At 56.3% G+C, this 276479-nt stretch overlaps 10 protein-coding genes, 1 long non-coding RNA gene and 1 pseudogene across 20 annotated transcripts in view; 7 read left to right on the forward strand and 5 right to left on the reverse strand.

The window, feature by feature from the left end:
- The first annotated feature begins 20079 nt into the window (after positions 1–20079).
- Positions 20080–20233, forward strand: LOC141572559 (U1 spliceosomal RNA; annotated as a pseudogene).
- Positions 20234–56836: 36603 nt separating this feature from the next.
- On the forward strand, positions 56837–65003 carry LG06H1orf174 (linkage group 06 C1orf174 homolog). Of its 2 annotated transcripts, XM_019713429.2 has the most exons (4): positions 56837–56961; positions 62429–62539; positions 63463–63951; positions 64410–65003. In XM_019713429.2, exons 1-4 carry the CDS (start codon positions 56947–56949, stop codon positions 64518–64520), a joined length of 726 nt encoding a protein of 241 aa, XP_019568988.2. In that variant the 5' UTR covers positions 56837–56946; the 3' UTR covers positions 64521–65003. The 2 variants fall into 2 exon arrangements, with proteins under 2 accessions (XP_019568988.2, XP_019568989.2); XM_019713430.2 differs by lacking the exon at positions 62429–62539 and having other exon boundaries at positions 56839–56961.
- Positions 65004–68194: 3191 nt separating this feature from the next.
- Positions 68195–79067, reverse strand: DFFB (DNA fragmentation factor subunit beta). The gene is made up of 7 exons (XM_019713428.2): positions 78791–79067; positions 77116–77242; positions 73694–73882; positions 72765–72844; positions 71423–71593; positions 70640–70740; positions 68195–69538 (listed from the first exon to the last, which is right to left on the reverse strand). The coding sequence occupies exons 1-7, from the start codon at positions 78911–78913 to the stop codon at positions 69304–69306; spliced, it is 1026 nt and encodes a 341-aa protein (XP_019568987.2). The 5' UTR covers positions 78914–79067; the 3' UTR covers positions 68195–69303.
- Positions 79068–79091: 24 nt separating this feature from the next.
- CEP104 (centrosomal protein 104) lies at positions 79092–117330 on the forward strand. Of its 4 annotated transcripts, XM_074334211.1 has the most exons (23): positions 79092–79499; positions 83626–83752; positions 85843–85972; positions 88676–88849; positions 89520–89658; positions 90038–90100; positions 90366–90442; positions 92993–93161; positions 93599–93754; positions 94583–94807; positions 96653–96850; positions 97397–97564; positions 98200–98373; positions 100073–100249; positions 102351–102557; positions 102953–103060; positions 107032–107068; positions 107315–107381; positions 107954–108062; positions 110484–110622; positions 110765–110832; positions 114081–114171; positions 115081–117330. In XM_074334211.1, the coding sequence occupies exons 4-23, from the start codon at positions 88710–88712 to the stop codon at positions 115194–115196; spliced, it is 2628 nt and encodes an 875-aa protein (XP_074190312.1). In that variant the 5' UTR covers positions 79092–79499; positions 83626–83752; positions 85843–85972; positions 88676–88709; the 3' UTR covers positions 115197–117330. The 4 variants fall into 4 exon arrangements, with proteins under 4 accessions (XP_074190312.1, XP_074190309.1, XP_074190310.1 ...); XM_074334208.1 differs by lacking the exon at positions 85843–85972; XM_074334209.1 differs by lacking the exon at positions 85843–85972 and having other exon boundaries at positions 94613–94807.
- Positions 117331–121806: 4476 nt separating this feature from the next.
- Positions 121807–133022, forward strand: LRRC47 (leucine rich repeat containing 47). Its single transcript, XM_074334212.1, has 7 exons — positions 121807–122464; positions 127577–128029; positions 129072–129188; positions 129875–129990; positions 130548–130650; positions 130921–131010; positions 131170–133022. The coding sequence occupies exons 1-7, from the start codon at positions 121850–121852 to the stop codon at positions 131404–131406; spliced, it is 1731 nt and encodes a 576-aa protein (XP_074190313.1). The 5' UTR covers positions 121807–121849; the 3' UTR covers positions 131407–133022.
- A 1611-nt stretch (positions 133023–134633) lies between these two features.
- On the reverse strand, positions 134634–139594 carry SMIM1 (small integral membrane protein 1 (Vel blood group)). Of its 4 annotated transcripts, XM_074334216.1 has the most exons (5): positions 138438–139594; positions 137980–138144; positions 136075–136498; positions 135617–135834; positions 134634–135428 (listed from the first exon to the last, which is right to left on the reverse strand). In XM_074334216.1, exons 4-5 carry the CDS (start codon positions 135724–135726, stop codon positions 135290–135292), a joined length of 249 nt encoding a protein of 82 aa, XP_074190317.1. In that variant the 5' UTR covers positions 135727–135834; positions 136075–136498; positions 137980–138144; positions 138438–139594; the 3' UTR covers positions 134634–135289. The 4 variants fall into 4 exon arrangements, with proteins under 4 accessions (XP_074190317.1, XP_074190316.1, XP_074190318.1 ...); XM_074334215.1 differs by lacking the exon at positions 136075–136498 and having other exon boundaries at positions 138114–138144; positions 138438–139592; XM_074334217.1 differs by lacking the exon at positions 136075–136498 and having other exon boundaries at positions 134634–135416; positions 138438–139591.
- Positions 139595–140031: 437 nt separating this feature from the next.
- CCDC27 (coiled-coil domain containing 27) lies at positions 140032–153623 on the reverse strand. The gene is made up of 14 exons (XM_074334022.1): positions 153583–153623; positions 153221–153407; positions 152630–152891; positions 151572–151682; positions 150857–151014; positions 149383–149386; positions 147887–148416; positions 147337–147418; positions 146559–147218; positions 146237–146367; positions 143940–144017; positions 143445–143657; positions 142716–142820; positions 140032–141251 (listed from the first exon to the last, which is right to left on the reverse strand). Exons 1-14 carry the CDS (start codon positions 153621–153623, stop codon positions 141129–141131), a joined length of 2685 nt encoding a protein of 894 aa, XP_074190123.1. The 3' UTR covers positions 140032–141128.
- A 4627-nt stretch (positions 153624–158250) lies between these two features.
- On the forward strand, positions 158251–164026 carry LOC109461128 (uncharacterized). Its single transcript, XR_002139631.2, has 3 exons — positions 158251–159714; positions 162023–162090; positions 162433–164026. It is a non-coding gene; the product is annotated as an uncharacterized LOC109461128 (long non-coding RNA).
- Positions 164027–170606: 6580 nt separating this feature from the next.
- Positions 170607–222310, reverse strand: TP73 (tumor protein p73). Of its 3 annotated transcripts, none has more exons than XM_074334219.1 (14): positions 222222–222310; positions 212575–212670; positions 212184–212307; positions 191270–191512; positions 180692–180878; positions 180279–180394; positions 178572–178681; positions 178139–178281; positions 177732–177820; positions 176804–176928; positions 176186–176334; positions 175847–175985; positions 175378–175471; positions 170607–173973 (listed from the first exon to the last, which is right to left on the reverse strand). In XM_074334219.1, the coding sequence occupies exons 2-14, from the start codon at positions 212637–212639 to the stop codon at positions 173626–173628; spliced, it is 1932 nt and encodes a 643-aa protein (XP_074190320.1). In that variant the 5' UTR covers positions 212640–212670; positions 222222–222310; the 3' UTR covers positions 170607–173625. The 3 variants fall into 3 exon arrangements, with proteins under 3 accessions (XP_074190320.1, XP_074190321.1, XP_074190322.1); XM_074334220.1 differs by lacking the exon at positions 222222–222310 and adding an exon at positions 218955–219044; XM_074334221.1 differs by lacking the exons at positions 212184–212307; positions 212575–212670; positions 222222–222310 and adding an exon at positions 205551–205812.
- Positions 222311–235267: 12957 nt separating this feature from the next.
- Positions 235268–247188, forward strand: WRAP73 (WD repeat containing, antisense to TP73). The gene is made up of 12 exons (XM_019757117.2): positions 235268–235459; positions 236962–237114; positions 237608–237724; positions 240680–240752; positions 242078–242181; positions 242888–242974; positions 243230–243364; positions 243447–243524; positions 244618–244702; positions 245825–245950; positions 246417–246608; positions 246846–247188. Exons 1-12 carry the CDS (start codon positions 235391–235393, stop codon positions 246986–246988), a joined length of 1362 nt encoding a protein of 453 aa, XP_019612676.1. The 5' UTR covers positions 235268–235390; the 3' UTR covers positions 246989–247188.
- A 520-nt stretch (positions 247189–247708) lies between these two features.
- TPRG1L (tumor protein p63 regulated 1 like) lies at positions 247709–251523 on the reverse strand. The gene is made up of 5 exons (XM_074334222.1): positions 251186–251523; positions 250988–251079; positions 250700–250876; positions 249666–249819; positions 247709–249050 (listed from the first exon to the last, which is right to left on the reverse strand). Exons 1-5 carry the CDS (start codon positions 251387–251389, stop codon positions 248856–248858), a joined length of 822 nt encoding a protein of 273 aa, XP_074190323.1. The 5' UTR covers positions 251390–251523; the 3' UTR covers positions 247709–248855.
- Positions 251524–263681: 12158 nt separating this feature from the next.
- MEGF6 (multiple EGF like domains 6) overlaps positions 263682–276479 on the forward strand; it is a 90946-nt gene continuing 78148 nt past the window's right edge. Inside the window, exons 1-3 of the mRNA XM_019757124.2 lie at positions 263682–264093; positions 269810–269944; positions 274671–274780. Coding sequence (XP_019612683.2) covers positions 263978–264093; positions 269810–269944; positions 274671–274780 — 361 coding nt within the window. The 5' untranslated portion in view covers positions 263682–263977. The remainder of the gene's footprint in view (positions 264094–269809; positions 269945–274670; positions 274781–276479) is intronic.

Consider the following 276479-nt stretch of genomic DNA (forward strand, 5'->3'; position numbering starts at 1 on the left):
GAGCCGTGACCACACACAACACCCTGGCAGGCCCTGTATGAATGGGCACCTGCCTTCCCCTCCTGGAAACTCCTGCCAGCGCTCAGTTCCCACAGCCAGGAGGCCCTTGGTGGCCCGGCATGGGTGTCCCATTACCCACAGGAAGATGAATGTCTGTATTCTCAGGGTTCTGTGTATTCACATGGCATTTTCAAATGCTGGGAATGCCATAGTATCACTCCCACCCCTCAAATTTCCCTGGAGACTCCCACAGAAAAACCCCCAACCCCCAGCCACTGCGTGCTGACAAACTCGCTTCAGGTCTGCAAAGCAAAGACTGGGCTGGGGTTGCAAACACCAAGGCTGTTTTTCGTTAACCGAAATGTCATCTATGTTTTCTTAGTACAGCCGGTGTTTGAGGCCAGGTTGAGAGCGTGAGATCTGGTCTGCCTTGTTTCATTTGTCGGGCGGGAGTTGGTTATGAAAGTCTCTGAGAAGCCCAGTGGCATGGCTGGTCGGCCGTGACCTGGCCACAGACCGACACGTCAGCCTCCGTCATTGTCTGTGACGGACGCCGGGGGCCAGAGACGTGCGTCGGGTGTGACCTTCCATCATCTATGCCGTACTTTATTACCATTATTAAACTATTGTTAACCACTATTAATCAAAAGCGTCCCCAAACCAGAACGGACAGGAGGAACCCTGGTCCCAGGGCAAAGAGGAAGAACCCCTTCCCTACCTCACCGCTCCCCCCGAAACCCCACGGAAGGGAAGGAACACATACGGTGCGGATGCCTTTGCCAGCCTTCCCTAACGTGAGGCTGATCCAGCCGGCAAGTCAAACACTCTGCTGAGATTACAAGAAACTTGTCTTTGGAACCAACTTAATGGCACAGAGACAGAGAACGTTCCACCCAGTGTCCGCTGAACTGTCCTGGGGAGGTTCGGAGGTAGAAGGAAACCTGGGCCTCTGTGACAGAAGCTGGACTTGCTGCGAGGAGCCTGCCTGGCACAGAGCTCGCTGACCGAGGAACTGCCGCCCCGAGCGAGGGCTCCAGACCGCGCCCTCCAGCCCAGTGCGGTCACGCTCAGGTCCAGGCCCGTGGTGGCTGCCACCCTGCGACATGGGTGGCACCTGGGTTTCCATAGTTACTGTTTCCTTTGGTGTTCTGTCCTTTCCTTTGCCTCCAGCAACAGAAAGAACCATCTCTGCTACACACTTGAGAACAGGATCGGGCTGCACTTTCCCCGTTTCTGTGCATCACCCCTCTGGGGCCCCACACTCTCCCAGGACAGACTCTTAGAAAGGTGGCCAGGACCTGCTCTCCCATCTCGTTACAACCCCGAGGGCCGTCCCAGCCCTGGGTCTGCAGTGTGGGCTTCAGACGGGCGGCCCGCGTGAGTGGCCACGCTCACGACAAGCCCCACACTGAGGATGGCTGAGCAAGGGACAAGCTGAGTGACGTGACTCAGGACTCTTCTTGATCTGGCCGCCAGGAAACTCGATCGCGTGCCTGACAGTCTGCAGCCAGCACGTGGGGCTCTCCATCCACCTGGTCTCAACCATCCGCGCTGTGGGCATCTCCCCTTGTTCTAACTCCCGATGGCTTGAATCGTGCTGATAGCACATGGGTTCCTCCAGCGCCTGGTGGAACGAAGCCGGACCAGAATAATCTGAGAAGAATGGAACTCATGGGCTCCATTCTCCCAGGGGAGCAGGGGTGGTCACCTCCACTCACTGACGATAACACCAGGTCGGACCCGGGACTTAGGGCATTCCTGCATCGTCTCACTGGGTTTTCATACCACTGTGAGGCCAGCAGGGCAAGGGTCCCCATCAGGAGAGTTACTCACCAGAAGTCACCAAGCCAGTGAGCCCCCGCCTGCCAGCCAGTGTCCCCTCAGATACAACAAAAGCTTCCCTGGGCTGCAACTCAGAATGGAGACGGGTCCCATGAGCTCAGGACCAAGAGCCCCTCGCCCTGTGATATCACGACTCTCCTGTCGTGTCACCAGCCGACGCCAGCCTCCCCCAGAGGAGAAAGGGAAGAAGATTACTAAAAATCCACCCTGCGTTTTCCCAGTTTCTATGCAGCATCCCTCGGGGGGCTGTGCTCCCCGTTTTGTGGATGAGGAAACTCCCAGGAGCTGCACCAGGACCCCACATGCTCACCGCCCCCCAGGCCCAAGCCCTCCTCCCAGCAGCGCTGACCACACAGACCAGGGTGAGCTTTGCACCGAAAGACTCCCGAGGCGGGACTTGGAGGCCACCAGCGTGGCGCTAACAGATGGATGGCTGGCGTCCCCCCACCAAGTTTAAATTCAAAAAGATGCTCTTCCCAGCTCGTTCATAAATGCTGCCAGTAGACTCGCCAGGAAACGGAGCCGTGACCCCCTCCTCACGCACATCCTTTCATGGTTGAGGACCCAGGGCCTGGGGCTGCTTTAATTCGGGCGACAAATAAAGCGGCTCCCTGACTGTTTGGCTGAGAGGGCCACCGTTTTAAACACAGAGTCATGAAAAGTAAGGGAAAGTTTCTGAGCCTGCCAGAGGGGCCTCAAGGCCAGAGGCCAGTGCCTGGACACCACACAGAGTATCATCTAGAAGAGGGAGCCCTGGGGTCACATCCAGGTTCTATGACAGAGGCAGAGGCCAGGAGCTGGGAGCCCTCTTGCCGCCCAAGGAGGCCAGCTTCTTCCCATCTGCCCCCTATGTGCTCATCCCCCTCTGAGCACCTTTGCTCAGCCAGGCACCTGTCCCCAGCTGGCCACCCGTGCCTCCAGCCTGGTTCCAGTCCAGCCTCACAGGAAGCCTTCCTCTGGAGTCCGTACCCCAGCCACAGCCTCATGGAGGGGTCTCCCCATCGAGAGCTGGGAGGCAGAGCTCATAACAGATGCGCTGTTTGTCACGTGCATCAATGGACATAGACGAGAAAGCCAGAGTCCAGTGGTCCGAGGGAAATCCTCACTTCCAATTGCACTAGAGAGGCCAATCTGGGGGACCCCACACTAGGCACTGTCTCAACGTGCAGGCGAACCCCTCCATTGCCAGCCCACCAGAGGCCCCCACACTTACATACTGCTGTCCTTTGATTACGGGGAGGCGTGTGTATACGGGGGGCTATCGCTCCGGGATAACATCATGTTACAAAAAGGATGTTGGAAATGTGACTAAGGCCCCTAATCAAAAGGGGATTCCTGCATGGACCTGACCTAATCAGGTGAGTTGTTGAAAGGGGATCTAGAAGTCTCAGGTGAAAGGAGTCGGAAAGACATGCCCCTGCTGTCCCAGAAGGAAGCAAATGCCCCCGTGAGGAGCTCCTATGGAGCCCAGTGGCCGGAACGGTGGCCTCTCGGAGCGGAGAGCATCCCCTAGCCAGCAGCCAGCAAGGAAAGGAGGGGAGCTCAGCCCTACGGCACGGGCCTGGATTCTGCTAACAGCAGATGAGTGAGGAGAAGACCCCGAGTTCCCGAAGGGAGACCCCGTGGCAGCCTGTGGGACCCTCAGCAGAGCCCCAGCCCAGACCCCTGACCCACAATGAGATAACAGATGGGTGTTGATTGAAGCCACTAAGTCGGGTGATTTGTTATGCAGCACAAATAACAAACCTGGGGTGTCTGAGCTCTCTGCGCCCCATTCTATGAGCCAAAGAGAGTGAATTTTTTCTGGATAAAGTGTGATCTGCAAAGGCATCTTTTTAAAACGTAATCAATGCTTTTAGTTCAGGATGTGTACCTCCTCCTGGTCTGAAAAGACCTGCTTTATACAATGTGTTTGTACGTCTTAACCTCACACAGGAAATAAATATTAGAGTCAGAAGGAAAAACACATCTGGGGTAGATGAACACACCATCTGTTTAAGCCCACGCTTTGCTCCTACTGATTGTGGCAGGAAAGCGAGCAAGACTCGGGGCCCCGGGGCCACCCCGCTTTTCCTCCTCAGCGTTTGCTCTGCCTTGAGCTGCTGGAAGGGCGGTGGATTCTAACCGATATTCAACGCAAAGACATCAGAAAAGCCGCGTCACCTCCCGCCCGACTCGGACATGGGTGGAATCTATGGGATTCCTTTTGGCACAAGTGGCTTTAACACTCCAAGCCGAAGTCATCTTAGGTCCTGAAGTTAAAATGACACGGTGACAGATGTCTCCTCATGAAGTATCTGCAACGCGCGCTGGCTTCAGAGGCCTCGACTCTTTTCTCAGGGCCTGTTTGTTTGTTTGGGTCTTTACAGCAAAGAAGGAGGATCTGGCCTCCGACGGGCCCTTCTGTCATGTGGGGCGTTTGCAAATGCCTGCAGGCATTCGACGAGGAAGGGAAGCATATAGAGCATGTAAAATGTATTATATATGTTGGGTTGAGGTTTGCAAAACAAGTTTCCTAGTAGGGACAGGACTATGGCCACACATGTGTGAGACTGGTAAGAGTGAAGTGAAAGTAAACATGTTTATGTTTATGTGTGAAACTGAGCATAACAAAATTCAGACGCAGGGCCGGCCCGGTGGCTCAGGCGGTTAGAGCTCCGTGCTCCTAACTCTGAAGGCTGCCGGTTCGATTCCCACATGGGCCAGTGGGCTCTCAACTACAAGGTTGCCAGTTCAACTCCTCGAGTCCCACAAAGGATGGTGGGCAGCGCCCCCTGCAACTAAGATTGAACACGGCACCTTGAGCTGAGCTGCCTCCCGAATGGCTCAGTTGGTTGGAGCACATCCTCTCAACCACAAGGCTGCCGGTTCGATTTCCGCAAGGGATGGTGGGCTGCGCCCCCTGCAACCAGCAACGGCAACTGGACCTGGAGCTGAGCTGCGCCCTCCACAACTAAGACTGAAAGGACAACAACTTGACTTGGAAAAAAGTCCTGGAAGTACACACTGTTCCCCAGTAAAGTCCTGTTAAAAAAAAAAAAAAGACGTAAACATGTTCACCAAAACAACTCCTGGTTACCACCTAAGAGGTAAACAAGTCCAAGGAAAAGAGGATAAAAGCAGAACTCCAGAGCAATGCTGTGAGCGGTCCGACCTAGCACCCCGGCTAAGACCCTCCATGGGGTGTAAGCCATGACACTCTGGGACTCTCCAAAGTTCTTCCCTGCAAGACCAGCTCGCCTCAGACCCATCGTGGGCCCAGTAGCCTCTCCCAGACCAGGGACGTTCTCCATCCCGATTGACTCTGGGACTTGGTTCCTTATTAAATTCTATTCTACTCTGTATAACCGTCTGCGCTGACCAGAGCATTGGCCTCTGGAGGGACACTGGCTCCCAAATAAAGCTGTGTTACTCACTCTGTCTGAACCTGTGTGTCAGGACTTTGTTCCCCACTCATGTCACGAGTACCATGCAGGGACGTAGGGCCCTGCCAAGGGGTTAATGTCCCCTTGACTTTCAGGAAGAGACTGAAGTGTGGCGACTGCTCTTACAGGCGCTCGCGACAGGAAGTCACTTTCAAAGTTTGGTTTTGTTGTTTGTGGGTTTTGTTCTTGATAAAAAGGTTCACAGAGCAGCTCCCTGCTGTCCTTAGGAGGCCTTTGGCCACTCAGCTGCTTCAGGCCAGGCGGACGGGGAGTGAGAAGCAGGTGGCCTGTGTGTGCACGAGGTGACACACCACTCAACAAGTGTCATACTGAGCACCCATTTCAGCAGAGTGGGAACAAATGACAAAGTCAACGCTCACCATTGAGGACCTTCGCTCTCTCCTTGCAGCAGTCCATGAAGGGTCTAGAGCCAGCCGTCCTGGGTTATACCAGGGTCCCCTGACCGCTGTGGCACGCCCGCTCAGCTGCAACCCCACCTCGCACTCAGGACTTCAGGGTTCATCCCGTCGGTCAGGTAACCCCCTCCCCCAAACACACACTGATTCAGTTCCCCATAGGCTCAGACTGGGCGGCCAACATACAGTCTGTCTCAAGTGTGCTTGACCCAGAGTCCAGGGGCTGCAGGAGACAAGCATCTCTTCCTGCTGACACCCCCTTCCCCCACCCCTGAAACCCACATCCAAGACAGAAGGCAGGACACACTTTCCAATCAAGGAAGCTTGGGACTTAGCCTTGGGTTTCATTGAAAAGTTAATCCCAGTGCTGAGCACACAGGCTCCCTCCTCTGGAACAATGCTCCTGGCCAGAAGATTGTACTAGAACCGGGTCCCACGGGAGAGGGTGAACCGTGTGCACCGACTCCCTTGAGCTCCCGAGACTCCAGAGAAGGTGGTCTTTCAGCTGCACTCTCAGAGCAGGAGGCCAGGCCTCCAGCTCCGTGGCCTGTCAGAGCTCCACGGGTCGCAGTGACAAAGAGCCCAGTGGCAGATGTCAAAGGCCTGTCCCTTCACCACTTTCTCTACCCGAGAGAAACTAGCTGTATTTTTCAATTTTATCCTTATTCCTAAAATAGCATGTATTTTAGGTCATTTTAAAAACAGAGAAGAGATCTAACAAACAAACCTGACACTCACCCACCCTTGCACTGTCTAGCCCAGACGACCCCAAAAATAACCATGCCGACGTGGTGGGGTCTAATCCTCACAGTCTGTTCTGCTTTGCTTTCTTTGGTCTTGTTTTTATAAAATAGGACTCCACACAGCATCTGCTCTTTTGTTCCTGGTCTTTTTGTCCAAGACCGAGCTGGTTCTGCCTGCAGAGCCCTCTGGGGAGCTCAGTGGTGTTTCTCCTCCCGTCTCCTTCCTCCCCCCTGGTTAGGGGGTGCGGGGATCCCTGCCTTCCCTGAGTGGTCTGTCCTACAGACCCCTGGCTGCCTTGCGGTGAGCGACGAGCTCTGAGCATCCCCTGATGTCCACGGACAGGATGCCGGGAGCCTGTGGTTCTGGAGACACAAGTCATAGGACACGCCACGCCCTTGTGGGGTCAGCTCCCCTTCTCCTGGACCCCAAGAAGTGGGACTGACGGCCACTCAGCGTGGAGGTGGAGATGGAATCTCACCCAGTAAGTTCGTTACCTTCCCCCAACGGTGCTCTGACCCCCAGAGATTGCTAAGAGAACAATCATAATATAGGAATAAAAAACAAAAATAAAAAAATGGAGAAGCCAACAAAGGGCGAGGAGGCTCGTGGAGACACTTTCTTTCCAAAGTCGGCTCTGACGGCTGTCCTGCCTTTAGTGCTGGGACCTCATCACCGATGCCTGCTGGCCGCACCCCAGCATTAGGCAATGGAGGAGGGTGTTGGAGCCGCATTCACGAAACACCACGGAGCGGCTTCGCAGACTAAGGAGCTGCACAGTACCCTCACCCAGTGCGCAAGGCCGGGGACCCCTAGGGAGTGTCCCTGTGCCCAAACCGGCTCCCAGGCTGCGGCAAACGTGCACATGGTTTGTCTGCACTTTACCTCTGAGGCCTCCTGCTGGGTGGGGTCCCATCAGGAAACAGGATGTCCCATTGCTTCTTAGTTTCTTGGGGGACCCCTCCGCTCTGGGATGGCCAGGGTCCCAGGCAACACTACCTGCAGGAAAGGCTGCCATGGTCCTCCCCGCCCTCCGAGGGTTCCCAGCCATCAGGAGCATGCAAGACTCATCTGGTTGCAAATGTGAGAAGCCCCCCACCCCCACCACAGTTGGTCTAGGGGGGAAATGAGTGATTTACAGGGCGAAGCTCAGAACACAAAGCCTCGTGAGGGCACGGAGCCAGCTTTGATGCACATGACTGGCGCATTTTTCTCTCCTCTGACAGTCTGCACGCCCTGTGCACAGAGCCGGAGGTGGCTGCCCCACCTGCAAGCAATGATTCTTCTTCAAAGGACCAGAGGAGACTGGCCTTGGTGGCCATGTCCCAACTCAAGAGGCTCAGAGAGAGAAGACAGTGGGTCCAGGCTCGGAGGGTTGTGCACCGCTGCCCCAGTCAGGAGCTGTGTCACGCAGGGACTCAGCTCCCGCTCCCCACACAAGGACGCAGGATACGGTGAGGCCAAAAAGGAACAACAATGGAGCCATAGATAGGGGAGTCACACCACTATATTCTCGCTGGTGGCTGGTCGAGACACAAAAGCAAACCTCCGCCAGTACCCAACGAGGGGTCTTCCTGCACCCCAGTTTCTGGCGGCCGGGCGAGACACAGGAAGCAGGATCCACACAATCTGCTTACTCACCACACTTGCTAGCGTAGCCATGCTGTTATATTAGTGGTTAATGGCTAACTGGTTACAGCTGATGACCAGCTAGTTACAGCTGATGGCCATCTACTACCGAGCCAGCACCTTTCCACGTGAGGTCGAGAGCCTGGAAACTGCACTCTGGGACTCCCTCCCTACAAGACGCCCTCAGGGGGAGGAGTGGGGAGGCTTTGGAGAAGGGGGCAGGGTGGGCAGGTCTGGGAATATTGGGTCCTGCTGAGGATTGCAGAGTCACTAAAGCGGTGAGTCTCACTGTCACACACCCTGAGCTTTCACCGGCACCTCCGGCAGTTGTAGGCAGGACAGGTGCTTCTGCTATGCTAACCTGTGGGCCTCTCAGCCCTCCAGGACCTCAGCCCCTGGCCCCTGTCACTCCCTCCACCCCACTCCTGCCCCCATCGTGGGGGTTCCTTTCCCCCAGACACACAGCTTTCCACTTCCTCTCCTCGGCCACCACTGCTTTGGTCAAGGTCTTCACTTAGCGTTGCTAAACTCAGAGGTCAGTTCCTGGGTCTGGTGCTCTGTGACTTGTAGGCAGCACCTGACCCTGTCGGTAGCCCCCACCTGACCGACATGCTCCCCCTGCCCACCTTCTGGGCCACCACACCTTTCTGCTCTTTCCTTCACTGCCTCCTTTACTCAGGAAGCTGCGTGTGGCTGCACAGGTTGCACACTGCACAACTGCAGGGGCACAGCCCATGCGACCATGACGAGAATGGGTCCCTGCCATTGGCCCTGCCCTGGCTGGCTCCCTCCTGCCCACCTCCCCACACTGCAGGCCCCAGGTTTTCAGTCTCGGGTCTCTGCTCCGCTCTGCCCACCCTCACTGCTGGGTGAGTCCTAATTTCGTTCCTACACTCCGACCCCCACGTACAAATATTCTCCACCCTGGATCTTGCCCCCAAATGTCGGATTCACTTTTCCTGCTAACCACCAGTAACTCCACTGGGAAGTCCAATAAGCACGTCGTACCTCACTTGTCCAAAACCAAAATCCCCAAAAGCTCCTTTGACTGTCTCCCAGTTCAGTGAGTGGCAACTCCATCTTCCCAGCCCTTCCAGCCCAAAGCACTGAAATCAGATCATGTCACCAGTCTGCTCCAAACCCTCGAGAGGCTTCCTGGCTCCTTCAGAGTAAGAGCCCATCTCACTGAAGTGCCCTCTGCATCTGTCGGGCTTTTCCTCACTCATGTGGCTCCAGCCTCTGGCCTGCCTGCCACTCCGTGAGCTGGGCCAGCACGTTGCTGCCTCAGGGCCTTTGCACTTGCTGTGCCCTCTGCCTACAATGTGCTTCCCCCGGATGTCAGGGAGGTTCCTCCCCCACCTCCTTCTCAGGGAGGCCTTGCAGAACTCCTCTCTGTCTGACTTCTGACCCTCGCTTCTCCATCGCACTGACCCTCAAACATGAACCTGTGCTTCACTTTTCCAAAAACCGTTGTTCCTCCCATTGGAATGTCAGCCCCACAAAGGCAGGGATTTGTCTGTTTTGCTGCTCCTGGATAGCAGTGCCCGGCACATATAATAAACCTCTTTTGGTTTATCAAGAAATCTTCTTAAATGAGCGATTAAATGAACACACAAATGAGCAGTCCTGCTTGAAGCGTGGCCGGCGTCCCTCCTCCTCTCGTTTCAGTCACCGCAGTACACTGGCTTCACCCCTCTGCAGAGTCTCCCCTCATAGTGCGGGGAACAGCCAGGCCAGCCGGGCTGTGGAGGGCACGGGGCGCTCAGCCCGTCTCGCCTTCCCAGAGTGTGGGTCCCCGAGCGTCTGTCAGCACCCGGTCAAGGGCACCACGTCTTAAAGGGGAGCCTAGAGTTACTGCTGCCCTGGGAGTGTGTGTGAGTGTGTATGTGTGTACATGTGTGTACATGATTGTACACACGTGTGCCTGTGTGTGCACGTGTGTGTGGTTGTGCACATGTATGCTCATGTGTGTGTGTGGTCATGCACGTGTGTGCGTGGGGTGTGCACAGGGGTGAGTGTGCCCACGTGCACCCATGTACGTGTGTAGCGAGTTGAGAGGCACCTTGCTCCTCCCTCGTCCCCAGCTCTCACAGTCCTCAGGGGACGAGGAGGATCTTGCATGTCCCCATCCTGAAACAGACCAGAAAGTATGCGTACCTTGCCCTCTGGAGCAATGAGAACAAGGGGCAGTGCCCCCTGCCTGCTCTGGCCACACTGGGTCCTGGGTGTGCTGCCCACGGCCCACTCAGCACACAGTTCTCACCCAGTGAGTAGTTCGCCTTACTTGAGACTTTCTCTTCCTGAAGACAGATGTCTGCTGACCTCACAACTGGCGTACCTCTCCCTACCCAAGTCCTCATTGGCTCACGGCGTGCCTGGGCCAGAGCCCCTCGCCCCCCTTGGACAGAAACAACAACTGGGCTGACAGCTTCTGGGCTGCTAAGCTTGTTCACTCTGCCTTTTTGCCCTTGTTTTAAGGTCAGAGAACAAAAGGCTTCCCCATTTTGTGAGCAACCTGTAGCTAACCCTGGGGCCAAATGAGCAGGTATATCCTGCCGTCTCTGAGTGATCAGGCCTCCACAGCTGCTGACTCCCCAGGACATCGGAAGCTGTGGATTGCTTTGTGTTCACGCCTCCAGTCTTGCCTAGATGCTGTGGGAAACAAGGTCCCAGAAATGGTCATAAACCCAGTTGCCCAAGCAACACTGTTGGGTGAGCCTATGAACTGGCGTGGAAGACACGTTCTTTGTAAAGGGGATTGTTCTGGACCTCCAGTAGGACTGAGAACTTACGCTGGTTACGTACTTGGTCATGTGGTTATGAGCATGGACTCTGGATCCCAAACCCCAGCTCTGTCACTTACCCCCTATACCATCTCAGGCAAGTCACTTTGCCTCTCTGTGCCTCAGCTTTCCAATCTGTAAAATGGGGCAATAGCGGTCACCTACCTTATAGGTTACTGTGAGGAGTAAGTGGGTCAGTGCATACAAGGCATTTAAAACTGCTTGGCACAGAGAAGCATTTCAGAAACTCAGGAAGAGATGAATCAGGAGTGGGATCAGGCACCAATGACCAAGTTTTCCAGCTGGTTTACATCAATTCAGTATTCTCAGTTCTCATGAGACAGTCACTAGGACTTTCAACCCAAATCTCTACAGGGTACTGACCAGCAGGGAAGGGGGGACACTGCCAAGAGCTGGCTCCTTTTTGATCTTTATTTAAAGGGGGATTGGGAAATCTTGCAAGACCGAAAAGCCTAGCATGAGGTTACTATAAGGACAGAATTGTTACAGGAGACAGATCAAAGCGGCAGCTCCTGGTGCTTCCAGCATCTGAAGCCCTCCTTTTAATCACTCTTCAGAGCCCAGAGGCCAGCGGATGATGGTTGGTTCTTCATTCCCAAAGTCATGCGCTCTCCAGGCAACAGAGCCTCAGAGCTCGACTTTCTGCCCACAATCAGGGAAAGAGAAAGGAATGAACTTCCGCTGAGCATACGGTTGTGTGCCCCATGCGGGGCCAGAACATTGCCTGTGTCACCTCCATAATCCCCATGACAACCTTTTGAGGTGAAGAGTATTATGCCCTTGATTCAAATGAAAAAGCTGGTGCTCAGAGAGACCTCATAAATGACTCAAGGTCACACCATTGACAAATGCGCAGCCGAGATTCAAGTGCACAGACCCTCTTCCTGCTACCCACTGGGGACATAGCCTTGGATCCTGAGCTCTCAGAAAAGTCAAAGACAACTTATTTACATCCTAAACCCTGTATCCCCTCAGTTTTCCTCACTGGTGTCCTGGGGGCTCTAAGGCAGAGAAGCCATGACCTGCTATCCTGCATTTGGTGTGGTGCTCAGGAGGTGGCAGCCCAGGGGCCACCTGCTCACTAGCTTTCCCCCTGCATGCATGGTCTTCACATTCTTCCACATTCAGGATGCTCAGCCCCCTCTGAAATGAGGATACTGTAGCTGGCAAGGTCAAAGCCACAAGACATTTTTTAGAGAGCCACATGCAGCCCCCAGCAAGGGCTCCTGAGCCCCTCATTCAGGAAAGGTGAACGTTACGTCTGTTTTATGGCTGGGAAGACCTATAACTCAAGGGTGCCACAGGCAGAAAAGAAAGCTAGGGCAGACTTCAGAAGTGGAAGAAAAAGTAATATCCTTCGTAGGTGAGCTGTTCAAGCTGTCCCACAGGGGAGCACTCTGTTTTTGATGAAACAGCTGACATTTGTCTCCAGGAGCCCAAACTGAGAAAAATGGGCCAGGCACTACTTATCCCAGCCAGAGATTACAGTGTCCTGACCTGACACCCCCTGAGGCTCTAACAGCTACTCGACCGAAATACAAAAACAGGAATCAACGTGATGTTTTCTCCACACACAGATGCAACAGCTGGTTGTCTATTTTTTTCCTGAACAAACAAGAGTTGACAAACAAGTTACAGAGAGGTACCCAGCTGGCATACTGCCGTCTGTTCTTCTAGTACAGATGCTGTGTGCCCCCACTGATGTAAATCCATAGGGATTTAGGTCTGAAGTGCCAGGACCATAGGCAAAGGAAACTGGATTTCCATGGTGTACAGCAGGCAAGGCTTCAGGATAATGAGGTGTTCAGGCATTCTGGAATCATTCTGGGTGGAAATCCATCTGTTGGGTGTGGTAGATGCTAGTGGTATTCCACACCTTAGCGCCTCAGCCCACTTGAATTCAGCACCATGGAGGTGGACAGTTCCCCATTCACGCCCAGGGCACCACTCTGCTTTTGCACCTGCGCTTTCTCTGAAATGATGGAGGCCATGTGCCCTCGCATAGTCACAGTCCAGAGGTGTGGGAAAGATACCAACCCCAGAAGCAACCCTGAAAAAATGGGGCATGGAATTTGGTGGATAAATGACCCCGCCTCTCTTCCTTCAGAGGTGCAACCATGAGAGGCACGCTTGCAGCATCCCCAGCAGGACCAAAGCGCAGTTAAACAAAGCAGGAATCATCTCCTTAGCAACTTCTGTCATTTCACGTTCCTGCTGCCTTGTTCCACTCCCACTGCCCCTGCTCCTAGTCTTTGGGGTCCCACCCCCATTAACTACCTGCACCCAAGTCCTTGCCTCAGGCTCTGCTACTGGGGAATCTAAACCAAACAGAAAGCTGATCCTCGGCATGGAATCCTGGAGCTGATTGCTCCCTTGCAAGACAGCAACAAAGACCCCATTACTGGGTGCTCAATGGAGTGGTGGTGACCCCTGGTGTGCAGCAACACCACCACATCAAAACTCTCCCCTGCGGTGCATCAGGGGAGGTGCAGGCAGAAGGAAATCATTGGCTTGTGGGGTAAGCAGCCCTGGAAGTGTATGGGAACTATGGCAGCTATAAGAATGGGAGAGTGGCTGGCTTTTCTTAGCTGCCTTACACTTGATGAAAGAGAAAGACAAGTTCAGGTCAAACAATTATCAGCTCGGGTCATGCTGTCAAAGCCAGAACGCCTCCATGGCAATATTTAAAGTGGTCCTCATCTCCTCCAGCCAGAGGGAAGATGGTGCTGCAGATCAGACCTGCAATTAAATGTAAGAGTGGAAAAACGATGAAAGAGACTGGCTGCCTTGCCTTGACAAGGCTCCAAGGCTGGTGTCAAGGCGATGAAGAGTGGGGTGAGCCAAGGGGTGGAGACATTTGGGGGGATGCACCTAAGAATGTTGACCCTTATCCTCTGAACCCTCCAGGCTGGGAAAAGGATCTCCCTCCCCTTGTCTGGAGGAGAGAAACCTACTCTCAATTGGTGACTATGAAAAGGTAAGTGTTCGTGTTATTACGCCCCAGGACATAATGCTTTCTCTTCTCGGCATCTGCTCCTCTCCTCATTACCTCCAGACCAATCACTAAAGTTAGTTGTCAGTACACCCCACACTGGCTGTGAGAAATCCAGAATGACTGATGGGGGAAAGAGGTGATGAATTTTCGGACCAGCTCACTGCAGATCTCTCCGGCTTGAGCCTTCTGTTGGAGAGTCCAAAGAGCCACCACCTTGAACACTCAGTGACAGAGTGGCCGTATGTGAAGCACGCGCAGATCTGAAGAGCCAGGAGGCAGACAGCAGCACACACCCCCTTGGGCCGCCTGGTTTCAGCACTGGTGTTGTGGACAGTTCCACGCATACTGATGGCATCTCCTCTGGAGCCTGTGACATCTTGACTCCCTGTTTTTCTGCCCCAGGACTTGCTCCAAAGTTATAGAATGTCACACACACACACAGGGACAACCCTCAAATGATGGAGATTAGGAGTTGGCAGATTAATATACCTGCCTTGCCTTCTTTACAGAAACATTCTAAAGTGCATTCTACAAACAAAATTCCTCCGAGTCTCCAGAAGAACTACCATCCAGAGGGGTAACCAGCTCAACAATGAATCCTTTATTAATTATTTCCTCATTTCCCCATTCCACTCCCATTGATCCACTCTCCTGATTCCAGAGAATCAGCTCTCAATTCATCTTCTGCACTGAAGCCCTTGACTCAGGCTCTATAAGTGGGAAACCCAAACAGAGGCATCAAGTGACATTTCTACCGTTTCCCCAAAAATAAGACTTTGCCAGACCATCAGCTCTAATGCATCTTTTGGAGCAAAAATTAATGTAAGACCTGGTCTTATTTTAATATAATATAAGATCGGGTCTATAATATAATATAATATAATATAATATAATATAATATAATATAATATAATATAATATAATACTGGGTCTTCTATTAATTTTTGCTCCAAAAGATGCATTAGAGCTGATGGTCCGGCTACATCTTATTTTCGAGAGACACGGTATCTTGTCCATTGGCCAGAGGCCAGGTTTTGCCCAGGGTAGAGGAGAGGTTGGAGCCCTGAAGTAGCTTACACTCTCCTTGCTCAGGTCATGTCCACCTCCTTGGTGGACATGTGAATGTGTCAGGATATGACCAGTTTTCAGTATCTGATTTTGTCAATGATTTAAAACATGGGACGATGTTCAATCATGGTAATTATTGATTCCCAGTAAAGTTCTTGGCGTACCTTGGCTGCCCTCAGCTTACAAGGTCCCCCCTGAAGTGGCTTCTCCTGACCTCCGTGGCCCAGCGTCTCCCTCCCGGTCCCATTCTGGCACTCCATGTGACTCCTGGGGAGCGGCTCAGTTCTTGTCACCCCTACATGCTCTCTCACCTTCTGGCCGAAGCCCCAGGTCTTAGCTACCTGGAAAACCCTACCTCTCCCCACCTCGTCACATCCTGAGCCTACTCTCACCTAATTATCCTCCAGGTGCCCCGACACCCCTCTGCCAGGATGTGCTGGGCACCACCAGTCATAGTGGGTAAGGGCCACCCTAACAACCTCATCTTAACTTGGTTTACATCTTCAAAGACCCTATTCCCAAATAAGGTCACAGCTACTTGGAGTTAGGACTTGGACCTGTCTTTTTGGAGGACACAATTCAACCCATAACAATGTTATTAAGCCAAAAGCTAGTCCGTTCGAAGACATTACTGAATAATGAGAAAGAAAGACAGGCAAGTAGATTGAGGTCTAAACGCTATCCTCACTGCCATTGTGGCCAGAAGTGAGAGAAAATTCCTAGCATGTTGTCAAGTGTTCAGTAAATATGTGGGCTCTCCCCCCGGGAGGAGAGGAAGGCCCAGATAAATGGGGTGGTGTGTCTTCTGTTCCAGCCTCTGGGGTATCGCCCACAGCAGCTAGAACTTGCATTTGGGGGGCCATGTCATCACGTCATCAGAACACATGTCGGGGAGTGACATGTATCCTTCGCAGGCAAATGCTGTTAAGAGAGGGTTTCTTTCCCACACTTCCTCCTGCCAAAAGGTGCAGACGGTGGTGAGGGCCTGGGGCAGGATGCTTAACCAAGGGGCCAGGACTTTGGGTGGGAAATAAATTACAAGTTTGTTTTCACGAGCCTCTAGCTGGTACCTCCCTCAGGTATGAGCACAGGCCATCAGCAGTACCCGTGGCTCCATCACAAACTGAAGTCACAGGTAGCGTCCTATCACCACCGAGCGATGACAGGCAACATGAACGACTTCAGGTGTCACCACTTCAAGGTCCTGGAGCAACTAGCCTCGCCGCTGTTCTTTGTGCCTTCATGCAGGGCGCAGATACTTCCATGCTGCAAATTAACTACATTTCAACACTATTTATTTCCTTTGATATGTTACCTATTTTACTTGATTCGTTTTAAAAACCTTATTCTGACAAGGGCTCCACAGACTTCACCAGGCTTCTCAATGTGTCCATGGCCCCAAAAAAGGGTGAAGGACCCCTAACCTAGGGAGTAGGAAGCCGGAGGCAAAAGGAGCTGGGGTCCTGAATCTCCACATGGAGGAGAGCTGCCACTGCCCAGCTCCACCCGCACTGGGGAAGTAAAAGGACACCTGTGCTGTGTAAGGTCACTGATGATGTCAGGACTTATGTGTTACAGCGGCCAGCTCCTAACCTACCTGATGATGCGTCCCCAGACACAATGCCACACACAGTTGCCATCCATGGGCTGAGAAGCCACCATGTGTCTCCTCATGGGGGAAGCCCTGCTGTTCTGTGCACCAGCTCCACTCTGCCCAGGGTCCCAGGACCCAGACCCAGGGGCTGCCCTGGAGGCCACACCAGTTCTAATCTCCCTAATTTTTCTGACCTGGTCCCAAGTAGCTTGGCCAGCTCATCCCCTGAGCCTGGGATGGGACCAGCAGCCTTCAGTGACCACAGTGGTTCACTGTCCCCCTGGGTCTTCTCCCCTCCCCCTGGCGAAGGGACTCTTATCCCTGAGAAGGGGACCAGGCTATGCCACCCCCAAATCTGTCACTTTGGTATAAGGATGATTTTGAGTTGAAAGCAAAGAAACAGCAGCAAACACAGCAGGAGCTCTCTGCCCTCCCCCTTTCTACCTAAAAGCAGGGCACAAACTCCCTCTTGTAAAGGAAATTTCTGTTTGTAAAGATGTCCTCCTCTCTCATACCAGGAAGAGAGACTCCCCCCAGATAAACTTTTATCACCTGAGAGAGCTTGAGTCTGCAAAACAAATCTTACTAAATAACCCTTATTTACCATACAGTCCTTGTCACCTTCCTAAACTTAACCCCCCTTGAAGCCCAAACCCCCTTTTCCTTTGTCCAGTCACTTCTCCGCTCTTTATCACCCTTCATTAAAACAGTATGTGAGTCTCCAGGTCTCGCCATCTCTTTGGGAAATTCCCAAGTGCATGCATAATAAGCCTTTTCTCTTGTTAATCTGTCTTTTATCAGTTTAATTTGCAGGCTCCAGCCACTGCACCTAAGAGGGTAGAGGAAAAGGTTTATTCTTCCCCTGTACCTGCTTTGCAGATGGGAAAGCGAGGCTTGGAAAAGGCAAGTGACATGCCCACAGCTAGACAGCGAGTGCGTGAGGAGGCTGATTTAGTCAGACCTGTCAACTGTGAACTATACTCATTCGTCAACTGCAAGCCTTGGTTGAACATGATAAATAACAAGAGTTTGGCAAAAGTCAGCAAAAGCACGCTGTGAGAATCAACTGACCATATGGAATTTACAGTAAAGAGTGTTGTATGTTTTATTATTACTTGTCAATTGCATGCAATGTATTCTTCATGCCCGTATGTATTCTTCATGACATGTGTATGTGCAGGCATACGTTTTGTCAGCCGGTTGGTAAACATCACCAGCCAGCACACCACTGACCTGGGCACTGCCAACCTTGACCTCTGAACCCCTCAGCCTTTCCCATGTCTTCACTCCAAGTGGCCACAGCTCACTGCTGGTCCTAGAAAATGCCACTGTCGCTGGCCTGGACCACACAGGACCCAGCACCTCCAGGCGTGAGGCTCTGGGAAGCTGGCTGAAGACCCCGGGGCCATACAGGAGAGAGGATTTGTTTAGAGGACCAGCTCCCGAGAAGAAACAGCATTTCTGTGTAGTGTCAGCCCCCAGCCTGCAAACCCACCGGTTTCAGCCAGGTGTAGGCTGAACTGGCCTGCAGCTAAGGACCCTCTTTTGAAGTTTCTGCGCTGACAAAGAATCTCCTTGACGACACTTTTGTCAACCCCTCCAAGCCCTCTAGGCCTAGACCTTGGTTGGCGTCCACCCTCGTAGGGCCCAGTTATAGCAAGAATCCTGCTCAGTCGGCACAGAGAGAACCCCTTGCCCTAGATACCCGAGCGTGCCCTCATCTCCCACCCTCCCCCAGGTGGTGTCTGACCTCCCTGGCCTGCCTTCAGCAAGAATCCTGCCAAGTCGTGTTAGCCAGACCCTAAGTACTCCAGACATTTCCTTAGTAATTTCCAGCCCCTGTCCCCACCCTGCTTCTTGTCTATAAATCGCCACCGTGCCATTTGTGCTCAGGGTGAAGAGCAGGTCTGCACTGGGGCCTCTTCCCCCCTATTTGAAATCATCCTGAATAAAGTCTAAAGTGGTGGCTTTAGCCATGGCCGGGCTCTGTTCTGTGTGTGACAACCTCTACTCCCACCCTCCACCCAGGCCCAGGGTAAGAACCAGGGAAGTGCGTCCAGCCGAGACCGAGTGGAAGGATGTCTGGCCAAGGGAAACTGGCTTTTTTTAGTATGTGATAAAATATACATAACATAAGATTTACCACCATAATTATTTTTAAGTGTATAGCTCAGGGGCACTAAGCTCGTTCACATCACTCTGCAGCCGTCACCACCATCTGTCTCTAGAGCTTTCCATCTTCCCAAACTGAAACTCTGTCCCATGAAACACTCACTCCCCAGCCCCTGGCACTCACCCTCCTACTGTCTGTCTCTGTGAATGTGACTCTCCTCTAGGGACTTCATATGAGTGAAGTCACACTGCTGGTCCTCCTGTGGCTGGCTGATGTCACTGCGCACGATGTCCTCAAGGTGTATTCATGTTGTCACACGTGTCCGAATCTCCTTCCTTTCTAAAGCTGAAGAATATTCCACTGTGAGCCTAGACCACATTTTGCTTATCCATCCATCCATCCTTGGACGCCTGGGCTGTTGTCACCTCTTGGCTATTGTGAAGAAATTTGCTGTGAACACGGGGGGTGCAGATATCTGTCCACGTCCCTGCTTCCAATTCTTTGGGGTTTACTCCAGAAGTGGGATTGCTGGACACGGGGTAGTTCCATTTTTAACTTTTTGAGGAACCTCCATGCTGTTTCCCACAGCAGCTGCCCGTTTTATACTCCCAGGAGCAGTGTATGAGCGTTCCCATTTCTCCACTTCCTCGCCACCACTGCTGTTTTCTGTCATTTGATAGTAGCCATCGCTGGGGGTGTCAGGCATGTCTCACTGTGGTTTGATTTGCTTGTCCCTGATGACCAGTGAAGGTCAGCCTCTTATCACGTGCTTTTGGCCGTATGTGTGTCGTCTCTGGAGAAATGTCTATTCAAGTCCTTTTTCCTTTTTCTAATGGGAGTGTTTGGTTTTGGTTGTTGAGTTGTGGGTGTTCTTTATATATTCTGGACAATTAGCCTTCATCAGAGAAGTGATCAACAAATATTGTTTTCCACTCTGTGGGTTGTTTTTACTCTATTGATACATAGTGCTCTTTAATGCACAAAAGTTTTGGGGTTTTCTTATTTGATGAAATCCACGGAATTTGGTTCTGAATTTCAAAGCAGTTATTTCAATAAGCACTCAGATCCACCCAAGGCCAGCCCCATGTTAGGTCCTGGAGACACAAAGACAGACCCAGACAGTTGCCTGCAGTCTGGAGTGGACAGACTCACAAACAGACACTAAAAAACAGTCACACCTCGGTGACAGCATCTTACACAGAGCTCCCTGGAAGACATACACCCGCGCAAACACACATACACATTCGCACACAGACACGCACACACGTGCACACAAACAGAGGAAGTGTGATGAGCGCTGCCTGCAAGGTTAGGGCGGCCGCACAGCAGAGGAAGCGCTTGGTCCTTTCAAAGCTCCTGTGCACAACCCGTCCTGGGTGGCTGGCTCTCCCAGCCCCCCTGGGAGATGGAAGCCACGACTGAAGGCCCAGCAGGCCTTAAGAGGCAGGAAGTACAGTGACCCGGCCGGGGAGACTCCGTGACCACCAAGATGGTTCTCCCAGGACCAGGCTTGTCCACTGCACTCGGACCACGCCAACGCCTGTGACTCCCCCACCTGCGGGAAACTCCACCGTGCAATTTCTGCTAGTGGGGGACAGCATTCTTGAAAGAAAAAAACAAGGCAGGAAATGAGATGAATGAGCTGGGACCCCTGTTTCTACCCCAGGGATGAGACCCCAGAACCTCACCCGTGAGGCCCCACAACCTGCTGTCGACCTGCTGACATTCAGACTCTCCCATCTGTGCAAGGGGATAATAATCCATTTGTATTCGTGAGACTATTGTTCAGAAGATTAATTAAAAGGCGAGGGTATTTTTAACCATCTGTATTAATTTAGGAGGAGAATTGAGAAATATAATTGTATCATCTGTAACTGAGGGATTCACGCAGACCCCTCTCGGAATCAGAATATTAATACGTCTCTCAACGAGACTCAGCAACACGAGTGAATTACTGCTGTCGTTCCTCCTAAATTAGCCTGATTAAATGAGAATTTAAAATGCTTGGCTTGGGGGGAGAAACGAACGACAGTCACACAGGAGCGAGGAGAAGACGGCTTTTCCCCTTCGCTTGGGAACCACATCGGCACGTCCAAGCGGGAAGTCTGGCCCCGTCCTGGGTGTCCTGGGCAATGGGGTCCTGCTGGTTGCTGGCACTCAAGCCCGAGGGTGTGGGATGGAAGTTCTGGGTGTAAATAACGCGGCAGGAAAGCAGGTCAGCCACTGGGTAGGAGGGAGGTGTTCAGAGATGCAGGCCCAGGCCAGCAGCCCCACACCTCCTCCTAAGCGGCATCTCAGAGCTCCAAGTCGGTGACCCAAAGCCCCTGTCCCCAGGGGGCCACAGGAATGCCAGCCTTTGGTTAGGCCGGACTAGTCTCTTCTTGAAGGACACAAAGTAAAAACAAGCAGGCAGGGTTGAAAGAGGGCAGTGGTGTCTGGGAAGAGGAGGGGTCTCCTGTGCAGACCCGAGTCTGTGCAACCTTGCCAGGACTTGGGGACCTGCCTGGCCCCCTCGGAGGTGATGAACTCTCTCACATCCGGACAGAGCCTCTGCAGGGTCCCCAGGCCACTGAAGGGCTGGGGAGAGAGATTTCACATATGCCAGGGCCTGGGCCAGTGAGGGAGAAAGAGGGGACACCTAGCAAGGCACAGCGTCTGCCCAGCTCCTCCAGCTCCCAGAGACTTCCAGAGCGTCTCTCCTGGCTGTCAGGATTCCGGCCCTGCCAGGCCAGCCGAGCAAGCACTGAGGGGCGGGAGGGAGTGTGATCTGAAAGCACACACGTGCTCACACACACGAACGCTCATGCAGACAGAAACTTCACACGTGTGCACACAGGCTTTGAAGACAGGGTTCAAAGAGGCTGACGTGTCCTGGCAATGTGACTTTGGGCAGGTTTTGAAACTTTTGCAGACTCTGATCCCTCAATGCGAACTGTGGGTAACCTTCTGCCCCACAAGGCTGGCTGATGAAATACCGATTCTTGTGGCTGATTCGTTTGGAGAAAACACGGCTGGCAGGCAGCACCCTGACCCAACAACGCCAACCTCTGTCCCTGTCCCCATTGCAGGAACAGGCACACCATGCCCTCCCACCCCACCACTCTCCTAACCCCCCTGAGATGGAGTGAGGATTGAGGCACTTCCGTAAGAAACCACAGAGGTAGGAGCTCAGATACAACGAAGCAAGTGGACCGCGTCAGTGGGTGAGGGCAATTCTCCCCACACAGAGTGCGCGGGCCAGCATCCCGGCCTCGGCATCTTCCTGACGCTGCAAAGATGAACTCTCCTCCAGGAGATTTCCCCAGGTAAGGGTTATGAACGGAGGAAATGAAAAGAGAGGCTGCATCGGAGGTGCTCTGTGAGACACGTGGCTGGAGGCAGGGGAGACTAACCGATGGCCGTCCTCTTGGTGTGCATCTGAGAACAAGGTCACCCCAGCAGCTGCACCATCCTGGGCCTCCCCCTGAGCTGTGAGTTCCCAGTTCCCACGGCTCCTCCCCCCGGAGCAGCTGGTCCTGAGTCACAAACCTCCTCCCCCCACCCCCGACCCCCGGAGCTTAGCCACATCTCACATTTGTGGCTTTTGGAGTGAACACACGTTTCTGATCACACAGGACCAGCATGCATTCCCTGAGCACCTACTGAATACAAGGCCTGTCCTTGGGGAAAGCCTGGTTCATGACGAGGTCGGGGACTGTTGAACAAAAGGGACATTGCAAGGCAGAGCCCGCATGCCTCCATCATTAGAGATAAAGCAACGACGCTCAGGCTTGGGGGCGAGGAGTCCAGACTCAAACAAGCTGGAAGACACCAGGACAGACCGCAATTTTGTTACACGTATTGGGAGCAAACGAAACGAGTCGTCGCATCAGGGCCCTTGCAGAACCGGGATAGTGTGTGACTGAGGCTGCCGTCCCCAGACACTGGGCCTCAGAACTCTTTCCCCAGAGCATGGCAGCAGTTAGAGTCCAGGGGACCCCACTGTGACACAGTACCACCAAGTCCCAGATGGGCAAACTGACGCCAAGAGAGGACAGAAGCTGGTGTCCCGGCCCCAGACCCCGCTCCCAGTCCCCTTGCAGTTGTGAAAGCTGCGCGTCCCTGCAGAAGGGAATTCCCCAGTTCACCACCCTGGGTCCATCTTCATTCCCAGGAAGCTCTTCCTCCGCCAGGACCCTGACACTCAGGAACAGCCCTCGGTGGTGGCAGAGCAACGCTGAGTGCATGTTGCCCCCCTCCACTCACACTGCATCTCCCCCTGCGCCTGCTCCGCCATCAGTACTCCACATGCACACACTGCTCCCCCAGTGACTCTCTCATCTTGTGGCTCTGCCTTGGCCTGGGCCGTGGTGTCCTCTACTGGGTCCTCTCATCCCATCACTAGATGGGGAGAGAGTGAAAGTGTGAAGGTGAGAGACCTGGGCGTGGCACTCTTTCCTCCTGCTCACGTTCCTTTGTCTCAGTCACTTGATCCTGCCTCCATATCACAGAGGCTGGGGGCTGCAACCCCTGCCTGAACCCTCCTGTTTGGAAGGAGAGTCTGGATCTCTGATGGATAGCCAGCTGCCTCTGCCGCGACGACCCAGAGTTCTCCGGTGGTTCGAGCAATGTATAATACAAATACCTAAAAAGAAGCGTCTGTTTACCCATGTGGCATGAACTGGCCTCAGCTCTGCCCTGTTCGCACTGAGGAGGAAAGGCAGACCCTGGGAAGTCATCCAGACGTGGGGCCATTGGCTGTGCGAGAACAGCCTGCTTCTTTGCAGCAGACTCCCCACCCCAAGTCTGTTGTTGTTCCCCTGATGGAGCACGAGACTAAATATTCTTGGCCAAACGCCCCAAGTCTCACATGAGGAGGGAGAAACCGGACCGGGGTCACCATAGGATGGCATTTTCAAGCCAGAAGGGGTTCTCCAGATGACATAATTTCTCTATGTGTATCCTGCCTCTGTCTTTTCCACAAGTGACTCAACCTAATTTACACATGTCTCCCAGCTATAATCTGGGACTCCACGTGGTCCAAGCTCTATGAGAAACGACTTTCAAAGGGGTACAAAGCAGCAGGAAAGGCAGCTCTGAGCCTAGCTGGGACCTCCTGAGGAGAACGATCACGGCGCTGGTTTAAATCCACAGCGGTCCTTCTCAGCGGCTGCCGTCCTCCCTTCCCTAATCCTCTCTGTCTTTCCCAGAGCCCATCACATGGAAAATTCAGAAATCCTGCCTGACACCCGGTCCACTCAGCGTCTGCTCTCTCTCCCTCTTCTCCTCTGTTGTCATATCTTTGCCACAGACATCGACTTGGCCTTTCAGATGCACTGTCCGTCTTCTTCTCTCTGTGCCAACCTTTCTTCTCATTCAGCCTCACACCAGCCCAGGAGCTGGCATGACACACAGTGAACCCCGACAGCCTGGCTGGGAGGCACCGATCTGAGCAGGCTCGCCTTCGGTGGACAGGACGAGGAGAAGGCCGGGACCCTGACACGCTAACAGATCTTGTGCTGTCACCTGAAATATGCACAACTCACCGAGAGGGCGTAAACGGTGAGGAGGACAGGCAGGCTGAGAACAAAGGGAACGGTGCCCGATGGAACTAGAAATGACTTAGCACGCCGAACATATGCAGTAAGTGCCTAGGCACTTGCTAGGGAGAGTCCTCAAAATCAGTTCCAAGTGTGTGGACAAGGGACGCCATAAAGAAAAGTGACTGCTCCGAAAAGGCACAAATCACTGCTTTTATTATGTGCATTCATTGGGCCCTTACTGAGGACCAGATGCTACTAAGGGCTGTGCTCATGGAATGATGTCCGATCTCCCATTTCTCTGTACTTCACAGGAAAAGAGTGTCTAAGTTCCCCCAGATGGCAAACAGGGAGGGGGATTCGAACCCAGATCCACGTGCCACCGAAGCTCACGGCTTCTCTCTCCAGGTGGCTTTGCCCTGACCTCACATGGGTCCCACGACCAAGTCTGGAGCCGTGGCCCCCTCTGTTCCCAGGCAGTGTGGACATCATTCCTCCTTTGTGAAAGAGATGTCATTTGCGGGGGAAGGGCAGCAGGCGTGCAGGAGAGATGGGGAGCGCCCGGGGCTGAGCTCACCAGCGTGATGATATACAATGGAGAGGGACGCGTGATTTTTGGAGCTAAATCATACCCTGTACATTGCCTATCGATTTTTGCTTTTCCTCGGCTGGGAGGACGCGGAAAGCCTGCCTTCACTGTGATATTTCTGGAGGCTCTCATCCCAAGTGAGAAAAGGAATAGCTTGTGTTTGCTGAAATTAAAGTGCTCACCGGGAAACGCAGGCGGGAGGAGGGTCGGGAGGGGAGAGGAGACAGAGGGGGCTGAGGCCTTGGGGACAAGGACAAAGAGCGAGGGCAGCAGAGCAGAGCGCAGGGGAGCCCCGGGGAGTGGTGGGACCCTCCGCACAGTGAGTTTACAAGGAGCAGAAGGCCCCTTTGCCTTGGAGCCCAGGTCACGGGCACAGGGACCCTAACACCTTTAAGAAATCCCACAGGGAAAGGGTCCCCTGGAAGCTGAGCTGGTGAAATACCAGCCTGGACCACAAAGTGGAGCAAAGCAGTCAGGGCTTCTCCAGCCAGTCTCTCGCCTCTGCCCAGGACACTGGGCTGTGCCCCTGGTTCTACATCATTGCTCTCAGGGTTCAGGTCCCCCCATCCCAGCTCCGTGGGAAGAGCCCACTGCTGCCCTCACAGCTGGCCCCACAGCGCGCCCAGGCTCCTCCCCGGAACTGGGATTAAACCCGACCCCCACTGCACGCATCATTCTTGCCCTCGACTTTGCTTCTGCCCGAGGCCCAACCCTGGGTTAGAGGTTTCCTGGCAGCCTCTGGAGACTGATCTCCATGTGGCCTGAAGGGACCCCCCCCTTACCAGTCGGCTGCAGCCCCACGTGCCAGATGGGGCCCCCAGCTCCTCTTGTTCTGAGTTCGAGTCCCTGAGGGTTAACTGGACGGGAATTGGTGGCTGTGAGAGGCCGAGCTCAGGCCTTGGTGCCCCCATGTGGCCTCACCGCCCCCTACTCCACACACACTGCACACCTCACCCTCCCTCAGGACTGGCGCCAAGCTGGCTCCTCCAATCTCTCTGTCTGTGTGTCTCTCTGCTGTCATTGCTCTTGACCCCGTGATGCTGCAACAGAAACGGTGGGTGACATCTGTAAATTAGGTGGAATCGCTTGTGGACAAGACAGAGAGAGGCAGGATGTAAACAGAGCAATGACATGAGAAACTTGGAGGGGGGGCCACTTGGGCGGAGACCGCAGTGAGGGCAGAAGTGAGCCTGGGCGAGATGTGGGGCAGAGTGGCTCCGATGGCATTGTGTGCCCCAGATTCCTGTGCTGAAGCCATCACCCCCAATGGGATGGTATTAGGAGGTGGGGCCTTTGGAAAGGAATTAGGGTGCGATGACGTCACGCAAGTGGGGCCTCACGATGAAGAGACTAGAGCTCCCTCTCTCTGTCACGTGAGGACACAGTGAGAAGACAGCCATCTACGGCCAGGAAGAGGGTCCTCACCAGAGCCCAACCCTGCTGGCTCCCTGACCTCCACCCCCCAGGACTGTGAGAAATAAATGCTGTGTTGCTTGTTATGGCGCCTGAGCTGACTGCACAGGGACTCTGTCTGGCTTTGGTGTCAGAAAGACGCTGAACATGTAGAATGCATCAGGAAGCGTGTTCTCCTTTTTTTTTTTTTTTTTTTTTTGAAGAGTTTGTGAAGATTTGCTATCGATTCCTCTTTAAAGGTCTGGCCGATTCCAGACACATAATGAAGAGGCTGGTGTCACTGGCAGGCAGAGACCAGGGGAGGCCAGAGGGCAGCCCGCCACGTGCAGGCCCCACCGGCCACAGTGGGGAGTGTGGGCCTTTTGCAGGGAGAGGTGACGAGATCTGCCTCGTGTGGTACAGGAGCCCTCGGGCCGCCCGTGTACAGTGAAAAGGCACTGGCAGGACAGGAATGGCGGCCAGGAGGCCAGGAGGGTATTGGTGGCTGGGCTGTCACCACACCACACACAGGAGCCTATCACCATGGGCTCTGGAACTTGGGTCCCCGGGACGGAATCCAGGGTCAGTGCCCAGAAGCAGCCCAAGGTCACCTGGGAATACGGCCCGTGTCAGGCACCTCCTTCCTCCCAGCCTCTGCCCACCTGGTCTCCATCGCCCTCCCAGTTGCCCCCACCTCCCCCCAGTGACCCAGCCCCACAAGGACTCTGGAAAGAGGGTGTTCAGGCCATGTGGAGAGCAAGCCACGCTCCCTGCAAACCAGGACAGCCCCTTGAAGTGTCAGAGTGGCCGCGTGAAGAGTGAGGAGGAAAAAAGGACAATTTACAATTGCAAATTGGAACTCCTCTCTCCAGGCCGCGTGGTGATCTAGCTCGTGAGACAGATGGCAAGAAAGCGTTCCAGGAACGTGTTATAACACATCATTGAGCCGCCGAGAGCAGACGGTTCCAGAAAGGACCAGCTGCCTGTCATTCCACCTAGAGGGGCTCCTGGAGGGACGCCGTGGACACAGGGCTGGGACAGATGGCAGGAGCTCTTTTCTTCTGATGGTCCCTCTGCCCTCGACTGTCACCACTGTGCAGGGCTCCGAGCCGTGACCTCAGGGCACAAAGACCCAGAATCACAGAAATGCAAGCCACACCCTGGCAGCTGTTTATGGGACCAGGGGGACCAGACACTTCTGCTCGGTTTCAAATTCAGGCCTAGAGGGCCGTCAGTCCCGGAGGCGTACAACACACTCCAGATTCTCTCAGCAAAGAGTGGGGGCTCGGGGTGGGTGCCCCGAGGGACGGGGACACAGAGAGAGAAACACACACAGCAGCCCAAGGCCTCTCCGCTTTATGCAAATCAGGACAGGTGTGCACAAACCTGGCGCGTCTGCCATCACAGACACCTCACTGATTTAGCCAATGCCGCAAGCAAGGCCTTCCTCGCTCTCAAATGTTGCTCTTTCCAAGGGTGAAAAAAAAAGGTGTCCCATTATGAATGGGTTTCTTAGTAACTGTGTTGTCATTCCTTCTTCCCAGAGCTCATTTATTTACATGGTGACTTGACAGCCTGTCACCCACAAAGAACAAGGACAATAGCAAAGCGATTCCAGTGCAAACCCCCAGAGGGGGGCACAGTTCAGCCACCCAGCCCTGAAGAGTCAGGTGGGGGACAGGATGGTCACACCTGACAATAGCTGGACCCAGTCTCTGGTTCTGAGTTGGGGGTCTGGGGGAGGCAGGATGAGTGAAGGATGATGAGACAGCCAGGTGGCACCCCAAAGCCCAGGTCAGACCCAAAGCCTGGCTGAAGCAGATCTCAGGGAAATGGGCCTGTGGAGGGAAAGGAGTTTTCTACCTTAGTAGAAGCACAGTGGGGACAGCAGCAGATCCGGGCAGCGGACAGCTCAAGATTTGATCAGACCCAAGAGACTCCGGAATATTCCACAGCTAAGTCTTCAATGCAAATTGGAAATTTTCAATGAGACACTGACAAAAAATTGTCTATGAGCAGTAAAACTTAAAATGCATGCACGCTTATAGATTCAGCCGTGGTGGGGGGCGGACGAGGTGGCTGGGAGTGAGAAAAGGAGAGAGGGACGCTAGGCCCTGGGCTGGGACTTGCTGGGACTTGCTTTGTTCCAAGCCGCTGCCGTGTGAGAGACGGTCCCAGGCTGACATTGGCGAGAACAGAAGCAGCAAAGATCCAGAAGGTTCTCAGGACCCGATGCTCCTCTGTAGGAGGTTGAATGTTTTCAGCATTAACCTAATAATCTCCACGGCGTTTTCTTAATGCACTGCCTGCTTCTGCCTGAGAGAAAAGGAGAGTTTGACAATGTTAACCATGGAAATGGAAAAATTCCTGGAAGGTCACTTGAGGTCACCAGATCACACTTGGACGTGAATGGGCAAGGGGGCTTCATCTGCCCCGTGGGGAAGGCCTGGGAGGGAAAGCCAGCGCCCGGCTGGCTGGTGACAGCTCCGAGGAATGTGTGCCCTCCATCTACTCCCACAGAAACTGCCCTCAGCCAGGGCTCTCCAGGAGGACAGACCTACCTCTTCCCGAAGGGTGACACCACCCATGGCCTCGCCCTTAGAGCCCCAGCCCATGGCCATGCCAGGGCTCCGGGACATGGCCCGTCACCGTCACCAAACGCGCAGGGCCAGTGTGAGGAACAGCACTATGGGACACCATCCTGAGCAAGTCAGCCTCATTTGTTCATTTGTCAATTGCAGAATTAATCCCACAAATATTTACAGAGAGCTTACGGAGCTTTCTGAAGGGAAAAAAGTGAAGGCGTCGCAGGGTTCCTGGTGAAGCCTCTGTCTTACTGACGCAGGCTTCACGGGAGGTCTCAGGGCCATTGTGCAAAGCCTGCTCCTAGTTCCTGGAACCTGAAGACACCAGCACCCTGGACACTGGAGCCGTTGGTTCAAATTCCTCTCCACTATTTTTGAACCTTGAAAAGTCACTTCTTTGCTGGGGTAGTTTCCTGGATCTACCATAACAAACGACCATGGACCAGGCAGCTTAAACAACAGAAATGTACTGTCTCAGAGTCTGAAGGCTGGAAGACCAAGACGGTGGTGTCGGCAGGTTGGTTCTTTCTGAGGGCTGAGGGCGAGTCTGCTCTATGCTGTTCCCTCAGCTTGTAGACAGCCGTCTTCATGTTCACAGGCATCCTCCCTGAATGAATGCCTCGTGTCCACGTTTCCCCACCATCTTGGATGGGGACCCACCCTAATGATCTCATTTGGTTATCTCTGTTAAGACGTATCTCCAAGTAAGGCCACCCTCCCAGGAACTGGGGTTGGCACCTCACAGCACCTCACAGCTGGATTCAGGTGGCACACAGCTCAACCCCTAGCAATGTCTGTACTTGATCCCCTTACACCTGCCCACCCCCTCCCAGAGCAGACCTGAGGGCACCCGAAGCTGGGGACTGAGAAGGCTCCCCAAGTGAGCGTTAAAGGGCTCTGCTAACGGGAATAAGCAGTTTTCCTCTCCAAGGACAGGAAGCGAGAGTGACAGGGACACACGTTTCTAGTGCCCTCAGAAAGCCCAGCTATCAGGCTGGCAGGAGAGGACATTAGCAAATGGCCTGCAAACAGAGAAAGCCCCTTAAGAAAAGCCAAGTTTCCTTCAAGAGCCACAAGCATAAGGTCAGAATCATGGCACCAGACTGACCCTTCTCTCCCAGTAATCAAGCCGCCTGCCTGGCCGGCCGTGTTCCATGCTGACCAAAACAAGCGTTTCAGAGGTAACCACAAAAAAATAAAAAGGCAGCCCCCTGGTGGGAGGGTTTTTGGCATTTCATCTGAATTCCATAATGAATAATTTATATAAAGGCTTTATTGGAGCCCAGCGCCCCACAATAAGTGTTCCATGAGAACATATGCAAATATTTCAACATCAATTTCTCTCTGGTGGATTCGGCTGACAGCCCAAACCAGATTTGAGTTGCTACATTGCTTATTTACAAAAAAAATCACAATCTCACTTTTATTTGCATTTTTCCAGACCTTTCTCGGGGTGATGAATTTGAGAGTCACGGGCAGCAAATGCAGCTGCTCCTATTGGATCCAGGAGGGAGGGGAGGCCCTGGATTTGGGAGCAGGAAGTGAGGAAAGGGGGCCTCGGCCTTCTGCACCTTCCACCTGCAAACAGCAATGAGAAGAGCGACTCGGAGAGAAAGAGTCCCCTGGTTCCTGAGGCACAGAAGCAGTATGCGGCCACGTGAACTGGGCCGTCCCTGAGTGCGGTGGGGTGCAGGCATGAGGGGCCTGAGAAGTCCCCAGTCACGCAGCTTAGGAAGAGGCGGCCAGAGTACAGGAACGGGGACAGGAAGACGGGTTCAAAGATGCTCCCCATCACTTGACATCAAGACAATGCAAATTAAAACAACAGGGAGACGTCACTATACATCTATTAGAACAGCCACAATCCAAACACTGACAACACCAAACACTGCTGAGCACGTAGAGCAGCAGGAATCTTGTCATCGCTGGTGGGGACACACATGGTGCGGCCATGTTGGAAGACAGCTGGGCAGTTCCTTAGAAAACTAAACATCCTCTCACCCTGTGACCCAGCAAGCATTCTCCTTGGTATTTACCTAAATGGGTTGAAAACTCATGTCCATAAAAAACGTGCCCTAGGGTGTTTATAGCAGCTCTATTCTTCCAAAACACGGAAGCCACCAAGATACCCTTCAGCGGGTGACGGATAAACTGTGGTCCATCCAGACAATCTAATATTATTCAGAGCTAAAAAGAAATGAGCTACCAAGCTACGGAAGACAGGGAGGAAACTTAAAAGTGATTACAAAGTGAGAGAAGCCCGTCTGAAAAGACTACATATTGTATGATTCCAATTACATGACATTCGGGAAAGGGCCACACTATGGGGACAATGGAAAGATCAGTGGTCGTCAGGGGCGGAGGAAGGAGGGGTGAACAGGCAGAGCACAGAGAAGTAAAACCACTCTGTATGAGATCGCAGTCATGGATATGTGTCACTAAACATCTGTCCAAGCCCATGGAATGAACACCAAGAGTGGACCTTAAGGGAAACTGTGGACTTTGGGTGGTAACAGTCTGTCAATGGAAGTTCTTCTTTGGTTAAAAAAGTGTCCCACTCCGGCGAGGGATGTTGATAATGGGGGAAGCTACGCATGTGTGGGGGTGGGGAGTATGTGGGCTCCTTCCTCTCAACTACCCTGTGAACCTAAACCTGCTCTAAAGAATAAAGCCTTTTTAAAAAGAAGAATAAAGAAAAAAAGTTATTTCAACTATAGCCCATCTATTCAAAAAGTGAGAGACATGGAAAATATTGAGAAGACCTAAATCAAACTACAGACATGCAAACCATAGTATCTGAGATGAGAAATACACTGAATGTAATTAGTAGCAGATTAGGCATTGCAGAAGAAAAGACCAATACACTTAAAGGACAGCAATAGAAAAATCCAAAACAAAACACAAGGAGGAAATAACTTTTTTTTTAATTAAGAGAATTAGTGTGCTGAGGACACCTTCAAGCAATCTAATAAATGTGAAACTGGAGTCACAAAGCAGAAGGGAGCAGGTTTCTTCAAACCTGTTTGAAGAAATCATGGATGAAAACATTCCAAATTTGATTTTTAAAAAAACTGCAAGCCCACAAATTCAAGAAGCTCAATAAACTTCAAGCACAAGAAACATGAATGCACGTTGTAATTGAATTGTTTAACCTCGATGCTAAAGAGAAATTTTCAAAATTATCCAGAGGGAAAGGACATGATACATAAAGAGAAAGAAAGATCAAAATGACAGCAGATTTCTTCCTGCAAACATCATAAGCAAGAAGACAATAGATCAACATCTTTAAATTACTGAAGGGAAAAAAAAAAGAGAATTCTATACATTGAAATAAAATATCTTTAAAAAAAAATAAGGGCAAGGATTCCGATTTCAGATAAAGTACAGTGAGGACGCCACACCCGGTCTCTCCCACTAACCACAAATACAACACCTGGACTTATGCAGAGACCAACTATTTGAGGACTTTGGAAAGCGAGGCAGGCAGACTGAGAAAGAAACCAGATGTTTTAAAAGCACTACCTAGTCGGCAGTGAATTCGCCCTTTTTTCCTCCGGTGTCACCTGGCCTGAACACACTGCAGCTCACACCCCAAAGTGGGCATTGGGGAAGCCTTCTAACCCGGACTCATGCTCAGAGAAGAGGTGGAAATCCCAGGGCTTTGTCTTCCCTCTCTTTTCTCACACCCAGGCCCCCGCAATCCCGCAGCAGTGTTGGCAAGACCACAACAGAAACTGACAAACACCAGAACCCTGGGGGAGGGGACACATCCTCTCCAATTAGTGGGTCTGTGCCCCCCAGAGGGTAGGGAAACCCCATGCTCTTCTTCCTCTGTCTTTTTCCATCATTAACCAGATAAAAGCATCATCACAGAAGCGCATGTCAGAGCACAGTCACCAGGGTCCCAGGTTTCTGGCCAAAGGACCAAAGAGGGCCAGGTCGTGAGGAAGGTTACACAGAGGGCACAGCTTTGCAAAGCAACCCCTAGGCTATGTGTGAACTGCTGCTCTCACCTCCCAGCTGCTCATGGCATGAATCTGATTCTAGAAGCACACCAAACACTTCGAGACCGGAACCACTGCTCAGCTCGAAGACTGGCCCGTCATCAGGCTTCATCCACTCCCCCAACCCTTCCTTCCTCATTTCCAGGCAACAGCGGGGAGGGCCACGGGTTGCTCAAGGGACATACAGTTCTGTCTGCCACCAATTCCATGGCATTTCCTCAAACCCAGTCACCGACCCTTGGGGCCCCCATCTCTCTCTTTCAGCCACCACGTTGCTGACAGAATCCCGTGCTCACCACCAATCCTGCTAAGTCAGCAGCTCTGATGGGCTGAGATGTTCCCTGCTTGCGACCTAATAAATCAGCCTGCCGTCACTTTACAGACTTGTTCTGACAGACGCCCAAGACCCCTGGCTGGAGAAACAGGATGCTACGCCTCACAGCCGAGATGGCTGCCAGAGCGGCATCTTAACACAAGTTCCCAGGCCCCCTCCCATAGGCAATGCAGCTAGAGCCAGCTGTTGTCTGCATTGCAGTGGGGTGCAACACCGAGGGGAACCCCAAAGTTGGGAGACTTGGAACTTACACAGGGCTGGCACATCTGCCCATGTCTCCCTCCCAGGAGGCCTTATCCTCACACTGGAACGGAAACAAACCCCCTGCCAGCGTGGGACGGGGGTTGCCGCCCGGACGTCACAGGAGAAGCGTGCTTGCTGTCCCATCAGCTCACCAGTGCCCGTCGCCCCACGGCCCGGCTTGTGCAGACTGTGATATGTTCGGAGAGAATGTCTCCCGATAAGAGCAAGACCGATTGGGCAGAATGCGTTTCTAGCTTGTGGATGCAGTGGAAGGGACAGAGGCAGGTCACTTGTTTCCCCAGAAGCTGAGCATGGGCAGCCATCCATGTGACAAACTGTGGACAGATGGAAACGGCCAGAGGGACCTCACACAGAATGGCATGCCTGGAAACGGGCAGGGCCCTCAGACCAGTTTCTGCTCATCTTTCCTGCAGGGAAGCAGTTAGGGCCTGTGTGGGTGGAGGCCCCAACGTGCCTCACCATCGGCTCAGGGATAAGTGGTTTTGATGCTACAGTGCCCACAGTGCCACCCTGCACTGGGCGCCTCTGCAGCTGAGTCAGGGGCCGTGGAGCCTGCAGACCCTCTGGACCACTTGACTAACAAGTCACCGCTGCCTCCTGAGGCAAGAAATGGTCTCGACATTCTCCACTCCTTCCTGCAAGAGCACAGCCCCCAGAGCTGGACAGCTAGAGGTCAAACCAGCTCTGTCACTTGCCAGCTGTGTGACCTTAGGCATGTTCTCAACCTCTGGCAGTGCCTGGTTGTCTGAGTGCCAGATGAGCTAATGACGCACTTTCTACAGTGTTGAGTATATATAGACAATGCTCAGTGGCCGTTAGAAACCACTGAGCCAGACTTGGCTTCTCGACCCCAAAGGTGCTGCTCAAATACCGGCCATCGCTCCCCATTCCCCAACCACTGCCACCAATAACAACGTCCCCTTCACCCTCCTTCCCTCCCAGAAGGAACAAGCCTTGGCTATTTTCGCCTCCTGGGGCAGCTGTAACAAAGCAGCCGAGACAGGGCAGTTTCAACAACAGACGCTCGTCCTCTCCCCGCTCTGGAGGCTGACATCTGAGGCCCAGGTGTGGGCAGGTGGTTCCTGCTGAGGGCTGACGGAGTCTGCTCCATGCTGTCCCCTCAGCTTGTGGACGGCCGTCTTCGTGTCCACAGGTGTCCTCCATGAATGAATGTCTCCATGGCCAAACTTCCCCAGAAGGACACCAGTCCTGTTGGATGAAGGCCACCCTAATGGTCCCACTTAACCTTCATCACCTCGTTAAAGACCCCACCAGGGTCACATTCTGAGGTCCTGGGGGGCGGGCCTTCCGCATATGAATTAGGAGGGAATAATCCACCTTGTCACCCGCCCTCTGTGTAACGCCTCTTCCTACCATGAGGTGGGGGGGTCTTCGTGTCACAAAGCGACACGAATAGAGGAGCATGAGGCCCACGGCGGGCGGCTGGCCAGGCCATAACTGGGCTACTGGTGTCACATGACCCATCGAGCTGCCTTGCGTGTCCGTTTCCTGCTTCATCATGGGGGGAAGATGTGTCCTTCGTGCAGTTTCTTAAGACAGAGACTGTTCTTTATGCTGCAGCTTTGGGGGTAGAAAGTCAAGCAGAGAAGGGGCGTGGAGAGCCAGCCAGCCCATGTCGGGGCGCCTACGCGACCAGCAGCAGATGCAGGCCCATTACAAACGGCGCTCAGGTGGGCTCCCCACCCAGCAGTGTCGGCACCGCACGGCTCGCCAGCCCACACACATCTGCCGGGGGGAGCAGCAGAAGCTGTGTTCCCAGATCGTCCGGGTCCTAATTTCCTCGCCAAGAGAAACAAAACCACCGGGAAACCACTCCCGGCTCTTCTCTCTGCTTACTGCTTCTCCCCAGGTCCAGTGACCACCCGCTGTGCTGGCAGCTGCAAAAGGGCGGCCCTCGGACCCCGGTGACGCAGCTGGGCCCAAGGGTGCCCCTGAGATCCCCGTGGGGCGTCTGCTGTTTGTATGTGGGTGCGGCCCCAAGTGGGGTTCCCCCTGAGGGTCCCAGCCGAGACCACCTGGAGGCTCTCCAAGTGCTGTGGCAGGAACTTACTTAACAAACTGCACCGTGCAATGTTTATCCTCCTGTCATGCGACCTTCAGGAATTTAAGCTTCCTAGAAGGTCAACATCATGTTTTCATTTTTATTTATTTATGGTTTTTATTTATTTGTGTGTTTTTATTGGGGAATATTGGGGAACAGTGTGTTTCTCCAGGACCCATCAGCTCCAAGTCGTTGTCCTTCAATCTAGTTGTGGAGGGCGCAGCTCGGCTCCAAGTCCAGTCGCCGTTTTCAATCTTTAGTTTCAGGGGGCGCAGCCCACCATCCCGTGCGGGAATTGAACCAGCGACCCTGTGTTCAGAGCTCGCGCTCTAACCAACTGAGCCATCCGGCCGCCCAACAACATGTTTTCGTTTTTAATGAGCCCTCTGTACAGTGGCCCCTTCTGTCACTGTCAGGTGTTGAGGGCAGGGGCTTCCACGGCCGGATGCAGTTTTAATCTGTCTCCACAGACAAAGCTGATAATGCCCCATATTCGCGAAGCCTCGGCCGAGGCTGGGGCAGCTTGGCCTTTTCGTACAAGCGGGTCCCACGTTGGCTGAGGCGGCTCAGAGCCCTCTGTAGGAAGCCCTCTGCTTCCTACTCTGAACACCACGGACACCGTCACTGCTTCAGCGGAGCCCACAGGGGCTGAGGTCCGCTGAACGATAGCCCCCAGACATGTCCCAGCCTTCGTCCCCGGTCCTGTGACTGCGTCAGCGTCCTTGGCAGGAGGGACTTTGTGGGTGTGATTAAGTGAAGGGCCGTGAGACGGGGCTTATCTTGCATTATCCTGGGTGGGCACGATGTCGTCACACGGTCCTTATAAGAGGGATGCCGAGAGGTCTCAGGCAGAGACGGTGCCACACTACCAGCTTTGAAGACGGAGGCAGGGGCCACAGGCCACGGAACATGGGTGGCCTCTGGGAGCTGGAAAGGCAAAGAAACAGGTTGTCCCCTAGCACTTCCAGAAGGGACCCATGTAAGAGTTCTGGCCTCACTGAAGAGAATAAATGTGTGCTGCGTTCAGCCAGGATGTTTGTGGTAATTTGTTACAACAGCAAAGGAAAACGAATAAAATGGCCTCCTCTTTTCCAACTTTCCCCCACAGTTAGTCAATACCTCCCCTCCCCCGGAGTTCTCCAAGCCACCTGGCTTCTCACCAGCCTCCCACTGCTTCCCGGTGCTGTGGCCTGGGGCAAGTGCCTGAGTCCTCCTCTGTAAAATCAGCACACTAGTGGGTCCTGGGACAGCCTGGGATTGGCCTTGAGCAGTTGCGGGTTCACAGCCCAGCCCCCTTCTGGAGGAGGCAGGGATGCAGGCAGAGCCTATCTCCTGAGGGCAGGAAGGGCTTCCTGGAGGGGGCAGAGCTGAGGTAAGCCCCTTCTAAGGACACAGCACCTGCTTACAAACAGGTCTAGATGGTCCCAGCTAGCAAAGGATGGTCACCTCGCTGGAGGCAGATGTGCCCACAGCTCCGTGATTCAGGAATCCATGCAAGCTGCAGAGGACGTCCAGGGCGGAGGCTGCAGGGAGAGGCACATCCAGGACTGTTTAGGAGGCAAATAGACACAACTGGGAGGCTGATCCCAGAGGGGCCAGGAGGGAAAGGGAGTCACAGGTGACTGCTGATTCTGGCCCGGTGCCTGGGTGACAGAGGCCCGAGGGCCGGCCGAGCAAGATGACTGCCCTTGGCCAAGCTCAGGCCTGGGCTCGGGAACACAGGCCGTGAGTTTGGTTGGGGCTGTGGGCTTGGAGGTCCAGCAGAAGCTCTGCAGAGGTGCAGGCAGCTGTCACACGGGGCTTGCTCGAGAGACTGCACAAAGAGTAAGACAGACGGAGACTGCCGGCTGGCCGGGAGCCCTCTCTGAAGCGGACCTTGTCTCTCCCACTAGTGGGAAATTTTATCCTCTCTGTTGCTGTCCCCCGTGCTTTCCCAGTTGCTGACAGCTGGGGGACGTTACCTGTCATTCTCCTCGCCCACATTTGCGAGCACTGCCGGGCACAGAGGCGCTGCTGAAGGAATCGGCCCGGAGAACTGATGGGGGCCGCTGCCCTGGTGGGGTGGGTGCAGGCGAGTTAAGGGCCTGGCCCCGTGGTGAGGAAGGAGGAGGGGGGCACCCGACCGGCATTCCTGGGCTGGGCTCCTGGCAGCTGCCCTGAGGTCAGCCTCCAGGCAGAGCCCTCCACGCAGACAGAACTTCACAAAGGCCTGTGTGGAAGCCCACTCGTGGCTCAGCGGCAGCTGTGAGTCTGCAGTGACTTCAGACTTCTCCTGAATCCTTCCAACTCTGCAAGGGTCTTACATAACCCATCGTCCATCACCTGGGAAATACGGTGCGATAAGCAGGGCTGTCCCCAAATGAACCAACTGGTCTGGACCACAGGCCAGCCCCTTCTCCCAGCCAAAATGCTGCTCCGAAACCCCACTTCCCACAGACCTGGCCCAGGCCGCGGGCTGTCACCCGCAGGCCCAGGGACCTAGCTGCTGGGCCACTGGCTTTTCCAGACACTGCCTGGTGCCAAACAATTGACAAGGCCAGTTGTCTCACGGGTCCTATAGAAAGGTAGGTGTACAGAAAAGCACTGTCCCTCTCCTGGGACACAGCCCAGGCCTGGCATACCCCTCATGTGATTGGTTCTAGGCCTGGGTCTGTCTCTCATTCCTCTAGTCAAGACTGCCCATTAACACACCCTGTGTGATGTTGAGGGATTTGGCCCAAACTCTGACATGTCACTGGGGAGAATGAGGACCCAGGTGGGCCCACCTGGCATGACTCTGAGGTTCTGGCCATCTCCAGGTGTGTGATTCTGAGAAGATGCAGGAGGAATCAGTAGTTGAGGGAGTGGGTGCCAGTGCCCGAGAGCCAGGCCTGAGTCCAGGCAGCTTGAGGGCTGTGGGGCCCTGGGCTAGTTGCTGCTCCCCAAGTGCCCCACTTTCCTTAACTATAAACTGGGAAAACAATAGCTCCCCAAGTACCAGACATCATTCTAGAGGCTTCATGAGGAAACTGAGGTGTGGAGAAGTGAGGGGCTTGTCGTGGTCCCCAGCTGGTCAGTGGCAGGAATGGGGCTGGAATCGATATGTCTGGCTGCCAGCTTCTGTTCTGCACTGGCTCTCAGAACGGTAGCAGCCCCACGGCTCTGGGGCCAGAAGTCAAATCCAGGTGTGGGCGGCCCAGTTCCTGCCAGAAGCCCTGCGTGTGACTCCGCTCCAGGCCTCTCCCAGCCCCCAGTGGCATCACCCCGATGGCTGCCTCCCTGTCCCGTGACCGCCACCCTGTGTGTCTTCACAAGGCATTCTCCTCGCTGCATGTCTGTGCCCAAATCTCCTTCTTCTCATAAGGACACCGGTCACCGGGTTCGGGCCCACCCTAATCAAGTACGGCTGCATCTGAATCTAATTCCATCTGAAAGATACGGAGCAGAAGCCATGGGGCGAGGGAGGCAGAGCTCAGCATGATGCAGCCACAAGCCAAGAAACGCAAGGACTGCCAGCGACCCCGGGAGCTGAGAGAGGCCTGAGCAGAGTCGCGAGCACAGCCTCTGGCAGGGTCTTTCAGATGGAATCAGGTTACGCTGAGGTCAAACCCAGGTACCAAGGTTCGAACTTGGACATATATTGTTGCGGGACACCGTGCAACTCAGCACAGCTGCTCACATGAGAAGAGTGAGATCAGACATTATGTGCCCCCCCCCCCGTGAAAGCACCCTGCACCTCCTTAGCCTTGCCACAGGGACCAGACTGGGCTCTGATGGGGTCTCTCGTCTAAGCTGCCACTGGCCAAAATCCCCAGGACGGAGGAACAGGAGAAACAGCACTGTGCGGATGCAGCCATCAGAAGCCAGGGTGCAGGAGCCTCCACAGCCCAGGGACCCAGGTCCTTGTGCAGATGAAGAGTGAGAAAGGCACAGAAAGGACAGATGGGGAAGGGGTCCATCAGAGGAGACCTGGAAGCTCTGTCAGGTTTGCACCAATGGGGAGGGGAGACCCAGCTCCATTCCTCGACGTGCGTGGTGGTATCAGCTGTTTCCCTCATAAGCATCCGTTAAGCTAAACATATTTTTGTGTGTGTTTGTCTCTGTATGTGCTTTGTTTTACAATGAAAATGTTTTCAAAGGCAACTGTTGTGATTATTATTAAAATTCTCCTCTTCGTCATCATTACTCTCCTTACCTCATTCCACAAATATTTCTGAAGAGTTCCCTCAGTTTGGCACTGCTGTGTATTCACGATGGAAACACCAGACCTGCTCCCTGCAGGGAAGCCTTAACACCTGGGACAGGTAGGTGGCAGACAGGTAAAACGGTGCACGCAACCATCACACGGTCACCGCGTTGCTGCAGCCTGAGGTGCAGAGGGGACCCTGAGTCTGCGGGTGGCGCGTGAAGCCTTCAGGAAAGACAGACCCTGCACCAACACTCTCCATTTCCACTGAAGACAGAACGGGTTGGACTCCGGTGGGAGGGACGTAGACTAATCACCAGGAATAATAAAAAGTAGCACTGATGTGACGGCCGGCCTTTACTGATCAATCACCACGTCCCTCCACCAACAGCCTCACATGGTATCTCATTTATTCTCGCAACGATCTCCACTTTACATGGGAAAAAGCAGGCACAGCTACTAGCTGGTGCTCTGAAACAGTTTAAATTGATGCGTGATTTATATACAAAAAACGCGTAGTTCTGACGTGCTCGTTTCAAAGAGTGTTGGCCATTGCACACACCCGTGGAATCGTCATCCCAAGGAAGGGAGAGGCAGGACAGCTCGTCACCCTAGAAAGTTCCCTCGGGGCCCATTCCAGCCCGTCGCCTCTCCTCCAGAGGCCTGGATGTTCCTGTTGTGAAAATCCTGGCCGAGGCAGAACGAAGTAGCCTTTCTGCCATAGTTTGGCTGCAGCTGACCCTAAACGAGAGGCCCGGGCTGGTCGTCATCCTTGGAGCGTCGGTGCCCATAGTCACCCCCAAACCTGCAGAAACGATGAACAGCTGGGGAGGGGGCAGGTGGGCATCGTATGAGGTACCTGTCACCCTCGGACTTGCAGAGGTTCACCCAGCCCGACTATGCTCACTGGGTGTCGGCCCCGAAACCAAGACAGCCCCAGCAGCTGGCTGGGAGATTGCCCAGAGCAATTCTTGGAAAGGGAAGGGACGAGGGAGCCACCCCAAAATGGTCAAAATGCCACTTGGACTGGACAATCGAGCCCTCACCTCTTCATCCTGGACAGCAGCCTATTTCAGTGCATGGAGGGCAGCTTGTGTGTGGATCTTTCTCCCCTGGAATGTAAGCAGACACGACAGTCCCCAACGTCACTTATCCCCTGCTTCCTGGTGTCCCAGCTGGCCACCTGGCCAACACTTGCCTTGATCACAAGGCAAAGTGGCCAAAGAGAACATGGGGGTCTCCAGATAAGCCCCGCCCCCAGCCTGGCCCCCCAACCATGCCCAGTGACACAGGATCATTTCCTTGAACAGGGAACAGCGTCACACCATCTGCCGCCACAATTCCAGGGGAAGAGAAGTGTCACAATACAGATGACCTTTCTGTCCTATTTGGAAAGGGAGAAGATTGTCCCTGAAAAAGCAGCTGCTATCCGTGGGCTGGGATTATGTGGGGGGAGGCGCTGGCCTCCACTACTGGCCCCTCTGGCACAGACAGGCTTCCTCCGAACCGAGCAGGAGACCCACGTGAGCAGCACAGCCACAGACAACCTGGAGAGGGCGAGATTTTGTGGCTAGTGAACCGCCTGAGGGGTCCCGGAGCCGGAGGGAGGCAACCAGGGCATCTTGCTGGGAGCATCGGGAGCCCGAGGCCCCCACCCCGGCTTCTGTGCCGGCCGCTCTGCCTCGTCTTCGGCAAATCCCAGGTTGGTGATCCTGGAAGTTAGGTCCCTGATCTTATTAATAGCCCTGGGGACGGGCTGTCACTGTGGCGGTCTGGTAGTGCTCTGACATCACTCCAGCATCTTGGGCTGTGGGCAACGGATGTTTTAACTCAAGAGTTTCCTAGGAAATCTGCTACATGCATATCACTGGAGGGCCCTCGGAGGCTGTCTTTCATCCCCCATAAGCAGAAAACATGTGCTCACCCTGCAAAAGGAGGTTAAGTACCAAGTCCCCAGTCCCAGGGATGCAAAGACCGCAATGTCATTGGAGGTTTTCCTCGGCACACTTCACGTGGACACTCTGCACAAGAAAGCCTTGTCTGGAGGAAAACCACCTGAGCCTGTCTCCACCAGAGGCCCCCCGACCCCTGCTAGAGGTCCCCTCCAGAATGCTGGCCCCCCCCATTCTTCTTTGGGGCTTTAAAATGCTACTTTTAAAGCAGGCTATTGTTCAGGTTTGAGGGAACCCAAATAATGTCACCCCTCTTCCTACTCAAGCTCTGGAAAACCAAACTCTGGCTGTTGGTGTGAGTGGTTGGGGCAGACCCACGGGAGCCCTCCTGGGGGAAGGCCTGAGTCCAGAGCACACACACTCACCTGGCTGGCTGCCTCTCCTGATCAGGCAGAGAGGGACAAAGAGGAGGAGGGAGCCAGTCCCGTCAGCTCAGGATGTTCCCGTTTCGTCTGCACCCAGAGGATACAGGTGGACCTCCGGGAGCGCCCGCCGCTGTGCAGGAAGGCGAGCTGGCACAGGACGAGCAGCTGGGGCTCACGGGAGCAGACGTCTCTCCTGAAAGGTGGGAAATCCCTCCGACGGGTCTCATGGTGGTGCAGACAGGAAGCCAGGAGCCACTGAGACTGGTGAGAGGCCAAGAGAAATAGGCGCTGAACAGCTCGGTGAGAGATGCTCAGCCCCCCCGGATGCCGCGCCCCCGCCGAGGGCTTTTGTGTGATCCAGTCTGGGTCTGGTCAAGAAAACAGACTCGCGACGCACGTTTTAGGAAAAGGGTGTTTCTTACAGGAATTTCGGCTTTTATGAACGTGGGGTGGCTGGGGAGTCGAGGCCTGGAAGGGAGATGCGGGAGAAAGGCCACTAATGCGTTCAGCCTGAAGCATGGGAGCAGGCGGGAAACTGAGTCCCAGGAGCTGGGGCCGCCTGTGTCTGGCCCCCCAAGGAGGTCCACGCTGGGCTCTGCGGAGGGCTGGCCCAGCCAGCACAGTCACATCCATCACGCTGGAAACCACTGAGCCTGGCACCACCGCATGTGGCCACCAGGACTTCCTGAGGGTCACGGCCTCGGCTGCACTGCGACCCCCAGATCGCATGGCTTCCTCTGGCTGGCTAACCCCATCGTGACCCGGGAGGCAGGTTCCAGCCTTGGCAGGAATGGTGGCGGCAAGCTGACAACAGATGACCCAGCCGTCTGGCTGGAGTGGGAGAGAAGAAGGTGTCTGAACTCTCGGGAACGAGGGGCAGTCCGTTGTGGGAGTTGGGAGGGGGTGGCTGCAAAATGGTGGTGGGCTGGGGATGAGGGGAGAAACGCAGTAGAGGACCCCGCGTGGATAGAAGGATGAGAGGACCCTTCAGAATTACGCCAGTAAGGTTCTCTCCTGTCTTTTCCCTCGCTGGAGATTTTTATGCGAAAAGGGGGGCCAGGGACCACCGTAGATTAAGTGCGCCATCGGTCCAGCCAAGGGAAGGGACTGGAAGGGGATGGCCAGAGGCTGAGGGCGACGGCCAGACCCCTGTGAGGGGGCCAGCCTCCCTCGGGGGTAGATGACCGAGGAGGAAGGGGTGTGGGCTGTGTGCTTTGTGCATTGAAGGAAAGGGTTTCCTGGGGAAGGTGAGGTTCCGTTGACGCCCACCAGCGACGTGCTCTAGCAACTGGGACACTTTACTCCACAAACGTCACACACTCAGAATGTACAGTCGTGTTCGCCGTGACCGGGCAGAGCTCACCCAGCCCATGCGGGATGCGCTCCGCCCTTGCTGCTGCGGCTTCCCAGACAGCCAGCACGTCTTCCTTCTCCTAGCTTACAAGTGTCCGTGTGTCCTGCCTTGGTGTGCGAGTCAGGGTTCTCCAGAGAAGAAGCACCAATGACGTGTATACACATGGAGAGTCAGTTCCAGGAATTGGCGCGTGAAACTTGGTGCCCCAGCCCCGCCCTCCCGCCGGGTCTGCCTGGACTGTTTGCGCTGACATCGTTATGCAGCAGGGCCTCCCCCAGTGTCTGACCCCTGACCTGCTTCATTTTGTCCCCACCCCCTCCACGTGGTCTTAGCTGCATTCTTACTGATTTTCCATCTCCCCCAAGAGACCCTAAGCGTCACCAGGGCAGGCACTCGGGTCTCCAGCCTTGTTACGTCCACGTGGAGCACATAACGGAGACTCAGTAAATACTTGTTGAATGGATGGATAACCAATATTTCAAGTTCCTTTTCTGACCTAAGCCTGTCCAGTGGAGGCTGCACACAATACCTCCCGGTCTCTGTCCACCAGCCTCATCACTGACACACTTCCCTCTGTGTCCTGCACGTGCTCTCAGAAGCCTTAGCAGCAGGGGCCGGACCCGGGTGGCCTGGGCATCCTTGGGGGGCAGTGTCCACGCGGGGTCACCAGGCGAGTCCGCAGATGTGCCACAGGATTCCGGTGAGAAGCGTGACTGTCGGCCTTCCATCCACTCCAGCTCCATGGTCTGCGCCCGGGAGCCAAACGGCTGTGTTTCTTGATGATGCAGCTCACGTGGGTCCCAGGGCTTGGAGGTGAGAGCTTGCTGTTGGGGGAGCACAGCTGGGAAAGAAAGGAGATTGTGCCAAACTTCAGAAAGTGGGGGTGACCGATTCATAGTCTCCTTGCTCCTCTGGCCGCTTCCCACAGAGAAGGGCCCATGTGGGGTCCAATGGCACAGGCATGAACCTGGTGCCAGGGGATCCAGTCACTGGAGAGATGCACTTCCTGTGGTGTGGGACAGGCTCTGGGAGGGGGCCTGCCCTTTGAATAGAAATTGGCCCTCAAGGAGCTGTGAAGAGCAGCGGTTAAGACGAAAGGAGAAGTTGGAGTGAAACCTCGTGTCTGCCTCCAAAGCCACGTTGCTCAGCCTCTCTGCCCAGGGCCCCTGGTCAGCCCAGTGGGGACCAGGCACAGAGAGCTGGCGGGAGAAAGACGGGTGGGGACCCAGGACGAGCCGACCCGAGCACTGGCTGAGTGAGTGAGGCTGGGCCGGCCAGCACCGCCTTCCCCCTTGGCGGCCGCTGCTCACACAGGAAGCTCAGTCCCAGGCTTCATTCACGGCATGTCCTGTCAGGACAGATGAGCGCTCCACCTCGGCCTGGTGAGCCAGGGCTGCAGACGGGCGGCCTGGCTGGGAGAACCTCGAAGGCCAGCCGGACCCCGGGCCAGGACAGGGCGCCTCTCGAAGCTGCGATCCACTCCCGCGCCTGCTCAGAGATGTGTCGCAGAGTTCGAGGCAGCAGCTGCTCTCTGGGCAGGGGACAACCATGCACACATCTGTGTTTGCTTTGGCAGCGGGGACGCCCCAGGCCTATGGCCGGCAGCTGGCCCTGCGAGAACAGGACCAGAGATGGCTCTCCAAGTCTTGGCTTGGTTCGGGTCTGCTCGCCACCAGACACACAGGCATCCTGCAGCCTTCAGGGCCACAGTCTCTCTCAGGTCCCCGTGCCATGGCAGCAGCTCCAAACCGCACCCCACCCAGCAGGCTCAGTTCTTGGAGGAACTACATGCCTGCAATGCACCTCTGCTCCTGCACACGGACGCCGGTGGCGCTCGGTCATGCCTGTGCCTGCTGGAGACCTGACGGTGGGTCTGCGTGTTCACTTCCAACGCGCTTTCTTTGTCCTGGGTAAATGAAGACTTGGGACAAAGGCACTGGGTGTGTATCCAGAGGATGCTGGACCACGGAGGGGGGGCCGTCCCTGCTAAGTCAACACTGACCTCTCCAGGGAGCTGACAGGCACAGCTCCGAACATTCCTGGAGCCCATTGGCCCATCCCCAGTTAATCCCCAAACCTCCAGATGGGGCTGGTGGAGTCCCTCCTCCTGGGCTGGGGGCGTGAGTGCCCTGAGAGAAGCAGAGGAAGAAGACAGAAGGAGAGAAAGGAACAGCGGGGAGTGAAGAACACCACCCTTGCCCCCAGGGAGACGGGCGGGCAGACACACAACCTCACCCCAGGGCCCAGCCTGGCAGCCAGCAAGTCCCGGCTTGGTCAGGGCCTGACTCACTCTGGGCCTCTGTCTGCCCTCTGAATGAGGGGTTTGGACAGGCAGACTCACCGGGGACCCCACAAAAGAACAGGTGTTTTCTAGAAGTCCCTGGGAGTAGGGGGTCATGAGGAGAGAAAGTCAGAGAAACCTCAACCCAAGTCCTCAGTTCTCGTTGCGTCTCCCGCGTCCCAGCAGGCAGAGGCCCGTGGACATGGGAGCCTAGCGTGGCCCACCTGAGGAGACTGTCTGCACCAGCTCACACCATCTCAGGAACTCAGCAGAGCGTCTGGGCTCCCGCCAACGCACAAGGAGGTCCCCCAAGCCCTGGGCAGGAAAAGACCAGCAAAGTATGGGGTTGCTGAGCCCGTCCCAGGCTGGCAGCAAGCCTCCTGGCAGCAGAAACACAGTGCCTGCTTCCCCAGGAACCACACACACACACACAAGCACAGAACCCGTGGGGATCACACTGTGTCAGCACTGTCCCCGGACCAGAGGGCAGGTGGGGGCTGGGGCTCCAGGTGTCCTCAGGTAGATGGACACTGGTCTCCTAGCAGGTGCCATCTGGCAGGTGAGTCCCTCTGCTGATGAACCCAGAGCTGAAAGCGGCGGCTGCCTCTGGCTAATTTGTTTTTAATGCACCGATTTCGTTCCCTGGCACTTACCAAGGTGTTGGGAACCCAAGAAGCTGAAAATTCACATTTTTCTAAAGAAGGAGCTGCTGCTCGTGCTGACCCTGGCCGAACAGAGGATTCCGAAGGTCGTTAGAAAAGGAGCCACTTTTCTTTCTCTGCCCCTCACCCGCCTGCCCTCCCAGCCCACGGGCCCTCCCAGCAAGCAGGCCCCGCCTGCACTGGCCTCAGGGCTGCTGCGGAGCAACTCCAGCGCCGTTTCCTGTCTCATCCTGCCCCCTGGTGTCGGGGACCCGAGACAGAGGGCTCAGCTGGGTGAGGAGACCAAGGGACCGGCTTTCCAGCGGGACACCCAACACACAGCACCTGGTCAGCACCCAGGCCCCTCCCCAGGCGCCAGGGGCTCCTCCCCTGCAGAGACCCATGTGGGGGTGAAGTGAGGGGGCATCTAGGTCCCAATCCTGAGACTACCAACTCCTTGCTATGTGGTCTTGGGCAACTTATGTTCCCTCTCCATGCCTCAGTTTCCCCAGCTGTACATGGCTCGTTGTGAGAATCAGAGCAGATCATCCATGGATCAGTGCCAGGCAAGAGAGTTTGGGAGGGAGATGGACCTTCCGGGCCTGGACCACGGGGACCTCAATTTCCGAGAGTCAGGGGTCCCTGACATTGAGTATCCTGCAAAGTCTAAAAAGCAATTGCCAGAGAAAACCCCACTGAGCATCTCAAGTGAAAACATCACCGTTTGGACCGAGTGCTCTGCCCTTGGGTGTTAAATAACCACTGAATCAGGTGGCGCCATGCACGGAGCCATCAGAACTTTACTGAGCTTGACGCACATTGCTTTGCAAAACTCCAGGTAGTAAATGAACAGCAAGAACAACAATAGCTCTTTGGGGACACAGATAATTAATCTCTCACTAGACAGGGACGTGTGGCCTCCGGTCTGGGCAAACGCCAGGTCATCTGGGGTCATCCCGGAGCCTCACCTGGGTCCCCGTGGTCCTGGGGAGGGATGAGGCTGAGCTGCACAGCCTGGAGACCCGTTTTCGTCATCATGGAGAGACAGCGGGAGTTGTTGTACAAGTCACTGCACTATGGCCGCCCCTGGGCCCTCCAGGCCTGGCTTCCGAGCAGCGCAAATATTAAAATGTTATCTGTGTGCCTCTCCACCGGAAGACTGCGTCCTCACAGCAATGGCATCCAAAAATTTTAGTAAATTAAAAACTTATTCAAAAGAACATTTCTCTCTCACTGAGAAAATGGCAGGGTGCCTCTTTTTTCTTTTTTTCCCGGGAGGAAAACTGTTCTGTAAAACCTTTTTCTTTGTAATCAGGTACATACAATAGGCATTAGTTCCAGGGCATTCAACAGAAATCAGAACAAAGAGATAAGAACATTCTAACCAGCCTGTGAAAGGCGGAGTTACAGACCCACCAGGACAGCATTTCACTGCATTTCCTCCCCTGTGTGTGTGGAGTGGGGTAAAGAATTTCATCTGACCTTTGTCCCCTGCTTTTGGGCAGTCACCTCTAAGATGTCCTGCCTGATAGGGGCGTCTTTGTTTTCCTAAGGCCCTGTGTCACCTGGATGGTCCAGTAATACAATGTAGGGTGGGTGACAGCCACTCTGGTGGTCTTAGGGTGGGACTGGCTGTGCCAGAAAGACCACCCTCGTGAGTCAGCGTGGGCTTTGGGTCCTGGGTATCCATCGCCTGGAGACTGAGATCAACAACGTAGCCAACTCATCATCAATTGATCGTCAATCATGCCTCTGCGATGGAGCCCCACCTAATGAGAACACGGGACACCGAGGCTCCGAGAGTTTCCCTGGTCGGCAATCCTCCACGTGTGTTGTCAGGAGAGCAACGTATCCTGACCCCAAAGGGAGGGGACCATGGAAGGTCCAATCTGGACTCTTTTCCAGAACTCTGCCCGTGCGTCTCTTCCTTTGGCTGATTTCCAGGTGCATCTTTCCATGTGAGACACCATAACTGTGAGGTAGGCAGCTCCCAGGGGGTCCTGTGATTCCTTCTAGAGGATCAGCCACCCTGAGGGTGGTCTTGGGGACCCCAAAACTTGCACGTGAGGTGAGGTCTTGTGTCAGCTATGTCCTTTAACTTTGTAGTTATTCTGAACTCTTGCTCTGTGTGTGTGTGTGTGTGTGTGTGTGTGTGTGTGTGTCAGAGAGAGAGAGAGAGAGAGAAACAGAACAAGAATGAGGGTCTTCCCCAGTGTCCTAATCTGCTGTAAGTCCGTACCTGGAACACTGAAGTGACATAGCCCAGGACTGGTAATTCCAGGGGAAGGTTAGCCTCACCTTTTCCCCTCCAAGTTCATGCCAACTACATTAACTTGAAAATGTCCGGGAACTCCAGATGGCTCTGTCATCAAAGTCTCCACAAGGCAGGTAGCTGCTCCTTTTTCCCGAGCCAACACCCCACGCACCGAGAGAGCTGTGTGTGGAGACCAGATTCCAGAGCACGTCCTGCCTCGAGTGTGTGCACAGACTTTGCAAAGAAGGCAGGAGGGGAGCTTGCGCCAGAGCGAGACAAGGTGAGAGCATTTCATTAAGCAGCCGGGAGAGCGCGGGGTAGCAGGCAGGCTCGGCGAGGCACCACCTGGGAAGCAAGGTTGTGTTCACAGCATCAGCTCACACCTGTTAGCCGCTGTGAAGAGACTGCAGGTAACCCTGGTCGTGCCACTTACAGTTACGTACGGTGCCATTTATCCAGCATTTCGCTGCCTTGACCTGGATCTGCTCTGGGTTCTTGGGAAGCGGCATGATGAGGACACCAGCTGTGGAAACACGAGCAGGCAGATGCCCTTCAAGGACGTCAGGGATTCCTCCGTGCGCAGGAGCCGGCCGCGTGAGCAGGGCCCACCCATTGGCTATCTGTTCTTTGTGCCCACAGAGCAGGGCAGACCCCCATCAACCGACAGAAGGAGTGGGGGCTCTTCCAACATCCCTCAGGACCCCAGTTCACGCAGAGCAGCCTTCCTCGGCCCACCTGCACACCTGTGTCAGTTATGTTTTTGTGAATTAACCACCCGCCCTATCAAACACCCTCTCCCTGCCCTCAGGCCAGCCACGTGGCACTGAAATGGGGTTCCCCTGCCCTCACCATGTGTCTGAAGTCAATGCTGCTGGTACAGACTCTCTCCAGTCCCACATCCCTCAGACCAAAGCTACACATAACAGTGGCTTGTCTTTCACGCGGTGGAAAGGCTGCTGGGAGGGTGACGTCACCAGTCCTCATGCTTTCCGATTGCCTTTGCTGCCCCCTGACAGGGTCTCGCACCGTGATTGACAGCTGGGGTGAGGCGGGCACCATGCAACATCTCCACAGCCCAGACAAAACTCCTTCGCTGTAGAATCTGAGGGAACCGAGCGCTGCGCGGCTGCAGGCGGGAATGGACCTACTAGAATCGACGGCAACGGCTCCTGGTCCTAATTGGGTGTCCATCCGGCCAGAATGTGACATCCGTGAGAAGTGGCAGAGCCGCCGCTGTGCCTTCTCCTGGGTGGCCTCCCCCAATGTCAGTGGCGGCAGGACGCCTGGAACACAGACAATTCCTAAAGAACATACCACTTCTGTGCGCAGCCCACATACCATTACACGGACACGGAGGGGAAAGCAACCAACGGCAAACGATCATCACGCTGATGGGCAAAATTCATTCCTTCGGCGGCTGTCCCTAACGTGTCACTGACGTTTAGCCAAATGAGCCAAAAGGGTGAGGGAACCTGGGAGCATGTGCGAGTGGGAGGCAGAAGTAAATCTGCTGTGAGAGACTAATTTACACAATCCGTTTCACAGTCTGCACTGCCTCTGGTCTAATGTGATCATAAGCTGATTTCCTCCTCCACCACCCCCCTCACTGGAGGGCCAGGCAGCTCTCAGCATCGGGCTTTTCATCTTTGTGGTTTTCCTCCTGCCTGCTCAAAGGTTCTTAGGAAGCGGCGTTTTCTTCATCGAGCTGGAAATGTAGCCTTTTCCAGGATCTGCAAATCCCAGGCTTTGTAGTCAAAAGACAGTGCAATCTGATCCCCAGCAGAGCAAGCTGTGGGCAGCCCCAAGTGCCACGGCCAGTCTCTGGGGCTCTTCTGTGCCAGGGTGACGTCGGAGCTCATGGTTTCCATGTCCCGTTCTGAGTGCGGTTTCACTCCTACCCAAATCGGTGTGTTCTTTGTGTGGAAACTGAGGCGATGGTAGCCCCCCCAGTTTGGCTGCCTGGCAGTACTTCTCTGCTTGCCTCTCACATGCACCTTCTGGCTCTCCACGCCTGTCAGAGGCCCCTCTGAAGCAGGAGCCATGCCTTGGTTGTCACGGCCAAGCCGCCTGTTGTCTGCAGTGTTTCTTATGATGCCGGAACAGCACAAAGCGTGCCGTAGATGTTTGATGACTGACGCAGTTACAGTATGCCGAGCAGCCACACAGTCCCTGGCGGACGGAGGTGTGCTTCCACTGGTCCAATGTCGGTGGGACGGGCGGTCTTCTGAGGATTTTCTTTTGTCTGCGTTCACACCTGACTACTTGACCAAAATGATGTTGAGTTGCTCTCAGTAAAAACAGAAGCACAACTACACGTTTAGAACACACACAACTAATTGCAGATAAAAGACAGAAGTGAGACAAAATTGCAAAGAAGTGAGACAAAATTGCAAAAAAGAAGTGAGACAGAAAGCCAAGTGAGGAAAAACAGTATCAAGAAAACCTACGTGATTAACCCTCCGAGTTTCCTGCAAAGGGGAGAAGAGCGGTGAGCAGAGCAGAGCGTCTCAAGCTCGTCTCCCATCTGTGAAGCAGCCCGTTGAGTGTGGCCGCGATAATAACCTTCCCCTTATCACGAGTTCATTGAAACATGAGCACGTGTGACCCACGGTCGTACCCTGCTCCCAGCAGGTTGTAGGAGATGGAAGAAGAAAATGGCCTATTGTTCACCAACGTTCTAACCTCACAGACTATCTGATCCGGCTGCAAAGCAGGCTACAAGCATCGCATTGATGGTTAGCTCCTAGCAAGAGCTCTGCGAAGGGGCTGCCCACCCACAAAGGCGGGCATGCGGCCCCCCACCCCCCTGCTTCTCCATCTGTGCATGTTGACACTTTCTACACGTTTAAAGCCCAATGCCAGCGCTACTGCCTCCGGGAAGCTTTTCTGTACCAAGCCAACTTCACAGAAACCATTTCCTGGTCAACACTGATGGCCCTTTGGAACTGGTTGGCACATTCTGACAGCTACAGCAGCAGCACTGAACGCCTCCCATGTGTCCTGTGGGCTCCAAGCCTGCAACCTCCGTGTCCTGAAGACGCCTCAAATCTTCTAGAACCTTGGCAAATTTGTGGGGTTGGCTCCTGTGAGGAGCAAGATCTTTGCAGCAGCAGATGCCAGACAGAAGGAGAGGGTAAGCTACTAAGGAGACTTTTATTCATGTCAATCAAAAGAGAACATTAAAACGTCAGGCTGCAAGCTTTTACACTTTTGTTAATCAGTGCTGAAATTTATCACATATTTTTTAATAGGCTGTTTTTTAGAGCCTTTTTAGGTTCACAAGAAAGTTGAGGGGAAGGCACAGAAATGTCCCACGCACCCCCAGTTCCCACACATGCACAGCCTGCCCCATTATCAGCATCCCCCATGAGATGGGGCATTTGTTACAGTTGATGAACTTTTGTTGACATGTCCTCGTCACCCAGAGTCCATAGCTTACATCACGGTTCCCTCTTGGCCATGTATTTTCTATGGGTTTGGACCAGTTTAAAATGACATGTATCCACCATTGTAGTGTCGTACGGAGTATTTTCACTTCCCTAAACATCCTCTGTGCTCTGTGTATTCACCCCTCCCCCCCCAACCTCTGGCAACCATTGATCTTTTCAGCGTCTCCATAGTTTTGTCTTTTGCAGAATGTTACAGAGTTGGAATCACACAGTCTGTAGCCTTTTCAGACTGGCTTCTCTCACTTAGTCATATGCATGCATGGTTCCTCCATGTCTTCTCATGGCTTGAAAGCTTATCTCTTTGTAGTGCTGAATATGTCCCATTGTCTGGTTGTACATTTACTTACCCATCCAAGCATCTTGCTTGCTTCCAAGTTGGGGACATTATGAATAGAGCTGCTGTAAACATCCACGTGCAGGTTTCTGTGTGGCCGTGAGTGTTGAGCTGCGTTAGGTACATGCCAAGGAGGGTGGTCGCTGGATCGCACAGTGAGAGCACGTTTCGTTTTGTAAGAATCTGCCCCAACCGCCTCCCAGAGTGACTGTGCCATGTGCATCCCACCAGCGATGAGTGACAGTTCCTGCCGCTCCACGGCCTCATGTGAGCTTTTCCTGCTTGTGGTTTTCTCTCACTTTTTGAAAAACGATCACATCTTTCTTTCAGGTATAAAGAGCCAGCACATCAGAGACAATCCCTCATTGCATAGGTCACCATCTGCTGGCAGCAGTGAGACGTTGCCAGGCCACTGAACTAAAAGCACCAGAAAGGCGGGACTGGCGTCTGGCTTGAGCTCACCACTGCTGTCACCCCAGGCCTAACTGGGTCCTGGGCACACCTGGCAGCTCAGCAAACATGTGAATGAATGAATGAATGAATGAATGAATGAGCCATGCTCTGGGAGGGAGGGAGGGAGGGGAGAGCAATGAGCCTACCTGCCACCATGTCCTAAAGGAAAAGTGCAGAATGCTAAAAAAGTAGAAAATGGGCAGCTTTAATTTGGGGGTGGAGAGGATATCTGAGAATGTCCCCCTGAGGACATGAAATTGAAGTTGAGCTGAGGTTTAAAGGTGAGGTTTACCAGACAAAATGTATGTATGTGGGGCTGGAGGGGAGAAGGTTTTCCCGGCAGAGGAACTAGTGCTGTGTGCAAGGTGGGGAAGGAGCTTTGCTGCCATGTGGGGCTGAGAGGGCGCCGTGTGGACCGCAGAGGGGGAGGGCAGAGAGCAGTGGGGCCAGAGGAGTCTGGAGAGGGGCAGGGGCAACCTCACAGGGCCTTCTATACATTCATCCAACAAACGCTCATTGAGCACCTGCTACGTGGCAGGCACGGTGCTGGGCCTGACAGGTCGTATCGAGACCGCTCGTCTTGATCCTAGAAGCAGTGAGGAGGCACTAAAGAGCTTTGTGGGGGAGGGGTTAGGCCACTAGGCCACCCGCCAAAGAGAGCTGATAACTGATCACCCAGCTGCCATGGATGGACGGTATGGGTGAGAAGAGAAAGGGGACCAGCTGTGAAGCTTTGAATCAGCAGGAAGGCTGCTGATTGGATGTGGGCAATGTGGGGCGGGGAGGTCAAAGGTGGCCCTGGCTGTCAGGCCTGAGCAGCTGGACAGCTGGAAACACCAGCCGCATAACTGGGATGGGAAGGGGGTGAGGGGGCAGCAGAGGTTATTTGTGAACAGAGACCAAGAGCCCCCTTCGGGATGTTAAACGTGGGTGCATGGGGGGCCGGGGCCACAGTCAGGCCTGCTCAAGCTCAGCAGTGTCTGTGAACTGTCACCCGCCAGGAACAACCATAAAGCCAAAACCTGGCGTGTGGCAGTCAAGCCCCGGCTTATGAAAACTTGGAGCTCTGAAGGATTCCAAACTAAAATCGAGGAACCAACCCAGATTATTACGAAGAAAATGTCAGTGACAATGGGGCACGTTAGATATTTAATACGATATCGCTTTGTTTTTTGTTTTTGTTTTTTTAATTTATTTTTTTAATTTATTGGGGTGACAATTGTTAGTAAAATTACATAGATTTCAGGTGTACAATTCTGTATTACATGATCTATAAATCCCATTGTGTGTTCACCACCCAGAGTCAGTTCTCCTTCCATCACCGTATATTTGATCCCCCTTACCCTCATCTCCCACCCCCCACCCCCCTTACCCTCTGTTTTTTTTCTTAATACAATGTTTCCCCTAAAAGAAGACCTAGCTGGACAGTCAGCTCTAATGCATCTTTTGGAGCAAAAATTAATATAAGACCCGGTCTTATTTTACTATAAGACCAGGTCATATAATATAATATAATATAATATAATATAATATAATATAATATAATATAATATAAGGACTGGGTCTTATATTAATTTTTGCTTCAAAAGACACATTACAGCTGATAGTCCGGCTAGGTCTTCTTTTCGGGGAAACACGGTAGCTGGCAGTTATAATAGTTTCCTTTTCAAATGGATTTCTTGCCAGTCCACACTTGTCTTCCCCCTTCCGTGTGCACCATGGGAAACACCATGGGGAGAAGCACAGAAATGGGAGGTAAAAGGGTGCCACAGCCAGGTGGTGTGTGTGTGTGCGTGTGTGTGTGTGTGTGTGCGTGTGTGTGTGTGCGTGTGTGTGTGTGTGTGTGTGTGCCACAGCCAGGTGGTGTGTGTGTGTGTGTGTGTGTGTGTGTGTGTTCACAGCAAGACCGCATGTGTCCTGCAGTCTCACTGAAGAATCGTCTGCAGGGGCCGGCCCGGTGGTTAGAGCTCCATGCTCCTAACTCCACAGGCTGCCGGTTCGATTCCCACATGGGCCAGTGGGCTCTCAACCACAAGGTTGCCAGTTCAATTCCTCGAGTCCCACAAGGGATGGTGGGCTCCGCCCCCTGCAACTAAGATTGAACACAGCACCTTGAGCTGAGCTGCCGCTGAGCTACCGGATGGCTCAGTTGGTTGGAGCACATCCTCTCAACCACAAGGTTGCCGGTTCGACTCCTGCAAGGGATAGTGGGCTGCGCCCCCTGCAACTAGCAACGGCAACTGGACCTGGAGCTGAGCTGTACCCTCCACAACTAAGACTGAAAGGACAACAACTTGAAGCTGAACAGCACCCTCCACAACTGAGATTGAAAGGACAACAACTTGACTTGGAAAAAAGGCCTGGAAAGAACACACTGTTCCCCAATAAAGTCCTGTTCCCCTTCCCCAATAAAATCAAAAAAGAAAAAAAAAAAGAATCGTCTGCAGAGCAGGAAGGGCTGGCAGATCCTCACGTGCTCTCACTTTTAGGCATTAAAAAGAGGCACTGCCTGTATTGCCAGCTCTGAGGGAGTCCTTCCACACGAGCAGAGAGCACTGACATGTTAGGAAGAGAGTATGTATCTCACCTCTGCTGTGAACACCGCACGGGGAACCCTCCAGCAGGACACAAGGCCATGGCACAACATCGTTCCGTTTTCAACCTTTAGTTTTCACTGGAAAACCTAATGCTCCTGACAAAACTGCCTGATTTAAATGTTCTCACCTATAAAGAAAATCTTAGGACAAGGAGGCGGCAGTCTCACGTATTTGCTCAGCACACGTGTGGGTGCTGAGAAGCAGCCCTGCACCGGATGGGGGAGGCTGGTTCCTGGAGCAGTGGCCCGCCGTCCGCGGCCACAGGGCGGCTGGGAGTCCTTCGGCTCCATAAGGGCTTGTAGCCCCACATCCTCTAATGAGGCATACGTCGTAGAGCCCAGAGAACTGAGGGCCTAGGGAGTTGAAGGGCAGGGCTGGATTGCACCTTTGAAAAGTCTCAAATACTGAGGAGCAGTGATTGGGCTTTAACACACCTCCCTGGGCTGACAAGAGCCAGTATGTTGCCAGGGGATTTGGAAACACACAGGTGGCCACCCACGACCTGTCCTCACTGAGGCAGAGGAGGGATGCAGAGAGTGGTACGGGGTGGAGGGGTTAGTCCCCACTGTAAACAATAATATAAATGGAGCCACTTTAAAAGAGAGCTGGAGCTGCCATCCTGGAGGAACTGCCTTGCATGTCTTATGCCTCCAACCTTTGGACTCATAAAGCAGGGCAAAGTCACCTTTGCACTAGGCCTAAGTTCGTGTCCCAGAGAACTGTCTGCAAAGATCACAGCAAGAAGATACTGTAACTAATGGGCTGATGGACTGAAAATTTAAAACTGTTTAGAATTAATGGCACTATGTCAGCTAGTTTGCACCAATAGCAATGCCTTCCTTCTACTGATGTCATTGTTCCCCTTCCCTTTCTCATGAACACCCCTTGCCTCTGTCTCCTAATCGGAACACTGTTTGGGATTCTGCCTGAATCAGTGCTTCCCAAACGGCTATTCTTCCATCTCAAATAAATGTGTGTTGCCTCTCACTTCAGAAGGTAACACCAAGGAGAATATCCCCAGTGCTGGGGAGTTGGCCAGTTACAGGAAGTGGTCAGCTCTTGTCCTTTCACCAAAGCTGAAGAGAAAGGGGACAGGGTCTAAGGCTGGGGATCATTCGTGCAAACACACTGGGGTCCTTGGCCAGGCCCCTCCCAGCACCACCCTGCAGGGCCCCCAGGGACGGGCCTGCTTGCAAGTGGGGAGCAACGAAACCCTCCCCATGCAGCGTGCAGCCCCATCCATGGCAGAGACGGATGAGGCCCTCCCGCCGAGCTCCATCAGCTAGAAATGCAGAACCACGCCAGGCTCCAGGTCTGCCCGCCAAGGGGAGGCCTCCCCCAGGACAGGCGGACGCCAGCACCGCTCAAGGCGCTCAGAAAGCATGGGCGGGAAAGCCCACCATGGAGAGTCACTTCCTCCCCTCCAGACGCGCGGCCGGAGACTTCGAGGGAGGTGCCCCTCACAAACATGGCCACCGTCCCGTAAACGTGGCCGCCTCGAGGCAACGGAAGTGCCCCTCACAAACATGGCCGCCGCCCCGCCCACTACGTATAGGGCCCGCCTTGTTGGGTCACATGCCTGGGGGTCCCGCACTATGATTGGCCAATCCGCTGGTGACGTCAGGAGCCACAGCGCGGGTCGAGGCCGTCAGGTTGCTGCTCGGCGGTAGAGCGCTAGGCCGGAGCGCGGGGGCGTTGCTGGGGCGGCAGCGGCCTCGCACACTCATGAGGAGCCGCAAGGTGAGGGCGCCGAGGCGGGGCGGGAGCCGTGCGGGGCGAGGCGAGGCGAGGGCACCGGCCGCCGGTGGCACGGGGAGCTGAGGAGGGGCCGCGGGACGCTGCGGCCGCGCTCCCAGGCCACGCCCCCGGGAAGGGGACCCGCAGGCCACGTCCCGGGATGGGGCTCCCGCTCCAGAGCCGGTCGGTTCCCCGGGCGTTTCCGGCGCTGTCAGGCCAGGGCTCACGTTCTGCTGCCACCCCCCGCGCCCGGGGTCACTCGGCATGTGACCTCAGTTTGTAGCCAGTTACCTCAGTGCAAAGTGGGGTGATGTGGGTCCACCCCAGGCGGTGGGGAGGGTTGAGGGGCGCCAGTCCCTGGCTCTCGGTGACTGGTGACGTGTGTGAGCCAGGGCCGGGGACGAGCTGGGGACGAGCCAGGGCCGGGGACTGGGACACAAATCCCCCGACGGGAGGGCCAGGCTGGTGCCTCCCGGGTGCTGGGCGCTGCACCTGCGCGCCCCTGGGCTGCTCGGAAGGGATGGCTTCCCACCGCTTCTGCTGTTTGCAGCTTGAGCCTCCAGTGCGTTGCCTCCACAGCACGTGCTTGGGCCTTGGAGTGCGGCGGTGGTTTGTCCCGTCTGACCTCTGCCTGCGGATTGAGTGTCCGGTCCGTGCACCGTGAGCGGTTCTGAGAGGGGGGGGGTGCACGTGTGCCAGTTTGCTGTTGTTTCCTCTATACTGTCTCTGTTTTGTTTTCTTCTGTTCCTCATTTAAATGGGTGAAGGCAATGGTTTCTAATTTGGCATTTTGATTGAATGATTTTTTTTCAGTTTAAGAAACTTTCTTTTCGGTTGTTACTCTGGGTGTAACCTATACCTCTTAACTCAGCAGAATCCCCGTCAGGACTGTCCTAGCGTCATCCCGGAGGTTAGACATTGGTGCCCCGGTGTAGCTCTATTTGCTTTCTTTACCCACCTTCTGGGTGTGTTGTTGTAAATGTTACACCTATTGTCACAGACCCAGTAATACACCGTCGTGGTTATTTTACCATCTGTAGTCATTTTCTTAGCCCGAACTCGCCTTGCTCCCCGCTCACCCCCGTCATGTTGTTATGGGCCAATATACCACGTTTCTATATACATTGTATACATATTGTTGTCCGTGACTTCTGTTTGTATCAGTGAAGGGAAGGAGATAATATTCATGCAGCTGTCTTCCATAAGGACATAATTCCGTTTGCTGGGTCTCTTTTTCCCTTTGGGTGTGAGTTGCCGTCTGGGGTGGCCTGCTTTCAGCCTAAAGAGCCTCCTTCCGTATTTCTCCTAAGGTGGGTCTGTACGCTGGCAACAGTTTCTCTCAGTTCTTGTTTATCTGGAAGTGTCTATTTTGCCTTCATTTTTGAAGGAGAGCTTTGCTGGGCTATAGGATTCTTGGTTGACAGGCTTTTTCTTGGAGAACTTTTAATATGTTTGCATGTCACTCACTGGGGTCTGTTTCTGCTTGTCGGTCAGATAGGTCTGCTGACAAGGCTTCTCTTGTGAGTAAGGATTTGTCCTCTTGCTGCTGTTGAGGTTTTTCTCCTTGTCTTTGACTTTCGGCGTTTTTACAATAATGTGTCTGTTTGTGGATCTGTTTACATTTATCCTACTTGGAATTCAGTTGTTTGAGATTCCTGGATGTGTGTAGGTGGTTGTTTTTAATAAATTTGGGGAAGTTTTCAGCCATTATTTCTTTGAATATCTCTTCTGCTTTCCTCTGCCCTCTCTTTTGAGTCTATCATTACTCACAGATTGGTTCGCTGATGTCTGACATTTCTCTGAGATGCTTCATTTTCATTTTTTCTCTCTATTCTTCAGCTTGCGTGTCTATCAATGTCTTCAGGTTCACTTATTCTTATTCTGCCAGTTCATGTCTGCTGTTGAGCCCCTCTAGTGAATGTTTTGTTTCAGTTATACTTTTCAACTACAGAATTTGCACTTGGTTTGTTTTTATCATTTCTGTCTTTTTATTGGTATTCTCTATGTGCTGCCACATTGTCGTCAAAGCTTTCTTTACTCCTTTAATCATGGTTTCTCTTAGCTCTTGAACATGTTCATAAAGCTACTTTGAAGTCTTCTGCTAAATCCAGCTTCTGCTCACTCACAGGCAGTTGGGTTGCCTGCTTTTATTCGTGTGTGGGTCTACCTTCTTGTTTCCTCGCATGCTGTGTAATTTTTTTGTTGTTGAAAACTGGACGTTTTAGGTAATATAGCAACTCTGGGTACTGGTCCCCCACCCCAGGGCTTGTTATTGTTAATACGCTTTTTTATTTGTTTAGTGACAGGTGGATTATTCTGTGGGCGTCTGTTTCCCCTCCCCCAGTGTAAAGCTCTGATGGTGGGTATGCCCCCAGTCACCCTGGGGTGACAGTGCTTTTACGAGGGCTCTGTTCCTCGTTTCTCTGACCCAGCTGTTACGCTCCATTAATGGCCAGATGATTGTTCAGTGACCTGGGGCATAAATTGCTCTACAAACTAATCCAGTCAAGTTCTGGCTTCTTTTGAGGAATAGTTTCTAAGGTCAGTGTCTGATATTTGTTCTGACCCCAGGGGGGCTCCTCCAGCTGTGCTATTCCCTGGACCGCTCCTGAGGACTCAGTTTATCTTGCTTCTCCTCCCAGCTGCCTTCACTCACAATTTCCATTGTTCTTGAGAGCTCCCTGCTGCAAATGAAGTCAGTTCCTCTGGGAAGAGATTTAGAGCCTTCTGTTGTGATGCCTGCCTCTCCCCGGGCAAAATCTCTGAGTTAGGGCTCCATAATGCTGGGGACAGGACAGGCTTCTCTGTATGACACCCCTGCTCTAGGAGCTGAGTGCTCAGGGGAAGGGGAGCAGTGGCAGCAGCCTGAGATCTGCTGGGCTTGCCTCTCCTGGCCTGGAACCACTGCCTCCCAAGCAGGGGCAAGGGTGATGGGCCCCGTGTCAGTGCCCTGTGCCCATAGTGGAGCCTCCCTCTGGTCCACGAGTGGGTCTGGGCAGGAGGGAGCCACCTCCTCTCGACCACACTCACTCGGGACTTAGCCTCACATGAGATGGGATGAGGGAAGGATGAGAAATGCTCCCCTGGGAAGAAAGGCTTGGACTGGTGTGGCGGGTCCTGTGTCCTTGGCTGTGGCCGTCTGGAGTTCAAATACCACAGACTCGTGCCTTTGTTCCCGAGTTTTTATAGCTGTTTGTGAGTAACTTTCCTAAGTTGCTGTTTGCCCAGAAGACCATTTCCAAAGGTTTTACATACGGTAGTTGTTGTCTTTTTCAATACTTTTCCCCAGTTTGACTGGGGAGACGGTCAGAGGAACCCCTTGTGCTGTCATGTTGGGAGTCAGTTGTCTCCTTCTCACATTGGGAAGCCACGTTTGTGCCTTTGCCGGCCCAGTTTGTAACCAGTCTGCTTGGGAAGAGGAAGACCTTGGTGATGGAAAATTCTTCCTTTAGGGATCGTTTCCGTGGAAGCAACCAGGCCGTCCAGCTGAAAAGCAACCGCTCTCCAAGTTAGGAAAATGTACTAGGTTCTTGACGTGTTGGAGCTGCCACCGCAGAGGTGGGTGGCTTTACCCATGATGACACGGAAGCCAAAAAGGGGTCTCCCAGACTTGGCTCTCGCAGATCTAAAGCGGATGACGGATGGCCTGCTCAGCACCTGCGACAGTCACAGCTCCTGGGCCTCAGCCAGACCCGCCGAGTTCCCCTCTGCGCAGGGACAGGAGGGCTGGGCACTAACCAGCACCCCATGGGGCCTGTTGCCCCCTGAGATTTTGGAGCCACTGCTTCAAAGGTTATGATGGAAATCCCCGAGAAGCACACTGCTGCTGCTGCTAAGAAGGGCCTGGAGGGTCTGGAAGCACAGAGCCGACGGCAGGCTCTCTGTTCAGCCCCTCCGTGAGCAGCGGGCAGGGCCATTTTGGGGGGAGTCGCGAGTGACGGAGCAGGGTGAGGACTTTGAAGCAGACATCACTTGTGTGACCTCCAACGGTTCCTCACCCAAGTCGTGCTCATATAAGGTGGGGACACCGCTCCTTTCAAAGCTGTGCGGGCGCCAAGCACAGTGGCAGCGCCATCAGGCCCCCGAAAGGGCAGAGCACAGTCCATGCACGAAAATGTTTGCAAAGGACTCGTAACGGGGACGAGGAGAATCGGGGGCTTCCTGGGACTAACAGTGTCCTTTGCTGTGACGGGTGTGAGCGTGCCTCTGCGGAAGCTGCTGGGGCTTTATCCCAGTGAGACCGACGTGCACGGCCTCTGTGGGCTCGGCTCCTTCGGTGTGACTGTCACCACACCACTGCCCACGCCGTCAGCAGGCCCCTGCCTTTGCCACCATGCAAGTCAGGGCCCAGCCCTCACGACAGTGGGGGGCCTGCCACGCCCTGTCCGGGCTGCGCTTTTCCTGTTGAAATGCCTCTGGAACTGTCGGGGTATCACAGCCTTTGCGAGCTGCCACCTCCAGTGGCCTCAGTCGTCGTGGGCTGCGGGTCTGGGCGGCTGAGGTGCCACTGTAATGATTTCTAAGCTGGCTTCTTGCCTTTCTGGACTTTTTCCTCTGCGGAGCGTGCGGCCCTTCGTTGCTCCTCCTCTGGGTTCCCTGTTGCAGGGCCTTTGTGCCCACGGCTTTGAAGCCTGTCACCTGCAGCCTCTGTCCCTTATGACTCTGCTTTTCACCGCTCGCTCACTGCTGTCAGATTTTCTGAGTGTATGTGGTTTCCGTTCTGGATGGAGAAAAGGAATTCATGGGAAAGCTGCCGAAATTCACACCAGGTTTGCCGTTTAGTTACCAGCGTTGGCCCAGCGCTGACGGATGTACCGTGGTTGTTCCGCGTTAGGGACGCTGGGTGACGCATACACAGGAACTCCCTGTACTAAACACCGAAAGTTATTCCCGAATAAAATGATTTAAGGTTCGTTACTCTAGTGCGCTCCTTTTCTTGTTAGGGAACTTTCCTCTGCACCCAGAGTAAAATGGAGGCGGGCCAGTGTGTTCGTGTTGGGAGTGATGAGACCGACGTTAACTGCTTCAAATAGTGGAATCAGGACTGTTTCTACCTGTACCTTGAGGGGGCGGTAGGAAGGGGGGGTCCTGTTCTTCATGGGACCTTTTATCAGGAACTTGACAGCAGGCAGGAGTTTGAGAACCTCCCGAGGAAGGACATGCGCTGCGTATTCTAAGCACATCTGAGGCTGACGCAGTGTCTGGGAGCTTCTAAATGGAGGTTCCTCGGAGCGCGTAAGAGCAGGAGGACCAACTCCCCAGCTCCCAAGACAGTGGAAGGAGAAGATCTTGCACGTGGAACTCGCAGTTGTGTTAGAGTCGGCACACGTGGGTCACAGGTGTCCTCCATGATGTGATGAAGGCGTGGGGGTGGGGCGGGAGCGGCGTCGGCTCGTCCGCACGTAGGCGACCTCCGGCCCGCGCTGTGTGTCACGGGCGCGCCGTCTGACCGGCCTTTGCCTCTGGTCCAGCTCACAGGTGCCGTGCGGGCTTCAGCGCGCCTGAGGGCCCGGGCTTGTTCCGCCAGCTCGGCCTCCGTGCAGGAAGTCGGCATCGCCACGTCCGCCCGGACGGTATGTCAGGTGAGCTGCGCTCCACGAAGACCCAAGGTCTGGACCCAGGTGACCATTTTCATAGAGAATTTCACTCCGAGATGTGCCGTGTTAGAAACCAGCATTGCTCCTATGCCAGAGGACAGGGTGGCAGTGCCGTACGTGTCATCAGAGGCACGTTACTCTCCGATCCAGGGCTCTGCTTTCCGAGGGTTTGCCCCCCGTCGGGCATGTATCCCAGGCCCAGTCTCAGGGTGCACTTTGCTAGTCATTCTCCTTCGTTCTCGTCACGCAGCCTCTTGCATGATGTTGGCGTGGTGCCATCTTGTTCCCTGCCAAAGACTTTAAGAGAACGGCAGAGTGGGCTAGGGACAGGTGCCCCTGTGTCACCTTTCCGTGAATGGGTAATGCGCTGTGGGTGCCGTGCAGGCCACATCCCGATGTTGCTGCGAGGCCAGGCGGCCCCGCCGAGCCACGGCTCAGGTCTGGTTGGGATTTGGCTGCAACCAGCCGCCGGCAGCCTCACACACAGTGTGCAGTGTGTTGAAACTGCACTGCAGTCACATCAGCGACATTTGTCCCTCACCCACCCTGGACCGTAAAGCCGGGTCCCTGCCTTCACGTAGCCTACATTCTAGCAGAAACGAATGGAAACTGGATTTTTGTCACAACTGTAGAATCTGTCAGCACATGCCTCTGAATGTGCCTCGGGACATACAGCAGTGCTACTGAAGGACAGGTGTGGAGCAGCGTTGGGTGTCCACGTCCTCTCCCAGCCGCCCCTCTGGTGGCAGTAAAACGGCCCTGCCAGCCCTGCCACAGACGTAGTGCTTCAGCGTCTGCGTTGTTGAAGACGTGAAAAAAGCTAGCCTCTGGGTTCAGACCACTTTGTTTGCCAACCACTTCTTAATCCTGGGTGCCTGCTTTTCCCTGACGTTTTTCTTTCTTGACAGACTTCCTCGTCACACAAAGCTGCCGACAGGCGAATTTCCAAGAAGTTCAAGTATGACAAAGGTCATCTTGTGAAATCAGAGTTACAGAAACGAGTCCCTAAGGCCGACAGTGCTGCTTTGTCCGAGGCACCACCGGAGACGTCTTGTAAAAATGACCCTCTGGAGTTTGCCGAAGGTAGCCCGGTGCCCCCAGAAAAGGAAGCCGGTGTTTCTGGACCACCGGACACGGCAGGCCTCCTCCTCGGCCACTGCACAGGTGAGAGTGACACTTGCGCAGCAGAGACTGAAGATGGCCTTTCCTTGCCAAAGTGCGGTGCCCTTCCCGAAAGAAAGTCTGACAGCAGCCCTGCCGCGTGGGAGGAGCCCACGCCCGAGGTGGGCCAGGTCCAAACGGCCCCACTTCAAATGGACAGCAGCGTCTTTCTGGATGACGACAGCAGTCAGCCAATGCCAGTGAGTCGGTTCTTTGGGAACGTGGAGCTCATGCAGGTAAGACTGGGGCGCCTTCCCTCCCGGGGTGCTCCCCGGGGGCTGCACTGGCATGTGACACGTGCAAACATGACCTCAGCACAGTCAGTGGCCGGTAAGAATAGTAACCCAGGGTGAGGAAACAAAGCGCCACTCTCTGGGGGCACGCCCCCTCTCCCAGGCTGGGGCCGCTGGTGGCCACTCCACCGTGGCCTCGGTGTGGGTGGGCTGCCCTGGATGTGTGTCTGGACCTCACTGCAGGGTCACGGAGTTGTGTTTGGCTTTGTGACCGGCTGCCCCACACTTGCAGGACTGTCTTTGGTGTTCCCCCGTCTTTCCCTTGATGTGGAATTTGTCCTCATCCAGAGAGCCTTGCTGTGACTCTGTCCCCCACATTCCACAGAGCTGGGAGGTGGGTGAGCTGCAGGTGCTAAGGCAGCGGGTTGTTTGCGACTGAAGTGAATGTTCTCTCCCCCAAGGACCTCCCGCCAGCGTCTTCATCTTGTCCCTCAGTGAGCAGACGCGAATTCCGGAAAATGCATTTCAGAGCCAAAGATGATGATGAGGAGGAGGAGGATGCAGAAATGTAGGGAATAAAATCCAACGGTTTCTTTGCGGATGGAGTACAGTTAATCATTTGACAGTTGAGCAAATTACGGGATTTATGTAAAATTTATCCCCAAAAGGACATGTCCTTAATCAGACTTCAGAACTGACCCCTAAAAGTCAACAGTGCAGACACCGAACACTGGGGGGATTTACGTCTGAACTGAAACCTTGGTGGAGGGTGGAAAGCTGCTGCTTCATTTGCAGGTGTTGGCTTCTCTCTGCCCAGTGGAGATGTTTGCATTGGCCCAAGGGCCGGGGTTAAATGACAAACATTTGCAAGAAGCGCTGCTGCTGAGCTCTTTAGTTAGATGACGTGCCCGTTTGTCCCCTTAGGGAAACTTGACTGTCTTGGGATGTCCTCAGCAGCAGTTCTTAAAAACCTCTATTTCTGTATATGAAGCTAACGTCTACCTTGCAATTTTGCAAAATGCACATGAGAAGAAATAAAATATATTTTGAAAGTATGTTTAAAGAAGTTGTGTGCGTACGTCCCTGAAGCTGCATTTGTTTCTGAACTGTTTACGAGTCAAGTAGAGGACATGCGTCCTGCCCCGCCTCGTCCAAGTGAGGCCAGAGCCGCAAAGCCTTGAGTGCAGCCCCCGGCTGAGCGCTCAGGCTGTGGGCCTGGGGGGACACGGACCCCGGACGCCCTCTCGTTCAGGGGTCTTCAACACATTCCTCACTGGGTGGTAGGGAGGTGACGTGCCATCTGTGGTCTTCTCCACAGTTCCAGCTCTGCTAACCCCTGGAGTTCCCTAAGTGTTAACAGTGGCTTTTGTTATGTTAATGAGGTGACTTTGGGACCCCACCCAAGGGTGGGGGCTGGTTGCCAGGCCAACCAACTAAGTGGTTAGAAGGTTGGGACACTGAGTCCCACCCCTGGACCATCAGGCCTGATGGAGGTTGACCCAATGGCCAGTGATTTAGCCAATCGTGACTGTAATGAGCCGCAGTAAAAACCCAGGACAGCTCGTTGGTCTTTTTCTTCAGAGCTTCCGGGTTGGTGAACACGTGGATTCGGGAGCTTGGTGTAGAGAAGGCATGGAAGCTCCTCGTCCTGTTCCACACACCTGGCCCTGTGCATCTCTCCTTTCTGGCTGTTGCTGGGTTACAACCTTTTACTATAAACCAGTAACACGTTTCTCTGAGCCGTGCTAGAGGCAGCGAGGGCTGTGCTCTCCTCCACGGGGCAGTGTCACCAGGCCCAGCTGCCCTGTCACAGACTACACTTCCCAGCCGCCCTTGCGTCAAGGAGCACCTTGTGATGGATTCTTGCCAGTGGGTGGAAACACTCTAATGTTGGTCTTCGCAAAATGACACACAATCGTGTGCCGCATACAGGACGGTGGTCCCATCAGATTATAATGGAGCTGAAAATGTCCTATCGCCAGTGACATCGTAGCCATCATAATGTCATAGCACCATGCAGCCCACACGGGGGTGTGTGTGTGGATGCTGGTGTAAACGGACCAGTGCCCTGCCTGCCGTGTACCAGTGGCACACGCATGCGTGTCCAGGACCTCACAGTTGATGGAGATGTTAAATGTGTTTCCCAGTCTACACTGCTCACCCTTGTTTTACAGTAGACTCTTCCTGCTTATAAAACGCTTGGCTGCTGCCTCGTCCTTCTCCTGTTCCCCGTGTCTCTTGATGGCATCATTTTCTCTTGTGCTGGACGTGATCTCAGGTCGTTTTCTGCCGAGACGGGCTTTGCAGGCTCGTAGCTCGGCAACAGGAGGCTGTACCGCACAGCCTAGGTGTGTAGTGGGCTCTGCCATCCAGGTCTGTAGAAGTGCCTCTGTGATCTCCACACGATGACGAAATCCCGAACGGCGCATTTCTCAGAACGAATGCGTCCCGGCCCAGCGGGGAGTAGAGAGTACTTGTGGATGCCTCCTCTAAGTATATTCCTGCAGCGCTGTATTTCCTGCTCCCTTACTCACGTCTGCGTAGGGAGCGCTAAGGCCAGCCTCAGGCTCTGTGATTCGCGGGACTCAGGAACGCTGATACACTCATGGCCAGTTTATTACAGGGAAAGGGCACAGATTAAAACCAGCGGAGGGAAAAGGCACAGGGGCAGGCGAGGCCCAGGAGGAGCCAGCACGAGCTTCCTGAAGCCTGCAGTGTGTCAGGGACACAGGACACAGGATGACACTGCAACGTGCCCACCAGGGACCCTCGCCCAGGCCTTGGGGTCCAGGTGTGGTTGGGGGCCGGCCACATAGGCTCAGAGCACCCTTGTGAGGGCCTCATGTACTGGACTCCAGCCTCACCCCACTCCAGGTCACTGGTACAGTGGGGCCTGGGCTCGGGCTCAGAGCCACTGTACTCCAGGGTGTTCCAGGGCTCGGTTTCCCCAGGAGTCAAGGGCAGTCTGCACACAGGCTTTGTGAAGTGAATGGGAACGGGAGGGTTTAGGAAGTAAGTCAGGCCCCTCCCCAAATCCTTTCAGGGGCCTGCAGAGCATTTGGGAATGAAACCCGCCCTGCCCCTGGCCTCAGTTTGCAGCTGTCTGGAGACTCGCCTCATTGAAGCCCCTCCGCTGGTCACACCTTTAGCCACAGTGGCTCTTCTCAGGACTAACGCCCGGCTCTTGGAATGGCCGTCTCCCTCCTCATGCCTCCCTGTGCTTAAGTGGTCTCTGCCCGCCCGCCATCCTGCACCCTTTGCTCCCTCCCAGCTCCCAGCAGGGGCTGGGGTCTGGGAGTCATGGCACTGCAGCAGGCCGAGCCGTGACAGTCACCCACTGGGCTTGTCCCTGCGAAGCACATTCTGGCCACCAGGACCCTCCAGCAGTGGGTGACCTCGTGCCTGCATCTCACAGGAGCCTCCACCCACCGCCAGCTCCAAGACCTCCCCTCCTAGTGCTGAGAATGCACAGACCACAAACCCATATTTTGCAAAGAGGTTCAGCTACCTACTCTAATTTGGGTGACATAACTCCTGACGGGTGACCCCGCCAAGTCTACAACCAGCACCCGAGGCTGAGGGCTGAGAAGCAAGCAGAAAACAACAAAACGATGCAACTAGTGGAGCTTTGTGAGTCCTCAGTTTCCCCTGAGCAGAGCCTCCGAGCTTGGCTCTCAGGTTCCCGCCTCCTGCAGAAATGAGACTGCAGACCAGGAAGATGAGGGGGGCAAGGTACAGGAGCGGAGAGCCTCGGGGCAGCCGCCGAAAGCCCTCATAATAGTCAGTTCCCGGCCCGGCGACGGGAGTGGCACCGGAGCGGCTGGGCTGGGCCAGGCGCCCACCGCTCTGCTCAGACAGCTGTCGAGAAAGCGAACCATGAAGCTGCCTGCGGAAGTTGCACTTCCGGGGCTGGAAGATGGAACGGCCATTCCCCAAACTCACGGTCTCAGGGAGAGGGACCTCGGACGCTCCTTGACAGACGGGGTCTGAGCTCCAGAGACGGGCATGTGCCTGGGGACCTGGGAAGAGGGCGCCCCTCGGCCCGACGCCCTGATCCGACAGGTACACACCGCATAGTAAGGTGAGCCTTACCAGCATTCCTCACAGAACAGGCTCAGTCTAAGGTATTTCTATATTTTGGTGAAGAAAATGCAACGGTGGGGGTTAGGATTTTTTTAAATCATTGACCCCGTCTTTTTATCTTTATTTTCATCATTTTCAATGAGTGCAAACTTTTTTTGACATGTCTATTTATGAAAAATATTTATTGCTTTTTCTGATTACATGATAAATGTGAAAATTCAAATGTTACCAAATGTAAAAAGTGAATCTTTTAAATTATGAAATAAATGCACGTTTCAAAAATTTCAAGTACAGCCATTCCTCAGTGTCCGTGGGGAATGGGTTCCAGGCCAAAACCCGCGGTGCCCAGGTCCCTGACATAAATTGGAGACGAGCAGGCCACAGTCGGCCCCACGCGGGTGTGGAACCCGCAGTGTGAAGAGCCAGCTGTGTTGTAAACACATGACTCAGAAAATTGGTCCTTGGTAATCCAGTCACACCCCACCCCATCCCAGGATCACTGCTGTTCATAGACATGTGTCCCCTTGCACACTGTCTCTGCACACATTGACACGTGTGGGACACACTCGTGGCCTCTTATGACACAGATCATACTCTGCATAGTTAGGCTACTTGCTTGTGCATTTATGAGACACCTTCCCATTTCTACACAGTTTTGCGCTATGTAGATGTATTCAGTTGAGTCCTGAAATTAATGCTACCTGGCTGTTCTGGGCGCTACAAAGACAGCAATTTCGTAGGGTTCAACATAATGCACAGTCAGCCGTTTGCCGACTGCCAGGCACTTGGAAGGTTTCCTTCTGGCGCCATTATAAGTAGTGAGGCCGGGACGTCGGTGCGCGTTCTTTATGGGGTGTAAACATTTTACCCAAAACGGGGCACCACCCATTTTTGAGCATTTAGGCGTCTAGAGGATGGGGCTTCCCACCTGCGTGGGGAGGGAAGAGCCAGCAGCGCTGACAGAAGCAAACAGCGTGTCCCTCGAGTGGGAGTGATCAGTTTTGGTCACAACACGTGTGGCACACAGACTGTGATGAGTGTACAAAACAGGTGCAGTCGGGGCAGACACGGGCCCCTGATCCCTGCCCACGTCCCGTCACTGCACCAGACTTGTCCTCTGCTGTGGGCTCTCAGAGGTGCAGGAAACAGATTCAGAAAGGTGGGGAAATCAGAAATTCATAGGAAGATTTTGTTTGTTTAAGTTTTCAAACAGCACCAGTTAAAGTTACGCAGGTCAGCAGGCCCGGCCACGGTGGAGAACGTGTGCCCGCGTCACGGGTACTTGCGAGCAGCACGCTTCCTCTTCCCCTTGGTCGGGGGCTTGTAGATTCTGCGTGGGTCACAGCTGAGTTTGTGGGTGGTTTTCTTGTGGCAGGCGATGTGCACTAACTTCAGATTCTCTGAGGTGAAAAGCAGGCGGTAAAAATACTCCCAGTCCACTTCTCTTCCACCCTGTTCCTGAATTGCGTCAGCCAGTGTGGGGACAATTGTGCGTTTCTTTTCTATTCTGGAAAAGCAAGGGCAGAGAGGGTCATATTCTGCTGTCGCAACCCCACAGACACGTGCCTCTTAAACCACAGACAGTGAAAGTATAGCTTCCACTTGGTTGTGGCTAAAACAGAACAATGTTTGGCTGCTAACTGGAAAAGACAAGTGCAAACCTGCTAAGATTTCAAAAGAAACCACCGTTGGCACCACCCCAGCAGGAGCAGGCAACGACACGCAGAGGACTCGAGCTGCCAGCAGGATGGGAACAGGGGCACATGCCTCACAGACGCAGCAAAGTGCCGGCACAGGACGTGGCCGCGCTGGGTCAGGTCTGCCCGGCAAAGCCTGATGCAAGCAGCTCTGCTTGTCCCGCTTCGAAAATTGGACGGGTGCACATTTTTTTTAAATACTGAAAAGTATACAGAAAAAACTGGGTGTCTGGGAGTCAACCCAAGTCCCATCACAACTACTCCCCAACAACAGTTTGGCTTCCTTGCATCCACTCTTTTATCTGTGTGTACAGTTACCAAAAAATAATAATAATACAATAATATATGAACATTTTTTTATAGAACCTTACAAGCAAAACTAAAGTGAAGGGCATTTGAAGATCTGTCATCATAAAGCAGGAAAATTCTAGAAAAGGGCCTCATTTAAAACACTAAGATGTTCCACGTCTTCCCTTCTGTAGAATGAGCGAGCATAACTAACAAGTTTTGCTCATCCTGGTGGAGGCAGGACGCCTCACATGCAGGACCCTGTGACGGCCGCTGACGACCCCGAGAGGCCCGGCCCGTCCCCCCGTAGCCCTGGGAAGCGGGCACGCTGACCACCGACCCCATCCACAGATGGGAACAGGAGGTGAGAGGGGACACGTAAGGTCACACTCATGTGGACAGGACCGGAGCCAGCTCCCAGCCGGGCCCGCAGGGCTGAGGGACACGCAGTCACACGGGGGAGGAGCAGCGTGTGCCCGGCAGCCCCTTCCACGCCACATGCCAGTGACACCTTTGGGCTCAGCACGTGAGGCACGAGGCAGCTGGGTAGCCCCAGGCCCCGGCAGGGACAGGCCCCTCGGGAGTCGTGGGACCCGTGAGCAGTTCTCGGGCCGCGCACTCACACGTGGTCCAGGTTCCAGGTGCTGAAGAAGACCCTGCTCTCCCTGCTGCCGTAGGGGTTGATGGAGTGTTTGGACGCACAGGCGTCCATGTCGAAAGGGCCCTGGGCCGAAAGAGAACAAGGTGAAGGTTTCATATCAAGAGGAGCCACCTCAGCGCCTTTCCACAGCTCAGCAGGGCAGGGGACGCCCGATGCCATCAGCACTCCAGGCTGGACCACAGCTGGCACCGCACCAAAACGGAGGCTGGAAGGGGTGAGGGCAGTGGACTGAGTGACGTCTGTGATGTCTGCCTGCCAGGCTCCGAATGCTGCTTCCAGCCGATGGCACCCACCAGAGTGGAGCTTCGGCAGTGCCCAAAATGTCACATCCAGCCACAAAGCTTGAAATCCCTGAGCTCTCTAGAGAACTCATCTAGAAAGTTTACCCAAGGGAACAAAATGCTTTTCAGAGGCTCCTGAACTGTCCTTCTCTTATCAGTCCACCCAAAGCAACGTCCCCCTCCTCTTAGGCCAAAGCGAGATCTCTGCTCTGGGGACAGCTGTCTCCCCACCCACAGCAGCGGGAGTGTTATCTGGGAACTTGTCAGAAATGCAGGTCTCAGGCCTGTGCAGACAGCTGGACAGAAGCTCTGCGTGGGCCCAGCAGCCTTTCAGCGGCCCTCGAGGGGCTGACTCAGTGCTGCTGGCTGACTGTCCTCCCCTCACTGCAACCAGGCCTTGCCCAGCAGGCCAAGGGCACGGGAGGGCAGGCTCAGGTGGCCCCATGGTAGAGGGCACAGCTCACCTGGCAGGAGAACCAGCCTTCCCGCGTGCAGAGCCGGCTGCCCGCGTCTGCGCCCCTGTCGAAGTAGCTGCCGTTGTACTGCGCAGCCCTGAGCTTCTGGCCCATGGCGTCCACAATACGCACGTACTCCTCCCGGCTGTCCCTGCCCACCACGGAGGCGTGAGCGCTCACCTGGAGGACACCAAGGGCACGGCTGAGCGCTGGTGCTGAGGCCCTGAGCCCACAGTCGGACTCCCGTGCACCCAAGGCCACGGCCTCCAGGGGTCCTGGGGTGCCAGCGTTGACAAAGGCCGTGGCTGCCCAACCCTGGGAGAATCTCTGGGTCCATGACATGGAGTTTTGGTCACAATCGGGCACATGACAAACTCGGGCACCAGCACCCTGGGCCCCGTCTCCCCGGCGCTGGCCACTGCTGCACAGGAAGAAACAGAGGGAGTGGCAGGAACAACCACCCCTGCTGCCAACTCACGAAGTGCCGCGGGGTGGCCAGTGCAGGAGGTGCATTCTGGGCAGCGAGGCAGGGCAGCGGGAGGGGCACGGCCGGTCAGACACGAGGAGGAGGGGGAGCGGCCAGGCCCGCCTGAGCTTTCCTTCTGTGTAACAGGACCTCTGTGGAGCACAGAGCTGGGGGCAGTTTTCCACCACAAACATGAAAATCTCGTCCCAGGTGCGTGCCTGGTGCGGACAGTCATGGTGTGGGGGTGGGAGGGTTGTCTGCAGTTAGAGAACAGACGGCCTGTGACTGACGTCCGCTCACCCGACATGGGGAACGGCGCCATGAGAGACACCCCAAGCCTCTGCACAGGATCCCGAGGGACCCACACGTGTACAGTTTTATCTTTACGGAGCGCAGAGCCCGGCGACCCCTTGCTGAAGCTGCCCCAAAGCCGCCCCTCCTCTGTGTCCTGTGAAAAGTCTGCAGGGGCCGCACAGACCCCACCCTTGTGGTGAAGTGCCAGTCCCCCGGGACCCAGTTATGCGTCCATCAGCTAACATAGGGCCAAGGACAGATCTTTACTGGCAAGGGTCACGTCCAAATCGAACCACCTGCCATGAAGATATTAAACATCAGTTCCACTCAAAACCCACAGGGAGAATCACATGCGAATGAGAGAGGATGACAGCTGAGCTGGCTGGGGCACCAGCCAGGCCAGCCAGAGGGCGGCAGCATGACAGACCCCGGCATCTCGTTGTGCGGGGCCAGAAGTCACATGCTAACTGTGCCAGAGAAGCACTGGGAATGCACGTGTGCAGCATGAGCTCCGAGCGGTGGCCCTGCTTCCGGACAGCACAGCCAGCTGCCTAAACCCGCCCAGCACACCTGCCGGGAACATGGCCCTACCTCTCTCAGGTAGCCCCGGACCCGGCTCTCGCAGTTGTATCTCAGATAGCTGGACTTGTTCCGAAATCGGGACTCCAAGCCTGGCAGGAAGAAGACACGGTCCCCTGCAGTCAGTCCATGGCCTGTCCTCGGCCAGGAGGCACAGGCTGAGAAGATTCTGAGAGTGCCACACACGCTGTCCCTGGTTCTTGCTCATTTGGGGCAATTCTGTGGTCCAAGGGCATGGACACTCTCAAACGCCACCCATGGGCGTCTGCCTGGGGGCACCTCAAGCCCCCCTTTCCTAAGAGGGCTGCAGCCTCTCAGGGTTGCCTTGGACTGACCAGTCCAAAGGGTGGAAACACCCCAGGTGTCCACTGACAGATGAACGGATAAAGAAAATGTGATCCATCCACACAGTGGAATACCATTCAGCCCGAAGAAGGAAGGAAATCCTGACACCTGCTATTCCATGGATGGCGCTGGAGGACATTACGCTGAGTGAGATAAGCCAATCACACGATTCCACTCACATGAGGTCCTGGGAGGAGTCAAATCCACCAAGACACGGAGCAGATGGTGGTGCCAGGGGCTGGGGGACGGGGATGGGGCGTGAGTGTTTAATGGGACAGAATTTCAGTTTGGGAAGATGGAAAGTTCTGGAGATGATGGTCGTGATGGCTGCACAACAGGGTGACTGCACCTAATGCCCCTGAGCTGGACACTTACCAATGGTTAGGATGGTGAATCATATGTTATGTACTTGCCCACCCAGTTCTAGGCAGCCCGGAATCCAGCCACCATGAGCAGAGAAGCTAGGCAAGCCCCTCGTTTGGGGAGCCCCTCATTTGGGGAGCCCCTCGTTTGGGAACTGACATAGACTCTGGTGTCTACTGCCGTGTCCTCCCACTCCCACCCCTCTCGGCCCCGAATCCAAATCCACGAGGCACCTTCGAACCAGGGCGGGTCTTCGGCCCTGGTCTCGGCCGTGATGTTCTCGCTGATGGTGTGCAGGAGGTCGGCCAGGAGCTTCTGCCGCAGCGGGGCCTGCTCGCCGGAGAGCAGCTGCCGGGCGGCCTGGATGACCTCCACATGCGGCCTGTGGAACATGCTGAGGAAGCAACTGATGTCACTCACATCTGCCACGAGAACAGGGGACAGACAGAAAAGCCCTCAGTCCTTGGGGTGTCGCCTGGGAAGACACACAACTGCGGCCAGCATGAGAAAGGGCTCCCACATGTCCACCCCCTCTCCATTCGGGGAGCTGCCAAATCTCGGCACTGTCCTGGGCTGCAGTCCTACCCAACACCAGCTAGCGTGGTCCTCTGGGCCTTGAACCCGGCACCCAGCCCTCAGGGCCGGGTGAGGACAGATGAGAAAGACATGGGTTGTGCTTCGGAAAACAAAAGTGCCACCCAAGCCAACGGCCTCCTTCCTTTCGGCCTTCTCCAAACAAAACCGCCACGTCTTTGGACCTCCCATGAGCCCTTCCTCTCCAGATCGTCCACTCACGTTACTGCCGTCCCCAGGAGACTTCACACGTGCCCCAAAGCGCCAAGCCCCCCAAGCAAGCATTTAGGATCAAGGCGAGCCGAAGTCTACCAAGACCTTCACAGCGTCTCACAAACACAACTCAGCAGTGTCCGCACAGAACCGGGGGCGGCCCAGCGGGGTCGGTCCAGGGCCTCGAGGCTGCACAGTGTCCCAGCATCAGTGCAATCACCCTTAACAGGAGACATCCCAGGATCATAGCAATTGATGCCAAAAAACAGGGGTGAGAACCTTAGGAACCAGGGGCTTGGTGAAAAGTTCTCAGACTAATGCCAAAACACAAGCATAACGGGAAAAACATGGACAAATCAGTCTTCCTCAAAATTACAAACCTGTGCTCTGTGAAAGACCCTTTCTCTTTGTAAGAGAGTGAAAAGTCAAGCTACAGAGTAGGAGAAACTATTTACAAACACCTATCTGGCAAAAGACTCATCCAGAATACATTAGAAAAAAAAATCTCTCAAAACTCAACATTAAAAAAGACCAATTAGGAAATGGCCAGGGGGCCGGCCCGGTGGCTCAGGCAGTTGGAGCTCCGTGCTCCTAACTCCTAAGGCTGCCAGTTCGATTCCCACATGGGCCAGTGGGCTCTCAACCATAAGGTTGCCAGTTCAGTCCCTCGAGTCCCGCAAGGGATGGTGGGCTCAGCTCCCTGAAACTAAGATTGAACACGGCACCTCGAGCTGAGCTATCTCCCAGATGGCTCAGTTGGTTGGAGCACATCCTCTCAACCACAAGGTTGCCGGTTTGACTCCCGCAAGGGATGGTGGGCTCAGCTCCCTGAAACTAAGATTGAACACGGCACCTTGAGCTGAGCTATCTCCCAGATGGCTCAGTTGGTTGGAGCACATCCTCTCAACCACAAGGTTGCCGGTTTGACTCCCGCAAGGGATGGTGGGCTGTTCCCCCTGCAAGTAACAACGGCAACTGGACCTGGAGCTGAGCTGCGCCCTCCACAACTAAAACTGAAAGGACAACAACTTGAAGCTGAACGGCACCCTCCACAACTAAGATTGAAAGGACAACAACTCGACTTGGAAAAAAATCCTTGAAGTACACGCTGTTTCCCAATAAAGTCCTGTTCCCCTTCCCCAATAAAATCTTGAAAAAAAAAAAAAAAAGAAAATGGACAAAAGACATGAGAGACATTTCACCAAAGCAGATACAGCCCTGCACTGAGTAGGGCCATTTCGGTCAACAGCAGGCTGCACACCCGAAGACGGCCCATCTCACAGCCTGGGTCCTGGTTGTGCAAGCGCACGCTATGAAGTTCGCACAATGACGAAATCGTGTAATGACACATTTCTCAGAATGTACCCCCTCGTTAAGTGGCACGTGACTGTATCCAGATGGCAGATGATGACATGAATAGATGGTCAGCGCCATTAGCCGTTAGGGAGATGCAAGTTAAGCCCCAGTGCAACACCACGCACACCTATGATGGACTGAAATGCAGAACAGCACAACCAACAGCTAGAGAGCGGCTGCACGGACACCCCGCCCTTCGTACATTGCTGTGGAAACGTAACGGGTACAGCCGCTCCTGGAAACAGTGTGGTGGGTCTTTGCTTTTTCTTTTTTTTCAACTGTACTGAGATTTAATTTCCATTCCTTACTATGTACCCATATGCAATGTACAACTCAGTGGATCTGTTATTCAGACCCATATGTGTGCAAACGTGGCCACATCAAATTTCAGAACATTTTCATCCCCTCGAAACCCTCTATCCTTTAGCCATCATCCCCTCCCTCTCCCTCCCTTTCCCCAGCCCTGAACCACCACGGAGCTATTTTACTGAGCTATTTTCTGTCTCTACAGACTTCTCCATTCTGGACATTTCATGGGTGGAATGCTATGTGGTCTTTTGTGACTGGTTTCTTTCACTTTTTTTTTTTTTTTAAGATTTATTGGGGAGTACTGGGGAACAGTGTGTTTCTCCAGGGTCCATCAGCTCCAAGTCGTTGTCCTTCAGTCTAGTTGTGGAGGGCGCAGCTCAGCTCCAAGTCCAGTCGCCATTTTCAATTTTTAGTTGCAGAGGGCGCAGCCCACCATCCCATACAGGAATTGAACCAGCAACCTTGTTGTTGAGAGTTCGCGCTCTAACCAACTGAGCCATCCGGACGCTCAGTGGCAGTTCATTGTCTTCAATTTAGTTGTGGAGAGCACAGCTCACTGGCCCATGAGGGAATCGAACCGGCAAACCTATTGTTCAGAGCTCGCCCTCTAACCAACTGAGCCATCCAGCCGGTGCCTGGCTTCTTTCACTTTAATGTGAGGTTTTTAAGGGTCATCTATGTTGTAGTGTGTGGGGGGACTTCATTCCTTTTCATAGTCAAATAATAGTCCTTTGTTTGAATACAATATACTTTGTTTATCCATTTGTCCACCAGGGACATTTGCGTTGTTTCCATTTTTGGCCATTATGAATAAAGCGGCTATAACATTCATGTAAAGCTTTCATGGAAACGTGTTTCATTTCTCTTGAGTATATATGTATATATGTACATACCTAGGAGTGAAACTGCTGGGTCACCTGTGATTCTGTTTCATTGTTTGAGGAACCCCCACACTGTTCCCCACAGCAGCTGCACCGTTTTACACCCCACCAGCAATGCATGAAGGTTCCAGTTTCTCCACAATCTCACCAGCACTTCCCATCCTCATGGGATGGGGTAAATCTCACTGACACCAAGCATCTTTTCACGTGCTTGTTGACCATGTGAATAACTTCCTTGGAGACGTGTCTACCAGATCGTTTGCCCTGACCACCTGCACAGCCCCGCCCGCTGCCCTGCCACTCTCCAAGGTCCCACCACTTACAGCCCTGCCAGGTCTGGCCCTCGGTGAGTAGCACAAGCTCTGAGTTGTTGGGGATGCTCCAGAAGTAATCTCCAGTCAGCTCCGTACCGTCTTCATAGAGGCACAGGCGGGAGCCGGGAACAGGCAGCTGGGTAGAAGGAAAGAGGGGAGAGCAGGGCAGGCCGCTTACTTATTTGATCTTGGAGGGGGTAACGAGGTCCTTCCACGTGCAGCCCTCACAAGAACAAGGACGAACTATGTTTTAATGAATCACACTCGAGATGCTGTCAGCGCACTGCAGCGGGGTGAACACCTGAGACAAGCACCGGTGTCTGAAGAATCAGCGTGTAGAAATGAGGGCACCTACTGTAGGTCCTTCTAAAACATGAAAAGCCTCATAAAATTACATATGCAGTGGCGGCTGCTTTGTGGGGTGCACCACACAGAACCCTTTCAAAATGAGCTCCTCTGGGGCACGTGAAAATCCAAGCTTGGTTCCAAAACTGACACAGCTGCTGGCACTAAGCCTGTAAACGCGTCCCCAGCTAGAGGGCACATCACCTGACAGGTGTCAGGACACACCCACGTAGCGCGCTCCTCGTTTACCGGGCACTGGTTAACCAAGGAGCGCATCTTACTGAAAACGACGCTTTGTCTCTGTCTACAGAAGTGTGACCAGCACTCTGGACTGTGCATTTGCAGAGGTTTGGCGCTCTTGTTGCTCGACTGATCAGTGTTGTGAATTTTGATGGCAACGGCTCCCTCAGCCCCGCCCCACACAGGGACACACCCCAGCGCTGGTCTAAACCCAGCCAAGGGAACGAACACAGTAAGAGTGCGAATGACGGCTGAAAGCCTACATCGGTGCTGCGTGGCCTTGAGAGCCCAACCCCTTTGTTTCACACAAGGGGAAACTGAGTCCCAGAGAGGCCAAGAGGCTGTGTCCTAACACGCAGAGTTGGCAGATGTGCGCTGGACCCGAGTCCCTGAACCTCAGGCCAGAGCGGTCGGGACCCTCACGGTCAGAAGCGGGAAGGCGACGTCCCAGATCCCTGGTGCCCTGAGTGGGGCTGAGCAGCTAGAAGAAGGTCTGACTCCAGGGGTCCCAAGGGACTGATGTCAATGCAATTGGTTCCCTGGAGCCCCTCGGCACCTCCCACACCCCCCGGTTTCTAAGTGGAAAAGCAGCACTTTTATCCTCCCAGATTCCTCCCAAGCGGGTCAGCGGCTGGGCCCGGGCAGAGGCGTCGCTGACGGTGTTGACTGAGATGGGGCCGCGCCCGAGCACCCGGCGGCCCGGAAGTCGGAGGACAAACGTCACCCGCCGCGCAGCCCCCTACGCGCCGCCCCGCGTCCTGTCTGGGGAACGAGGGCCTGCGCGCCCGGTTCACGGGGTTTGCCGCGGACCCCACGACAGCAAAGAGCCCAGACGGCGCGGGGCGGGCGCACGGTGGTCCCGCTCGGGCCCCGCCTCGGGAGAGCCGAGCACTGTCCCGCCTCACGGGGCCGCGGGCGGAACCGCAGGACGCACTGAGCTCCACCGGGCGCATGGCGACAGCTGGCCTGTCGGCGCCGTCCCACCCCAGCCGGAGCCTCTGCGCAGCCGCACAGCCTCCCTCGCCCCGGCCCGGCACCTGCAAGCGGAGGCCGCAGCCCCCGTCCGGCCCCCGCCCCCCGACTCCGGGCCCCGCGGCACCTGCAAGTGGCGGCACCCCTTCCGCAGCACCTCCTGGCAGCTGCTCCCCGCCACCCCAAACTTCTTCCGGCTGTGCAGCGCCCGCAGCTTGAACGTCTTGGGCTTCCGAAACAAAGCGAGCATCCTCAGGCTACCGGCCCGCAGGCGACGCCTGCTTGGTCTGCCGCTCAGGGGCGTCCTCACCCGAACCGCGAGGGTCGGCTCCGGGAGGACTCGGCGAAGGGGACGGAGGTGGCGCGCCGCCCCAGGAAACTACATTACCCAGGAGGCCCGGGGAGCGGAGGCGCCGTCCCACCTGATGCACCGGCGTCGTTTCCCCGGAAATTTCATTAGCGTGCTCGGAAGTCCGGGGAGAGGGGAGGCGCGGCGCCGCCTTGTGCGCAAGCGCGCTGTCCCCGGAAACTCCATTACCCAGAAGGCCCGGGGGACGCGCGGGCAGGGAGCACCATCTTGTGCGCAGGCGCGGCTGGGCAGGGCGGGAACGCGCAGGCGCGGAGGGGTCTGGTTGTCATGAGAGCGGCGGCCGCGGCCTGGGCGCTGAGCGTAGGCGGCCGGGGCTGCTCCTCGGCGGCCACCGCTTCTGCGGCTTGGGGTTGCGGGCGGGCCCAGGACAGCGGAGGCGGCGCCACCTGAGCTCCGCCGAGGGTTCGGAGGAAGGCTCTGAGGGTCGTGTGGACGCCGCAGTCCGGGAGGCCTTCTGTCCTGACAGGTACCCGAGCCCCGGCGACGTGCCGCCCCGAGCTTCCTAACAGGGACGCGGGCCGGCCGGGAGGGCGGGGGCGGGGGCACGGGGGCTGGGCCGAGGGCCGCGGGTGGGCGGCGATGGGCCCCGGGCCGGTGGTCCCAGCGCCGCGGCCTGGGCCGGGCGCCGCCTGCGCGCTGAGCCGCCCACACCGGTCCCTGCCGTCGCCTCCGCGCGGGTCCTTGTTTAGTGACGGGTACTGGTCTCGCGTCCCGACTTCGCTGTTCGGACAGTGACCCAGACGGAACTCCGTGCGGAAAAGGAGTGAAGAAGGCGGCCCTGCCGCGGACAGGCTCGATTCGCAAACTTGCACTTAGTCGTTACTTTGTAGCTCTTCCGTCTCATGTAGCCTCACAGGCACTTGTTACTTGGCCACAAAGTATTTACTTATGTAACACGTACGTTTCCTTAGGAAGGAAACTGGCAACAAGCTTTGTCTCCTAGTCTTGTAGCAAACGTTTGCAATTGGCTAACTTGTTTCGATTTGATTTACAGCTGTCATTAGCCCTGATACATATCGAAGAGCTGACTTCATGGAGGGAACCCCTGGGTTACCTACCTCCGTGCGGGACGGGCATGTGTAGTAAGGGAAAGTGGAGGCCCCTGCACTTAGGAGGCTGCGATGTGACACTTGCTGGTGATGAGGGTCGATGTGCACCAGGGCAGTTGGGTCCCACGTGCCAATAACTCAGCAGAGCTTTGGCTCTTCCCAGAGTGTTAACGGTGATTTTTATAGCGCCTCGTGGAGCGTTTTTTAGTGACACCCCAATATCTCATGTAACACTTGAAGGTTCACACAAAGGGGACCCTAGGGTACAAGGTGGAAGGACTTTGGACCGAGGTGACCAAAACTGAATCCTTTTCCAATACCCAAACTGAGGTAGTAACGTGGTCTCTAAGTGCCCAGGCATTTCGCCTACCAGGTGCCTGATGGCAGCACTTTGTTTCGGATTCATTGAGGCGACCTGGTATAGTGGACACGTCTTCTGTGTGGATTTAAAAGGTCCTCTGTGTAAGTCTTAGCGCCATGATCACAGACTCTGGAACCTGACCAGCTGAGATCAAAGCCGGTCTGTATGGCTTTCTCCTGGCTGGAAGGCCCTGGGCACGGGCCGCTCTGCCTGTGCCTCGGTTTCCTTGTCTCTAAAGGCGGGTGACAACAGAACCTATGTCTGAGTTGTTATGAAGGTATGATTGTGTGTCCAGTGCTGAGGACAGTCCCTGGCACACAGGAGGTGTTCTCACAGCTGTGTCCACCTGTGGTCACAGGTGCCGGTCAAGGAGTGAGTCTGCACATGCTGGGCAGTGTGAGCGCTGTTTTCAGGTCTTTAGAAGGTGAAGACCTATATTCACGTTCAGCTGAGATGACTTAATAGCTACCTGCAATTTTCAAGGCGGGTTAGGAAACAACTGGCCCTGCTCTTAAAGTGACTCGGCACAGGGATATAACTGAGATTGAGTCGGTTTGGCGGGGCTTCAGAATCCATGCAGGGAGTGAGGGTAGGCACAGCAAATTGGGTCAGGACATGGAGCTGACCCTCAACCCTGCACAGAGAGCCCACCGAGGGTTCTTGAGTTAGGACATGGATGGTGATGGCCCATGCTGGGCCTGGGGGGGTTCATCAGGCCGGAGCATGGGAGGCGTGGGTAGGGAGAGCTCCAGGTAGGAAGAGCTGGCTGTTGTCTGGAAAAGACTGTGGGTAGAGCAGAGGGGAGGTATGCAGCCACCTCCCAAAGGCAGCACCGGAGAGACTTGGCACTCGCTGGGGCGGGGGGGGGGGATGCAGAAGGAGATGGAAGGTGGGCAGGGGAGGCGCCATGGCCAAGGGACAAGGAAGTCCAGGCTGAGAGCCTGAGTACATGGGAGGAGCTGCGGGGTGTGTGAGACCCAGTTCGGTTCCCGGCGTGGGGTGCTGGGAGCACGGGTGGGGCTGTGCAGCTTGGCGTGGACTCAACCACACGCGTACATTTTTTGTGCTTGCTTTTCATTATTTTCTGAGTTAGCTTTTTCCTCTGCTATATTGTGACATCCTGCAGTGAGCTTTGCATAAAAACATAGCTAGGACCTTTAATCATGGTTCATCTTCCTATTTTTAATGCTTCATTCGTACATTTCCAAGAAACATCAGCAGGTGTCAGGCAATAATTTATTGACATGATCTTCAGGTTCTCAATGAAAGTAAAAGAAGGTCCAGATCACGCATCAAGCATGTTAAGATAAGCAAAATTTCAAGGAGATATGTTTATACGTTTCCTGCTATTGAGAATTTCAATACTGTCCCACCCCAGAGAACTTTCTGGAGCGTTCTTGATCCTCTGTTTTACTGAGGACTCTTTTGGCTGCAGTCCTCACACCTAACTCAGATTGGCCTACCAGAGAGGAACGTGATTGACTTAGTAGTGGGAAGGCAACCGGAAGTGCATGCGTACTTGGGGTTAAACGTGGCTGAACCTAAGGCTCACAAGGCCTCTGCCTCTCTCAGCATGTGAGCCGACTCTCAGGCAGGACCTCCCACTGGTGGCCCCCAGCAGCCCCCAAAGCTGTTATCCTGCAGCCCAGGTCCCAGCAGGAAGGCCCCAGCGAAGTCCTGGGATTGAGTGGCACCGGTGGTCCTGTTCTCATGCCCCACGCCTGAGCCAGTCATCCACGGGGGAGGTGGAACTCATAGACCCACCAAGCCTGGGAATGTGCCCGCTGCAGGCGGGGAGCAGAGGAGTCCAGCGGGGGGTGGCCGCCCCACAGACCCGGGTGTGGGGAGGGCAGGTCACTGAGGAAAACTGCGATTGACGTGCTGTTTTCAAACCCAGACTAAAGGACACCACCAGGCAGGTGTAGACATTGCACATCCACCCTCAAAACAATGCTGCCATGTTTCCCAGAAAAAGACCTAGCCGGACCATCAGCTCTAATGCGTCTTTTGGAGCAAAAATTAATAGAAGACCTGGTCTTATTTTACTAGCAGACCAGGTATAATAATAATATAATATAATATAATATAATATAATATAATATAATATAATATAATTAATATAATATAATATAATTAATATAATATAATATAATATAATATAATATAATATAATATAATAATATAATACTGGGTCTTATACTAATGTTTGCTCCAAAAGACGCATTAGAGCTGATTGTCCGGCGAGGCCTTATTTTCGGGGAAACAGGGTATGTAACTGTGAATGAAGTCCAGTTCGCTAAATAATCATAACATAAAGACATCGTTTGCCCACATGTATAAGCAATACCTCCTGAGTCAGTCACTCACCAGGCTCCATCCCTGCTCTGCTCCGCGTCTCTGGTCACACATGTGCATTTAGTAGTTACTGTGCTGCTGATTACAAAGTCCCTTTTACTCCCTTATGTTTGTAGAACTTATTAACATACTGGTTGTATTAGTTGAACAAAAATTTTTAAAAACTTTGTATTTGTATCTTAGCCAAAAACCTTGTTTTGGCTATAACAAAGTCCCACAAACTGGGCGACCCAAAACAAACATTTATGCTGGAGGCTAGAGGTCCCAAATCCAGGTGCCGCAGGGCCGTGCTCTTTACAGGCTCAAGTGGAGGGTCCTCCCTGCCTCTCCTAGCTTCTGGCACTTTCCAGCAGTCCTTGGCATTCCTCGGCTTGACAATGCTTTGCTCCAGTGGCTCCACTGTTGTCACATGGCCTTCTGCCCGTCTGTGTGTCTGTGTCTCTTTTCTTATAAGAACACCAGTCATTTGGCGTAGGGCCCCACCTTATTCCAGCATGACCTCATCTTTATTACGTCCGCAAAGACGCATTTCTAAGTGAGATCACATTCACAGGAGGACACAATTCACCCCCACAGCACCAGTCAAACTGTTTGGACATATAGTTGGGAAAAGTCAAGATAACTTCAGTGATACCTACGTAGAATTAGAGGCTCTCGTAAAAAGCACTCAACAAAAGACTGGAATCTTTCGAAATGATGGGGAAATTCTAAAGACACTGAGCGACTGTGTGTTAGCAAAGCACGAGCTAACTGTCAATGTGATAATATTGTCATAATATGTCAGTAATTCCTTTATTTTAAAGCACATGTCCTGCTCTTATCAACAGCCCCCATGCACAGAATGCCCCACAAGATCGGATTCGTCGTCGTCAGCTCGTCCGGACACGAAGACGGCTTCAGTGCCCGGGAGCTAATGATCCACGCACCGACCGTCAGCGGGTGGAGGTCCCCGAGGTGGGCTGGACAAGGGGCTGGTGGCGGGGGCGGGGGCGGCACAGGTTCCTAAGCAAGGGCCCCTCTCGTTCTAGCTTCTGCTTCTGTTACAGCTCAGATGTCAGAACCATGGGATTGTCAGGCGGTGCTGCGTTGCCGTCTGTGTGGTTACGTGATGGATATTTTTCCCTTCTGCTTGTGTTTTTAAAGAAGAGTTGTTGGACCTTTCCCCCCTCATAACATTAACCCGTGCTCACTTAAGAAATGTGCAAATACAAAGGAGGAGAGGGGAGATAGTCACCCCCACCCCCGCACCGTGCTCCCCGACCGCCCGCCGGCCTCACTCACGCTGTCGTCTGCGTTCTGTGCAGACGTTTGCGGTTCAGGGTTCTTACTTTCCCGGCTGTGCACCTGTGCTAAGCTGTTGCATCAAACTGCTTTTAGGTAACACGAAGCTCCAACCAAGAAAGTCTCTTTCAAATTTGTCTCAAATATTTGCACACCTTTAAAAACGTTCATTGCATGAGAAGTGTAACACCGTTAGTATTTCTCTGAACACTGAAGTCTTTCCTGAGCGGTCTTCCTTCCTCAGCAAAGGTAGAGTCGTAATTGTTGAGTAGCCAGCCCGAGGGCCTGCAGTCGTTGGAGGCTGGCCATGCCACCTCCTCGGTGTCCCTGCCCCTCGTGACCTGTTTTCCAGGTCTAAGTAGAAGGTACTGTTTACTCTTAACTCATACACGTGTAAATGTGTATGATATTCTAAACTCTGTCATATACTCGTGATTCATTTTTATTTGCTTTTATTGCTGAAAAGTTGAACACAAATCCCATTTAAAATTAAAATGTATTTCCTTTTGGAGTTCTTGAGGGGGCCCACAGACCAGACAGACCCCCATTCCCTGGACACACTGAGAAGTGAGGAGTAATGCAGATGGGGACAGATAGCCCCTTTATTGCTGATGAAACCAACCGATACTGGGGGACGAGGGTTTTATCTAAGAGCGAGTGAGCGTCCCAGCACTGAGCCGGCTCAGCCGCTCGCCAGCCCAGCCACAGCAGCCTTACCAGGTCGGCAGGCTGGGAGAGTGGGAGGAGGGCCATGTCAGGCAGCCGGCACGCCTGTGTGCACCCCCAGACTCACCTCAGTGCTGTCCTGCCTCTCTCCGGGCCAGGGGGCCTGGAGTGAGCTGGGCCCACACTTTTATGCAAATGCACTTCCCTTCCCACCCCTGCATTTCCCTTCAGCAGAGCCCCTTCACGTTCATTTCATTTGGTCGGTGTTTATATGGATTAAAGGTACTTAAATCTATGCGCAGGTTCCCTTGCTGATCATATGTGTGAAAATAACTAACATGATTCTTTGTGCACTGACATGGGACAGTGTATTTCAGGGCATAAGCGATCCTCGTTTTCATAGTAAGCTTGCAGGCTACACCACAGGAAAGGAGACATACGGTCATGCAGGGTCTGGCTGGGGGTCTCCTGACTGTAACACATTGTTCCCTGAGGTCAGACATCTCGCAGGAAGGCCGAGCAGAACGCCCTCAGACCAAGTTCCCAAAGAGAGGATGGAGCTGTTACCCCGGTTAGGAGGGCGTGCAGGGGCTCTGATGGAGAGGGGAGTAGGGGCAGGGCCTCGCCTGGGCAGCGGGAATATCCCTCCGGTGCCCTTCCACCACCTCGAATCTAAGGAGCCTGAAATCTTCAGAAGGCGAGATGCTTCTTCAAGACGGCTGAAAGTGACGGCAACAGCTAGAGCCTCAGGCGTGGCGTGAACTTTTTTTATCACGGAATTTTTATTCAAAAAGAAATCTAGAGCTGTCAACTTGTCTTGAAAAGATCAGTGCGTCCTAGCATTTTTAGATGGAGGTTTCATTTTATAATCAACTCAAAGGATGTTTTTGATTCATCTATAATCTCTATAAGCTACATTTGAGTAGCTAAATCGTAGACCCGTTTTTGGAGTTTTAAAAGTGCAAATTCGAAATTGTGTCAGTTGTCTTAGTTCTCTTTAAACAGTTTTGGAGGGTTTTTTCCCATCAGAGATTACGAAGTATTCTTGTGTCTAGAGTGGTCTCCCCACCAGTCATACACGCTCTGCCTCAAAACAGCGCCCATCTGCAATGTCTGCAGCAGCGCCTGTCGGGCGTGAGGCAGAAGAGGAGTCGTCAGCCGGTGCCTGGTTTCCAGTGTTCCCGAGCTGCCCTCCTGTCCACCACCTTGGCATTTTTGGAAATTCAGGTTAGGAATACCAGGCGATGTGTCCCTAGAGTAACTCCAATCAGATCCGTGGTCACGAGCCCCGCTTTCTCATCACACACTGTCCCAGTCGTCCTGTTACGTCCCTCAGAACTAAACATACAGTCGCCCCCTTCTCGGCGACCACCTGTCACCTTCCAGGGTCTCAGTTACTGCAGTCAACCACGGTCTGAAAATATTCATGGAAAATTACAGAAATAAATCATTCATAAGTTTCAGATCGCGCCTTTCTAGGAGTGTGATGAAGTCTCGCTCTTTCTCGCTTTATCCCGCCTAGGACGTGAATCCCCTTCGTCCCACGTCTCCACGCTGTACACGCTGCCCGCCCGTTAGTCACTTAGTAACCGTCTGGGTGATCAGACAGACTGTCACACTATCCCAGTGCTGTGTCCACGTCACCCTACCTCCCTTAATATGGGCCCCAAAGCGCAGGAGAGGGGGTGCTGGCAGTCGGGTGTGACAGAGAGAAGCCGTGAAGTGCTTCCTGGAAGTAAAGAGGCGAAAGCTCTCACCTTAATAAGAAAAGAAAAGTATCATATGCTGAGGTCGCTGAGACCTACGGTGAGGAAGGACCTTCAATCTGTGAAACTGTGAAGAAGGAAAAAGAAATCGGTGCCGGTTCTGCTGTCGCCCCTCAGGCCGCAAAAGTTCCGGCCACAGTGCGCGAGGGGAGCTAGTTAGGAGGGAAAAGGCCTTGAACTGGTGGTGGGTGACGGACAGGAAACGTGTTCCGAGTGACGCAACGTGCTTCCCAGAAAGTGTGGCGCCTCTGCGAGGACTTCAGCAAGGGACCCTGAACGGTGACCGACCACAGGCGCTAGGTCTACCCAGCAGGTCGCTATCACATTTCTACTTTATCACTAGGCCTGTTCGTCTCCGACTGGGCCTCATCTGTAAACTAAACTCCATCGTAGGTATGTCGGCACAGGAAAAGCTAGTACATGACGGGGTCTGGTACCCTCCGCGGTTCACACACCCCTGGGGTCTTGGGACGTGTCCCCCGCGGGTAAGGGGGACCACAGACCACATCCATTCGGACTGTGCCTTTCTGTCTTCTTTCCTCCTTTTGTTGTGCCCACTGGCGGGAGGTGCTCACCACCCTGGTGTGATGCCAGGCGCTTATTACCCAGCGGTGAGCCCAGCAGGAGACCCCGTCATCCTATGAGAAGCTTACCGGTTGGCGTGGGCCACTGGGTGGGTGCCGGTGCCACACTGAGGTGGGGAAAGCTGGCGGAGGAGGAGACTGGCTGTGGCAGGATGTGGGGAGCTGGGTCAGGGCTTGTCTGTGTCTCGTCTGAGGTCTTGCAGGTGTCTGTGGAAAAGGCACGTCACCAACTGGATTACAAGATGGCATTCAGGGTGACGGTTAGTTGGGGTTCCTTGATAAGCAGAAGTCTTTTAAAGCCATAGGCTGAGAGGCTCCCCATGGCGAGTTTAGAGGGAAGGGAGCCTGCAGCCCCGCCCGGAGCACATTCAAGCCTGGCCGGGGGACCTGCAACCCTGAGGGACGAGCGGCGGGCGTGTGGGCTGAGCGAGGTCAGAGGGGCCGTCACAGGGCTGCCCTGTGGAAGGGGGAGCAGAAGCCGCCCTGGTGGGGTGTGAGGAGGGGGGCGTGAACAAGCTGCGTGGTGACTGCAGACAGCTGCATGAGGTGACGTTGGCTGAGGAGGGCACAGGGTCACAGGAGGCTTTTCTGAACCTGGGGTTCCTAGAGTATGTTTGTGTACTGATGGGAATGGTCTGTGGAGAGAAGGGCCGGGCAGATCCGATGCTGGCGGCCGCCTGGCTTTGGTGCCGTTTAGCTGGCGAGTCTGGGAGTGGGGCACCCGATGGGTGCTGCTCCCTGGTGGGAGAATCATAGACAGACCCTGATTGCCCATGTGTGCTCGGTGCAGTGTGGGCCGCGGGGGGAGAGGGGTGTGGGAGACACGTGAGTGCAGGGCCGGGTGTGGCCAGTGGGCAGGAGTGCAAAAGTGTCACTGAGCTCACTGAGTGCGGTGACACTGGTGGGGACAGGGCTGTCCCTCGGTGCATCCCCTGCTCCAGACGCCCTTGGTGCCGCTGTATCTGAACCCAGTGCGCACCACTCCTACGTAGTAGCCACTACGTGCGCTACAGTGTGAGGTCTGTGCTGACACTGGGGTCTCTGCCTCTTTTCATTTACCGTGTTCATGTGCTGTGTCACTTCCAGGACAATTAGAAGCTCCAATATGGACGGTCATGGCCTCCTCCCCCAGACGGCAGAGCACACAGGGGAGGCACTCATTACATACTGGCCGTCGCTGTTAACTCAGAACTCAGGAGTCTGTAGCCTGTGGTTCTCTGAAATGTTTCGGTTCCAGTGGGAAGTCCTGTGGCTCTGTCGTGCGTCCTCACACAGTCTCTTAAGATTGTGTTCATCTTGTGATAAACTTCAGGTTTCATTGCAGACCATTTCCTAGCTGCCTAAAGTGATTCTCATTGGGTGGCAGGCCGGTCAAATGGAGTCCTGACTCTGAGCTTCAGGTCCGACCGTGAAGTCTGCAGAGGGCAGGAGTAGCGTCATCGTTCCCTCATGTCATCAGCACCTGGGGACTGTCAGCTTTGCAGGTGTTGGGCAAGCGTGTGTTACGTGCAAGAGTGGGTACGAGCATCGAGAAACCCTCCGCGCTGATCATGCGGAAAAACCAAATGTGTTTGTTTCAGATTCTGCCAGTTTCCTCAGGAAATTGTCCTCCAGATGGTGGAGAGATGTCGGATAAGAAAGCTGCAGTTACTTGCTCACCAGTACATGATCTCCAGCCGGGTGGAGTTCTACATCAGTGAGAGCCTGCCCGAGTATTTCTCACCGTATCAAGCAGAGCGGTTTCGAAGACTTGGGTAAGGGAAATTTTAAAGTCCTACTGACGACTTTCAGCCTGACCCAAAGCCGTTAAAAACTAATGAGCTGCTCCTTCCCCTTGGGCTTATGTTACATACTTGTATTTGGGTCAAGATTATGCAATTTCTTAACACCCGCCTCATACATATTGTTTTGTTTTGTTTTTTCCCCCTTTTCCCACATCACCCCACACACACACTCTGCTTCAAGCCGTTGTTTCAGTCTAGTTGTGTAGGACACAGCTCCCTGGCCCCTGCTGGTGTTAGGAGCCTCTGAGGCAGTCGGTTGCTGGTCGCTCATAGCAGCTGGCCACCGGCCACTCATGGAAGCCCACGGCAGCCCACGGCAGCCCGCGGCAGGCCCGTGGAACCGTCAACCTCAGCATAGGAGCGCGGCGCTCCAAACACCTGAGCCACCGGGCCAGCCCCGCCTCATACATGTTAACAAGCTGTGTTATCATTTTTACCCAGAGTTTTCAGCCCCACTTGTCAGATGCTGAACTTGAGAATACTAATAGAACTTGACTTCAGGCTCTTTTCCTAGGTTTTTTTTAATTCTAGACGTAACGTTCCTTCAAACCTAGTGAGTTCAGGGGGCGCCGAGGGGCTATTTGACGGGCCTGCGCGTTTCCGTATCAACACGATGCTTGAACTCTGCTCTTTCTTCCAGCTATGTCTCTCTCTGTGACAATGAAATGACGGGCTGCAAAGCCCGGGAGCTGAAATCGGTTTATGTGGACGCAGTCGGTCAGTTTCTTAAACTGATTTTTCACGAAAATCACGCCAACAAATACAATGTATATAATCAGGTAAGACTCACACGCCTTCCCCTTGGACGACTCCCCAGCACTTGGTAGGGTGACTTCGTCCTGGGTCTTTTCAAAATGGCATCTTTTCTGGAGGAACGTTAAGCTCTGCTGGAGGGAGCCGCTGGCTGCGCAGCCGGGCACCCTGGGAGCATGCGGGGAGTAAACATTAAAATAGCCACTCGGTTCAGCATTAGAATATTAACATAGAGTTTCTAATAACCATTATTGACAATTCTGTATACGATCATGATGTTTTACAACGAACGCACTTCGATGTGCGTCATCCCATTTGATAATATGGGCCGACAGTTTGTTATAAAGACGTTAGATTGTTGCCAACATTTTATACGTAATTTACATCAATGTAACTCTTTCTTAGGTTGCTTTGGTTGCCATAAATATCATTGGAGACCCTGCAGATCTCGGCGATGAAAGCAATATTGTAAGTGTGGCAAGTTTCATTCCTGAAGAAGAGAATTTATTTTGGCAGGAGGGGAGCACTTATTTTTGTCACAGAAAGTGCCATCTTAAAAATCTTTATGAAATTGACTGAATAACTTAAATTTTCTGGTACTCGAGGTGTTACTTTCCCTCCAAAAGCCAAGAATTATTGACGCTTGCTGATGTCTCTGTAGCAAACCATCTCTCAGTTAAGCTGTTGTGCTGTTTCTTCTCTGAAATACTAAGCAGGACTTCTCGCTCCCAAGGCGTCTAGAGAGAAGCTGGTCGATCATTACCTGGGGCACAACACAGAGGACCCGGCCCTGGAAGGCACTTGTACTGGGTAAGAGTCCTGCCCCGAAGGCAGGAAACCCGGGCCTGTCCCGAGAATTGGGAAATGGGCGTCTCTCTGGAGGCTGCCCAGTCCGAGGGCCTCTGAGCGCAGCTGAAAACAAGGTCAGCCACTGCTGAGAGGTCAGCCCCTGAGGAGATTGCCGTAAACACACTTAAAGATTAAGGTCGCTGTTTTATTTAGCATATCTTCATTTCCTGTACGATCAGGTATTGCTAGAAGGTTCCTAAAATGCATTTGGAAGAAAGAGCCATCCCTTGATATTTTATTGGCACAGGCAAATTCACAGGCAAAAATGAAAGGTGTTAACTGACCCAAATTATCAGTTACTGGAGACTTCATCTTATGTCTGCTTGAAAACTCTGTTCTTTAAGGTAGGGAGAGAGACTCCGTATGATGGCAGTTTTACGGGTACAGTTTTTACGGATCCCTCTCCACCTCCATCGCATCACCAACTTTATGTACCTGTTGGCATGGCTGCCTCTGGTCTCAGCAGCGTAAGGACCTGTGGTAGGTCAGCGTGGAGAGCAAGCTAGGGAGTCCTGTTTGCACGTCCCTTTCACCCTCTGCTCCCGGGGCACGTCCGTGCAACGGAGAGCGCCTTCAGCACCTGGAGCCTGCATGTTGTTGTTAAAGCAAGGGGACCCCCCTAACGGTGCTTGCAAAGGAGGGGAGCTCAAGACGATGCCCAGCCCCCCTTCTCTGACAGCAGCTTCCCCATAAAGGAAAGGTAAACACTTCGATTTTCACAGAAGGTTGGAATTTGTCCACAGCTTCTGTTGTAATTCCACTTTTGCTTCAGACAAAGCTGTGACACGGAGTAATTCGTACTCAAGTGGGCTCTTGTGTTTGCACAAAATACGGAACAGATTCTTTGTGTGGTCACTCAGGAGTCATGGGCTCCCCGAGTATGTGTACCAGTGGACAGTGAGCCTGGCTACTTGCAGAGGTCCCCCTGCCCCCGGCCCCTGCAGGCCTGGTCTTCATGAGAACCCCTCAGCCTGAGAGAGGCGGACCAGAGGCCATCATCAAAACTAATGATAAAAAGCTTCTTACTCCCCGACCCAAGCTCCTCAATCTCTGCCCAGACCCTTCCATCCAGGCCTGCTGGAGAATAACAGGACCTTCCTTACCTCCCAGGTGGGGTTAGAAACACTTTGGGGAGGCCCTGAAGCGGAAATACTCTCAGCCCGACAGCATCCCCACTGACAGCACCCGGCCAAACCCACTGATGGGCTTCAGGGTTTCGGGAGGTAGAGGGAGGTCTGCGGAAAGGCTGTGTGAGGGCCACAGGGAGCCAGACGTGAGGTCTGTGGGTTCCGCAGGTGCGGCCTGCGGAACGTGGAGCGAGGCCTGCTGGCGTGACGCACTGGTCGCCTGGAGTCCTGACTCGGATAGCTTACGATATCATTTTTCTTTTAGGATTTTCATAATGAGATGAAGTCTTTGTGTTCATCTCTAGGACTTCAGGGCAAAGCGACTTAGATTTAACAGTATAATCCGTTTCGTTAAAAAGAACCGAATGATCCTGTAGACACAGTCGAACGTGTCACTGTTCAGTCGTCACTGAGATGAACTGGCACTGTCCCCCTCGCCTGGTGCCGCTGCTGTGAGCAAACTGTCTAAATTCAGGGAGAGGGGATGGGATGTGGGGAGCCGAGAGAGGGGACTTGGTCATTGGGAAAGGTGACACAGTCCCCTGTCTTGTTTGAATTTATTATTATACAAATTTACCAACCAATGACATTTTAATTAAAATTTTCGTATGACAAATAACACTTTAATTAAAATTGACCTGGGCATGAACATACCCAAGTCAAAGCTACGAGGGGCTTATTTCCTGCAGCTGATCAAGCAGATGGGGAGACGTTGAAACCTGTCCTCTCTGAGCATCTTGCTGAGTAGTTAGACTGGCGTTATCATTCTGACTGATAGACCCAGAAGAAGCTGGGGCCTGCTTAGAAATTGAAAGACTAGAGGTGATACTTAAACAGAAATGTGCTGTTCCGGTAACTGAAAGGATCCCTTATTCCCGGGAGGGGGTTCTGATTCCCTGCAGGACGTGACGGTGTGTCACTGGCTGGGAAACCCTGCTAGTCCAGCCTTACTGTCCGTCACCATGACCGCAGTGCTGGTATGAATGTGGGGGCCGAACCCCCTGGGCCCACCTGGGCCCACTACTGGTTTGGGGTTTGGTCCCCCCCTCTACAAACAATCCACATGCACGTCACGTCCGCTGTGCCTGGGACAGAGCCGGCACAGTCTGCACTGTGAATGGTCGTGGGGAGGTGAGCACAGAGGCGCAGTCTCCCCCAAAGTGCCGTTAAATAAGGGCCAGGAGCGTGAGCCGTGGAGCGAAAGACCCGCTCAGGCGAGGAGCTGGGTGCCTACAGCCCAGCAGCTTCCTCAGGCCCAGACGCCCCAGACCGGGCATGGGCGCTGCCCTCCCAACCGCATCTTCACCCAGAGCCACAGGCCCCTGACCACTGCTGCTCCACACAGATGGAAACTGGCTCTGAAATGTTCATTTCTTTCCTCTAGGAAGTCTGACTACATTTCTCCACTGGATGACTTAGCTTTCGATATGTACCAAGACCCAGAAGTTGCACAGATCATACGCAAGTTAGATGAAAGAAAACGTGACGCTGTGCAGAAGGAACGCTACGACTACGCCAAGAAGCTGAAACAAGCCATCGCTGACTTGCAGAAGGTACCGCGTCTGGGGCAACCGTCCTCCTCCGCTCCGGGGCAGCTTCTACACTAACGTGCGTGGAAGGAGCAGGGACTGACTACCAGCTGAGGGATTTGCTGCGGCTCCAGGAGCTCAGCCAGGCAGCCGTGGCCCTGAGCCGCTGCTCACCTGGGAGGAGGCGTGCCTGCGCCTCCCTCCTCAGACCTGCCTTCAGGCGTCACCCCGGCGCCTGCTGCCATCAGAAGTGGTAGGAAAACATCAGAGATGTTTCAAACCTGCCGTGAGCTCATGGGGCTGCGACGGGCAGCGTGAGGTCGGCGCGAGCACGGCCCTCCTGGCGCCTGCTCTGCCGTCCCCGTCCCGCTCCCCCCAGACACGGCTGGTCAGCGCCGCTGCCGCCTGACAGCAGGTTCACCGTTGTCTTTCCCTGAGGTGCGCTGCTCTGTGCGCTGCAGGTGGGCGAGCGGCTGGGGCGGTTCGAGGTGGAGAAGCGCTGTGCAGTGGAGAAGGAGGATTACGACCTGGCCAAGGAGAAGAAGCAGCAGATGGAGCGCTACCGTGGCCGGGCCTACGCGCGGCTGCAGCTGCACGGCCTGCTGGACGCCACGCTGGTGGGTGCGCAGGGGCCCGACTGGCTGACGTCCGCTCACCTTGGCCCTGGGCTGCTGTGGGGGGAGAAAGGGGAACCGCTCCACCTGCCACTCTCACCGGGTCCTTCTTTGTGAAAATGAGGTGCCCCGGGGAGCTCATCTGCTGAGAGGATAAGCCCAGGGCCTTCAGCTGGTTGACAAGGCATTTCGTGGGCAGCGCTCGGCCTGTGGTCTTCAGACGCACCCAGGCAGGTGGTCTGCGCCCATGTTACAGATGAGGAAACCGAGGCCTGGGTTCAAGCCAGGAGTGGCTGGGGTGTACTCTCTGCTGCTGCTCTGCCGGGTCCAGTTCCCGGCTCCGCCATCTAGCCAACTCCATAGCCACTGTGTGCCTCAGTTTCCCTGTCACATTGCCCAGGGGGGTAAAAATGGTGAGCGGGACGTGAGGTGACCTATCTAAAGCACTTGCACCACATGCAGTTACGGTGACACAGGATGACCTGCTTTTGCAGACAGAGGGCACAACAGTGCTAGGTCTCGACCGCAATCCCTGGGTCCAGCCCAGGTACCACACCTGCTTCTCCACTGGCCTGTCCGCATGGCTGTGCCTCCATGCTGTGGTGACCCACAGGCGAATGCTCATTGTCACACTAGTTTCTCGGTGTGTGTGTCACTTGTGTAGTCCACACAGTAGCCATGCAGAGACAGCTGCAGGGATGTGACATGACTGTGGGCCAACTCGAGTGGAGACTGTCACTCTGCCATCCTAAAGGCTTCCTCGCTGGGGAGTGCGGGGGAGGGACCTGGTGTGGCAGTGGCACTGGGAGCGAAATGTCCCTTTTTCCCTAGGTGCGAAGGCCTCTTGGTTTGCCCCTCCAGCCCCTTGTCCCTCCTGGCAGCCCTCGCCACCAACCCGCCACGCTCTCACCACCGCCGCAGGAAGAAGGAGTGACAGAGAACCGGTTTGCAGAACCTCTCCTTCAGGACAAGCTCTCGTCGCATTCCCTGGACACTTCTCAGCAGCCCCCTGTGGACCAGTCACTGCCCGCCACTCACCCTCATCTCAAGACCCACGTAGGTGACTCAGTTTCAGACTGTGTGCGGTTTGTCCGGCAGGTCTGTGTGAGGCTCGGTGGACTCGCTGCTGTCCTGCTGGGGGGTGGTCGGGTACACAGGCGCCACGGTGACCTAAGTGGCCGGCACGCAGTCACACCCCTGGGGGCCCTGTCTGCAGGCACACACGCCAGGTCCCCACCTGCTGCCGCCCCCATCAGCCAGTGGCCTTGGATACATGGCATCCTTCTGAGCCTCTGCTTCTCTCCCTGTAAAAATGTACAGACCTCTGCTTAAAGGGTTGTATCCGGAAGTAAATGAGAAAGTATTCCTAAAGAGGCTAATGTGAGCTAACCTCAGTAGAACCTCACCACAAGTCGGTGTAGCTACTCCACCTGTTAGGACTTTCCGCGTTGCAAGTAACAGGAGACCTGGTTCCATCTGGGGCTTTATTGGCTTTCATAACGAGACACTTAGGAGATCATGTGGGTCTCAGGGTCGCTTTGATTCGGTAGCCTCACAGTGTCATCAGAAGCCTGCTTTCTTCTTATCTTTCCAGTCTGTTTTCTGTGATTCCGAGTCACCCTCGGGCAGGCAGCTGTCACGTGGCCCTCAGCCTCAGTCTACACTGTACCATCTGAGGGGAGAGCAAGGCCCGTTCTAAGCAAGAGTCCCCAAGTTAACCCTGATTAGATCCTCAGTCACATGCCAGTCTCTGAAGCGACAGGAGCAAAGGAGGGCAATGTGCCGATTGGCTTGGTAGGATCTCATTCGTTGGAGCCTCTGCTGACACGCGTGGCCACGTTGCCAGTGACAGCAGGATACCAGGTGAACACAGGCAAGTGTGTGCTGCCACCAGGGGCTTGGGAAAGCTGGAAGGACCACTGCTGTCACAGCGACCTTCATGGCACTTGTCCCTCTGGCTCCCCCAGCACACCTGTCTGAGTGGCACTGTCATTCCCACCGGTAGGACCGTGTCACAACTTAATTGTTGGAAGTTATATTTAATATTTCATCTTAAATACTCGAGTTTCTCCTTTTTTATCATCTCAGTGTGTTTTGTTTTACAACTATGAGCAAATTATGGAAAATGAGAAGCAATCTCACACTTGAGATGCATGCAATTAATATCTCAATTTGTCTCCATAAGTATTAGTGTGAGTAAATAGTTTATTCAGTGTCAAAATGACACCTGCCTCAGAAAATGACTCAGGAGGCACTCTTTGTTGTCACTTAATTTCCCCAAAGTCTGCTGCATATTTACTTGTTTGTGGATCTGTCCCCCATGAGATTGTCAGCCATGAGGGCGGGTGGGTTCCCTCCTGCCCACTGCTCCCTGTGGGGCGCAGTCAGCGTGAGCTGAAGGAGTGGACGGACGGGCAGACCGCCACCTCTGCAGAGCAAGGAAATTTCAGGTCTTTAGCTTTGGCTGCCTGTTTCACGTGCAAGGCCGCGGGTAATGGACGTGTTTAAAATCGGGGGACACATTTCTAAACCATAGACTAAGAAAATATCAGAAGACTTGTCGGAAGAAAATGTAATAGCTTTACTTGAGTCGTCTACTTGTCAGTTGAACTGAAATTGCTAGTGGTGAGTCATCAGTGGGGCAGCATGTGCGTCACTTTTTTATCAGAGCTATCGTAAGTTTAAAAAGAAATAGAAACCCTCATGAAACGCTGACCTGATTTTTTCCAATTACATCCCATTGTTGTATAAATTAATCTGATGATACTGGGTGGTATTTAGCAAAATAGCAGTGTTGAGACCAGGTAAGTCCAGAGCAGTAAGCCTGTGGTGTAGACACCGTGTGTGGCGGGGGGGTCCGCACAGGCGCTGCAGCCAGCCGCCCTTCCTCTCCCCCTGCAGCTGCAGTCCCTGCCCTACGATGAGCGGCCTCTTCCCGCCGTCCACAAGCAGCCCGGGGCGGTGGCTGTGGAGCCAGAAGATGGTGACAGGGACATGAGCGAGGCTCCCAGAGGGGCCACTGCAGGCGAGCCGGAGCGCCTCACAGAGAAAGCCTTGAGAGAAGCCAGCTCTGCTGTGGATGCGCTGGGAGAAGCCTTGGTAAAAACAACATGTGTGCGTGGGGGGGCGGGGGGACTGATGTGTGTGACGTGGTTCACTTCCCTTTGTCCTCATGAACCCGTTGAAAAGCCTTCCGATGATTACTAATTACTGACTGTATGAAACAGCAGAAACTTAAGCTAGAATTTAAGATTTTGTGAATAAGTGTTCATTTAAGATTGCTTCTTCCTGGTATCCACAGAGCTAGAAGTGAAAGTCAGCTCCCTACTGTGAACACCAGCTAATTCCAGGGAAAATGATGGCAAAACAAAAGATGAAAGTGTCTCCTTATTGAGATGCACCCAGTGGATTTTTCACTATGCTCCCAGCTTTAAAATATTTCTCTTGGTGGAGCTTTTAACACTTTCCGTATTTTAACATAGTCTGAAATTTTCCATATTAGCAAAATTGTTTCTCTAAATACACATATTTATTCCGTAGAGGTTATTCCTGTTGTTAGAAAAGATGTTTCTTCATTGAAACAAAGGCTGCAGTTGCACAGTGCTGGGGGTGGCCGTGGTGTCACAGCACTGCGGTCTGCGGCAGGTCGCGGGGGCCTATTCCAAGACGTGGTCATACCGGGAGGACGCGCTGCTCGCCCTGTATAACCGGCTGGTGGAGACGCCTGTGGGAACCCCAAAGGAGGACCTGAGGAGCGCCCTGAGAGCATCCATCTTCCTCATCAGAAGAGCCATCAGAGACATCGTGGCGCCGGTGAGCCCTGCCACCCCTCAGTGGTCCCTGCGTCTGCAGCGCCATGCCGTGACCATCCCCAGGAGGTCACAGTAGTGCGAGAGGTCACCTGGTGACCGGCATCGTCGTTAACTCGCACAGCAGTGTCCCTAGGAATTAAGGTTCCAGAAATGCAGTCAGTGAGCGGTCTGGAATCTGTCTCTGCCTGGTCATTCTCTCTGGTCTCAAACTCCACCTTTTCCGTGCGCTGAGGCCAGTGCCCGGAGGCGGCTTCCCCACGACTCATAACACTCAGCTTTTGTTTTTTTGTGAAACTTGAGCTGAGGAGTTACTGTTGAGTTTTCCTGACTCTGGAAGGACCCTGGGAATGCACATTGCACAGTTGCCCACTGTCTGTGTTCATACAGGGGCTTGTGCAGTGAGGCAGGACCATTAGACAGCGGGCATCAGGGTCAGGTCAGCTGCTTCATGACACCGTGAGGTAAGAGCACATGTCCTCCGTACGCCAGGGACTTTCAACTTGCCGTTTCCAGCCCCGCAGACAACACGTCGCCTTCAGTGTGACATCCATCTTTTTTCCTGATAGTAAATTTCATGTTTACTTTTGGGGGAATTCAATACGAGTAGCTCGTCTGTTTTTGTCACTTTTTTCTCAGGTCTTTCAGGCTTCCTTGAAATTGTTGAAAATGGTAATTACACAGTATATTCCCAAACACAAACTGAGTAAACTTGACACAACTTACTGTGTGGAAAGAACAGTTCCTGTTTTGCTCACCAGAACGGGAGACTGTTCCGCTCGTCTCCGGATCGTAGCTTCAAATTTCATTCAGGTACGAACAGCGCCGTAGGTCGGGACCTGTTGGTGATGAATGTGGGCCTGCGGAGGTCTGCCCTGGCTTGTACTTGGGGACACTCTGTCTGTCCCCAAGAGCGTCGTCCTTGTCCTTGCCAGCCCCTCTCCTGCTTTGCTCATCTCTGGAAGGTGAATTTTATCTTAGACATGCACTTTGATTGAAAGGTGCAGTTTGGCTTTTCTTGTGTTTCTCTAATTCAACATATGCTATTAATTTTTAAATAAGTAAAAATACATGAACAACCACGTCAGAGTAGAAAATGCAGGGTAAGAAAGTAGTGACCGTGTAACTGTGTGGACGGAACTGTTTTCACTCTTTCCCCAGCAGCGTCCTCCAGGGCAGGCATGTGGGATGTGGGGGCGCCCGGCAGTGTGAGGAGGTGTGTCGCTGTCTTTAAATTAGCTAGTGGATTCTCCCAGCCTAGGCGCCCGCAAGAGCCACGGTTGGCCTTCAGGAAAACCTGCAAGTTCTTTAAAATGTTATGCAGAATTTCGTGTGTCCACATCTTTCCTGGAAAGGAATTGAAGCTTCCTTAACTTCTCAAAGGGGTCACTTCTCCACTGTGAAGAATCATTGCTCTAGTTTCAATTCATAAAGTTAAATTGTCAGGGAAAATGAGCAGGTAACACAAGTAAAGAGGCGAAAACACGTTATCCTCCAGCTGCACAATGTACCCTCGTTAACACAGCTTAGGGTTGCGGCAGGGGCATCTTTCAGAAGGTAAGTGGAAAACGAGGACATGTTCTTGGAACTGTCTTGACACAATTGTAATTTCTGAGTCGCTGGGCAGCGCCCAAATGTCCTCCCTGTTCCCGGCCACCATAGCCGCAGCCCGCAGGCTAGGACTCTGTGCTGCGCCGCGAGCCAGTTAACTGGCTGTGCGTCTGCACGTAGTAGCAGCACCTGTCTGTCACTTAGGGCGCTAACCGCTCACCCTTCTCTGAAGAAGCCTCACCTTATTCTTTCTTCCGTGTTTGTACAGTCACTCAGGCCCAAACACAAGTGACTTGTGCGGGTAAAATGAGATGTTATTTTAGGGGATGTGACCTGCAAACCAGTTAAAAACAGATTTCTTTCTATACTCAACTTACGTGCTTCAATATTTTTTCTTTTTCTGTTCTGGCTAACTAAAGGGTCACTATATATATTACGTGTAATCACGTGATAATTGTGTATATTCCTATAATCTTGGCTACAGAAAGATTTGTTGGGAGATGTAAACTGTGAGGTGATACTTATAGTTTCCATCTTAGCCCGTCAGTGACCTTATCAACTAGAGTACCGTGCATGTTACACTCTGGGTTGACATTTAGTAAATATTAAAATGATTCTCAAAACTAATTTCTCTTAGCATTTTAGAAATTAGAAAACCGTTTTCTAGAGGTTGGGAAATCCTGAGAAGAGAAACCCTAAGTTTTCAATCACGTTTTCTCTAACAATTAATCTCCAGGTGATCATGGTTTCACTTCTTACGCTTCAGGTTTTTGTTTTTACTTGTAATCATGTCTTAAATAGAAATGTGAGCTTACAGATCAGTGACTTGACTACCATGTGTCACTGTCATTTTTTATTGCCCAGTATTGTCCTTCAGCATTGACTTTGAGGCTCATACTAAACTGTCTCTAGCCTTTTCCAGTAAAAAAGTAATAACTTGTGTTGGTATTTTTTTTTACAGGAAATAGCCTTGTTTAAGGACGTCAAGTCCCTCCAAATGATCCCCTCTTACTTGGTGCAGCCACTAAAAGCCAACGCTTCCACTCACCTGGCTCTGAGTCAGATGGACCTCCTGGCCCGGCTGCTGAAAGACCTGGGCACCGACGACACAGGCTTCACTGTGGACAACGTGATGAAGGTGAGCACCTGCGTGATGCCCCTTGTGTGACGCACATGTGTCTTCTCACTGGGGACGGTGGCTGGGCCAGGTGGCGTCGTGTTTGTTGAGTGAATGAGTGAGTGACTGCAGGAAAACCCAAGTTGTCCCAGCCGACAAACGAGCCCCCGAGGCCACCTGTGTCGGTTGTTCCCGAGCAGGTACGTGATGTGGACAGGCCTTGTCCACGCTGGTCAGTCAGTAGGCCGGCCGCGTGTCCGCGAGAGGTAACTGCAGTGCAGCAGAGAATGGCAGGTGTGTGGCAGTGTTGATTTCTCGTGCTTTGCAGCCTGATGGGACCGTGGAAGTTACAGAAGGGAAACTTTCTGCCCAAACTTCGCTGCTTCCTGATTTCAATCACATTGAACTGAGCTTGGGTGGGGCGGGGGAGCGGGTGGCCAGCTTCTTGGCCAGCCGCACGGGACAGATGCTCTCCAGTGTTGTCCCTGGTCCATCCCACGGGTTGAGTCTCGGTATGCATTCCTGTCGGGAGAGGAAAGTGGGGGCAGCTGTGATGCGGTTGGATGTCGTTTGTTCTCTGTGGCTTCCACGTATCCGTGGACTCAGAGACCTGGATTTGGACCTGACATGATTATGCTGACAAGGGTCATGGACAGCTGATTTCTGTTTGTCTGTTTACTCATAAAGGTGTGAGTCAGACACTGAAATAAAGAAACCCTTTGGAATACTCTCTGCACTTGACTCCAGGACCCCACACAGCCCGGGCTCTCCCAGCATCTGGCCAGTGGTCTCAGTCCCTCTACTGGCTTCTTCGTCTTCCCAACTGGCATGTTGGGGGCTCCCGGGCCCTGCCTCTCTCTTTTCTGTATGCACACACTGCACACCCCGCCACCTGTTCATGGAAAACTCAGATCTCTGTCTCCAGCATGTGCCCCCCAAACGTCTCAGAGGGTAAAGTTGCAGGTCATTGTCGAGGAGACTGTGACCCATGGGGCTGTGGGTTCAGTGTGGAGCCGTCAGCATGGTTCTCAAGTCGCCATCACCTCTGCTCGCGTGGTGAGCAGCAGAGAGGAGAAGGGGCCCCCCAGTTCTGAGGGTGTGCATGGATCCCAGAGTGGCTTCCTGGTGGACTGTACTGTCCAATAAGGATCTGAGGGAGAAGACAGGTGGGAGAGGACTGCACTGGTGGGACAGGGCTGCCGTCCCGATGGGGTTGAGGCGTGGTCAGGGGAGCGAGCACCGAAGCCGAGCTGGAGAGGACGGAGGTGATGCCAGCGGCTGGGATACTTAAGGTCCACGCTTCTGGAGCCGGTGCAGCGACTAGAAGTGACGAGGTCTGGGTGAGTGCGGAGGCTGAGACCGTGGGACGTGAGGGAGCCCAGGAAGTGAGAGGCCGAGCACCCCAGGACAGTAGGGAGACGTCGCTTTTCCAGACCCGTAACGCCAGTCTTGGGGGGGTAGAGGTGCTGCAGTGTGTTCGTATGACAGAAACCGTGAGGCAGTAAAATGAGCGAAATGGATCCTGATGAATGAACGTGCTCAGATCTTGAAAACAAAACGTTCAGTAGGAAAAAAGCAAGTTTCCGGATGACAAGTCCCGTGTACCGTACGTGTACTCTGTGTAGCAAATGAGGACGTCTGGGTGGGGTGTGCGTGCCAGCTCCAGGAGGGCTTTGCCTCCACCAAGCTCGAGAAGACTGGGCCCCTGGAGAGCCCAAAGGGAGGTGCACGCAGGCAGTGTTTTATTCTAAGAAACAAAAAGGCCTGAAACAAACGTGGCAAACTATAACATTGGTGGTGGATGCGTGTGGTTTGTTATATTTCCCCTCTCTCTGTTTGGAGTATTTCATAACACTTAACGTGAAGTTTATGGAAGGCCGTAACCTACAAATACATAGTAACACATTAAGTGGAAAAAAGCAAAAGAGCGTGAGTTCAACTGTGTCTGTCAGGTAATCAGCAAGCAGAACTCTCTGTATCTTAATAGCTGGCATTTTGTGGACGTTTTCTCTTTCTTCTCAAATTTTTACAAGGTGCCTATATTTCTCTTATGCTGGAAAAAATAAACATCATTATTTTAAGACTCAATAACAACAAGAACCCCTCCCAACTTTGTTTTCAGTTTTCAGTGGGCGCGCTGGAGCACAGAGTGTATGAGGTCCGAGAGACAGCGGTGAGAATTATTCTGGACATGTATAAACAGCACCGGGCTCTCACTCTGGACTACCTCCCTCCAGATGACAGCAGCACACGCAAGAACGTTCTCTATAAAACAATTTTTGAGGGATTTGCTAAGCTAGACGGCAGACCCACCGAGGCGGAACTTAGGGTAAGTTCACTTTTCTGCAGTGATGAGCTAGTTAGTCCCGTGTTGAAAAGGTGACGACACACAAATAAACTGACAGTATTCGAGGAGGACCGTGTGCAGGGACAGCGCCCCACGCACGGGCCCCAGCTCGGACCCTGGCGCCTCCCTTTCTGCCTGTGAGACTCAGTCTCCCCATCTGTAAATAGGAACGATGATAGCATGAGGACAGTGGCAGTTCTGTCTGTCACTAGACCTTTATTCAATTACTCTGGTGGTTTACTTTTAACCCTACTTATACGACTGGTCTCAGTGACTATTATAATGTATAGAAAATAATTTGTCTGCTGTAATTTTATCCCCAATTTCTAAGACTACCCTAAAAAGCTATTCTAATGGAAAAATAATTTTCATACCAGGCACAGAAAAAAGCGGCTACAGAAGAAGCAGAAAAACGAAAGAAAGACGAAATTAAAGCTTTACAAGGGCAGTTGGCAGCATTGAAAGAGATGCAGGCTGAAGTCCAGGTGGGCCAGGTTCCCTGTTCTCCATCACTGTGGAGGCTGAAATCCCGTGACGTGTGTGTCCCTGTGTAGGGACACGGCACACTAGTTACTCCTTGGGCACCTGCCAGTAGCACCCTTACTCTTGTTGTTTACATTTGTTTGGGGTAAATGAAAGGAACCCTCGTGTTCGGACCGAGTCCGAGTTGTTCTGAGATTTGTGCCTGAGACATCGCCAGCCCAAAGAGCACGCCAGGCGGCTGAGTGGCAGACATAGGTTTTCTGAGAATTGCTGACCGGGGAGAGTGTCCGGAGGCGGCCGGCCGGAGGGCTCATGATCCGCCCGCAGGTGGAGAAGCAGCCAGGTTACTTGGGTACAGAGGACACAGAACATTCTGTGGGAGGATCACCAGGCAGTCCCTGCGTCCCTCTCACACACACGGCGTCCCAAGAAGCCAGGAGACCTGATTACTGGCCAGCGGCCAGCGGGCAGCACTGGCTGTGTGATAAGCAGCGTTCCTGTGGGGCCTGACCGCCCACCCGCTCACACGCCTGTGGGCCGGGTCCCTACACCCCTTAGCTGACTTGCATGCGTTTCCTGTTCCAGAGGGTGGGGCGAGCTGCTGGAAATGCTTCGAGAGCAAACTGGCTGCAGGGAGGAAGGAAGGAGGGCTGGAGGCCCGTTGGCTCTCACCAGCTCCCTAGCTTGTCAGACGCAAATGGGACACGTGAACTTGAATGTGAAGCTCTGATTGCCAAGCGTTAAAAAGGAAGGTTTTGGGGAAATGGTGCACTCAGGAAACCCTGAGTCCTGGGCCTGCCAGAGGCATGTGCATGGGGGGGGGACCGGGTTTAGCAGAACAGAACCGTGTTCCTTCTAAACTGCCCGGTTGCTGGAATTTCAGTTAGTTTCTGCCACTGGTTAAGTTCCTTAAGTTGGAAGGAACTTTCTTGTAAAAAGAAAGGAAAGGGGAGAGGGAGTGGAGAAGCGTAAGGATGAGCCTAGGGGTCCCAGCGGGGCCGGCCCAGCCTGCGCTCCCCGCCTCGCGTGCTCTGGCTGTGTCAGGAGGGCCGTTGCACAGCGTGTGCTCCCCACCTCCTTTGTACAAAGTTAAGTGGGTGAGAACGGAGAAGCAGAGTGAAATGTGTGGAAGTGGCTGTGGCAGAAAGTCACAGCAACATTTCCACTACGTGCTGGAATGTCGGACACGAAGCAAGAGCCCACGCGGGAGTGGGAAGAGGGGAAGGTCGGTGGGGCCGGGAGGGGACAGTGCCTTAGGTGCAGGTCCTGCGTCCTGGCCTAGTGAGACTTCAGCTGTAGCCACAGCCTCGCAGAGACCCACTGAAGCAGCTCGGGCAGCTGTCAGTGATTATTCCTGACATACAAAGGAGGACACAGATTGAGAAAACAAAGTGACATATTCAAGGTCACGAACTAGTGGGCACTTAAGCCAGGAGAGTCCCGTCCTCCCTGCTGTCCAGAAGACATGGTACAGCCCGGCCTCAGCTACCGTGTCCCCAGAGGTCTGTGCCGGTGGCACTTTGTGGCCACCCTACAGCTCTCCTGGGACACCCTCGCTGTGCATCTTCATTCAGTTGTTTGTTGAGCACCTACTGTGTGCTGGCACTGATCTGGGCTCTGGAAATGCAGCCGAGCCAAGGCAGTGAAAGAGAAAGCGGCCGTGTACACGGCACGGGAGGCCTGGGAGTGCGAGAAACAGCTGGACGCGGCCTGCTGTCGGAAGGCAGTTATTGGAGGCATCACGCATGGGAGTGGCCGCATTTGCTTTCTATTTGTTATTGTGGTGAAATGTACGTAACATAAAATTTGCCATTTTAACCATTTTTAAGTGCACAGTTCTGTGCTGTTACGTTCATTCACAGATTTGCAACCATCACCACCATCCATCTCCAGACTTTATAGAATGACAGAATGTTTTTAAATTGCCTTTTTACTCCTGAGTTTTAGGGGGGGAAAAAACTTAAAATTGCTAATCAGTTTTCTAAGCTGCTCAAAGCATAGTAAGGTAAAATTTAAAGCTAAAGTTTAACTTGTGGCATTGTTTGTATTGTCTCCCTTAAAAATAGACAAATCCATCTCTCATTAACAGGAATCGTTTTGGTGCCTGGAATGCAGTTATATCAAGTTTGCTTTCTTTGCTCTGTAGGAATATAAACCTTGTGAGCCTCATTAGTAGGTTTAATATTAATCTGTTAAGTTATTTTCTAGTTCTAAAATTGTATCCTGTGCGTAGTATGTGTTTTTATGTTCAGTGGTTGGGTTTGAGAGGAGTTACTCTCATGTAAAATTGTGTTTTCTGCGAGTGGTAGACAGGGTCCCTGTTTGTAACTCATCACTTACCTGCTGTGTACAGGTGGTGGCCAGCTACCCCGCTCGCCTGTAAGAGTGAAAGTTCTAGAAGCCCCTCAGCCCACAGGCGGTGTGAGCTGAACACGCTGTTTTTGCAGATGACAGCAGTGTTGGGGGGGCCGAGTGGGAGGTGGGGGACAACTTGCTGGTGTTTGCCAAAGCTTTAGGGTGGGGAGCACGGAACGGGCACAGGCAGCCTGCAGTGGGCCGCATGTCCCGCACGTTCCGCTGTGCAGCCACCGCCAGTAACTACCCTTCTCTGCCCAGTCTGCTCACCCAGACGCACCTGTGTCATTAGCACACCTGAGCACAGGGAGGAAGGGAGCTTGGTGGAAAAGACTGGCCATCCGACAGGTCACCTGGGCAGAAAGAACTGTGTAACTCCTGGGTTACTTATGTAGTCAGCAGCTACTGTGTGCCCGGCACTGTTCTGCTCTAGGTACCAGGGACCCACCCGTGAACAGACAAGAATCCCTGCCCTCGTGGACCTTCCCTTCTCTCAGTGGGGCAGGCAGGAAACTATGCACATGAAACTATGGCAGTGATCCATGCCGAGCGGACGAGGAAGCAGAGTCCTGGAGGGCAGGGCAGCACGCAAAATAGTGTGGCTGGGGCCTCACTGACGGTCATCTGGGGGAGGGACCTGGAGGAACAGCCTCTAGGTCCCTGGGGAATTGGCCAAGGACTGCACATGCAAAGGCCCTGAGGTGGGGACCGGCTGCGTGCTGAGGGACAGTGGGAAGCCAGAGAGGCCATGACACAGGGCGCCCCGTGCATGTGGGAGAAGAGTTGAGAGACCTAGAAAGCCCTCCAGGGTTTTGAGCAAAAGTAAATGCCCACGCTGCGGCACTGACGGATCCCTCTGGCTCTGCTAGGAGCCAGGTGACGCCTTTGGAAGTGGGGGTGCTGAGAAGAAAGTGAACGCTGGGTATATGGAAATTGAGCCAACAGGGTTTGCTGATGAGCCTGATGTAGGATCTGTGGGGAGACGGACGGTGAGAGAGAGAAGCCACCCATCTGTCCAGGCGTGGAGGCCTGCAGGCCTGGAGTCCGTGACAGGGACAGGGGCAGGCGTTGGGGAAGCGTGAGGGTGTCTGCTAAAGGACACCTACAGACCCGAGTGGAGATGCCGAGTGAGCCGAGGTCAGGCTGGAGGCAGGCGCACGGTCAGCAGCACCGAGCCGGTTCCCAGTCTCGGGCTGACGGGAGTGCGTTGCAGTGGCTGCATACAGTGTGGGCAGGGGCAGGCCAAGCCCCAGGAAGACACTGCCAGGGAGGCTGCAGGAAATGAGGTGCTGGGGGCCCTTGGGAGCCAGACTGAGAAGGAAGGGGTTGTGTGCTGCTGAGATCCCATGGGAGGTGAGGGGTGGCCCTGCTGGTGTTGACAAAGGGCTGTTTCCACGGGGTTGGGGACCAGGACCCAGAGGCGGGGGAGGGGGGCCATGAGGGGTGCAGGGAAGGAGACCATAGACGCTGCGTGTGGGTGACTCATTGAAAGAGTCCTGTTATTTGTTGGTAGGAATTCTAGAAGAAACCTAAGAGCACATTCAGGATCAAAATGTTTTCTGGGTAGATTTACTCACTGCAGCCATTTGTCCCTGATATTTCTGGTTTTGTGTCTTAGGAGAAAGAAAGCGAGGCCACGAAGGCAAAGGACCCAGGTACGGACATCACATGTCAGGACGCAGCCTGGAAACCAATTCTGTTCATTTGGCAGCTGTCTGTTCACCTGCTGCATTTCAGACCCTTAGAGCAGAACGTACACACTTCTACCTGTATAATTAGTGTATATTTTTAAATGCATTTCACATCATCCTGGTTACTAATTTTTTAAAAACTGGTTACTGAAACTTTGAAAATAGTTTCCCCCAAATTTACGTAAATTGCTTTCTCTTTAATTTCCTCAGATGCTCAAGGAAGGAAGGCAGCCCCACCCAACGCTCCCGAAGCCCTGGATACACACTGTCTAGATAAGTGAGTCGAGCTGCCTTTGCCGGTTACATGGTGGTCAGAGAATAGCCACATAGAATGTGATATTTTCTCCCTAGTGTGTTATGCTTATGTAGCTGGTCGGCTCTTTGAGTAACTTTCACAGCTGAGAAATTGCCCTCCGAGCCCTCAGCATTAACCCTGAGGTTGTCAGGATGCCTCTCCCTCTCCTGACCCGGCAGATGCCAGCAGCCTGTTGTCAGAAGCACTGGCACAGGCACAGAACATTACAGCAGAAGTGCCTGTTCCTGTGTAATGCCAAGACAGGTCTCCCAGGGACTTCAGGGAATGGCTTTGCCGTGTCTTTGCTTGTGGCTGAGTGTCCTTTGTGCTTATCATGCCTGCAAGTTAGAATTTGAAGAGATCTTATGCAGACTTACCTGACGTACCTACTTGGGGAAGACACTTTAACACACAGGCCACCCAGCCCCCCAGGCCCCTCCCATGAGCTGAGGCCACCACTTAGGAGAGGGAGTGCGTGCACACATGGTGACAAGTCACCGGGAAGCCGTCTGCTGCAGCCTGTGCCTTCACTTCTGACTTTTCTGTTGTTTCAGTCTCTGCATTTTCTGTGGGGAAAGGAGTGACTCCTTCACGGAAGAGGGCCTGGACCTCCACTACTGGAAACACTGCCTCATGCTGACGAGGTGTGACCACTGCAGACAGGTCAGGCGCTGGGCCGGGAGCAGACGCGCCGTTCGTGAAAGGCCAAATCACAAAAACACCCAGGTCTTAGACCGTTCACGGGAAAAGCTGTGGGGAAAGCAGTGGAATGCCTATCACCCCGTTGTTTTTAGGGGTGCTTTTTCTTTTTATCAATGTATCACACACATGTGCAAATGTATACATGCCGTGTCACAGCTCAACGAATCGTCACGAAGTCAGTGCCCTGTGTCACCACCACCCAAGCCAGGTCCCCTTGGCTTCTGCCCCCTCTGCTCCCCTCCCCAGTTGCCACTGCCCTGGTTTCTGACACCACAAATTAGTGCTTTTTCTTTCTGAGTTTTACGTAAATGGAATCAGATAATACGAGGTATGATCAAACAATATGCTGACTATTTCAATTTTAAAAATTACAGTAAGAGACGCATTGTCATTAATGCCCCTCAGAATACTCCCCCTCTCTTTGAACACACTTGTCCCATTGTTCTTGCCACTTTCTGAAGCAGTTCTGGACGTCCTCTTTCGTGAGTGTCTTTAGTTGCGCTGTCATGGTTGTCTTGATGTCCTGAATTATCTTCACTTTGGGGAAGAGCCAGGAGTCGCACGATACCAGATCCGGTGAATAAGGTGGATGAGGACACACTGTAATGTTTTTATTTGACAGAAATTGCCGGACCAGAAGCGATGTGTGACACGGGGCATTGTCATGATGGAGGATGGTTTACAGCACACTTTAAAACACACCTCCTCTCACCCATAGCTCACACCCGACTGACTGCACTGAACAAGTTGAAACTTGCCACACACTGTGACTAAAGTTCGACGCTCCACTTCCCGTATTCAAGATCCCTGCCTTCCCGTTGCATGGCACTCGGCGGCAGCAGTCACCGTATTTTGTGATCACAATGGAAAGGCTCCGTGTCATACATCGCTTCCAGTTCTGGCAATTTCTGTCAAATAAAAACATTACAGTGTGTCCTCACCCACCTTACTGACCGGATCTGGCACCGTGCGACTTCCGGCTCTTCCCCAAAGTCAAAATGACCATGAAAGGTAAACATTTTGAATCAATTCAGGACATCGAGGCAGCACGACTGAAGAAGTCACTAGAGAAAACTTCCAGAACTGGTTCAGAAAGTGGCAAGAATGATGACACAAATGTGTTCAAAGCGAGGGGGGGGGGGTTTGAGGGGCATTAACGGCAATGTGTCTTTTACTGTAATAAATATTTTTTAATTTAAACATTCATGATATTTTTCGATCCCACCTTGTATGTAATCATTTTGTGTCGTGTTTACTTTCTTGCTGTACCACAATGTGTCCCTGCATTCTCCCACCCAGCGTGTGACACTCCCAAGTGGCACGCCCACTGGTGGAACTGCTGGCGGGGCCGTGTCCGCACTCACACCGTTGGTCCCCACATGCCGGTGCCCCGTGCTGCCTCGCGGCCCCGATGAGGGGGATGGGCACCTGTCCAGCTGTCTGCCGGCCGGTTGGCAGCCCTCCGTTGTGAGGCACCTTCTATTCTAGTCTCTTGCCCGTTTGGGAAGCTGGTTGCCGATCTTTCTTCTGCTGATTGCTAGCCACGCGTTACCTATCGGACGTGAGTCCTTTGTCAGTGACATGTGTGGCGCCCACCTTCCCACACTCTGTGTGGTCTCACTGTCTGAGTGTCTTGATGAGCAGGAGCTTTTCATTGTATTGCTGTCCACCTTGTCATCTTGTTGATGGTTAGTGCCTTTCGCGTCCCATTTAAGAAATCTACCCCAAATTTTCAGGCTCTTGGTGCAGCAGCCCTCCCTCCCTCCCTCCCTCCCTCCTCCCTCCCTCCCTCTTTCCTTTTTTTGGATAAAGGAGAATGAACTTCTTTGTTCCACCTGGGGACTCTCAAGCCTGAGTGGACAAACCCCACACTGATTTGCGGTGACAGTGCAGACGCCTCGGCCCCAGCCTGGGTGGCTGGTTCTCCAGTGGGCTGCGACACGCGGCATGGAGTTAGGTCACAGGTCACAGGTCACTCCTGCCAGCGATGCCAAAGTGGCGAGAGCATCCTGCGGCATTTGTGACCCTGTTTCTGTGCACCTTCTTAGAAGTGGACAGGAGCCGCGTGTGAACCCAAAGGCCACACGTTTAACCTCTGGGCTGTTCTGCCCCCAGAAGGTAGCCCCAGCCCTCAGCCACGTACAGCCTTTATACGCAGCTTAGGTAACATGGCAGGGAAGACGCGGGTCTGTAGCAAGGTAGACAGGACCACAGGAGCTCTGTGGGGTCAGTGCCAGAGGGAAAGGTGTGTGCCGGCTGCACGCATGGGTGGAGGGAAAATGGGACTGACGTTTCCGGGCAGAGGAGGCGAGTGTGCCAGCTGGCCAGACCAGGGCACGTCCGTGTCCCCAGCTGCATGCTTTGTTCTGATTCCCAATCCAGGTGGTCGAGATAGCCAGCTTGACAGAGCACTTGCTGACAGAATGTGACAAAAAGGACGGGTTTGGAAAGTGTTACCGCTGCAACGAGGCTGTTTTAAAAGAAGAGCTGCCCAAACACATAAAAACCAGAGACTGTAACCGTGAGTGCCTCCTCGGGGACCCGTGTCACTAGTGGGTGGGTGGGCTGTCGGGTCAGGCCTCCTCGGGCGCCCCATGTCACTAGGGGGTGCCCCTAGGTGTTCTCAGGAGTACCTGAAGCTTGTTTCATTGAAATTGTTTCAGCTGCCAAACCAGAGAAGCTGGCAAACCGGTGTCCTTTGTGCCACGAGAACTTCACACCTGGAGAGGAGGTGAGGGTCCTGACAGAGAGGTGACACAACACGGTGCCAGCCCACTGTAGGGGACGCTGCACTGCGGCGCTCTCTGGATGGTTGTTCCATTTGCTACCTGTCCACGTGATTTCCTTATCTGTGGAGGCTCAGCTCCGTGGGACAAAAGCATCGAGAGCTTCCATTTTTTCCCGTCTTTCTTTGCGTTCTTCTGTATGTCAGGGCCAGATTCTGTACCACTCAGACCCTTATAGTAAGACAGCCCAGCCCGGTCTAGCAGCTCTGCTTCCTGTCTGAGTCCAAACTCTCCCCCCGTCCCCAGTGTAAGTTCCACTAGTGACTCAGCGGCTTGTGTGGGAGGGGGCAGGGTCTTCCCACCCTCCTTCCCCATGTGCCCTGCTCCTGGGTGTTGGGGGTTTGGGGGAGGGACCAGAGGGAGTCGCATACTCCGTGTTGGTTGTTCCAGTGACAGGGGGGCGCTGCCCTCATGTGCCAGGCAGGCAGTGGGTGCTGAGCCCCTGTGTGCCGCCCAGAGACCTGCTTCTGCCTCAGCCACTGCCACCCAGGCACCCACTGCTGCCGGGCCCTGGGGGATGAGGTGCCAGCACGATGCTCACCCAGCAGTGCCCTGCACTCTCTCGGCCACAGAAACCTCGAACCAAACAGCAGGGCCAGGCTGCCCCCGCTGCCCTCGCAGCCCCTTTATCCATCCAATTGTCCCGGGCTCGTCCTCGCGCAGAAAATGTCAAACACGGAGCAAAGAACACAGAGGAGCAAAGGGGCCGCGCGTACCCGTCACACCCCAGACGCCCCTGAGTGGCTGTCACCCAAGCCCAGCTGCCTGCTCCCTCTATGCTCTGAAGCCACCACACAGATGTCACCTCACCTGCAAATGTCCCCTCGAGCTCTAAACGCACGACTACTGCGAATCCACAGCAGCGTCCGCGCTGCCCTGACCTCAACATCAGCGGGCTTGTTTACCAGGACCCAGCGAGGCCACACTTGGGGACTGGCTGGTTGTTTTAAACAGCTCCCTCCTCGTGCTGTCTCCGAGTTTGTGAGGAGCCACTTGTCCCATAGGGCTCTTCATAATCTGGCTGTTGACTGTACCCCTGAGGGTGGCACTGAACCTGTTGCTCGGTCCTCTGTGTCCTGCACACTGCAGCGTGGCTCTAGCACTGAGCGGACACAGCTTTGACCCAGTGGGTTTTCTTCCTGTGGCTGCTTCGTGGACGGCAGCGTCGTCTTCTATAAGGAAGCATGTGGCATGTGTGATGTTAGCAAGTGCCGGCTGTGAGCGCCCGATCCCAAACTCGGGCCTGCGAAGTCCAAGCCTTCCGGCCCTGCCACTGCTCCCGCAGTCATTAGCTGGTGTAGCTGGAGGCAGCAACTCTCCCTCTCGGCCCTTCGGCCACCCGGGGCTGCACTGCACTGGACAGGACAGGCCAGAGAAACGTCTCACCCTCTCCCTTGTTCACTGGTCTCCAAAGCAGCAAGCTGGGTCACTGGGGTTGGTTTTGTCTCAGTACCACGGGTCCTCATCGCGGGCTGGGACCACGTGCTGCATCCCCATCTTTGCTGTCGTGTCCTCAGTGCCGCATGCGCTGTCCCTTCTCTGGCCAGGAAGCCTCTTCACACGGGCTCCTGACATGGTTGCTGGGACCCGAGGGACTCAGAGCTCCCCAGCTATGTGGGGGGTCCAGAGCTGGGGCCAGCCCTTCTTCAAGGAGGCCTAGCTCCCCTCGGGGAACCTGATATTTCAAGGCTACCGCCAGCAGCCTCCTGCCCACCGCTCCTGGCTCAGCTGTTGTTCTAGGCCTCTCTGCAGACAGCCAGCGAGGTTGGTAAGATAAATATTAATACTTCGTAAGTTCACACCCACATTTCAGTTCAGAGTCTGAGCTGCAAGGGTTTTCTTTAACCTCTTCTGTCCCACATCTGTGTTGCCTCCCTCCCCTCCTAAGAGCCCAGTTCTCAAAGCCCCTGGACATGTTAGAATGTCCCAAATCACGCACATGCTTTGCCTCACTTCACACATAGGACAGGGTCAGCACGCCTGACCATGGGGTGATGGCTGGAGGTCCCATTTGTTCCCAATTCTTTTGTCTTTCCTATGTGTTCCACTGGTGGCTGTTTTATAGTCACTGCCACCAACTGCAAACAGATGTAGGTCCATTTGTCTCATTCTATATGCCATTTTAGGAGACTTTTAAAATTAAGTTCTAAAATTAGATACAGTATGTAGGTGGTTCCAGAGTCTGTACAATGAGGCATATTCAGAGAAGACCCGCGGGGGCTGCTGTCCCTGCAGGCGCCCAGTGGCCCTCCTCTCCCGAGAGGACGGATTTGTTGTGGTTTACCCTTTTTCTCATCGACGGGCACACGTGTTCTCGCTCTCCCTATCTGAGAATCGAGGCGCCTTTGTGTTTCTGTTCTCATTGTTAGCTTTGCTCGCTCCCTCCACCGCTACCCAGCCCCTCTTCGCGGTGAGTGTCCCCTCCTCTGAGCAGTGCTGTCGTTAGCTGGTCGCTCGCCGTTCTTCCTCGATTTCTTGTCCTCCAGCATGTGGTTTGAAGTGACAGCCTCTTACAGTGGACAGCTACCAGGCCGTCAACAGGCTTCTTTTACTTTTCACCTGCTTTCTCCATATTTTAGTCGTCTGTGCTGCTTAGCTGTTCAAACGCCCACTTAGTACATCACAGTTTGTGTGGGTCAGGGGTCTGGACACGACCTGACCGCCCGGGGCCTCTGCTTGGGGCCTCACAGGTGGCACCCGGTGTCCGCGGGCTGCATCCTCGCTGGGGAAGGGCACTCTTCCGAGCTCATTCCAGGTCCTGGCAGAACTTTCTTTGTCATTGGAGGACGAAGGTCCCTGTTGTCTTGCTGGCTGTCAGCAGGGGCCACCTGAGCTCCTGGGGGCCCCCACAGCTCCTGCTCCATGTACTCCCTAAGCTGTCACGCCCTGCTCACCTGTGACAATGGTCTCAGTGTGACGAGAGCCCCGGGGCTCTGGCTGCAGGTGGGTGTGCAATGGTATGAAATGCAGACTCGGCTGCCCCCCGACGCGCACTCTGCACGGAGTGGAGCGCGGGGAGGCGGGGGCGCCCACAGACACCTGCGTACTACGTACTTACACACACAGGTCCTTGCGTGCGAACGGACATACGGAGAGCGCGGGCAGCTGCCTCTGGCTTGGTCTTCAGCCACCGGCTGTGTCGGGTGGCCCTGTGGGCACCTGCCTGACACACCGCGTGCCTCTCTCGTTTCAGGCGTGGAAAGCCCACCTGATGGGCGCCGCGGGCTGCACAATGAACCTGCGCAGGACACACGTGCTGCACAAGCCTGCCGCTCCGCCGCCAGGTGAGCTGGGGCCCTCGGGACGCGGGGTCCCCGTGCCTCCCCTCGCAGCCAGAGCGGCGCCAGCAGTTCTGTCCTGGCTCTGCTTCCGTGACGAAGGAGCAGGCCAGTCACTGAGCAGGGTTCCCCTGGCGGCGACTTCCGGAGGCTCTTCCTGCCGGAGGCCCCGCGGTGGCTTTCCCTGAGTGTCCGAACTTCCTGGGGGTCCCAGCGCGCACAGCTGGTCTCGGTGCCCGTCTGCGTCACCAGCTCCAGGGCTCACGTGTGGACCCGTAGATGGCACCACTGCCTGGTTCACAGTCATCGCTTAACTAGTGTATGTCCGCGTTAGAATGCCGCACAAGGAAGTGGTATTTTCATTAGAAAATTGTTCCTGGCCTGCAGACCTGGGGCACACCTGCTGCGGGTGTGTAAGGAAGCCAAGTGGGAAGCCCGAGGACCATCATGATAAACGGGCGTGTGCGGTCCGGCCGGTGCTGGGCCGAGGGCTGGCCTGGCGCCCTCCTCCAGCCTCGTCTGTAGATGAGGAAGGGAGGTCACGGAGGGGCCGCCTGTGGTCACTCAGTAAGTGACACTAGTTACACGCATCTCATTTTCATTTCTGGAGCAGAATTTTGGAGATCCAATTAGGTGAATGCTTCAGTTCTCTTTCTTCTGCCCCCGTGTCAGGGTTTTCCTCCCCAGCCACCCGTGCACACCTCCGTCTGTAGCCGGGGCAGGTGGGCGGGCTGACGGCCCTCCACTGCCGACCTGCCAGGGTCAGGCCGGCTCCTGCAGACGGGGGCGGGGTGTCATAGCCACTCGTGTTCTGTCCATCCCTGAGTGTCTCCTGTCACCGTGGCTTCGCGCTCTGATTGGTGTGTTAGCGTCCCCCCTAACACGTGCCCGTGTTGCATGTCTGTGCCCCTGCAGGTACAGGCCCAGCCATGAGCAAGTCAGGGACCTCAGGAGCGAAGGCTGGGAGCAAGATCCCCACCCCAAAGGGAGGCCTGAGTCGCAGCTCTGGCAGGACATACACGAAGCGATGACGTGACAGCCCTGTCTCCTTCGTCTCCATGTGGGACTGAGCAAGGCTCTTGAGTGTGAACCGTTTCTCCTAAAAGCCGTCTGTGGCCTGGCGACCCCGTGCTCGCCCTGCTGTCCCTGGCTCCTGGCCGTGCTGCTCCCTCGTGGGCACCGTGAGTGGGGCCCACGGAAGAACTGACCTCCCAGAGTCGGAGCCTGAGCTCCGCAGCTGCAAGCTGTCAGGCCTCTGACGCGCAGGCCTCAGCACCAACAGAAGAGTCATCCTGCTGTTGGAAGAGAATTGGAAGCGCGTGGAAAGCGGTTCCAGGGTCTGGTCAACGTGCAGAGGTTGTGGCACGAGCACAGACCCCCACCTCTCAGCTGCTCGGATGGATCCGTCAGACCTTCACCGTAAACCTTTGCACACTGGTCCATCTCACGCGTGGCAGAACGTCCCAGGGCTTGGCTCACTGGGCGGTGTAACGGGACAGGAGCGTGAGCATGCACGGTATCGCCCGCACCTCCTGCTCCCTCACGCGCGCCTGCAGATCCTGTGTTTCCACTATACCGAGTAATAAAGGTTAAAAACCAGCTGCTGAGAACTGCTCCCTGTCCAGCACTCACGGCCTGTCCACCTGGCCCTCGCGAAACCGTGTTGGAACTGGAACTGTAAGGTGTCTTCTCTCAAACACTTCATGTGATACTTAAAACCAAAACATCACTTAAAATGATGAAACCAAACCCCCAAATCCGGTCTCCTTCCCAGCGCCTGACCAGTCCCCCACCCCCTGGACATAGTTCCATGTGCTTCATAGCCAGGCAGCCAGTGTTTACCTGAGATCTGCTTGGAAACGCCTGGCGTCTTCCTGCCTGCGCCTGTGCTCCCCAGGCGTCCCATCCACTAGAGACCCACCACCTCCCCATCCCATGTGGTGACCAGGGTCACATGTTCGCTTTCCTCCTGAGCGTTGAGCAGGCAACTTTCAGGGTGCCCGCTAGAAGTGCGTGGGCTTGATGAAATGTGTCCTGCATAATTAGTGTGTAAACATCTGAATTCCCACCATGTGAAGCAACCGAATATATAAAAACTAATAGCTGATCAGTACACTCCCCACCTATGTTAGTGACCATGAATTTGCACTAATCTCCATTTTTGGTAAACTAATATCTTCTAGTTGACTCAAAATACTGAGCAGGAATAAATCTGACCAACAGAAGTACCTTTAAAAATACGTATACTCGACTAAAAAGGAAAGACGTACCGGGAGAAGTAATGGAAGACTTGACAACGCAGAGCACAGATAATTGTGACAAAGAGGACGGAATTGTGAAAGCCTTTCTGGCTTCAAAAGGATGTTGGCCATTTCTCTTTCTAATTTATTATTTTTTTAAGTGTAGTTGGTATCCAATGTCACAATATTATTGCTTGTGTTCTCCTTCCCCTGTTCACCCAGCCCCCCTATCCTGGTCATTGTTTGCCACTCCATTTTTGAAATACAAATGATACACTTTTTTAAACAGAACAATAATGACAGAAGTTAACCAAGAAATTCTTTTCTCTCCAATCAGAACTTTTAAGAAATATATATGTAACGTTTTCTATATATTGTAACTTTAAAAAGATATTTGTAAAAATATTTAACTTTTAGTGACGGACAAAATTGGGTACATTTACAACAGGTTAGTCTTGCTGGTGACAGAAGAATCATGTGTTTATGTTGAAATGATTCGTGGTAGTGATTAGTATGACAAGCTTTACAGAGTCATGTACTATTAAGGAACCAAGAATAAAGGATAAAAATGTGAAAGGAACTGTAAGGTCTGTTGGCCATGCACGGATATAAGTATCTAAATTTGGAACAGTAATTAGTAATTGAATTTTCATTCATGAATATGTTATGGGTATTTAACAATATTTATTTCTATTATTTTCCTATTTCAAAATAGTCTATGTAATTTAAAAGAATTGTTATCTATAAATTTGGTATCGGAATACAAATGTAAATACTTTTAATGAAAATTTGCAACTTTTTAATGTTTTAACATAGTTTTCTATTTGTCTTTATTTCAGGTACCAGAATGATAAACTAAGTAATATATTTTTGTTGTTTCCAGTCAATTCACCGAGTATATTAATATAATAAAAAGATGGCTAAATATGTGTCGCTTTTATTTCGAGATTATAACTCAAAAGCAATGTGTAGGTTACAGTCACCTTCAAAACGCGCAGGTGTGGCTGGGCTGACACCGCAGAGCGCAGGCTGGGGAGTGTTGACAAAGTGACGGGGAAGAGTAGAGAGTTTGGATCCTGAAATAAGGAATTTGTTCAGATGGGTTTACTGCTGAAGAAGCTGAAAGATTTTAAGCTATGCACAAATTAGAGAACATTGTTGACCAATCTGACCCGTGGAATAAATCAGAATGCTCTGTAAATGCTCTTAACTATGCCCGTTAGAGGATTCTAGAGTCTCTTCATGTGTTTTTTCCCCCTGAATGAGGGTATTTTTACCAGCAGCAAGGCTATTATGCTTTTCAAATACGTAAAAATGCAGCATTTTCTCAGATTTGTAGGGTGGTTTTAAGCTTGTATTAATTTTGATAGTTTTAGAATTGTTTCTGCTTTAAGTTACAATGTAGTTTTTTCCTTTACACAAATATGCATGAACTTGAAACAGGGTATCACAGTTGAAACAGCAAAAATTACTTCAAATGATTTATCCTCCTTTGCTCAGTGGGGTGTGTGTGAGAGGCGAGGAGGGAGCCACTGCACCCAAGCTGCGCCGGCACAACTTGGAGCTTTGTGCAGAGGGGCCTGGGGTGCCCTGCAGCTGCGAGGTGGACAGGCCAGGGCCTTGGGTCACCCCTCATCAGCAAGGCCAGGGCTGGCCTTGGGCTGGGACGCCAGGGAAAGGCTGAGGCCGCAGCACTCTGTCCACCTGTCTCCTGTAGGGTCTTCCAGGGGACACACCTGCCCATCATTTTGTCCCCTCAGCTGCTTCTGAAAGCTCGACATACCACCTACTATTTCTCATAGAAACAGAGGTCAGAGGCCATGGCTCTGGTACTTGGGAATCTCAAACATCTGGAGAACACAAAAGAATTCTTGCTCAGGTTGCATGGTTTGACAGAAATTGGTTGTCATGCAACAGGGCCACCTGCCCCCAATGGGAAACACTGAATAACGTCCTATTCCAAGAGCAGGGAAGACCATGCAGGACAGAATGGCCACCACTCGTGGTCCTAAATCCACAGCTGCTCTGTCCTGTGACCCAGCAGCCTCGGGCTCCCCACTCTCAGCTGTGTCTCCCCAACTCAGGGAGGCTGCGGTCTCCACCTGCGTTCCCCTCTGCTCTGCAGCCCAGACACCATCCAGGCAGGGAGCTCAGGTAACTGTAGGGCTCACCTGACTTCTTTCCCTTCTCTTAGGGACCATTCTCTTCTGTCAGCTGGGTCCAGTGTCTTGAAAAGTGTCGTTTCCTATTAGCACGTGAGGAGGATAAATTCGGTCTGTTACTGAATCTTGATCAGAAGCAGAAATTTCCAATGACCCTTCGATAGAAGAAAATCTACAAATGTGGTTCACCACGTTCATAGGTTAAAAGGGAAAAACCGTATGATCACCTCCACGGATGAAGAATACAAAATGCATCCGTGAAAACCTGTTAGTAAACCAGAAATAGAAGGAAACCTTTAACATGTCAGACTATGTCTACAAAAGCATTATTCTAAATGAGAAAGCACTGGAAGCATCTTCTTGAAAATCAAAAATAACATCAAGAATAATCACTTCTATTCAGTATTGTTTTAGCCAAGACAAGACAATGAGACAAGAAAAATAAGAGAAGCAATGTGACAAAACAATAAGAAAAATAATGCCATAATTACGGGGAAAGTGAGAAAAAAACTCTTGTTGATTGTAGAATGATCTGAATGACTAAACAAATGGTTAAAACTAACTGGTGATACACGGCCATCATAGCAGCAGATCGCTTTCAATGGTAGAACGGCTATAAAACACAGTAAGTCTAACGAGAGGCGTGCCTGGCCTGAACTCAGAAACCAATTTTAACTCCACTGACATACACTAAGGACTCCAATAAGGATTGAACTATTCCATGTTCTCAGTGCCTAGGTATTTGACTACCGTCATAGCAACAGCATTGTCAGTGGAACTTGAGTATGTTGATTTTATACGAAACTACCCAATGCACTGAAAAAGGAGGTCAATGTCACAGTCTATCCTTAGAATACTCATTAACAGAGTTGCCGTGACCAGCCCTGATTCTTCCCTTGGGGCAGGCAGACGCCCCCTACACAAAGCCTCCGCGAGCTACCAGCAAGGCGCAGAGGTGCGGGGCAGGCGGCCAGCCATGTCTGTGCAGGGCTGCCAGGAGGCCGAGGGCAGACCTAGAACTGGTGGGTGAGCGAGAGGGAGACACATTCCAGCTGACCACATGGGGAAGCTTTCCAACAGAGCTGCTTTGGGAAGTGGCGTGGGTCTGTTACCAGCAGGATGGGAAGAGCCGAGCCTGGGATGAAGGGGAGATGCTTCTGGCTGGGGAAGCAGCTCAAGCCGATTCAAGTCTGAGGTTCTTCCAGCCCCAAGGCTGTGATTCCAGAGGAGTCTCCCACAGTTCCAGGGACACTCCTGTTGTAGGATCCTGCCATTGCTCCCTCCTTGCCCGTGCCGTGAGTCCTGCAGCTGGCTGCCTCAGCCCGTGTGCACAGCAGAGGTAACTGATCTACACCACAGGCAAGTGGAAGCTTCTGCTTCAGGGGTTTCACTCTGTCCACCTCGCCTGGCCCCTCTGCCATGACAGCACCGCTTGTACCAGGCAGGAGCGTTCCTTCAGGAGGACACGCTGTGCAGACAGGACCCACCCACAGGCTGGGCCAGGCCCGCAGCAGCTGACATGCCAAGCGGACAGCGGACCTGTATTGTTGAAGAGCCACAGGGACTGGGCAGTTGCTTTTTAGCCAACATCACCACCGAAAAAGCTGTCCCCATACAGTGTCACAAAGTCAGCTTGGTGGCATTGGTTGGGCTCCAGAAAAATGAACCACTAATCACTTGACTAATCTACACAAGGCGGCTCGGACAATCTTCCGGGAGACTAGCTAGCTCTCCCTTGCTTTGCTCCCAGGAATGCTGCATCGGCGTCTGGTTGCCGTCACAGACTTACCACATAGGAATGGATCCCAAAATAATATCACCTTGACTTTGACATATTTCTAAGCTGTGCAATGGAATCATACTCTATGTGTTCTCCTGTGGTTTGCGTTTTTCCCTCGACATGATGTCATGACCTTGACCATCATTCATGCTGTTGTGTGTAGTCGCGAACTCGCTCCCTTTGTGGTCATCCAGTTTAAGAAGTGTCTCACCATTTATTTATCCATTCTCCGGATGATGGGCATTTGGGCTGTTGGCTACTATAAAACCATTAATATTCTTGAGGCCCGGCAAGATGGCATAAATAGCTATTACATGGCAAAAATCTACTCCAGAGACACTGAGCAAGCAAGACTACACGCCGACCCCAGGAATATTGTACACGTGTGTACGGTCTTCCAAAAAAATCTCTGCAGAGACCAAAAGTTCTTGGGAATCGGGGGTAGTTCCAGCAGGCACAGGGGACGGCTGGAGCTGACTCAGAAAGTCCCGGCTGGATGGAGGCTCAAAGTCCGACTCTCACCTGCCCGGCACTGCCTGGGGACACTCACTGCCTGCCCTTCACAGATGGAATCAGTCACGACTGTCAGCAACCAAGACAAGACCCTGCCGCTGCCGTGTGTGGTGCAGTGAGGGTGTGGGGCGGATTCAGGCAGCACAAAGGCCCTGCTGGAAATAAACCTGGTATAGTCACCATTTACTTACACTGCGGAACAGCAAATGGCCCACAAGTGCCTCCCACATGGAGATAAACCGAAGAAGCCAGGCGCCCGGGAGCAGACCCTGCACAAAACAGCGACGGGCACAGGCCGCGCGACACAGCTGCAGTCAGACGTCGGGCACAGGGGGCTTGGGGGGCTGGTAACAACCTGTTTCTTGCTCAGGGGGATGGTTACATGGACGTGTTCAAGTTGGGCAAAGTTCACTTATGACGCGGGCACACGTTCCAGGGTGCACTTCAATAAAAAGCTCAGGGACTTCAAAACAGAATAAAACAGCTGGAAACGCTGCTGGGGTGAGAGTTCACGAAAAGGGCAGAGAGCAGGGGCAGCTGCCCCGCGTGTTCACGCGTCACCCTCCCTCAAACGCCCCGCTCGGACATCCCGACACAGGAGCAGCAGCCGGGCCCCGCGATCAGCGGCATCACCGGGGGCCTGTAAGAGCCCTTCGTGAAGGACCCCCCGTGGGGTCGAGCACTGGCCGGATGGTCCCTCGGACCCGGGGTTCAACTTTCGGAACAGACGCGCCGGGGCATCGGCCCAGGTGGGAGTGGCCCGCGCGGGCACCGCCGCCCGGGGCGCCCACCCGCGGCCTGACCCACGCTCCGTGGGTGGACGCTTCCAAAGCCGCCGGCCGCTCCGTTTGGGGAGGACCCTCTCCTCCACGGCACTCGCGCGGCGCTGGCGTCGGACCGCGTTCTGCGCGGCTCCTTCCGGTCCTGGCCGGAAGTGACGGGCCGTGCCCCGGAAGCACGCTGGGAGCGGCCGCGGGAGCGGCGGCGCGATGGCGGCGGCGGCGGTGTCCGAGGCGTGGCCCGAGCTGGAGCTGGCGGAGCGGGAGCGGCGGCGGGAGCTGCTGCTGACGGGGCCCGGGCTGGACGAGCGGGTGCGGGCGGCGGGCGGGCGGCTGCCCCCGCGGCTCTTCACGCTGCCGCTGCTGCACTACCTGGAGGTGAGCGGCTGCGGGAGCCTGCGCGAGCCGGGCCCGGGCCTGGCGCAGGGCCTCCCGCAGCTGCACAGCCTCGTGCTGCGGCGCAACGCGCTGGGGCCCGGCCTGAGCCCCGAGCTCGGCCCGCTGCCCGCGCTCCGCGTGCTCGACCTGTCGGGCAACGCGCTGGAGGCGCTGCCGCCGGGCCAGGGCCTGGGCCCCGCCGAGCCGCCGGGCTTCCCGCAGCTGCAGAGCCTCAACCTCAGCGGCAACCGGCTGCGCGAGCTGCCCGCCGACCTGGCGCGCTGCGCCCCGCGCCTGCAGACCCTCAACCTCACCGGCAACTGCCTGGACGCCTTCCCGGCCGAGCTCTTCCGCCCCGGGGCGCTGCCCCTGCTCAGCGAGCTGGCGGCCGCCGACAACCGCCTGCGCGCGCTCAGCCCCGACATCGCCCACCTGGCCTCGCTCAAGGTCAGCGGGCGCCCCGGCGCGGGCGGGCGGGCGGGCCGCTGTGGTCGCCGCGGAGGGCGCTCGGGTGCTCAGCCGTCCCCGGCGACGCCCCACGGGCACCCGGCCTGGGAGGTTCCCACTCGAGTGGCCGGGAAGAGCCCGCGGTGCCGGTCCCTCCGGGAAGCCGTCCCCGCCCCCGTTAGACGAGAACTAACCCGGCCTCCGCCCTCGGGGCTTCTCCCGCTCGCCCCGCGCTGTCCCCAGCGGGGCGGGAACGCGTGACACTGCCTCGCAGTTGTTGGCAAACTTGCCCTCCCGCTCGGGTCCAAAGCAGGACAACAGCAGGGCCCCGTGTCTAGATGTTTGTCGCCCCACACACGTGTGCAATGACTGAATGAGTCCCGTGTGTGTGTGTGTGGGGGGGGGGTGGAGATGGGGGGCACCAGACAGGGCGTAAAGGTGTGAACTGACCGGAATTCACACAAGGCCACACGATGTGATTTCATACTCGAGACTCCCTTGGACCCCAACAGCAGCCTTCTGGGGGGGGGGGGGCTATTTGTGCTGCTTACAGAAGCGGGAGGGGTTGCCCAACGTCAGCAGCCCATGACTTGGGTTTTCCTCTGGACGCCTTTGCCTGGGTGGGGTCTGTGCCGTATTCAGCTGGGTCCCCAGGCCCCCGCGGAACACTTGGCTCATGACATGCCCGTTAAGTCTGTTGAGTTCCCGAGACAGGTGGACGGAAGTCGCAGAGCCACCTGTCCAGTGCTCTGTCCCCTGCGTCTTCCCTTTCATTTCATCTTTAAAAAGGCAGGCCTATATTTCTTCTTCCTATTGTCCAGGCGGACTTTCCGTAATAAAACGTGTGTACCGTTTAGCAACTGATCTGTTTGCAGCAGAAATTACTCTTAATGCCCACGCATTTGACAAATATGTCTGTATGTAGAGGGGTGTGTGTAAGAGGAATAGGTGAGACCGCTGCAGACTGACACGTGCTTGCTGGCATTTCTGGGAAGAAGCTGTGGGGGGGTGACTCCCCGGGACCCCTTGGTCTTCCAGGGCTGTGGTGGGTACACTGTCTGCTCCGTCCTCCCATCTGACAGTTGGTTTTCCAGAGGTTGAGGTAGCAGAGGTGTGGCGTCATGTGAGTGTACCCTCAGTCGTGGCGTTTCTCTTCAGTCCGTGCTGTCTCACCAGCGCTGTGCACCACCCTGTCTGGCGCCTGCCTGGACGAGCAGGTGTCGGCTACGTGCAGACGCCCTCACTGAGGTCAGGTCATAGGCAGTGCCTCGTTGGCCGGCCCTGCTGTCCACCATTTTTAGACTTCTGCTCAATCCGTGTCACTTGCAGAGACCTGTTTCTTGGAGAGTGTCATTGCAAGCGCCACTTGGAACCCCATTTGGGCTTAGATGCCCTTTGGGGGCCTTTTCTAAAAGGATGCGTCGTGAGGACTAGAACACGCCGGAGGTTTGAGTGCAGAGCTGTCCTTGGCCTTCCTGGTGCTGTGGGGAGACAGCACGAGTGGGGAAAAGCAGGCTGGGAAACAGCGCGTGGGTCTCAGCTCATCTCGAGCGGCCTGTTGGCTCCTGCACCTGTCTCCTCACCTGTGAGAACAGGCACCTCAGTGCCCATGAGGACAGGTCACCCACACTGTGTTACAGCTCCCAGGCTGGAGCTTCAGGTGACAGCCGTCACTGTATTGGTGAGGGCTCTCGGTTCAGGGCTGGCTCCGCGGGACGGTCGCTGCTCCGCTTGATCGCTGTGGGCTCAGGGCCGGCTCCTCCGGATGCTGGGCTGGCTGGGTTTCCCTCTGTGTCATCGGGGACCTCTCCCTCCCCAGCAGCCTAGTCTGACTCCTTGCGTGGCAGGTCAGGGCTCTCAGAGCACAAAGCAGACACTGCTAGGCCTTCTTACGGAGCTAGACCTGGAACTAGCACCCTGTTGTGTCCCCTGCGTCCTGTTGAGTAAATAAAGCCCAGTCCAGCCTGGTGGAGCGACGTCACAGGGTGTGAATGCTGGAGTCACCAGGGAAACAGCACACAGGCCTCTGCTTGTCCTAATCCGGTCCCCAGAGCCCAGCGCATTGGTGCGCACTCCCCAGGGAGCCGCCCCTGGCGGTGGCCCCAGAGCTGACAGCTGTAAAGACCTGATCCTCTTTCCCTCCCCATGAGTCCCCTGGGCCTTTGGTGGGCTGGCTTCACTGTCATCCACGCCTCTGACCCTCCAGCTCCCACCTCTCCGGGAGAAGTCAGAGTGTGGGGTGGGCTTTCCCCCGGGTTTGGACATTCTTGTACAGGGTTCTGTTACCCGCTGGGCTCCACTGCCAGGGCTGCAGTGCACCAAGGAGAGGTGGCACCTCATGTCACCACTGCCTGCATTTTAGGTGACACAGACCTGTGGCACTGCCTGTCAGAGCAGTAGACAGGACAGATGTGCCCCCAAACTCCTGAAAGGGGTCAGGAAGGCACCTTAGCTGAGAGGCCACACTGTCCAGGAGTCGTTCGCACTTGCGTGGGCCAGTGTACTCACATATGGGACTCTTCCCACAGGCAAGTTTCACAGAAATTAGACTGTGAAGGTGAAACCTTTGTGCAATAATAAAAGAAACGGAAGTTAAAACACACTTCCTCAGTGTTTTTATTTTCTCTGCTGCTGCTGGAGGCAGCGGGTTCACTTAAGTGCCAGGGTACAGTCCAGCCCCCACCCCGCCCCCCCCGTAACGTGCACGGTGCCTTACACACCTGCAGAAGCAGAGGCTTTGTCTCAGGCTCACACCACCAGACACTTCCGACCCCTTCCCGGCAGCATGTCCCATGCAGAGGTGACTCCCACCAGGCAGGCGGCCTCACCGTCCAGGTTGGAGGCTGTCCCCCCCTTGCCGCTGTTGTCGGTGTTGGTGTTACCCGCACGAAAGGAGCAAATGGCTGTCCGCGGTGTCGGCTCCGGGCGCGAGCCTGGAAGCCACTGCACGTGCAGCTCATTCTCCCTGTTTAGTGATTGTGGGTCTCCTGCCCTCAGGGTGGACCCCGCTTCCCCTGTGAGAAAGCCTGTGCATCTTGCCTCCTGCACGATTCCTACTTTGTACCCATGGCCCCTTCCATTCCGGGGCATCGCCCCAGGTGAGACCTGCGGACCCCACTTCCCACTGAATCTGGCGTTTTGGTGTAGGGTTGACCAGTCTGCTCTTGTCAGCCAGTCTCCACATCTCTACAAGGACCCCCACATCTGTGCCTTGGCACCCCCAGGACCCTGTCTGCTGCTGCCTCCCTCCATCTCTCTCCCACCTCCTCCTGAGCTGCCACTTACGGCACTGCTCTGAAATGCCTGTTATTTGGTGATTGTTGCCCTCCGCACCCCCCCAGTATCCCAGTACCTTTGTCCTAAAGCGTCTCTGGTTGGAGCTAGGAGCTCGAGAGCTACGGTCCCGCCCCTCCCCCCCCCCCCCTGCTGGCTTTTGGTGGGAGGGGCTGCCAGGTCACCTGCAGGTGGGGTGCAGGGGTGCAGTCCATCTGCCCCACCCTATCCAGCCTTCTTCCCCTGCCCCCCCCCCCAGAGTGGAGAAAGGACTGGAGAGGCACAGCATGGTGACAGTTGTAAGAAGTGCTGGTAACCCAGTGGCCCCTCAGCCGCTTGGTCCCGGGTGGCGACTGAAGACCACGTCTGGTTTACTTTGTGGCCCTTGTCCTGCGTTCATCCCTGTGTTGACTGTGAGCTGGATGCCTGCTCCGCAGGTGCCCCTGCTTCCTTGAGTCATGGCTCTGCCATTGGTGGCTCCTCAGGAATGTCACTCAGCGCTGATGCCGCTTCTCCACTCTGGTTCTCCTGGCAGCTTGACTGCTTCAGTCACAGGATTCAGACTCGTTTTTAATTTCCTTCTTATCTTGGGGTCTGAAATTTCATTAAAAGTGTCCCCTGCATCAGCCAAAGCCAATGGCATCTTCTGAATAATCGCAGCCCCTGCCTCTTTTCAGTCCTAATAAAACCCACCACTTACAGTGGCCCGCCTGCCACTCTGTCACCCCCCAGCCAGGACCCGACTCATCACTGGCCAGTGTGTGCCCTCGCGGTGCTGTGAGCGTGCGTGTGGGGCTGCCCACCACGCTGTCGTCCTCGCTTTGGCTCGGGTGTGGTCCACGCAGGCTAGGCGCAGACCCCACGGCCCAGGCCTCAGCTCTGGACGGGTCCCTGAGCCGCAGCCCAGCGAGAGTCCCCTGCCTCCCCTTGGCTGCCTCGCTTCCCAAATGCCTGTCCCTGGGGTCACTGCGACCCCGCCAGGGATGGTTTCTTCCAAGGCTATCCTGTTAAACCCAAGCCCCAGGGCAGCGCTCAGCAGTTCCAAGCAAGGCCACCCAGAGCTTCCCGCTGGCCCTGGGGGAAATGACCAAAAGGCACTTCTGTGCAGCGCCCAGCGCCCCTTAGTCTGCTGCTGGGGCAGTCATGCTGGGATAAGGGGTGCGGCTGGGCCTCCTGGAAGAGGACCCTGCCCTGCAGTGCCTGCTGGTTTAAGGGCCCCACCTGCTGGGAAGAAGGTTCCTTCCGTGTCCTGGAATCTGACCACGCCCCTTAGTGTCGCTAAGCCTGTCTCTGTGACCTTGTAAGATAGCTGCTTTGCTTGTTTTCATCATTTTGTCAGAGTCCCGACCGATAATGCCCATAGAAGGTTCTTCCCCGTGGGCCATGGGCTTCCTGAGCCTCCTTATGGGGCCGACAGCCGTGGCCCCTACACTCTTTCCTGGGTCATGACCGGCTGAGGACCTCCCTCCCGCATGAACGCCATCTGGCCATTTGTGGGCCCACAGACGTACTGCTGGTGACGTCGCATTTCAGTGTGTGCACTGAGGCTGCCTTACTCCTGCTGTGTTCTTTCCAGCTCCTTTGACTTAAACATCTTAGCACCACTTCGTGGGGCGCCCAGCCCTCATCTGAGGTGCTTCTCTGCTCGTACCAGATTGCTCGGTCCTGGCGGCCCATAGGTGTGGTCACCAGGAGGCTGTGGTTAAGACCGTGTTTTATGGAAGCTGCTTAGGCCGCTGACCGCAGTGCTGGCCCAGGGCATGATGGGACTGACGGTGCCCCCCGTCCCCAGCCGGGCCCAAGTCCGGGAGTCTGATGGCTTCTGCGTCCCCCTTCCAGATGCTGGACCTCTCCAACAACCAGCTGAGCGAAATCCCGGCGGAGCTGGCCGACTGCCCCAAGCTCAAGGAGATCAACCTGCGGGGGAACAAGCTGAAGGACAAGCGGCTGGAGAAGATGGTCGGCGGCTGCCAGACCAAGTCCATCCTGGAGTACCTGCGCGCCGGAGGCCGCGGCAAGGGCAAGGGCCAGGGCAAGGCCGAGCCCGAGAAGGACGAGAGCCGTCGGAAGCGGCGGGAGAGGAGGAAGAAGGAGGGCGGGGAGGGGGGGGAGGAGGAGGACGAAGCCTGCCGGCTGCTGCTCCGCGTCCTGCACGTCTCCGAGAACCCCGCACCGCTGACGGTCAGCGTGAGCCCTGAGGTCAAGGACGTCCGGCCGTTCATCGTGGGGGCCGTCGTGAGGGGCATGAACCTGCAGGCCGGGAACGCGCTCAAGCGGTTCCTCACCTCTCAGGTGGGTGCAGCGCGAGGTGGGTGGGGAGGGAGGCTGTGGGGCCGGTTCCTCACCTCTCAGGTGGGTGCAGCCCGAGGTGGGTGGGGAGGGAGGCCGTGGGGCCAGTTCCTCACCTCTCAGGTGGGTGCAGCCCGAGGTGGGGTGGGGAGGAGAGGCCGTGGGGCCAGTTCCTCACCTCTCAGGTGGGTGCAGCGCGAGGTGGGGTGGGGAGGGAGGCTGTGGGGCCGGTGACCTTGCGCGGGCTCAGGGTGTTGGTGGGGATGGCACGTGGGCGCCTTGCGCACACAGACCCTTGCACCTGGCTTGGCAGTGGTGGCCTCCTGCTCTCCACCCACAGCTCTCGCAGCTGAGCCATAGTTCTGAAGACAGCTTTGTTGCCATGGAAAGTCGGCGTTCCTGGAGTTTCTGATGCCTGGTGGACGTCCTGATGTCTATAATTAATCATACATTTAGTGTCACATACGATGGTTTTGAAATCAGCAACTCACGCCAGCATGTTCTTAGATGAATTGTTTCATTTTTGTTTAGGTCTTAGCTGGATAAACATCCTAATCTGTCCTCTTTCTGTGCAGTCTGCCCATCTTTTAAAATCAAAAGCACATCTTTGACGTGAGAAAGACCCCCGAGGGTGGCCCTGTGGGGACAGAGGCGTCTTTCTAGAGATTCATGTGTTACTGTGTCTTACGAGTCCTCCCTCCTGGAGGAAGCAGAGGGCATGCGAGGCCGCGAGTTTAGAACTCACAGATCAGTGTCTGAGAAGAAAACATGCTGGGCTTATTTTTCTTTTCAAGTCATACTTTTGTTGATTCAGTCATAAATTTTGGTTCAAAATGGGTTTTTTGAAGTCTGAAATATTGTGTTCTAGAGTTAGGGAAAGAAGAAATTCTGCTGATAAACAGATAAAACAGTTTTCTGAGGTTGGTGTCACAAAACGAATGTTTGGCTGGGGAGGCGGAGGGAGGCCGCAGTGCCGAGGGCCGGGCTGGGGCGCCTGCCCCGCTGGGCACGCTGAGCTTTGCTCGCCTCTCATCTCGTGTTACAGACGAAGCTCCACGAGGACCTCTGTGAGAAGAGAACGGCGGCCACCATCGCAACCCACGACCTCAGAGCGGTGCGGGGGCCCCTGCTGTACACCGCCCGCCCACCACAGGACCTCCAGGTGACGCAGCGCCCCTCCTGGGTCGCGAGGGGAGGTGTTCTTTGTGCTTTTGAGAAATACGCCTGCTAGAGATTGCATCTGAGCATTTGAAGATAGAATAAGACACTGCTCCTAGCAGGTACCCTAAACAAAACAGGACATGTTAACAGTCACTTTGGGGAGAGAGCTCCTCAAGGGAGGTCGTAACTTGAGAATGATTTTCTTCATTCGCTCACTAACTCTCAACCAAAAATGTATGGTTTGTATCCCAATGGCAAAACCCCTAACTTGGGGTTGACTTGAGCAGGGGTTGGTCTGTCGCTCTTGTTCCACGTCTATTGCCGTCGGTGGCGAGCTGCACGCCTGCCCTGACAGGCTCCCCTGCGCCCCGTCTCTCCTTGGCATTCCAAGGTCTACAGCCCTGGAATGCAGCTGTGTGTTGGGCGGGTTCAAGGTCAAGCTCAGTTTCAAAAGCACTTGAGTGTTTGGGCATTCAGGCCCTGGTGACCTCTGAAGGCACCGTGTGAATACATGTGCTGCCGAGGCAGGAGAACTCCGAGCTCCTGGACTGTTGTCACCTGTCCCTGTCGTGGAGGTTAATGGAGGCGAGAGGTGACACTTAGAGCCAGAATGAATGACAGGATGGGTGTGTCTCGTAGCTGTGAGCTTGCGTTCCTGTGAGCTCACCTGAGGTTTGCACCCCGCAGATCGTCCCCCTGGGGCGCAGAGAAGTCAAGGCCCAGGATCTGATCCGGCAGCTGCAGCTGGAGGCCGAGGAGCACCGGAAGCAGCGGAAGCGGCAGACCGTCTCGGGCCTGCACAGGTCGGCTCTGCGGGCGCCTGCTGGGGGCAGGGCGGCCGGGGGCGTGCGGACACTCCCAGGAGACCCCTGCACGCTGTCCTCCATCTCAGTAACTTGGAGAAATGTCCCCAAAGTTCATTCACTCTACTGTTAGGGATGCTCATGTGGGCTAAATACTGTTGGGTGAGTGTCCTGTGGGCGTGTCGGGGAGGTGATGCGACTTCTGAGAGAGCCAGTGCTCGGAGTGAAATCTGGTGTCACATCACAGGAAGGCGGTCCTCAGTACAGGCACCAGGGACACAGAGAGAAGAGGGAACCATATCGCCCACTAACACTGGGAAGACGACCCATCAGACCCCCTGCGTCTTACCCAGATCTCATGGGCTGGGAAACGCACCAAATGCAGGTCCCAGGCCGGCCTCCATTAGCCCTGCTGCCAGCGTGTACAGACACGGGTGTGAGCTTGTGAACGTGCCCTTCGTGTTACACTTACTTGTGCTAAAGAGCTTGATTTGTCTGGTTTAGCCTCTCGATGTGTCTTTATAGCTGTGCCCATAACGGGCATTTCTCCCACTCAGATACCTTCACTTACTTGACGGAAGAGAACACTACCCCTGCCTCGTGGATGCCCAGGGCGATGTCATTTCTTTCCCACCGATAACCAACAGCGAGAAGACCAAGGTGGGCGGTGCCTGACGCTCTTTCACGCATAGTTACCACCGCGCCTGTGCCCTGAAGCCCCGTCGCTCTGCTGCCCTCCTGCACCAGGCCGGCCTGCCCGCCTGGTGCCACACCCATCACCCCCTGCGCTCCATTCTGCTCTGTGTCTGTCGCAGGAAGGTGACAGTGGGCTTGTGTGACGCCATTTTACGGGGTTTTCTTCAGGTTCAGTGTCGCAGTTGCTGGTGTCTACTTCTGATAATTTTATTCTTTTTCTGAAATCTTTTTAAGATTAAGAAAACAACTTGCGATTTGTTTCTGGAAGTAACAAGCGCAACGAGTCTGCAGATCTGTAAAGATATCATGGACGCCCTCATTCTGGTGAGTAAGGCCTCCGGCTCCCTTTCTGGTGACTGGCCACAGGGGACAGAGCATGGTGTGTCCTGTGTTCCTGCCACCCTCCGCACAGCTGCCTCCGGTGGCAGCGTCTTCCATGGGTCGCCTCTAATCTCTAGGTTAAAGGACATTTTTCACTTGCAGAAAATGGCAGAACTCAACAAATACACTTTAGAGAATAAAGAGGAGGCCTCGCTGTCCGACGTGGAAGCTGACGCCACCTCGGAGCCACTGTCAGATCCCAGTGCTGAGAAGGGCGGCCCATGCCCGCTGCTGGTGGAGCAGGTCCGGGTGCTGGACGAGGACGGGCACCTGAAGGTGGTGTACCCATCCAAGACGGACCTGGGCTTCTCCGCGTCCCACGTGACCGTGACCCGCTGACCCACTGAGACAGAGGCCAGGCTGCGGCAGGGAGCCAGCGAGCACAGCAGGCAGAGCGCTAGTGTTGCCTCCTCTGCGGGGCTTGCGTGGGCTGTGAGCTACCTCGTCACGTTTCACCTCCGCCTTTTCTAAGCTTCCTGCATTCTTTGTTGTTTCCAAAAGGTTTGGTTGTGAAGGTGTGCTACGTGTCATGTGCTGAGATTGTCCTGCCCACAGCCCTTACTAAGTTTTCTTATGAAGTTAATCAAATAGCAGATGTTCTGAAATCATGTAGACACAGCCCATGACTCTTCGCGGGGGGAAGAAGCCACTACAATTGGTTTGAATGTTCGGTTCTAAATGGAGACGCTGAACAACATGCATTTCGTTGAACTGCACAATTATTTTTCTACGATGTCACATCTTTTAAAATCACACTGCCAGAAAAACGTGCAACGAGTCATGTTCTCCAGCTTGCGGTAAATTTTTTATAAAAAAATTTTGTTCAGTAAATTTCTTAATGTTGCTATTGGCTGCTTCTGCGGTGGAGCTGCACGGAGCCTTCCAGCCCAGGGCCGCCCATCCATTGGGAAGGATCAGTGGACTTTCAAAATCCCTGGAAACGAGCACCTCAGTCACAAGTAGACGACGGTAGGACCACATCTCGGTGGAAATGCACAGGTTTCCCATCGCAAAGTAGGGTTCCAGGGCGGTTCCCTGTACTTTGTCAGCTGTCACCAGCAGCTGACAGACCGACGGTGGCAATGACTGCAGGCCTAAGGTTTCGAAGCCAGAAGTCCGAAGGTGTGCGCCCCACAACTGAGGCTGCAGCATCTTTTACTGGAGGTGTTTAGTTTTCCACGTCACAGGCCTGGACCGTCTGTGTCTGCGTGTGTTCATAGTGTGTGCACACACATGCGTCCGTGCCCCTCCCTGGAGCCAGAATGTTCTGGGTGTAGGGAGCCAGCCAGCTGTTAGAGCTGGTGCTTCTTACTGACCTCACTGCTTCACGTTCTGGCTGAAATCTGTGACACTGACTCCTCAGCTTGTTATTTAGTGACACCATTTATTAGATGGCCTCTGACCCACAAATGACAGTTTGTGTGTTTTGTCATTTTGGGGGGAACATTTGAAAGAGCCCCACTTAACCCGTGCAGTTAGCCATCAGAACCACCTGTGGAGCATACAAGCAAAGCCACATGGTCCCCAGAGCTCAGCCAGCCCACTCCTCAGGACATGGCGGGCTCACTGCCAAGCCTTCCCGTCTTCCCTGGGCTGACGCAGGTGCCACGTGACAGCTTTCCCTTCTGCTGTGTCCCCCTCATCGTGTCATGACCCTTGGCAGTCAAGGCTGCTGGTGCTGTGGCTGGCACGGGGTGGCACGTCACAGTGGAGCCCAGCTGGGAGCTCCAGGCTGGGGGGGCCGCAGCCAGCTGCCCTCTGGCTGCTGGGACTTAGGGTTCAGTGGCCACATTGTGTCACATCTTCAACCTTAATGGTGATGAAGCCACTGGTGCCTGCATCTTTTCTGATGCAGCTCGAGTCTGTAAGATTTAGAATGTACTTCACGTACGGCAGAAAGCTGACATTTTTTTCTTTGCCAGCCCAACCCTCTAATAAAAACCCAAGAACACCCAGCTCCTTCTCAGTGGGTGTCTTCCTGCCGGCATTTCTGGAGGTGAGTGTGGAAGTGTCTGGAGAGACTGAGGACCTGTTCGGTCCCTGCCTGCTGGCCCTGCCCACGCCCTGCCAGCCAAGAGCAGGAGACACTCAGCAGCCAATCACACAGGCCCAGCCCAGAGAAGCCTCTGCCCTTGACCTTAGGACCCTGGGAACCAGCTTCCTGCCGGTCCTCTTGGCCCAGGGAGCAACTAAGGACCCCCCAGCAGACCATCGGGTTCCTTAATCTTTGGGGAGGAGGCCAGGTGGTGACTAAGTAAGCTCCTGTCCCAGCCCTCCCAGGGCTGTAAGGACAGTCCGGGGTACATGACCAGGGGGCCAAAGCGCCTCCATTTACCCAGCTCCTCAGGTCTGGCTGTGGCCCAGGGGGCACATCTCATGGAGAACGTGCTCCTTGGGCGACTTCAGCCTCCCCCTCAGACTGGGCAAGGGGTGCAGATGGAACCCACAGGAAGGGGACACTGTCATCAACGAGGGGACAGGCTGGGGTACCTGCTCTCCATCCTGAGACCTGGCCCGGTGTACAGGGCACCACTGGCCAGATCCATTTGGACCTGAGCTGGCATCTGCCATCTGCTGCCACCCTTGAGGTTCCTCTGACCCTAGAGGTGTTTGTGAGGTCCCCATGGGTGTCACTCAGCAATGCTGGACCGAGCTAGAGGCCCCAAGATCCCCCCATTTCCTAGCAGTGCCCCTCCCTGCCCCACCCACGTCCCCATGGGGCTTTGGCCTTACCCCAGGCCAGTCACATCCGACCTATCACCAGCAGGCCTGTTCCTGCCAGTGGCCCCGCCCATGTCCCCACAGCCCCCACGCCAGCACCTGTTCTGTGATGGCAACAGGGTGAGACCAGAAAGGGGGTCCCCTCCCTCCCCAAACGTGGCAAGTGGGTGGGGCCTCTGGACGCGGGTGCTGAGGCCGAGACCAGACACACCCCTCCCCTCCACCCCTAACCTGCTTCCTGACCGCACCTGCAGCAGGCCTTCCAGGGCCCAGAACCCTGCTGACCTCCCTCGGCCAAGGCTAGGGGTCACCTGGGCAGTGCAGCCCCACCTGAGGCCCGCCACCCTTGTAAGCCGGTCCCGTGGGGTCTGCCCCTCCCTGCCAGCTTGGCCTCATCTCAGGGCCCACAAGAAGTGACTGTCCCTCCTTTCTTAGCCTCAGTCCTGGGGTAAGCGCCACTTCCCTAAGATGTGTCTGGCAAGGGTCTGCGGGGCCTGACCTGAGTTTGCAATAGGTGAGACCTGAGCATGAGGCCCAGGAGGGCACTGCTGAGAATGGGAGGCTAGGACTTAAAACCTTGTGTGGTCAGGTGAGGCAGGGTCAGGCCACATCCTGGCTTTGGGCCTCAGAGCTGTCACCTGTCCTGGCTTTCTTCCTGCTAGAGGGCCAAGCCAGGAGGGGTCACATTTCAAGGCCCAGAGCCAAGTAGGAGGGGTCACAGGCCTCCTGGGCCATACGCCCTCCAGCTGGCCTCCCATGTGGGTGGGGGACGGAGCAAAGTGACACTTGGCCTAGGGGACCCATGGGAGAGGCCGACGTCCCTCCGTCATTCCATCCATCATGCGTTAGTTCAGCACGTTTAATGACTGTCTTCATGCACAGCCCTGCCCTCCCAGTGGGCCGCCCCTGTGCTACACAGCCCAGGGAGAGCCATGGCCCCGTACTGGCTACTGCGGGGGAGACAGGTAATGGTCTGGAACCAAGGCCAGGGCGGGTCTCAGGCCCTGGGAAGGAGGGCAGAGGGACACAGCTACCCTGACAGCCACCCTTGCCCAGCAGAGTCAGAAGGCCCAGAGGGCAAGGGCCCTGCCAGGGCCACACCATCACCCAGGAAGGACCCACACCTGGGGCAGCCAGGCCTGGGCCCGCCCAATGTGCCACGGGCCCTGGCCTGTGGGCCCAGCCTCGGTAGGTGCTGCAGCCCCAGTGCAGGGTGATCCCTGTGCCCCTGGGAGTTGCCTGTGCGCCCATGTAGGGGCCGTGAAAACTGCAGTGGTGTCTGCGTGTGTCCTGTGTGCTGGGTCTGCCCCTGGGGTCTGCATGGAGTAGACGGGCCTGTAACTACGGGGAGGGGCTGGGAATATGGCGAGGGAGTCTGTGTACACAAGGTGCGTGTATACAGGGATCCATGTGTGTGGGGGTCCGTGCATATGGTGGGGTTCTCGTAGACGGGCGGTGTCCCTCCCAGCCTGTCCCCCAACCGCATGTGGCCGGCCGGCAGTTATTTGCACTTGTGCACGAAGTAGCCGGTGACGTAGCCCAGGATGAAGACGGCCCAGAAGACGGCCACGCCGCCGAGCACCTTCATGGCGATGCCCAGCTTGCCCGAGCACAGCTTCCGGGAGAACCTAGAGTGAGAACTGCCGGCAAGTGAGCCCCAGGTGGCCCAAGTGGACAGGGAGGCTGGGCTGGGGGAGGAGTCCTGAGGAGCCCAGCAGGGGTCGTCCGAGGGAGGTGGCCAGGGAGGTGGAGGGCACAGGCTGGCTCGGACTGCCAGGAGGGCAGAGGCCACCAGGAGGGGCGGAGGCAGCTCCTCCCCGGCCCTCACCTCTCCCCGCTCGAGGCCTCCTCTGTGCTGGACACAGCCTCCGCGCTGACTGCATCCTGGCTGCTGTCGTCCCACCTGCTGTACTGGACGCCACTGTCCTGGAGCTGCATGCTGGGGCTGGGGGGCTGCAGCGAGTGGGCAGAGGGCAGCCGGGGCCTTCACGGTCGTCGGGGAGACGGAGGCAGGCGTTCAGGACTGATTCACTGTAGAGCACAGCCCTGGCGAGGACAGTGGGGAGAGGGCTATTTCAGGGTGAAGGCCTGCCTAGGGGCCGGGGTGGCACTAAGGTGGGCTGGCTCCTTTAACACGTTGCGTACGGCGGGGTTTAAATCCCTCATACCCCTCTGTTCCGGCAGGTTTTTAAAAGAAACTACTTTAAAATGCACTCTTCTCTTTAAAGCGTAAATGCTTCTATGTCATTTATTATTTTTCTATGGAATTTTTTAGGATTTACTCACCTATGATGTTAGTAATCCCTCCTGGTGTGATACTGCAGAAAGCAGCTTCCTTTGTGCAGTGGGACACGGCAAAAATTGCATATGTACCGAGTTTCACTTCTCACTTTTTTTGATGCGCACACTTTACACACCCGTGTGTGATATTTGTTCTTTCCTCTTCCCACTATGGGCTCCAGATGATGCGTGGCCAAATCTCCCGAGAGCCTGGCCGGATTGTGTTCCTTGGGGGCCCGCTGCGTAGGCACTTTCACAGCTGGTTCCCTGTCGCCACTCGTCTCACCTCCCTGTCTTGGCCTCTCACTGCTCTCTGCCCAATCTTTTGAAATTCTCGTTATCCGTCCTTAACGCATGGCTCAGAAAAAAACGAAGGTTCTCGTGATCCGTACGCAACGTGTTAAGCACAGCCTCGTCTGCCTCCTGCCTTCTGATGTGACCAGAAGCAGAATGGTTAAGCCACTTGCCCGGGGCCACATAGGAGGCAAAGCTTGGGAATTCTAACCCGGGGAGGCCGAAGTCCGAGAACCCTGCCCTCAGATGTGTGAGAGGCTGAGTGTGCACCCAGCCCTCCTTGGGGGCCCCCAGCCGGGGTAGGACAGCATGGGTCCTCGGCTGGCCGATAACTGCTTTCCTCCTTCCTTCTGTATTCTGGACATATAAGGCCCCAGGGCCATCTCAGGGGGTTGGGAAAGAAACGGATGGGGCGGCAGCTGGTACAGCCTGTCCGGTTGGGGGAGGCCTGGCAGCAGCTGTGTGCTCTGGCCTGTTAGCCTTAGTCCCTTCTCTCCATTGCCTGTGAGAGAAGCCAGGGCTTGGGGGGTGTCTGGGCCTGCTGGGGGTCCAGGGGCTGGGGAGGCAGGTGGCAGCAGGGCTGAGACCTGGCTCAGCCCCCACCAGCCTGGGAAACACTGACCTTGATCCCAGGTGACCTTGGACACAGGCTTCAAGTCACAGTGGGCCACTCAGCTGCTACAAGCCAACCCAGAAAGTCACGAAGCCAGGCAGGTCTTACCCCTGCCATGCCTGGTGTTCACCCTTCCTGAACCCCAGGCCAGTGGGGAGGAAGGAAGGAGCCTGTCCCTGGGCCACAAAGCCTGTCATTGGGGGGGCACTTGCTCAGAGGCGGCCACTCAGGCCAGTTCTCAGGCCCGAGGGAGGTCACGCATTTGTAGACTCTGGGTTCTTTCCCAGGGTGTGTCCTGGAGAGGGGCTATGCGTAAACTCTGTTAGCTACCTACCTCACGTCCACCCCTTCCCTCCAGTGGGCACAATCTTTATCTTGTTCCAGGCAGCAATGTGCCAACCCTAAGTGACAGCCATGGGCTAACACAAGCTTAATCCCCTGATCCCTGCTTTCCTGTCACCCAGATGTGGGCAAGGTGCTGGGAGGTGCAGTGGGTGGGTGGGGGTGGGGGGGAGCACTTTTGCGTTCATGAGACAAACAGCAGCCACCTCCTTCTTCCTACCTTGATGTGATGGCTGGAGCTGCAGCAGCCGCCTTGCAACCCCAAATACCCTGCAACCCCAGCCCTGATGATACAGCCTCTGAGAACACACCGAGGGCCCACAAGGGGCTTCCTGGTGTGATGGCAGTCAACCCCAATCTATTCCAGCCAGGGACGATGGGCTCAGGTCATTGCAGCAGAATGTGTTCCAAACTGATGTAGGTTATGGCTCTCAAGTTGTCCTGCTGGGACAGAGCCACTGGAAGCTGGCGAGGTGCCTAGAATTGGGCTCCTGAGGGCTACCCTCACGTGCTCAATCACTGTCTGTCCAGCCCCGCGATGGTCACACTATGTCCAGAAGCCTGGGACTCTGCTGCCTGGCAGGGCGGCCTGCCAAGCCCTGGGAGCCTCGGGTACCACCCAGCACCTCCCCGGAGCTTGTGAGGACACGGGCTGCACATACCTTAGACCCCCTCAGCCCCAAAGCACCTCTGAGGAGCCCAGAGTTTACAAAGGGAGAGTCCTGGGGGGAAGGTGGGGCTGAAGCCTCTGGGGCCCAGGTAGATAGATGGTCAGAGCCTGGCCAGCGGATCTCACCTCCTTCCAGCCCGCTGCTGATGCCTCCAACCTTAAAAAAAGAAAAGGTGAAAAGAAGCGGCCGTCAGGGGTCGCAAGGGAACTGGCCCTGAGGTGTCCCCAGGCGGCCCGCGTCTGGCCGCTCCTCGGCGGGTCAGGCCCTGGGTCCCTCCGCCAGGGACAACCCCACTTCCCCCGACCCCCACCCCCACCCCCGCAACCCTTGTCCCAGGCCGGCCACTCACAGGCCAGGTTGGCCGCCTCCTCGGAGGGCCGGGAGCAGCCACAGCAAGGCCCCCCGACCCCCACTGCACGAAGAATCTACACCACGATCCCGCGTCTCACCTGGCGCCTCCGCCCCCCCACCGCTCCGCGTGGCGCAGACTAGTCCCGGGCGCCGAGGGACGCACAGTCTCGGCGGGGCGGCGGCTGGGAGGCCGCGACGCTCCCGAAAAGACTGAGGGACCCGGGAAGGGGCGGGGCCGTGCCCGAGGGCGGGGCAGGGGGCGGGGCGAGCGGGGCTGTGCCCGAGGGCGGGACCGGGGACCGGGCGAGCGGGGCCCTCCCCGACCGCACCACCGAGGAGGTGGGCGCTGCAGGCGGAGAGGCCTCAGGGGCGGAGCTGCAGGGCGTTGGGCCGCAGGACAAGGGCCTCAGGGGGTGGGGCGCGGGGACCGCGAGACCGAGGAGTAGCAGAGGGGCGGGGTCTCAGGGCGCGCTGCTCCCCAGAACCAGTCGCCGCCAAGATCTCTGAGCCCCGTCCCCGGTTGCAGCCCCGCGAGGGCGCCGCGTCCCCCTGTGAATGTGTGGGATGCTTCTGCTTCTCTCCTGTCTGACTCCTACCCTACAGTCTAGCCTGCATCTCTCCCAGCCTTCCCGCAAATAGCTCTTACTGTAGATATGCTAATTGACTTGAGGAATTCTGCAAAAACAGCCTCCTGAATAGGTGGGAAAAGATACGCAAAGCCTTAACTGGTTATCAAAGAGAAGACTCTCAGGACCAGACGCAGACCAGCGGGGTCGGGAATCCACGGGGAACAGAACTGGAGATTTCGTGCTCTCGCTCGGACCCCTGTGGGCGCCTGGCTGTCGGGAAACCTCGCCGCCTCGTGCCCGCCCCTCCTCCCTTCTCGTGGTTAAAGACGGCTGAACTCTGTACTTTCTTAAGACGGATTTCAGGAAACTAGAAATCTCCCATAAGATAAGACCTTTCCTTGTCCCAAACGCTGATGCACTGAGCACACAGGCCTTAGAACAGCAATACTCCCTGGAGCGCAGAAGCGGGTTTTGAAGCCTCCATGTGCCATCGAGGAGGTGGCTGGGCTGGGGCGGCCCGGGGCCTCCACGGCTCCAGGCTGGTCATCAGAGCTCCTGGCTGTGGGGGCCAGAGGCGGAGGCGGCCTGCACTCAGCGAATGGTGCTGCACGGATGAAAGCACAGGATGTGCAGAGAGCAGAGGGAAATGCCCCTTGGGCCTCCTCCACGTGCTTCTGTGCCCAGAGCCTGCCCAGGGCGGAGGACTGTGGACAGACAGACGTCAGTTAGCATGACAGACAAGGGGCCTGCCCTCCTGGAGACTCATCCCAGGAGCCACGGTGAGAACTGTGGACGAAAAACATCCAGACTAAGAGACAGCTGCTAAGAGTTTATCTGAGTCAAACTGGCAATTGCTGGGAAGCAAAATCTCAACGGATACAGAAAATGATCCGCGAAATGGCAGTTTGCAGCTTATTTTATACATAGAATCAGAGGAGGAGGGTTACATGAAATCCACTGGTGGCAGATTAAGGGCGGTGGGAAAGAGCAAAGCAGGGAAATCTTTGGACTTGGATAAAAGTAAACTGGACAGACAGGTACTTCTTTCACATAGGCGGTACAGGATAGTTAATAGTTTACATACAGATGTTAATCAATGGACAAGAATAATAAAGAGGGATTCTGTAGTTTCCTGCTCTGGTCCGGAAAAAGGATTATGTCTTAGGTGCAAAAAGACAACAGACAGACTGTTGTGCAGGGGACCCTGCCCGCTGCGCCACTTGTTGTGCGGAGTGTCCGGCGGGGTCTCTGCTCCTGCTCCCTGCACAAGAACGCAGGACATGGTGAGGCCAAAAAGGAACACCCACGGAGCCATAGGTAGGGGAGTCATACTATTATATTCTCGCTGGCAGCACTATACTTTCACTGGAGGCTGGATCCACACTGTCCGCAACCAGCCATCCTAACTGCAATCTGCGCTTGCCAGCCACCATCTTCTTGCCAGCCCAGCCACCATCTTGCTAGCCCCCATTTGCTGCTAGCGTAGCCACAGCAGTTATATTAGTGGCCAATGGCTCACTGGTTACAGCTGAGGGTCAACTAGCCACAGCTGATGGCCATCCAATCACAGTTGATGGCCATTTACTACCTGAGCCAGCAGCTTTCTATGTGAGGCCGAGAGCCTGGAAACTGCTTTCTGGGGCTCTGTCCCCACACAGGCAAACTGAAAGGTACAGATTAACTTTATGAAGGAAGCTAAACATGTGACTTCCCGCCATGGCCCACTTAGTTATGAAATTTTTTATGCTCACACATCTTACGTGGTTATTTTCAGTCTCCTGAGCTTGTCAGGTTTAATATGTGGCCCCTTTTCCGTCCACAGAACGGAAGTACCCAACCCCACCCGTCTCGTTCCAAAGGGGTCACACCAGCAAGGCAGGGGCCCCAGGCAGGGGAGTCCTGACGATGGGGGATGGGGAGGGGGCCTCACAGGTGTGTGCAGCGGGGGAGGGAAGGTCCTGAATGCAGTGGAGAAGCCTAAACCTGGGGCCACCGAGGGCACCCTGCTCAGTGTGGGGTCTCCCCGGGAAGAAGGCATGTGGGGGGGGCTGGTGTGCTGATGCCCAGTGAATGGGGGGTGTTGATGTAGCCCAAGCCCCCGTTTGAGTCCTGGGGGAGGAAAAGGTGAGACCGTGGCCAATAACGGGGTTTAATTGTGAATCGGCAAAAGCGGCCCCCGGGGTGGCTTCCAAGCTGCTTGCTGGCCTCAGCCGGCTGGGCCTATTTAGAGGGGGCCAGCTTCTTGTATTTGCTGGGCGAGGACAGGAGCTCCGGCAGGGGGGGCACCTTGACACCCTTCTGTTTCAGCTGATTGTAGTAGTCGGTTCTCTCCGTGATGATCCTCTAGGAGAGGAAAGCAGCAGGGGCTGCTCAGGCCGGCACCACCTGCCCCGCTACTGCCCCGAAGTATTTCCAACCGGTGTGTGGGGGTCGGGGAGAACGCCTGGTTGTAGCACGGCCACCTTCTGTGCTGAGAACCCCCCACCCCCGGCTGACAAGCCCCAATTCCACCTGTGCAGTCCGCTGAGACTCAGAGACCCCGAGGCCTGTGGTCTGTCCCTCAGGTCCCTCCTGTGCCTCCCAGGGAGGCGGTCCCATCACCTCCCTAAACCAACACTGGCCCCTTGCCATTGTGTGCCAGGCATTGGCAAAGAAAATGCCTTCTTCCAGGCTCCTGGGTGGTCCTGACTCCTCCCTTCCACTCTCTCCTTCCCTCCTTCCCATCTACCCTATCTCCTGCCCTCCCTCCTCCCTCTACCTCTCCCTCCCATCCCCCTTCCTCCCTCCCACTCTCTCCCCCTCCCATCCCACCACCCCTCACCCTTTCTCTTCCTTCTCGCCCCATCTTTCTCTCTCCCCTCCTCTCCCCTTCCCTTCTCTCCCTCTTCCCTTTGCCCAAACAGTAGCCAGGCCACAGAGACCTCTCCCCAGACCCCCTGCAGGAGTCCCCCCCAGCTCTGTTGCCCCCCCTGCAGGAGTACCATAGACCACTGCAGTTTACAGAGGAAAGAAACCAGGTCTCAGGGAAATGTGGTGCTGGAAGGCCATGGGCATCTGCTGGGGTCCAAGGGCTGTGACCTCAGAGGGGGTTTGGGGCCTGGGGCAGAAGCAGCCCCTAGTGACAAGTGCACAAGGACCACAGGCACTCTCCCAGAGCTCTGGCCCGAGACGCCGTGTGGCTGGCACACTGTCTCCATTTCACGGGGAAGCCCTGGTCTCAGTGAAGCCAAGTTGGGACTACAGCTTCTCCACCAAAGGCCAAATGGGTGGTGACTCCACTGCTGGCCCTAAAACCTGCACTGTTTCTGCCACACCTCCCTGCCCCCTGAGTCCTCTGCTTGGGGTCTGTGAGGAGCTGGCATGGGCCCAGGCTGGGGACGGGGATGTGTGCCAGGGTTCTGGCTCAGCGGATGACGATTGTGCTGAGGTGCCTGGAAGCATGGTGAGGAGGCCGAGCTGGGCAGAGCCTGGGGACAGGCTCCTGTCACCGGAGACCCTCCAGGACCCCAGCAGCTTGGCCCCTCCCCAGTGCATGCCAGAGGGTCGAGTCTGCTGCTGGTGACTCAGTGCTGAGAGCAGCCTCGCCTTGCGGGCTCCACGACATCCCCACCCTGTCGGCAGATGGGGTCTCCTCTGCCTGAGCAGAGAGAAAGGGCAAGCCCAGGCTCACAGTAACAGTGACAACAGGCCAGGATAAGCATGACGTCCCCAGCATTCCATCCTGGCGTCTCCCTCCGCCCTCCATGCTGGGAGCTCTGGCCTGGAGTCTGGCCCAGGGACCGGGAGGCAGCTGAGTGCGGGTTATACCTGTAAGGCTTCCAGGACGTCATTGTCGGAGATCTCGATGGCTGAGGGCTTGATCCCGGACGTGCTGAAGGCGGCCTGGATGATCTTGTTTCTCAGCCTTTCAAGCTGCGAGCAAAGGGGAAATATCGCCACTCCTTTTCGCGGGAGGAAGGAAGGTGTCCGGAGCCCATTCAAGTTCTACAGAAGGCGGCCGAACCGTCCTCACTCCTCATGGCTTTAGGGACTAGCAACTGAGGGTGGAGAGGTCAACAAGCTCTGCCTGTGAGCTAGAAGGTTCCAGATAAAACCCAGACCCAGGGTGGCCTAACACCAAAGACTTTCTATCTCTTTGTACCAATTTTTTTTAAATTGAAGAAGTAAAAGCTGCACGTGGTAAACAAAACAAAACAAAAACAGCATCAAAGCTCTGAAAGACCCCCAGGTATCCTCCCTTCCCTGAAGGAGCTTCAGGCACAGTATCCTCCTGACTCCAGGGGAGACGCCCCCTGGCCCAGGGGGAAGTCCTGTGTGCTCGGGCAGCTCTCACTTGGGGCATTTAACCAAACATTTGGTGGTCCCCACTACTGTACTCAAGGTGGGTGAGGGTCCTGGGCTCCTGGGGTGCCTGCTACAGGGTGGTCTTCAGGGGACAGGGCCGGGCCTCAGGAGGCGGGGCCGGGCCTCAGGGGGCGGGGCCTGGCCTCAGGGGGCGGGGCCGGGCCTCAGGGGGCGGGGCGGGGCCGGGCATACCCTGGACTGGGTGCTCTCCAGGGCCACACGGGCCTGCTGCTCAGAGTACTGGACCAGCTCCATCTTGCCCTGCATCTCCCCCTCCAGCTGCTTCTGTCCCTGCAGGTGCTTCTCACTCTGGGTTAGCTGGGCTTGCAGGTAGTTGACCTTGGCCTTGGACTCCGAGATGGTGTGTTTCTGCTTGGTGAGTTCCTGCTCCAGCTCCCACACTTGCTGGGGAAGAACCCGGGAGGACAGAGGAGTAGGTCCACCTGGCCCAAACCGTGACACCTGTCCCCACCCCTTCTGTCCCAAAGACAGCCCGCTCTGAGTCCCTCCAGTCAAATCTGGACCCAGCCATGGCTCGCTCGGAGCCTGTGTGTGTCGGCCCTCCTGAGTTTGTCGAATGGGGCACGGCCGAAGGTCAGTGGGCCCCACCTCAACTGTGAGAGGGGTGCCAGCTAACTCCCTGTCGCTGTGTCAGGCTGACCGCTCGCCCTCCCCCACCGCGGTCACCTGTCGGAGGACAGTGTTGTCCTTCTCGATGAGCCCCATCATGTCTGGCTGCTTCTTATCTTCTCGGAGACTCGAGAACTGGAAGGTGGACGAGCAGCTGGCTCAGGGGACTCCAGGGCGAGGCCACAGCGGCAACACCCGGGTCTAACTCCTCCCTCCCTGACCTTCAGTGAGATGAAAGCAGCGGGATGTCTGATGAGGGTGGGAGAAGAGGAGAAAGAGGACCAAAAACACGGGCTGGCATGAAAGCGGACCCAAGAATGTAGGATCCTGAGACGGCAGCAGGGAGAGCTGAAAACAAGCCCAAGTCACACTTTTCAGAATCCCTGGCGGACTCAGGAATTGGTGGTGCCGGGTCTTGTGGACGTGGAGGTGAAACAGGAGGCGTGATGGGATGAAGATTCGGAAACACAGCCACACACTGGGTCCTGACCTTAAATTGTCCGGTGCCTGCCCCCTCTCCACCTGGCAGGAGACTCATGTCAGGGGGTCTCTGCCTGGAAGATGCCAGGCAGAGTTGAGGGTGGAGACCCCAGACTCCAGGTGTGGGGTGTGGGTGATGACGGTGGAGGCTGCAGCCTTCTTCCCCACTGGGTGAAGACTTCACATCCCAAGCAAGAAATGCTTCCAGTTTCTCAGATCCCGGGGGAATGACCTGAAAATACTACCTTTGAACTCTCGATTGAAATGCCCACGCACACCCCTGTGCCGTGAAGCACAAAATTGCCACCACGTGCTCTGACATTGGAGCCAAGTTCTCGCATGAATGACAGAGACCAAAACAAAGTTACAAAAGGAATTTGCAGGAAATAGAAATGGTGCAAGAAGGTAAAAGCCACGATGATCCTGAAGGTGCTCATCAAGGTGAGAGAAGACGCTGCAACTGAGAAACGGAAAAAAGGAAAAAGGAGCATTCAGAGAACAAAAGATACACGTCAGACATTGTAAACATTGTAACAAAATCAAAACTCAGGAGGAGGGCTGTGGATGAAGTTAAGGGAACCTCCTAAAAGTAGAAGGAAAAAACACGGGGGTGAAAAGTAGCAGGGAAGGGACAGGAAAGAGAGAATAGAACCAAAACTGGAGACCTGCTGGGCCAGTGGAGAGTTCAGAGGAGAGGGGAGGAAATAAAAAACACTGTACACAAGAAAAATTCCAGAATGAACGGACACGAGCTTCCAGCTGGCCACTGAGTGCCCCGGACAATGAAAATAGACCCTCAACAAGGCGCAACTTTGTGAATCTCCAGAACAAAGGCAGGATCTTGCACCTTTCCAGAGAGGAAGCCACCACTATCCAGAACCTTGCTGTGTAAAAGCACAAGAATCAGGATGACTTTGGGTTCACACCAGCGACCCTAGAAGCGAGGAGACCTGAACAAAATGTCTTCACACTGCCGAGGGCACGTGCTTTCCAAGCTGGAATTCTGTATCCAACTGAACTGTATTGATGTGTAGAATAAAGACATTTGCAGATATATGGCGTCCTCCCAAATTTACCCCCACTCATCTTTTCTCAAAAAAACTACTGGAGGATGTGCTCCAGAGCAAATAAGCAAGTAGATCAAGAAAGAGAAAGATGTGGGATGCAGCAGCATTAAAACATGGTTTATGCATCTTCATACTGTTTCACAGACTTGTGTTTCAGTTACGTGCGTGTGCTACCAATAACTGTCGTCATGGTGTCAAGTGTCAGCTCACTGCCATTGTGATGGAGTGGGATTGGGAAGGACTGAGGGAAGCATTAAGGAATGCTAAGACGAGGAAAATCTAGTCTGGACATTGGATGCATACTATCTAGAGACTTGGAGGGTGATTTCTAAAGACTCAGCTAGAAGAGTTGGAAGTAGTCACCTCGGGGTGGGGGCAAATGAGAGGAAGAAGGGTGGGACGCTCCCGTTCTGTGTATCACACGCCTGTGGCGCTCTTTGGTTCTCTCAGCTATGTGGGTGGAAAACTTCTATAAAATAAAAACTGAAAATGCTTAACAAGGAGTGAACTCAGCAGGGTGGCAACCTCTCTAAGCGTGGGTGGGCGTCTCATCCCTGGGACTTGGGCCAGGAGATGCCTGAGAATTGACCAGGAACCAAGAGGCCCAGGAGACAGGGATGACCTCTGGGGCCGGAGGGCAGCACAGGGCGTGGGGGCGAGACCCTGGAAAAGTCACTTCAGCTCCCTAAGTTCAGCGTCTCCATCAGCGGGATGGGAGAGCTGGCACCCACCCCAGAGCTGCTGGGAGGGCGAGTGAAGCCACGTGGGTGCCCGGCGTGATTAAGGACTTTGCCACCTTGTCAGCACCTTGTCGGACATGGCCTGCAACTGCCGGTTCCGTTCTCGAAGCTCCTTCTGCAGCAGCTCGTTTTCCACGTTCATCTTTTGCAGCTGGGATTCTTGGAAATCTATCTGTCGTTGTAAAGACGTGATGGCTCCTGAGCGAGCAGCGGGAAGGGAGAGAGATGAGAACTAGCGGGACGATGAAGACAGGGAGGGGTGAGCAGGCTGGGGTCACGGTGCCCCCCTGGCCTCCCATCCCAGCTGCCCAGCACAGGCGGTGGGGCCTGGGCGCCCAGCTGCTGAGCCCGGGCCGCTGGTCCTTCGTCTGCGTCCTCCCACAGCCTACCTGTTGCAAGGGAATGCTCCGTCCTGGTGGTTTCCAGCTCGAACTGGACTTCCTGGATCAGCTGCCCGTACTCCTCCAGCTGGGCCATCAGCTCCTCCTCAAACCACTCGTCCAGGGAGCAGGTGCTTCTCCTGCCGCCACGCTGGTACCCCTCAGCCTCCTGTTCCATTTCCTCCTCCAATTCCGTTTCCTCCTCCAGCTCCACGGCCCCCACCTCCTGCACAGACCCCTTCCTGCCCCCACTGCCCTGGGCTCCCTCTTCCGACTCGGGCTCCCATTCCAGGCCCTCCTCCTCTTCAAAGTCTGCTTCCAGGTCCCTGCCTCTGTCCACCATCGCATACTCCTCCTGCATCTGAGAGAGGGACGGGCTTCTGGGCGGCGCCTGGGGCAGCCCAGGGCAGCGCAGGGGCAGGGAGCACCCTGGGCACTGCGCCACCACCCCAGCCCGGGCATCCAGCCTCAGTCTCTGGGACTGCAAGTGCCCAGCACCCCTGGGGGGGAAGCGCTGGAGCTGCTTTTCAGGGAGCTGCCCACCCCCCTCACCTGTTCCCCTCCAGGGTGATGGCGGCCTGTGCCGGGCAGAGGGCCAGCAGGGGCGGGCTGCAGGTGGGACCCCGTGGCACTCGCTCAGCAGCCCGGCCCGCATACCTGCCTCCAGCGCTGCAGCTCCTCGTTATCCTTGCAGAAGGCTTTCAGGAGGCTCAGTTTCACAAACGGCTTGGACGCCGACTCCAGGGGCCGCTCCTACAAGACGCCAGTGGGAGCCTCGGGGCCTCACACGGTTCCCTCAGCTCCCTGGAAGGGGGACAGCAGCCTCTCCACATCAGGAGGAGGGGGTTGATGACCCCCAGGTGGCAGTCCTGGGGGCAGTGGCCGTGCAGTAATGGGCACCGTCACTAGGAGAGCCTGGGGCCAGCCTCAGAGGTGCCCACCTGGCACATTACTGCCCTGTGCTCTGCCCACTCGCTGCTATCTCACGGCCCTGGGGAGGCTGGCCAATGCTTCCAGGCCTCCCCAGACTCCTGCTGCCCCCGGCCCATATCGGCGTCTGGGTGGTTTTCTTTGGAGGCAGCCAGGGAATTCGGCGATGGTCTGAAGCCCCCACCCCCACTCATGTGTGCCCTCAGCACAACGTCAGGCTATAGCCTCAGGTATGAAAGAAAAGATCTCAGAAAGACTGGGCGACTGCTCACTAGGGCCATGCAGAGCTGCCCCTGGGCCCCACCCTTGTCCAGTCCTCCACCCAAACCTGGGGAGAGACATGGTCCCCAAGCCCATTTCACAGGCAAGGACACTGAGGTCCTGCAGTCAGAACAGGTCAGGCTAACCCAAGTCGCCACCACCTCAGGGTAACAGCCAGGAGTCTGGGGACTCTGCCTGCAGGGGCCTTGCATCCTCCAAGACATCAGAGGAGCTGGCCCTCCTGTTACAGGGAAGGAATCTGACTCTAGAGAGGGCCACGGCCTGCCCTGGGGTCCCCAGGAGGTTTGGGCACTTTGGAAGTAGAGCCCCCAGCTCACCTTCATGCCTGGGCACACAAGTGTCTCTTGACCTTTGTTTCTGAGCAGGTATTTCAGCTGCTTCTTCAGGACCTCCCTCTCCTCCTGGAGCGCCAAGATCTCCTCATCTTTCTTCTGCACCTGGTCCTCCAGCGTGGAGAGGCGCTGGATCTCCTCCCCCAGCACGGACAGGGAACGATCCTGGGCAGAAAGCGGGGGCAGCCCCATGTGCCATACAGGCACAGATGCTTCCCACCCTCCACCCCAGCCACCTGCAGGACAGCAGCTCCAGGCCCAGGAAGAGCAAGCTTGCTGTCCTGGGACCCCGAAATCCCAAGCCCCAGATGTATGTTTTTTTGCTGCAGCCACACCTTAACGGCAGATCTGAAATCCTCGCCCCAGGAGATTTCTGGCAGTCTTCCCTTCAGCCTGGCTCCTGGCCAGCCCCCAGTAATGACTGAGGACACCAGTCTTCTGTATGGCCCCACACCTAACCAGCGACTGTTTCCCAGAGCCACTGCCAGGTGCCCTCGGCTCCTCAAACTTCCATTTTCTAAATCTCAACACCCTCCATTCTTCAAACTGGGAGACACAAGACGATGGTTGTTTTCAGACAAACAGAAACTGAAAGAATTTGTCCTCAGCTGATCTGAACTTAGATAAATATACAGGGAATACTTAAGGCAGGAGGGAGATGGTCCCAGACAGAGTTCTGGAAGGAAAGGTAAATAGAAAGTTCTCCAAAAATTTGGAAATTTAGCAATAGGCTTCCACATAACTCACAAGTCAAAGAAGAAATCACAATGGAAGTTAGAAAATATTGTAAACTGAACAATAATGAACACTTGGACGTATCAATACTTGTGGGTGCAGCTAAAGCTGTGCTTAAGGAAAATTTATAGCCTTCAAATTTATGTACTAGGGGATACAATGGAAAAGCAATGATCTAAGTACCCAGCTCTCGAATTCAAAGAACTGCAAATTAAACTTAAAGCATGTAGAAGGAAGGGCATAACACAGAATAAGTGCAAAAATGAATGCTACAGAGAGGGAGAAGAGAGAAGGCTAGAGCAAACATGGCAGCATGTTAATATTTGGGGAACCCAAAGGGTAGGTGGGGATTATTTGTACTATTAGGATAAAAGGGGAAAATAATCACGCACAAATCATATGTTTTGTTTTTGCTGACTGGCCATGGTGACTCAGAACATGTGTCCCACACATGTGTCCCAAACCAGACAGTGATTACTGGAGGAGGTGCTCGCAAGGGGCTGCTGAGTACACAGCACACGTGTGTTGTTGCCATCTTGCCTCCAGAGATGTACTCGCCTGCAACAGTTCAGATGACAGCAGAGATGAGAGAAAGAGAACCCTAAGTATACCGTTCAAGCTGCTGGAGGCAGCCATGCCTGCAGCCCCTCCCCATGCCAGTTCACATACATGAGCAGACAATTCCATTCCTCCTATTTAAGTTAGTAACCGCACTGCAAAGGACATCCTTTTACATTTATCTCTATCAAGTTATATCATCAGGCTAATTCCCCAAAGTGGAATTGCTTGGTCAGAAGGTATCAACACTTTTTCAACTGTGAAATCTATCATAAAATGTAGAGGTCGAGTTTCGGGAATAAATGTAATGTGAGTTCTCAGGAACCCACACTTTCCAGCCTTGTCAGTCCCCATTCTGAGTAACCACCCAGCCTCTGGCATTACTCATTTCCATAACTGTCACTAAAACTTCATCAGCTTAAAAAAACAAAACAGAAGCTGATTCTAAGAAAAGACTATTAACATTGATAAACCTCTAGCAAGACTGACGGGGAGAAAAAGAGAAGACACGAGTTAGCAGTGTCAGGGATGCAAAAGAGGCCACCTCCTGCAGAATCTCCTGCAGGTCTTGGGAGGACAGTCAGAGACTATTTCGCACAGGGTTAGGCGAATAATTTGAAAATTTACATGAAATGGACACATTCCTAGAAAAACACAGCTTACCAAAACTGAAGCAAGAGGAAAAAGGAAATCTGAATATCTTAAAAGGAATTGAATTTGTTACTTAAAAAACCAACCATGTAAGACCTCTCCAGGCATAGATGGCTTCAGTGATGAATTCTTCAGAATTTAACAAAGAAATAACACCAATCTTCACGCAAACTCTTTTCAGAGAATAGAAAAAAGGGAAATGCATCCTATTTTCTTTTTGGTTATGAGGCCAGAATACGTCTGACACTAAAATCAGGAGCAAGGGAAGTACCAGACAGGTAAACTGTGGGTCAGTTTTCCTCATCAACATCGATGAAATAAATACTGACTCATAGGTAGGTGTTTGTATATCATGCTGATTATTACTTTTTTTTTTTTTAAGGAGGGCGCAGCTCACGGTGTCCCATGCGGGGATCGAACTGGCAACCTTGGTGTTGAGCTAACCAGCCACTCCTGATTATTACTAGTTTTAAGGACACATTCTCCCAAGGGGAATGACTATGTCCAAAGATGTACAGACGGGGAAGGTCACTACTAAGTTGGCAAGCTGCACACCAGTGGGTGAAGTCCACTGCCGTTCAAAGTGCCAGCCTGTGGATGGGAATGAACAGGGGCCAGAAGGTTTGTAAAGTGTCTGATTCACAGATGCCAAAGGAGGGGCTTGGAGGTCCAATGAGACCATGTCTGGGGACCTGCTGGCACTGCTAACCAGACTCTAGAAAGACAGCCTCCGGTGTAGAGAGGGTACCCTCTCCACCAGGACGCAGAGCTGGGGCGTGAGGGCCAGAATCTGTGCCCGGGGCCCGTGCCCAGTGGTACCTTCTCGTGGATGACCAACATGTACCAAGGTATCCGCTTTCTCAGGTGGCTGTGTGCCAGGACTGGGCTGCTGGGGACCAGGCTCAAGGCCTGGGACTCGCTCCTGTCCCGCAAGTAGTTGAACTCGCAGGCGCTCTTACTCAAGGAAGGGAGGTGCCCTGTCAGGAAGCAGGGGGAGTCAGGCTCTTCCCAGGTCGAGTGGCCCTGGCATCTTCCACGATAACGTCCACCTTTCAAGACCCCCTCAGAAACCCTTCACGGCCCAGCTAGGCTCCTCCACGCCCCCAAGTCCTTCCCCTGACACCCAGCCCAGTGTGTGTGCTGGAGAGAGGGAGGGAATCCTCACAGCAGCCTGTAATATTCCCAGGGCCTGGGAGTCAGGACGATGGGGTCCTCCTGATGCTGTCCCGTGCACAGGTGGCCCCGGACACTTGCGAGGGGTTTCCTCGCATTCAGGCAAAGGGGACCCCCAGCTGTGGATTTCCTCACGGATAAATAAAAAAGTGTATTTGTCTGTAGGAACAGTGCACATTGGTGTCTCTAGTCAAGGAGGGATGTGTCCCAGGGGCCCCTGTGTAGGGGACATGGGGCCAGGCAGGCGCTCAGGGTCGAGCATTCCACAGCAGAGACAGGTAGCCCTAGGGGGTGCAGGTAGAGGCCTTCAGGGCTTGGGTGCCAAGGTGAGGACCCAGTGCCCAGCAAGTCCTGCCCTTACCGTCCACCTGCGTGTCCGAGCCCTGCTGGTTGCAAAGGGAGTTCTCGGTCATCTTCCTGGCCTCAGAGCATATGCATAGCTCCTCAGGCAAAGAGACTGTCGTGGCTGAACCTGCAGGATGTTAAAAATGCCAGCCTATGACCCCAAGACCTCTGGGGCAGGCGTTTTTATTTCATTTCTTTTTAAACATGGGGTAGCATTAGGGTGACTTTTCTCAGTGGATGCATGGGACTGAATCCTGGGGCTCAATCGAAACTTGTTATGACTCCTACCCATCACAGGCGGGTCCACCTGAAACAGACCAGGTGCAAACTTACCTAAGTGGATGCCTCACGGAGTGACCGGTGACCCATATTCCCGTCTATAGTCTATAAAAACAGCACCTCCCCAAAGTGTGGCAGAAGTGCCTCCCCCCAGGGGGCCGACCCCATAATCAGGAATGTGTGGACCCTCAGCTCTTCCCAGAGACCTGCCCACAGCCATGGTTCTGGAGCACCGGCCACTCTCCACAGCCTGGCGCTGAGATGGGACAGCCTAGAGCACCAACCGGTAGGTGGGGTCCTGGCTGAGATCCACACACGAACAGAACCTCAGTTGCTGGCGGCAGATCGTAAGCACCCTCATACCGTTGCTCAGGAGAGCACCGCGCAGTGGGAGGCAAATGGGACCAGCCCGGGTCTGGGGTGACCCCTGGTGACCGCTGAGCGCCTTAGCTGCCCTCTCTGAGCCTCATGTTTGTTTGAAGGTTGCTAAAGTTCCTTACAGGGGTTGCTTCCTCATGAGTTATCTTTGGCCTTATGGACCTCTTGCCTGAAGCTTCCAGAATCTTCAAATTTTCCCCTCTCCTCTGCCCCACAACCCTACTGAATCTCTGCTGAATGAGACAGAAAAGCAAGAGGCTGGGAGACAAATACCCACAGGAATAGTGAAAGGGAGCAGGGGGGCCTTTCCTTCTCTCCTTTCCTCCACCAACCCTTGCCCGCCCCCACACACACACACACCCAGCTCCACACACAGCTCTCCACCCCTCCAGGCTCACGTGCCAGGGAGGTCCCCACCGGCTTTCCCGAGGGGGCGGTGTTGGTGGCTCTCACCGTAATGCGACATGGACGTGGACCGGCTGCAGAACTGGGGGCAGCCAGGACGCCTGAGAAACGCTTTCCGCAGCATCTCCATTTCCAGCGTGAAACTCCTGTCCTCCAGGCTGGCATCCTGCTTGAGGTCGCTCTGGTGGGGTGGGATAAAGAAGACAGTCACAGAGAGAATGGGCCCGATGGCGAGGACATCATCGTTCTGTCCCCTGACCCCGCACACGGTGAGCTTGCGGACAGCCATGTAGCTGGCGGAGCCCAGATGACACATCCATGTAGGATGCCCTGGGGCTGGGATGGGGGCCCTCAGACTCCCTCAGCAGACGCCTCATCTTTTCCGCCTGAGCCTTCCCTTCCTAATTTCTCTTCTCCCCCCTGTGGTCCTTGTCAAGCTGCCCCTAAGGCAGGCTCAGGGCCGGGGCGCCCCCTCTCTTCCAGGCTCTGGGTCCTCTCCGCTGTCTGCACTCCCAGAACCAACCTGTCTGATGTATCACCACACTTGTTCGGAGAGCAATCGGGCTGACCCCCCCTTCTCTCCCCCCTCCCCCCAGGCCTTACAAGCAGGAGACTCAGCCGCACCCGCCTCCTGTAGTACAGGTTGACGGCCTCCGCCGGACTGTCGAGGGAGCACTGTTTTCCGCAGAGTTTCAGCTCCTGGGCTCGGCAGTCCCGGTTGGCCACCCTCCGGAGGGCCATCAGCCCCTTGTCCATTAAGCTGGGAAGCAGATTCGGCTTCTGTGGCCTCCTGGCCCCGAGAGGCAACATCAGGAGAGGGCGACAAAGGACCAAGGTTTGCCACCCGAGTGATGCCTAGACAGACACTCCTGTGGGCCTTTGGTCTGGAGCAGGCTGTGTAGGGAAAGGCGGCCCCACCATGGACCTAATGCCTGGCACAGGCCTGGATAAGACCAGCTTCCTACCGGATCCCAGGAGCAGTGCAGGGCGTCACAGACGTCTCCATGGAAACGCAGCAGGTCATTGGTCTTTATTTTCTACCAGGCAGGGGCCCCAGAGGCTGGAGAAGTGGCCTGAGGCACCAGCAGACATTCTCTTGTTTTCCTTTTTCCCATCACCAGTATTTTGCCTTTTGAAAATCCGACACTAGGTCAGTGGCTCTGACATGAAAATTAGATGTCCTTGGTTAATATCCACAATGCGGAAGCATTTCTTAACGCCTGAGACTGTAATTCTTGTTTAAAAAATAGAACTGGGGGGCCGGCCCGGTGGCTCAGGTGGTTAGAGCTCCGTGCTCCTAACTCCGAAGGCTGCCGGTTCAATTCCCACATGGACCAGTGGGCGCTCAACTACAAGGCTGCCAGTTTGATTCCTCGGCTCCCACAAGGGATGGGTGGGCATTGCCCCCTGCAACTAAGATTGAACACGGCACCTTGAGCTGAGCTGCAGCTGAGCTCTCAGATGGCTCAGTTGTTGGTTGGAGCGCATCCTCGCAACCACAAGGTTGCCAGTTCCACTCCAGTAAGAGATGGTGTGCTGTGCCCCCTGCAACTAGAAATGGCAACTGGACCTGGAGCTGAGCTGCACCCTCCACAACTAAGCCTGAAAGGACAACAACTTGAAGCTGAACGGCACCTTCCACAACTAAGATTGAAAGGACAACAACTTGACTTGGAAAAAAGGCCTGGAAGTACACTGTTCCCCAATTAAAAAAAAAAAAAAGTCCTGTTAAAAAAAAAAATAGGACTGGGATGGAGATGGGAAAGACCTCTTCTGGGGAAAGGCTCACTGGGATTTTGTTAAGCCTCCCATCCCAGGTTCCTGGACACACAGGCATCGGAATTGCTGAGGACTTCAGGACGGGCGTCCCTGCATCCAGGCTGCCTCCTGAGGATGTTTCTGTACGGCCATTTCATGTTCCTCAAGCTGCAAGTCAGGCTGTGAAAATGTGACGATCAGTGAAAGGAACCAAGCAGAAAAGGCCCCGTCAGGGGGGATTGCATTTCAATGCAATGTCCTTAGCAGGCAAATCCAGACAGGACACACATTGGTGGTGGGTGCTTAGGGTTGGGGGACGGAGGAGGGAGCGACTGCTGATGGGTGTGGGGTCTCCTTTTGGGGGATGGAATGCTCTAGAACTGGACAGTAGTGACGATGGCACCTCTGTGAACGGGTCAGAGGCCATGATGGTGCCCTTTACAGTGGTGGTTTTTATCTCCATTAAAAGAAAATGGTAGTTGGAGCCGCTATTCTTCCCACCCGTCCTTCAGGTGGATGGAAAATGCCAGACCCTGAAGGCACACAGTGGAGCTGGGTTCTTAAGTGACCTTGATTTCTTTCAAGGGAACCAATGTGCTGCCCCAGCGTCCACCTGTGGGTCCTCCAAGTTCATTCTGCTTGTTGTTCCCTTCGACAAGCCATGAGCTGGTCTGGGATGTGCTCCAGACCCGATTCCCAGCCTCGGAGCACCTAAACACGTGCCTGGCACATCCCAGGTGCTTGAAAAGTATTGGGTCAGATGAGTGAAATAGTATTTCTGAGTTATGAGACTTCCTGATGACAAGTGCAGTAAAAGCTGAGGACGTTCCGGCTTATTTTCAAACTTTAATTCGGTAAATACTTACGGCTGGTGAAACGCCAGCCTTGTTTTTGGTTCTGGGGACAGTGGGGGTGAAAGACAACAAGACAGTCTCTGTCTCATGGAGTTTACACCCTAGTCTGACGTTTGGTCTTCACCTTTATTTTTATCAACTATGTAGATGTCAGAAACGTCCAAACCTGTAGAGAATTTTTAGAAGAGTTTGTTTGACGTAAACTGGCAATATGTGCTGGGGAGCAAAGTCTCATGCTGCGGAGTGTGACTGTTAGGCGGTTCCCTTTATGCTTTTGGAATTACAGAGGGAATGCAAGGAAGATTACGAGGAAGTGGGAGAAAGCAAGTCGGGACTGGATTATAGGATATTTAGGGTTATTTGCTCTTTCAGAGCGATTATGTTTTAGAAGGAGGGGTCTGAAAGGGGGCATTTCAAAGGCGTGTTAATCTAGAGGCACAGAAACAATGAACAGGGAGGCAAAGTTAAGCCATTGAGTAAAAAAGTTACTACATGCCTGGGGCGTGGCTACCCACCCTGACCGCCCCAGTTAGGAATTTAGGGTCAGACCACCCTGTGAGGTTACTTAGCATACAGGCCCTTTTCTGTCCACAGCTGTGACCCAAGCAGTCATCCTGCGTTCTCACCTCACATTTCCCAGCTGTTGGGAAGGCTCCTTGAGACAGAGTCACTGGGTTATGGGAGAGCTCTTTCCGTGGGGAGGGGCTCCATTTTTCCATCTTTAAAGCAATGTCCGGAGATTCAGACCGTGAGGTGACCTTGAGAATGAAAACCATTTGGCCAAGAAATATCGAGAAGAGAGACAGAGGCCTGGCTCCCAGCCCTCAAATGCCTCTCAGGACGTCTTCAATGACACAGAAGCAAAATCCTAATTATACAAGCTTTCAGTTGGGTGGCATCTTTCCTGGCTGGCTGAAGGAAATTCATGATACGATTCTTTTGAAGACAATATTGTTAAAAAAAATAATAAATTTACTAGCCCAAAATGCTGTCAGATTATTATTATTTTTTTAATTAATTGGGGTGACAATTGTTAGTAAAGTTACATAGATTTCAGGTGTACAATTCTGTATTACATCATCTATAAATTACATTTACATTGTGTGTTCACCACCCAGAGTCAGTTCTCCTTCCATCACCATATATTTGATCCCCTTTACCCTCATCTATCGCCCCCCTCCCCCCTTACCCTCTAATAACCACTAAACTATTGTCCGTGTCTATGTGCCAGATTAATTTTGCCACCAAATATGAAATTACTAAACAAGTTTATTATATATTTGAACTTTTTACATATTTGGATAACAAGTGGCCCTGTTTTACTGGCCTCAAATACTGAGAAATAATTCCCATCTTCTTGATTTACCTTTTGGCAAAATGACTTTGTATCTTTCACATGTAATTTCTAATTGTTTTCAGACATGGACCACAAGAACTTTTCTCAACTCACCTGAGATCCAACATGTTTGAAAATCACATCTTTTCCTTCCTTTGGTTTTTACACTGATCTTTTAAATTCAGTTTAACCAGATCCTTATATATTAAAACACTTAAGTAGATTTCTGATTTAATTAACAGAAGCCCAAAGTGACAGTACAAAGGAGAAGGCAATAAATAGAAAACTCGCCTTGGGGTAGACATGCCGTTATGTAAACAAAACAAGGTTTCTGGTGTTGTTGTCACTTTACAAGAAAAGGGCTCGATTTTCCCCAAATATGGAGGATATATTTCAAGTTGGGGTAAATACAGGCTGGGTAGCACCAGAAAATGTACCCTGAAGTCAGGGCGTCTTGGGGGTGAGGGTAGCTGCCCCTATCTCCTGCTACAGTCCCATTTTCCTGGGGGGGGGGGGCGTGTTGCTGGGCTAGTGTGAAATAAGGGCAGTCACACCTGTGGCTGGTGTGTAACAGGCACACCTGCGTCTTGTTGCCAGCACCCAGGCCAGAGGCCGGCTTGAGCTCAGCACCACACACCTTGCGGAGTGTCCGGTGTCCGTGGACTCAAGGAAAAGAGCAGGCTCGTGGTTCAGGGATCTTGTTAATAAAACTCGGGTGGAATTTCAGATGGCGAAAAAGCCAATGATTTTGGTTATTTAAAACTATTTCATTTAATTATTTTTTTAAAGATTTTATTGGGGAAGGGGGACAGGACTTTATTGGGGAACAATGTGTACTTCCAGGACTTTTTTCCAAGTCAAGTTGTCCTTTCAATCTTAGTTGTGGAGGGTGCTATTCAGCTTCAAGTTGTTGTCCTTTCAGTCTTAGTTGTGGAGGGTGCAGCTCAGCTCCAGTTGCCATTGCTAGTTGCAGGGGGCACAGCCCACCATCACTTGCGAGAGTCGAACCGGCAACCTTGTGGTTGAGAGGACGCGCTCCAACCAACTGAGCCATCTGGAAGCTCAGCAGCTCAGCTCAAAGTGCCATGTTCAATTTTAGTTGCAGGGGGTGGAGCCCACCATTCCTTGCGGGACTCGAGGAATTGAACTGGCAACCTTGTGGTTGAGAGCCCACTGGCCCATGTGGGTATCGAACCGGCAGCCTTCGGAGTTAGGAGCACGGAGCTCTAACCGCCTGAGCCACCGGGCTGGCCCTCATTTACTTATTTTTTAAAATAAGTTTTATTGGGGAATACTGGGGAGCAAGCAGTGTACCTCTCCGGGGCCCATCGGATCCACTCCTTCAATCTAGTTGTGGAGGGAACAGCTCACGGGCCCATGTGGGAATGGAATGTGCTACCCTGTTGTTCAGAGCTGGCGCTCTAACCAACTGACCCATCCGGCTGCCCCTATTTAAGGCTATTTTAATTCCTAAGTCAATTTTTGCAAAAACACTTAAGTAAAAAAGCCCTCTCGCTGATCAGGGACATCATGTGGTTGGTGGGAGAGGCTCCAGGTGCAGATAACAGGCGCACAGAAAGCGCTCAGAGGTGGAGATGGCCGACACCTGGAGGCAGGTATGGTGGGAGCACCACGTGCCTCCACTCCAGGCCCCGCCCCACGCCCAGGCCCCGCCCCCAGAGCCCCGCCCCCGCCAGGGTTTCGCCCGGATTCCGCGGAATAGCTTCCAGTTCCCGGTAGTTGCGGGGTCGCGGGGACTTTAAACCGTGGCGCTTCAGTGGAAGGTGGTCCCAGTGGTGGGTCAGAGCCCGTGGTGGGACCCCTCCCGCAGGAGCCATCGGGGATGGGCGGGGGCCCGCGGGGGCTGGTGCGGAGGCTGCTCCGTGGCCGGGCAGGTGGCGGGCGGGGCCACCACGGTTCCCCGTAGCCTGCGCAGACCCCCCCGCCGCGCAGGAACCGGGTTCTGAGGGGGCAGCCCCTCCGAGCGGCAGCCGCCCCTCCCGCGGGGCGCGTCTCACGTGGGACCGCCCGGGGGCCCTGCCTCGCGAGCGCCGCCCCGTCGGCGGCTCCCAGCGGAGAGCGCGGCTCTGGCGGCAGCTCAGCGAGGACCCTGCCGCCTCCGTTACACCCGGGGGCCCGGTGACCCCCAGCGTGGGCCGGACGAAGAAGGCTTTACAGGATTGTGCGGCCGAGTGCACGGACTCGGTGGGGAAGCAGCCCCTGCGGGAGCACAGCGAGGGGACACGTCTGTGGCGGAGACTAGGCTCCAGGCCCGGGAGCCGCCAGGAGGGGAGGCGGGGCTGCAGCCTGGGGCACCTGCCCTGGGGCTGGCTCTACGGGAACCGCAGGCTCTTCAACCGCACAGCCTCCAACGCCCGTTCTCGTGGAAGTGTCACCCTGCCTGCACGGCCCCACGCGGACACGAGAAACCCGAGTGGGCCGAGGGAGGGCGCCTCGTTAACTCTAGGACTCTGCCCTGCAGGGGGATTTACCGCGTGGCCGTGCTGCCCCATCAGACGCTAGTTTGGCATAACCTCGAGCACGTTCACTCGGAGAGGAAATCCTGCACCTTGTGTTGTTGTTCAGTTGTGACCTGTTCTCTGAACGAAGCGCTTCCTTAGGTCGCACACTGGAGACGTTACAGAGTGAGCAGATCCGGACTGGTAGCGCCTGTGGGATGATTCGGGGCTGGGGACACTGAGTCTTGCCCCGTTTGTTGTGTGCCGGATCTGCCCTGTTCTGCCTAACTGGGCAGCCCCAGAGCTCACCGCGGCCAGCCTCCCCTCCCGGCACACTCACCCACTCACCCACGGCTCCCGCCTCAGCCTCCCCTCATTCTCCGGCACGGCCTGCATTGTCGTGCTCTCTCCTCCCACTGGCCACACAGCTCTGCTCCCGGGTCCCCCCCAGTGCCATCACCTCCCCCACCAGTGATGTACCTGCCCGAGAGGACCGAGTGCCATCTAGCTCTGCCACCTTGTAGCATTTTCTGCCCTCCAAGTGAAAAGGCCATTGGTCCCCTCAAAGCAGGCCAACCGGACACTTCTCTTGGAAGCCTCCAACACCACAGCGTCTGGAGGCGGCACGAGATGGTTTCGCGATGTCCCAGCGGGGGCATCCTCTGCCTTGGCCTGGCTGTCTGGAGTGAGGTACGGGAGCAAAGCACTGTTGCAGAGTTTAATGGATGAGAGCAGCTGCTGCCTGCTTTACGTGGTGGAGGAACAGCTGTGTGATGTGGAGCGAGCCTTCAGGGCCCAGTGTCTGTCCAACACGTGGGTGGTTCCAGAACAGGATGCAGACGTGGTCCTCACCGACCAGCAGTACAGTTTCAGTCCGTTTGCAGGTTTCATCCACCACCTGCTGTGGGCAGGCTCTGCTCCCCATGCAGCTAAGTCCCCATCCTGTGCGACTGAACTTGGTGCAGAGACACGGGTGGAGCCGGGTGTCAGGGGCAGTACAGCGTTCCATGATGAGAGGTCCAGCCGGTGGGGAGAGGGAGTGTGCAGGGGGGCTGCTGGAGAGGAGGGGGGCGTTGGAGCAGGGACCTGAGTGGGCAAGTGAGCTGGCCCTGCAGGTGTCTGGGGGACAAGCCCTCTGGACAGACAGGATGCTGAGTTCTCATAAGGCCCTGAAGTAGGAGCCTGTGTAGCTTGTTCAAGGAATAGTGTGACCAAGTTGGCAGGAGTGCAGCAAAGTTGGGGTGAAGGGTGGAATGTAAGCTCAGAGTGGTGGCCAGGGTCCCGGGCACGGAGCCTCCAGGGGCCACTGGGCACGTGAGCAGAAGGCTGATGTGACTCACATTCTGAAAGCATTGCTCTGGCAGGTTCTTTCGGTGCTGCCAGAGGCCACACACTAAGGGGCCAAGGGTGGAAGGAGGCAGGGAGGCCGGGGGTGGTGGAAGGCTGGACCGTCCACCAGCGAAAGGATTACGGCTCACTGTATTGTGAGACTTTATCATCAGACCATTCAGCTAAACATGTGCAATAACAATAAAGTGAATCGTAATCCTTTTGCTGGTGGAGGGTCCAACCTTCAATTTGTAAAAACGTAGCACCTGTGAAGTACAGTAAAGCGGCGCCATAAAGCACAAATGCCTGTAGTGCAGGGCCGGACCAGGTGGCTTTGGGCTTGCATGTGGGAGGTTAAACGGCTTCGTTTCTAACACGCCGGCAGAGCCGAATAACCCACCCCGCTTGGGGTAGCGGTATCCCCAACAACTGAGCGGAACCCTGGAGGGCAGCACTCTACACTTGCTGCCAGTGCCCACTGGCACGAGCACAGGGGCCCAGGCAGGCGGGGGAGGGCCTGGCACTTCCCAGGCTCATGTCACAGAGCTGGCTGCTACACCACAGGCCTGGCCAGCTTGCACCCCGCTGCTGACTCTCCCAACTCCTTAGCTAATACTCTTAATACTAAATATGTTGTAATAACACATTAAGAAAGTTTGATCCCACTTGTTATTGCACATGTTTAGTGGAATGGTCTAGTTTGATGATAAAGTCTCATTTTTATCACATAAGCACATTTATGAACATTTAAAATGTGTATGTTTATGGAAAGCTGGCAAATGTTAGGACTTATGTGACAGCCCTTCTGGTACCTCCATTCTTAGGAAAGTTTCCACTTTTAATCAAAGTGTGGCACACATGGAATGCACACATTCATACGTAACATACACACAGGAGGGTGCCTGAGCTCCATGTGTTTCACACTTGGACCTGTGTGACCCCCCCAGAACCTTTTCAGTCCCCAGGAGCCCCCTGGGGCCCCTTCCAGTCCAGACCCTGGGGTAACACTGTTGGCTAAGGAAGGAGTTCAAGTGCTGATAGATTGTCCTTCTGGAAATCTTAATAGTATTTAATTCAGGGAGTTCCGTGATTCTCTGTCTCGAGTAGGGTCCATAATTTTCTCAGAGTTCTTTAGTGAAAGTTAACGACTCATGGTCTCTGGAACTGTGTTTGCAGCTTCTTATGTCAAGCCTCTGCCTTAATTCTTAGTTATTTCTTAGTTAATTATTCTGCTGTGCCTGGGGGACAGGGTCCCAGAGAGCAGTTTCCAGGCTCTCGGCCTCACGTGGAAAGGTGCTGGCTCGGTTATTAGATGGCCATCAGCTGTTACCGGTTAGCCATTAGCCACTACTATAACTAGTGTGGCTAGGCTGGTTGGTAAGTTCGTTGGCAGAGAAGCGGACGGCGGATTGCGGGTCGTGTGGCTACTGCTTCCTGTGTCTCCAACCCAGCCGCCAGCGAGACTATAGTGGTATGAACCCCATGGCTCCGTTGGTGTTACCTTTTGGCCTCACGGTATCTTGCATTGTTGTGCGGGGAGCGGGAGCTGAGACCCTGCATTGCACTGAGATAAAGAGCAGTGTATAGAGTGGTGTTGACAGCATGGATTCTAGAACTTTCTAGCTCTCAAATTGAAACACCCACTTAACATTCCGTTTAATTCCCGCAGTGTCTCCGGAGTCGACTGTCCCCCACCAGAGGCAGCTTCTCAAATAGTGATGGACGCTCTGCGAGCAGGTAAGGGCTGGAGTTCATTCTGTGCACCCCGGTCACGCCTATGGTTTCCAGTGGGCAGAACCTGTCTGCTGAGGTGGGTGGGGGGTGTACACGAAAACGAGAACCTTGAAAATCTGGGGGGGTCCCAGGTACCTGGTACCTGGTTAGCATTTTGTACAGTGTATTCTTTAATTGGTGCTGTACTGGGGCAGGGGGAGGTTTTGTTTGTCAGTACTTTGTGGGGGGAACGAGGTGATTGAGACAAGATCATGAAATACATGGCCTTTCCAGCGTTATGTAGCAGTGTCCCTGAGAATCTGACACCTCCCCACCATGTGGTGTGTGTGTTACCATTTGTTTCAGTTGTGTTCAAATGCACAGAACATACAATTCACCATCCTGCGCGTTGTGAAGTGCAAGTTCAGGGGCATCAGGTACATTCACACTGTTGTGCAGCCGTATCGCCACCGTCTGCAGAGCGCCTTCCATCGTCCCAAACTGGAACTCGGTCCCCGTGAAACACTGACTGCCCAGCCCCTGGCCCCCACCCTGTGTGTTCCCACGAAGCTGACTCTTCGAGGCGTTTCACGGCGGGGGAATCATACAGTATGTAGCACCTCGTGTCTGACTTATTTCAGCCCCGTGTCCTTGGGCTCCGTCCACGCTGTAGCGTGTGTGACAATCTCCTTCCTTCTTCAGAATACTCCGTGTGTGGATGGACCACGCTTCTGTGTCCTTCCGTGTGTCCGTGGACACGGGTTGCTTCCACTTTGGGGCTCTTGTGAGTCACGCTGCTGTGAACAGGGGGTCGAGCAGCTTGAGACGTTTGCCTCGGTTCCCGCTGGGCTGAGAGGTTTCGTCACGAGTGGATGTGGAGTTTTGTCAATTGCTGTTTCTGCACATACTGGGACAACGAGTGGTTCTCCTCCAAACTTCCAGTGCTTGCTTTCCTGGGATGAGCTCACTTGGTCATGCTGTGTTACCCTTTTTAATACTGGTGCATTCCTCTTGCTGAGTTCTTAAGTATTTGTGTGTCTTTGTGCATGAGAGGTACTTGTAGTTTTGTAATGTCTCCCTCTGGGGTGAGCCTCAGACTCTTAGCTCCCTAGGATGTGCACACACAGACCTAGGTCCCGTTTGTCAACCCTTGCTGCTTGAGGTGGACGCTAAGTCTCTGTAACTGGATTTTATCTTCAGAATATTTCAGCGTTTCACAAAAGGGCCCTAGCTTAGGCTCTTAAGCCATAACCTTTTCATTCAGGAACTGCAGGCTGACCGTTACCTATTCAAAGAAGACTTGGAAAAGCTCCAGGGGTCCTTAAGACCTCAGATAGGTCTGCATTGCATGATATGGAAATTGCTTGAAATTAGTTCTCCCAGAAGTGCCACCTCACCTGGGGAAGGCTTAACGAAAAACAGGGCACTGTGATCCTCAACTTGGGGCATTCTTTGAGATCTGGGCATTCTCCGTACACACTTCCTAATTCAGCATCTACGTTTTGGTGAGCTAAAGGAAATTAGACGTGTTTGGTCATTTGTTGGGGCCACATAGGCTCGAGCCACTCTGCTGGGGTCCTGCCCTGGCTTGGCCCCTTGCGGGCTGCATGACCCTGGGCGCCTTTCTCACCCTCGGCCACGTTACAGGAAAGGAAGCTAGTCTGTGTGTTAACAGCAGCCAGCTGCCCGTCAGCTGGGTGACCACATGGTAGCCAGTAATGCCACGTCATTTCAGTGACCAGCTTGTTGGGTCTGTCGACACGTTGGCATGAAGCCATAGACGTTAATTGTCGTGGGAGTGTGTTGTGAGGGGCACTGAGACCCGGGGAAGGATCTGCAGTGATTTGAACAGAGAAAGGTGATGGGGACTCGGGGTCCACAGTCAGCACGTCACACGGAAGCCTGCGTGGAGGAGTCACGTCAGCACAGCCTCTGCACATCAAATAAATGTTTACCTGAATTTAGCTTATACATTAGTTTTGGTTCATAGTTAGTAAGAGGAATTAATACTTGGTTTTGCATTATATGCGTTATATTTGGGATGGTGTAAGTCAGCATTGGGCATCTGTGAGAATTTTTTTCCCTCTAAAAGGTGTCTGTGTCTCATTCAGGCTTGAGAAACACTGATAGAAATTATATCTGTATTTGTAAAGGTCAAGATGGATGTGTTTTTTCCCCTGCCTTGTGCCATCCTTAAAGCGATGTGTCCTACGCCTTTTGTCACCAGAAATAAGGCTCTGGGTGACAGCTGCCAGGCCTTGGGGCAGAGAAAACCGAGGTTGGGAATTTCCGTGTTCTGTCCGTGCCGTGACCTCCTGGTGTCCTTATGATTTTCGGGGAAGGGGGCGCTCTGTGAGGGTCTGCCCACTTTGGACAGGCAGACTGCTGAGCTCTGCTTCTGAGAAGCTGACAGATGCACGGGGCAAGCCTCTGCTCTGTGGATTTTACAAGTAAGAGCAGCGGCCTAGTGATAAAAAGATTTCTAAGTAAAATTCTGTGAAACACTCAGGGTCCTTTTTAAAAAAAAGCTAACCTGCAATCTCTAACTGAGATTCTCATATCCAAAGGTGATAAATAGGTATTATTTTTATTACTGGCTTTTTGTATGACTAGGTATTCATTCTAAAGAGATAGCAGTAGGGGTCCCACAGGAAGAGAGCAGTCTTCGGAGCAAGCCCAGCGAGGTTCTGACTGTGGCTCTGATGGTCACCAGTGCTGTGGCTTGCCACTGCCATGGACCCTTCAGGGCCTGTTTGTCTTCTGTGCAGCGCAGACAGCGTGGGTCATTACTGCTTATTGACCAGAGTTGAGTGAATGCTGGGCGCTGGGTGTCACTGAGGAATGAAACAGAATGGCCTTTGCCCCATGAGCTTGTGACCTGGAGACAGGGACAGCAGCAGAGCAGATCAACGGCCCAATATGGCACCAGAAAAACTGCATGGTGTTCGGATGCAAACAAGGTAGGATAGAGGCTTAAGAAAAGTGTCTGGGAGGCTGCCCGCTGCCTCACGTAGGCCCTGCATCCAGCTGCTGTTATTAGCATCCAGTTTTCATGCCTTAGAAGGGTTTTGAGGGACGTGACCCAGGAGAGACTCTGGCATTGAATTCGCCCTGGGAGCTCGGCTGGCCAGACTTGCTGAGGTCCATGGGCTGTGGGGTGGGCCCCCCGCTTGTTTCTCCTCCTGCAGCGCGTGGACCCTCCGTCCATTTCTTACACAAGAAGGTCTGGGACGGCCGTGCCCTGGGGTGGCTCTATCGGGTCACTATTGTCAGCAGTGTGTACCCGGCAGCTTCTCCTGAGGGAGTCAGGTGGGGGACCCCGTGGCAGAGATGCTCTCGCCTGCCCCGAGCAGGGAGCCCGTGGGGATGCCTGGGTGTGTCCGTCCAGCTGGGGTTTCCTACAGCGCGGCCGTGCACAATGTGTACGTCGTCAGCCTGCTGCTGGGGGAGCGCGTTCCACACACGGCGTTTGCCCTGGGGAGCGCCCTCTGCCCAGGTAGGACGGGCTTTCTTCCAGGGCTCTCCTATCGCCACCTGGGTGGGCTGGCCCCGCCTGGCACTGTGCAGGGCTCTGCCCAGGCGCCCTCCGTGCTTCCCGAGGGCTAACGTCTGTTGCACTGGTGCCCGGATGACCCTGCCTCCACAGCCATGCAGAAGGAAGGGTCTGGGCCACGGATTGAGTGGGTAGCAAGGGACCCTGGGGGGGCTGGGGACAGCAGTGTCACCCCAAGTGCCGTGAGATACAGGGCAAAGAGGGGGGATGGGACAGGGCACATGTGGCCAGTGGGCTGTGTCTAACTAACAGGAAGTGAGGAGGGCTTTACCTCCTAAGCCTTCCCTGGAAAAATACTTGGCAGGTGACACCACAGCCGTGGGCAGTGAGTGGAATTAGGCACAGGAGTGAAAGCGACGCCTGCTTCCTGACCCGCTGACTTGGGTGTGAGGTGAGCCTGGAGCCCTGCTGGGATGGTGAGTATCTGCTCACAGCGGGGGAAGGTCACCATGGGGGCACGCTGCTCCCCCATCTGGAGGACAAAGCCCTTTCGACTTAGATGCCCCTGACCTTCAGCTGCCAGCCTTGCCCTCTTACAGCAGAGCCCCCAGAGTTGTCGCTCCTGTGGCCTTCCCTCCCTCCTTCCATCCTCTCTGGACTCTGCTTCCTTGGGTCTCCACTGACCTCGTGTGACCAACTCTGGGGTCCAGGCCTCCCACTTGGCCATCAGAGCTCAGCAAGGTGGCCTTTCGCTCCTCCGTGGAGGGAAATTGCCAGAGCACACCCAGCTGGTGGTTCCTCCCCCAATCTCATTTCCAGTCCCCAAGTCTCCACGCGGACGGGTAGTGGCCCACGAGCATCCTGGGTGATGCCACTGGACCCCACCTTTCCCTCAGCCAGTGCTGCTGACCACCCACATCCACACCTTTCCCCTGAACCCTGCTGGGCATCTTCACATGGACAGTGGGTAGTTAACGTGCCCAAAGCGACCTCACTCCCCGTCCCGGTAAATGGCCCTCCTCCTGTGTCACTCAAGTCACAGCCGTCGCCCCCGCTGGCTCCTCTGTTTCCCCACGTCCCGTTGTGGACAGCTCATGCCAGCACTGTCAGCTCCTGCTCAGAACTCATCCACCACCCCCGCCCTGCTGGGCGCCCCCGGTCCTGGCTGGCCTGTCACCACAGCCTCTGCCTGGTCCCCTCGTAGCCTCTTTTCTGCACAGCGGCCTTGCAAGTTAGACCAGGTCCCCCTCTGCTCTGAACCCTCCAGGGGTCCTCGCCAACTCACCAGGCGCTTGGGGAGTGAGCACCCCTCAAACAAAAAAGTCTGATTGATTGACCAGCTATAACTCCCTTTTTTCTCTCACTTTTCTGTTTGCTGTGAAGTTGTACACGTGTTTTTAAATAAAATGTCGTGTCTTTTTGGGGTACCAGAAGTGTTTCAGTTTGCCTGAATTAACATCTGTTGCACCTACAATGTCCTCCCACCAGATGTGGCCTCCTTAACAGACGCTGATACCGTTGTGATCAGCATGCGATTTCCTAGCGGGGCTGTTGTCAGTGTGGACGTCCGCCAGCCCTGCACAAACAGCTGTGATCAGAGACGGGCGGCAACCGCAGGCCCCCGCCTCCTCACCCCCACCCCCACCCCAGCCAGTGTGAACCGGGAAACAGTCTCGTTCTGTCAGGTTAGGGTTAGAGAGACGCACAGCGTGGTCTGGCCTTGCTCGATTTGGTGCACGCAGAGGGGCCGGTATGGAATGGCACCGCACAGTAGGCCCTCAATAAACACTGCTCACTTTTGAACTTCTATGGTGAGAGCCATGTATTCTGTACTTTGATGACTGAGATCCCTTCTTTGGTCCCAGTGACACTTTAGGAAATTGTCTTCCTGAAGGTGATTTTCTTTATGCCAGTTGTCATTTCAGAGACAACCGTGGTAACAGTGTGCCATGGCACAGGGTCGAAGCAGTCCTGGAAAATAGGGTGTCATGTGTCCCCCCATTACATGGAGAATAGGTGTCAGGTCTCCCCCATTACATGGAAAATAGGGTGTCACGTGTCCCCATTCCATGGAGAATAGGGTGTCATGTGCCCCCCATTACGTGGAGAATAGGGTGTCATGTGCCCCCCCATTACAAGTTACCGCCACAGGGACTATCTCGTTTGCAGTCATGGCCCTTTCAGGTCTGGCGACTTCCTAAGTGCGGGGTTCTCAAGGCTCCCTGCGGCTGGACCATCAGAACCCCCTGGGCATCTCCGGCCAGGGCCCTGCCCAGTCCCTGGACGCCCAGACCCAGGCTGGGCGCTACTAACAGACACACTGCCAGCTCTTCAGGTGCTTTCTCAGGACCTTCAAGGTTGGTCAAGTGCTCAGGAAGAACTCTGGCTCCCTTGACTCTCAACTAGAATATTTCAAGTTACAGTCAGTGCCGTGGATGTGTCACTTTCGGGGTGCAAGTCGCGTTCCAGCCGTGTCAGGTGTTTTGAGTATCACCTGCCTTGTACCTGTTTTAGAAACAGTCTAATGGGTGTCCCTTCAGGTTAGATGATTGTACCATGTTGCCTGAAGTGGTGTAAGAAATGGCTTTAGTTCTGGTCTGTACAGTGACGGTTGCTTCCCAATCCCTGGGAGCTGGGGAATTTCCCGTGGCCTTGGAGAGGTGGCTGGGACGGGAGACAGCCAGTGGCCCCCGCGGGACCAGCCCCGGAGGCCCGTGGCCTCTCCGCCTCCCCACCAGAGGGGCAGTGTCTTGGGCTCTGGTAGACGTCTCGGTTTTTGCCCTAAATCTGTGCAGACACACTCTGTGTCCAGGGAAAGAGCCTCCGCAGTCAGAGCGCAGCTGCTCGGGGCCCTTTGGGTGGTTACTGCTGCGGAGCGATCCTGGTGGAGCCGGGCAGCGGTGCACCTGCAACATGAAGCAGCTGAGGGCCCTGTGGTCAGGACGGAAGCGCCATGAGCCCCAACGGGCTTGCACCCGCGAGCTGCCTGAGATCTGATGGCCTAGTCACATGTACCCATCCCCGAGAGAGATGTGACATTATCTTCACCCGAGACTGAGCTCCCTAGGGAGCCTTTGGGACCCAAGAATGTTTCACTACTGGTGGGACAGCTTGTTTCAGGTGACATCAGAGCCAGGAGACAGGTTGGCGTTGCTTCTGTTTTGAACTTGGGCCTGGAGAGCGAGGGGTTCCACCCTGGTCGCAGTCTCCTTGGCAGGGCGCCTCGGAAGGATGCGAGTCAGGATTTGGACCCGAGCCCAGTTCCTGGCGCCCCCAGGGTTTGGCTTCTCCGTGTGGCAGGAGAGTGGGAGGCTGGTTCAGATGTTAGACTGTCATGTGCACGAAGCAGGCTGCAGGTTTCGTGGGGCCTTTTGGGGCAATTATAACAGTATTTCAAAATCAATTTTCTTGAAGAATCTGTGATTTTTTTGCACAATGATATTATTGTAACCCTCCTCCTAAACATAAGATAAAATACTATAGTATGTGATATTAAAACACCATTTTCAAATGCTTGCCTGAATACAGACTTTCTCTTTGGATGTCAGTGGGACGTGAACTGACTGTTTCCTCCAAGGGGCATGAGAACATTTCAGAAACAGGCCTTCTTCCTTTGCAGCAGTTTCGTGTGCTGGAGGCAGGTACTGCTTTGCCTTGCCGAGTGACAGATGTGCCCTGCACCCAGGTTATCTTTTTAGTTACACGTCAAACCTATTGGAGATGCTCTGATGTATTTGAAAAAAATTGTATTTCTTGTAACCTACTTAAAAACAAGTTTTGTAATAAAGCTCTTACAATCCGCCTTGTGCCCAAAACACTAGCTTTGCTGCGATCATTCCTCAAGGGGCCTTTTCAGGGTCTCTGCTGCTACGCTGTATGTGGTGCTGTCTTTCTCATTGAACAGCCCGAGTCTGTTTCCCACCCAGTTCTGACATGTTGGCACGTTTGTGATTCAGATTTCTGTCGCTGTTATGGGATGGGGGCATGTCTCGCTTAATCCTCCATAGTGGGCCTTGAGACGCATGACAGTTCTGTGGAGAGGGATGTGTGAAGGGGTATGTGTGAGTGGGTCAGAAAGCGGAGGCTGGCCGGGGCCCACCGGGCACCTCCTGGCCCCTCCTGGCCCCTCCTGGCCCCGCCTGGCACCTCCTGGCCCCGCCTGGCCCCGCCTGGCACCTCCTGGCCCCGCCTGGCACCTCCTGGCCCCGCCTGGCCTCTCCTGGCCCCGCCTGGTCTCTCCTGGCCCCGCTTGGCACCTCCTGGCCCTGCCTGGCCTCTCCTGGCCCCGCTTGGCACCTCCTGGCCCCGCCTGGCCTCTCCTGGCCCGCTCACTGGCTGGTGGTGGCCCAGTGGCATGCTCTCCTCCCACCCTCCACCCTCCACCCCCGACCTGAGCGCGCAGCAGAGGAACCTGGACTTGGACTCCTCACCTCGGTCCCTGATACCTTGTTCTGCTTAGTTTCAGCCTGGTGGCTAAAAAGACTCGGCCTGCCTCAAGTCTGAACGGACTTCGAGAGCCCTGTTTGTGCTGTGACAGGTGCCCAATTCCTTGTTCAGTTCTGAAATCCAGAACGGACATGAAGCCCAGGTGGCCTCGAGCCTCCAGCCTGAGCTGAGCTGACAGGAGCTCATCTTTTCATTCCTAAGTTTTGTGCGGAACATGAATGTGTGCGACTCCACACCCCTGGGAGTGACGCCATATGGACCTTTCTGAAGTCGTGCCCGCTGAGTGGCATGGGCTTGGAAGAGGGTGGCGGGCCTGCCCTCCAGGAGGCTTGTGACGGCCAGGTCAAGGCCGAGCGCAGTTCTGTGAGGTTAGCCAGCTTTGCTGGGACAGAGCCTCGCGTCTTGCCCAGGGTCCTGAGTCGGCACTGAGCACACAGCCCCGAGGCGCAGGGAGAAGCTCCGCGTGGGTTCAGCACACGCACTGAAAGCACGGGACAGATACCATGGGGTGGCCAGGCCAGCGTGAGCCTGCGGTCTCCCTCGCCTGTCAGGAGCTGGCTGTACGGGAGCTGTTGTCTTAGCTGAGTTACTCATGAGACCGTCCTTGGAACATGTGCTTTATTATGTTACAAAAACAAAAATTCCCACCAAAACAGCTAAAAAAATAACACATTTCCCCAAGATGACATTACTCAAGAAAAGTCAATAAAATCATTGGAATACATCCATTAACACTGCTGGAAAAAGCATATTACATTAAAAACATGACTGGAGTGTTTTTTCAAACCTTAAAGCATTAAAGTGCTTTAAACGACCGTTAACCAAGAAGTGTGACCTGTTCTACGGGACAAGTTACAGTGTATCCCAGATCTGTGCATGTCACTTGTTGGGGACCTGGGCCACCAATCGGTAAGCCAGACCTGCACGAAATGATGGCTGCCGGCCGCCCAGCCCTGGCGGGCAGAGTCGGGCCCCAGCCGAGGCCGGTAGTGGCACGGACTGCCTCAAGGGTTGGCTGGCTGCCCGCGTGGTGTGCAGCCGAGGCCGGGTGCTGTGGGCAGTGACCCGTGTCTGGCTCAGCAGGCGGGTCCTAAGGCCCGCCAAGAGCTGCTCTCCCGCCGCTGCACCCTGGGGACTTCACAGCGTAAAGCACGTGCATTTGTCCCTGTTCGAGTTTTGTAGGACGAGAGCTTCAAACCCGGAGGATTGTTGCTTCTGTCCACTTGCATTTTCTCATCCTGACCAAGTTTCTGCTTGTTTATTATCACAATTTGTTTCCTACAATGGCCCTCCTCCCTCAGTGAAGGGATGCTGCTTTGTGTGTGTCTGCGGGGCCCCTGGGCGGACCTCACCCTCCCGCTAATCCTTTCCAAGCACCAGTTGGGGGGCCACTGTGGCATTCCCTACCAGATGCGGCCATGGGGACGTGCCTAAGAAACAAAGCCACTTGAGACCCGGGAACTCAGCTGGGCTTATGGACCCCAGGCAGTTGGCTTGCCGTCTCCCCAGTAGCCCTGAGTCTGTAGCTGTGACTGCAACTTTCCAGCGTGGTGTGTGTTCTGGGGAGAAGGTAGACCCCCCCCCCCCAGGAGTGGAGCACCTCTGGTTAATTGGAAAAGCCTGGCGCCTGCGGGAATAAGCTGGTTCTGTTACCGCGCAGCTCTCAACTCTGGCTGCAGGTCGGAGCCTCCAGGGCGCTCTGACAACCCTGAAATGTGGTTCCGGGAGCGCACAGGGAGGGGTACGGTGTGTACACGTCCTAAACATAGGTACCTGCCCCCGTCAGCACAGAAGACTGAGGCTGGCGGTGTTTACGCTCACGGCTTCCCGTGATGAAGTCCTGGTCTGGAGACAACCCTGCTGGCGCGTTTGGGGCAGAGGCGGTTCTGCCTCTGTTCGCTCCAGTCATGAGAGCTCGGAGCTGCTAGAGGGCTCCCACCCCTGCGGCTGCCCCAGAGCCATTTTAATACCAGCAGCAGCACCGCCACCACCACCCTGTTCCCCACGCCACCTTTCTAGAGCCTGGACATCTGGACATCTAACAAAGAGACGGGCGTTTGGATGCCCAGACTTCCTTGAATGTGGAGAGGGCTACTTGTGTGAGATCTGCCGCTACTCAAAACACACGGCCTGAAGCCCTTCCTAGCTTCCCAAACAGAAGTGTGGTTTATAGCACCACCAACAAACCCAAAGGGTAATCAGGCCTCCCTGGCCTGGGGGCCTCCCGTCCTTCTGTGGCGACATTAGCGAGAGGAGCGCCCAGACTTGGAATACCCGGCACGTAAGCAGGCAGACAGACCGGGAACCGGCCAGGTGGCCCGCGCCCCGGGCCGTGTCTCAGGTTGCACACTAGCCAAGTCACCCTCTGTCCCACCTGCTTAGAGCCAGGGGTCTGTTTCTCACCCACCGCCCAGAGAACTGTGTGCCAAGCCCACTGACTCCTGGGGGCGCCTCAGAAAGGACCAGCCCCTCCACAGCCCTCGGTGCTGTCTCGCGAGGACAGTGCAACCTCTCCCAGGAGAGCCCACCTTTGCGCCTGAGGAGTCCACCTTCTGCCCACTGCTCCCTCTGCCGGGAGGGGCTCTCCCCGTGACCCCTACCCCAACTGGCAAGGGGACAGAGGGGCTTTGTTCCCACTCCGCAGCCCAACGCGGTGCCCTCCCACAGCAGCCTCTCATGCTGGGCTCCGTCCTCCTCCAGCTGCCCAGCAACAAGTGATGGCCCCACCTGCTGTGCCCCTCAGCTCTTTGCCCAGCTTGTTGCCACAGACATGGGAAGCCCGCTATGTTGAACCCTGAAGGGAATGTTAAGAATGAGTTAAAAAAATAAAAATAAAAAAAAAAGCTGACCCACCATGTAGAAAAGGATGTCTATCGTTTTATCAAATAGGGACAACTTCCAGGAGTCTGAGGAGCAGGCCTGCCATGTCTGTGCTGACAGGGTCACCGAGCGGTGACTGCGGCAGGTGGCCACTGGCCAGGAGCTTCCTCACCTCCCGGGAGGACCGTGTCCTCGGCAGTGCCCTCCCAGGCCTCCAAGTCCAGTGAAGGTCTGGTGTTGGTTTGAGGCAGGTATTGTAAGGCAGCTGCACTGCGGTTTGAACTAGCGGCCACGTGTGCGTGCGAGGGACAGACTGCCCCTCAAGACCCAGCCTTGGACAGAGACAGTCGGGAGCATTTACCTGAAATTAATGTGTTTTAGACACAATCACTGAGCCGCTCATTGCTGCCCAGATCCACGAGACTTCCAAGAATACTTTTTGGCAGTCCATCAGCAGAGAGCACGGTCTTTTTATTTCCAGGATCTCGTCTGGGAGCAGCAGGATCCTGCAGGAAGACGAGGCGGGGAGGAGCGAGGCCCGCTGGTTCCAACGGGCTGGGCCTCAGCACACCCTCAGCCCAGCTCCCGGAGTCCCCACCGGCCAGTCCCCCTGTCCTCGGGCGGTTGGGAGGCCGGTGAAGGCTGGACCTGGCCTTTTCTTGGGCACAGCCCGAGATCCTGCCTCCCAGCGCAGTTTTTGACAAAAAGGAAGAGAAAAAGCCAGGCTCCTGGGGCTCCAGGCCGCAGACGCCCAGGCTCGCCCTCCGCTGAGGCCCCGGCCGTGTGCGCCCTCCGGCCCCTCAGTTGGCCTCGGCCTCCGTGAACTCCTCCTTGATGGACTGTCTCCGCGACTTGCAGTCCGGAAGGTCGAAGCCGAAGTCCGCCCACTCGTCGGGCCCCGCGCCCCCCGCCCCGCCCGGGGCGCCGCGGTTGGGGATGGTGATGGTGTGACGCACGCGGAAGTGCACGGCCTCCATGACGCGCTGCCGCTGCAGCTCCCCCGAGCTGCCGATGGAGATGGTGGCGGCGTTGCTGCTGGAGCGAATCAGCTGCTGCGCCGCGCCGTAGTCGTGGCTCTGCTTCAGCTCCTGCAGGCCCCTCCAGATGGTCATCCGGTACTGGTCCGGGATCTTCAGCGCCCCGAGGTCCTGCAAGAGCGGCGCGCACGTTAGAGGCGGAGCCGCGGGCCCTGCCCCCGTCCCCGCCCCTCCCACTGGGGACCTCCTCCTGGGGACCCACCCTGCTGATGCGGAGCGCCCCCAGGACCAGGAAGGAGACGAGAGACCCCGTGACCCGAAGGCCACGTTCTGTCCTGGAACTTAACAGGGCGGCCAGTGCCTAGAGGGAGGGCAGTGCTGGACCCACCCTGTGCAGACGGCCTGGACACACCCCGTTCTGGGGCCTCAACAGAGGTGGCGGCGGGAGAGCTGAGAAGTGACCTGTGAGAGCCAGTGCACTCTTGTGTGTAGGTGAGGTCACTGCTGGGTTGTCTGGGACCCCATCCACAGTCAGAGTGACAGATGGAGCCCCTCTACACCCGGCCCGGAGGACCGCCTGCCTTCCAGCCTCCAGTCAGGGCTTCTCTTCTACCTGCCCCTTGGGACCAGAGCTGATCGCTGCAATCCTATCCCCCCAACACACACCAGGCACACGCATCATGCTGGTGAGGCCAGGGTTAGCACTGAGCGAGCCAGCTGCCATCCCAGCTGCCGGTCACCGGGACATTTGTAGATGCTGACATGGCCACCCTCGGAGCCAGTGGCCCCAGTTCCCTCTGAGAAAGCCGCATGTCTGGCCTGTGGCTCTGGGCCGGGGACCAGCCTGGATGGCTGGGGAGCAGGGCCTGCGGAGCGCTGCGGGGCCACTGAGCTGGAGCCCCTTCTGGGATCCATCCAGGCCCCAGCTGTGTCTCCGGGGCTTTCAGCCAGCCTTCCCTTGTCTGGCTGCGTGTGCGCAGCCCAGGGCAGCCCTCCAGCAGGTTCAGCCCTTCACAGGGTAGGAGAAGAGCTGTTGGCGGCATTCTGGTTTGACCCAAGGTCTGTGTGACGCCAGGATGCTCCCAGCCCCACACGCTGCAAACCCGGGGCCCTCCGTGTTGCGTGTCCCACCTTTGGGCCTGTGTTTCTCCCTGTGTCAAGGGTACTGATCTAGACCAGCTCCAAGGCCCTTTGGCCTTTGCCTTTGGCAATTCTTTGTGCCTTGGAAACAGCCTGTCCCCCCAAATCAACGGCAGCCTGGCCACAAGGTGCCAGAGATCCAGGCATGAAAGAAGACACTCAGGTCCACATGGCTGGTCCAGCTGCTGGAGGCCCGGGGGTGCGTCCTGCCCAGCCCACCACCTGCACAGCTGGACTGGCCCAGACTCGACTGGATTTCAGCACGGAAGCCAGAGGTGAGGTTACAGAGTGGACTTGTGAAGAAGAGCTTCCCAAATTTCACAGATTCCCCCCCAAACTTCAAGAACAGCAAGCGGAGTGACCACCCCAGAAAGATGTGACAGGGCCCTGCACACTGGGTCTGCGGGTGTGGGGAGAGGGCTGGGGGATCGTTACCTCTATCGTTAGGTTCTGCAGATGATAAATGTTCTGTAACCCTTGGGAGGTGAAATACTCGACACAGTTTGGACACCCCAATCCTGTTAAAAAACTGCAAAGAGAATTCGCGAAATAAAACAGCGTTAACTTCTAAGGACCAGCTGTGGGGCCTGGCTAGGCAGGCACTGCCTCCTAAAGGGTGACTCCTGGCTACCCCTGCCCATGTGGCCACAGCGTCATGGACGTGTTTTCCCAGGGCACACACTCCAAGGAACCCCTGACTTTGGGGCTCCCCGCCCCCAGCACCTGTTGGATAACCCATCGAGATTTTCTCTGCCTCTGTCAGTTCTCCAGGTGGCAGAGCAGCCGAGACACAGGGACAGGTGGGACAGCGTGTAGACACTGCCTCAGGGAGTGTCTCAACTGGGAGCCACACTGGGGCCGAGGTTAGTGGGTTAGTGGCAGGGCCTGGCAGCAGCCCACTTACCTGACCAGGCTGGGGTCGGCGTGGTAGGGAGGAGGGGGGGTGCAGTGGGACCCCGAGACCACGGATTGGGAGCTGTGGCCCCCGCTCATCTCGCCATTGGCCGGCAGGGTATGGCCGTGGTTGTTGAGTATCCCGGGGCCTGGCAAGAGGCAGGTCGCACAGTCAGGCAAAGTGCAGCCCTCCCGAGGTCAGGTCCTGCCAGTGGGCCAGAGCTGCTGGAGGGAGGCAGCTGTCGAGAGTCCCATGTGTGGGTCCAGAGCTGGGCAGAATGTCTGGAGCCAGGCCCACCCTTTGGGCCTCCCCAACCCACCCTGGGCCCCCAGTGCCCAAGAGACTCACCCATGGGACCCAGGTTGGGCCCGGCTGCCGAGCTGTGCGGGGGAGGCTGGCCCACCAGCTGGTTGACCGAGGGCAGCTTGTTGACACCGCCGTGTACTTTGTTCATGGGCGAGAGGACAGGCCCGTAGGACAGAGGCTGCAGGTGGCTCCTGCTCAAAAATTGACAACTCGTGTTGGTAAGAGCACAGGTGGCTTCTTTCCCATCAGGTCACCTCCACGTAGTGCCCCTGCCACAGGGGGATGGAGACCCTGAGCTGAGATGACAGAGTGCCTCCCTCCTCGCTCAGCCCCCTGCCAGCGACATGGCCACTGGCCTGCTGTCAGCAGGACCCAGCTGGGCGTGGAGGGAGGTGGGGGCAGCTCACGCCCTCAGTACCGGTGGGTTGGCATCACTCTGACCACCCACTCCTTGCCCTCCACAGTAGACATTTAGGGGGAACCCTTGGTGGGATAGAGGAGCGTAGTGATGGCCGTGACCACTGAGTTTAAGGAAGGCTTCCCGTGAGGGGTCGCCCGCATGGCCTCGCTGCCTGGGCTGGAGGCCATGTTTTCAGGAGGGATGTCTGGTGCTGCTGGCACCGGTGCCACCCTGGCCCAGGTGGGAGGGGCTGCACTCACGGCCTCTGCAGGAGCTGCTGCTGCTGCTGCCGGTAGGACTCCAGCACCTGCTGTGGCACCAGCTCCATCAGCTCCAGACTCTCCTTGACTTTCATCAGGATCTCATAGTTCTCCCGGCCCCGCACCTGAGCACAGAGAGGCCGACCCTGTGCCCAGGTGCTTGTGGGGCTCCTCCCGGCCCCACACCCCCGGTGCCAGCCTTGGGGGTCCTGGGCTTGCAGCTCTGTGCGTTCTCCAGTACCCCACAGGCTGGGGGGCCGTGCTGCTTCCTTCCTCCTTCCCGGGAGCAGGTCCACACAAACCACACTCATCCCTACCTGCCCCTGAGCCTTCACCCCGCCCCCCTGCCCCCCAGCACTCAGCACACTCCGGGTGCTAGGGCAGGAATCCTTAACTCAAAAAATGGAAAGCTCACATATGGAATGCCAGGCCTAGCCAAGCCCATGGTGATTTTATCCACCAGCTGGAGTGGTCACACCACGTGACAGTCCTGCAAACTTGGGTGACAGTGATGCGGCCTGCCAGACTCCAAAACTGTGGGTTTCCTAATGCTCGTTCTCCACGCCCCATGGGGTCTCCATCACCCTGCATGCTGGACCCAAACCTGGAGTGCCGCCATGGGGTCTCCATCATCGCATACTGTACCCACACTTGGAGTCCCCCCCCGGGCTCCATCTCCCACATGCTGTGCCCATACGTGCAGCCACGTCATGCAGAGCTGCCCGCCTGGCAGACCCTGATCTTCCCTGTGGTCTGGCCCTGTCTGGTCTGGCTCTCTGGGACCTGGCTCTCCCTTGGTGGACCTGCCACCTGCAGAGCCCTGGGTCTCAGCTTTCAGGGTGACAGGCCACTTCTGCCCACCCCGAGTGCCCCCTGGGTCTCCTCTCTGGCTGCCCCAACCTAGACTCTGCAGACATGGGACACTCACGTGCATGTAGTACATGTCCTCGTCCCCGTGCCGTCTCTTCTTCACGTTGGTGCCCACGGTGGGGATGGCTGTGGGGCTCTGCTTGAAGGCTGGAAGGCCAGGGAGGAAAGGCTTCGTGAGTGGCAGGGAGGAGGCGGGCCAACGCAGGTAAAGCCAAAAGGACACCCCCACATCGTGCCAGCCAACCTCGCCCAGGGACCAGTAACCCACTTGGATGTACAAGCCCATGGCTGCCGCCCATGCTGGATAGAGCTGGACCCAGGGGTGGCCACGTGGGTGGGGCTGGCTCTGTGCCCTGGACACAGGCTCGCGGTGCGCCCTGCTGGCATTTCCCCCAAGTCCCCACGGCAGGGCTGGCTCCGTCCTGCAGGGCCACCGGGCCCTGACCCTCAGGCTGCCCTGCTCACCGCGCTTGCTGGCGGCCCCGTGCTTGGCCGCACTCTCGTTCAGGACCTGCTGCTCCCGGTAATGGTCTTCATCGGCTTTGCGGTCTCGGCCGGGACAGGCACAGATGCGGCCCTCGAAGGAGCGGCGGCCCAGCACCTGTCCACTGTCGGGGGCACAGCCAGCACCGTGAGCTTCGGGTCCCCCCAGCCCTGCCTGGCCTCCCCGCCCACCTTGCACTGTGATGGGCCAAGGGGTCAGGACTGAGTGCCCAGCTGCTCTGGGACCCCAGGTCCCTCCCAGCAGCCCCTGCAGCTAAGGGAGGTCCCACTCTCCCAGCAGCACCCCTGCAGGGTCCCTCCCCACACCCCTCCTTGCCCTTGGCCTGTCTCCACACCTGACCCCGGCAGCACAGGCCCAAGTCCCTGCTCCCCGTCCGACGAGCCACAGACTTACTCCCGGGTCTCCAGGGTGATGATGATGAGGATGGGCCGACGGTTCATGCCCCCGACACAGCTGCTATTGCACATGAAGTTGTACAGGATGGTGGTGAACTCCGTCCCCACCTACACGGGAGGTGGGCGAGGGCTGTGGTGTCGGCACGCAGGCCCCGCCTCACTAAGGTGGGGGCTCCTGGCCTTCGAAGCACCCACCCCTCAGATCTAGTCCTGGCTCAGCGTAGGCTTGGGGGGCTGGGCCCTGCCCTGTGGTCCTCTGTCATCCACTCACCCACCGTCCCTCCCTCCCTCCATCCATCCATCCTTCATCCTCTATCCATCCATCATCCATCCCTCCACCCACCCATGCACCTGTCCATTCATGCACAACACTGACTGTCAAGTGCTATGCTGGCTTTGGGTACCAAGTGAACTCAGACGTGGCCTCTGCTTCTGGGCAGGACACAGTGCTATTGTCTGGTTGCCCTGACCACCTCCCCTGACACAGGCTGGAGGTCAAGTCCTGGAGGCTGGGTGTGAGTGGGCATGTGCCAGGCCTCTGTGGGCATGGGTGTGTGTTTGCACATTGTGGGCTCTCCTGGGAAGAAGGGCGCACTGCACTGCTTTGGCAGAGGGAGGGATCAGAACTATCCAAGTGGACCCCCAAGCCTAGCACACACCCATTTCCCAGGGTGCTGAGACACGAACCAGGACCCTTGACCACATGGGACCACAAAATGGACGGTTGTCATGGTTGCCCTGGGTCAGGATATAAAGCCAGTTACTCGTTTAGGAAAACCTAGCTTGTCACAAAACCGTTGGCATGTGGCAGCCACCAGGGGGCAGCAGAGCCCTGCTTTCCTGGCCAGGCCTGGAACCGGGAGGATGGGTGGGCAGGGTGGTCACACCCAGCCTCGGACCCTGGCCCACTGACATAAGGGCTATTCTTAGGCCCAGGGGAGCCTGGGGGGTGAGGTATAAGGTTGGAGGCCTGGGGGACCAGGTACAGCTTTGGGGGTTTAGAGGGTGGTTTCAGAACCAGGTAGAGGAAAGGTGAGGGCTCACTGTCACCTACCCACCCTGGGGAGCATGGCTACAGGGCCCCGAGCTGGGACACACTGTCTACCTCCTATGCTGCTCTCCATCCCACCATCACCCCTCGGTCCCTCCACCCTCACTTCTCTCCGCTGTCAGCTTCTCACCCCAGCCAGGCCCCCACATCATCCCCAGAGTGGCACTGTCAGAATTTCTGCTGCCTTCAGGTCCAGGTCAGACTCCTCAGGGCCTCTCGCCCCTGCCCACGTCCTGCAGCCCACCCTGCACTGCCAGCCTTCAGCCCTTACCTCCAGGCCCTAGCTGTGCCATGCCTCGGAGCGTGGGTCTCCCCTTCTTCTCTCCCCCTCCCCTTGCCCTCCCTCTTCCTCACACAGGCTCTAGCCCTCCAGGCCCCGGCCCCTCCAACCTCGAGCCCCATGTGGGGAATGGACAGGCAGGAAAAGGGGACCGATGAGGGCTGAGCTCAGAGGTGGTCGGGCCCACCCCTCACTACAGATGGGGAGCCAGTGCCTCGAGTGGGCCCAAGGGAAGGTCGAGGCAGGGGTGGGACCTCGAGGGTGACGAAGGGGCTCCATGGCATGGACTTAACTTGGGGATAAGGGACCAACAAGTGTGCTGGCCGAGGTCACACGACGGTGTCTGCCTGGGAGGCCCACCTGGCCCAGCCTACCTGCGGGGGCTCGTAGGGCACCATGACGCTCTGCCTGCCGGTGACGGGGTCGTCCACATACTGCGAAAGGCTGTTGCCCTCCACGCGGATGAGGTGACTGGCGGGGGCAGACTGTCCTGCGGGAGGGACGCTGCTTCAGCCCGGGCCGCCTCCCGGGGCCAGGTGTGTCATGCACGCGGGATCACAAGGCCCAGCCCCTGGGCCTGGCACATGGGACTCCGGCTGGCAGCCTTGGTGCCCTCAGGGCGCTTGGCCCAGCAGCCCTGCTGTGCCCTGCTGGGGGCACCTGCACCCGAGGACCCAGGTGCTGCTGGGAGGAAATGGGGGGAGGAGCTGGGCCCACACTGTCAGCCCCTCCCACCAGCACCTGCTGTTTCCCAGACCACGCGGCACAGGGGCTGGGGGGGCCTCACCTTCGTTGAAATCCCGCCCAAGCTCATGGTTGGGGCAGCGCTTCACGACCTCAGTCACGTGCTCCGCTTTCTTGTAGACTGGCATGGCACGGATGGCAGTGCCCGGGGGCGGCGGGGTAGACACCTTGATCTGGATGGGGCACGTCTTGGCGATTTGGCAGTACAGCTTCTTCAATAGGGGGGAGTACTGGAGGGGAGGGGGCTGGGATGAGGCCACCGTCCCAGCTCCACCCCCTCGCTGGGCTGTGCCCCCTTGGGGGACACCTGGCTGTCCACTGCAGTTAGGACTCCCTTCCCCCATCTCTGATGGCGGGCCCTTGCAGCAGCCGGCGGGCTGGTTTGGGCGCAATGAGAGCAGCTGCTCTGGTGCCCGCTGCAGCCAGGCCTGGGTGCTTTCTGTGTGGGTCTCACCAGCTACACAGGTTGGTACCATGATGTTCATTTTTGGGACAAGGGGAGTAAAAGCCGAGAAAGCGGGAGGGTGCTCCTGGAGAGGGGCGCTGGGAGCCAGAGCCACCCAAGTCCAGCCTGGCTTTTCCCACAGTGAGCCGAAAGCCCCTAGACTGCAGGAGTGTGAAGGAGGGGTTGCAACGTGGAGTCTCAGATTTTAAGAGCCCAGAGTTAGGCTTTTCTGACACGTGTGCAGAGGAAATGTGTTATTTGCTGATGGGCCAAGTACCCGTATGCCCTTGAGCTTCAGGAAGGAGCTCCTGGAACACAGAGTGGGAGGGGCTAATCGCCATGGCTTGGTTTTCGCCACTGGTGGTGTGGGGGGTGGTGGACTCTGACCATGAAGGCCCAGGACCCCCAGCTCAGGGGCCTGCCCCACGGAGGGTCGGTGATGCCCTTCCTGCCCCGGCAGACAGTCCCTAGGGATCTAGGTCACCTTGAGGACCCAGGCTGGCTGCCGTGAATTCAGAAGGGACGCGGTTGGTGCTGACAGGGTACCCAGCTCACTTCCAAGTTGGCTGCCCCCAGCGATTGGCGGGTCCTGCAGACTAATCTAAGGCTCCTCATGCCCCTTTCCCCAGGAAAAGGGGGGAGCATGCCAGGTCTGAGATGCAGCTTGTGCCCCCACAAGTCCCCAGGGACTCAGTTAGCCCAGCCACAAGGCCCCAGAGAGCCCGATCACATGTCACCCTGGTACCGCTGGGGAAACAAGCCAGAGACAAGGAGCTGCTGGCAGAACCAGGAAGGAGCTGGTCCCAGCCCACCTTTGCCAAGGAAGCTGGGGGCCTGGCACCCTGACCTTGACACGTAAGGCCCCCACTGGCTACCAGTGCTGTCTCTCTGGCCATCAAGGGACGCGGTGGGCCCTCAGGGCCTCATACCCTCTCAAGTCCAAGTACAGGAAAAGCAAGGGAGGGGCAGACATGGGGAGATGGAGCTGACCCTGAGCCCAGGAGCCAGGGGCCCTATGCAGTGTGAGCCACCCCTCCCTGCCTGAAACCCAGCCTGAAATCATGACCTTTCCCTGGACTGGGGCTCTAGGGGGCATGGTGACAAGTGTGCTGAGTGTCCCGTCCTCCGGGGACAGGGACCCTGCTCAGCTTTCCCTCAGCACTGCTGCAGGATAAGTCCCCTCGTTCTCCGTTCACGGATGGGAATTGGGTGCACATGGGCTTGCCCCTCCCAGGTGCCCTATCCCCTGGGTCCCTGGAGCCCAGGGCAGCGCACCACCCTGTGTCTGGGAAGGTGTCCAGGGAGTGCAGTGACCTGGGCTGGGGAGGGGCATGCAGCGCACCCTCAGAGAGGCTGTGGGTGGGGATGGGCAGGGAATGCATGGGCCCCACTCTCCTGGCTGACCACTCCCAGGACCCGTTAGTTCTCTGACCTCGTGCTACCCATGACCTGGGATGGGTCACTAGCCCCAGCAAGCCTGGGCCCAGGTGGGCTAGGGCGGGTGGGCGAGAAGTGACCCATCTGTGGCTGGCCACCTTCCTGGGCAGCCCCAACACTGCTCAGTAGGGAGGGCCGAGGGAGGGAGGCCAGTTTGGCTCATCAGCCAGTTCCTGCGGGATGGAGCTGGGTTCCAGATACAGCTGAGCCACAGGTGCCTGCGGCAGCCTCCCTGCAGCTCCCTGGTAGCCCCGGAGTCCGAACAGTGGGGGTGCTGCTTCACAGCTTTTGCAGCCCCACTGGCGACGTCCCCAGGAGCCTAGGTCTCCCTTTGCCTCCAGCAGCAGCAGCAGCAGCAGCAGCGGCAGCAGCGGCTCCCGCAGACCGCGGGGGATGGGACTCAGGGCAGCTGTCCGCTGAGCCCAGGCCGGGAAGGTGCACGAGCCCAGGCAGCGTGGGGGGCCCAGCGGGGCTTGTAGTGCTCCCCGCCCGAGGTCCCGGAAAACGTAGGAGGAGCAGCGCCAGTGGCGACAGGCCGGGGGCCGCCGTGGTCGCCCCGCCCCGGGGAGGAGCCGTCGGGAGCTGTCCCTGGTACCAGGCGGCTGGCCGGCGGCCCGCCCATCCCCGAGCTGGGCTGGCTGGAAGCGCAGAGCCGCACGGGGTGGGCAAGTCCTCACCCGGGCAAGCAGCGAACCGGGAGCGGGTTCAGGCCCCAGGGTGGAGGCAGGAGGGCACCCTCCCTCCCTCTGCGTCCTCAGTGAGGCCTGGTCCCACTCCCCACAGTGGGTCTCAGCCTGGTGCTGCCCCAGCTGTCTGCTCTGGTGGCCCTCGGGCGCACACACCTGCCAGCCCCCACCCACGCAAGGCCAAGTAGGTGGTGACACAGGTGACTGGGGGAGGAAGGGAGCCTGGGATGGCCAAACCTGCGTGACCTGTAAGAGAAAGGGCCCTGAGGGACAGGCCAGAGCCCACCCCCGCCTCCGCTGCGTCCCCTCCTCCCAGAGCTCCTAGCCTCTGGGTTCCCTGCTGAGGAACCCGGGCAGGGAGGAGGACTCCTGGGTCCTCGGCTGTTCTGTTGAAAAGGTCACGTGGAGATACTTCCTCTCTCCCCACCCCCCTCCCACCTCTCCTTCCCTAGAACCGCTAGATGGATGTGTTTCAACAGATTCTGAGCTGATAAAATCTTATTTATCTGCGGCTGTTGACACAGAGCCGTCTAGACTTGCCTGCTCCGGGATGCGTGTATTCTTTCGTGCTTACAGGAAATGGTTTGCCCAAATGCTGGGGTATGCCCATCCCTGCCCTCCCCCACCAGCTTCTCTCCTTGGACACCCCCCCCCCCCCCAGTCCATGATGGCCCTGCCTGGCTGGGAGCGCCGGGCCGGCAGGGCTGGAGGGAGGGACGCTGGGCGAGCTGGTGGTGGGCTCGGTTGCTGTGGCTGTTAATTTCCTCGCGCCCCCTCCCCAGCAGCTGGGTGCCCGGCATGGGCAGGTTTGGGCAGGAGGAGAGTGGAGAGGTGATAATAACTTGTCTGTCATTTTCCAGGGACGTGTAGCATCTTGCAAACCGCAAATACCGTTAACCAGCTTGGGCGACTCTGTTACAACAGATTCTGGAAGACAGGGCTGCAGTGGGGGCTTTTATTTTCTAAATGATATTTTTTAGAGCCCACTTTTATCAGCTTTCCATGCCTGCGTGCCTGTGTGTGTATGCGTGTTCAGAGCTATGTTTCTCTCCTCTCTTGGGTTAAGATCCCTCAGAGGGCCCCTGAGCCAGAGCCCCGCGTCCTAGGAGCTCTGTGGCTGCTCCACAGAACCCTTGGCAAGAGGGCAGAGGCTCTGTGGATTCAGAGACACAGGGAGCCCAGGTCACCAGCCCCCAATGTCAGTCCCCTCAGGTAAGGGACCCTCCTTCCTCCTTCCTGGTCAGCAGGGGCCTCCCGAGGTGACATAAACCACCGTACAATCTGCTCCAGACCCTCAGGGGGCCTCCTGCCCTTCACTGCACAGTCTTACTGCCACTCTCGTGTCTTCACTCAGGGGAGAGCTGCTGGGAGCACCGGGTGGGTTCTGGCAGATGTAAAGGGGGCCTCCAGCCCGGGGAGGAGGTGGGGGAGCCTGTGACAATCACCCTGCCTGCTTCAGAGCCCCACAGTCAAAGGGCAGTGAGGGTCTACGCACAAGGAAAGCTGGGCAACTCCCCAACATGCCCACAGGCCTGGTCGCTGGAGGCTGCAGGGAGCACCTGGATGCCATGGGGCCAGTGCCTGGCCTGGCAGACATGCTGGATCAAAGAGACTGCCGAGATTCTCCAGGAACTCCTGGCTAGGGGCAGGCACGGATGCATCTGCTGACCTGCCATGCCAGCTGACGGCCGGGGTTCCCTCACCTGGAGCCCAGGGAAGATGAACAGGAGGTGGAAACACGCTTTGAGGGTACCAGGGGCCCCTGACCACTGTCCGCGGTTGCCCCAGAGGTTATGGACAAGAAGCTGCCCATTCTGGGGAGGTGGGTCGGGGGCTGGAGAGGCCACCGCTCGGGAGCCGGGAAGCCTTCCTCAAGACGTCCTCCTGCCAGGCCCCACGCTAGTGAGCGGGAGCCCCCAGGACCCTCGTGGCCTGGAAGCACCATGGGCCCGGGGCCTGCTCATCCCACGTGTGGTTACAGGCTGGCAGAGGATGCCGCCGGTGCCTCCGTCCTGGGCTAAGATCTGGGTGGGGGATGTGCGCAGCAGGTATGCGCTGAGCTGACCCAGGAGACAGGCAGTGGGCACCAGGTCTGTGGTGCAGAGTGAAGGCCCAGTGTGCCAGCAGGTCACGAGCTGAGGCGCACACCAAAGGCCGGGCAGCGGGAGACGGCGAGGCCCAGAGGGGCGGGGAGGGGCTGGTGGGGCCTGGAAGATGGGAGGCTATGCTGGGTCTGGACCTCCATCCGGCCCTTACGCTGTAACCCAGGCACATCTTCTGGCCACCCATTCCTCCCCCCCTCCGGGACCCTGAAGAGGCCGGAGGGGTGAGCAGATAGATGTGTTCTGGGTCCTTGGGGTCAGGGCTGGGCTTTCAGGAAGCTCGCCCGCCAGCAGCCACCCCTCCCACTCCCACTCCCAGGGTGGCCGTCATGCCAGCTCAGCCTCAGCCTGGTCCAAGTACAGGCTCCTCTGCCCATGAGCTTGGTTTCTGACTTTCCAGCTGGAGACCCCACAGAAGTCTCCCAAGGAGGCGGGTGTCCCTGCCTGCAATGGTCTCCCCTGGCTGGCTGATTGAGAAGCACTCTGGCGAGGACCCACCCAGCAGGGGAAGGTGACCAGCCCAGCTCTGCCCATTGCTGGGTGGACCCTCTTGCCTGCTGGGAGAAGGAGCCCCCACTACCCTCGCCCCCACCTCACTTGTATCTTCTGAGCTGGCCTGGCCTTGTCAGCTATGGTGATTGCAAGGTTCAGCTCACGCGGGCAGGGTGCTGGGGTCAGCGGCACCTTCCGCTCGCAGGACCATCCCGGGAGCCCCTAACCGCGCACACCATTCTGGACATGGCCGTGGGTCTGGTGCGGGCAGGCCCCACTGGGCCAGCTCCTTCCCCGCGCGTACTGCAGCTTCCAGGATGGCCTGGAGCTGCAGCAGCTGCCCGTGGCTGTGGGAGGCAGAGGAGGGAGGCCAGCCTATGGCCCCAGCTGTGGCAGATGCTCAGGGTGTCCTCTCTGGAGGGCTGTCCCATCGGCTCCAGTGGGAGCCCTGTGTGTGGGGCCCTCCTGTCTCTGACCTTCCTGTCACCGAGGCTGCAGGGAAGTTCCCAGTTCAGGGCCACACTTGAAGATACCCTGTGACCGGGAAGCAGGGAGTGCTACCTCTTTGCTCTAAATCTGCTCCACTCCCGGCCAGCAGGACAGGAGCCCATGGTCTCTAGTGGGCTTGGGGACGTGGGGGTGGCCATTGTTCAGCTTTTAATTCTAGTTGGATGGAATTGAGGTTCTCCCTGAACCTTGGAAATGTTCAGTGAAGCACTGAGGCAGAGTTTGGGCTTCTAACCATCTGACCCCAGTGGACCAAGTGGCTGCTAAGCCTGGTCTCGAGGGGCCATGCGCGCCCCGCCCTTCGCTGACAGGCGACCTTGAGCAGGGACCTGCCCTCCATGACCCTTGGTTTCCTCATCCGCAAAGAGGAGCGAACACAAGAGCCTACAACACGCCCGCGGGTGCTTAAGGTGGAGCCTGCAGCATGGGGGCCCTGCCACCTCACTGTCGGGGTGACTGATCACACACCAGGGTCCACGGGCCTATCCCCATGTTGGAAACAATTCCAGAAAATGGATGATTCCTCGTCAAACCTGGATTGTTTTGTGCCCCTTGCCCCCAGCCCCAAACCTGTGGGACTGACTGCCGTCTCCCAAGGGCTCTCCCGTGTGTCCCTGCAAGGACCAGGGGCTGTGAAGGGGGGCTGCCCACCAGGGACTCAGGGCTGGGCCCTCCCCGGCCCCACTCAGGGCTCCAAGACCAAGTTCTGTGACCTCCAGGTCCAGGGGCTCTCCCAGCGGTTGGAGAGGGCAGAGAGAGAAGTTGAGCCCCAGGTCAGGTCACACGTTGGGGCGCTGACCCCAGCCAGGCCAGGCCAGCAGAGTGCTCCCCCCACCCACCCCCCCGCCCAGCAGAACTGCACACAATGCCAGCGACTGCGGTGATCTCTCTGAGTGTTCTTGTTCCCCCTAATGATCCGCGTTTCATCTCCACAATAAACACTGTTAGGACGCTTCCCTCGGCTTAAACACGCATAATTGCTCCTGGTGCCAGTAAAAGGTATTAATTCCACTTATGCATTCCATAAACTTTTAGGATAACGCAATTGATACCGCGGTCGTGTTGGGACACCTCTGCTATTATTTTCCTGCCTGCAAACCTCTGAGGGGCTGGAAAGTTTTCTCCCAGATCCATTAGCGTTGACTCAGCCACCTTCCACCCGAGGAACCCATGTGGCCTGTGTGTTTCCCGCCTGCCTTCCTTCCATATGTGTCTCCTGGGTGGGAGGGTGGCACTGGCCCCCAGGATGGACACACACAGCCCCCTGCCTGGTCTGGGGGCAGCTGGAGGTCATTCGGGGGCTGCAGCCAGGCTGTCTGGCTGTCGGCAGGTCCCAAGGGACCAGCTGTGCTTTGGCACTGTGCACAAGCTCACTGTTCCATCCATCCCAGGCTGCCTGCCCTGCAAGCTGTTGGCAGGGCCACTCAGCCCCCGGAGGTGCCCCCGAGGCTGAGCCAGGACTCTTTCCAGCTTGACCTTGGAGCCCCTTCCCAAACTTCCTAAATGCAGGCACTGCCCTCGTCCCTGGCAAGGCCCAACCTGGGAGCTGGAAGTGGCTGTGCTGGGCTGGACAGCGTCCAGACACCCTTCTCACTGTGCCGCTCCAACTCTCTGCTCCTTGGGACTCCTGTCACCCGTGTCCCCATCACTGCCAACCTGTGGGGGCCGCCAGACCCAGAGGCCAGGCTGAGCGCTGCTAAGGGCCCTGCCCCTGCTCTGACCCCCCAGCATCTGGGGGGGAGGTGTGGGACAGGGCCAGAGTCGCTTGGCTCCACCGGCCACCGACCAAGAAACATCAGTGCCCAAGGGTACACTGCTTTCATGGTGTCTGCCCCCCCAAAGCCCAGATGGGCCCTGAAACGGACAGGCCTCGGCCAGCACCGCTCACAAGCAGCCAGCAGTGGGGGGACGCTCCACCCCTCCCTCTGGGCAGCGCCCCCCTGGCCAAACTCCCACCTCACCCTGTCCGTGGCCCTGGTCCCTGGTTTGTAGCCTCCTGGAGGAGGACACAAATCCCTTCTCCGGCTGCTCAGTGACCTGAGATCCACTTCCTCTTGGCCTTCTGGGGGGGATGTCAGAACCCTGGGCAGCGACCAGGAGAGGCCTGCACGTGTGCATGTGGGTCTGTGTGCGTTTGTGCACACGTGTGTGCTGTGTCTGCCTGTGAGCTGAGGGCTCCAGGCCCCCCAGTGCCCAAGGAGCACAATGCGAGGTGTGACATCGAGGAAAGCTGGTCAGAGCAGGTGAACCGCATGGCAGGGGCAGAGGCCAAAGACCCCATAAATAGCTGCGGTCTGTCCCTTGGGGCTGGGGACAGTTTATCCTGAGCAGGAAGAGGAGTGAAGGCAGCAGTCAATCTGGAATTGTACTTGAGAAAAATAAGAGTAATCTATCAGTTACCAGTGGCTGGCGTGGCGGGGGCCGCACACCACGTGGCAAGGAGGCCTGTCCACAAGTCTGGGCAGCGCCCGTGGTAAGACCCCCAGAGCTGTGAGTCTGTGAGCCCGCCCACCCCTCCCTGGGCAGGGAGAGGAGCCTGTGGGGGGTCTGCTCCCAGAGAGCCAGAGGTGCCAAAAATCTCATTATCAATGTTTGTCCCACCTCTACCCCCTGCGCTGATAAGGGCTGGGAGGGGCGCCGTGGGCCCTCGGGGCAGCACCCGCCCCTCAGCTCAGCTCCCAGAGTGGAGAGCCTTGGGCTACTGTTCCAGCAAGGGGAGGTGTGGGGGCCAGAGCTTGGAGGCAGAGCCACAGGTACAGCTGAGCCTTTCCCTGCCCCCTGATAGCCTGGCCAGGGCTGCCTCCATCCTGGCAAATGACCCCTATGGGGCCACTTAGGGCCAGGGCAACTGTGACCAAGCCATGAGCCCCTACAGCCTCGTGGCCGCTCCCCTGGCGGCTGTGGTGAAGGGGCCCCCGGACGGGGAAGCAGCCAGCAGAGCAGCAGCTCCCATTCCTCCCAGACCGCTCAGACCAGCCGAGGCTCTCCAAGACCCCCCAGACCCTGCAGAGACCCCATCAGCATCCTCAAGCAGCAGAGAGGAAAGGAGCCGGGACCCCCGCAGTGCCTGCCAGGCCCTGATGACAGAGTTCGGTGCCGAAGGGACCAGGACCCTTCCCCTTACAGGGAGAGAAGGGGCTCAGGGAACAAGTCTGAGCGTGGAACAGGAGCAGCAGTGAACCTCTTGTCGCCACACATGCACAAGTGTGGCGGTGCCTCAGGGGCCTCCTGACCTGGCTTCTGGCCCCCCAGCCAGACTTCAAAGCTGAGGTGTGGGGACCAGGACCCCACAGGCAACAGAGACTGAAGAGGACCCTCTGGCAGGTCCAGGAGGGCCGGCTTCCTGGTGCCCCAGCACCACCCTGCCCGTCCGCCCAGGAAATAACAGCAAAGACAAGTCAAGTGGCTGGCGGCTCCCACTGTGCTAAGCATAGGCACCACCTCCTCTAAGCCGTCAGCAACGAAGGGAGCGCTGGAGCAGTAATTTCCACGGGAGGAAACGGGCCCTGACGGGGCCATAGTGGTCGCTGCCCCTCTCAGCCAATGGAGACCCTGGAGTCGGCTGAGCCCACAGCCCAGGCAAGGACCAGAAACAGCCACAGGGGACCATGGCGTGGACCCCAGACCTGGGGCTGGCCCGTGCAGAGCCTGACCCAGGCTACCTGTGGCTCCACCCCACCTCCGGCCCCCCAGAAGCAGGGAAAACCACAGCCTCAGCCAGCGGGGCAGTGGGGACTGGGGCACCCCAGTCTTAAAGTGGTAGAGCCTTGGGGTCACCTGCTCTCTTCTCCCATGGGAGTGGGGACACAGCCACCCCACAGGGACCAGAGTCCCTTTCCAGGTGGGGACTAGCACCAGGTGGGGAGCTGCTGTTACCCGGGGGAGTTGGGGCTGCCCTGTGGGACTGCCAGATGTGCACGGGCTGGGGGCCAGGGCAGGGCTCACGCTCCCCCTTCCGGGGGTGGGCAGGAGAGCCCGGGGGCCTTTGGAACCAATGCCCTGCATGCCCCACCCTTGGAGGCGAGCCTGAGCTCTGTCGGGGTCTCAGCATCCTTGCAGCCTTTACCCTGCTAGCGGCTGTGGCTGGCATCCCCTTTCTCTCCCAACTGCAAAATGGACAGTGCCGCCCTGTGGTTAGGGACTGAGAGCTGGGAGCCCAGCCCCCTGCTTCCCATTGCCAGCACTCCCACTTAGCATCCGCACGAGCACTCCGAGCAAGCCACTTTCCCTCCCCGTGACTCAGTTTCCTTGGCCGTACAATGGGACAATAATAGATTCTATGTTGTGGGTTGCTGGGCAGTGTCGAGTTAATACAGACTGACAGCACTTAGCACACGGCCCAGCTCTCGGAGGTCACAGGCGCACAGGATGCGAGCCAAGTTGGCATGATTCCGGGGGCCGGACCTGCGGGCCGCAGCGCTGTGGCTCTCCCGACCTCCCTGCCTCACGCCCATGCGTGCAGATGACAACCCAGAGACTGCGTGTGGGACAAGCCCACATCCGCCAACCACCGGACGCTCTGCCGACCATACACTGCCTGGAGGAGGCAGCCTCCGTGGACCGGCCTCAGCACCTCCCGCCTCCTGCGCGAGCAGGACAGGATTCAAAGCAGAGCCCCAACCTGAGCACAGAGACATCAGAGAACAGTCAGGATGAGGACGGCCAGCCTCCGCCCCATGGACCTCGCTGGGAGCCACGTCCATCCCCTCTGCGGCCCTGCGGGAGGCTGGCCGGCTCTGGCCACACGGCCGAGGGGTGAACACGCCCAGACTGCCCAGCCCGAGACCGCCTCCTGCCTGACGCTCCTCCTGGTGGGGCGGCACCGGCCAGGCGGGAACCCTGTGTGGACAGCTGGACAGCGGGCGTGCGTGGCCCTCTCTCCTGCCTAGGACGTGCCTCCACCCCTACCCTGCGTCCTACAGATGCCCGCTGAGAGCGGGGGCACAACTCACCGTCCAGGTGGCCGACTTGGCTGTGCTGGACTGCTGGAAGGTGACGTCGAAGTGGTGGGGGCCGGGGTAGTCGGTGTTGGAGGGGATGACGGGCGCCGGCGACATGGTGTCGAAGGTGGAGCTCGGCTGTGCATACGGAGAGTGGGTGGGCACGCTGGCCGTGTGCTCCGGGGTGTAGGGGCTGGCCGAGGCCGCCCGGCTGCCCATCTGGTCCATGGTACTGCTCAGCAAATTGAACTGGGACTGGCGGGAAGTGGGAGGAGGGAGGGGGAGACACACAGTCAGGCTGGAGAGTGGAAGCCAGGCCCGTCCCGTCAGGGAGGTGTCCTGTTACAGGAGCCTTAAAGGGCCAGCGGCTCCGTCATCCCAAATATTTCCTTGGTCCCCCCCTCCCTGACAGGTCACTACTTGTGTGGGGATAAACTGACATATTCACCTCGCCCTCCCCCCTCCATCAGCCTCCCTGGTGCCAGGGTTTCTGGGGCTCCACTGAGCACACCTGGGAGGAGCTGCCTGTGGGGTGGCCCCCAGCCCAGGACACCTCTCACACTCCAGCTGCACTCCCCAGGGGTGCGCTGGCCGACATACTCGCCTCCAGGCCCCCATTACAGCGGGAAGTGCGGAGCCCCCAGCCCCCAGGAGCCAGGGCAGAGGGCATCCCCACATGCTGTGAACACTCCCAGGGGCTGGTGCAGGGGATGCCTGAGAGGCCCTGGGGACCCGATCTGGCCACTAGATCCGGCCATGTAGATGGTCAGGCTGGGGAGGCGGCTGAAGGTCGGGCGGAGCCCAAAGCCACTTTCCAAGGGCCTCTGTAAGGTGGGCTTTCTCATCTTAATCAGAATGGCCCCACAGCCCAGTTTCTCCTGCTGGCAGAGTTCTACATGGTCTACACCCTCTGCCCATCGCGGGCATTGGAGCCCAGCCCCTCCCCCAGGCCACACGCAGAAGGAATAGGTGCTCTGAGCTGCACTATGTGGGGTGTCCCCTGGGTCACCCTCTGTGGGGTCCGGGGACTGGGGATGGATCAGCCCCCACCAGGAGCTGAAGGGGGGCCCCAGCAAGGGAGGGGGGCACTGCCCGAGATGTAGCTCCTCAAATCCAGAGTAGATCCGATCCCACCAGCAAGGAAGACCCCTCCCTAATCCGGGGGCTCCAAGCAGGAGGCAGGTGCAGAGGGGACAGAGTGGCTGGCGTTGGTCGGATGACCTCTATCTGCAAATGCTGAGATCCTTCCTCGTCTGTGTCAGGGCAGCTCCCAGGTTGACTTAACCCTCTCTACAAGCCTGAGGCAGGCACTTCTAGTATCTCTGTTTTATAGCTGAGGAAACTGAGGCATGGAGTAGGAGTGACTTGATGGGGGGATGTGATGGCCCTGGTGAATGACACGGGACACCAGCCGTCCTTGAGGTGGCAAGACGGCACCTCAGGACCAGTGGAGATGGTGGACTGGGGGCTTCCACTGGTGGGCAGAGGGCGTGGGGTCCCCGTGGAGGGGCAGAGCCAGACCAGGAAGCAAGAGCAGAGGCCCCTTTGCCCCTCTTCAGAGACGGCCTCTTCCGCTGCCTCCTCCAAATGCAAAAATGAGAGCGCCTTCCTCCCCCTCTCCCAGCCTGGGCTCAGCCCTCTCTGCACCTGTCTTTCCTCCATCCGAGCAGGACTGGAGTTCGTAACCTGGAGTCCCCTCCAGCTCACACACCCGAGGACACACATTCCCTGTGTGTCCATGACAAGGGTCTTTGCAGCCCCCAGACCCCCTTCTGGCCTGGGGAGGAAATTTTTCAGTAGGAAACATGTTTTACTGAAGTCTGCCCAGCCTGGAGAAAACTCAGATGATGAGCGAGGCGGACGTAGGTGACGAGTGGCAGGATCTTACCAACACCACGGCCCGTGCCTCCTGGAGGCCAGGCAGAGCCTTTCCTGGAATGATCCAGCCTCCAGGACAGTCACTGCCCCCGGCATGGATCTTGGCCTGGCAGTGGAGCTGAGCTGCCAGGCCCGACCCTGCCTCCCCCGGGGATGGCCACACTGGGCGAGGCTGCAACCCTCTGGTGGCCCCGGGCAGCTCAGCCGCCTGGACTTATTCCATGCCTGGTGTCTTCTGGTGGCTTTTCTGTTTGGACTTCCAGAGCTGTGGCCCATCATAAACCCAGGGGCCCATCTACCAGTGGGATGGGGGTCCCCCTGTCAGGCAGCCCAACCCACCTGGGTCTGAGGGGCTCCCCACCGCCTTCCTGACTTCCTGTGCCTTTACCTGCAAAGCCCCAAGCCCACCACTGTGCAAACGGATTAACAAACTGGCCACATACAATGAAATATTCTCACTCCACCATCAAACAAACCGAATGACTGATAGATGCTACAACCCGGAGGAAATGCCAAACCTGCCGAGGGAAAGAAGCCAGACAAACACTCATACACTGTGTGGTTCCATTATATGGAAGCCCTGGGAGGAGGACAAATCACAGAAACAGCTGCAGATGGGTGGGCGCCTGGGGCTGGGGGGCCGGGGCTGATGGCTCAGGGGTGCAGGGCTTCCTTTTGAAGGGCTGAAAATGTTCCCCAATTGACTGCAGTGATGGGTACACACATCCATGAACACAGTGAGCTCCCACTGAGCTGTGCGCTTGGAGTGGGGGTGTGGTGTGTTATTTATGTGAAGTACAACTCAAGGAAACGATTTCACACAAAACCCAGGGAAGGGCCTCACCTCTCTTGGCCCCGGGCTGCTGAAAGGGGAGGGGGAACCACAGCGTCCCTCTGAGAAGACGTAGAACAAGCCCCCCCACTCACGGGGGCCTGCGCTGGGGCCCCCAGTGCTGTCGAAGCCCCAAGTGGGCATGCACTGCTTCTGTGGGCCCATGGTTTCTGTCTGCCCAACTGGACTGCAGGGCCCACAAGGACAGAAGTTGTGACTGGCGTGCCCCACGTATGGGACAGCTGTAACGGCAGCCACTGGCCATACGGCACATGGGACGTGGCCAGTGCGGCTTGTGCTGTGCTGGGGGCTTACGGGCACCTGGTGACAAAGACTCAGTGCCGTGCAAAGAACGTAAAATAAAATGTCTCGTTTACAATTTCATGTGGATTATATAGTGAATTGAGCATAGTTTACCATACACTAAACAAATTATTAAATTATTTCCACCTGTTTCTTTTCACCCCCTTTTTTTTTTTTAAATAAGTTTCATTGGGGAATATTGGGGACGAGTATGTTTCTCCAGGGCCCATCAGCTCCAAGTCGCTGTCCTTCAATCTAGTTGTGGAGGGCGCAGCTCACTGGCCCATGTGGGATTAGAACCGGCAACCCTGATATTCAGAGCTTACTCCCCTCTTTTCACCCTTTTTAATGTGGCTACTAGACAATGCGAAACTACGTATGTGCTCAGATTCCATTTCTACTGGACGGCACTGGACTGGATCCTCAGTCAGTGTCCGCCAGACTAACGCGGGGTCGCAAGTGTTATTGCTATTATTATTAACGCCTTCTTTGGGGGTGCAGAGTGTTTCTCAATACAAAGTGCTCACTCGAGTGGTCTGCTGAATGAATGGAGTAGCGGACGAATGAATGAATGAATGAATGAATGAATGAATGAATGAATGAATGACAGAGATGGGTGTGATGGGGGCTGGACGGCTCTCCCAGGTACCATTCGGGGGACAGGATGTGAGCTGGCCACTCCTGCTCGCACGAAGCTGAGAGCCTGGTGGTTTCTGGGTGGGGAGGGCGGGGAGGGCAGGGGTCCCCGCCTGCCCACGCCCCAGAGTCCCCATGGTCCCTCTCTCCCAGATGACAGCCACGGCCCTGCCCGTCGAGGCCCTGGGCTGCAGGCAGCCTTCCCCCGTCCCGGCCTCAGCTGTGTCCCCGAGTGGGCACAGCCCAGCCCTACGCTCCAGGTCTGTCCTCCCGCCTCTGGCTGCCTGTTCAGGAGAAACAGGAGGCAGCCCCACGACAATGCTGTTCAGATTTTAACTTGTCCACATTCTTTGCTGATCTGAGGCGGGTGCCAGAGAATTAGTCACTGAACCTACAGGCTGATAGGATCTCTACACCCAGCTGCCCGCGAGCGAGAGGGAGCTGGGCTCCCAGCAGGCAGGCCCTGAGCATGCGGGCAGCTGATGAGATGGGTAGAAACTGCTTCGCACGCCGCAAACTCAGAAACCCCTCTGTCCCTGTCCGCCCTCCAGACCCGCAGCCCTCTTCTCTCTGGCCCTCTTGTGGTCTGGGTGTCTGGGAGGCTATCTGACCTCCGCAGGGGAGCCGGACGACACTGGCACTGGCCAGGTGGATGCTGCTCCTTCCATGGGTCCTGCTTCCCAGGGGTGCCTCCACCCGCACCCCCAGGAGGCGGCAGAGCTTTCTGTCCTGTGCAGCAGGGAGCCCACCTAGTATCAGGAAACCTGGCAGCTTGCGAGGCTCCTGACAGCCCCCCTCCCACAGGAAAGTCTCTGCACAGCTGGGGGACTTTGCCTGGCCAGCACTGCCTGGACCAAGAGCGATGGCAGGGGAGGCTGGACACTGGGCAGAGGCCCAACATGGTGTTGTGGACGCCCAGGCGGGGTGGGGGTTCCTCCAGAACCAGAGGCCCCGGAAGCCGGGCAGTACCCACTTGGCAGCAGGCAGGGACCCAGCAAAACCAGGACTTTTTTGGTTTGTTTTGTTTTCAATAAGAACTCCCAAGAGAGTGGGCTAATTAGGACACGCCTGGCCTGCGGCGGCCCACATGTGTCTACATGTGCGTACAGGGCTCCTGGGCCCGACCCAAGGAGGGCCCGAGCGAGCGAGCGAGCGGGGTGAGGGAGCTGGCGGGGGGCCTTCCCTCCAGGGACCAGGTACAGGATTTGCATCAGGCCGGCCTCTGAGGCCAGGGGCTCTGGAAGGGGCTGGGCCAGGCGTCCAGCAGGGCAGGACGGTACCCCGAGCCTTCAACGCCAGGGCCAGGTGGCCCCTCCAAGCCTTCCGGTCCTTCTGCCCCACAAAGCATCCTGGCATGCTGTGCCAGCTGGGAGCAGAACACTGGGCACCGGGGGTAAGACCTGTCCTCCATGCAGCGTCCTGTGCATGCCCCATGCTCCCTGTCAGCCAAAGGCACTCACAGGCTGTCTCCCTGGGGCCACATGCATGCATGTGCTCGTACACAGGGCGGAACACATGCAGGATGGGGCTGGGGGCTGAGACCTGAGGCTGCGGCCACTGGTCTGCAGACGGGGCTGGGTGAGCAGAGGCCCAGCCCCTGGGTGGATGTCCTGAACTGCCTGGGAAGCCCCTCCCTCGGGAAGGGGGGGAGCTGGCCTCTACCAACGATGCAAAAGTCCTAGGAAACCAGGAGGCTGCCCCAGGAGCAGTGGGGTGGTGGGGCGAGGCCCAGGGGGCTGCCCTTGGGGGTGACCCATCCTAGCTCCCACCACAACGCAACCCTGCCACCATGCCGCCAGTCTGGGCCTCCTGTGGGGATCAGGAGAGCCCAGAAACACTAACCTGTGACTTTCCAACAAGAGGAGTTACTCTTGCCCAGGACACTCCCCAGATCCAGGGAGCCCACCTTGCCACATGCACACATCTCACCTCATCACACAAAAGCCCAACACGGTTGGGGCTGCAGATGAGGAAACTGAGGCTGGGCCGGTCACGCCAGGGAGCAGGAAGGGGACCCCGACCCCCAATCACTCACTCAGAGGACGGTCTGAGCACCAGGATAGGGTGAGCAGGACACCCCAGGACCCCAGAGACATAAATCATTTCACACCTATCGTGTGGCACCTGGCACCCAACTGGATGCTCAGAAACTCAGGGTTGAGTGAAACAGACCCCAAAACTCAAACAGACCCCAAACTCATGTGGGCCCAGCACACCCACTCCTGTTCTGGCCACCTCCCTCTGACGGCAGGGGCGTCTCCCCTGCACCCTCCTCTGCCCCCACCGGAACCGCCGGTGAACTTGGTCCTTCCTGCTCCACGGGGTTGGCCCTTCCATTGTGACCTGCATTTTACAAGGATCCCCTTTTATGTGTTTATCGATGTAAAAATTGGAAACCACCTCAAATGATTTTGGCAGATATAGATGGGAAATAAATTGTGTTAACATCTGTGTCCCAGCTCCCTCCTGAGCACCCACTTCCCAGCGTCCACGGCCACGCCAGCAGCCACAGAATGTCCAGCGAGTGAAGACGGGCTTTGACCAAGCAGATTATGTAGGTGCCACACACAGTGTTCTCGGGGTGGAAATTATTTTTCTGGGGGCCCAAGCAGGCCGAGCTGCTGGCAAAGGTCGAGGTCCCTCTGCAGTCAAACCTCCCAGGGGACCCATCAGAGATGGGCCCTTGGGGACCTGGGTGCAATGTAGTGTGTGACGTAAGGAAAACACATGTCAGTAACATTTAACACTCCTCTAGGTGTGTCCCCAGAGGTTCCGCTTCAGGGCGGCTCATCTGGTGAGAGGGACTTGATGGGGAGAGAGGAGGGGCAGCTGGGGAACACGGAGCAGGGAAGAAGCATCTGTTTGCCCCCCACAGGGCGCAGAGGTTCAAAGACAAAGGCCTGCACCTGTGGGCGCTGATTACTGCTTCCGGGGAGGCCCTGCCTGCAGCCACCCTTGGGCACACAGGGCCTTGGCTTGTGCTGTTCCCCTCCTGGGATGCCATTCATCTCCTCACCTCTTTCTAGAAGGCTCCATCTGTCCCTGAGTTCCTCTCCCACTTCTCTGTGTAGAGTGCTGAATGTCATGACACACAGCCAGTGGGCTCGTACCTGGTGCTTCTGTGAGGGCCCAGTAGTTAATACACTAAAGAGCTGAGAACAGCGCCAGCAGACAAGTACACAGTGTGTCTACTGTTCTCACTACCGAGCCCTCGCCCACCTGCCCGGGGGAGCTCGGGCGTGAACTGGCCGTCGAGGAAACACATCGGTCTGGTTCCTTCTTTTATAAGCCAGGGGAAGGCCAGCCTACCCACCCCGCTTTCATCCACACTTCATGCTTTCAGTGTTTTTGCTGTTCATTCAAAGTCTGGTCAGGAGAAACCGTCACACACTGCAGCCCAGCCAAGACCCCAAGGGCCTGTCTCTGAGTGGCTCCCCTGGGAGATCTGGCTTTAGAAAGACCTTGACCTTCTCTGGCAGCTTGGCCTGCTTGGGCCCACGTCCCCTTCTGCAGAGAATGTACCAGCTGCTCATGGTGTGTGGCCTTCCTTCCACACCCAGAAAGGACTTGAAGGGACTCAGTAAGAAACAGAAGTAACAAAACGACTCAGACAAGTGCAGAAGAGCCTGTCCGGTACTGACGCAGGCAGCTGGCAACCACATGAGCAGGGACCCAGGACCCTACGCGTGTTTCTAGAATTCCAACCATCCGGGGAAGGGAGGAGCGTCCTCCTGGGGTAGGAGAGAGAAAGTTTCTTCGCAGCCCGGAATCTGGGCTCTCACAGGAATGTCTGACGTCAGAGACATGAAACTCCTGGGGAGCAAATGTCTCTCTCTCCACTAGTTGTACAAATCTAGTGAAGACGCTTTTCTACTGTTTCCATTTCTGATTTCTATATTACGGACGCACTGAGTTTCCAGGACACACACAGCTCATGTGAGCAGCTGCCCAGAGGTCAGTCCCCGGCGCCCAAAGTATGTGCTGTAGGCACGAGTGTGCTGCCCTCCTGCAGACCTTATCAGAGCCTTGAGGAGAGCCAGTGTGTGAGGCGAATCTCAGAGAGATGCAGCACGAAGCATTTGCTGACCGGGAGCTCCTCTCCCCTCAGGAGACACACTGGTGGGGGAGAAGAGGACCCGTGCACACACTAGGACAGCACCTACACACATTCAGCTCTTTAAAATGCCTACAGAGGGCATCTAGCAGCATCTCAGCTGGCCAGAGGAGGGCAGCTCTGCAAAGAGTCCTGTTCCCTTCCCATCAGACACAGGTGACATTCTGGCCCTGGGCAGCGTCGTGGTCCTGCCTCCAGGGAGTGCCAGGACCCCCGCCTGTCCCCAACCCTCCCAGCCCTGCCCCAGCCTGCCTTTCTCCAGTGGCGTGGCTGCGTGGCTCAAGGGCCCACTCTGTTTGCCATAGGAGGCCGGGAGATCTGATGGCAGTGGCTGAGCAGCAGGGTCCCACGGGGGTCCTTGTTGGTGCCAGTTTGCCCCGTGGCAGTGAGCTGGGGCTTAAATGCAGGATTCTAGAGAAGCCTGGGTGGCGCTCCGGCCTGTGCCTGTGTCCCTGCTCCGTTAGGAGGGGCCCAGCTGGGACCAGCAGGCTGCGTGTGCATTTCTAAGAGGAGAGGGGTCCTGTGTGCAGCAGTGTTGAAGGGCCCACCACACCAGAAGGAACTCAAGGCTCAGCTTTGGTGTTCCTGATGGGGGGGGGGGCATGGTGGGGGGCGCGTCTGTTTCCCTCTGGCTGTTCACGCCTTTACAAACCCTGCAGTGAAGGACTTCCACAGGTGTCCTCGCTAAACTTGCTCAGCATGTCGCACCCTTGACCCCAGGGAGGCCCTTCTGGAACCTAGCACATCTCCCAGCCACACTTGGAGCCCGTGGCTGCTTTGTACGGACAGCAGCCCGTGGGAGACAGCCACCTGGGTCCCTGCCCAGGCTCCTCTGCCTTTGGGACCTCTGCCGGGCTCAGGAGGACCACCCAAGGAACGCCCAAATGCCCAGAAAGGGCAGCCTAGCTGCTGAGTTGGTGCTATCAGAGCTCTCCGTCCCTTCAGAGACTCCCGGCAATGGGGAACAAAGACATTCAAAGCCGTTCCAAACAAAACAAGATTCTCATAGGCAAAGCAAAGCCTACTGTGACCTCCCCAGATGTGGCAGGTCGTGCCCGGCCAGGCCCCACACAGCTCCATCTGCTATGTCCCCCATCCGGGAGCTTGCAGCACCCCTGTACACCTAGTGCTGCACTGAGGCCTTGTCGATGCATCCCCCACCCCCCACATCACAGCCCCAGTGAACTGTCTGAATGAACAGTATTCTCGGCTCCCCTCCAAGCTTGGCCTCTGCACGCATTGAGCTGCCCACTGCAGGCCCAGCGCACGGCCTCTCCTGGCTCATTCTCACCACACCCCGTGGCCTTTGGCTGGTGGCGCCCTGACCTTCCAGCCCCTTCTCACTCCCTCACGCTCCCGTCCCTGCTCAGAGCCCGCCTGCCCAGGAAGCCTCCTCCAGCAGCCTGGCCTGGCTGGCCCCTCCTGGCCAGGGGATGGAGCTGAGCCCACACGGCAAGGCCCACAGGTCGGGAGACTGGGGTCCGAGCCTGCCCTTCACCACCGCCCGACGGTGTGGTCCTGCTCTCTGAGGAAAGCGGGGGGGAACAACATCGGCCGTGGCTTCCTCCTGGGACCAGAGTGTGGGTGTGAACTGGAGGGGCGCTGGGTGCTAGGGCCTCTGTGGTGCCGGGGGCCTCTCCCCAGATCTCCACTGGGCTGGCACCCTGCCTCCCGCGCAGATGCTGAGAGGTTGCCTCCTGGGATGAGGCCCCCGCTCTCTGCTCCCCACTGCTGGCATCTGCTCTGCGGGGTCTCCGTCATCCTCCTCCCCACACGAAACAGGAGCTCAGAGCAGGGCAGACATATGTCGGTTTTATCACCTGTCGGCTACTGCATCATGGTTCAGGTGGGCACCTGGGGACTGGTCTCCAGGGATCTGCCTGGAGCATCCTGGGGAGGGTCCGCCAGGCCCCTGGGGTACCCTCCCTGTGCCCTGCTGGGTCTGCTCTGACCCCTAGTGCCCCCAGGAGAACACCAGACTTTTCTAAAATAGAGTATGGAACTTCAAACTCCCTGATCTTCTCTCGCAGGCATGTCTGGGCTTGGGTGCGACCTCACCCAGAGCTAAGTGACTGACATGCAGTCTGGCTTCAGCTCCAAGATAACCCATCCCACTCGGAGCAAGACCTCCATCCTGCTGGTATTTCCCACAGCATCTCCCGGAGTCTGTGATTAAACGGATGGAAATGCCAACAAGATCTGACATGTGCTGGGGGAAAGGCTCCCTCTCCTCCTGAAAATATGCACATACACTCTCACCCGGGGCTGAGGCAAGCCTTGCCCAATCCTATGCCAGGGCCATGTGGAACTTTCCACACCTCGCACCAGAGAAACGTGCCCCCAGAAGCCCCAGCCCCCAAGGCGTGTGTTTGCAGGACTTCGAAGCCCAGCCGCCAAAGCTCTGCCCGCCTCCACCTCCAGATGGCGATACTGAGACGAGTGAGGCCCGAGAGCATCTGCTGGGTCCTGGTGAGGTCTGGGAGGTGCCCTGCCAGGCTCTGTGGAGCTGCCCATAAGCAGGCAGGTGGCCCACGGGATGCACGGCCATAATTTAACCACCAGGAAACAGGCCCCATCCAGACCCGACCTCCCAGGGTGCCAAGGACCTGGAATAAAGGCGGGGCGCTCTGCGATGGGCGGGGTGCCGACTGCCCCCCTTCTCCCTGAGCACCGCTAGGGGCTGGTCAGCCTTCCCACCCTGTCTGCAGCCCTGGAGCCTGACCCAGGCGTCACTGACAGCCTTTATCCACCCCTTCCTCTGTCCGTTGCTCTGTCCATCCTACAGAGGCTAATCCAGGGCCCGGTGGTCTGGTGGCACCCTCCTCAGGGGGAGAGAGTGAGAGTGACCAGCTAGAGGGAGAATCTGGATGGTGACAAGTGAGTGAAGGACTCAGGGGTGGGGCACGGGTGTGCCACCAGCAATGGCCCTGTGTGAAGGCGACAGGAGCAGGCGCCCAAAGAAAGGACAAAGAGCTACAGGGTGGGGGGCACCCCAGGCCGAGGGAGCGGCCCGCGCTGGAGACACGGCCCGCGCCTACTCCGTGAGAGCTCAGCCCCTGCTTTTCGCATGCCCTCCCCAATTCGGGGCTCCAGAGTGGACAGACCCCAGCTCCTCCCCCCAGCTCTGTGATGGGACAAGCTTCCTGGCAGGGAGGGTGTTCAGTCCTTCCAGAAGCACCTCCTGGGTACCCTCTCAGGTGCTGAGAGGCAGCTGAGGACATGCAGGTGTGGCTGTGCCTCCTACCCCGCCCCCCAGCAAGCAAGCCAGTGTGCAGGGGCGGGGTGGGGGGAGCTTCAAAACAGGCTGAAGACAAAGGCAGCCGGTGGGGCAGGGCAGGGGCAGGGGTGCCCAGGCCAGGGGCTCTGGAGAAGGTATCAGTGGAGCTCTGCCTGCCAGAGGTGAAAGATGCCACCGGGGCAGTGGGTGCAGCCCCCAGAAGGTTCCAGGCTGGAGACCAGTGAGCAGAGGGCCTGTGGCCAGAGGAAGGGCTGAGGGGCAGGGCGGAGTGCAGGACTGGTCAGAGGCAGAGCCTCCACACTGAAGCGGGCAGCAGCCCCCAGGGCTGAGCTGGAGGGAGGGACCTCTGGCTCCTGAGTCAAAAGCAGCAACCGGAGACTTGTGGGGGCAAAGCACATTCGGACAGGACGCTGACAGACTCCTAATAAACGGAATATTGGGTGTTCAGGAAGGGGGGTCAAGAGCAGCTCCCAGGTTTCCGCCGAGAAGGAAGAGTGGCTTTTCCTCTAGCTGAGACAGGACGAGTCACAGGGGGAAGGTAGGAGCTCAGCTTGAGCCGGTAGGTGAGTTCCTACTGGCCCTTCAGGTGGGGCTATTGACAGGCGGGCAGGAGCCGGAACTGCAGGGACAAATGGTGAACCTGGTGGAGGGGGCAGGAGGCTGGGCAGGAGGAATGTCTCAGGTGCAACAAGCCAGAGTGAGTGACCCCTGTGTCCCCCTGAGTGAGGCTCTGGTATCTTCCTCCTGGAGCAGTCCATCCCACCCTGGTGCCCCGTGGCAGAAGGTCAGGGAGAGGATGCCTTGTAGCTGAGCCCCGTGTCCCCTTTGGCCACTCCCAGCTCAGTCACAGAAGTGTCCCCTGGGGGTTCCCAGAGTCCCCCTCCGTCCCACCTGTCAGCAGCGTCCTCCGGCCAGCACCCCCATTCCCGACACCGTCTCCAGGCTTCCCAGCCTGCACCTCTCGTCTCCTCTGTGGTATCTCTCCCTCTGCCTTCTCCCATTTGGGGAGCCCTGGGTTGGGCCCCTGCTTCTCTGCCCTCTGGTTACTCACCGCCGACCCAGCCCTGACAGTAAACGCCACCCACGTGGGACTCCCCACTGGTCGTCTCCACCCACCCCTTCCTGCTCCACAGACACATTCTCCCAAGTGTCCAAGTGGCAGCTTCAGACACCGTGGCCCACACTCCTTCCCCCCACCCCAAGGCCCAGGATAAGAAACCATGCGGGTTTCCTGACTCCTCTGCCCCCAATTTGAATGTCATCTTCAAACTGCACCCCTCGTCTGACTGCCTCCCATCAACTCCCCTGATGTCCCGGTCCAGGCTACCTGGTGGCACTTCTCAGGCCCGTCCTGCTCAGAAGGTCAGCAACTCTGGACCCTCCCACCCTCAGGGGGCTTCAGGAACTCCATGCTCTCCCTCCCATGCCCCCCACTTCCTCCTCTTCCTCCCGCCCCCCACTCTGTGACACCTGCTGCTCTTTCTCACCAAGTGATGGCTGACGAGTGTCTCACACACAACACAACCACAGCAGATGCTTACTGTTCTCTCCAAATCCCCTCTTGCAGTTTCCCATCTGAATAAATGGCTCCCTTCACCCAGTCACTTAGGTCAAAACGTCAGTCACCCTTCCCTTCACATCCAGCCCCTCAGCAAATCCCACGTGGACCCATGGCTCCCACCCGGTCCCAGGTGCAGCGTCCGATGCTCCCAGCATCGGCCCTGCCCTCCTGTGGCCTGTTCTCCGCAGAGGGTCCTTCTGGAGCTGTGTGGGATCATGCCTCTTCTCCCTCCGTAAGCCTTGTATGCAGTAGGCGCTTAGTAAGTGTTTCCTGACACCCTGATGTCTCTCCCTTCTGAAGGCCTGCTGCTGCGGCTGCACTGTCTCTGTCTGTGGGAGCTGTCTGTGGAGCAGGGGGTGGCTCCGCTCCACACTACGCAGGGGACAAAGCGCTGTGTCCTGTCATGCTGCTCCCGCACAAGGTGACCAGTGCTCAGGAAGGTGGGTCAGCCCGGTGGGCTCTCAGGAACCACCAGGGTGACCACAAAAGTTCTCAAGTTCAACCTCGCTCTTCATTTGGGGCTTAAGGGGCTTTGGCCCAAATACCACTCCTCTCTTGGTCATGTCCATGCAGTGGGCAGGGTCACACACACTGTCCCTTTGGGACAGAAACAAGAAAGGGAGGCGTTCTCACAAGTCAGCCTGACCCAGCCCAGCCCACCTGGCCGGGGCATGGATACATCAGGGCAGCTCCATAGTCACTTGCTGAGATAAAGGATGAATGAATGAATGGACACAGTTGCCCCTGCTCTCGGAGAAGCCTCGCAATGGCGTGGCTGACCGTTGCTGCCCACAGCTCATGTGGGGCGGTGACGTCCGTGTCCATAGAGCGGCGGGTCCACAGCTCCCACCCCGGCCCCGGGACACACCGCACAACAGCCTCACCACTTCACTAGAGGGAAAAGCTTAGACAAGAGTCCCCCATGTCCCTCAGTACCCACGGCCCCCCCTCTATCTGCCTCCCTGCAGGGAAAACGGCCACGTGCGGGGCAGCTGCATCCCCCCCACCCCAACCTGTTCAATTAGCAGCCTGATACCTGCCTGGCCCCAGGGATCTGGCAAGTCTGGAAATGAGCTCAGGTCCCCGGGGCTCAGGCCACAGGGGCCAGGTATAAGCTGCAGTCCCTTCCTTTCCCTCTGCCAGGCCAGATGTCCCTCTGTGAGGCCAGCTTTCTGCAGGTCCTCGACCTGGAGCTTGGACCCACACCTCACCAGCCCTCAGCCAGCGAGAAGCACTCCTGTCTGGTCAAATGATCAGGTTCCCAGGTGAGGATGCTCCTGGCCTCGGCACAGGTGTGGTGGCCTCAAGCCCAAGCTCCGGGGAGAAAGGCGATCTCCAGGGGACCCTGAGCCTGGGACGGAGCCATCAACCCCAAGCCAAGGAGCTTCAGAAACTCCCGTGCCTCCAGGCAGCCACCCAGCCCTGACCAGACACCCGCCCGCCCTCCTCTGCCTGCCTGCGGGTCCTGCCCAGCCAGTAGACACTGGTCCCCTGAGCTTCTCCAGGATGGACAGGCACCTGCTTCCATGCTCGGGACCTGCCCCCACCCTGAGCGCCTCCTGCCTGCCTCTGCTCACCCTGGATGGCCACGCCCCCCCTGGCAGCAGGTGCCCGGCCAGGACACAGATAAGAGAACACCCCTCTGAGCCCTCCACGTTGGCGAAAGCCCCACCGAGTCCCCCGAGAAGGATGGAGACAGGGTCCCCCGATAGATCTGAAGGGCGTACCTACCGTGGCGAAGTGCTGCATGGGGTCACTGACGTACAGCATGGTGGGCGCGTGGGGGTCTGCACACGCCGGGGAGCTGGCGTGCTGTGGAACGAGGCATGGGTCTGGGTGGCCAGGGCGCAAGGGGCAGAGTGGCGGCCAGCGGGTGGTGTGGGCCCGGGAGAGAGGCTGTGCAGCTAGCGGGGCAGGAGCCGAGGACGCTGCAGGACAGGTGGGCTGTCTGTTGGCATCCTCTCGCTCGCCCTCTCCCTTAGTCCTGTCAACTCGCTGCATCTAACAACAAAACGGGCGCCCACCCCTTCGCCCTCATGACTATTCATCAGAGCCCAGGCAGGCCTCAGCTTGCCCACTGGTGTGCTGGACCGCACCAAGGAGCTGCCCGGGGAGGGGGCGGCGTACGGGGCGAGCGGCCCGCTCCACAATTAAGCTCCACCCGCTCCGTCTGAGACACCGCCCCCGGAGGCCCTGGGAGCCACCAGCCTCCGCCCCTGAACACGAGGGGGCCAGCCCGGGTCCCTGAGACCTCTGTCTGCAAGGCCAGGCCACCCCAAAGGAAGAGATGGTCGGGTGGCCCGGCACTCGGGGCGGAGCCATCTCCCTCCTGCCCAGGGAACATGGTGTGGTCCACTGGGCCACCCCAAAGGGCTGAGTGGAGAGGAGAGACACTCGGGGAGACTGCTGCCCCCAGACCCCCCAGGGAGCCTGGCGATGGAAAGGGCAGCCCGGGGGTGGCCCCATGCAGCAGACTGAGTGGGAGAACCCAGAGCCCACACACTCCGGGCTGCCCACCTGCCACTCCCTGGTCTTGTCCTTGCTGGAGCTGAGTCCTGACACAGAGGGAGGTGGCCCAGCAGAAGACGGCTGGGACCCTGCCCATCAGAGTGCCAACTGCCCGACCCTCAGCATGCGGGGGACTCTGTGTCGGGGGTCGCCTAGCGGGGACATCACGGGGGCCACCACCACTCCCTTCCTGGGGAGTCGGAATCTCCATTCTGACTTAACCATCTTTGACACAAAGTTGCCCTTGGCACAGGGGTCGGGACCCTTGCTGGACTCGGGCGGGGCGTCAGATAGACACAAACAAATCACGTGACTGTGGACTGCCGACCTCAGGTTTCTAAGCCCCCAGCCGCTTCTACCCCCCCCCACACAAGAGCCTAAAAACCTGCGAGGTGCTGGAAAGACACCCTGAGATCCTCGTTTTCTGGCATGTTCTAGCTAAACCCCCGACCACTTCCAGCCTCCTGAGGAGCTGAGGCAGAGGGAGGCACAGCACACAGCTGATGGAAAGAAAGCAGGCGGGGACAAGCTTCCAGGCACTGTCCCCGAGGGGCTGGCCTGGGTGCCCCAGCTGAGGCTCAGGGCCTTGGCGACAGCTGTGGGAAGCGTGACTCTGCTGGCCTGCACTTCTTATTCTGTGGCTATTAGATCGCACTGCACAAGTGTCCCCCACTCACAAGGAGACAGGCGAGGAAAACAGAGGTTTGTGGGGTAGGCAGGGGCTTGGGAAGGGGTCTGCAGGTGGGGAGCTCTGGCTGGAGCCTCCCTTGCCCTCAGATGGGGAGCCCCCACCCTGACCGACTGGGGAGGGTCTGTCCTTCCGTGCAGTTCCTGAGGGATGGTGCTGGGCAGGTGGGCTGGCTGAGGGACAGCGCCAGGGGTGGGTGGGGTGGGGGGCGTTGGGTGAAGTTGGGCAAATTCCCCGACATCTCAAGTGTGTCCTCATCTGTCAAGGGAACAATTATTGGAAAACAGCCCCAGCTGGGGCTCCATGCACAGGGCTGGTTGGGAGAGGGGCCGGGTAGGGCAGCCTCTTCTTAATTGTGCCAGTTTCATAAATAGCAGAAAGGGGAAAGCAAAAGGAAAAAGAATTTGAGGTGAAAGATGCCAGAAATGGGCAGGGTAGCACAGGGGAGACTAGAGGTGGGGCTCACTCCTAGGTGGCCCCCATGTCCTGCACAGCCCCTCGAGGGCGCTCTGTGAATGTGATGTCACCCAGCATGAGTTACAAACCAGTCAACTGTAAATTGATCAAAAGAGATTCTCCAGTTGGGCCAGGCCTCATCAAGGGAGCCCTTCAAAGAGGAAGGGAGACGTGGCCTCCAGGAGCAAACGGCCAGGTTGTGAAGGGGCCGTGTGGCAGGGTATGGCGGAGCTGAAAATGGTGGCTCTTGGTCACCAGCCAGCATGAAAGTGGGGACCTACGTTCTATAGCTTCAAGGGACTGAATTCTGCCAAAAACTAGAGCCTGGAAGAGGTCCCCCAGCTTCAGGCAAGACTGTTGTCCTGGCCGACAGTTTGAGGGCAGCCTGCTGAGACCCTGAGAGGGACGCAATGAATACACGAGGGATTCCTGACCCACAAGGCTGCGAGCTAACACGTGGGTGTCGTTTGCAGACACTAAGCATGTTATGTAGCAATAGATAACAGATACCCAGGAGAGGAGGCATAAGGCACACACCTCGGGCAGAGGAAGGCCAGGGCTCTGCGGGACTGTGGGCCACTGGGGTGGCCCAGGGGCTCGAGCCTGTAGGGCACAAGGCTGGGCCCCAGAGGAACTGCCCAGCGGAAGGTGGTGTCAGGTGGGAGAGGCCGTCTCTGCCAGCCCCGGTGCAAACACCGAAGGCAGAGGGTCCTGGGCAGAGGGGCTGCACCCCCACTCCCTCCCATGCACAGCAGTGGTGACGGCTTTTCCCGGGGGGCCTGAGAATGACCATTGTCTCCACACTGTGAACCTGGGCACATGTTTCCAGCTGTGAAAGTGCAGTGTCCACTTTGCGTGTGTTTCTCCAAAGTCCTGGCTGTCCAGGGGCCAGAGGTGCTGGAGACGGAGCCCTGAACCTCGCGGCCTCCTGCTTTGGGTCCCAGCTCTTTCCTCCAGGCGGCCCCACAGCCCTTGCAACTGATACCTGCTGTTCTCATTCTTACTCAGTGGGGATTCCACGCCACTTTCCACTTCCTTGAGACTCTTGGTGGGTTGACCACCCACAGGCAAATGGCCCTGGGCCAGGCAGGGCTCAGCTCTGTGGACACCAGAGATCCTCCCCACTGAAGCCTGTGGAAGGAAGGGCTCCGTGCTGGGGGAGGGGCATTGGGGTCCCCGAGAGGACCAAAGAGCTGAGCCCACTCCCTGCCCCCAAGCCCCACCCCCACCCTTCCTTGGTGCTGCAGACTCTCCTTGAGGAGGGAGCACCTGTCCCCTTCTGGGGGCTGCGCAGTTTCCTGACAATTCCTACTCTGAGGTGTATACACTCCAGAGGTGCCCTCCCTTCTGGGCCTGGGGAGAGATGCCCCTCCACACCCAGGAAGGCTGCCTTGGGTGACCGCTGGCATCTCTGAGCCCCCGGCATCTGTCCTGCTGTGCAGTTTGCTGGTGGCACCTGGGCAGTGGGCCCCTGCTGGCTGCAGCCCTACCCACGGTGGCCCATCTGCCCACAACAGCTGTCACCAGAGAAAGGAGCCAGGAGAGGCGGGAAAGGGCCCAGGGAGGGAGGGAACTCTTGAAGAACGGGCAGGGGAGGAGGGGGCCCCATTGACTACAGGGGGTGTGGGGAGGAGTGGGGGCAGTTAGCCTTGTTGAGCATCTGTCGGCTTCCCCTTCCTCCATCTCTCCCTTTCATGCCTCATCAGAGCTTGGAGGAACCTGCCTGGTCAGCAGCACAGCCAAGGGGGGGAGACCCAAGCCCCCCCCCAGACTATGGAAGGCACAGCCCCAGAAGACCATTGCCCCCCAGGCGAGGACTGTGCCTGCATAAGCCATGCCCTTTGGCTGGATAAGCCCCAGGATGGGGGGACAGAGCTCCCGCCCCAAGCCCCTGGATGCACTGGGCAGAGGCCCTTGGGCAGAGCAGCCAGGACTGGGTCTCTGAAGCTGGCTGCCCTCACTGCCTGGGCTGCGCTGAGTCTTTGCGTCTGGGCACGGGAGGCCGTCTGCGGTGAGGGGTGGGCTACAGCAAGCGCATGGGCAGTGCCCAGCCCGGCCCAGTGACTGCTGTCACGATGGAGCCCGGCAGGACCAGGATGAGGTGTGTGGGCGCTGGCCGGGCAGCGCGGTTGAGGGAACCCCCCTGAGACTGAGCTCTGCACACAGGTATTTCATGGCCCACTTTTGCTACGAGGCGTGTTGCTACCTGACAGATTTTCTCTCTTGCTGTTTGCAGAGGTTGTTGGCCCCACCCTCGTTACCCATGGCTGGTGAGAGGCTTGTCTCCCCCTCCACGCCCAGACTCAGTACCAGGCACCCTCCTGGTGGTGTCGGGGAGTGTATGCCACCTGCAAGAACCCAGAAGTGGCCCCTCTGGCTCCCTGCACGCAGGACGCCCTCCTGGTGCTGAGTTTGTGCGGTCTCCCCAGACCTCTGCCCTTGAGGAGTGAGCCTGGCTGCTGGGTGGGGGTGGCTTCTGGAACTTGGGAGACAGACCTCTTAGGAGGCTGCATTCAGGGGTCCCCTTGCCCTGGAGCCTGGTGGCGGCTCCTGTCCCACCACAGAGGGAAGGTAGAGTTAGAGCCTGACAATTAGCTTTGTCATGGTAACGCAAGTGCCTGACATGACACTTGAGATGGCCGAGGCATCCATCTCAGACATGCTTCTCCAATAAGCACAATGCCCACCACACGACTGGGTGGAGCCAGGCTGCCCCAGCCGCAAGTTCCCCTTTCAGGAAGCTCTGGGCAACCTAGAGAACTGACTGCTAGAGTGACCCTGCTTCTCCCTTCCTGCTCTTATGATTCAAATAAACCAGTAAAGAGTGAACCCTTGGAATCCTAGGCCCCCACCCTCGACCCCAGTGACCCCTGTGCCAGGCGAGTCGGGTCCCTGTCGGAGCTGAGTGATGCACCTCGTGCTTCTCATCTCCCTGCTGGTTGCATCCTGACATGATAAGACCCACAAGGGCTGGTCCAGCCACAGCACTGGCTCCAAAAAAGGAAATGTCTGTGGGGTCTCGCTGCAGCCCTGAGCGTCACTATGCATGGCCTACGACCAATCCCAAAAAGAGGGGACACTGATGTCCAGGCAGGGGGCTGGAGGCTCAGGACCCTTTGTCCCTGGGGAGCAGTTGGCAGGTCAGAGAGTGTCCCTTCTCATCCTGCTGTAGGACGACACTACTGGCCCATCCCAGGCCCACCTTTCCCAGCATCTGCCTCGGTTTGCTCACCTGTAAAATGGGAGTATAGCAGGTGCTAAAGTCAGATGGGCTATTCCACCCTGATGATCTCCTAGTAGAGGCAGGAGGCTGGGCCAGGGAGTTAAATCCCTCAGTCTGAGGGTCCTCAAAGGTAGAGGCATCACAGGGGCTCACTGCCCGCCAGACCCCACCACATCCTGGGCCGTGGCTGCCCAAGCAGCTGCCCTGTCCTAGTGCCATGGGGGCCGGCGGGTCCTGCACCAGCCTAGCATTGAAACGGACACAGACAGAGGACACAGGACCCTCCTGCCTCCTCCCTCACCCCACTTCATCCCAACTCGTTCATGTGACTGGAGCCCCCACAGCCCCCACTATTCACCAGACGTCCATGGTGTCTCAGACGGGTGTATGTTGGGGTGGGTTGGGTGAGGGGCTCCACGTTCTGGAAGAGGGGGCTTATGGAGGGGTCCAGGCTCCGTGCCCTCCTGGCTTCCAGAGTCCCCAGCACTGCCTGCCTCCTGTGTCCTAGCCCTTGGCCTGGCACTGGTGCCCCCGAGACAGACGCCCTTAACTGTAGGAAGGCCAGCAGCCAGCAAGCAGCATCCAGGATGCACCTGCGGGGTTTCTGTTTCCCTCACACATGCAGCAAAGTTCCCTCGACAGCTCCCCACCTGAGGGAGCCCTGGCGAACAAGGCTTGTGGGCAGGACCGAGCAGCCCCAGGGTCCGGGGGGCTGTGCCAAGGAGGCCATCTCAGAGGGGTGCTGGGGACAGCAGGACCGCCGGTCCTCTCCCAGGGCCAGGGGTCCCCCTTGTGTCCCACCTGTTTGCCACCCGTGTCCTGGCCATGGGTGGCCAGAGAGAGGCAGGGATGCAGCCACACCCAGTTACCACTGCCCTGCACTCTTGCCAAGAAAAATGCCCAGCATGGCAAGACCTGAGTGGGGTGGGGGGCGTCCATTGCCCCTGCAGCCCCCACCCACTCTACTTCCTCAATTTTCCTTTGGGACTCTGTTCCCCATAACTCAATCCCTGTGGTGGGGGAGCCCAAGTTATTCCATGCCATCCTGATCCTGTTCCAGGGGACCCAGGTCGACCAAGGAACAGGGCAGGCTCAGAGACGGGCATGTGACCACATCTGGACCAATGAGAGGTGGCCTGTGGCCCTACAGGCCAAGCAGCCCCGGGGGAAAGGGATGCTTTTGAGCCTGGTACCCTTCACCACGAGAGGAGAGACTGTCTAAGAACAAAGCCACCACGGGAGGGCAGGGCCAGAGACGGAGGCAGCTGTTAAATACCTGGATCCAGCCATGCCTGAATCCACTCCTACCCCTGGAATGACAGTTATGTAAGCTGATACAGTTTCTGTTTTGCAATTGAAGTGTCCTGACAAAGCCACAGAGGAAGCTATGCACCAGAAGCCCCCCCTTCTGGCTCGGCAGGCTACTGGACAGGACTGTCCACACCTACTGCCCCACCCCAAGGCCTCCGCAGAGGGCAGCCCCACTCACCATGACGGACGGAGTGGCCATGCCCTGCAGGTGGAAGACACCCATGCTGGCCTCCACGGCACCCACCTCCTCGCTGCTGCCCTGGCTCGACTGGGGCAGGTCAAAGTAGGTGCTGTCCGGCTCCCTGGGAAGAGGGCACACAGCCATCAGCCCCAGACCACCCAGACCGGAGCTCGGACCAGCCCGTGGCCAACCTCCCCTGCTCTGTCTGGCTGCCCTCAGCTCCCACCTGCCCTGCCAGCCTCTCAGGGCTGGTGTGAGTGCCAGGGAGGCACGAGCACGTGTGGGCTCTGTCCCCTGGACCTCTCCTGGCTCCAACCCAGCTTGTTCGCCTCGTCCTGCCCCAGCTGGCCTGAGTCCAGCCTGGGGGCCACTCAGAGGAAATACTCACAGAGAGCTCCAGAGGTGCTCGAACGTGGTGCCCTCGTCGGTGGCCGTGGAGGTGGACTGGTTCATCTTCTCCACACCCTACTCGAGGCAGCTTGTTCTGGGGGAGGAAGAAGGAGTGAGCCCTGTGGACGGCGTTCTCTGTGCTCCTCGTCCTGGGGTGGGGGGATCGGCAGGGCCAGCGATGACACGCGAGGACACCGCTCGAGCAGCGGCCAGGGGGGCTCTCATCCTACACCCCCCACTCCCCACCCCCCAGCTCATCCTGCCCATTTCCAGGGCAGGAAACTGAGTCGAGACCCAGGTGAGCGGGCAGGCGCTCAGCCTTGCTAATGGGCAGGCCTGGCTTCAGACCCAGCCGGAGTGCCCTGGGCAGGAAGGGCTCCTCAGGGCCACCACCTACGAGGGGGGTGACAGCAGCACTCCCTGTGTGGACGGCTGCGGGCTGTTGCAGCATGGATTGAACGTGTTCATGCTGTGTCCGGGCACAGTGAGCCCTTGAAGACGTGTGGCCGTCACCACTACCAACTGTGTGTCTAGTTCCAGCCTGGAGGCTTGAGCCAGGCTTGGGGGCTCCAATGTGCCAAGACGTGGGGACAGCTCATATCACAAATCACTCCCTCCGGGGACAGCAAGTGCAGGGCACCCCAGAGGCGGGAGCAGAGCCCTGGGTTCGAGCCTTGCTGTGTCCACTGCAGACGGCCTTTCTGAAGCGGGGTCTGTCCTGCAACTTGACATGAATGACCGCTGGCCCCACGAGGAAGCTCACCAAGGCTGGGGAGCTGTTCTGTCACTGGCGTGGTGCCACCTCACCATGGAAGATGCCCAGGGGTTGGAGTGCCCCGACCAGGGGCCCTGCTGGCCTTTGTCCCTGCCATTGCCTCTCCTGAAAGTCTCCGTGCCCAGGTACCACCTTGAAGTGGCCCTTGCCACACAGGAGGAGGTAGCAGTGACCAGGCTGGACTCAGCTGGGGCCCTTGTCCCGCTGTGGGAGGGAGGGGCAGGAAACCACCGCCCCACTCAGGCCAAGGCGAAGTCTCCTCTAGGCGGGCCTCTGGGTCCTTGGCAGGGGCCTGCGGGACTCAGCCCAGCCACAGCCTGGCAGCGCCCAAGCAGGCAGGCCTGGACCTGCCCACGATCATCAGGGGAGGGGGGGGGTGTCCGCAATCTGTCACTTTGTCCCCAGGCAGACAGACACTGTTGGAGGCCTGTGGCTTGCCCCAGGGCCATCACGGTCCCTGGAGCCGTGGCATGAGCCCCGAGGGCCACCGTAGGCTCCAAGAGGTTATGTGACTTGCTGAGGTCACACAGTATAACTGTAAGTGCAGGAATGGCCGAGTGGTTTTCTCAGAGTTAGAAATCAACTTAGTCGTGTCTACCCCAAAGCTTCAGCATACAATCCACAGGGTTTTAACGCACTTGCATGCTGCCTCCTGGGCTGGGAGGTCACTGCCAGCTGGGCTGAGCTGTCCAGAGGCCAGTGCAGCTGAGTACTGGGCATGGAGCAGGCCCCCACGTAATTCAGCATGGGGTAAACTTGGGAGGAAGTGGGCTGGCCACTGAGCTGAGGCCAGGCAACCCGCCTTCACCCACTCCCCGGGCCAGCCCTTCGTGGGTGAGCAGGAATCAGGGTAGCCTCTCGGTGTGGGCCGACATGAAACCTGACTGGCCTGGGCCATTTGCTCCACCTCCATCATTTTGCTGACGGATCCTCCAAACCCAGAGATGGAAAAAGCTTTGTTAACGTCACATAGCGAGTGGGTGGCGGGATCCCATCTCCCGTTCGTAATAATCAGAAACAGCCCAAATGTGCACCAACCGATGGATGGATAAACAAATTGTGGTAGGTCCACACAATGGAATATTACTCTGCCATCAAAAGAATGATGCCCTGACACAATGTGGTTGGACCTCAAAATACTATGCTCAGTGAGAGAAGCCAGGTGTCAAGGACCATGTGTCCTAGGGTTCCATTTATGAAGGGTCCAGAACGGGCAATGCCAGAGGAGACAGATTGGTGGCTGCCAGGGGCTGGGGGAGAGGGAGGGGGGCTGACTGCTAATGGGTGTGGGTCTCCTTTGGGGTAATGAGAATGTTCTGGAACTGGGGAGGGGTGGTGGCTTCACAACATTGTGAGTATGCTAGCCATCACTGAATTGGTTCCCTGAAAATTGTGGGAGACAGAGACAGAGAGACACACAGAGAGAGAGACAGGGACAGAGAGACAGACAGACAGAGTGAGACACAGAAACAGAGAACAGCATCGCCTGTCTGCCTCCTGCTGGCTGGCCTGGATCTGGCCCCGTGGACGCTCGGCACTGGGATTCAGGGGTGGGATGGGGGGCCCTCTGTGCAGGGCTCCCTGGGAGCCTGTCAGCGAAGCCGCACTTTGACCAGGTGCCTGAACGTGGACACTAGTTTCATGTTTGAAGTGACATTGCTTTTCACTCTCCTCTGCGTTCTTACGTTGCACCCTTCCTTCCCACAGACCCTCGAATTAACAAAGGCATCCTTTTTGTCTGAGTACCCCACCTGCTGTGTCCCGGCTGCCATACCTGGCCAGGTGAGCGCCACCAGCCATGCACGGGAGCAGCTCAGGCACTACAGGGGGCCGAGCTGCATGGGGCAAAGCAGGGGCTTCCTCTGTGTCAGGACATGGGACCCTCAACCGCACCCCAGAACCATCATCCCCAGACCTCAGAAGCAGGCCCCAACTTCGGCTGTCTACCAGCCTCCCCCAGGACTTCCACTCCTGCTCTTCATTGGAACAGTGAGGGTCTGGATCCCTGGCCGTCTTACCTAGAGGACACCATGGAACCTGAACCAGGAAGCCACACAGTGCTGTGATGTCCAGCTTCCCTGCAAAACTCTGAAGGGCTGGTTGTACTAGACCCAGGACCCCCAAGAACACAAGTGACGGAGCCACAGACCCAGTCCCTGCAGGCATCAGGGAACACCTGCCACCCCGGCAGGAGCTCGGCATGGGAAAGAGGAAATGCTGATGTTCGGTGAAAGATCGGAGGTGCAGAGACTCAAACACTTCACCCAGAACCCCCAGGCTGCCCTGGACACTCCGATCCTCTCTACCCGCTTATTTACGGTTTCACTTTCTATGCTTTCAGTTGCCTGCAGTCAACCACAGTCCAAAAATATTCAATGGAAAATTAGAGAAACGGGGCAGCCGGTTAGCGCAGTTGGTCAGAGCGCAGTGCTCATAACACCCAGGTTGCCGGTTCTATTCCCACGTGGGCCAGTGAGCTGCGCCCTCCACGACTAGAGTGAAAAAAAAACGACTTTACTTAGAGCTTATGGGTCCTGGAAAAACACACTGTTCCCCAATAAAAATTAAAAAAAAAGAAAATTACAGAAATAAATCATTCGTAAGTTTCAAATCGCGCCTTTCTAGGAGTGTGATGAAGTCTCGCTCCTTCTCGCTTTATCCCGCCCAGGACGTGAATCCCCTTCGTCCCGCGTCTCCACGCTGTACACGCTGCCCGCCCGTTAGTCACTTAGTAACCGTCTGGGTGATCAGACGGACTGTCACACTATCCCAGTGCTGTGTCCACGTCACCCTACCTCCCTTAATATGGGCCCCAAAGCGCAGGAGAGGGGGTGCTGGCAGTCGGGTGTGACAGAGAGAAGCTGTGAAATGCTTCCTGGAAGTAAAGAGGCGAAAGCTCTCGCCTTAATAAGAAAAGAAAAGTATCAAATGCTGAGGTCGCTGAGACCTACGGTGAGGAAGGACCTTCAATCTGTGAAACTGTGAAGAAGGAAAAAGAAATCGGTGCCGGTTCTGCTGTCGCCCCTCAGGCCGCAAAAGTTCCGGCCACAGTGCGCGAGGGGAGCTAGTTAGGAGGGAAAAGGCCTTGAACTGGTGGTGGGTGACGGACAGGAATCGTGTTCCGAGTGACGCAACGTGCTTCCCAGAAAGTGTGGCGCCTCTGCGAGGACTTCAGCAAGGGACCCTGAACGGTGACCGACCACAGGCACTAGGTCTACCCAGCAGGTCGCTGTCACTGTTCTACTTTATCACTAGGCCTGTTGTTCGTCTCCGACTGGGCCTCATCTGTAAACTAAACTCCATCGTAGGTATGTCGGCACAGGAAAAGCTAGTACATGACGGGGTCTGGTACCCTCCGCGGTTCACACACTCCTGGGGTCTTGGGACGTGTCCCCCGCGGGTAAGGAGAATGACTGTGGGACATTTGTGGGTGTCAGATATATGAGGTGCGGCATTTGTGGGGGCTGGACGGTCGTGGAATCATTGCATCACTGATTCTGCCCAGCCCGTGCTCCAGGCCCTGCGGGAAATTTCCCCCAAATATTTATAACTCAGGGAGAGTCCCAGGGCCTGTAACCTGAGGCTCTGCCCCCACTAGCAGGGCCCTGGGACCCCTAGAGACAGGCAGGGCTCTCTGGAGAGCAGGCACGCTCCACTGATTTCTCAGGGTGACTCACAGTATCTCTAGGTCTCAGCTCAACCGTTTTCTGCTTCGATCACCAGTGGTGGGGGAGGGGATGCGGTTCCATACCCCGCGCACCCGAAGGGCCCTTCTGCTCCAGGTTGCAGCTGTAGGCCTGGGGGGCTGCTGCCCTGTCTCCCTGCTTTGCCCAGCCCCCCAGTCTCTCATCCACAGCTTCCCAGCCAGAAGCACAGCCTCATCGGGACCCTTTGCCTGTCCTCACATATCCTCTCACTATCCCCTTGCCCTGTCCCCACCTGTTCCCTCCCTGCCTCCTACCCTATCCCTTTATGTCCTCTCTGTCCCCACCTGCCCCGTGTGTCTCCTCTGACCCCTGCCCTGTCCCCGTGCACCCCAGGGGGGGCTGCCTCCATGCTCTCCCTTGGTTCATGACCCCCACCCCGCCCATCCGTGTCCTTCCAGGCCAGGCCAGGACTCGGCCTCCTCTTGGAAGCCACTGTCCTCCCTGACTCCTAATCAGGACGCTCCTGTCCTGTTCCCATCACCTGACACCCCTTCAGCTGTGAGGCCCACAGGGCAGGATTGCCGGGCATCCTACTCCCCCACCCCCCACCTGTCGCTTCCCAGGGTTCCATGGGACGACCTTCCCACCGGTTTTGCCCAACCCTCTGACCTTAGTCTCAGGGGTTCCTGCTGCCCACCCTCCCGTAGAACCCAGAGACAGAGGGTGGACGCGTGGCCTGAGCAGAGGGAGGGACAAGGTGGGGTGTACACTCCACCCTGGTGATGGGGACACTGACGGCTTTCAGGGAGAGGGCGGCTTTCTTCAGTTCAGCAGAGAAAAGACCCAAGAACTCCATTGTCCCCCGACCCCCCAAACAATCCATCTCAGTTGTTCGGAGTCACACGATCACCATGCTGGCGACCCCCTTCCCACTGTCTTACTTTTATTTCAGTAACCTAGACGGACTGAAACCTGAGGTGGCAGGTAAAGCCAGACCTTCACGGGAGGGTCCCTTCCAGTCACCCTGTGGCCCTGTCCCAAGGGGACTGCAGAATGTCCCCCCGTCCAGAAGTCTCCTACCTGGGTGGAGGGGTCAGTGGCCCCCGTACATTGTGCTCTCCTCAGGGCTGCGCCCAGCCCAATTCCAACAGGGCACTCGGACCCCAGCCTCTTGGGATCCTTGGTGCTGAGAGGCCTCTGCTGCCCCAGCTGCCCCCAGAACAGGGGTGGCCCTTGCCCTTGGGGTGGGGTGGGGCCGGGGTTCCGCCTGGAACAGCCAGGAGGCCCCCCTCCTTGTGGAGCTAAGGCAGTGCCCCTCTTCGCCTGCCCCTCCCGACTGCACCCTGACCACGTGGCCAGAGGAGTGCCGGGCAGCCTTCCGGTCTGGCTCACCAAATGAGATGGGGTGGGGTGGAGTCAGGACGGGCCCCTGGGCCAGGGCTGGCCACAACTGTGCCCTGGACCTACTGCAGAAAGACTGGGCCCTGCAGAACCTACTGAGGGGGCCGTGGCCGAGGCCTCCAGCAGCCTGACCCGGCACCCTGCTTCCCTCTGCCCTGTGGCCCAGCCCGGGAGACCGAGTGCTCGCGATGAGACAGTTTAGCCTCCCCACCCTGAGGCAGGGTGCTGTTGGGAAATACGAAACAGCTGGAGGTGCCGGTTAAGAAGCCCTCTCTCCCTCCTGGGCCCATGGTGGGGGCAGATTGGAGCGACCCCAGGAATCCCCCAGGCGCCGCTGCTGGCCTTTTACCCCCGACTCCAGCTTCTGTCCCGGGCACCAGCTTCTGTTAAGGCAAGTGGTCCCCGCCAGCAGCCAGGCCAGGGTGCGTGGTGCCTCTGATATGTGGGCCCCATCTAGAGAACCATGAGGTTATCTGGCAGGTTTTAATCTAATGGGTGGCTCAGCACCGACAAGGGCTTCATGCCCTTCTAGAAAGAAACAATGGTTGAACAAACCTCCAGGGTCTACAAATGGCTCCGAATTCACGGGGACGTTTGCTGAGAGCGGCCCTTGGCTGCGCAGAGTTGGGGAGAAAATGACGACGGTCCTCACACCCTGCGGAAGAGGCTGCCACAGACCAGCTCTCTGGTAGAGGAAATTACATGCACCAAAACGAAACAGAAAAAAAAAAAAAAAAAAACCACGCAAAGCATCACTGAGCTCCAAATGGCTGGCAAGCCAGCGCAGCAGGTAGGTCATTTTACTGAATGAGGTGGAAACATGCAGAGGTTAGGCCACCCAAGGGCACACAGCTGTCCCGAGTGGACAGTAAAACCCAGCGTCTGGCTCCAGCGTCCTCACTCTTGACCCCTGCACTCTACCTGGCTTGTCCTCGGGAGGTTGGCAAAAGAGCCGACCCCCTCCCAGCCTGCATTCCCATCTGCCCAACCGCACCAGGCAGCCTGCCTGGGAAGTCCCTTGCCCACACATCTGCACTGACACACATCGAGGTCCTACCCACATCCAAGGCTCACTGCTGACTGTGACCTTCCTCCCATCCCCCTCAGCCCTCCCCATGATGCAGTAGTAGCCTCTTGGCCGGTCCCCCTATTTCTGCCTCACCTGATGTCCCCAGCATAGCATCAGACTTGGTGGGATCCCACCGCCACCCCTCTAGACTCTGGGCTCTGATCTCAGCCAGTATTGAATCAGAAGGCATCTTCCTGGCCCATGAAGCTCCCAGAACCCGCCCCAGCCCTCCCTCCCCAAATCACCAGCTTGTGGCTCGGACACAGACGCCGAGGGGCTGGCTCCTGCCTTGCCCCATTGACCCTGCACCCCTTCTCTGGTGCCTTTGCAGACCACTACCCCAGCACCTGCAGAATGTGTGGGGCCGACATCTGTCACAGGACAGGCCCTCGGGGAGCTCTCATCAGCCCTGGACAGACGTCTGCTTCCTCTTGTCTCCCTCCGCGAGTCATCGGTCCCCTGAGGGTTCCGTCACGGCCACACCACCAGGACCCAAGAGTGGCCCGTACACACCAGGAGTGCAATCAATGCCTAAGTGTGCAGGTGGCAGGCAAACAGCTGCTGGCACAGGAGCCTTGGGGGCCACCTGGGACCGGGTCGTCCTCAAGTTTTGTCCTGACCACACACCACCTGCTCCCCCAGCAGGCTGCCAGGCACCCCTGCCCTTTCCGCCTGTCTCCTCCAATCCCCCCACCCAGCCCTCTTGCTGCCCCAAGGGGCCACACTTCTATGTGCCAATGGCCACCCCGGGAAGCACCTGCTCTGCATCTGGAATCTTCCCCAGACAAGCACGTGGCTCCTTCAACCGTGCCCTGGATGGTTGTGTCCAAACCATCGTCCCCACCTGGCCACCCTCCTCAGGACACCTCACATCCCTCAAAAAGCAATGCCCCACTCAGACATGTCGTCCCCCTGCACAGACCCTCCCCTCCCATGCTCTGGGCTCCTCGCTACAGGGCCGCCTCCACCCCAGCTATGGAGGCCACGCTCCTTTCCAGTGCTCAGTCTGACTCCCGAATCATGTTCTTTTCTTGCTCTGAAGGCAGCTTACATCTGACACGACTTCATCTGTGCTGCTGTGATGTTCCTTGGTTCCTCCATCCATCCCTCACTCCTGAAGCATCCGTCAGTGTTCCAGAGAATGGCATCTGCCTCACTCCCGCTCCCTGCCCCCCTGCCACCAGGGCACCGGCACCCCTGCCCCCAGCCCTGGGATGGTGTTCCTGCCAATGACACCCAGAATCTCCTGCACCCACCCTATGCCGGCCCCCGCCCAGAGCCCTCTGTACTTTTTGATCTCAATTTTCAAAGTGACCTTGGGAGGAAGGCACTGCTGTGCCCCCCTCTCCAGATGTCCCAACAAAAGTTCCGACAGGCCGGGCTCAGCCAAGGACAATCCCTGGATGGCCCTTCAGGTTGCGGAGGTGGGACTAGTGAGGTGGGTTGAAGAGGGGACAGGGCCCCCCAAGGTCTCAGCCAAGGTAGGGCTCTGAGTCTGTGTGCCTCGGGAAGTGGGTTGGGAGGCTCGGCTCCCAGAGAGGCAGTGGGGTTTTCTTGGGGACGGCCACCCTGGCTGGTACATCACGGGCCTGCTGAGCCCAGGGCAGGCAGGGGACCATGGAGCAGGTGGGTGGTGCTGGGATGCAAGAGGGGACAGGAGGGCCTGAGGACGCGTATCCTGCCTCGGGGCCCTTCCACGTCGATTTACATTGGTTAATGCACTTTTGAGTGAAGGGCTTCAACCAGCCGCAGATTCAAGGCCTGCAGTCGCCTACCAGCTGTGTGCATGTTGGCGGGGGGCGGGGGGGGCTCTGTTCTCTCATGTGTATCATGAAGATGGTCGCACCTATGGCGCAGGATTGATCTAGGCAGGATTCCTGGGCGTCGCGGGGCTGTAAAGCATGACTGCCCATCTGTGCACTGGGACCATTTGCGTATCTGCAATTTAGTCATCTCTTGGTCAATCTCTCGCCTCAAATGGCCCCGGGCAGGGACGAGAGGCAGCCACTCAGCCTCCCCACCCTCCTCCTCACCACCATCATCGTGCACGCACACACACGTACGTGCACACACACTGCCTTCCTCACAGAGAATCCCCACAGCAGCCCCTTCCCTCAAGTGCGATGGGACCCTGAGGACCTCTGGCCTCGGGAGTCCAGCCATGTAAGCGGCACAGCGGTGGCAGGTGGGCCACACACAGGGAGTGACTCCTGCTGTCCAGGACTTGGTGTCGCCTTGCAGGTGGCCAGGTGACGCCAGGGAGACCAGGGCAGCCTCTGAGGCTCGGTGCAGGTGAGGGGAGCTGGGAAAGCCGGTTCTAGGTTGGCCCCATCAGGCTAAGGAGTGGTGTCCCCCAGCTAGGCAAGCCCCAGGACCTGCCAGCCTGGGTATGGCTCTATGCCTCCTGGGCAGGAAGCGGAGAGAGTTCCTGGCAGTCCACGGCAGGAGGTGATGACACCAGAGCCATTTCTGTCCCCGCCCAGTCTGTCCCCAACCTGGGGCCACACAGAGTGCCATGCAGCAGCGACCTGTCCTTGTCACCCAAGTCCTGTCAGGGGAATCACTGGCACAGCCTCTCTGCACTGGCCTGGCCACCAACCTGCCCCTGGGCACTCCATTCTGGGCACCAGGTGGGAGGCAGTGCAGAGCAGGCTCTGCACCGAGTGGCCTGGAGAAGCCGCTGTGCAGGGGGCCGGCAACAGGACCCCAAGCTCGTGCCTGAAAGAGGAGGGCCAGGCTGAACCCAAGCCTACCTTGGCCAAGCCTGGGCCCGGAGGGTCGGTGCCGAGGGGAGGTGGCCAGGAGGCCGGCTGGCTTGTGGCTGGGCAGGCAGGCAGGCGGTGGCAGCAGCGTCCTGGTTGCCTAGGTGATGACATTGGAGCGGTGTGGCGGCCTGGAGCCTCAGGCCCGGCCAGGGTGGGGCGGAGCGTGGCCCAGAGCCCTGGGGCTGGAGGCCAGCCTCTGCTCAGTGCTACCGAAGCCATGCCTGCCGCATGGTGATGCCCCTGCCCATGGGAACCTGAGTTGGGCAGTGGGAGCGGGATTGGAGCCGGGGTCCCTGCCTGCACCTCCCCCACCCCGTGTTTGCTCGCTTTTCCTCTGCTTCTCACTGTAGAAATTTCCCAACACACAGAAGGAGAGAGAAGGGTGCAATGAATCTGTCCCTGGCTCCAGCTTCAGTCTGTCCCCAGCCACAGCACCTTCTGTCATTTCACTGGTCGGTCATATGGCAGTCGGGCTGCTAACAAATAAGGACCCGCCTTCTTCAATATGGGGTCCACCCAGGAAATTATTGTTATTCACCTGTTTTGTCCTACCAACACACACACACACACACACGCACACCCCTTCCATCTGACACTGGCAGGAAGCCTGGTGCTCTCACCTCCACCCCCTGGGGCAGCCAGGGGAGGCCAGCATCTGGGCTGTCACCTGAGGGAAGTGGCTCTCACTCAGTAGCTGCTCCTGATGAAAGCGTAGGGTGACGGCTGTGGGCTCCCGGGCTCCTGCTGCCCAGCGGTGCGTGTGCGGGATGCAGACACGTCTGTACAGAGCTGTGTCCATGTGCAGTACGTTTGTGCCTGGCGTGAGGCTGCACGAGGGGAGGACAGGCGACTCAGCAAGGGCCCCCACTGCCCGTTCAAAGCTGAGTGGATGCATCTCAGCCCCCTGGGCTCCTGTGGGGGTGACCTCCCGGCACGCCCCTCCCACCCACCTCCTCCCCTGTGGAAAGAGGAAGGCCTGAGCTCAGGGAAGCTGGTGGCTGGCCCTCAGGGCTGGGAGGTGGAGACTCAGCCCCAAACGCTTAGGGTTGACATAACCCTGCGCTCCCTCCCACAGCCGCTGACATCCTTGTGGAGACAAAAGGGGGTGGAATGGCTCTTGAGTGATGCTCTCAGCTAGACCTCTGGCCAAAGAGCAGTTGACATACAGTGACAGCAGCCACCACTCGGGGTGGGGCATTCAACGGGAGTTCAATGAGTATCGTTGTTCACTGTCTCCCCACCGTGAGACATGGTTTGGAAAGCTCTTCCCTTGTCCTAGGCCAGGACCCACTGTTAAAGTGGGACGTCCAGGTGTGACGTCCAGGGCAAGCAAGGCCTTGCTTATTTTGATGGGGATGAGAGCGGAAAGGGGACTATGTTCAGACACACGTTGACTAAGTCACCTATCGCTGCTGCAGAAATGACCACACAGCAGCTGAAGCAACATACATTTACTCTGTCACGGCGCTGCAGGTCAGAGTGCAGAATGAGTCTTATGGGAGTATCCGTAGGGCTGGTTCCTTCTGGAGGTTCCAGGACAGCCTCTGGTCCCAGGCCGTCCCAGCTCCAGCGGCCGTGCACATCCCTTGGCTCGTGGCCACTTCCTCCCTCCTGGAAGAGCATCGCTCACCTTCTGCTTCCCTTGTCACGCCGCTGCCTCTGACCCTCTGCCTCCTTCTTATAAGCACCTTTGTGATGACATTGGGCCCCCAGACACTCCCGAATGATCACCATCTCCAGATCCTGGATTTAATCACAGTGCCGTTCGCCTTGTGAAATAACATAGTCGTAGGTCCTCGTCGTAGATTAGGACGGGGATGCCTTTGGGAGGCCATTATTCTGCATTCAATGTCCTTCATCCAGAGGCACGTCTTGTGAGCCACCTGTGCGTGCGTGTGTGGGGAGGGGCCCTAAAACTGCTCTGGGCCTCTGAGCTGAAACCTCTGCTTCACGCTGCGTGCGGATTGTGCGATGCTGCTCTGAGGTCCCAGGGCCAACGTGGACTCATTTTCAAGATTGAATGGCTTCCTGGGGTGCCCCATTCCTGCCTGGGGACAAGGACAGGCCTTTTCAACGTCAGCGGTCTCCCTGGCTCATAGCCAAGGGCAGGCGAGGTGGGCAGGTGGGGGTCAGGGGAGCCAGCAGGGGTGTCGAAGACTGCTCATCCCCCACCCCGCCTTTCACTGTGACACACCCTTCCTCTCCTCTGCTTCCTCCAGCTCTTCAGTATTTCCCAGCAGCCCCTCGATGAACAATGATGAGTTCCTGAAAACATGGTTGCAAGTCCGACGTATCTCAGTGGACACACAGCAAATCCTTCATACACCGCCCAACATACTGCTTATTATGCTCCATTTTACAGATGAGAAAACTGAGACACAGAGACACTAAGTAACTTTTCCAACCTTATACTGCTAGTAAACAGCACAGCTGGAACTGAAAAACCATGATGAAATGCTGGACTAAACCGCCTATTTCAGACGTATCCTGGGCACCATACTTCCTGTGTTTCAAGCAATGTATTTATTTTTGTTCTTGGCAATTGAATACATGGTCAGCTGTCTTACGTCTCATGAGCACCAATCTGGCCAAATGTTTGTCACTTTTGGCACACCTTTGGTATGTCCGGTGGCCCTGCTCTCTCTGCTTCCAAACGCCAGCGACAGTAGGCTTGGAGGGGCCGATGCCCCAAGGCTCAGCAAGACTCCACTGGTTCCAGCTGGTTCTGAAGGCCCTGCTGTCTTAGGTCCAAGCACAGCCCATCCTGCCTGGCAATCAAGACCCATCCCCACCCCTGGCCCTGAAAAAAGGATGCCCTGCTTGCTCTGGGGCCCTGGTGAGCCCTGAGCGTGGGTCCACGTGCATGCCCGCCTCATCAGCCCTTGCCTCCCACTCATGCTGCCTGGCCCTGAGGAGGGGGGTCCTGGGTTAGGCTAGCATAAGTGATGGGCGAGGCTGATGGTTCTCTAGCCCCCAGAACAGGGCCTGGTAAACTGCAGGTGCTCAATAAGGAATGATAAGTGAACAGACCAAGTCCTCAGTGAAATACCACGTAGCTCAGCTCCCTTTTCTGAATTTTGAAATCTAAAAAACTCAGAAAAAAAAAGGTTTTCCTTGCTCAAGGCTCTTCTTGGTCCTTGCAGCCCGTTTAGCGTGAATATCTGTATGGGTAGAGGCAGACACATGGGTCAGCTCGATTGTGGGGCGTTTCTATCAGGACCGCTGGTGGTGTTACAAAATATAGGATTCAGCAGCTATGCTACTTTTCTAAAATAAATTGTTTTTCAATCTGAATTCTGAACCATCAGGGGCCCAGGGTATGGGACAAGGGATGGTGGGTCTATGGAATCATAGACCGTTTGTACCATACGGCAAGTCCAACCATGTACCATAGGGCAAGTCCAGTTTGAAAGGCCCCAAGGCCCAGCTATGAACTGACCAGACAACAGCCTGGTGTGGCACTCCCTGGAACCACGCAGGCCCAGCTCTCCGCTGTCCCACATCCTTTCTCATCTTAAGAAGCCAAGCTTTGGGGGCCAGTGGCTCAGGCGGTTAGAGCTCCGTGCTCCTAACTCCAAAGGCTGCTGGTTCAATTCCCTCATGGGCCAGTGGGCTCTCAACCACAAGGTTGCCGGTTCAACTCCTCGAGTCCCGCAAGGGATGGTGGGCTCCACCCCCTGCAACTAAAATTGAACACAGCACCTTGAACTGAGCTGCCACTGAGCTCCCAGATGGCTCAGTTGGTTGGAGTGCGTCCTCTCAACCACGAGGTTGGCGGTTCGACTCCCGCAAGGGATGGTGGGCTGTGCCCCCTGCAACTAGCAACGGCAACTGGACCTGGAGCTGAGCTGTGCCCTCCACAACTAAGACTGAAAGGACAACAACTTGACTTGGACAAAAGTCCCGGAAGTGCACACTGTTCCCTGGTAAGTCCTGTTCCCCTTCCCCAATTAAAAAAATAAAATCCAAGCTTTGAAAGGTCACATGAACACATAGCAGGTCTGGGGTGGATTTGCTCCCACTTCTGGCTGACTCCACAGCTGGCCGTCCTCACCATGATTTGTCACCTCTGGCCACCATGGGATTTTTGTCAGTGGAATGTCACCAAATAACACAAATTTCAAAAAGTGCACACAGAGCAAAGCAGGTGTCCCCCCCACCCGTCCATCCCAGACCCCGGTTCCCCTCCCCAGAGGCTATGCTGTCATCACTTCTAATGAGAGTGGGTTTGTCAGGAGACAAGCAAAGTGGAAGACAGCAGAGGAAAGAAAGGGAGTCAGCCACTTTAGAAGGTCCCAGAACTCCGGAAAAGCAGCTGCCAGGATACTAATGCTTTACACACCGTCCACTCACATCGAGCCTTTCTCATTTCAAAAGTGTTTTGCGTACATTACTCACTGTGAATTTCACGGTCGAAAGTCGCCTCCTCTTTCTATGACTCTCATACGTTCAAATATCACATCACCCAGATGAAGGTTGGGTCGTATTCTTGGAATTACGTTGACCTTCATCTTCCACTCGACTACTTTGCTTTTTAATCAGAATTCATTATTTTCATATTAACCCAATTAGCGCCCTGTTTACCAGTACCTCCTTTTTTAATTTGCAGCTTCATCCTAAAAGCTCAGGGAAACGTTCACAATTTCGTTTCTCCTCCCTCGTCACTGCCAAATAATTAGACAAGGAGCGTCCCTGATCGAAAATTAACAGCCAGGAGCAAGTCGGAGCATGCCTTGCTCCTAAGGAAAAAACTGACAGGAGACTTCTCCTTGCAGGCAGTCACTGACCACGGAACCCGAATGTGAAAGCGAAAGAGGAGGGCCTCTGAGGGGAATGGGGTTCCCCTCCGTTACAGCCTAATGACCAGCCCCCGCCTTCCTCTGTCACCTGGGGAGCCCGGCGAGGTTTGCATGGCATGCAGTGCCAGTGACTGAGGGGCACAGTGATGGGCAGTCCTACCTAGCAGGGTCATGTGATTTGTTTATTTAATCATGTGCCCTGCCAGGGACACACCTTTCTCTTTTGGAACCCCAAGGGCATCTGGGGAGGGCAGCCACCTTCTCTGCAGAAGTGAGACCCCTCTCCTGGCCACAGAGACCCTTTAAGACACCCCATCCCCACATCACTGCACAGGAGGGCAGGACCCACATGGAGGCCCAGCTGCTCTGGTCCCCACACTGGCCTATCGCCCACACAGCCCCAAGGGAGTGTGTGTAGGAGCAGTCTGTCTGGCAGGTGGGCACCGCCCAGGTGAGCACCACCCAGGTGAGCCCTGAGGTCGGGAGGCTGCAAAAGAGAACATCCTAGGTCTTTCTCCCCTATTTCAGCCCAATAGTGAGAACATGGCTGAGAACATCCCTTTTACAGTCCGGGGGTGAGGGGGCATCTCTCCTGTCCATTTTGAAGGGCACACTGCAACCCAGGAGTCTGCGCCCAGGAGAAGCCAGCTGCCCAATTAGCCAGGTGCTTTCCCAGATACTCGCCCCTCCAGGGCTGGTACCTCAGAGCAGCAGGTGAGCAATTAGCCCCTGGCCCTCCCCATAGGCACCCCAGCCTCAGGGGTGACTCACCAGCTGGCACTGGGCGTGGACAGCAGGGACAGCCGCCTGAGCAGGGTCACAAAAGAGCTGCCCCAGCTGCACAGGGCACCGGCCTTGGCTGGTGGGAGGGCGGGACGGGAGATGCCCAGGTCCTCAGTGCCGCCTGGCGAGAGAAAGGGGGGTTGGGCCAGCCTTTCCTGGGCACCTCGTGTCTGCCCTTGGGGGTTCTCAGGGTGTCCCCAAGGGCCACTCACAGGAAGGAAAGGCTGGGTCCTCCCCAGAGTGCGGTGGCACAGGTTCCTACAATACAGGGAAGCAGGCCCACGACCCCACCCCCTCGCCTACAGATGAAGAGCCTGGGGACCGGCCATGGTGGAGTCAGAAGCTAGACCACCAGCCCGGGCCTGACGGCCGAGTGCTGTGCCTCAGGTGTAGCAGGCAAGGGTGGCCTGACTGGCACCTCTACCTGACCTTAGTCACATTGTCTGCGCTTTCTGACTTTGGCGCCCATCTGAGAGTCGGGGTGAACGCCCAGACACACGGATCTATAAGCAAGTACACCAGAGAGACATGACAACCACCTGGTGTCATGGCTATTACTCATCCTGGCACCCAAACGGGAAATCAGAAGCGATGGGGGTGGGGGCTGGAAGCCCAGAACTGCACTGCCCCCTCCCCCGCCTCCTGGGCCTGTTCTGGGACAGCCCCTGCCTCCATCCCAGGAGCTCGGTCTTGGGGGAACCTGATTCCATGTCCAGGGCTCACAGAGTATCCCCGCCACTAACCCTCCAGTGCCCGCCCACCCGAAACGTCTGCTCCACAGCCTGCGATCTGCCTTTGATGTCCTCGTCTTCTCACGCTGTCCCCAGCAGAGCCCTTCCTGCTCCCTGGGCTCTCCTGGATTCTGTCCCATCTCTGTCCTGCTCTCTCAAAGGCGCCTCCTGAGACCTCTCCTACCTCTACAGCCACTCAGTTTGTGGTCAGTTGTTATGGCAGCCCCAGGAAACTAACACAGGTACCGCAATACTGAAAAAGCCAATGTGTGGTATAGCCATGCGTGGGAATCTTTATTCACACACCCAGCCAGTGACACGGCCCAGGAGCAGGTCTAGTAACTCGTATGTTCCACTTGGTGATAAGCTCAAACAAAATTCTGAGATTTCTGCAGCCACTGTCATGCGCAGAGAGTACGGGAGATTCCGACTGGAAAGAGTCACATGAGCTGCAAACATGAGGGAAGTTTGTTGTCTACATTCACAATCAGAGGAAATGCTGAAATTTACCTTGAAGTGAATACAAATAAAGGTGCCAGTTGCCCCCATTCAAGTTCTCCGCACCCCTGATGTCTATACTTGTGTTTTAGGTGGTCTGGAAGGGCCCCCCTACATGAATGTCCCATGGTACTGGGAGGTCTGGGGACCGAGTCTTGTGTGTAGCCAGACCCAGGAGCGAGGAGGGTCCAGCAGCTGGGAGCCCTCTGAGCACTCCTGTGCTTTGCACTGTGGGCAAGTGTACAACCTGTTGAAGCCTCAGTCTCCTTGTAAGGGGATAACTTACAGTGTCTACTTCTGTGGGCAGCTGTGACGGTTACAGGGAAAAAATGTGAACCATTCAGCGAGGTACCAGCTTAGCCACCACTGACTGGATGGCAGCCATTAGAGCAGTATTCAGTAAACTACTGTTTGGCTGAATATTCTTTCCCTCTTTGGGTCTCTGATTTGGGGGAGCTTGTCCTGGAAAAGAAAGCACTTTTCACAACGGGTATCTGCCTTGCAAAGGAATGCTGGCCAGCGAGTGGACAGGGAGGGGGCCCAACGGAAGTTTTCTGACAACGTGTGCACGACGCAGAGCCGACTTCTGTGTAAGCTGTCCTTAGCGTACCCCAATAGGCAAAGAGAGCTTTCTAGAAGCCAGAATCACTTGTCCTTTGCATAACACACAAGGAAAGGATTTTCCAGGCGTCCTCTGCAAAACCTACCTAAAAAGGCGAACTTTTAAAGAAAGACATTGTATGTTTCAGTTACGTATCAATGGATGCTGCCAATTACAGGTGTGTTTTCTGTGTTTGTGAATGTAATGGAGGCATTGGCAGGGGTAAATTATCACACCGTGTCCTGAGGACAAAATCGGTCATAGTAATAAGATTTTTATCATCGAGATAGAAGCATCGTTAGAGCAACAAGGGAGCCAGGACCACTCATCTGAACCACTGAACCACTCATCTCAGTTTCTTTTTCTTTTTGCTGTATGAAGTTGAATCATCAGAAAATGACATATTTTAAAATATGGACTCGGCTTTCCCACAGAAATGCCCAAATTGGAAAATAAAGGCATGCTCCCCACACCTTTTGTGGGGGCTGATTAGCAGAAATGCACATTTGAGGAAAGTTTCTGGTTCTTTGCACACCAGAGTTCATCACGTATGTAAGGTCTCTTACAGAAGAATCTAGATGATAAACCCCCTTGAATTTGGTGAGCAGAAGTGGCTTCTCATCAAGATGACCGTGAAGCTTCCTTGTACCCACCAATGAAACGATTCCCTTTGGGTGTCGGCGTCTCGGGGTGAATGCCATTCTTGGCTGCACGCAGGACCTCTGCCAGGTTTTGCAGTGTTTGTCTCTCTCTCTCTCTAAGTCCTCAGTCTCCCCTTTTCATCTCTATTTTAGCTGCGTTGCTCGCATGTGTTCGATGTTATGAATCCATTCTTGGATGTGGGTGGGGCATGCCCTATAAATACTCAACTGAGGCACCCTCCCTCCAGCATCCCTGGCAGACCCATCGGCTTCTGCCCAAGCCTCAGGCACATTCCTGCCTCACTGCCAGCCCCTGAGGACACTTATTTGCTACCAGGGAACTTCGCCCCACCCCTGCCCCACCCAGCAAGGGCTCCTGGCTCTCCCACCTCTGCAGGAGCACCTAGGGCCAACTGCCATCACGGGGGCCCACTTTGTGGTGCCAGGCACTGTTCTAAGCACTTTATAAGTAGGGTCTTGTTTACTGTTCTCCCAATCCTCTGGGGCAGGTTCTGTTCGTATGCTCCTATCCTTACATATGGGTAAACTGAGGCTCAGCGTGGCTATGTAACGTCATAGGTCCATGCCTACAAAGTAGAGAAGAAGAGATTGGAGCCCAGCATTGCGACTTCCACACCCACCCGATTAACCGCTGCATCAGACTGGCTTTTCCATGGGGCCACCCTTCAGAATTTGGACACAGCTACCCTGGTCCCCACTAGAAGGACCGCAAGATGGAGCTAAGCACCCATGACCATTGCACACGTACCCGCAGCCAGGCCGACCTTTCCTCCCCGCTGGCAGCCCCCTGACTGATCAACAACCAGGCACACCTTACAGCTTCAGGTGCCTGCCTTTTTATCATATTTTTAAAATTGCAGGAATAATCCATAAATTTATATGTTACAAAATTTCAAACATTCTGTCCTTTTGTTCTCAATGCAATGCTTTAAAAAAAATTTTTTATTGAATAAATAAAAAAATGGGTGAGTGGACTTCTACAAACATCAAAGGGGCAATGCATTTATTTAGGGTTACAGAACTCATTTCCCTCCAAAGCTAGTTATTCAGGCTAAACAAATAGACACCAACAATAACAGCAACCCAAACCAAACAATGGGGTAATGGTCCCCAAATGTCCAGGTATTTAATAAACAGGCCACAGTACATTTGGACCAAATGGCCTCCCGTCAGATGTGACCCTGCACTGTTTTCCAGGCCCCTTGCTCGTTGATAATGGTCTACCTGTCACCCAGCTGTTAACGTAGACGTGAGCATACTTTGCACACATCGATTCAGGGACCAGACAAAAATACAGGCTGAGTAAGAAGGTAATAATAGCTACCGTTGTTTTAAACGGTAAGAGGACAGTGGCTGCTGGGCCAGGAGGGCAGAGAGAGAAGGGATCCAGGAAGGAGAGGTTGTCTCCCGCCAGGACACTGCCTCCGTTCTCCACCTGGAACAGCCTCGGAGACTGGCCAGGACCCCCAGACCGACACAGAGCCACCGGGAGATGCCCCTCTGGAACCTGAATCGTTAAACACTGATTGGACTCGGTGAGTCCAGCTTAGCTATCACACCCTGGTCCCCGGGAGCACCTGGGTCTCGCTCAGCCTTGGGGGGGGGGGGGTTAACGCCTCTGCATCAATACAGCACCGAGGGGCAACAGCGCGCGGGCGCAGGGGCGGGGAGGGGCTTGTCGCCGACAGGCACGCTCCCCACTTCCACCCGCAACTGCACCTGGACTGAGCCTCTGCCCTGAACACACTCCGAACCGCCCCTCGGAAGCTGGGGTGACGAAGGGTTAGCAGGAGGAGGGCCCTCCGGGAACCCCAACGAGATAGCTCTGGACCCAGAGGCCGCCACACCGCGGGCAAGACCCCATATCTCATTGAGGGCTCAACACCTGCCGGCTCCCTGCCCCTGAGCCAGGTATTAGGAGGCGGTCGGACCCGAGGGAGACCCATGTCACGTTCCCTCCCAGCTTGTGCACGGTCTCCCCACCCCACTAACTCCCAGCTTCGGAGCCGCGAGCTGACGCTCCTGCTGCGCTGCGCTCCAGCCCCCGTAGGTGGAGCAGAACAGCGCCCAGGCCCCAACGGGCGGCAGGTCCCCGCACCGCCTACCTGATGCCGTCGGAGTCCGGGGCATCGATGCCCAAGCCGGCCCGGCGCTGGCCCTGGCTTCGTCGGGTAACCCCTTCCTGAGCCCACGCGGGAGCGGGCCGGGATGCGGGGAGGCAGGGTGGGCGGTGGACCCGTCGAGGCGGGTTATATGGGCGCCGGGAGGGGAGGCGCGCGGGGAGGGGGCGGCCGCGAGCGTTAGCGCCTTTCGCAGCCCGGGGAGCGGGAAGGCAGAGCCGGCCACTCAGCCGTGGCGGGAGAAGCGCGGGGCGGCAGGGCCAGGCCAGGGCCAAGGTTGCGGCCCGGCGCTCCGCCCACACAGCTGGCTGCATCCGAGTCGGGGTCCGGAGGCCCGCTCCGCCCCGCCTCTTTCCCGCCGCTTTTTGGCGCGTGTCACCCCTGCAGAGCCCCGGACGCGGGGCTGGACGCGGGCCGGGCGCGAGGCCTTCTTGCTGGCGAGACGGGACTGCGACCCTCGGCTGCCTTGGGGGCGCGGACAAACGCGCGGGAGCCGGGGTGGGGAGCAGAGATGCAGACTCCGCGTCCCGACGCCTTCCTTTCCCCCAGACGCCGCACCTTCCCCAACAGCCAGGTCTCACCTCTCCACCCCCACCGGTTCTGGGCCCCTCCGCAAGGGTGGCACTTGGAATTGAAGGCGCAGGGGAAGCGCAGCGTACGGTAGGAGGGACCATCACCCTGGTCCGTGGAGTGTCCACACTGGCTGTGGCCTGCGGGGAACAGGGATGAGGGTGCCGGCCTCAATGCCTGGGGTTGGGTGGAGCCGTTTGTGTCCGGGTGGCTCCAGCGGGGTTCCTCCGCGGAGGAGGGCGAGGTCACGGAGCCGAGGTCACGGCAGCGTCTGGGCCGCGCCCGGCATTGCGGGACCTTCTGGGAGAGACTCTCGCCCCAGGCCGCGCTCCTCCTAGGCGGAGGTGTGCTTCTTGGCACCTAGGGAATACCTCCGGACGAAAGCGCGCCCAGGTCGCGGCCCATACCCCGCTCCCTCCCCCGGCCACCATCTCCTGGCTTGGGGCACCGGATTCTGTTCTGGGTTTGCGCAGGTGAGCGCGGGTGTCCTCGGCGACACGTGGGTCAGGCACACGGAATTGCTCTCTGAGCGCAGAACGCGCCTGAGGCCAAGGCTTCTCTCAGGCCCGAGACTCCTCCAGCTTCAGGGCGGGGGCCCCCGGTAGGGCAGGCGGGGTTTCCAGGGGCACCCATCCGTTGCAAAGGGCCTCGGCTGAGAGCCCCATATGCACGACGACTTTCGAGCAGCGGACACTTGCTGTGCGCTGCCTTCCGATGCTCATGCGACTCGTTATCTGCTTCTGAACCGATGCCTCTCCCCTGCCCCCAGGGTGACCCTCGACTCTGTCTCCTGTGTGACTGCGCGCGAGCGGGGCTGGCGCAGACCGGGTTCTCTGGCCACACGGGGTCGCACCTCACTTGCCCGCGCCTGGCTGACTTCCACACACACACACACACCTTTATTGCTCAACTATTGTTTGCAAGGCGCTGGGGGTGGGGACACAAATACGAATCTCACGCGGGGTGATGTGGCCGCGCAGAAAAGGCATGGAGCAGCAGGACGCGTGCACGCATCCCCTACCGGTTGGTTCCGGCAAGTTGGGGAGAGGGCCCGGGGGTCCTCAGGGCGCAGACTCTGGGCTGGGCACTAGGACGTAAGAGGAGGATGCAGGCGGGTCTCGGTTCTCAAAACGAAAGGTCGGGAGCGGGGTCGGGGTCTGCGCGATCTGGAGGGCTGAGAAGGTTTTGGCGGGGCCTGGCTGGGGCCACTCACGGGGCAAGGAGACCAGGTGTCCCAAGTGGACGAACGGACATGGCGCGCGTGAGGAGGTGGGTAGCCAGGTCCGCTGAGCAGCGCGACGCCGGTGGTGGTTCCACGTTACCGAGGGCGGGCTGCGGCGGGGCGGGGGTAAAGCCTCCGGCGCGGTCCAAGCGCAGAGGCGCGCGAGCGATGAACCCGCCCGTGAGTGCCATCCGCGCGCTCTTCCTGCGGAGTAAGCTTTAAATTCGTTCTCCCCTGACCTGTGCGGCACCCGAGCTCAAGACGGGGGAGGGAGCTCGCAGCAGGTGGGTTGCCCAATTTAGCCAAAAAACAAAGAAAAACGAATATTTATTTATATACCATGTATAAAATATATGTACACGTTATAAAATGTATTATAAAATATATGTACATACACCATTATGTTTACATACAAACTCATGTTGCTAGGTAAGTATATTTACACATAAACCTATTTACATACAAGTATAAATCCATGACATCAATACAAATACAGACACACAGGAGGCCCAGTTAAATTTGCATTTAAGATAAGCGGGTAAGTTTTTAGCATAAGTATGTACCCTGCAGTATGTAGAAATATACCCCGGCGTGCCAAATAAATGTATACAAGTGGACACGTTGGTCAAGCAGTAGTTCGCCGTCATCAGAACTGTCTGGACACTGATGGTAACCACTCTGAGCACCTCTTGTAATTGCAGAAGTCAAACGTGGCTTGTACTCATCTTCTGTTATTGGTATATATCGAGTGTTACAATTTTAATAGTTGTTTCCTTGTGTATATATATATATATATTTTGGAACCCTCTGTACTTTATACTAAAAAATGATTTGTTGTTTATCTGAAATTCAAATTTAAGTGCCCGTCCTGCATTTTATCTGATAAGTGTGGCTGGAGGGGCCTTGAGAACACCCGCCCTCCACAACACCCGCCCTCCACGCACCACGAAAATCCCGGGTCTCAAGAAGCCCGGCGTCTCCGCGAAAGCGAACTACAAGTTCCACAATGCTGCGCGGGCGCCCGGGGTCCTGATAGGCCGCGGTCTGCTTCCCGCCTGCCGTCACTTCCGGGCTTGGGGCTGGCGGTTGCGGCGGACGCGCGTAGCAACTCCGGCTCGGGATCCCGTGCAGGTGCCGAGTGCGTGGTCCCGCGTGGTGGGCGGTGGCCGCTATGAACTTCTCCGAGGTGTTCAAGCTCTCCAGTCAGCTGTGCAAGTTCTCCCCGGACGGCAAGTACCTGGTGAGCGGCCGCGGGGCCTGGGTCGAGGGCGGGCCCTCCGCAGGCGACGCGTATCTGCCCCGGGAGGCGGGGACCTCCGAACTGGGGAGCGGGCGGCCGCAGGGCCCGGGGTGGAGGCAGCTCGGACGTCCGAAGGCGCGGGGCCGGTGCAGGTGTTCTAGCCAGGGGGGCCGGCAGCTGACCTGGGCACAGGACCTGGATAGGTGCCTTGGGTATGTGCAGCAGACAGGTGAGCGGGGCCGTGGTCCAGGGCAGGCGACCGGGCAAGTGCTGTGGACATGGTACCCGAGGCGGGGAACTCAGGCAGATGCTGCAGGCAAGGGACCGGGGCAGGTGCCACAGACAGGTGATCTGAGCACAGGATCTGGGCAGGTGCCAGCCTCCCTGCACCTGGGTTCCCGTTTGTTGACAGCAGATAAAAAACAGTGCTGTCTGTACACATTTGAAGTCACGGGAGACATCATCCTTCCTTTTGTCACACGAAGGCGAGTATGGCGTTCCGCTGGCTGTAAGCCGGTGTAGTGGTGCCACTCGGTTTTGTCGTCTTTTGCATTGCTCTCCGCAGGTCTGTGCCTCGTGCCAAATGAATGGTTTAAATAACTAGCATTCTGTGTTTAGAGGAGAGCTATCCGCACTGCTGGGATTGGAGCTGTTAGTTCCACGGGTGGCAGAATGGTGCTAAAATCACTGAGTGTCTTGTACACGATACTTACGTTTTGAAATATACCAATATGACCAGCACATATCCTCAGAATCTTGGGGTGGAGGTGGGGGTCAGGTGGTCATGGGCATTGGAAAGCCATTAAGAACGAAAACCATGTGTGATAAAAAGTGTACTTAGTATCATTTATCCTCTATTAACTGATACTTCATGGTATCACCGTGAATATGAATAGGAATAATGGCTCAACCTGTCTACAGGTGACAAAACCAGGAGAGGACGCGGGTAGTTCACAGAACAGCTTTGTCCCTGTGCTGCTTCCTGCTCCCGTTTACTTTTTAACATATAATTAAGAAAGGAGTAGAAAACGACTCAAGTAGACGTTTAAAATAATACTGTATACTGCAATATAACAGTTTGAACACCTAGTTTATGTATTCCAATTTATCTTATTAGCTCATCTCTATTTTATTTTACTTTATTTTTTAAAAAATTTTATTAGGGCGTGTTGAGGAACAGTGTTTTCCCAGGACCCATCAGCTCCATGTCAAGTCGTTTTCAATCTAGTTGGCGGTGGGGCACAGCTCACTGGCCCATGTGGGAATCGAAGCAGCGACCTTGGTGTTATGAGCACGGTGCTCTAACCACCTGAGCCAACCGGCCGCCCAGCTCATCTCATTTTTAGCGTGGACAATGCACTTGATGTTAAACATGGAACCACCAAGACAGAAAGGAGAGAAAGGAGAAAAGGAAGCAGGATTCCTGAACGTGGGGGGTGATGCCGTTTGGAAAACTCCCTCCCTTCGGAGTATAGAACTCAAGCTTTCTTTTCCATTTTTAGGCTTCCTGTGTCCAGTACCGGTTAGTGGTCCGGGATGTGGACACCCTTCAGATCCTGCAGCTGTACACGTGCCTCGACCAGATCCAGCACGTGGAATGGTCGGCCGACTCCTGCTTCATCCTGTGTGCCATGTACAAACGGGGATTGGTGCAGGTACGTGCCTGGTGTGGGGACAGGGCTCTCTTCCCTGCCCTTCTGGTGTGGAAAACAGGCCGTGCCGCTCAAAGCCAGCTTCCTTTTAAAATTATAAAAGTCCTTTCATCGTTCGAGTACTTTGAAAATGAGAAAACACTTAAATATTCTTAATCTGCAACCAAAGATAGAATTCAGTAACAGGAAGTGTTTACAGACCTTGGTCCAGCAGCTTGGGCATGGTACATTTTGGGAAGTGCTTAGACGTAGCACTTTGTTTCAGACCTAGAGTTTGACTTAAATGAGGCCTTAGGGATGGCAAAGGGAATAAACCTTTTGAAAGGACCACAGAATGAAGTCACCAAGAAGTGTGGCTGACGTTTGTGGTGCAGTCTGGCACCAGTCCAGATCGTGACAGAGCTTTGTAAAGGTATCCTGTTGGTGGCCAGTTGTTTAAGCTTGATTCCTGCCCTGATTAGTTTGTGACCCTGCGTTTCTGTCTTTATGGATCTAGGTGTGGTCTTTGGAACAGCCAGAATGGCACTGCAAGATAGACGAGGGGTCGGCAGGCCTGGTGGCTTCCTGCTGGAGCCCAGACGGGCGCCATGTTCTCAACACGACTGAGTTTCACGTGAGTGAGCCCTCAGCACACTTTATTACCCCAGGGAGGTGCCCCCCAACTCCTGAGATGGGTCGGGAGCAGAAAAGGGGGTGATTTGTGGAGAAGCGTTTATATCTGCAGTCGTCAGCGTGAGAACTGCAACTACCACGTTTCCCCAGAAATAAGACCGGGTCTTCTATTAATTTTTGCTCCAAAAGATGCATTAAGGCTTATGTTCAGGTGATATCATCTTGAAAATCATGCTAGGGCTTATTTTCTGGTTAGGGCTTATTTTCGGGGAAACACAGTAGGGCTGTTCTATAATCCTTTTGTCCGGTTTTAAAGGAAAATAAACCCGATTCTTTTTTTATTTTAAATTACGTTTTTAAGGACTTAAACAGTTGCTGTAATTCAGCAGTAGAAAACGTACTTCAATACGAATGGTTAAGACGTCTGACCTGGGCTGGCAGTAACTGCGTCATGCGTTTGTTCCCCAAACCCTGGCGCCCACGCAGTAGTGCCGGGCTCTGTGTGGAGCCCTGGGCCCCAGGGGATCGGGGGAAATCTGATACGGAATCTGCGATGGCTCGGGTGGTCTGAGCACATCTCCTAAGTTCCCCAGTTAGGGACCCTGGCATGTGTAGGTGTTTAGGTGGAAGGTCTTTGGTGTCAGCAGTGTGTTTTTGTAAATGTACAGAAATGCCCAGTCTCGTTCATGTGCTTTGGAGGTGGCATTCTGACCCAGCGCTTGGGCCGAAGCCCACAGTGCTGTCCGCGGGGTGTGTGGTAGCCTTAATTCCAGGCTCCGCCAGGCGCAGACTCCAGAGGTGACAGCCTGTGCGTGGGCCCGAGGCGCACTTACTCCCAGCAGTGAGAATGCAAGGATGTTTGTCACTCAGCATTTTCACGGTGGCGCCATCTGGCATAAATTCCGTCCAACTGGGAGCGAGGGCTCAGCTCACTGCTTCCGGGAGCCCTGTGGCTTCCCGTGTTTTGTGTTTCCGTCTTCAGGCGTCCTGGCGACCTGGTGCCTACTGATGGAGGCTGTGGGAGAGCGAGGCAGGCGGCGGGCGGCCCCTTGGCTTCTGTGCCCTGGACACGCTGGGGTGTCGGGCTCACAGCGCCAGGGTTTCAGACACGCTCACTGGAGCTTCTGTGTAGCCTCCTCCAATGGTCTTTGTACTTACCGTTATTTGGGCCAAAACGCAGCCTCCCACCAGGCACATGGCACTGGACCCCTGCCTGCTGTGGGGTACAGTGAGGAGAAATCGTTTCCTTCAGACAGGGCAGCGCGCAGTGAGCCGTGGAGGGAGGCCTGAGGACAGGATGCCACATGCTGAGAGCCTCTGCCCCCCACCACAGCCCCCAGGAACGCCCGCATTTCCTGTTAATTGCGTCCTCTCTTTTCTTGAGGGTCTCGTGTGTGAGTTTCTCTGTCTGTGTATCTGTGTGAGTGTGTGTGTGTGTGTGTGTGTGTAGACACTCCTGTTGGTTTGCATCTGTTTCCAGTTTATTCACACGCATTTGTACTCTGTTGCTCTTGAGGTTCATCCATGTTGCCGGTATGTCTGGTTCTTGCGTTCCTTGTGGGAAAAATCACACCCAGTTTCCTGAGCCATTCAGCCTTTCTTTGCTGGGCTTCTGAGTTGTTACAAGCTGTGCTGCTGCTGCTGCTGGGAATGTTTTGTTCGTGTCCCTGGTGATCCTCTGGAGACGGTCTCTCCAGGATGTAACCTGGGGGTTGCCTGCTTTTAGGAGATGGTATCCAGCTGGCCACAGTGTTTGTATCAGGATTTAAAATGATTGCCAGTGCAGTAGCGCTGCGGTGGTATTGCATTTTGGTTTTGATTTTCATTTCTCTAGTTGTTAGTGAGGTGGACTGCTTCCAAAGCTTGTTTTACACACACACACACACACACACACACACGGTTTACATATGTGGCTCAGGTTCATGTAGGGTTTATTGTGGTATTTTTTTCTCTTATGATTTGAATACTTTGTGTCTAAAGAAATCCATACTCAACCCAAGATCAGCGTTTCTTCTGTTTTCGTGCAGAAGTTTGTGGTTTTGGCTACTAAGTTTAGATATGTGATCTCTTTTGAATGTGTATCCTTTTTCCACTTTGCACCTTTGTCAGAAATCAGTTGCCAGTCCGTGTGTGCGTCTGTTTCCGGACTCCGTCTTGTTCCGTTGATCCGTTTGTCTGTCTGTGCCAATACCATGTTCTCCTGATTACGATGCCTTTATAGTAAGTCTGGAGTCCAAAAGCAGCGTGAGTTTTCCAATTTTGTCCTTTCTCAAAGTCATTTTGGCTATTCTTGGTCCTTTGCATTTCCATATCAACTTTAGAATGAATTTGTCAATTTGTTTGTAAAAATCCTGCTGGGATTTTTTTAGTTGAGATTGCATTGAAATTAAAATTTTTCTCAGCAGTGATTTCATGGGATAGCTCTTGCACATGTTTTATAAAATTTATTCCTGAATTTTAAGTTCTGTTGTTCCACTCTTGACCATTTGTGTTGGTGCCGGGGCCCACCCGTCTTGGCTCTGGAGCCCTCACTCAGGTAGATACGTGTAAAGACGCCGGTATTTGATGTCTCAGTAGATTCCCCCACAGCTGTGCCGTGGAGACCGAACAGCCCCGTGGCTTTCCTGCACAAAGAGGTTCCTTGGACAAAAGATCCATTTTACATGTATTCCAGTATGAACACTGATTACTTTGAAATTGTGACCTAAACTGCATTTGTACTTAACTTTGTGTCACTTGAGTAATGTTGTTATGAAGTGATGACCGCCTATGGACAGCACTGGGTTTCCAGTAAGAACGTGAGCCTTGAGCTGGGAGCTGCCTTTCCGAGGGAGAACAGCCTGGAACCACCGACATTAGCTGCGCGCTCGGTCTGCTGCTTGGGTGCCGACACCTGGCTTGGGTGTGGGGTCTCTGGCCATGTGGCTGCATCGTCTGCTTTCTCTCCCCCCGACAGCTGCGGATCACCGTCTGGTCGCTGTGCACGAAGTCTGTGTCTTACATCAAATACCCCAAAGCCTGTCAGCAGGGTGAGTCCGGCCGACCCCCCCCACCCCCCCGGAAGCTGGCTCTGTGTGGCTCTTTGGGGGCTCTCTGACCTTTTCATTGCGGGAAATTTCAGACACAGGCTAAAGTAGCCTCAGCCGTGTATCAGCTCACAGCCGTCTTTTCCTCTGTCCCTCCCCCCACCCCCGAGTATTTTAAAGCATATCCCAGACCTCCTACTGTTCCATCTGTAAATATTTCCACGGATCTCTAGAAGACAGCGATTCCCCTTTTACAACAAATCATAGCGACTAAAGAGCGTCCTGTCTGAGGGACATCCAAGACGAAGGCCCTTGCATGTGGTTCCCTGCGCCTCTGTGAAGGGCTGGGTAGTCACATCCCTCCTAGTGCCTGTCTGTCAGGGGACCCCGCCTCACGCTCGGATTCTGGACTTTAAATCTTCTGATGACTAAATCTGTGATCTCTGTAGAGGGAAATGGTGACCTGTCCCATCTGGACATCCCAGAGGAGGGATAAGTGACAAGTGTCCTCTGAGCCGTCAGGGAGAAGGGGGCAACTCAGACGCATGCCACCTCTGTGACTTAAGTGGCCCGCTGAGAGGTGCTTGGGTGTTCCCTCGAATCCCTAAGTTCCAACGAAGAATCCTGCACTTGATAAGCAGGGAAGCATGACATACTTTGAGTGCTTTTTCTATTTCTTTCTGTTGCTCCCAGCAGGTTGGACGCTGCATTTGATTGAAATGCAGCTATACATTTATTATTTATTTCTATAGTTGGAATACTAGTGTCTCTCCAGATGGCAGGCATATTTCTCGAGTGGAAACGACAGTTATATTATTCAGGTGTCCTTTCGACGCATGAAGTATGAAGTGTGACCTAGGGCTTTTAAGCTGATACAGAACTGGAAAATATAGCTTAACATTCCAACTCGAGTTTATTTCCAAATTCTTATCTTAAATTTACTTCTTCCAAATAATTAAATTCAAAAGTAAAAATAAATGTAGTGACAAGCTGGCTTCCCACGAGCTGGGTATCTTACAATTTATTTTCTAAAAAGAGGGCGCTCCATGAGGTGCTGCATTTTTCCGTAACCGTCTGTGGCTTGTGTGTCGCAGATTCCCTGGCAGGTCAGTCCTGGTGTGAGCGCTCAGGCGCCTCAGCCGGCCAGCTGTGCTCACTGCGTCACCCCCCGCCCCCGTAAACACACTCTTCGTCCAGGAAACTGTCTGCTGGGACTGTGCCCCTTGCTTCTGACCTCTGCTTTCTTTTTGTCATTCCTCCTTGAAAATGACCACTGCAGTGTCTCCTGTTTGGCTCCTTGATTTGGGGCCCTTTCCTCTTCCTGGCAGGAATCTCCTTTTCCAGGGACGGCCGCTACCTGGCCTTGGCCGAGAGGCGGGACTGCAAGGACTACGTGAGCATCTTCGTCTGCAGTGACTGGCAGCTGCTGCGGGTGAGACACTGCTCTCCCAACAGGCTGAGCTGTCGGCCGAGCGGACAGGACAGGGAGTGGGTGCCCTGTGTGCTCTTCTCAGCTCTCAGGGCCCCTTCATGTCGTTTGGGGAAATGTGACTTCCTATCTGCAAAGGGCAAGGTCTGGCGTGTGACTGCAAGTGACACCCACACCGGTAAAGCGTTTCTGAGCCTTGGTGCTGTGTGTGAAGTTACTGTGCCATCGAATGGGAGCCTTCTCCTTTTCTGTTAGTTTAATGGTATTTGCGCATGTGTTGCTTTATCATGAAGGGGCGTGAACTTGAATTTAGCTGGTGAGTGCGTGCACTGGTCAAGAATCCTAGCGGGGCCGAGGGGCCTGGGGTTCAAAGCCCTACCTGGAGGTGCTCAGGGCAGAAGGCAGGGCAGAGACCGGGCTGAGGCAGAGAAGCCTCTGGAATGCCATCAGAGCCCCAGACGCCTCATCAGCCCTGAGTCCGTGGAGAAGAGGGGAAGGGAGACTGTGGCAGGCAGCGCCCGCAGGGCTGGCAAGGGGCCATGAGCTGGCTCCCCACAAGCTGGATTTTAACAGGAAAGACGGACTTGTAGGCATTTGTGCCCATTTCTGTCTGAGGAAACGGAATGCTGGAAGTGTTAAAACGTGTACAACACAGTTACATAGCAGTGTGTTTTCTAGTTGAGCCCGTTCCGCGCTCTTCCCTTCACAGCACTTTGAGGCTGACACCCAGGACCTCGCGGGCATCGAGTGGGCCCCGAACGGCTGTGTGCTGGCCGCGTGGGACACCTGTCTGGAGGTGGGCACCTCCCCATGTTCATCTGATGCTCTGAATGCTGCCGCTACCAACCCGGGTCCCCTTGTTCCACAAGTCTCACCACTCGCTTCTCTGGTCGCCCCCTCACTTCCGGCTCACAGCCCGTCCCCTGGTGTCGGCCGCACTCTTGTCCCTTGTCTCCGCCTATCTGTCTGTCTCACGCACTCTGGGAGGCTGGCTTTTACCTGCTGCAGGTTAGTGTGACCTTAAAGAGTGAGTGGACTGTCTCGCCCGCAGTATAAGATTCTGCTCTACTCCCTGGACGGCCGGCTGTTGTCAGCATACTGTGCTTACGAGTGGTCCCTGGGCATCAAGTCCGTGGCCTGGAGCCCCAGCAGTCAGTTCCTGGCGGTCGGGAGCTATGACGGGAAGGTGGGAAGAGCGCCCGCCCGCAGTGAACCCCGCGGCCCAGCGCATGCGGCCAGTGGTCTCACCGGCGTGGTGCTCCCCTCAGGTGCGCATTCTGAATCACGTGACATGGAAGGTGATCACAGAGTTTGGGCATCCTGCAACCATTAGTGACCCCAAAATAGTAAGTGGAGGTGTTTCTGTTTGAGCAACGTTTGAGGGGTGGGTAGAAATCACGTTCGTTTTCACTTGACCTCATTGGTTGTGCTACAGGAGCTTCCGTCACCATAAACTAGGGACTGCAGCATGTCACGTGGCACACTGCCCCTGGCCTTTGCTCTTCCTGTCTACATTCTCAGGACGGGCAGCAGTGCCCTGGCCCTGCCTCTGCTCCCACCCGATGGCCCATCTCAGGTCTGCTCCTGCTCTCTGCACAGCACCCCGGGTCCCCTGCTGGCCAGTGCTGTGCTCTGGGCCACGGTCGGAAAAGAGCTGACAGACCCCTGCCCTGTGGAGTGTGGGGGCCAAGGCTGGGGGAGCCGGGTGTCTTCCCAGGGCGGGCAGGACGACTGCCTACCAAGGGCTGGCTGAGGCAAGATCTGGGGAGCTGGTGTTTCAGGCAGTGGGAACAGGAAGTGCAAAGGGCCTGAGGTGAGACTGTGTCCATTCGTTCAGCAGGCATGGGGCAGCGGGGACACAGAGAGAAACCTTGGCCTGGCGGGCAGAGCTGAGGACCCAGACAGGAGCCCTGGCCTTGGGGAGTTTGCTCATAGATGTGAGGCCTGAGTAAGAGCTAGGGAAGGTGGTGGGGCTGCACGGACAGCTTGAGGTCAGGTGGCCGAGGTGTTCAAGTGCAGACAGGAGGAGGGAGGGGCCGGCAGGAGGGAGTTGGAGCTGCCGGAGGCCAGTCCAAGGCAGCTGACCTCAGGCCTCCAAGGACTTAATTCCTGGGGCATCGGTTGCCTGCCTGTGACCTGCGACCCAGCCTGGGCTGCTTGCCCTTTGCCTGTGAAGCCTCAGGTCACAGATGCCCCTTGTTCCCTGGGTCTGTCACTTATCACCACTGAGATGCTTACCTTTACTCACTGGCCGTGACCAGCTATGGCAGATAAGACGTGCTGTCGCCTCCATTCTTTACGGGCTGGCAGGTGGAACCCACATTGTGAACCCATGAGTAGCGGTGTCCCTGTGTCCCCCTACCCTTCTGTGTTTGGGTCAGACGTCACTGGCACTGAGTGCTGCCACCGCCCCTGCCTGCCCCCCATCCTGTCTTCCAGGTGGTGTACAAGGAAGCCGAGAAGAGCCTGCAGCGGGCGCTGGGCCGCCCTGCCTGCCCCCCACCCAGGGCCGCTGAGAGCAAATGTGAGCAGTGGGAGGGGCTTGTTCCCTTTTCTTTTTTTGTGAGAAAGAGGCCCAGGTAGATTTCAGATGCCCTTCGTTTTCTTAAAAACACATTTTCCCCTTCCCTGTGATGCCTCGTGGCCTGTCTACACTGTGAATCAGACCACCTGGGCATGGCTTTTGTTGATCGGATATAAATTCTGGAAATCCAAATTTGGCAGCTGGCGCTCTGGGGGCCATATTTTAAGGATAAAAAATGTTTTTGGATGAGTGACAGCCGGGGTCAGGTGGTCAGTGGGAAAGGGCTAGGCCTGGGGCAGCAGAGCCTATTCTGGGCCTTGGCCATGTGGCCAGTCCCTTGTGCCTTGGTGTTATCTGTGAAATGGGCATCAGATAAGCTTTAAGTGGAGAGGGTGCTGGGACAGCTACCAGGCCCAGAACACGGCCCATCACGGGCTCTGAATGCTCACAGGCTTTGGACGTGGCCCTGAATCTGTGAGCACACTTACCTGCACGACCTTTATCATCCGTCTGCAACCTCACACTTCTGGTTTGCTGATGCTTTTTCTTGCTTTTAAGGCTATGTTTTAGAGCAGTTTTAGATTAACAACAAAATTGAGGGGAAGGCAGAGATTTCCCATAGGGCCTCTGAACTCCATTTGCATAGCCTCCCCCACTGTCAGCTTCCCCACCAGAGTGGGACATTTGTCACAGTGGGTGAACCTGTATTGACATGTGTCTATTAATACCACACAGCGTATTTTCACTTCCCTAAAAATTTCTCTGCGCTCTACACGCTTTTTCTATCTCTGAAAAGTCTAAGGATAGAATATTGAAGGTGAGACTGAAACAGCTTGTAAACTAAGATGCAGGGAGCCCAGGAGGCGGGTAGGGGGCCTGGAGCTCAAGGCTGGGGGGAGCGGCCTCCCCTCTGCCTTCGGGCACCACACCAGAGCCCTTATTTCCACAGAGTTTTGTCCCGATGCTTTCAAGGTCACGTCCTCATCTCCGGGGTCTGAAGTGAGAGGGCGTGGTGAGAGGGCGCGGTCAGTGGCCGCTCTGCGGTACGGGCGGGGCCCGATGCCACCGCAGCTTCAGGTGCTGTGCTGAGCCAACCGTGTCAGGCCTCCTTTCTTGTTGTAGATGAGATCGCCTCGGTGCCAGTGTCCTTACAGACTGTGAAACCCGCTACCGACAGAGCCAACCCGAGAGTCGGCGTGGGGGCACTGGCCTTCAGTTCGGACAACTACTTCTTGGCCACACGGAATGGTCAGTGCAGTAGCCCCACATCATTGTCCACTCCGTTTCCTCCAGTGCCCGCCACACAAACGGCTCCTGCCTGTGGTGTCCCCCATCTTTCTGCGGAACCGGCTCTTCTGCCCACAGAAGCTTCCAGGGCGCGGGGCTTCGTCAGCCACTCTGCCCAGTGCCCCCTCCTCTCCGTTCACTCCTTCCTGTTTGGGAAGGACCAGGATCCAGGCCCTACTACAGCCGTGACCTCTTCATATAAAAAGGGTTTTTACATTTTTAAAGGGTTTAAAAAAGCCCCAAAACATGCCCATGTGGCTGAGAAGCCTGAGGGGTCCATGGGCCCCAGTACAGACCTGGGAGCACTGAGGTCATCCCCGGGGTCCAGTGCCCCGCAGTCCTGCCTTAGTGACCGTCGTCAGGTGTCAGTATCAGAGCTGGGGGCTGGGGGTTGACCTGTGTGCCTGTCCACATCTTCCGTCCTCAGACAACGTCCCGAACGCCGTCTGGATCTGGGACATACAGAAGCTGAGACTGTTTGCGGTGCTCGAGCAACTGTCCCCCGTGCGTGCCTTCCAGTGGGACCCACAGCAGCCCCGCCTGGCCATCTGCACAGGAGGCAGCAAGGTGTACGTGTGGTCGCCGGCGGGCTGCGTGTCGGTGCAGGTGCCCGGGGAAGGTGAGCACAGGGCCCTGGGCAGACACTGCTTCCCTGGGCCACTGTTGGGACAGTGGTGCTTGTCCCAGAAACCTCAAGGGCCACGTGCCAGGGCCGTGGCTCTAAGCTCTAGGGTAGGAAGAGGGCCACCGACTTGAGGCGGCTTTTGGACTCTAGCTGGGTCACCTGTCCTGTCCGCGCAGCCCAGGGGCCCTGTCCTGTCCTGCTCTGACCCTCTGGCCACCTGTCTCTTTCCAGGTGACTTTCAGGTGCTTTCTCTGTGCTGGCATTTAAATGGGGACTCACTGGCCCTCCTCAGCAAGGACCACTTCTGCCTGTGTTTCCTGGAGACAGAGGCGGGAGTTCACACAGCCTTCCGACAGCCGGACCACTGCACGTAGGATGTGTGTCAGCCACCCGTGTGCGCGGAAGGATACTCGGCATGTGTCCGCTGTGGGGAAGGAAAGGGCTTCTGGGGGCAGCTCCCACCACAGCGGTCTAAATGCCATGACTGATTTGTCCAGAGCAATGCCTTTTTGTAAATATGTATGGTATACTGTAATTTTTATTATTTAAAATAAATATTTACTAATTTATAGAACGGCTGATGCTGTCTTGGAAGGTCTGGGTCACAGGAAGGTTTTCTAGGTTAGCTGTAAGGTTTGGTTCACTGTCTTAGGAAAGTAACTGAGCCCCCAGCAGCCAGTCCCCTCGATACCTGCTCTCGCTATGAGCTCCCATTCTGTCACTGACGGTGGGTCTCACGTGGTCTGTTCTGGAGTGTGGGGAGGGGAGCCCCCAGTACCGCGAGGGTAGTGCCACAAAGGTCATCCCACGCTGCTGAGTGGGCTCCACAGGGCATTTCCACATGGCCACCACCCAGAACGAACAAGTCTGCGGGCTCTGGATTCAGGAGCTTCTGCCAGGCAGCCCGATGAGTCAGGTCCCACACTGGGATCCGTCCTGGTTAAAGCTACACTGCGTACCACTCACTCCCTGTTGTCCCCCAGAGAGCTGCGGTACGGAGCCCCAGCAGAGCCCTCTGGCAGCGGGATGGGCTCTCAAAGCGAGTGGAGAAGACAGGAAGCTTTAAAATGCACTCCTGTAAGAGGTAACTCTCCTGGCTGTTGCATCCATTTTATTAACTTCAAATAAGGACCACCACCCATTCGATTCTGTCTTTACTGCGAGACCAAAAGTCAAGTCTCAGGAGCAGGCACAGTTCTGAGGCGGCCTTCCAACTCGGACAGGCTACTGCGTTCAGGACATGGGTTAGGGGTCACATCCATGCCAAGGACAGCTACACCAGGGCCAAGAGTGAAGGTGGAACCTGCGAGCCAGCACTTGGAGCTGATCGGTAAGTGCTTCCGGTCACAGGGCAAGCTGGATGGGGCAGGGTGGCAGAGAGGTCCTCACGGTGACATGCTCCACGGACACACGGAGGCCCGGGCATGGTCTGGGTAAGACCCTGAAGAAGTCTGTGCCCGCGTGGGAGCTGCTTTATGAGGACCTAAGGTGGCGCCTTTAAAGTGCATCTTTAAAAGTGAACAAAGCAATTCCCTTTAAAATACGAAGGTGACAGTACAAACTTAAATACACAGTTGTCAAAACTGTGCAAAGAACTATTAGGGTGATTTTCTCCAACTAATTGCTCTAAAATGATTTCTTGCAAACCTTGGGCCTGAGGAAGATGCCACAAGTACTAATATAGGTTAATTTTAGAAAAAGTGGGACTTCAGATCACTTACTACTTATTTACACAAAAGCAACTGTCCCTTCAGGAGCTGACAAGGCAGACCGTCTCCTGCTTAGTTCAGCAGGCTGCTGGCTTCTTTCGTATCCAGCTTTAAAAAAAGTCATTACATTTCCAAATACAAAACTAGACACCAAGTGTAAACTTATTTGCAACTACGGGCACTGGGTGTGCAGCGCCTCCCTGGAGCACCGGCCCACACCACCGGGCACAGGCAGGCCGTCCTCGTGGAATCACGTTTATGAACATGCTGAGGGCGGGGTGGGGCGGTCGGAGAAGCCGAATGGAAACCGAGGTTCCAGAAGCTGGCACAGCAGCCAGCAGGGACAGCCAGGTCCGTTTTGCTTTTGCCTGTAGCTCTTATTACCAGACGTCTACATCCACCTAGAACATACAATTCATTTGACTATCCTAATGCACTCAGACCCCTAATGGGAAATAGTCCCAACCCTGGCCACGTGCTGGCCCAAGTCCCCACGTCGTCTGGCTCTCCCCGGAGGCCCCGAGTGCAGCGCCTAGAAGCCTATCTTGCCTCTGGTCATGGAGTAGCCCAGTTTGGCCTCATTGTTGATGAAGGACATCAGCCCCACGTAGGTCTCGATGATGAGGGGCTGCTCCAAGACCAGCACGCCGCTGGCCTGTCCTGGCAAAGGATTCTCTTTCTGGGCTTTTTTGACAGCTTGGATTAGCAGAGCTTTGAAGCTTTCCAACTTTAAAGAGAGAGAGAAAACATGGAGCTGATCAGAGTGACCCATGAAAGGAAAACCCCTCCCCATGCCACCCGGTCAGTGCCAGCCCCTCGTCCCCATCTGTGAGGAGGAGCCTTTCCAGCCACATCCTGGTGGCCCCTCAGCTCACCCCAATACGGCTCCCTGGGAGCGCCAGACCTCACCTGTGCTCGCCTGTGCAGCCCACACCCAGTACTCACGGAGCCTTGCTCTCCCCAGGTCTGAGTGGCAAACTTTCGCTATGGCAAACTACCTAAACTTGACCACACAGCCCCCCGCCCCCCGTCCCCCAGGCCAGGAAGCAGGCCAAGCGGCACAGCTGCCTAATGGGGGACTCGCCGCTGGGCCCAGACTCTGCTCTCACACTCTCCCCAAAGTGCTTCTGGGCCCTTGTTCAAGACAATGATTATGGCCACGTGCCACGTGCTAAAGCTACGCTGACCAGCAGCCACCAGCCACGTGGGGCTAATCAAATGTAAGCTAACTGAAATTATTAAAATGTAAGTTTACTCCCTATTTTACCAGCCACGCTTCAAATGCTCGGCAGCCACATGTGGCCACCATACTGGGTGCTGCTGCTATCACGGTCTGTCTTACTTGGCACAGAGACGCCGTTTTCTCATCCATGCCGGCCATCGGGTGCTCGATGAACGTGGTGTAGGGCACATTGGTAGACCAGGGGTTCCATCTGTTTATGAACGAAGGGCGGCTCTGCTTGTCCCACTGAATGCGAATCCCCAAACCTTCTCGCCTGCCGAGTTAGAAGAAATGAAATGACTTCACCTAGCAGGTCACGGTCTCCACAGAGGCCTGGTCAATACGGGTGTGACATTAAAAAGCGATTCCCGACTGTGGGCTTGAGGCGTAATTGCCCCCGGTCACAATGGCTCTGAGTACTTGTAAATAAGAGGAACTGAATCTATTGTTTAAGCTAGACTTACCCTTCACACATTTCTAAAACCTAACAGACAATGGGAATAATGTCTATCCCAGAGGCACTCACTAAACGACTGATGTTTCATAACTGTAAGGCCTTTTCCCTGAAAGCCTTCGCTGATGAACACTTTTAGCTCTCCTTTGCTTCCACTTCCCTATCCCAATCTCGACCTCTGAACTCTAAAATACACCAAGTCAACTGACTCCACTAGTATCTGTTTCTCGTATTTCAGAAAATTCCCCTAAAGCATGAGCATCAGCTCTTGTAAGTTGCCCATGAAACACTTTCAAGTTTACCTAACCTTCAGTGGTATCTGTACCCTGAAGCGCTGTACTACTTTTGTGTGTGTGTGACTAAGCAGAGCGGACCTGACATGACTGGTGTATTCCTTTCCTGGCCAGAGAGAAACTGCTGTTTGGTCCTTATCTGAAGAATAGCCACGTCAAGTCTACTTCAGTGTATCCTGAATTCATTTGACTACAAGCCTAATAGCTGTGTTTCTGGTGCCAGAATTCCTTTTAATGCACTTGGCTACCCAGAAGTCACCAGCTTCTATTCTGAGAAACTCCACTGACTTTGGAGCTGAGGCTTTCCTGTCTCCATATAACGGCAGACACAAGACAACCGAAGGGGCTGGTTTTGGAAGGGATGGTTGCAAGGCCCCGGTGCTGGGCTCTGTGTTGACCGGACTTACTTGTTGAGCGATTTCGGGGGAAACTGGAATTCTCCGTAGGATATGGTGTCCACCGCATTTAAAGGGATCCGGACCACCTGCTCACACTGGAGGCTGACGAAGTCGTACTTGCAGATGAGCAGCGCCTGGTCGGTGATGAGCACCAGCCGCTCCTTCTCGTTGTTCCAGTGGTCAACTCTGTGGGCACCAAGATGAGTCACCTCTGCGCACACGGGCTGGCTGCGGCGGGTGCGTTCGGGTCGCGACCAGGGCCGGGGGTGCCCCCACCCAGGTCGCGGCCCCGCTTACTCGGTCAGCAGCCACACCCCCTGGATGTTGCCGTCCTCCACGGGCCGGACCACCACGCGGATCTCGTCCACTGCCTGCTCGATGCTGCCGGGCTGCGCGCGGTCACAGGGGAGGGGTCACTCTCCGTCCCCCCAGTCCCTGTCCCCGCCCACCGTTCCCGTCCCATGGCCCCCTTCCCGGGCCTGGTCCCGGCCTCACCCGGAACACGAAGTACTCCTTGACACGGGCGCGGCGCGTGGGGTCGTGGATGCTGAGCGGCCACAGCGTCTGTCGCAGCGGCGTGCCCGCCCCCGGACGCCCTCCGCCCGCGCCGCTGCCGCCTGCCCCGACCTCCTCGCCCGCCGCCAGCACCGCCGTGGGGCTCGTGCCCGCTGAGTCCACGGAGTCTCGCAGCTGCAGCATCGCGGCGCCAGCCGCCCACCCGAAGTCCCGACCTGTACTCGACACAAACACCGTCGCCGCCACCGCCCGCCGGGGACTCGGCTCTGCCCGGTCCCCGGACCCGCCCGGGTCCCCGGACCCCCTCCGCCCTGCGGCCTGCGGCCTGCGGCGATTGGCTCCGCCTCGACAGCTCCGCCTTGGGCTCCGCCCACTCCGGCTCTCGCTATTGGCTCTTCGCCAGCTGCCTTCCGCGATTGGTCCCGTCCGACGCCGTTCACAATCGCTCCCGCCCCTCGCCGCGCCGGAAGCGCACGCCGCGCGCACGCCCACTTCCTGTTTACGAGACGGGGAAGGGCGGGGTCGTGGCCGGTTGCCAGGGAGGTGCGGAGGGTCCGCGAGAAGGGGACGTCGGAACCCGGGCGTCCCTTCCCCAGTAAACGGACACTCGCAGCATCAGACGTCGGGAAGGAACCCCAGCCTCCCACCCCGGGAGATCATCCCCTGGGCACGGCCCCTTGCTGGGCGCGCCGCGGGGGCGCGTGGCGTCCGCATTGCGTGGCCAGGGCAGCGCGGGCTTCCCAGCCCCGGGCCCACCGCTGACGTGCATCGAGTCCTCATTGCGCCGAGGAAGCAGCGCACCCCGGACCCCTGTCTCAAGGAAGGGGACACCGAGGCACGGGGCCAGGTCACTTGCCAAAGTGACTCCGTTAAGGGTCAAAACAGGATTCCTTCCCGGCAGGTGTGCGGAGCCCTGCTCTTGTTCTAGAATAGCAGCTGTTCTCCGGGAATGATGCCGCCCGGAGCTAGTGCCGCCTGGGGGTCTGCCAGCCATGCCAGGGGCCTCACGTGCGGGCCTTGGCCTCTGCAGGCCCAGGCCACCTCGTTGCCGGCCGCTGCACCAGCCCGAGGGCTGCGCACACACCGCGGTTTTCAGCCCCTCCCCATTGTGAGCGCCTGATCCTCGCCCAGTTGGTCACTAACTCTGCCTCTGCTCCGGCCACCCCTCCCCCTCCCCCCACCAAAAAGAAACGCCTTCTGGCCTCAGGGCTACTGTGTCCATCCGCCAACACCCAGAGGCATCAGCATTCAGCACCACTCACTGCTTGGTTCTTTGCTGGTTCATAGACTAAACCGCTCTGTGCTGGGTCACTGCTGTGTGAGTGTGTGTCCCATATCTTACCGTGTGCCGGGTCACTCTGGCGTGTGCGTGCTGTCTGTGCGACCTGTTTGTTGGGAAAGTTCAGTGGAACCAGTCCCTTGCATATGGTGGGCACTTTGGGGTTTATAACACTTGCATAGCTCTTTAAACTTCACAACCGCCCAAGGACACAAACATACTATTGTGTACTTGCTGCGGTGGAAGAAACAGGTTTGGAGAGTTCTGGTGACATGCCCGAGGCCACACGGCTGGCACAGGCCCTCGGTTTCTGCACAAGTCAAGGGCCGGCCCAGCCGGCTGCTCCTAGAGCCTTTCTCCAGGAGGGTGCTGTTGCCCCACACACAGCAGGTCTGGGACAGACACTCATTAGTCTATCTGGGTGTCAACATCGACAGAAACAGGCGCTGAAATAGCACAGATACTGAAATATCTTTGGTACTTTGCTTCCTAGGAAAAAAACGGCTTTAAAGAGTGCTCAGTGAGTATAGGTAGCCAAGTGCATTGAGCCCCTCTGGCCTGTAGTGCGGGCTGGGGACAGCTGCCGCCCCTTCTGTGGACCGGAGAGCCCCTCTTCTCTGGGAACCAGTGCCCGTGGCTGAGTCTGCTCCGACCAGTTCCTGTGGGGTGGGCCTGAGTTGAGCCCCTGACCCGATGGGGCTAAGGATACCTGCTGACCCTCTTTCTGAGTCTCCCTTCACTAGGAAGGGGTCTGAGCAGAACCAGGGGCCCGTCAATGATGGCAGCTGAGCATGTGCCCCAGGGAGACCGACCACCTGGGCTCCTCCACTCTGTCTACATGGACTTGGACACAGGCTCTCTGTGCCCCAGTTTACTCTTCCGGTGAGTGGAGATAATAGTTGCCACTTCCAACAGGTGCTGGGAGAATTATATGAGTTAATTCCTGGAACGTGGTCAGCACCCTGCCGGGCCCAAGTTAAGAGCCATCTCAGTGTCAACTGCTATTTAAACTGTTCATTAGCCTGTGCTAAGTGCCAGAAATGTGGCAAATACTGCCCTTGCTCCCAATACACGCACATGGCCGGCAGTATGACCCCATTTTACTGAGGAGAAAACATTTGAGAGGCTCTCACTTTGCAAAGGTCACATGTCAGCAAAGACCTAGGACCTTCCGAAGGAGACCTGTCCTCCGACGCCCCACCCGCTCCTGGGGTGGGGGCAGGCAGAGGAGAACCCCATCCTTTGGGGACACCCTCCTGCTCGTGTCCACTTTCACTAGTGCCCCATATCTGTGCACACGCTCAGACGTGAGGATAGGGAGAAGCGGTGTTTCCTTGGACAGCAGGACTTCTGCGGACCCTGGTCAGAGCTGTCTCAGTGGGGTGGAGGGCGGGAGGCCAGACGGGGAGACAGTTCAGGGGACCACGCTGAAGGTGGGAAGGAGCAGAGTGAGAGGCAATGGTCCATCACGGAGGACTGCGGGAGGGCATTCCGGGAGGTGGCAGCAGTGTTGGGTCATTTTCAAAGGACTGCGAGCCCTCGAGGGCCCACTGACTCTGGTCTGAGCTCGGCTTGTCCCCACGTAGCTGTGGTTCACTTTGACTGTGTTACTTAACCTTACTGCTTCCCTTTCCTCAGCTGGAAAGCAGGCGTGAAGGCCAAGCTCACAGGTTGGCGTGAGGCTTAAATGAACCACGTACGTACAGAGCAGAGAGGACCCGCCGGGGCCAGCTGCCAAGCAGCATGTGTGGCCCTGCACAGCCTGGGTCCTTGAGGCACTCTGTGAGCATCTGTGGAGTGGATGACAAGAATGAGATTGGCGATACAGGAGGACAAGCGCCCGACGGATGGTCCCAGACCCTGGCAGCAGCCGAGGGACCTAGAGCTACAGCCCAGGGGTCGGGTTAGCTCAGGGCAGGAGGCCAGCCATGCTCTGCTCGGGGACAGGATGGAGACAGGTGAAGCTGGGTGTGTGTGGGGGGACGCGATGGGTGGAGGCACTGAGGCGTTCTCAGGACGTCTGTTTTCTTCTTTGGGGCCCTGGGGGTCTGGAGCCAGGAGGTGTGGTAAAGATGGATGGTTTGTAATAGCAGCGATGAGCAGGGGGGCTGATTAGGGCTGGGCGTGGAGATCCCTGAGCAGCTGGGGACCCTGGGAGGTTTGCGATGGAGTCTTCCACACAGAAGCTGGTAGGAATGGACTGGGCCACACTGGGGGTTTGCTGGGTGGCTGTGGCCGAAGACAACAGAGAAAGGAGAGGCTGAGATCCTGTGACGGAGTATTTACCAAGAACTTGAGAGCCAAGGATTTCACCCCACTCGTGAGGTAACAGACTAACCTGCCACCATTTCAGGTACACTGGCAGAAGACGTGAGACAGGTCAGAGACAAAAGACTGTTATTCACGGGAAAAGCAGTGGCCACAGTGTCAACACGGTATGCCGGTTCCCTGAGCCCCAGTTCCCACAGGGGTGACGCCGGTGCTCCTGGATGGAGGCTGCACACAGTAGTACCTTACAGGAGAAGAAGCAGGGCCTGTGAGCAAGTTTGGTCCTCGTCCCAGAGGGAGGTTACTTCGCCTTCGAGGTTGTTCTCTGCAAACACGATCCTGTGTGATGGCCCAGGGAGGAGTGGTCAGAGCCTGGCACACCCAGCGTGACGTGTGGGAGTGTCTCCTAACGTTGTCAACGTCGTGGCGCTCGAGTCCAGGTTTCCGGTCTGGCTGGAGACGGCAGCCGATTTGACAGGGACCAGTGACTCTCAGAGTACGGAGGGATGAAGAGCAGAGGCCTGGGCGAATGGATGGAGGGCAAGAAAGACCTGGACTTCTGGAAACTTTGGTCTGTGAGTGGGCTGCTGGAATTGGACATGTCACAGAGCGAGACAGAACATTCTGGAATCCCCAGTGAACAGGATGAAGCACTCTGGGCAAGCAGGGGCACAGGACTGTTAGATGGATGGGGCCAGGATGTTGGCAGGAGTAGGCATGACGGTGAGGATGCCACCCCAGGCGCCTGCGCCTTCAGTGGATGTGGGTGTAACCTGCAGGTCCACAAATGCAACGTATGACAAGGGAGATGATTGGGTGTGTATTAGGTGATCAGTAGCGCTGGATGTGTATTCATTTCCTGGGGCAGCCACACCAAAGCTTCATAAACTCGTGGGTCTTAAAACAAGGGGAATTTATTGTCTCAGTCTGGAGACCAGAAGTCCAAGACCCAGGTGTCCACAGGGCCACACTCCCTCTGAAACCTGTAGGGGACACTTTCCTCCCTGCTTCCAGCTTCTGGTGTTGCCAGCAACCCTTGGCGTCCCTGGCTTGAGGCCGCATCACCCCAATCTCTGTCTCCATCGTCACATGACTGTTCTCCCTGTGTCTGTGTCTCCTTTTCTAATAAGGACACCAGTCAGGTTGGAGTGGGGCCCCCTTAATACCCTCATCTTAACCTGCAGAGGCCCTACTTCCAAATGAGGCCACACTCATGGGTAATGGGGGTTGGACTTGAGCGTGTCTTTTGGGGGACACAGTTCTCCCATAATAGATGGTACTACATGTGCAAACAGTGAGAAGGTGAGAAGCTGCTCTCCACACTCACACGTTGGTCTTGGGGAAGGGGAGACGGCTGCGATGGTGCCTGTGAGCTGGGTCCCTGCATTGGTGATGCTTCTTTCCCAGGGCTTTGAAAGGCTGTTCCCACTCCCACCGGCAGGTGGCAGAGTTGCCCACACAAGGTCCAGAGTCCAGTACTGGGCTGCACTTCACTTAAGCATGAGATGGTCATTATTTATTGCCTCTTCCTAAGGAAGACTGAGAGGTGTGTATTCTTAGCTTCCAGATGTGGTTTAGCATGTTACGAAATCAATGGGTCCCACCTTTGACATCTGTCTCTGATGGAAGGCGGTCTTGAGGGCACGGCAGGGCCAGGCATATGCCAAACAGGGTTGGACCTCAGGGTTGGACCTCAGAGCTGCCAGGGGTTCAGGGTGCCAGGCACAGCTACCCCGGGTAACGGGCAGCCTGGAGATCACTCCCATTTGCAGGGTCTGTGGGTCCAGCTCACCTCCAAAGAAGCGGCATTCTGGGTCACACCTCTCCTTCCTAAAGGAACCAGGCCACGGACTTGGCTGGTCCCAGGGCTCGGCAGAGGCTGCACAGTGCTTGGCGGCTGTCGAGGGCCCTGGAGACCTGTTAGAAAACTCTCCTGTGGTGTGTGGTAGAGACTGCCCTTGACCTTTGACTTTGGCAGGTCAGAAGTAGGGACAACTTCACAACAGAAGTAGAGGCAACTTCAATGGAGACAGGCCATTCCCAGCAGACAGGGGGACTGTGGCCCCGGGGGTCAGGAGGGCAGGCTTCCACACGTGTCAGCTTTAAGGGCAGGAGCAGGCTGGGGAGACAGGATGTGCCACAACTTTCCCTTGTGCAGTTTCTAAAGGCTGAATCATTTCCAGGGTAACTGTCATCACGTCCTGCACTGCCTGCACTCCGCTGCTCACCTGGCTGGGCTCAGGCACCCCTAGTGCCCCGTCCACACCTCAGGGAGCTGCAGGCAGTGTGATGGTATGACCTGTGGGAAGGTCTGGCTTCCCGGATGTGCTTCCCACAGCAAGCAGGAGCCAGGAGGATGGTGGGGGACATCAGGTTAGGTTTGGGGGCCAGGAAATTTTGGAAAGAACGTTGCCTGGGACTGGGGTGTTGGTTCTGGTTCTGGTCGGCGTAGGAGGCCAAGTGGAACTGGGCCACACATACCACCTTGTTCCCGAGAAGTGCAAGGACCACACTGTGGAAGGTGTCCAGCAAGATGGTTCCATGTGTCCCAGACTCGGCTGTGGGAGGACCCTCTGTCTGCCCACACTGGGGTGAGACAGCCAGGCTAGAGGGGCCTGCTGGCATCCCACCTCCGTGCATGTCCGTCTCCTCTCTAGGCCGGGGCGTCCCCAGGCAGGGGCTGGCAGTGGTCAGCCTTGTCACAGCTTGTATGAGTGTCCTATGGCTGCCATAGGAAATGACCACAGACTGGGTGGCTAAGACAACAGAAATCTATCCTCTTCCAGTCTGGAGACCAGAGGTCTGAGTCAAGGCGCTGGCAGAGTGGTTCCCTCTGAAGGCTGTTCCTGCCTCGCAGCTTCTAGGGGTGGCGGCAATCTCTCCGGCCCCTGGGCTTGCAGCCACATCACGTGGCCTTCTCCTTGTGTCTCTGTGTTTCACAAAGCCCCCTGTCACTAGGTTCAGGGCCCACTCTCAATCCAGGACGATCTCCTCTGGCCATCCTTAACTTTATCACGTCAGCAGAGATCCTTTCTCTAAATCTAGTCACATCACAGGTACCAGGGGTTAGGACTTGGACATGTTTCTGGGGGACACAATTGAACCCACTATCACTGTACCCCAACACCTGGCACTGTTGCATGAATGGGGGACGGCTTCTGCTCTCAGTGTTGGCAGGTGATCTAAACACCCTCACACCACTTCTAGACCTCACTCCCTGTGGGTTCTGCCCCCACCCCAGGGAAGAGGGCGGGGACGGGGGGGGAGGGGGTGCAGGCCAGGCCAGTGTCTTTACCACACAGGGGTCATCCTTGCTGATCCCGCCCAGCAGGCCCGTGGGATCAAAGGCGGAGCGGGAACCAGCTTCAGAGGCTGCCGCTGTGCTGCTTCCGTTTCAGCAGCGTGGACTGAGGCCCACAAAGCACTGCTCCCTGCGCAGGGCTTGCAGCTGGTCAGCAGACCCCGCTGGTCTGATCAGTAAAGGGGCCCTGACCTAGGTGCCAGCTCCAGAATGGCCGTCCTACCCACAGCACTTGGGGCCCCGCCACATGGCCCATTTTAAGTTTGTGTCAATTGTTTCTTTGATTTTAATTTCTCTGCTGGGGCCAATGAGGAGGGGTAGAAATGAACCTCAGAACCAGCTGCCCGAGGACCTCCCACTGAGTCGGCGCAGTGGTGGCCCAGGGTTTCAGATGCATGCCTTGTGTATCCAGAGGTTCCCTCAGCTATGGCTCAGCCAGAATGATGCTGGCTTCCCGGTCACCTCTCGGTGGGACCTGTTTGTGGAAGCTGGCAGAGGCTCCCTCAGTATCTGGACTGCACAGACCCCTGGGACACTGCACGCACGGGGCCCTCTCATCTGAAAATGTCTTGTCACTAATTTGCCGGCTCTCTGGTCAGAAGTGTTTGTGAAAATCCAGAGGAGACCTAGATTCTGCTCTTGCATTGCAAACAATGTCAGTTCAGGGAGCTTTAGAAGGCCTGGTTGGCCTCTCTGTGGGGCCCTCTCTCCCAGCTCTCCAGGGATAAAGTGTTTTAGGAGAGAGCGGGAGAAGCAGTTTGCTTTGGAAATGACCAGCCAAGCTGGCGGGTGATTCTTCCCTCTCCTCACATAATTTTTCCCTGGGCCACAGCTATTTTTATTATTTCCAGTTGAGAATGAGACGAAAACATTGAATAGCTGTGTCTTTTAAAAATGCTTTTCACGCAAGCTAGAGCGGTCGTTTGCCAGATGTGAAAGGGAACGCGAGCTCTCCTGGCGCCTGCGCACTAGTCTCCAAACTAAGCACAATTCCCTGTGCGATCCCGGAGTCTCGGACTAGTGAGCATCCAGCCAGGCCTAAGGCATGCATGTGACCGGGAGGTGGAGGGAGCTATGTGGTGGCGGAAGGCCAGGTCACTGTCAACTCCTGGCTTCCATGCGTGGCCCTGCTGCTCAGGGCTCTCTTCCTGGTCGGAGTGTGCAAGGTTGACCTTAAAAATAGCAGCCAGTTATTTTTACCAGCAAAAATAGGTTTATTCCCGCATAGCAGAGAATTGCAATTGGGCAAGCGTGTTGTAGCAAAAACTGCAGGCAAGTTCAGCAAACAAAGGAGAGGACTGTTAATAGAGAAAAGGAAAGTGAGAGTTCAGGGTAGTAACGGCTTCTTGTTGGCTGAGTTGCACAGGGTTCCTTGGCTGGGCTTGTTGCTGGGCAAGAAGAAAATCCTCCTTCTGCTGGGGAAGTAAAGCAGAGATACTTCCTGGTGGGAAAGCAAGTTATGTCTCTTCCTGTTGGGGTGTGTACTTGACGCGGAGTGGTGTGGGAGGGTGCCCCACTCCTTTTTTTAAAAAAAATTTTATTGGGGAAGGGGAACAGGACTTTATTGGGGAACAGTGTGTACTTCCAGGACTTTTTTCCAAGTCAAGTTGTTGTCTTTTCAATCTTAGTTGTGGAGGGCGCAGCTCAGCTCCAGGTCCAGTTGCTGTTTCTAGTTGCAGGGGGCACAGCCCATCATCCCTTGGAGGGAGTCAAATCGGCAACCTTGTGGTTGAGAGCCCACTGGCCCATGTGGGAATTGAACCAGCAGCCTTCGGAATCAGGAGCGTGGAGCTCTAACCACCTGAGCCACCGGGCCGGCCCCTCCCCTCCCCACTCCATTTTAAAGGAGGTTTCCTTTATTCAGTTCCACACGTCCACTTGGTGTCCCACACTCCACAAACACTTGGGGTTGTGATAACCAAATCCTATAAATCAAGTCAGCAAACCCCAAGGTGGACTTGGGACATTGTATTACAGTTTGGCTAAAGGCTTCCGGAATGGGACCTGAGACCTGCCCTGGCCCAACACCCGCCTGCGCAGCTCCAGTTCTAACGCAATGAAGGTCTGTCTGAAGCTTTTGATATATGGAGGACTCGTGGGTGCAATTCCCCGTCGTACACCAGGGGGCAGTGCCCCATAGCGCGGGCTGCTGGCCCTTTCCTCCCACAATTCTTACCCTTCTCAAAGTTGGATAAAGGGACTTCAAAGTCCACTTGGAAGAATGATGGGTGAGAATGGCTAGTGTAAGTTTCTGGGAAAATAAAAGAGTGAGGGGGTGGGGGTGTTCCCTGTGCAGTCATCTAAGCCTGTCATCAGTTAAGCTTCCATGAGAACGACCATGGCGCGCCTCTGTCTCATGGCGGTGACGCAGGGCGGATAGCAAAACCCCGTGCGGCTGGAGCAAGAATCAGCGGAAATCCCCCCAGACAGTCGGTGTGATTCGTCCAGGTTGAAGCTGCAGTGTCACATTGGTGGAAGCAGGGTGGCCGGCTAATGGCACTGGAAGGAGTGGACAACTAGCGTCTCCCTTTCCAGCACATAGCAGGGTGAATCCCATATGAAATAAATGCGCGCCAAAAAAAGTTAATAAAGAAGAAAATATTTGTGCCCTTTCCAAGCTGAGTGTTTATTTCTAAGCAATGCAGGAACCCGCAGAGTGAAAAACTGTCCATTTGAGTACACGACATTAGAAACTTACATTGTCCAGAAGCACTGTCAACCATCTTAAAACTGAAGTTGCAGACCAGGAAAATGTTTGCAACATCCCACAAACTGCTTCTATTTATGAGAATGGACCCAGATAGATAACTCTCAGGGAAGATTTATTATATTCTTTCTAGATGAATTACTCCAAAAACACTTGTTTGAGTTAAATCTGTTTATAAAGATGTTGTAAACCCTTATGAGTAGCTTGATTACTTGTTTCAAATACAAAACCAGAGTGCCTCTCTTGTGGCCCATCGTCAGTTGTCTGTGTGGGAAGACACGCTTCAGCATTTAAATGGTTGGATGCTTGACTGCTGGCCACGCCCTCAGGTTTCAGGCTGAGTGAAGGAGCTGGTGTGGGTGTGGGTGAGGGGCTTTGTTCTGAGAGGTGAGTTCTGTGCTGGGGGTTCATTCATCCACACCTGTGCCTGAGAATGACAGCTCTGCCACAGACCTAATGAGTGTGTGTGTGGAGGGGGGAGCGTGGGTGGGGGGAAGGCAGGTGGCCCAGCCACAGGGACTTCCAGCAAGAAGTGCCTGCCCTCTTCCCACCTACCTGCCCACCTGGCACCTGCCTTAGGGCTGTTCACCTGGTGGCCGAACTTGGTGCCCCAGACAGAAGGGCAGGTAGAGGCAGATTACTGTGACATTCATACAGTTTGTGCTTCAGGGGCCCTTCCAAGTTGGGATGGGGGGTGGGGGGAGTGGGGCTGGGATGTATGCACAGGTCATGTATTTTTGTAAAGTTAGCAAAATAACTTAGTTTTATATTACTTTTCTTAAAGAGGCTCCCCAATTTTATATGTTCCAGGCCCCACCAAACATGAGTCCCCTCTGCTCAGCGGCTTCTGCTTTAACCCCAGGAGACACCCAAATGCCTTCCTTCTTCCTCTGAGAAGCTGCAGAGTTTTCTGAAATGATGAGTCACCCTCACCCCAGGGGTAGCCACGGGGTGGGATTCAGCAGAGAAGCTGGGAACCATTTGAAAGGTGTTTGCTCATTCACTCAACACACGTCTCGAGCGCCAAGTGCAGCTCTGGAAGGGAAGGGGTAAGCAGTAAAGGTGGAAAGTGGGCAGACCCGCCCGAAGCTCTCGGCCAGGGACTCGCTGACACGTACTGGCACACAGGTCAGGCCAGCACCGGTATGGGGTCCTCGGAGGGTTTCCCAGGGCAAGTTCCTAGAAAATGGGATGTCAGGGAGCCCAGGAGAGCATGGGCCTGGAATCCCGGTGTGGGCCAGCCCTGGTGCTGTGATCCCAGCCGGGGCCCTGGGACAAGATCGAGCAGGGTAGACATACAGGGTCGTGTTTGGGGCGTCAGTGAGCAGGGACGCCAACTGCATTTGGGGTTTCCAGAAGACAGTGAAATCACCATGCCATAGACTGAATTGTTTCTCCCCAAATCCAAATGTTGAGGCCCTCACTCCCAATGTGACTATAAGGAGGTGATTAAGGTTAAATGAGGTCAGAAGGCTGGGGCCCTGGTCCCCCAGGCTGATATATTGTAAGAGGAGGAAGAGACACCAGCCAGAAGGCAGCCGTCTGCAAGCCAGGAAGAGAGCCCTCACCAGGAACCAAATCAGCTTGCACCCTGAGCTGTGATGTCCAGTCTCCAGGATGGTGAGAAAGAGCCGTCTACTGTGGCATTTTGTTGGACAACCTGAGCTAACCGAGACCCCCGCTCCCCCACCCCCTGGGGTGGTCAGACTTGCTAGACCTTTGTCTGCTCCATGGGCTTCAGTGGTTTTCTTAGATTCATAGGCAGCAGAATAGGGGGTTGAGTGAGGGTTCCCAGAGCCAGACCCCTGTGTTCAGTTCTCAGATCTGCAGTGTGCAAGCTGGGTGGCTTGAGGGGTATTGCCTGCTCTCTGACTTCATGTTCCCCATCTATACAGCAGGGTGGCAGCAGGGCTGGCCTGACAGGGACCCCCCCACATTCAGATGACTATAGTGTGGTGGGCTCAGAGTGTTGAGGGGCACTCTTGTATCTCCACTGGTTTTGGACAGCTGGGGGTCCCCGCCTCCCAAGCCCCTCCCAGCCAGAGGGACATGGCTGGGAGGGTGGGGTTTTTTTGAGCCTTCCTGGTCAGGCCACTCGGACCCCATGAAGTGTTGGAGAAAAGTACTGATATCTGGGCACTGAGGCTGCCCATCTGGGGACTTGACAGCTGGGCTTGGCAGGGGTTTGTCCTCTATGCAACTGTACGTGACTAACTGGTGCTCAACTCGCAACAGCCACCTGGTCCCATCCAGACTGCACCTCCCTCTGCTCTTCAAAAACCTTCCCAGGGGATTGTCCCACTCCAGGGACCCTGGAATACTTCTCACCCTGGAGTAAGTGAATTCCAAACCAAAACCGGGCTTAAAAGAGAGAAGTAAATCCTTCAAACCGAGAGTCCTGTCTTAGATTCCCTCTGGGGAGTTGGGCGCCCCCAATCCCCTCAGGTCAATGGCCAAGAACGCTCTGCACAGGAATAAAATACAGGGATAAAAATGCCCAGATGGTCGGTGACAACATGGGTACCAAGAGGGGCGTGCCCGGAGACACAGGGAGGGCTGCAGACGCGGCCCCAAGGACGGGGTCTGGTGGCCAGGGTCGTGCAGAGCAGCCTTTGCAGGAGGTGAGGGCCGTGTCCCCTGGCACCCCGCCGAGGTTGGTCACTTGGATCGCACGGGACCTGGGACTTTCAGAGGGAGAGGAGCTGGGAGAGCGAAGGGGCTGCGCGGGCAGAGTAGGAAGTGGGGCTGGGGTGAGGACCCGAGAGGGGCCATGGGCGGGGCTGAGAGCCAGGGAGGGGCGGGGATAGGGCGGGGCCGGGACGTGAAGGGGAAGGTGATGTAGGCGGAGCGTGTCCCGGCTGGAAGGGGTCGGTCCTCGACGGGCTGTAGGCGGGGTCGGGTCTGGGGTCTGGCCGGAGGCGGGGCGAAGGAGGGCTGGACTCGCGCGCGGAGCTCCGCGCGCACTGGGCTCACACCAGAGCAGACCCAGGCACTCAGGTCTCCGCTGCCTCTAGCGCGCGGGCAGGAAGCCGGACCCTCTGCACCTGCAGAGACCTCGGGCTCGGCGGATCCGGCACGGGCACCTGTGGCTGCTCCCTGTTCCCCGGGCCCCCAGCCGGGCCATGGTGCGCGCGGAGTCGGCGGCTCCGAGGGCTCGCCGCGGCCGCGTGTGAGCTGGGGACCCGAGGAGGGACCTGGCGCGGGGCCGCCGGCAAGATGCCTGTCCTTCCGGAGGCGCGGGCCGCGGGACGAGCGCTGGCCCTGGCCCTGGTGCTGCTGCTGCCCGCCGTGCCAGCGGGCGCCGGCGCCCTGCTCCGCCTCCAGCCCAGCATGTGAGTAGCGGGAGTGGGAGGGCTCGGCGGGACGTCCGAAGACCCGGACCCTTGGGCGGATTTATCCCTGGGGTCCTGAGAACAGTGAGCTCTTTGCCGTAACTGGGGAGGGGGCAGTGAAGAGACAAGGTTCCGGGGTTGGGTCTGGGGGCGCTTCCGTGGCAGGGCCCCTCAGCTTCTGCTCTTCCCTTCCTCGTTTCCCCTAACGCAGCACACTCAGGCGGATGCTGCGCTCGGACCGAGGTGAGGACATCTGGGTCCTTGCCGAGCAGGGTCCGCCCAGGGAGCCCCGCTTGGAGAAGGCAGAAAGGAAGCAGCCAGTCTCCACTTCCTTCCAAAGCCTGTCCGGGGCCTGGGGGCCGGGGGGGGGGGGGCTGTGCAGGGGCGGATTGTGCCCAAACAGGGGCCACGCAGATCTGGTTTATGTGTTAAACACGTGCGGTTCGGGGCTGAGAGACTTGAGAAGGAATTCAGCACCAGAATGGGCAGGAAGAGAGGGTCAGGGAGCCTGCTGAGATGGACTAAATTCTGAAAGATGATTCCCCAGCCGGCCGTTTAGCGGTCTCTCTGAAACAGCAATCGATCCTTGCGTTGGCCTCAAAGGAAAACTGGTGCCAAAGGGAGCCGACCGGAGGGGGAGGGGGGAAGGGGAAGGGGAGCCCGCCGGCGGCCCCCACCCCAGCACTCCTGGCGCCTGCAGAGCTTGGAAAGGCTGCTGAGGGGCTGCAGATGGGTGGACGAGCGGCCCAGGCCCACGTTCAGGCCTCTTGTCCAGCGCTTCCCCGAGGGCCAGGCGCACCTGACTGTGCAGGAAGACTGGACAGGCTTTCAGGTGTGTGGAAGGGGCACTCCAGGCCCCCAGAATCCCCACCCTGGGTCTTGCTTTGCTCCAAGAAGGAAGATTCCTTGTGATCTTTCAAAGGAGCTGGTTCTCTGGGTTGGGGCCCTTTGCATCCAGAAATGTGAGCAGCCTAAGTCCCTGACACTGCACGTGACTTCTACTGGACATTCCTCTTTCCTGGGACCTCAGTGAATTGAGTTGGTGCACGGGAAGCTGCAGCCTCAGAAGGGTTATGACCGTGGCAGTGGCTTGGCCTGTCTGCCCTCACATGGTTGGCTGGGGACTTCCAGAGGCCCCCAGGGTGCTGGTTGGGGTGGGCAGTTGCTCAGCCCTCTTAGGCGGGGGCTTCTGGTTGCCATTCCTGGGCTCCTTTCCCTGAGCCCCAGGGATGTTTCCTGAGGTTGTCCCTCCCTTCCCCCGCACCTAGGGCTCTGGAGGAAACCTTTCCAGCCAGTGGCTAGTGGATGGCAGTCTCTTCCTGCTTCCTGCTTGTCCCAAAGCCTCCTCTGCTGTGCTTCAAATCCAGGTCTCCTTCAAGCCTTTGCCCACCAGTCCTCAGGGAGCCTGGCAGGCAGGGGTGGCCTGCACCCCTACATCTTAGCTGGGGCATAGCTACTCAGGGCTTCTGTTCTCAGATTGCCCCACGCGTGTTGAGTTCTGGGACACTTAGAAGCACACTTCCCTAGGTCCTCCTGTGTCCTAAGCACCTGGCACTTCCAACCTGCAGTGGGGCCGTGGTGGGCATGGCTGGTGGCTGAATGAGCCAGGAGAATGCCTTCTGCCCCAACCCAGAGAGGTTTGTGTGCTGGGCTGTCTAGCAGCTGTTCTGCTGAGCAGAAAGTTGGTGGGAGCAGGCAGGCTCCTGGAGGTGTCAGATGTGCCCTTTGCTCCCTGCACCCCCGAGGGGCAGGGGAGGCACCGGGAGAGCAGCAAGGGTCTCAGAAAGTGCTTTGTCCTCAGAGGTCCTACCCTCCCTACCACCCTTCCCTGCACAGGCAGCCCTACCCTCTGCCTGTTTTCTTGACCTGCCATGGTGGTCTCTGGGGGAGGCAAAGTGGGAAGGGTGCTGAAAGGGGAGGGGGGTCCCACTGACTCAAAGCCTCAGGGGCTCTGAGGGCCTTTGTGGACCTGTGGGAGCCATGTGGCTGGTCCTTGGGGTCCCGCTGGCCGACCGCGTCAGGATACAAAACCGTCCAACGCTTATTTATTTATTTTTTTATGCTCTAAACTGGATTCCTGCTACTACGGAAGAATGGCTTGCCTTTCTTCCCGGGGCCTGGAACGGCTACTGACCCCAGGCAGGGCTGGCCCAAGGCTGCCGGGTGTCCTGTGGGAGCAGGGTCTGGGGACAAGGAGATGGTGTCCCCATGCAGTGGAGCTCTGACTGGCCGTGGTCTGAGAAGATGTCTGCTCCAGTGCTCTGCTTCCCCCGGGACTAAAGTCCCCTTTAGGTGGCTGTGCTGGGAAAATGGCCAGTGCTTGAGAGTCAGCTGTTTATAATGACCCCGCCTGTCCATGGAGAGACAAGTCCCGTCTTGCAGGTGGCCCTTGCCATGACCCTCCTCAGACCTCATGGCCCCAGGACTGGAACTGGGCAAACCCCAGAGCTTCCCCACACACTGGCTGCACCCAGGCCAGGGGACGCGGGTGCAGAGGCCAGCCATGGGGGTAAAAACGGAAGCCTGTGACAACAGACGTGATAAAATTGCTTCTCAGCACCCCGCCTGGACGAGGGGGTGTGCAGCCAGGCATCCCAGCTGGGTGTGGATCGTGGCCCCTGCGTCCCACCCTGGTTTTCCCATTATCACCTCCTCACCCTCGTGACCTTATCCTGGGGTCCAGGGGCCTGGAACCGCCCACCCTCAACTCTGTGCCAGCCTCCCGGAACCCCGCTCTGCCTGGAGCAGTGACCCTCCTACCCAGCTGTGTTCACTTTCTAGTTTGGGGATTACCTTTCCTCGCCCACATGGAAACCAGGACCCAACTGCGAGGCACAGGGGGGCCTGCGTTTCCTCCCGCCCAGCACCAGGAGTCTACTGGGTGCTCCTCCCGCCTGCCCGCCCCATCCCAGAAAGTCATCCCAGCGCTCACCCCGCCTCCCTTTAAGGGGATCAGAACCCACTCAGGTCTGAGCCACCATTTTCAGGGCGGTGGAGAGAGAGGTGCAGCCTTCCCGTGTGTGTGGGAAACCAGGTAGTCCCTGCAGGCCCGGGGAGCAGTTCTGAGGACCAGAGTCATGCAGGTGCATCAGGGGTTGGGGACAGGTGGGCAGGGGATGGGACAGTGACCAGAGTGGATGTGCCGGAAGGGCTGCTGTGTGACCTTTGGCGTGGTCACCTCTCTGGCTAGCAGCTGCCCATGTGGCTGAGGTTTGAAGAGGGCTGGGAAGGAAGAGGGGACCCTTCAGAGGAGAGCCCCCAGCTCTTCTGGGGTCCCTGCCTTGCCCCTTGTGGGGTGTTTCTCCTCCCGCTGGCCTAGTGGCCAGACCACTGCCCAGCTCCTCCTGAGCCCTCAGCACACCTGTGCCAAAGAACCGAGCTTTGTGGCATCACCTCCCCGAGGCCCCATGCTGGCATCCTGAGTGCTGAGCTGGGGTCAGCGTGAGGGAATGGTGACGACATCCAGGGGATGTGGGGCCCTGGGAACCAGACACACAGGACTGTCTCTGAGCCAGGGCCCATGCTGGGTTCCAGACTCACTGGTCTCATTTCAGACACCCAGGAGCCATCAGGCGTCCTTACAGATGCTGCAAGACGGTCAGCAGCCCCTGGGGCTGTGCAGAGGCCCAGACCTGCCCATGTTCGTAACTGTCCTCCTCGAGTAATCTCCATCATCAGGCAATGAAGGACAGAGCCACTGGCAGTGGCACCCACAGCACTGGGGCCATTTCAGGGTCAGGGCTGGGACTGCAGCCAGCAGCTCAGAGGTCATTGGGTCTAAGCCCCTCCCCCCATCATCCTCTCCTCCCCCTCCCACTGTTTACTAGGAAAGCTGCGAGTGATATCTGTGTTGCTAGGCGCAGTTGTGGGCAAAAGAATTTGGAGCAAAAACGACGCAACACCTGTAGCCGTTCATGTGGGCCAATTTCTGTTTACAAATGGCACTGTGGGTCCCGGGCCTGTCCACTGCCATGGTGCCCCAGTATCGGCAGTGACATGGGCTGTCAGGAGCCTTTTCTATGCTGGCTCATGTCACCCTCATGGCACCCTTCGAGGCCAGTGGGAGCTGAGGCACAGAGGGGGCAGTGCCCGTGCATCTCACAGAGGTAGTGGGGGTTGAGGTCCCAACCCGGGCCACCTGGCAGTGGAGTCCTTGCTTCCAGACACTGGGCAGTGGTTCTCAAACATGAGTGCACATGAGTCCCCAGAGGACCCAGCTTCTGGTTCAGTGGGTGTGGTGGGGCCTGAGAATTTGCATTTCTGACGAGTTCCCAGGAGAGGCTGCAGGCTGCCCGGGCACAGGGTAGGGTAAGGGGTCCGTGACTGGGGTGAGGAGCCCAGCCCCACCAAACCACCCCTGGCAGGAAGGGATTGAGGAAAGACAGGACCCCAGCTTCTTTCTCCCCTTGGCTCCCCACTCCAATATCCTGCTGGTCCTTTCCTTGGCCAGACCCACCTGGAGCCAGAGGGCAAGAATATATGTGTGCATGCATGTAAGCATGTGTGCATGTGTGCACGTATGTGTGTGCATGTGTGCGTATGTGTGTTTGTAAGTGCATGCATGCATCTGAGTGCTTGTGAGTACATGTGTGTTTGCACATATGAGTTCGGCTGGCCTTGGGCCAGGGCAACTGGGCAGGGCGGGCCCGAGTCCCCGAGTGCTGAGCCTGGGAGCACCAGGCAGCCTAGCAGACCAGCTGTGCATGTCAGGGCCTCGTGGTAATGAAGGCCCCACCTGGCGTGGGGTGGGAGGGTGGTAATGAGAACAGATGGTTTTAGGTAAGGGGCCTGGGGGCCATGCCGTCATCTGGCAGAGCTGGAGACATCAGGTGGGAGTTGGGGAGGGGCCCTGGTGCTCGATTCGCCAGGCCTGCTGCGCCCCCAGCAGGCTCCTTCCGGGGTGAGCCCACAGCTTGGCTGAACGCGCCCTCAGAGGCCCCGTGGAATCTGCTGGCTTTGCCAACTTTCTAAAGCAGTGAAGCCTTGCTTTCTTTCCTCAGATTTGCCTCTGTGGGGGCCACGCTGGTCCTTGAATCAGACCAGGCCTGGGGAAGCTGGGCTCAGGGCACCCTGCTTGGCCTGTCACCGGGACGCCTCTCCCCTCACCTGAGCGGGGCAGGGCCCTCCTTCTCTTCCCTGTTACCTCCATCTCCTTCCTGAGTGGGCACGTTCATTGTCCAAACACTCAAGGGTGCTGGGAAGCCACTAATACCACGGGACAGTGGTCACTGGAAGCTGGTGGCCCTCCTGCCCTGTGTCCCCCACTCCATGCTGGCTTCCTCTCTTTGTCCTGCCTGGAGCAAACTCCTACTCAGCCACGTTCCCCAGTGTCACCAGCTCCGGGGACGGCGTGGGGCCGGGATGGCTGGGGTGGAGAGAACCTGTGGTCGCAGCCACGTGGACTCCAGGTCTGCGTCACTGTTCCCGCTGACCCCGCTGTAAGGGCCAGTGGCCTCTATGTTTTGGGGTTTTGGGGGCATCAGGGTGTCATGTGGGCAGCATAGCCCACGTGTGGGGGATGCACAGATGCAGCCCGGTGGTCACCCTGTTCCCTCGAGCCTGGGGTGGGCATGGGCATGGACACCCTGCCATGGGGCCTGGTGTTGGGTCTGGACCCCACTCTGGATGGCTGGACACCCGATGGTGGGTGTGTAGGAAGACTGGTGCCTGCTGACGGTGGGTGGCCAGGGTGCTGACTGACTGTCCTCTGTCGCAGGCCCCACGTGTGTGCTGAGCAGGAGCTGACCCTGGTGGGCCGCCGTCAGCCGTGTGTACGTGCCTTCAGCCAACTGGTGCCCGTGTGGAAGCCAGGCTGTGGGTGGCAGGCATGGTGTGTCAGCCACGAGCGGAGGTACGTGGGTCCCGCGTGAGACAGGGGGCTCTGCTCACACCAAGAGCAGCACAGAGCATCCAGGAGCAGGGCAGCCAGGGCGGGGGTGCTGTCCTGGTGTCAGGACCACTAACAACCCCCCAAAGCCTGTCATCTGAGGTCAAGGCCTCTGACACGCCCCTAGGGGTGAAGCTGCCACTGAGGCTGTTCCCAGACTTGGTGTCCTGCTCAGCAGGTCCCTGGTGCCTTTGATGGGGACCCTGCAGGGAGGAGGGGACCCTGAGGGGGGAGGGGAAGTCCTTGGGGAGGGTGTCTCTGAGGGGAAGGACCCCATGGGGGAGGCGGGGACCCTGCTGGCCACATAAGAGGGTGTAAAGCAGGGCGCCCAGCCTGCCGAGTTACGGGCTGGAGGTTGCTGCCACCAGACCCCTGGCCTCCTGCCCAAGCCCATGTGAAACTTTTTATTGCTCAAGATTTCATTTCAAAATCAAATGTAGGGAGTGCCTTTGCATACCTCTCCTCTTCTTATAGACTCAGTTCTGCAATCTGCCTGGTTGCAAAGCTGGGGGAGGGGTCAGCTCAGGCAACGTCCCCCGCCTGGAAGCTGGCGGCTGCCCCCGGGCCAGGTGGAGGGAATGTGGCACAGGGTCCTCATTGGGTGTGGTGTCCGGCTTCGTGGCGAAGTCTTGGGGGAGTCGACTGCACTGTATCATTACGTGGGGCCTGAACCCGCTGTGCCTGCTCCCAGGAGCTCCAGGGCGTCTGCCCTCCTCTGTGCTGGGGCGCAGCTCTCGTTTAAATATTCATCTGCTGTACGTTCCTATGTGTTCGAAATAGAGGTGGGGCAGTGCCCAGAAGCTCTGTCAGTGGTTCTCAGCCCGGGCAATGGTCCCCTTTCCTGGACACCTAGGCAGTGTCTGTAGAGTGTCCCTTGTGACTGATGAGCTGGGACGACGGTCAGCTGCTGTAGCCAGTGGAGGCAGGAACACCATTCGACATCCTACAGCGCAGGGTGGCCCCTGCACTATGAGGGATGTGCCCAGGCGTCAGGGGTGCGGCAGGGGGCTGAGTTTCAGGGGCCTCAGAAGCGTGCGCTTTGCAGTCTGTCCTGCCAGACAGACCTCCACACGCACAGATGTCCGTGTATTTACAGAACGGGAATGAGGTCACAGGAGCTGCACACCACCCCAACAACTGGTGGTAAAAGAGCGTGACTTTGGAAGTAGCCAGAAGCCCTGTGGCCCCGGGACCGGAAAGGACAATGGGTGGCCAAGCCGGGGAAGCCCCTGTGGGTGGCCGTCACGATTTCTCTGTCACTGGCCTCCAGGCTGGCCTGGGCACGTGGGAGCAGCATTTCCAAATGGCTGTGTGTCCTGGCTTCCTGCCTGGCATCCGGGGCGCTGTCCGGGAAAGTCCCACTGTCTGGGAGGGCCGCGCTGCCCAGGCATGTGCCGGCGGGGTCACAGCATCCCGGCCATGGTTTGTGTCAGTGGGGGTGTTTTCTTCTGTGTCAGGATTATCTGGGAAGTCTCAGGAGGGCCCATGTGCAAAGCAGGTTCCTCTTGTACCTCCCATCTCAAGGGGACTGGGACAGTCTCCCCAACCTGCAGCCGTCCTGCCTCAGGGTTTCCAGGAGCAGTTTGAGTCCCTGGCCTGTGGGTGGGGGAGGGCAGCTCTGTGGACGTGTAGCTGTCCGGTCGGCCTGGCTATGGAAAGCAGGCAGGACCTCCAGGCAGGGCTGTCCCCGCTGCAGCTCTCCACTCAAGGTGAATGAGACCCGTCTCGCCGCCTCTGTGCCCGTGGACGATCAGGTGTCCTGTAGGGTTTCCTTAAACCAGAGCCAAGTGGTTTTGGGGCCCGGCCTCACTTGCCTTCTGGAGTGCTCCCAGTGCTGTTACCGTGTTGTTCCCCTCCCACGACGCCCAGGACTGTGTCCTCTGTGCCAGCGTGGGCAGTTTCCCCAAATGCCTCATCAAGATGCCCCTCCAGCGGCCGCTGGGGCTGTGGCCAGTCCCGAGGAGGGCCTCTGCCGCTGACGTGCCCCGTTCATCCTTCCAGGGAAGCTGGCCTGAGCCCCCTCCCTTCCCCCCTTCTGCCCAGACCAATTATCCAGTCCATCTTTGTGTCACTTCTAGAGCATCAGTGTTTCCCCGAAAAACCTGCCAGCCTGCACAGACCACCCCAGGCTGGGGGAGCTCCCCAGGCCCTGTAAAGGGCCCACACCCTTTCTGGGGGGTGCAGTCCACTCGAAGGAAGGAAGGAAAAGGATTCTCGGAACACAGAGCCACACGTGTTCCTCTCCCACCAGGCCCACCCCGCCAGACCTGCTGTGCTGTGGCCTGGGCTCCCAGGTGGCTGCAGGAGGTGGAGGAGTGGGCACCAACCTGGCAGCCACATCCCTGTCAACTGTGCCTGCTGTGAACCAGATGCCCGGTGGAGGCTGGATCCCCTGTGAGCTGTCCCGTGTGAGCTGCAGAGGAGCGAGGGGTTGGCTCTCACCGGCTCCCCCAGGGGCTGCAGGCTGACCGGCTCTCTCCAAGGGTCTCTAACTCTTGGGCGCATAAGGGAGGGGCAGATGGGCTAGTTGCCCCAGCTTCCCGGTGACCGGTGACCGCGAGGACCTGCACGTAGCCCCAGGAGAGGGATAAATATTTACGGTGGAAGGGCCCAAACACTCCGCAATGCCAGAGAATGTCCCCGCTGTGGCGGTTTCTCTCTAGGCAAGTGGTTTCATGTCCTGCCAAGGCAGTGTTTGCAGAGTTCCCTGACCACTCACTGTGTGCCGTGCACGGCACATACTACGCTTCCCGGAAGCGGCCCTGTTTGTTTGTGGGGTGCGGGTCCCCACGGCTCCCACGGCTCCCCAGGGCCAAGCCCCAGCACGCCCGGAGGCTGTTTCGTTTCCTGGACACAGACAACAGTCCAGGCCCTCAGGCCACTCCCAGGGGCTCAAGGGCCCTCGACCCAGTGGCTGTTGGCTGGGCCTGGGTCATGGTTGCTACAGACAGTGGTGGGGCTGGGGTGGAGTGTCACTATCCTGAGGGCTGCAGGGTGGCCCCAGCCTGCCCGGCCCTTCCGCTGGTCACTGCACTCTCTTGTCCTTCTCCCTCCCGCACCCCACTCCACATCTGCATGGCCAGTCTTGTCTTCATAAACACAAGCACCTCACAGCCATGGGTCCCGAGGGCATGTGCAAAGATCTTATTTCCAAATAAGGCCCCGATCATAGGTTATGGGTGGGCATGGATTTGGGGGGACACTGCTCAGCCAGCACAAGCCATAAGAGACATGGGGATGTGTGGACGGGGGCAGTTAGCCATCTGTCTTGCTGAGTGTCACCAGGTAAGGGGTGGAGGTGGTTTGGGAGGGGGACAGAAGAGGAAGGAGAGTGAGGGTGGCTCCTAGGAGAGCTGGTTGGGCCAGATCCTTGCGCTGTTGTAACCCTCTCTCTGAAGAAGCAGAAATGGAGCTTTCTGGAAGGGCGTAGACCCTTCTGAGATCTGAGGCCCCGCTGCAGAGGGGCCAGATGTGGAGCCCTGGGGTGTGGGGTGTAGCCACACGGGGAGCTGCTGGGCTGTGTATGATGGGACGCCCTGTGCCTCCCACCCTGGCTTCTGCTCCAAGTTCATGGCCACAGGGTGACTCCTGGGGGTAGGGCAGGTGCTGGCTGATCTACCAACACTGCCCTGCCCACCGTGGGATTGGCGATGCCAGAAGGATGGGACAGGGGCTGGGGCAGCGCAGACCCCCTTGCAGAGGGTGACCCCGAGTGCCTGGGCTCCCAGGGGCCTTGAGAGGCAGCCTCTGGATTTGGGGAGGGGAGAGACGGGAGGCCCTCCATCCTCCTAGTGGGCTGGTACCTCTTTGGCTCTGGCACCACCTTCCTCGGTCCACTCCCTGTGCTGGGCCCGAGGCTGCCTACTTGCAGGGGGCCCAGTCTGGAGCCCCCTCCCAGCTGCTGGGTGGGGCTCTGCCTCTCTCTGCTCAGCCTTTGTGAGGGCTGCATTCCTCCCGTCTGAGCAGGAACCAGCCATGCACCCAGGCTGCCCTGGCCTCCAGACCGCCCTCCCTGGGGAAGCCCTGTGGCCTGCTCCCCTCTGACCTCGGCGTCTGCGCTGAGCATATCGGGTCCTCTGCTGCTGCCCACAGCTGCTTCCTCCTGTTCACCCTATCTCTCCACCTCAGCCCTGCACTCCTGGGGGTGGGGGGGGAAGGGACCCTCCTCAGGGACTCTCCAGGACAGTCCCGTGGCCCGCCTCCTTGGTGCACTGGTGGGCTGAGAGCCTGGGGTCTAAACAGGCACGACCCATGGCACGGCCCGTCCAGCACTGTGCCCCTGAAGCCCACTGGGTCCATTCCAGAAGCCATTCTTGCTTCTCGGCTGGGCACTTTGTGTCTGACCACCCCAGACCCTCCAAGACTGTCCCTGTGATAAGGGCCAGGTGCAGGCATGACGTCCATGCTGATGCCAGCGTGTAGCGGGGACTGCTGTGGGGAAGAGCGAGTGGCTGTGGCACTCCAGGGGCAGAACACCGAAGGGTGCTGGCTCAAGGGTGGCATGCGCCCCCACGCTGGCCTCGGGATTTGGGCCTTCCACCACCCCCAGCCTCCACCTGCTCAGCTATGAAATGGGGGCAGTCAGAGAAGCGGTGGGCTGGGGGGATGTGGCCAGAGCCAAGCCGCAGGTGACACGCCATGAGCGCTGGTCTCTGGGCAGTAAATGCGTCCCTTCTCCCTTATTTTCTAGAACTGTCTACTACACAGGCTACAGGCAGGTGTACGCCATGGAGGCCCAGACTGTGCTGAGATGCTGCCCGGGGTGGAGCCAGCAGCCGGGCCATCAGGGCTGCCTCTCCGGTGAGTGCCCCGCCTGCAGACCCTAAATCCTGCCTCAGGGGAGGCCACCTTTATGGGGGGTCCCTCCCAGCTGCCTCGGGATGCAGGCCCCACCCCCATTTTCTGCACTTGGTGGAACTTGTCACAGCAGCGTGAGTGACAGCCAGGGCCACTCAGTCATTCTGCTTACCTAAGGCTATTAAAACAAAATAATACAAGAAAAAAGGAACGGTGGATTCCCACTGTGCCGATGCTGGAAGGAGTCCAGGAAACAGAGAGCTGGGGCGGGTGGGGGCTCTGAGCCGGATGGTGGGGGCGGTCTGGGGGCCATGCGTTGGTGTCAGTGGGCTCAGGTGTCTCTGAGCCTGGTTCGGGGGTCAGTGTCATGGGACATGACCTCTCACCCGCCTGCCATGCCTGCCATGCTCACACCCCCACTCTCAGGGTCCTTCTGCCCACTTTGTTCTAGAAAGGCCCAGCTGGGCGTTGGGCCCCAGTCTTGTCAGCTGCTGGACGGAGTCGCTGCCTATGTCCGAGGGGGTCCTGGTGAACGCAGCAGGGAGGGGAGCCCCTGGGTCTCAGCACAGGTGAGGGCGCTGGGTGGCACGGCACCCGGTAGGCGCTGGTGGGCAAGCGGACCACGGTCCCGGGAGGTGCAATGGACTGGAATCGGGTTGTCTGGTCCCAGCGGGTGTCTCTGAGGCCTCTGCTTGTAAGAGGGGGGGCTCACAGCATGGAGTCCGCAGGTGAGGCTGACTGACAAGGTCGGCTCTGGTGTCCCCTGAAACAGTGACATGACATCTGGTGATGTGAGTGGTGGCTGGGGTTCTCCGCGGTGGGGGGGCTGTTCTGCGGCTGGAACAGGGACCAGACTTCAGGGTTCATGTCACAGCTTGTCCTTCCTCATGGCCCCTGGGTCCCTCCTCACACAGGAAGTGTGAGGGCCCAAGGCGACCTTGACCTTACGTGAACTCCAGGGGAAAAGGGGAAAGGAAAGGATGTGTGATGTTTTTCCAGGAGAGGAAATGAATAACTCGCTCCAGGAAGGGAGTTGGAGGATGGGGGAGAAGGAAGGGCTCAGGACCCTCGGTGGCAGGGGGGGCGGTGGGGGCGGGGGTGGACGCTGGCCAGCGGCCGTGGGTGGGGGCGTCCTGCCCTGACTGCGGCCCTCTCTCCAGGGCTCTGATCGCAGCGTTGATGTGTGCTGTCCTCCATGGCTGGCGTCTGGGAAAACAAAGGGGTCTGTTGAGTGGGGTGCAGGGCAGACATCAAAGCCAGGTCCCTGGTTTCCGCTCTGCTGTGGTGGGGGCTCCTCAGGCCTGCCAAAGGTGACTCCAACCATCTGTGACACAGTGGGGGCTAGGTCTGCGTCCCCGGGGTTTAGTGGTGGTGGGGAGAGGCATGGTCTCGCACACCCAGGAAGGGACATGGATGCGTGAATGTGTGGCCAGGGGGCCCTCTGGGCTGGGCTTCCTGGGCTGGGGGAGGGGAACCAGGAGTAGGTCCAGGCTTGCCCAGCAGCGGTCCCACGATTATCTCCACTCTGTGCCTCTGAGTGGGGTCTTGTGGCTCTTGGTTTCACCTGGGTCTTGACGTGACCATCCCAGGGTTGGGCAGGAGGAGTGGCAGGGCCAACGGCTGGCCAGACCCAGGGAGGCAGGTGGGCCTCTGCCCGCTGCGGAGACAAGGCCAAGTGCTGGTTTTCAGGGGCTGGGTTTTC

The sequence above is a fragment of the Rhinolophus sinicus genome, linkage group LG06 (genome assembly GCF_036562045.2).
Source record: "Rhinolophus sinicus isolate RSC01 linkage group LG06, ASM3656204v1, whole genome shotgun sequence".
Lineage (NCBI taxonomy): Eukaryota > Metazoa > Chordata > Mammalia > Chiroptera > Rhinolophidae > Rhinolophus > Rhinolophus sinicus.

Excerpts from the sequence above, each read along its gene's own strand:
- CEP104 (XM_074334208.1), top strand. The coding sequence starts at position 83,631 with ATGCACAGAATGCCCCACAAGATCGGATTCGTCGTCGTCAGCTCGTCC. Across the intron at positions 93,755-94,582 it reads GCCTGCTGGACGCCACGCTG|GTGCGAAGGCCTCTTGGTTT; the intron begins GTGGGTGCGCAG and ends CTTTTTCCCTAG. Across the intron at positions 97,565-98,199 it reads TCAGAGACATCGTGGCGCCG|GTCTTTCAGGCTTCCTTGAA; the intron begins GTGAGCCCTGCC and ends CTTTTTTCTCAG.
- WRAP73 (XM_019757117.2), top strand. The coding sequence starts at position 235,391 with ATGAACTTCTCCGAGGTGTTCAAGCTCTCCAGTCAGCTGTGCAAGTTC. Across the intron at positions 237,725-240,679 it reads TCAACACGACTGAGTTTCAC|CTGCGGATCACCGTCTGGTC; the intron begins GTGAGTGAGCCC and ends TCCCCCCGACAG. Across the intron at positions 243,525-244,617 it reads CCATTAGTGACCCCAAAATA|GTGGTGTACAAGGAAGCCGA; the intron begins GTAAGTGGAGGT and ends CCTGTCTTCCAG.
- LRRC47 (XM_074334212.1), top strand. The coding sequence starts at position 121,850 with ATGGCGGCGGCGGCGGTGTCCGAGGCGTGGCCCGAGCTGGAGCTGGCG. Across the intron at positions 129,189-129,874 it reads GCCCACCACAGGACCTCCAG|ATCGTCCCCCTGGGGCGCAG; the intron begins GTGACGCAGCGC and ends TGCACCCCGCAG. Across the intron at positions 130,651-130,920 it reads CCAACAGCGAGAAGACCAAG|ATTAAGAAAACAACTTGCGA; the intron begins GTGGGCGGTGCC and ends AATCTTTTTAAG.
- TP73 (XM_074334219.1), bottom strand. The coding sequence starts at position 212,639 with ATGAACCAGTCCACCTCCACGGCCACCGACGAGGGCACCACGTTCGAG. Across the intron at positions 175,472-175,846 it reads GCCGACCCCAGCCTGGTCAG|TTTTTTAACAGGATTGGGGT; the intron begins GTAAGTGGGCTG and ends TTCTCTTTGCAG. Across the intron at positions 173,974-175,377 it reads TGCAGAACCTAACGATAGAG|GACCTCGGGGCGCTGAAGAT; the intron begins GTAACGATCCCC and ends CCGCTCTTGCAG.
- SMIM1 (XM_074334216.1), bottom strand. The coding sequence starts at position 135,726 with ATGCAGCTCCAGGACAGTGGCGTCCAGTACAGCAGGTGGGACGACAGC. Across the intron at positions 135,429-135,616 it reads GAGGCCTCGAGCGGGGAGAG|TTCTCACTCTAGGTTCTCCC; the intron begins GTGAGGGCCGGG and ends ACTTGCCGGCAG.
- TPRG1L (XM_074334222.1), bottom strand. The coding sequence starts at position 251,389 with ATGCTGCAGCTGCGAGACTCCGTGGACTCAGCGGGCACGAGCCCCACG. Across the intron at positions 249,820-250,699 it reads CCCCCGAAATCGCTCAACAA|GCGAGAAGGTTTGGGGATTC; the intron begins GTAAGTCCGGTC and ends CTAACTCGGCAG. Across the intron at positions 249,051-249,665 it reads AAACGGCGTCTCTGTGCCAA|TTGGAAAGCTTCAAAGCTCT; the intron begins GTAAGACAGACC and ends CTCTCTTTAAAG.
- CCDC27 (XM_074334022.1), bottom strand. The coding sequence starts at position 153,623 with ATGGAGACGTCTGTGACGCCCTGCACTGCTCCTGGGATCCG. Across the intron at positions 152,892-153,220 it reads TGCGGCTGAGTCTCCTGCTT|CTCACCGTGTGCGGGGTCAG; the intron begins GTAAGGCCTGGG and ends GCTGTCCGCAAG. Across the intron at positions 151,683-152,629 it reads CCGCCCCCTCGGGAAAGCCG|GTTCAGCCACGACAGTCTCT; the intron begins GTGGGGACCTCC and ends AACATCCTGCAG.
- DFFB (XM_019713428.2), bottom strand. The coding sequence starts at position 78,913 with ATGCTCGCTTTGTTTCGGAAGCCCAAGACGTTCAAGCTGCGGGCGCTG. Across the intron at positions 72,845-73,693 it reads AGACCCGCCCTGGTTCGAAG|GCTTGGAGTCCCGATTTCGG; the intron begins GTGCCTCGTGGA and ends TCTTCCTGCCAG. Across the intron at positions 71,594-72,764 it reads TCCGGGGCTACCTGAGAGAG|GTGAGCGCTCACGCCTCCGT; the intron begins GTAGGGCCATGT and ends GGTGTCCTCCAG.
- LG06H1orf174 (XM_019713429.2), top strand. Across the intron at positions 62,540-63,462 it reads CCGCCCGGACGGTATGTCAG|ACTTCCTCGTCACACAAAGC; the intron begins GTGAGCTGCGCT and ends CTTTCTTGACAG. Across the intron at positions 63,952-64,409 it reads GGAACGTGGAGCTCATGCAG|GACCTCCCGCCAGCGTCTTC; the intron begins GTAAGACTGGGG and ends CTCTCCCCCAAG.